At 38.0% G+C, this 208,362-nt stretch overlaps 2 protein-coding genes across 5 annotated transcripts; both read left to right on the forward strand.

Annotated features, from left to right (window-relative positions):
- Positions 1–350: 350 nt before the first annotated feature.
- LOC133207447 (lysine-specific demethylase 4C-like) lies at positions 351–35,866 on the forward strand. Of its 2 annotated transcripts, none has more exons than XM_061344368.1 (5): positions 351–491; positions 11,913–12,076; positions 24,525–24,700; positions 27,274–27,388; positions 35,576–35,866. In XM_061344368.1, exons 2-5 carry the CDS (start codon positions 11,933–11,935, stop codon positions 35,825–35,827), a joined length of 687 nt encoding a protein of 228 aa, XP_061200352.1. In that variant the 5' UTR covers positions 351–491; positions 11,913–11,932; the 3' UTR covers positions 35,828–35,866. The 2 variants fall into 2 exon arrangements, with proteins under 2 accessions (XP_061200352.1, XP_061200351.1); XM_061344367.1 differs by lacking the exon at positions 351–491 and adding an exon at positions 11,393–11,677 and having other exon boundaries at positions 35,576–35,853.
- Positions 35,867–54,326: 18,460 nt separating this feature from the next.
- On the forward strand, positions 54,327–194,242 carry LOC133207446 (lysine-specific demethylase 4C-like). 3 transcript variants are annotated; one of them, XM_061344362.1, is made up of 12 exons: positions 54,327–54,406; positions 64,737–64,840; positions 71,607–71,744; positions 140,316–140,509; positions 143,181–143,419; positions 145,470–145,825; positions 148,044–148,155; positions 172,846–173,027; positions 173,866–174,082; positions 174,988–175,064; positions 190,549–190,604; positions 193,436–194,242. In XM_061344362.1, the coding sequence occupies exons 1-12, from the start codon at positions 54,346–54,348 to the stop codon at positions 193,587–193,589; spliced, it is 1,890 nt and encodes a 629-aa protein (XP_061200346.1). In that variant the 5' UTR covers positions 54,327–54,345; the 3' UTR covers positions 193,590–194,242. The 3 variants fall into 3 exon arrangements, with proteins under 3 accessions (XP_061200346.1, XP_061200347.1, XP_061200350.1); XM_061344363.1 differs by lacking the exon at positions 54,327–54,406 and adding an exon at positions 64,387–64,430; XM_061344366.1 differs by lacking the exons at positions 54,327–54,406; positions 64,737–64,840; positions 71,607–71,744 and adding an exon at positions 134,961–135,144.
- The last annotated feature ends 14,120 nt before the right edge of the window (positions 194,243–208,362 follow it).

The following is a 208,362-nucleotide window of genomic DNA, read 5'->3' on the forward strand; positions in this document are numbered from 1 at the left end:
ATGCACTATCCATTATTTTGGTGAATGCATCCGTACCATCAGCGCCGGCAGCGCCACCTGCCGCCCGCCGGCGGGTAACGCACCTCGGGCTGGCCCCGCCCAGCGCCGCGCCAGGCGGTGAGTCGCGGCCCTGCCCACAGCGCCGCGTTCTGCAGGGGGGCACCGGCGGCACCGCCCCCTCGTGGTACGTGACGCGGGCTCTGCTTCTCCGTCACGTGGTCTCCGCCTACCCAATCTCCCCCCCCATTCTCCCCCTCCCCTCAGACACCAGCCCGGCCGTGCGTGCTAGGGCCGCGCGCATGCGCAGGCAGCAGCTGTCATCCGCGCGCGAAGCGGGGCGTCTCAGTGGCGAGGCGGGGAAAGGCAGGCGGGACCGGGTACCCGCCGGCGGCAGCGGCGCGGGAGAGCCGAGCGCAGCGCACTGCCGCCGTTCCCGGTCCTCCTCGCCTTCCCTCTGCCTGCAGCCGCTCGCTTAACCCTCTCCCGGACAGGTGCGGAGCGAGCTCAGAGCGGTAGCGCGCTTGCGGCGGGGGGAGAAGGTGTGGGGAAGCCTGCTGGATGGGAGCGGGGGTGCGGGGTGTGTGTGGGCCAGAGGCCAGCAGGAAAGGAGGGGCGGGGGGGGTGATGGCGGCGAGGCGGGTCACTGTGAGTCAGGGGGGGGTCGGTGTCGGGCAGGTCGGAGCACGGTGTGTCCCGGCAGTGGAGCGGTGTCTCGCCGGCTGTCGTGCCCAGGCGGGCCGCAGGGATCAGGTGTGAGGGCGGAGCGGCCGCTGTGCAGCCGGACAGCCCCCGCTGGGGTGCCTGACGGGTCGGGACTTTCCGTAGATGGGAGGGAATCGGTGCGGGGACCTCGTTGCGGGAAGGGGGATGGCGGCTGGGACGGAGCTGAGAAAACGAAACTGGCAGGTGTCGGAAAATTACTTCTCGTATTCCTGCCTGTGGGCAGCGATGCTGAATCGGGGCGGGCGGGGGGAAGCTCTCCGACGGATCAAGCAGCTGCCCCAGGTGCTCGAAGTGGGTGGGCAGAGCGAAATACGGTGTTACCTCTCGCTGTGTCTTTGTGGGCTGTGATGAAATCCTATGGACTTTACAAACAACCTTTCTCTTACAAAATACAGCGGCGGTGATACAGCTCCGTCGTTTCTTCTTTAAGGTGTTCCTCAAGTTAACGGTGTAAAGTGTTAGGAAAAGCTGTCGTCTGAGTAGCACACTTCCCAAGCGCTGGTGCCACACCTGTCTGATTGTGGTTATAGTGTTACACACTTTTGGAGCTAGTTTCAGGATTAGGTCCTTTTGCCATGTTGTAGCAGTCTTCTCTATTCACGAGCTTTCTCTCTTCTGCGCTTGATTTTAACTGGCAATCTGAAATGAGAGGTGTATACAAAATATCCCTCCTTTTTTTTTTCCTTCCGCCCTCCCCCCTCCCCCGGTTAACTGTGTTAGGAAAAATACTGGTGTCAGTGTTTTTCTAGGATCTGTACCAGCCTATACTACTTACATAAAGCTTATACTTTATTTTCTTTATTATTAAACTGCAGCTGTATAATTCTTTGCTGTCTTTTCTGAGATAACGACAGCAGCAATAAAATTTATTTGGTGGCTACTTAACCAGAGGTTTTTAAACTGAAATGCCTCTTACAAGAAAGAAACTGCCTGGCACCCCCGTGCAGGCTATGTTTTTTGTCACTGTGCTGTGGGGTTGTTTTTTTTTTCTTTTTTTTGTTCACATTTGTAATGATTCAGGCATGTGAAGATGACCGTGGTATAAAATTTGTCTTGGGTTTTACCCTTATTTTTCCTTGACCTGTGATAACTAGCAGGTGGTATTACTTCACAGAAGTACCTTCCAAACGCAAGACAACATAAAATACAGGCATGATTTCATTTCCAGTAGTTGAAATGAGAGTAAACTGAGCTACTGCTAGTCACGCATATCTTGCTATCAGCTTCGGTTTGGAGTATTGTTATTGACTGCTGGCAACTAATGATTTTCTTTTAGCTATCTCCAGATAGGGATGTATATGAGAGCAATTTCCTTTCTAGGGACTAACGCAGGAAAGTGTTTCATTCAAAGAGGTGGGTATGATTAAATAGTCTCCTTCCCCCCTTTTTATTTTTTAAGTGATAAATATGATGGAATAATCTAGTCCTGTAATTCTTAATCCTAAATTTCTGATGAGTATTGAGTACAGAATTTTGCATCTCTTGGTCTGATTTCTAAACAAAAAAAAAACCAAAACCAAATAGTTCTGCACCAAATCTAAATGCACAGTTGCCACAGTTAATACATTAAAATCAGAAAATCATGTCAAGTGCTAACTGTTTGAATATTTCCAAGATTATGATATAATCTTGGTAATAATAAATGGTGGTGTCATACCTATTGAAAATTACTGGATTGAGTAGATTTAGAACTTGCTCAGTTTAAACAGCTCTCAATTGGGTCTGTTCAGTACTGCAGTTGATTCACTTGGAGATACTCAGTTTTTTCTGTAGCTGTCTTTTGCTGGGATATGTTTTATCAACTTGATGTTGAGCAGAATGTGAATGGGGTATATGTTGGTATCAGTTTTGGTCAAATTTGTTTCATTAAAGTGATATTTTTATCCTACTATCCTCAACATAAAAAAACCCCAACTAATACACTTTGGAATACATTTTTAGTATACACAGAGCTTCAAAGAGACTGTGTTTTACTGTAATTCTGCTAATACAAGATATTTTTCAAGTTCTTTGAGTCATCACATGAATGGTTCAAAAGATGGTGTTCTTACATGCCAGGATGTTAATACTTATTTAGTAAGACATCTCAATAGTGATTTGATAGCTTAGTATTTCATATCTCAAAATGAACAAGTGATGTGTTCTTTTCTTGATTTTCATTTAGAGTCATAGACTGACTCATAAGGTATTTTGAAGAAATGCATTATTTTATACTTGAAAGATAGTAATTTTTTTGTGATCAAATCACATAATGCAGGTGTTCATAATAATTTGCTGATAAGAAGTCCAGAGTGGGTTATAAAGCCTACTGTAGTTTTGGTATATGCAGAGTTAGGCTGTACTTCAGTTTTTTTTTTTTAGGCGACATCGTATATCATAATTTATTCTGCTGTAGGCTTGCATTTTGCTCCAACTTTATTTCATATCTTGAAAATTGTGGAATTCTGCATAGTGGGTAAGCTGTTAACATGAATAGTCCTACTACTGAGTTGTGCAAGCACTCGTTTTTATCCTGAATTTTCTTTACTGTCCTACAAATGTTAGATATGTGCTTGGGACAGTATATTTAGGACAGCATACCCTAAAAACTGAGGACAATATACAGAAGTAACATTTGAAAAAAATGTCAAGTTTTTTAAGGTGTAGGAATTACAAGAGTTAAAATTCAAAACACATCTTCTTGTGAGTACTGAATATTGAAAAAATTTCAATGTTGGTTTCACTTTCTGATTCTCAGACATGACAAGATAATTCACTGACTGTTAACAGATACTGTAGAGTTTCACAAATAAAGTATGTTCCAGTTCCTTTATGACATATCTGCCTCTAAAATGTGGAATCACCCGTTTGAGGCTGTTGTGATTTAGCTTAGTAGACTTAAGGAATTCTGCTGGGTTTTGTCTAATAAAATTAAATTGCTAGTTAGTAGCGGGGTGCTTGTCTCTAAGAAAACCTAGATAACTCGCTATTCATAATAGATACTTTATCTCAAAAAGTACAGTGCTGGGTCAGGTCTTGTTTCATTTTCACAGTTTATTTCTTTGCTTAAAACAATTTTTAAGTTGCTAAACTGGTAAATGAACCTATGCTTTGGAGCTTTATAAATCATAAATGGTTTTGAAAAAAAGACAATTTTGATTTAAAACTAAAATTAACACTGGGGATATGTGTAGGAGTCTGTAAGCTTCTGTAAAGTTTACAGACTTTTACAGAAGTTAATATGATCAATAACTTGTGTAACAGATTTGGAATTCCTGGGAAATAGGATCTTTTTCTAAGCCAGTACATAAACTAGGTAGGCGTAATTTGCATGTACATTTTCTATTAGTAAAGGACCAATTCAAACGTAAGTATGCAAAACCAGATTGCATTAATTAATTATTTGCATGCTCAGGAATAGTTGGACCTGCAAACTATGCTTTTATGATTTGAATTAAGTGAAAGTAATTCCTGTAGCTAGTTATTGACTGTGCACTGTTGCAGTATCTTGCATCTTTGAATTTGCTTTGGCAAATGATGTTGGGAGCTGGATAGTACCTGCTTACAGATTGTGCTAAAAAAACTCTTTAAAAATTTTGCAGGAAGATGCAGAAGTGAATCTGCCTTTATCTGTGGTAAAAATAAGATGAGCTTAAGGAGTTTTTGTCTATGTTGTAAATTAAATTGCTGGTTAGAGTATTGCAAAGTAAGACTTGCTTATCTACAGTTTGTTTCCTTTCCATATCTTGAAGAGCTGATTGTACAAATGTCTTTCTTTTTTTTTTTTTTTTTTTTTCCCCTTTCCCAAAAGCGAACTCTGCAAATAAGGATTAGAGGAAATAAGGTTTTCTTCAAGTTTTGCCAATAAAGTGTTTTTATTGAGTGATGCCTTAAAAAATGGTGGCTAGTACTTCATAATGTAATTGCTGTGTCTTGTTTTTTTTTAAATTGGAAATGTGTATCTGAAAACTTTAAAATACATTATTTTGTGCTTTCTTTCAGATCAGCCTCATGCTGTGGCTTTTTGTGCATGCCTTTCTCTGAAGTTTAGTTTCCTATTATTAGTTATTTGAACAAGTTTTTTTCAGGATGAATTAATTCTTCCTCAGATGTTTTATGTCCCATAGTGTGGGTAAAAAATTCAAGAAAGGGAAAAGGGCAAATGTGTGTTTGAACTGACTTACCTGCGAGAAGTGGTGGCTTAGGTAGGTTCGTTCTTTTTTTCTTCCCATCTTCCTTCTTTTTCTCATTTACTGGAACTTGCTTTACGTGATTTGTTTAATTTGTGTTGTTGGGAAAAGGTTGTGGATATTGCTATTTTTTTCATAGTTATTTGGCACTTTTCCATGTTAGCTTATAATTTTGTGTACAGCAAAGCAGAGGTAGCAGTGTCATGGTTTAACCCTCGCTGGCAACTATGCAGCTGCTTCCTCCCCCCCTGCCCCTCCCTGCTCGGTGGCATGAGGAGGATAATTGGAAAAAGGTAACACCCGCAGGTAAAGATAAGAATATTTTGATAATGAAATACAGTAAGATACAATAGTAACAGTAATAATAATAGGAAAAGAGGGAGAGAAAGGAGGGAGGAATAAAACTCAAGAAACAGAAGTGATGCAGACTGCTTGCTCACCACTCTGCTGGTTGATGCCCATCCCATCCCTGAGCAGGGATTGATGTCTCCCAGCCAGGTTTGCCTAGTACTGGGCAGGATGTTCTATGGTACAGAATACTCCTTTGGTTAGTGCAGGTTGAATGTCCTGTCCCTGTTCTTTCCAGCATCTTGTCCACCTGGTCACAGGCAGAGTATGGGAAAATGAAGTCATATATTTAGAGCAAGTACTGTCAAGCAACAACTAAAACATCTTTGTTATCAACACATAAGTACACATTTATAGAAGTGCTAAATAGAAATCGAAAACACAGATCTGTACCAGCTACTAGGAAAAAAGCCCCACAACTCTATGCTAGCCAAAAGCAGGACAAGCAGACTATGTTACGGTTTTCTTCTTTCTTGTTCAGCAGTGTTTTCAGTACAGGGGCAAAGTGGGCACCATTTGGCAAACAAGATGGTTGCCAAAAGCATCTTTGGAAGAACAATTATGTGAAGTCTTGTCTGGTTTAAAGGTAGAAAGTTTTGGTTCCCTGCTGATGAGGGTGGAACTCTACTGTTTATTTTATTTTACGCTAGAAGCAAAAGGAAGTGAATAGCCTTTGGAGCAGATCTGACATCTTAATATTAAGGTGGAAAGACTATGCTCTAATACTGAAAGTTGGTTTCATGTAATGAGTACTGCAGGTTTTTGTATGTTTTAACCAATGGCAGATTAACACGGTGTTTTTCTGGTGTGCTTTAACAATATATGGTAAGGTGTAGATGTTACAAAAAGCAGTCCACTGTTTTGACAGTGTTTTGTTTGAGGCTGGAAATCGTAGCTGCCTGGTACTGGTTTTTATAGTTAAGATTCAGTTTGCTGTGGTGAGATATAGAGGTCCTTTTCTTAGTATATAAAAAATAAAATCCTTTAGATTCTGCATTTGCCAAGCAGTCATACAGAATAAAGTGTGTTGAAGCATGTAACATGGTAAACTTCTGTTATGTAGATGTAGGTAATGAATTCTTCCCATGTCCATTTTTAGTTACTAATGTCAAAGCACGCAGAAAGTCACTCTTTTCTTTCTTCTTTTTTTGTTGTGTCCTCTACCTGCTTTTCTTTGGCAGTCCCCTAGTCTTACAGTCTTTTGTCAGGTTTTTATAATGGTCATTAATGTATAAAGGGTCAAGTTTGTTATGTTTGTGCAGACTGTACAGCTTAAATATTAAAGGATTGGTTTAAAAAGCACTTGCCTGTCATTATAACGGGTGAAATGAGTTTGCATCTTGGATCATGTAAATACTGGTAACATTAATGAGATTTCATCTTGCTCTGAGTTGAGTGTATGAGCTTTCCTAGTGTTGTACTTTGACATTTTAAGTTCATTAGGTTTTTTGGGCCACATACTGACATAGATGTTGTTGATTAGATTTTGCTGCCCTCATGTAACTTCTGTTGTATTAAGACAAATATAGCATTATCGTGCTCTTGGCTGATGATTTGAAGGTCTTTTGACAAGGCCTGACAATGGCTATAAACTCTTCAAAAGGCTTGTCAGATTCTTTAACCCAGCTACTGGCTCTTTACCTGGCAAGTTTGGATAAGCTGCATGCTTGCATTTTATCTAAATTTTGCGCTGTGTAATCAAGCATGTTTCAAGATGTTGGCACACTACTTGATCACCAAGACATTCAGGATTTACAGGCAGATTTGCGGTTTATTGGATTAGGCTCATAGCTGGAGCTTGTTTGACTAAAGCCTTCCCCTGATTAGCTAAAAAGCTTTTCTCAGTCTTATGTGAGGTATTAATACACGCTAATTTTAGTGGAGAATGTCTTCTCATTTATTCACATTACCATCTGCTTTTCTATATGGTTATTGTCAGTCCTGTCTATATGCAATACTGTCTGGCAAGGAGGACAGAAAATGGATGACTACAATGTTGATATTAAAGATTTAAAATAACTGTTAACAAGTAGTGTATATGTATATATTTGTTACTGGTCTTTCTATTTTATAATGTGCAGCCTAAATGAATATAACTGCCCTTGTTTCTGTAACTTTTTGTGTTTACTAATGTCTTGCACATTTTCATTGTGTAGTTGTATTTCTCAACGTGTACAGCTCTGTAATATATCACAAAATAGTTATGTGGAATAAGTAAGACAGTAATAGTATGATTGTGTGGATTTTATTTTAGAATGGCATCTTAGTAGTTATGTTCTTGTCTGCAAAAGAACCTCAGGAGGCTTTGTAACTCTTATACTGAACTATATTTTCTGTTTGCTTTAATGATTTGGTAGTGTATAAATTAATTTTTGCATATGAGAGAGCAGAAGTAGGAATTTGGTGGGAAAAAGTATGCAGAACTCTTGAATTCCACAGTGTCCTTGAGAGAGTTACATAGAGAATTGGAAGGCAAACATTTCCAGTTGGTTTGTAGCATAGAATTGTTTTTGTGGTAAATTTGAATCCTGTTAAGTCAGTCTTGGTGCTTTCTGTTTTAGATTGACATTTGTAATGAACATTACTGCAATAATAAAATTGTAAAATGAGATTAAGAAGTCTCAATTGATAGGTCACAGCTATACAGGTGTTAAATTAGTAAGAAATCAAAAAGTGAATAGCATTATCTATTGAGAAGTCTGTGGACTTCTAGTGTAGCAAGTACTGCGCAGTCTTTATGGTCTTTCTATCTCCTCAGCTATGGAGTTTACATAGCAGAATCTGCTCAGGGAGTGTTCTTACAAGCATTGTGCTTATTAATGAGCTGCTTACCCAGTAAGTGAATGGAAAGAAGTCTTTTAATGAGGAAGAAGGATAGTGTAGACGCACGGATCTGACAGTGTATTTCCACTAAAAATGACATAGCTGGCTGCTCTTTGTGGTCACTGGATAGGGAACAGGACCCTAAGATGAATGGAAGCAGGTGGGAAAAAAGATCCTGTGTTAAAAAAAAAATGTATTTTTTGCAGTTCAGTCAAGCTGATCAGAAACTCTGCCTGTCTGTTGCTACACATGTCTTTATGATTAGTTAGAAGTTATTAATTCTGCCTGTGATACAGATTTGGGTTCATTACAGTACTGTTCAGTTCTATGCTTGAGCTTTTGTTTAGTTCCAGAGATGAAAAAAACCCCAAAACCTAGTTAGTATCTTTAGTTTGGTATGTTTTGCAAACAGGAGTTTAGGAGTCAAGCAGCAGGCAGACATGGTGGCATGTGTAATTATGGAAGTTAGATTGACAGTTGCTGTTTATTAGTTCGATTAACAATCCTTAAGTTAACTAATTTCTTCATTGTGGCTGAGTGCTAGGGTATAAGTAGTGCATTCAGTACATTGTTGCTTTTAAAGCAGCTCAGGTGTTAAAACCGATGTGTTTTGGTGAGATGTCTTCCTTGAGAGGATTTTTTATCATGCTTTGTGTGATAATTAGTCTGTTGTGCCTGGTGCTTGAAATCAGATACTAGCTGAAATCATCCCAGCTTTTCTCATAGCTGAACCACTTGCATATAGCTTTTACTTGTCTCTACCCATTTTCATAAGGAGTGTATGAAATAATTGATCTTTGAGAGTTACACTTCTTCACCTAAGGGAAGTTTAATCCCCAAAACTTATGTAAGACAGAGCCTCAGGTTTGTAGGAACATACACAGACACTGTGCTTGCATATGTTTTTTGCCCATAGACAAAACTAGGATAAAAAGGTTGTTTAGCTGTGCAGATGCAGTGTTTAACTTAGAGCTCAGAATTAGAGAACTGGGGAGGTTGGAAGGGACCTCTGGAGATAGTCCAGTTTCCCTGCACAAAACAGGCTCCACTGCATTGAATGGCTCAGGCAGTGTTGAACTGGCTTTTGAATATCTTCAGAGATAGACACTCCACAACCTCTTTGGGCAGCCTGTTCCAGTATTCGATCACCCCTGTGCTATTTTTTTTACTATGCTTAAGCAGAATTTAATGTATTTGGTTTGTGCCTACTGCCAGTTATACTGTCTCTGGCCACCACTGGGAAGACTCTTGCTTTTTATAGCCAATTATGCAAGGATAAGATCACAGAATCACAGACTCACTGAGGTTGGAGGAGACTTCTTGAGAACGTGTAGCCCAACACCACTGCTCAAGAAGGGTCAGCTAGAGCAGGTTGATCAGCACTGTGTCCATTTGGGCTTCGAGTATCTCTAAGGATGGAGACTCCACAACCTCTCTCTTCCGGTGGTTGACCATGCTCACAGTGAAAAATTGCTTCCTGATGTTCAGGAAGAACCTCTTGTGTTTCAGCCAGTGCCCAGTCCTGTCATGGCACTGCTGATAAAAGCCTGGGTCCCTCCCCCTTGCACACTCCTGCAGGTATTTATGTACATTGATATGGTTCCCCCATTGCTTGTCTCTCCTAGTCTGGACCCTCCTACCTCCCTCAGATAGATGCCCCAGTCCCTTCAGTATCTTTCTGGGCCACTTGACTGGCTAGCAACATTCCTCCAAACCCAGCTGAGGACACCTTTAGGCACCTTTGCTGCATGTGCACATTGCTGGCTGTGTTTCCCAAACCCTCCACCCTGCAGGTGGAGCACTTTGCACTTCCTCTTGTTGAACTTCATGAGGTTCCAGTTGGCCTGTTTTTCCAGCCTGTCCGGGCCCCTCTGGATGTCAGTACAACCCTCTGGTATATCGGCCAATCTTCCCATTTTTGTATTGTCTACAAATACCACATTGAATTAATTGGAAATAGTTTCTGTGATTGGTCTTGGATAAAATTACATGTCAGAGAGATATTGAAGTAGTGAGACAGCAATTCAGTTATTAGTTAGCTGAACCAATTCCAACTATTGCTTGTTGCAGTATGTCCTTCTACCCCCCCAAATCCGTTAGTGTTTTAAGAATGCTTGACTTGGTTTGGGGAAACTGAACTCAGTACTGGGCATGTAAGTGGATAAAGAACACTATTGAGAAGTTCATCTATCCACTACAGGAAAGAATATTAGTGGTGTAAAAGACAAATTCGTGAGTGGATGCTGAAGTAGCTTGCTTACAAAAAACCCCAAAACCTCACAAAAAACAAACCAATCAAAGAATAAGTAACACTCCACCTCTGCCCTCTCTGCCTCCTCACAAAGCCCCCCAAAACTGCACTGACAATGTTGGGTTATACTGGAAGAGTTGAGGGAAGCATGTTAATCTGTATGCTATAATGAAATAACTGCTCACTGCTGGGTATCATCTTTTATACAGTCAGTTGAATGGGCTGAAAATAGTAAAATGATGAATAATGAAGGACTATTTCATTTTTTTCTCAGTGGAGAAATAGAGAGTTTGATATTTTTTTTAAGAGGTGGAGAGTGTGTGTATGTATGTGTATGTATTTCACTGATTTATATTCTTGTTTAATACATATAAAAGTGAAAGCCTAAAATCTGATTTTGTACAGAGGAATAAAATACCTCTTTTGATTATATTTCTAGTGACACTTTAGTGTCAGTAAAACGTTATAAGTAGTAGGCACTGTCTACTGTACTTCACAGTGAAGGAAAGCATAGCTTCATCTTTGGTCATAAATCTGAGTTTCGTTTTCCTAGAACTGGTCATAGGAGCAAGATTGTACACGGAACTTTAATGGGTGGGAAAAAATAAAGGGTGCGTTATATATGAGCCAAGTGTTTACTGCTGAGGGAAGTTATCCCACTTACATATGCTGAGGTGTGTTTGCCTGCATGGGCTTGATAATTTAAATGCAAAAATACTCCCAAGTTAAAGTGGTACTAATTTTCAGAATGTGCAAGTTGTAGAAATCTGGTCAATTTAATGTCGAACAGGGTTGAAAGTAGTGTAGTGTGAGGAATAGTACGTTACTGAAGGTGGGAGCATAGAAGAAGTCTAATTAAGTACTAACTAGAGAGTGATGTGCTGGGTGAAATGGAGAAGCAAAAAGAAGAAAAATCAGGACACGAAAAGCAGACTAAAAGTTGAAATACCTGTTGGAGGGTGAAACACAGAAAGACATAAAGGCAACCTCCATGTAGAAATGGAAGTCACAGAGATCGCTGACCGTCTTTATGTGTATCATTTGCATGCTTTGTTAAGATTTCAGAGAATGAGGGCTAATAATAGTTCAGTTGTTAAACTCGATACAGGAGCTGATACAAGAGTTAAGAAATCGAGGTGCTCTTTCTCTGTGTTTATAGTGTGACTGGGAAGTGGGTAATTGGTTTTCTTCATACACTAAATGGGAATGTTTTATCAAATGCATAGCATTGTTACTTTAGATAGTGTCTGTGTAATGTAAATCTCTAGAGAGGAAAAGGCAGCAACTTGCAGATGGTTCGACACAGGAAGATGCTACTGTGATATTAAAGGTTAACTAGAGGAAACATGCCATAAAAATGGAGGTATGGACTTGACTGTCGTGGTAGTGTTTGTGCTGGGTAAGGGCCAGATATTCCTGAAGGAGTAAGGAGAAGAAGTATGCATGTGTGCCTTTTATGGTAGCATGGGCAGAGTATTTTGAAAGCTTTTTTCCTGTTTGAAACATGTATGTCAAATCTCAGAATTTGTTTTACTGATAACTCTTTACAGTGTGTTTATTTTGTTTTTTTTTCTTGCCTTTTTTTTTTCCCTTAAAAGCTAGATTGAAAGGAACTGCAATGTCTGCTGTCATCTCAGACAGTCCTCCAAACCCAAGCTGCAAAATCATGACTTTTAGGCCTTCGATGGATGAATTCAGGGAGTTCAACAAATACTTAGTGTACATGGAATCACAAGGTGCTCATAGGGCTGGAGTTGCAAAGGTAAACTTCTATAATGTAGAAGGAAAATGGTTCCTAATACTTGTTTTTTACAGTATTTGTGTTTTGCTGATTACAAAACTGGTCATTTGAGTATGTAGTTGTTTTTTTTTTCTTTTTTTACAAATTATTTTCGATTACTAGATTCTGAACTGTTTTAAGAAAGAGCTTTCTGGTATCTCTGATGTTTCATGAAAACTAATGAAGACAATGTATATTGTTTTCTCTCTAAAAATCAACTGTTCCCATGTTTACAACAGCAAAAGAAGATTTCTTCTTAAAGGCAGATTTAAACTAGTTTTTGGCAAATCAGAACAAAATAGGGAGTTTGTAGTGTAAATTGCAAAATCCAGATCTACCAGGTGTTGAACTTGGTGTTTTAGGGTTGTGTGTAACTTTACTGGAGCAAATAATCTAACTATTGTTAATGGGTGTCTGCATGAAGATAGTGTTTGATGAGATAGTGTTTGAATGGAAATAGTTTTCTTTTAAATGGTGATAGTCTTACACTTTTGTTAATGAGAATTGGAGGTGTACTAACTATCATTGCATTGCCTTTGCGATCAGGACTAGAAATGTGATAGACAACAGTGGGAACCTTAGCTGAGCTTTTCCCAAATTCATTTATATTATGGAACCTATTTATTTGTGTGGGGAGGATCTAGTAATAGCAGGGGATGAAGAGTAAACAGCAAATTCATCATAGTGACTTCTGCTCAACAGATTTACACCATTAATGTGTATGTGAGCAGGAGATTCTAGCTATGTATCATTCTGTGAATTATGTACATGGATCCAACTTGAAAAAAAATATTGTTTTCATATTGTTTATAATAATAGCTTTACTTCAGCTGTTCATAGTTTCTAATCCTGTTCCATGGGGATCTAGCAAAAAACCTTATGACCAGCTGGGGAGATGATACTGATCATCTTCTCTTTCAGTTAGTTTTTTCATGTCTAATGTGCTTGCTTCTTTGGCATATTGTGTATAAAACAAAGACGGGTATGGATAAATTGTACTCTTTACTTTTTCTGGCTATATGATGCTATTTTATGAACCAGGGTTAGCCTGTAAGATGAAAAAAAAACTCAAATAAAAATAAAAAAATAAACTAGTTTATAAAGAAAAATATGTGTGATATGCTTTTTATTATGGCTATGTCTGTTGTAGACCACAGCTAGTCTTTTCATTCAATAGCACTCAAAACTAGAATCTTCTTAATTAAAGAAAAAAAGCACCTTGCATTTCATTTTCTTTTAAAAACTGTATATCTGTTTACCTCTGGCAATTCTGAGGAGGTGTATCATCAAATATGATACTGTAATCCTTAAAAAGTACATGCAAACTTCTGTTCTTATTTCTGAGACATTCATAATAAATCAGGGCTTCAGTTACTTTCCATCAGGGTCTTTTGTGTTTATTATTTTCTGGGAATGCTGGTTAGTGGCTTCCTGATACATGGTGCTAAATGCTCTTCTGAGGCTGCTGGTATACTTAAGATTAATTGTGGGACTAAAGTATGTCATGGTTTGAGCCCAGTGTGCTAGTCTTTTATGTGTTTGAGCTTTAGCATATCTGGAAAGGGAGGCTTCTTCATGTCTTGGCATTCTTAGTTGCAAAATTTCAGCCAGAAGTGTAAAAAGATAATGAATTTGTCTCACTGGAAATATTCTTCATATTTATTTGAGGTATGAGTATGTCTTCTGTTGTTACTCTGTTTTGGTCCCTTATCTTGGTTCTGGTTCCTTTCCTGCTATCCAGCAACTAAACTTCCATGTGTAGCCAGTGTAGGGAAAAAAAGGTAGACCCATTGAGGATGTCCTGAGAAGACCAATGGACATAGTATCATTAGGAAAGAATATGAAAAAAAAATAATGGGAAATAGTTTTACCTTCATTGTATAATTTTAAATTTCTGTAATATTGCTGCTATCTTCATGTCCTTAGTGTTCTCTACCCTCCCTTCCCCCCATTAACTCTTTAAGGAGATTATCTTTGTGAAGATTTGGGTTAGATGTAATTTTCTGCAGTAACCAAGCAAGAGATTAATTCTTGCTCATAGGAAATGGGTATGATTTGAATTTTCACGTTACTGAAGGCAGAAATGACATGATACCAATAAAATATACTAATGCTGTCATCTTAAAATCAGTAAACTTATGATTAAAAATGCAAGCTTTGTTTCCTGTAAACTTTGTTTTGAAGTTGAAACACCATAAAGAAATATTGTAGTAGGCCAAAGCAGCAGTTACTCTTGTAAGTTAGGCACATGAATATGTGAAACTGACTTTTTTAAATGTCAGATGCAACTGTGATATCTACTAGGTGTTCCAGTGTTTTAAAGTATAATGCCGATGTTGGCCATGGAATGGATGCAGGCATATCCTCTTTAGTTTAATTTTTTTTAACACTGTAAACCAGTGATCATGTTTACAGAAGAACAGAGGTTAGGCTCTGGTCTTTTCTTCTTCACCGTGATATGCTGCAAGATGCAGATGAGAATCCCATAACTGAGTTGAAAAAGAGGGGGTAGTCCATTATAGTAATTTAAGTGACAATCAAAGAGATATGACAGCTTTCAGGATTAGTATGAGAATTGAATAGTATGTTTTAGACGCATATTCCTAGTTAACACTGAGTAACCTGTATTAATTTTTAGTTTGCAAGCTTTTTTTTTAATTTCGTTAAATACAAATTGAAACCACTTTCTGTGCTCATGAGATCATGAGCAGCTTCCTTAAGAATGAAACTTTCGGTGTTGTTGCCGTTATCAAACTGTAGCTGTTTATTTTGTAGTTTTATCTGGATTATATAGGTACCATATAAGAAATGGTTACGGTATATTTTCTGGTGTTCTCATTAACCATCTCTCGAGGAGATGATTATTAGAGCTCTTTATCAGGTGGTCATCATCATGGCTTGACTTCGCGAACGAAGATTTGGGAAGGGCATTTACCCACGCTTACTACAAGCGCGCTGATGACTAAGAAGGCCAATGTGGGATAGGCAAATCCGGCTACAAAAAGCACAGCAGAAGGTCTCCTTGGGTGGAACAGGTGGGACACGATTCTTCCTGCGTTGTCTTTTCTCCTTGAGACTAGTTCCTCGTGAACTCTCAAAGGAGTCAGCGGCATTATGTATGGTGTGCCTCCAAGTCTCCCGATTGGAGGCCAAGGTGGACCACTGATGGTAGTCAATATGGCCAAGGCTAAGGTATTGTTTCAGGGAGTCCTTGTATCTCTTCTTTGGGGCACCTCTCTTGCGGCTACCGGTGGCAAGTTCACCATAAAACACGATCTTGGGGAGGCGGTGATCCTTCATCCTAGAGACGTGCCCTGCCCAGCGCAGTTGCAGTTTCAGCAATGTGGCCTCGATGCTGGTGACCCCTGCCTGTTCGAGGACAGTGACATTAGACACATAGTCAGTCCAATGGATGTTTAGAATTGTACGAAGGCAGCGCTGATGAAAGCGTTCCAGGAGTCGCAGGTGATGACGATAGATGACCCATGATTCAGACCCATATAAAAGAGTAGACAATACAATGGCTCTGTAGACACTGATCTTTGTACTTTTCTTCAGGTGTTTATTACACCAGACTCTTTTATGGAGTTTTCCAAAGGCACTATATGCCTTTGCTATTCTGTTGTCTATCTCTCTGTCGATCGTGGCATCCGAGGAAATGATGCTTCCCAGATAGCTGAACTGCTGAACTGTCTTAAGCTCTGACTCGCCGATGGTAATATGGGGATGGCGATAATCTTCTTGGGGTGCAGGCTGGTAGAGGACTACTGTCTTATTCAAGCTGACTTCCAGCCCAAAAACCTCAGCCGCCTCCGCAAAGCAAGATGTTAAACGCTGCAGAGCTGCTTCTGTGTGGGCAACAAGGGCGGCATTATCAGCAAAGAGCAGTTCACGGACAAGATGGTTTAGGGTCTTAGTGTGGGCCTTCAGTCGCCTTAGATTGAATAGGCTACCATCGGTACGATATCGAATATAAATGCCGTCTTGTTCGTCGAGGTCTGCTGTAGCCCTTTGGAGCATCATGCTGAAGAAGATTGTGAATAAGGTCGGTGCGAGAACGCAACCTTGTTTCACACCATTGGTTATTGGGAAAGGCTCAGAGAGTGCATCACCATACCTGACTTGGCCTTGCTGATCCTCATGTAACAGAATAATCATTTTCAGGAACTTGGGGGGACAACCTAATCGTTCTAAGATCAGCCACAGGCCTTTCCTGCTCACAGTGTCAAAAGCTTTGGTGAGGTCAACGAAAGTTACGTATAACCCCTTATTCTGTTCTCTACACTTTTCTTGCAATTGTCTGAGAACAAATACCATGTCTGTGGTACTTCTATTAGCCCTGAAACCACACTGACTTACAGGTAGAAGTTCTTCTGCGATGGCAGGTACTAGTCTGTTCAATAGTATTCTTGCAAGAATTTTTCCAGCAATGGAGAGCAGAGTTATACCACGGTAGTTTGAGCACTCTGACTTGGCACCTTTTTTCTTATACAGAGTGACGATGATTGCGTCACGAAAGTCTGACGGTATTTTGCCTTGTTCCCAACAGCACACAACTAGCTCATGAAATTTAGCATGGAGTGCTTGGCCTCCATGCTTCCATATTTCAGGTGGGACTCCGTCAACCCCAGCTGCCTTGCCAGTTTTCACCTGCTGTATGGCCTTAAGAGTCTCTCCCATGGTAGGGGCTAAATCCAGTTCGTTTTTCACCAGATGTTGCAGAATGTGCTGGATTCCTTCGCCTTGGACTACACGATTAGCACTAAAGAGGGTTTGAAAATGTTCAGACCAGCGATTCAGGATGGAGATTTTATCTGTAAGAAGCGTTTGGCCATCTGCACCAAGTAAGGGGCTTTGAACCTGGAATGTGGGTCCATACACTGCCTTCAGAGCCTCATAGAATCCTCTGTGGTCACCCAAATCTGCACATAGTTGAGTCTTTTCTGCTAGGTTGACCCACCACTTGTTCTGGATGTCTCTAAGGTTCTGTTGGAGTTTGCTACATGCAAGACGAAAGGCTGCTTTTCTTACATGGCAGAGTGGCTGAGCGAGGTGTGCTTGATGAGCAGATCTCTTTTTTGTCAGCAATTCCTGGACCTCCTGGTTGCTATCGTCAAACCAGTCTTTGTTTTTCTTTGAGGAGAACCCAATGGATTCTACGGAGGACTGAAGGATGCTGTTTTTGATATGTTGCCAAAGCGCTTCAGGAGAAGAATCTGTAAGTTGGTCTTCAAGCCTAGTTTGAAGGTTAGCCTGAAAGCTGTCCCTCACTGCAGCTATTTGAAGATTATCAACATTGAGCCTCTTCCTTGGAATGCCGCCCCTCTTAGGTTTGGGCTTGAAGTGGAAATTAAGTTTGCAACGCACAAGGCGGTGGTCTGTTTGGCATTCTGCACTAGGCATCACTCTGGTCTGGCAGACATCACGAATATTTCTCTGGCGCACTAAAACATAATCAATAAGGTGCCAATGTTTAGATCGTGGATGCATCCAGGTTGTCTTCCAGCTGTCTTTCTGCTGGAAGATAGTGTTGGTGATGGTAAGCTGTTGCTCTGCACAGAACTCTAGTAAGAGACGACCGTTATCATTGCAGTTGCCAACACCGTGCTTGCCTAGTACTCCTTTCCAGGCTTCAAAGTTCTTTCCTACTCGGGCGTTGAAGTCACCAAGGATTATGATCTTATCTTCTATAGGAACTTTCTGAGTGAGGTGACGCAGGTCGGAGTAGAATTTTTCTTTTTCTGCAGGGTCAGCTTGCAGAGTTGGAGCATATATGCTGAAAAGAACAACGTGTTGCTTACTGTGCAGTGGAAGACGTAAGGAGATAATACGGTCGGAATGACCTATCGGCAAATTTTCAAGTTTGGAGGCTATGGAGTTCTTAATCATGAAGCCGACTCCAGAAAGATGACTTTCAGTTTTGGGTTTGCCTGACCAGTAGAGTGTATAGCCAGCACCATGTTCTTTGAGGCTACCTTCCTCATGAAGGCGAACTTCACTGAGTGCAGCGATATCGATGTTAAGACGTGACAATTCATGGGCAATTAGCGCAGAACGGCGCTCAGGACACCCACTGTTCACTGTATCAAGCATGGTTCTGATGTTCCAACATGCGAGTGTCAATCTGGGCACACCTTTGGAGGCAGGTGTATGCCTTTGTCTCTTTGTTTTTAATTGACCGCAATAGAAGATGCCCGTTGGCCGCGGCTAGCCAACCAGGTGGAGGGGGAGATGAGCTTTGGTTAGGCCACCTTTTCTAGGCCTCTCTCCATATGGAGCAAGCAGTGCTGTCCTTGAAAAAGGCTGCTTGGTCATTCAGGATGCTGCCGAACAAGACTGTCATCTCCTGGGTCAGACTTGAGCGACCAATGTCCTGAACCGCCTGCATGCAGGGTTGGGTCTGCGACTTCCAGTGCACCTTATCACCTGCCGTTTCGTCCCTCGCCTGTCGCTGCAGGGCTTTGCAAGTGTGGGTAAACCCTTCGGGCCTGCGCAGTGGATTTATTTTAGGTGAGGCACAGCGTGCGCAGAACTGGCCTCACCCTTTACACCTGAGGTTTATCTGCCAGGGCCTAGCAAGCTTGGACGGTGACAGCAAAGTCCTCAGGTCGTAGGTTTAATTAGAGTATCCTTCTCTTAGATGGATGGCCTTACAGGGCTACACAAGCTCCATCTGCCCGGGTTTGAAGTTGGAGTTGTCCTTCTCCTAGGATGGTTGCCTGAAGGCTAGTGAGCCCATCCTGCCCATGGACACACTTTGTCTGACCCTTCATTTGAGAGCTGACTGGCATGGGAGACCCTACCAGAAGCATAAGCCACCACCAGCATAACTCCCAACTTCACAAGGGCACGCAAGCTCTTTCCCCACGACAAGGGGGTGTCCGTGAAAGAGACAGGTGGTAGGGATGGAAAAAATTGACTAAAAGCTAGTGTTCCCTCAAATTGTACTCATACATGCAATTAAGAGAAACTGGAAATTAGCAGAGTCTTAAAAGTAATTCCAAGATTTGATTTACAGAAATTGCCACTACTCTCATAGCACTTGTAGTTTTGTATCGTCTCTGTTGAAATCACTAAAGCTGAACATACCTGACAAGGATGGAATTTGGCCCTGTAGTCAGGGATTTGTGGTATTTTGCATAGTGTAATTTGGCTTGTTTGAAGTAAATGTCCTTGTACTTATATGATTGAAAATGTGTATGTCTCCATTTTTTGGCCATACACCTAGGATTTAACTCCCATGCCGTCTATCATATTTCAAAACCATTTGTTGAAGCTCTTCTCCATGTACAGATCGTTAAAATGGGAGTCCCAGGAGCACAGAAAAATACTTGTTTTTATCTGTGTTTATATGCATGTGGGGTACCTGCTGAAGAGCTGGAATAATGTCTGAAAAAAAGCGTAATAAAACCTTTTAAAACTGGTCAATTACATTACTCATGTTTCTGTTGTCGTGTGATTCAGGAAGGATCCTTCTGACCATCGTGTGCAAGTATGCTTTACCCATCTGCTTGATACTAGAATAGCAGTTAAAGCATGTTTGGTTATTTGCAGCATACTAGTCAGTTGCTGCATACTACTCAGTTGTCTAGAGACTTTCTATATTCTGATTTTCACTATTTTTTGATATATTTCAAAATTACATATAAAAAACCAAATATTTCTTGAAAAAATCTTATCAAGACAGTAATTCATACAGCAAAAAATATAAGGGGCATTTTCTGAGTTTTGGGCATTGGATTTAAAATAACAAAAATATAGTAGTATAAAATGAATTTACACAGACCTAATTTATATTCAGTCTAGGAGGTATGGACTCAAATACGAATGCAAGATAAAAGAGACTACCAGAGGAGCTATGTGCTTATGCAGAAACAGTAACTTAAGCTTTAAACAGAGATCATAAGCAGAGTAGGCATACCCAGCACTTTAGGTTAAATGTGAAAGTGTGTAGGGGAAAAGACCTCTCAAACTGTGTGGAAGAATACATGTAAGTAAATGTCTGTAGGTCTTGCACATGGTGTGTATGGGTGTGTCCATACAGTGTTGTTTTGTTTTTTTTTTTAGGGGTTCCTAATAATATGCCTGGAATAAATGATTAAAGTACTAGAGAAACAATATTAAACTGTTTATTTCCAGAGTGGAAAACATGCTGTTGCATCCCTGGAGCAAATTGGCTAAAATGATTGGCTTTTGAAAGTATGGAATGAGCTTTAGGAATAGACAGTGTATTTTAGTCTTACTGTTACAGAGGATCATATACTTAAAAATGAAAACAGGGACTGGAGGTAACAGAACAAATGAAAATTAAGGAACACTGATAGATTAGTTGCTTTTATTTGAATGAGAAGTGTTTTGGAGACTCAAACTGCATTTAGATAGAGCAAAGTAGTTAAATTAATGTGCAGTTGCATTGGCAACTAGTAAAGTAATTTTGGAATGTGATACTGAAAATGTGGCAACAACAAGAAAACGTTTTTCAGAAAAGTAGGGGCAGAAGCAGCTACATAGAAGTAGTAGCCAGTGCCATTCAGAATCAAATGCAGAACCAAATGCAGAACAGGAGATTAGTGGTGTGTGAAAGAGGATTGAACAGAAATTTGTGTTGGTAGCACTCTGAAATAACCTCGGTTGTATTAATGTGCAGCCTTAATGAAGGAGACAGAGTGTTGTAACTAAGATGTTGTCCTGGGTTTAGCACTAGCAGTCATTTTTTCTCCTTCTTGGTAGCTGGTGCAGTGCTGTGTTTTGACTTTCGGGCTGGGAACAGAGCTGGTAAAAATGATGCTTTGGTTTGGCCAAGGACTTTGTGAGCCTCATGCTCTGCCAGGGAGGAGGGGAAGCCGGGAGGAAGCAGAGACAGGACACCTGACCCAAACTGACCAAAGAGGTATTCCATACCACAGCATGTCATGCCCAGGAGGTAACGGAGAGTTAGCCGGAAGGGCTGGGACTGCAGGGGTTGGAGGAGGTATCGGTCGGAGCTTGGTCGGGCTGGGGGGGGCGAGTTATCGGTTGCCTGGTGATGAGATGTTGTATTCTCTTCCCTTGTTATTTCCTTTATCATTATTATTATTGTTGGTAGCAGCAGTGATTTGTGTTATACCTTGGTTACTAAACTGTTCTTATCTCAATGCGTGGGAGTTGCATTCTTTCTGATGGTGCTGGATGGCCACACACAAAGAGTTGTCAATGGCTCAATGTCCAGCTGGAGACCAGTAACGAGTGGTGTCCCTCAGGGATCAGTGTTGGGACCGTCTTGTTTAACATCTTCGTCGCTGACATGGACAGTGGGATTGAGTGTGCCTTCAGCAAGTTTGCTGATGACGCCAAGCTGTGTGGTTCAGTTGATACGCTGGAGGGAAGGAATGCCATCCAGAGGGACCTTGACACGCTTGTGAGGTGGGCTGATGCCAACCTCATGAAGTTTAGCCGTGCCGAGTGCAAGGTCCTACACCTGGGTCGGAGCAGTCCCAGGCACAGCTACAGGTTGGGCAGAGAAGAGATTCAGAGCAGCCCTGTGGAGAACCTGGGGGTGCTGGTCAATGAGAAAAGGAACATGAGCCGGCTGCAGTGTGCGCTTGCAGCCCAGAAAGCCAACCGTATGCTGGGCTGCATCAAAAGGAGTGTGACCAGCAGGTCGAAGGAGGTGATCCTGCCCCTTTACTCTGCTCTCATGAGACCTGTCTTGGAGTATTGTGTGCAGTTCTGGTGTCCTCAACATAAAAAGGACATGGAACTGTTGGAACAAACCCAGAGGAGGGCCACGAGAATGATCAGGGGACTGGAGCACCTCCCCTGTGAAGATAGGCTGAGAAAGTTGGGGCTGTTCATCCTGGAGAAAAAAAGCCTGCGTGGAGACCTCATAGCAGCCTTCCAGTATCTGAAGTGGGCCTATAGGGATGCTGAGGATGGCCTCTTCATTAGGGACTGTAGTGATAGGACAAGGGGTAATAGGTTAAAACTTAAACAGGGAAAGTTTAGATTGGATATAAGGAGGAAAATCTTTCCTGTGAGGGTGGTGAGGCACTGGAATGGGTTGCCCAAGGAGGTTGTGAATGCTCCATCTCTGGCAGTGTTCAAGGCTATGTTGGACGCGGCCTTGGGTGACATGGTTTAGTGTGAGGTGTCCCTGCCCATGGCAGGGGGGTTGGAAGTAGATGATCTTAAGGTCCTTTCCAACCCTAACTATTCTATGGTTCTGATTCTATTCTATGTATCTATAGATACAGAAATGAGAAATCCTTGCCTTACGTTTTTCTCTTTTTATATTTGAGCTTTGCTGATGAATTCAATATAGTTTGCTTCTGTGGAATAAATCTAACTTTCCTGACTTTGAAAAGGTTATTTTTACTAAAGGGAATGTGAAGAGGCTTCAGTGGGACAGGGCAGTGATAAAAACTCAGAGACCTTGTCATTATTCCCAACTCTGATAATGTGTAGCTGTATGTAACTTTAGGCACAATATTTTTTTTCTTTTTTTTTTTTTTCTTTAGGTGATGCTTAGTACATCAGTCCACATAGGATTCATTTCTCTAGTCAGTGTTCTGGTTACAACAATAATAAACATGCTCCAGTTAGCTGTAAGGGGATATTTTGAACCTGTATTCACAGAAATATTTTTTATTGCTTAAAACATACCTTGAATTACATGACATAATGCAAATTTTGCTTTTCAGTATTCATATATTTGAGCCAAACCTACAAATTCATGCTTTATAATAATAATGAAAAGGGAAATCTTTGTGCACATATTTGATTTCCATGCATATATTCTGGATGCATTACTTCTCTGCTTCCAAACCAACATTTTGTGTTTTGTTGATGTGCATATAATTTAAGATTTGTGTGAAAGAAGTAGAAGACACAAGATGGTTCAATTAATTTATTTTATATTTTTCTCTAAAAGCAAACAACACCAAAACTTGCTAGGTAGTCCCTGAACAACTGAAATCCCATGGAAGCTGAGAAGGAAAGAAGAAAAAGAGGGAATTGCATCTGTGTAAAAATTGGATAAAAATGCCTGTTTATGTTTAAAATAAAAACATTAGGTATGGAAGTATGTTACTACCTGATAACTTTTCTTCTGCTTGGTGTGTGTGCTTGCTACCATGAATGGTCTTGATTGGATTTCTTTGGTGAATGGACTGTTTGAGTACGTTAGCAAATCACAATTTGTGATTATTTTCCAAAGGTAGTAAATGATCTCAGGATCTATTTGTACTATTTTTTCAGATTTTTTTACTTTCTCAGAGTGATATAACAGCAAAAACTCTAATGGACAATATTGTGTGGAATTCTGAAATGCTTATTGGAGGAATAGCCTAGCTAGCCTTGTGTAAAAGCTATCTCTAAGATGTGACTTATTCAAGTAACATAATTCATGTGTCGTAGGTGTATGCTTATGAAAGCCATCCTACTTTGTTTTATGCTGATCTAAAAGATTCTAAGCTGATGCTTGTGAAAATTTGAGTGCCACAGAAAAGAATAAGTGGATCAAAGGATGCATCATTGAGCCTTTGGGCAAGTGAAAGTTCAAAACCAGACCAACCTCAAAAATATATATTAAAAATGTCTGTTGTGTTTTAAAACTGTAACATTTTCACATCTGAGAGTTTTCTATTTTCAGATAAAATAATATATGCGAGGAATGTTCAAAATTACACAGCCTGTTAAAGAACTGGCTTTACTACTGGCTTCTTAGAAATTCTTGATGACTTTATTGCTAACAGTTTCTACTGAAGAGTTTTTGTAGACATTGGTCAGTTCTGTGGTGTTTGAAATAAAAGTGTTAACTTTACAATTGATTAATCTGCACATAGCTTTAATTACGATGTTTAAACCATGTTAATATAAAACTTGGTTTATCTAAATTAGTGCAAGTATACTGTAACGGAGTTGTACCCTACAGTTTTGTGATGAGAAGTAAGTTAATCTAAAGCTGTCTAAAATGGCTGTATTTTTATTTATTTATTTTTTTATAAGAAATAGTAATTTATACTGTTTGCACCAAATAGCATTTGGACAGGGGACTTGCAATAGTTTGTATGTTTGTGGTTTCTTTTCTTTTTTTTTTAAATGATGATAACAGTTTTATATCATGGAGTATGAAGTGTTTGAATAATAAGGCTTTCTGATAATAAAATATTCTGTTACTGTGCCATGTGCATGTTTGCACAGTTGCACGTGATTGAATTGCTGTAGGTCAGCAAGTTGCTGGTTGTTCACTGAGGTAATACTATGACCATTTTGAATTGGTTTCTGGGTTATGTAAGAGCACTTGCATGGTCAGTTAGTTATAGTGAAAACAGCAGGTAAGCAACTATTCATTTGATCATCGGACATATGGCTGTTTTATTTGATTTTTCCAGAATATTTTGAACTGGTATTGCAACTGTTGATGTCCTGGTTTTGATTTCTGAATTTAAAGGTTATCCCACCAAAAGAGTGGAAGCCAAGAAAACATTATGATGATATTGAAGATTTGGTGATCCCTGCTCCAATTCAGCAGATGGTCACTGGCCAGTCGGGGCTATTCACACAGTATAACATTCAGAAAAAGCCAATGACAGTAAAGGAGTTCAAGCAACTGGCCAACAGTACCAGGTATGTATATGGGGGGGGGTGTCTAGGCAATTGATAATTTTTTTTCTTTTTTTCACTCAGTAGAGGTTTTTCTGTCTCCTGTGTTAAAGGTACCACAACTTCAGTCTTGTTTGTTTCTGTTGTTGAAAACATGACAGTAAGAAAGTGTCTGAAAAACCTGAGACACAGTGCTTTCTGTCTACCTTTTTTCTTTCTCTTCTAACAAATGCTGATAAAGAAAATAACAAACATGATACAGAGTTTGAATCTGAGTACAACTACTGATGTTTAATTCTTTTTTTGTGCCTACATATAGGACATGGTCATCATGTAATTCTGAAAAAAACCCAGCCCAAAACCCAACATGTTTTTTAACTTGTCCACAAGTTTTTGCATTAATCTAAAATAACTGCGCTGCACTTTGTGAATGACTGTGTTCTGAGTATGGCAAGATGGATAGAATAAATACTTCTCCATTTCTTTTGGCCACATAAATTCTGCTTCAGTATTTTCCCAAAACTGATTGAAGGAGTTTCTGGAAGGTGAATCAAAAGATCCTGTAGAGGAAAGATATTTGAATGTCATGAAGGAAGGTAACACTGCCCTAGTGTAAAGGAAAAGTTTCTCTCATAAGTTAAATAACTTAACTGGTAAGAAGAGAAGCTGTTATCAAGACCAGGAAAAACTAGGACATGAATTCCTTTTAAAGAGGCTCCTCAACAAATGTTTCATATCCATGGCCTAGTAAAAGTGCAAAACTGATCTCCTTTTTTCAGTTAAAAAAGATTGGTATGTTTCTGCCCTTATGTTCCTTATGAAAACTTGAGGTTATCACGCTTACAGTTTTCTTCCTCTGGTAAGTAGGAATGGGAACCTATTTTATAATTCTTAGAATTACTTGTTCAGTAATAATATAAAACCTGTCTGGCATCTGATGTAATTTTCTGATACCTGCTAGTACGTGCTTAAAGTTTCCATTTGATTAACCCATGAGAAATACTAATTTCTTAAAATAGTTTGATAATGCAAAAATGCTGTGAAGGTTTTAATATGCATCATCATGTTGGTTAAGTTCATTGTACTGTTTGTCATTATTTTGAAGTGTTTCTGTGTTTTTTGTTTCTGTTTTTGTTTTTTTCAGAAAATTTTCATCTTTTTTTGCTGAAATCAATTTACAACTTCATCAGTGAATTTAAGAACAGTTGGGAGGGCTTTTATCTATTACTAGCTGTATGTCTTTCTAAATTTTAATCTAGAGAAAATTTCATGCAATCTCTTGTGACACTCTTAATGCAGTCTGTGTTTCTTAAACTCTTAAGTAGCTGAAAGCCCCTATTTTACCATAAAAATAATTTTGTTCTTTAATGTAGAAGACTCTTCTTCAGTGTTGTGATAATATTCATATTCTTTTGGAAAGAGAAAGACCATGAACATCAAAGTTAAATCATAGTTGCCTTTAAAAGGATTGTGTGTGCCTAGTCTGATGGCATTGCATCGTTTAATTTATGCATTTACTTTGTTGCATTTGCAGTTCAGCATTGAACCAAAGTGCTTCTTCACCTTGACCTCTGGAAAATACGGGCATACCTGCATCCTGTAATCAAGCTACTTCTGTTACGATACTGAGTTTATGTATCCATATTACTCAGTGCCAAAACCTGTTTTCTGGAGCCTCATGATAAATTATTGAAGCAGCTCTATTGCTGAGGTTGCTTTAGTTAAGAGGTTTGCTAACTTGCTTGTCTGTTCTGTGTTGCTTCATGATGTAAATGTACCTGGTCTACTTAATTCTTGCATATATGGATTTTTTTTTCCCAGGAGTTGAGGTGTATGTAGTAAGTTGGCAGTGCAATTGTGAAACTTCTCAGAGTTGCAGTAAGGAGAGTAGATTTTCTTTTCTGAAGATGTAAATACAGGGAAATAGAGTCCTGACAAAGGATCCTAAGGCAAAAGCTATTTGATGGATGTTTTCTGTGGTACTGTGCCTGTGTTGTATTCCCACAAGTTTGTACAAGAGGCTTGAGTAACCTTCCGAAAGTATATATATAATTGTATTCATGCTATTAAAAGTATGGTGCCCCCATGATGGACAGAATTAGCACACTTAAGTTGTTCTGACACAGGTTTTTGCAGGACCTATTACTGTGTTTGCAGAGTTGGTAGTGAGGCAGGTAAATAATGAATACTTGTTAATGAAGTGTCTTTTCCATGTGTGCCTTTTTCATGGAAGAGAAACAAAAGGGAAGGCCTCAGCCTGAGCACAGTCTGTCAATGTGCTGTTTAGCTCTTTGAGGCTAAAGGAAATATTTCATGAGCAGGTGTATGACTTCAGTTACTGTAGCTGTCAGGTTATATGTATTTCTCATGAGGTTACATGCTATGGTGAATAATGAAACTAAGAATTCAGGACAACTACCAGTTCCTCTGTTTACATGTATATATATAATATATATGAAATATGTATTATATATAAAATATACCTTATTCATAAAGCAATCTCTTAGAATTCAGTTTGCAGGATCGGAAGCATATTCCTTTGTGAAGGTGGTTGTTGGAAGACTATGCTGAACCTTTGCCTACTTCTTCCTCTGCAGATACTGCACCCCAAGATACATAGATTATGAAGATCTGGAGCGTAAATACTGGAGGAACTTGACTTTTGTGGCACCAATTTACGGAGCAGATATCAATGGGAGCATTTATGATGAAGTATGCTTAGCTTTTTATGAAGTCTATCTCTTCCAGCCCTTTTTTTAAGGGTACTGCACTTAGAAGATACATTCTTGCTTTGTGACAGATAATCTCATTTCCTTTGAAATCTTTATGTTACTCACTCTAAAGACTCCAAGCAAGGTTGAAATTAACCCTACATCTGCAAGAGTCAAGCAGGTCTGTGCTTAGTAGGATATTGCTACTATGACTGATCATATGACTCCCCAATCATAATACTCTTCCCTTTCTTCACTTTGAACTCTCCAGAACTTTGAGATTCCTTCTTATTTATTAACATTTTGTATGCTTGTTGTTTACCTCTGTAGAAATTGAGTCATATTTTAAGTAACTTTTAATTTAAAATTAAAATATGAGATACTTAATTTCTCTTTCACTAAGAAAGATTGTTTGCTGTGCTTTCTACATGCTTGGAATGCCACCAGTTTCCTGGAAATGTGTTCTGAATAGACAGAATGGAAACTTCCTAAGCAAATTATTTTTGCCGGTTATGTGCCAAAATCTCCATGGATAAGAAGGGATTCTTAACACAGATCTATGATATTCATTGAATTAGAGAATATCCATTGATACCAATTAGGCTACATAAGCAGATATGGGAACTAGATTTTGAAAGGATTATTTAAGTAATGAGACCAACAGAAGAAATGTTAGGATTTAAAAGAAGATGTGTGTTTTTAAAAAATACAGGGCAAAATTTTCTGCAGAATAATCTTATCGTGGGGTTCTTATTTCCTGTTCGATGTAACTGTCTTCTCCAGTCAGTAAAAAAAAAAAAAAAAAAAAAAAAAGGCAGGATTTCACTGTGGCAGATGGTCTGAAGCTTGGCTAGGGTTTCGTATTTCTTCACAGAAGATAAAGTACTTGAAGGCTCTGTCCAAAGATAAATATGGTCAGCCAGTACGGCTTAAGGCAATTCAATTTTTGCACTATGTTAAGTGGTCACTGAAAGATAGCTATGAATGTCCAGTTGTCTATTGTTAGAGAAAGCAGGAAGTCCTAATTCTGTTGTGTTTTCAAATAGCTGTATAAAAATGATAAGGGAAATAACAAGATTTTGATTTGGAGCGCTGTGGTGAAGAGACATTCTACTTTGGTGTTGCTTTGTGGAGATCAGAAATGGGGCACAGGAAAAGCAGACTTTTTTTACAAGAAATAGAAGCTGCCTTTCTTCTTCTCTGATACTTTTTTTCTTATTTAATGTTGGCAGATAATGCTTTCTGGTGTAGCATTTTAGAAATGTATACTTTGTTTTGATTGTTTTCTTTGGCTTTTAGTTTCTTAAAGTTACTGTTGCATGAGCAACAATTCCAAAGAAAAGAGAATGCAGTAATATCCAATTTTGAAGTGTTGACGGGTCAAAGAGGAGGTCAGAGATTTCCTTCTCATGAATTGGTCTGTCAGACTGGGAGGCTAAGGAAGCAGCATGTGAAGTGGGAAGAGCAGAATTCAGTAATCCTAACTCAGGTGTTATGTGTATAGGAAGAGGAGACAAAGGAAGCACTGAAAATTGCAGGGAGTGGGAAATAAAGTAGTGGGTGAGAAAAAGGTAACAGGTAGAATAAAGAACCCCTGAATACCTATGATTGGGTGTTATTTAAAAATAAACAACAAAGGAGAAATATCAGTGAAAGGAATAGACAGTGAGGAAAGTGTGTAAACAGATTGCCCACTTAATGTAACAGCCCAGTGGGGTTCAGAGCAACAAAAAAGGGGAAAATCCCTGGTAAAAAGCTGTTGATGAGAATGCTGCTGATGAAAAAGTTTTCTCTTAAAATATTTTTGCCGAAGTTAATTTTTGGGCAGCAGATGGTGCACTTGCACAACCAATACTTCCCAGGTCTTCACCCTCGAAGATTATGCTAAGCTCTTTTATACTGTTTCGAGTTGTTCTTAGGTCTGCATTCAGTTACCTTCAGGATTGTCATTATTCTGGGAAAGGAGATGAGCACAATTAACTGACGTTTTGGGCAACATACAGGAGAAAGGGCATGGTGGGATTAATTTGTTGTCACAGCCTATTTGTGGTAAAATCGGATTTCTTTTTCTTTTTTTTCCAAGATGTATTTGATAGAAAACAGTGTGTTACAGATGTTGCATTTAATACAGAAAGGGAAATACCTGGCAGAATTCCACATAGAAAACCACCAAGAACTTAGTGAAACTGTGATGTGTACATGTACTTAGACTATCAAAATTAGTGAAAAGTGCTGCTGCGCTGCAAGTCCTTATGCTTTAGGTTAAAAGTTTACCAAGTACGTATTCTTTCTCACATGGTGACATTCAATTTTGCATTGAGGCATCTGTGTCTGAATCATGATTAAGCCTTATTTTTTACTATTTATATTATTTAAGAAACAATATTATTATTTGTGGAATCCATCACAGTGCCATTGTGCCAGAGAAATCATTGATCATGTAGCAGTGTTTGTTTTTTTAGATAACAGTATGACAGATGCTGGGGGTTTGGAATATGGAACAAAGTTATGGTTTAATTTCATATGGAACAGCAAAAAGGAAAAAAAAACCCCAAAACCAAAAATCAAACAACAGTAACAAAACCCATGTAGCTAAATGCATGCTTTAAAGCTTGATAATTGGTATCGATGATTTAGAAGTTTAACCTCGTCATATTTGGATTATTCCAGAATTTCTGTTGTTTATTTAGAACGTATTTATGGTTATTTGACAATTTTGAACATGGGTTCTTTATGAATAAGGAAATAACCTATCAGAGTAAATGTTCTGTAGACTGTATAGAGCTTTATAAAAAATCTAAGATAGTTGAATGTTTGCTTGAAATATTACTCGGTGCTGTATGTATTTTAATTGCTGTTACATTTAATTACAGTGCTTTGCAGGAGAATGACAAGGTAGGTGACTCAAGAAAAAACAGTGCACTAAGGAACAGATTTAAAGGATAATTATTTATATTGAGTTTATAAATATTATTAGATATACGTTCAAGGTTATATCTTTCTGTTGCTATAAGGTCACCTGGACTTGAGTGGAAATGAACATTCCTGAAAGAGTTTATAATGTCAATAATAAAGCACCAGTCTCATTAGCTAGAGTTTAAAAACTGACTCATGAATGGATTTTTACACCTAATAGTTACGATTGTTGAGTCAGTTTAATTGAGAAGTGATTTTTTAATTATGTAATTTTGAGACAGGTGTCTTTCTGAGTTAGCATCAATGTAATGCCAACTTGAGCCACCTTAGACTGCAAATGACTAGCCTGTGGAATGGTTGTGAAAAGAATTACCATTCCTCTGAGGAAGGGGAAGGAAGAGTGTTATTTTTTTCCTGATATAATAACGTTATTAATTCTTTATTAGCTTATATGTCAGTTGTAACTGTGAGTAAATTGAAGAGTGTAGTTCTGTACAGTCTCTGTTCTGGTGAGCTACTGTTAGGCCTTCCACTCCCATGGCATTCTCAGCTGTTGTTCATATTGAGCCACCAATTACCAAAGCCACAAATTAAGTTGTTTCCTTGTATCTCATACAAGGAGCTGAATTTAACTTTTTGGTTTGCCACCTCTCCTTTTTTTTTTTTTTTTTTTCCCTCTGTGTCCTGGGTTCAGCTGTAACAGTAATCATGGCATTGTGTTTAGTGGGGGTTTTTTTTTTTGTTGTTGTTTTTTTTTTTTTTAATTGGTTTGAAATTTTATTTTTATGAACAGATGGGAAAGACATTTGAAACCCCTACCTGGACTGATCTAGCAGCTAGGAAATGGAGAAAATCTTACTGGTTTCAAATGAAGTTCCAAAGAAAAGTAACTGATCTGATGTTTATAATGGGTCATAAAACACATTTGACTTTAGTGCTATCAAAGGCATTTGCTATTCAGTAGAGAAAAGCTAAAGTTGAAAAAAGCACTTGAAAATATTATCTTGCCTCTCTCACCACTGTTCTTCAGCTCCTTTCTTTACGACATCACTTTACTTCCCTTTTCCTTCTCTTTATTTCTTGTGATGAGACGGTTCCTAATGCCTGCCTTCTCCCATGTCTTAAAATGTGGGAAATTATCTGATTAGTAATACAAGACTGGTGGATTCAGTGGTGTTTGTAGGATAACATTTGGTTATTTTTTCTACATAGTAAGTACAACTCTAACATAATATTAACCCTAGGACAGATACACTCAAATTTCCTGCTGTATCCCTTGACAGAGTAGCTAGCTTGATTTTTAAAAGCAGCACTTTAAAGCAGTATGTCTAGAGTTTGTATTTGACTATGAAGTGAGTTAGGGGTGGCATCTGAGTTGTACCTTAACTACAGGCTACCGGAGAGTAGCAAGCATAAGCAATTGAAGACTCTGAGAAGCTTCACTGACAAATTCCTGACCAAAGCTGTCTTCTGGACCTCGTACTCAAGGAAGGACTTCTTGCAGATTTGAAGATTGAAGGCAGCCTTGGCTGTGGTGAGCATGAGATGGTGGGGTTTAGGGTCTTAAGAGGAGGTGTCAAGACAGAGAGCAAGACTACAGCCCTGGTTTTCAGGAGAGCAGACTTTGGACTCTTCAGTGCTTGGAAGAGTCCAATGGGATAAGGCTGTGGAGGAAAGAGGGGTCCAAGAAAGCTGATAGGGACCTCAAGGATCAGTTGGTCCAGTCTTTCTTGGCAAAGCATGACCTAGACAAGATGGCCTAGCACCCATAAAGAGGGAAGAGGGAAATGATGATAGCATGACTTTTGACACCTGAGACCAAGCTAGGGAGCAACAAACCACAAGGCTGTCATGGTTTAAGCCCAGCCAATAGCTCAGAACCATGCAGCCTCATTGCCCACTTCCCCCTCTTCTCCCCCCCGCCCCAGAGGGATGGGGAGGAGAAGCAAAAGAATGTGACTCCCACAGGTTGGGATAAGAACAGTCCAGTAACTAAGGTATAACACAAATCACTACTGCTACCACCAATAATAATAATGATAAGGGAAATAACAAGGGAAAAGAATACAAAACTAAAAAGGGAAGGGGAAAAAACAGTAAACACAAGTGATGTACAATACAATTGCTCACCATCTGCCAACCAATACCCAGCCCTACCCGAGCAGTGATATGGGCCTTCTGGGTAGCTCCTTTCAGTTTATATACTGGGCATGACGTGCTGTGGTATGGAATACCCCTTTGGCTAGTTTGTGTCAGGTGTCCTGTCTCTGCTTCCTCCTGGCTTCCCGTGCCCCTCCTCACTGGCAGAGCATGAGAGACTGAAAAGTCCTCGACTGGGGTAAGAACTGCTGAGCAACAGCTAAAACTTCAGTGTGTTATCGGCATTGTTCTCTGGCTAAAATCCTAAGTGCAGCACTACACCAGCTACTAAGAAGGAGAAAAATAACTGCTACAGCTGAACCCAGGACAAGTGTGTACAGCTGTACATAGCTTAATGAAGGGACATGAACTCTATTTATTTACTTTTTTTTTTTTTTAAATGTAGGAAGTTCTGCATGGATGAGGGAAAGGATGAGGGATGGATGGGGGAAAGGCAGTGAATATTGTCTACCTAGGCTTTGGTAATGCCCTTGGCATGGTTTCCCACAGCATTTTCCTGGAAAAACTGGCTGCTCATGGCTTGGATGTGTCTGTTCTTTTCTGGGCAAAAATCTGGGTATATGTCTGAGCCCAACATGTGGTGGTTAATCGAGTTAAATCCAGCTGTTAACTGGTCCTAAATGGTGTTTCTGAGCTGTAGGGCTCAGAACTGGGGCCAGGTATCATTAATATCTTCACTAGTGATCTGGATGAGGGGATTGAGTGTTTTCATATTATAGCAATTTGGGTGGGAATGTTGATCACCTGAAGGATAAGAAGGCTTTGCAGAGGGATCTGGAGAGGTTAGATCGATGGGCTGTGGCCAATGGTATGAGGTTCAACAAGGCAAAATGCTTGGTCCAGCACTTGGGCCACAACGACCCCATGCAATGCTCCAGGCTTGGGGAAGAGTGGCTGGAATGCTGCTTGGTGAAAATTTCATAGAATATTTCCTTTTGAGCTAAGACTACTTGTCCAAGGAAATGGAAATAGGTTATGCACACAGAGTGTAGAGATTGTGGTTTGTGTATTTGTTATGTTTGGTATGCAAAGCCATTTTCTCCTAGGATTGTTCTGGATGGGAGAATTTACTTTTGGTTCAGGGACAAACCAGTGGCAGTTTGCTTGGTGACTAGTTGTGACTTGACTCACAGAATGTGAAAAGGTGAGATGTGGTGTTTAAAAAAAAAATAATAAAAATTGTCAATTGTTAGTAAGAGAAGAGTAAAATTTCAGGATGTTACAGTTGCTAAAAGTTTACATGGATTAAAGGAGGTGACTGGATGAATAAGTTGCAGAAAAGCCCTCAGGGTATGTAAAGCAGAAGGATAACACCTCTGAGAAACCTTTAGTCTGTAAATTGCTTCATGCTGGAAGGGTATTCTGGGGGAGTATTGCTCTGTTTATGCTGTTTGTGTGCTTACTCACTGTCCAAGGGTGTGCTGCCTAGATTAACAATTAATCTGAATCTGTTGTATTGTTGTCTTCTAACACTGAATGTGCATCTGTGCCTACAAGGTTGAATAATTCCTTCTATTTTGCTGTATTAATTTGTTTCTCCAAATTGACTGCACTGTTTGTGAGCAAAGATAAATGTTAACGGGATTTAAAAAAATTAAATCTGCAAATTAATTTGAGGAATAATTAGTTAAAATTGGGTATTCAAATTTTGTATTTTATAGGTCTGCTCTCTTGCTGATGATTAGGGTTTTTAGATTTGAAAGTTGTAAACTTTACCAGCACCTACTACTTGAGTTCATTTCAGTCTTTAGTTTTTTCTGTGATAATGATCATCATATTAAATCTATTCCATTAGGAAAAAAAAGAACAAAAATTGCTGTGAGGAATAAACTAATTCTGCAAAAGTCGTTCACTCCTTTCTAAAAGTCACAGATAATTTACAGATGGATTTTCTTAGCAAGTGAAATAATCATAGCAGGCAGTCAGAAGTGCATGTTCATTGAGAAGGTTGAACTTCATACAGAAGTTCTGATTTTGTATATTGATTCTAGTTGCTGCATACATGAAAATCAAAACCAAGGAAAATGAAAACTGAGAGTAATAAATGTTTGCTACTTCTTGCTTTAACCTATATTTTTACTTCACTACTGGCCCGACTGTTGAATATCACCATGTTTCTTAATCGGCTCCATCAAGATTGCAGTCTGCCATCTATTTGTTCTCGAAGTTGAATAAGATTCCCAGAACTGTAGAGTCCAGTGATGGGGGTGTGGAGCAGGTTAGAATAAGGACATGTTTAAGGGCTGTCTTCCCGATAAAGAAACTTCCCTGCATTGATTCTGTAACAGTTTAGATAGCATTTCTTTTTTTTGTGACTGTTGGCGCATCAGCTGATGTCTTCCGTGGAGGTACTAATAATTGCTGTTGTAATGAAGTCTGATCTTTTTCTTCTCAGTTTTGTAGCTTTGTTATATTGACTCTTACATGCTGTATTACCTGAAATTAGAATTGCACTCTGTGAATGAATATGAAATACAACAAGATCTACATCTATGGCTTTCTGAATGGCTTTTAATGTACAAATTTTATGGGCAATAACGTAAGAAAACAGCTGAAATCCCATGAAATAAGTAGGTTTCTTCTGTGGTGTATTTCTTCTGCAGTATGTAATCATGGTTAGAAATACCTCTGAAGTGATATAATGGTTTTAGTTTCTATAATTGTCAGAGAAATGGTAAATTTATGCATGTAAATTAAATTGTAAAATAATTTTTCATGCTATTTAGTATTACTTTGTAAGTAATTAAAAAGCATAGATAGGACCAAGTGTAACTTAGTGGCTTCCAGCTGTCAACTCATCAAAGTTTTTTGTCTGCAGCTATTAATTCTATTGTGTATGCTGTTTCAATCAGTGTTAGGTTTGATCTCTATTAAGTGTTAAGCAGATATGAACTCCATTATGTTCTCTGCTTTGACTATCTCTTAGAACTTGTAAATCTTATTAAGAATTTTTTTCTGGTAACTTCAGCAGTCTTCTAACACGCTTACAGATTTGTATTAATATACAGTCTTTTTAAGAGGTAGTTCAGGTGTGCATCTTTATACAACAGGCTCAGTGAAGAATTGCATTACTTATTGATTTATTAATACATTTATTATTTACCTTTTTCAGGGTATTGAGGAATGGAATATTGCCCATCTTAACACAATATTGGATGTTGTAGAAGAAGAATGTGGAATTTCTATTGAAGGTGTAAATACTCCATATCTTTATTTTGGGATGTGGAAAACAACATTTGCATGGCACACAGAAGACATGGATCTCTACAGTATTAATTACCTCCATTTCGGGGAGCCCAAGTCATGGCAAGTAAAAATTATTATGAAAGATTATTTCATTTATCTGTTTGTTTCACCTGCCTAAACAAAACAGATGTGGTACAGTTGCTTCACAACAATAAGCTTTACTGAAAAACTAAATATTTTTTTTCTTTTTTTTTCCAAGCTAAAAATGCTTTGAAATATGTGAGATTTGTGATGTAAAGAACATTGCAGTAACACATTCTTTTATTTTAAAGGAAAAGACTATAAAGTACATAAGGCTTATTTGAATAAAACAGAAGATGATTGTAATGATTCACTATGAGAAGTTTAATGAGTTGGGAACACAAAGACAATTTGAAGGAACTACTGTAAGGCTTCTTTGAAATCAATTTGTTTGGTTCAATTGTCCTTTGGGAATGCCTGACATGTTTTGTATTAAACATGCACTTAATTGTTTTTTGAATCAGAGCCATTTCTCTAGTATTAACTCAGTATGACCAGGTGGAGATAAGATTGTGTTAAAAGTGATTCCTAAATATGTAGCTTCTGTTACCCTTTCTCTATAATGTTAGATTTTGGTCAAACACCCCTTAATAGAGAGACAAGGAGGTTTAATGTTACACACATAGATGTGATATAAATGTATCTTAAAGTATACGAGAAAAATGTTTTCTTTTTGATCATAAAATCTTACTTTTTAAAAAATACCTGTAAAGAAAACATAAAATCATTAGAAAGGTGTATAAAAGATATTTTATGTGTAGCTTGGTTCTGGCAGTTTCTAATGATCTAAACCTACATGGAACATTTTGTAGCTGGTAATTCCATAAAACATAAATGGTAATTTTTGTATCCACACAAAATACAAAGATCTATGGAACATCATGTATTTAAATTGAGAAGGTGGTAAACTGGTCAGCTGCTGGTTGTTAGGTAATTTCTTCGTTTACCTGCTTTTCTTGTGCAGTGATCACTTACATTCAGGCAGAGAAGGTACACCTATTGTAGCAATTCAAATCTATGTTTTGATTAGTTTTATACATATATTTTTTAAAGTGCTGCTTTGTTAGACTTAGATGCACCAAGAAAGTCTTCTCAGCCTTAAGAATGGAATCTTTGTTGGATGTAAAGATAGGTAATTCCAAAATGTTCTAAGATGATAGGAGACATGCTCCATCCCTGGCAGTGTTCAGGGCCAGGCTGGACGAGGCCTTGGGTGATATGGTTTACTGGGAGGTGTCCCTGCCCATGGCAGGGGGGGTTGGAACTAGATGATCTTAAGGTCCTTTCCAACCCTAACTATTCTATGATTCTAAAAAAACAAATACATAAAAATATTTTGGTTTCTTAAGAATTTTGAAAGTGCTATTTATAGAAAACCTTATTGCATGTTGTAAAATTCCAGGTAGTAGAGACATTACTTAAATCCTGAAGGTCTTGGACACAATGGATAAAAGCTAAGAAAACTTTTTTTAAGTATTTTGAAGGAAGTATGAGTTGATAATATGAAAAATGCTTTTCTAGTTTGCAGATACTTGTTTGCACTTCCAAGTTAAAAAAAAATAAATCGTTAAACAATGACCTCTTAATCTTTTGAAGAAATAGCAGTGGATAGGATTTTATTTTCTGGACCACATTGGCCCATTTGTTTAGAAATGCAGCCCTAAAAGAAGTTGAATTCAAGTCAGTGAAAGATGTATTTGTTGTTGCATATGTTCCTTTACTGGAGGAAGGTTGCAGTAATTTATGCTAATGCTGTTTCTATGTCAGTAAAATGTATGTTGTGTTAGTGTGATATTAGTATAATATTTTCTCCAAAAAGTGGAGGATGAGTAGAATCTTAGGGTACGGATAGTAAAGATCTTGTCTGCTCTTAAAAAAATTTAAATTGAGTTGGCAAGTGCTTTGTTAGCGAAACCAAATACCCTGGCATGTAACACATATTTTTTAATTTTACTGGATGTATAACCCATATTGGTTTTATGGAGAACAGAGAAGTATTTTATGCAGAAGCATAATGTATTTTCTCTAGAAGAGAAGACGGCTACTTCCATCTGATTGCTGTGATGAGAACTTGTAGGCAGCAGCTCAGTCTGACTGCTATGGCAGTCTTTATGAAACTGACCATTCTCCTCTATTTAGGCATAAGATTAAATTTCTTACACTCTATGCAGTTTCACTTTCAAGAGGTACACAAGGAAGTTTATATATAGTTTTATATTATGGATACAGATGCCTGCGTACTCAGACTGACACTAGTGTATGATTTAATAACAAATATGTTGATACAGTAATTGGGTTAAAAGAGACTCAGCTAGGTCTTGACAGGGTCTTCTGGCGCAGCATTAACAGAACAGCAGCTGATCCAAATCTGTCTGGGTGGTGCAGAGTTCAGCACGCGTGGAAGAGTCTTGCTACCTTTGCACAAGTTATGCATACCACTGACATTTCCCTAGTTTTGGTCTGTATCTAGGAGAAATAACAGTTATAAAAAAATTAAAGTGCAGTCTCTTAGTGTGAAAAATGGGAGTAATGTCTAAAACTTTCATGATAGCTGGGGGAGGGAGTTACACTCAACCTAGAAGATGATTAGCTGCACTTACTGCTGAAAATGATCAGGAAAGTTAGAAATAAGAATATCAGGAGTCACAGAGATTACTATAAACAAATAGGGATTCTATGTAACTATAATTAAACAGTGCAGGGGTTTGACAGCAGTCTGAAAGGGTTATCACCGTTCTTGAAACCAAGCTATCATTTGGTAGTTAGAATATTCTCCATAAAGTGAGAGAACTTTGCTGAGAGTGGTGGTGTTTTTGTTGTTGTTGCTTTTTTTGTGGGTTTTTTTTTTTTTAATATTCACCCTGTAGAAGTGGGTTTTTATATATACCAGGTTTATATAATCCCGTAGAAGTGGGTTTTGTTCCTTGAAATACTTGGGAGGTGATGTACCTCGAAATTTCCCTTCTCAAAACACTATGTTTTAACTTCCTAAATTAAGTTTGAGACTTCTATTTGTTTATATTTTAAAAATCTATTTATAATCTTTATACATATTAAATATTACCCACCTAAGTATACAGTAGAGCAATTTAGTGTTGCTTATAGAAAGTGGCATGGGATTATCAGCTCACTGTCTGGAATTAAATAGCATTATTTTGGTATAAGGCGGAGGTTGTGTATTACCTGTTACCAACTGGAAGCAATGAATTGGGTTCATTGTGAAAAAAAATGCTGTTGTTAGTTTATTTTTAACAACATTTTATGGGTTATGCAGCTTTGGAATTTTTAGAACACTGATTCTAAATGCTGATATTTTTAGAATACTGATTCTGAATCCTGATAGCAGGAAGAATTATCAGCTGTTGTTCCCATGTGAAGGTATAACATGGGCTTCAGAAGAGTAGTTTGGTTAATTATTTAGGATCACATTGAATTTAGCTTGCAGCTGTTCGTGTTATCCAGTATCTGTGCATGTTCCTGACTTAGGAAGAATGGAAGTCAGTGTTTCACATTCTGTTTTGTGTCACTATGAGGAGAATAATTAGGTGTTTGTCTAAGAGGCTGCTTGTCTGATGACCATCTTGCTTAACTGGGTGCATTTTGCACAATAAAGCAATGATTCTTTGGTTTTGTTGCTTTTTTATGTGCATGCTTTGAATAATACTGTTTTAGAAGTTGCGTGATTTGTAAAACATACCACTTAGCTGAGCACCTAACAGGAATTATGAGTTCTCCTTTCATCTGCAGTCATCAGAATACTGTGCATGTGTTAAAAGTTAGTGGATTCACATTCAGTCTTGAATTTATCTATTGCCTACTGTTAGAAAATATGGCAGTACTGAATAACCAGTTACTCTCTTGCACAAAAAGCAGTAAAAATAACAATCCCACCCACTTCTTTCATTTGGAGGATGCAATTTATAAAATCAAATGCAGCATTGAAGAGTAGAGTCTGTGGTGTCACCAGGAAGGGAGAAAAGATAATATCGACTGATGTTTTTAAATACATCGAATTTTCTGTGTTAGGGTTTACATTTATTTTATTAATGATGTTAAATCTCAGTCAAGATGTACTCTATTCTTCAAGATACTTGGCTATGAGGTAGAATGAATTTAGTTTCTTGTAGTCTCAAAAAACCCCACCCAAGAAAGCAAAACCATATACTTATTTTCTTCATTTAGAATACTAATAGATGATGGGACTTGAACTGTTTATTTGACTTCCTCATTACTAAGTGGAGATAATGTGAATGCATGTATTGTATGTATTCATTCCTTCTGAAATATGTGATATTGTTCTGTATATTACTTTGTATATATTTCTGTATACTTTTTTTCTCTTCTGTCTCCATTGATGTCCATAATGGGGTTTGGTGGTGAAGTAGCTGTGGAGGCTTTCCTTTGGGGAAGTATCACGGTTATTTAGTACTTATTTTCTTTAAAGCCCAGATCTGTAGCACCTCTGAAAATGTTATTCCCAGTATTTTTCCAAATATGTGGGATACTTCCTGAGAACTTTCTGGATTGTCAGGACTCTTTGTTTTTAATGTGGAACATCGCTTTTCTGTTCTTATCAGAATTAGGAATATGGATTAGCATAAGAGGATCCTTTTGCAAAATATAAGAAGTCTATAGATAAAGGAAGGGGGGAGTTGTGTTTTTTTTTTTTTTTTTCCCAGTCCTTATGGGCAAATTATTAATTTAAATAAGGGCAAAATATCGTATGAGCTGATTCTTGTGTCTAATTGTTGACTTAAAAATTTTTCTGTAAAAGTTGTATGTTCTGATATGTGGCCTGGGTTGTAATCTGTGGTGCTGGGAGATTATAGAGCCACAATCTTCTCAGAGGTGCACTGACATAACAAAGGAAAGGTAGCAGTACTCACAGGTTGCAGCAAAGGGACATTTTGGCTTGATAGGAGGAAAAAATAATTCACAGTGATGTTGTAACAGGTTGCTTAGGGAAGCTGCTGAGTCTTCATCTTTGGAAATTTTCAGAGATTGACTAAGGCACATGAAAAACCACAAGCTGCTTGATGACAGCCTGAATGGCTTCACTAAGGGGAAATCCTGCCTGATCAATTTGGTGGCCTTCTATGATGAGGCTATGGAACTGATGGACAGCGGTAAAGCAGTTGATGTCATCTACCTGGATTTGTGCAAACGTTTGACACTGTCCCACACGACATCCTTTTCTCTAAATTGAAGAGACATCAATTTGATGAATGGACCACTTGGTGGATAAAGAACTGGCTGGATGGCTCCATGCAAAAAGTTGTGGTCAGTGGCTCAGTGTCCAGCTGGAGACCACTAACGAGTGGTGTCCCTCAGGGATCGGTGTTGGGACCGCTCTTGTTCAGCGTTTTTGTTGGTGACATGGACAGTGGGATTGAGTGTGCCCTCAGCAAGTTTGCCGATGACACCAAGCTGTGTGGTTCGGTTGATACGCTGGAGGGAAGGAATGCCATCCAGAGGGACCTTGACAGACTTGTGAGGTGGCCAGATGCCAACCTCAAGAAACTTAGCCATGCCAAGTGCAAGGTCCTACACCTGGGTCGGAGCAATCCCAGGCACAGCTACAGGTTGGGCAGAGAAGAGATTCAGAGCAGTCCTGCGGAGAAGGACTTGGGGCTGCTGGTCAATGAGAAAATGAACATGAGCCGGCTGCAGTGTGCGCTTGCAGCCCAGAAAGCCAACCGTATCCTGGGCTGCATCAAAAGGAGTGTGACCAGCAGGTCGAAAGAGGTGATCCTGCCCTTCTACTCTGCTCTTGTGAGACCTCACTTGGAGTATTGTGTGCAGTTCTGGTGTCCTCAACATAAAAAGGACATGGATCTGTTGGAACAAGTCCAGAGGAGGGCCATGAGGATGATCAGGGGACTGGAGCACCTCCCGTATGAAGATAGGCTAAGAAAGTTGTGGCTGTTCAGCCTGTAGAAGAGAAGGCTGCGTGGAGACCTCATAGCAGCCTTCCACTATCTGAAGGGGGCATAGAAGGATGCTGGGTGGGGATGACTCTGCGTTAGGGACTGTAGTGATAGGACAAGGGCTAATGGGTTAAAACTTAAACAGGGGAAGTTTAGATTGGATATAAGGAGGAATTTGATGTTTTCAGTGATGCAAGGACCATGCCGCTATTTCAGCTTTGTAGTTTCAGTAGACCTACCAGAGTAATTATTCTGTAGTACAAAATGTGACTGTCTCTGATGTCTAGAGCAATGTTTTTCATGTGGCGTAGATTCTTATAAGTACTTGCTGAGGCATATATAGAAAGATAACTAGGAAAATAGGAGTATAAAACTTTAGTCTTAAATTTTATACTTTTTTACTGTTTTTTTTTTATACACCTGTCCTGGGTTCAGCAGTAGCAGTCATTTTTCTCCTTCTTAGTAGCTGGTGCAGTGCTGTGTTTTGACATTCGGCCTGGGAACAGAGCTGATAACACCAGTTTTTATAGTTACTGGTCAAATGTTTAGACTGGCCATAGGACTTTGTGAGTCTCATGCTCTGCCAGGGAGGAGGGGAAGCTGGGAGGAAGCAGAGACAGGACACCTGACCCAAACCAACCAAAGAGGTATTCCATACCACAGCAAGTAATGCTCAGGGTAGGTAACTGGGAGTTCTCAGCTGAGCTCGTTTCAGTGGGTAGTATCATATTCTCTTCCCTTGTTATTTCCCTTATCGTTATTATTATTGGTGGCAGCAGTAGTGGTTTTATGTTATACCTTAGTTACTGGACTGTTCTTATCTCAACCCGTGGGAGTTACGTTCTTTCGATTCTCCTCCCCATCCCTCTGGGAGCTGGGGTGGGGGTTGGAGTGGGGTAATAGAAACTGTGTGGCTGACTGGGTTTAAACCATGACAGGTCTTTTTGGCACCCAGCATGGGGCACAAGGGGTTGAGATAATGACAGATCTGACCGGAGTGTGTCTAATCGTATTTGTGATAAGCATTCATTGTTTTAGATTGTCACTCCTCACAACGCTGATTTCTTGGCTTTCAAAGTTGTTTCTCTTGATCTCACAGTTCCAACATATTGTACCTTACTTAGAGCTGTTATTTGTTGTATTAGTGTTTATCAGCTAGGGTCCTTGGACTAAGGTTCTTGTCTCATTGTACTTTATGGTAATGACTTGTAATACAGTAGACTCATTGGTCATGAAACTGATCTGGCTTATACTTTGGGAGGCATGTAATAGAAGTGCTTAGCAATTCCACATCTTTTTTTTCTCCTTGGGTGGTCAACCTGTGAAGGAGACATTCTCTTACACTCCCCCCCCCCAACCGTTTACAGCGTCATTTGAGAGTTTTGAAGTTTTTGAATGGCCTTTTAATACTGTTGAGACCTGTTTTCTGATTGTGATGGGGATCACCATGTTGGCACCATACAGAGTGTGTTTTGTCTACGAGCATTTCGTCTGGTTTTGAGAGTTAAGCAGAGTCAGGTCTCGGCCTTGTCTGGGGTTAGACGACAATATAGGAGGACCAAGAGATTTTCCCCAAGGCTGGACAGCCATGAGTGGCAGGGTGTGGGGGATAGTATGGGCATATATTTAGGCCATCGAGCCCCTCCAGTCTTTGGAATTTCACCACTGAACAAGTGCAAAATCCGGAAAAGTTAGTAAAGCACTTAAATGAGGTGTGTTGTCATCCTGGTCATAGCAGAGACGGATAAATCATGGCAACGTGCTGGGGCTTGGCCTATGCTTACAGGGCCTTGTTAACACTATACAGCACCTTCAAAAGGAAAAAAAGGTCCCTGGATCTGAGGGCAAAGCAACAGATAGCGCAGCTACACCACCCCCAGTAACAAGTACAGTCACTACTCAAACTTTGGCTGCAATGGATAGCAGAGCTACCGCAGCAACAAGTACAGCAGCTACTCAAACTTCAACTGCAACAGACAGCGCAGCTACCCCAGCTCCAAGCACAGCAGCTACACCACCCCCAGTGACAAGTACAGTCGCTACTCAAACCACAGTGATAATCACTGCAACTAAACCAGAGGACCAATTTGTACCAATAACGGTTGCCCCTGTACACAAGGGGAAAAGCAAAAAAAAGAGGCAAGAAGGGTGAAGCAAGATGAAGAAACAATGTACTCACCACCTGATCTGGCATTTGATCAGGAGTCATCATCACGATGAAGAAGAAGAAGAAGAGGTGACTTCTTTACCTTGGACTTTCTTTTCAGGAAAGATAGGCCAGCCAGGCGGGGTGGTGGGGTTGCTGTTTATGTGCGAGAGCAGCTACAATGCGTTGAGTTCTGTCCGGGGACAGATGACGAGCGAGTTGAGAGTCTGTGGGTGAGAATTAAGGGGCAGGCTGGCAGGGGCGATACTGTTGTGGGGGTCTGTTACAGGCCACCGGATCAGGGTGAGGAAGTTGACGAGGCCTTCCATAGGCAGCTGAGAGCGGCCTCACAGTCACAGGCGGTGGTCGTCGTGGGGGATTTTAACTTCCCTGATGTTTGCTGGAAGGACTACTCGGCAACCCAGCCGCAGTCCAGGAGGTTCCTCCAGTGTATAGATGATAACTTCCTCATGCAAATGGTGGATGAGCCAACCAGGAGAGGTGCGCTGCTGGATCTCATCCTCACTAACAAGGAGGGTCTGTTTGAAGGAGTGAAGGTTGAGGGCTGCCTTGGTTGCAGCGACCACGAGATGGTAGAATTCAGGATCTTGTGTGGTAGGGTCAGTAGAATAGCAAGTAGAATCGCAACCCTGGAGTTTAGCAGGGCAAACTTTGGCCTCTTCAAGCAATTGCTAGGGGAAATCCCATGGGCTAGGCTGCTTGAAGGGAAAGGGGCCCAAGATAGTTGGTTGACGTTCAAGGACTGCTTTTTCCGAGCTCAAGATCGGAGCATCCCGACACGTAGGAAGTCAAGGAAGAGGGTCAGGAGACCTGTGTGGCTAAATAGGGAATTGCTGGGTATGCTCAAGTGGAAGAGGGGAGTTTACAGGTCATGGAAGGAAGGGCTGGCCACTTGGGAAGAATATAAGGCTGCTGCTAGAGGATGTAGGAAAGCTGCTAGGATGACTAAGGCCTCCTTGGAATTAAAGCTGGCGAGAGGGGTCAAGGACAGCAGAAAGAGCTTTTTCAAATACATGGCAGATAAAACTAACACCAGAGGCAATGTAGGCCCGCTGATGAATGGGACGGGTGCGCTGGTGACAGAAGATACAGAGATGGCAGAGTTACTGAATGCCTTCTTTGTCTCTGTCTACTCTGCCGGAGGCAGTCCTGAAGAGCCCTGTACTGCTGAGACCTCAGATGAAGATAGGTCAACGGAGCGGTCTGCCTTAGTCGATGAGGAATGGGTTAAAGACCAGTTGAGCAATCTGGACATCCATAAATCCATGGGTCCAGATGGGATGCACCCGCGGGTGCTGAGGGAACTGGCGGAGGTCATTGCTAGACCGCTCTCCATCATCTTTACCAAGTCTTGGGAAACGGGAGAGGTGCCTGAGGACTGGAGGAAAGCAAATGTCACTCCTGTCTTCAAAAAGGGCAAGAAGGAGGACCCGGGTAACTATAGACCAGTCAGCCTCACCTCCATTCCTGGGAAAGTGATGGAACACCTTATCCTTGGTGCCATCTTAAGGCATATCAAGGATAAGAGGGTTATGAGGGGCAGTCAGCATGGTTTCACCAAGGGGAAGTCATGCTTGACCAATCTCGTAGCCTTTTATGAGGAAATAACACGTTGGATGGATGATGGCAGAGCGGTGGATGTGGTCTACCTTGACTTCAGCAAAGCATTTGACACGGTCTCCCACAGCATCCTTGCAGCTAAATTGAGGAAGTGTGGTCTGGATGATCGGGTAGTGAGGTGGACTGTGAACTGGCTGAAGGAGAGAAGCCAGAGAGTTGTAGTCTATGGGGCGGAGTCTAGTTGGAGGCCTGTATCTAGTGGAGTGCCTCAAGGGTCGGTACTGGGACCAGTATTATTTAATATATTCATCAATGATTTAGATGAGGGAATTGAGTGTACTATCAGCAAGTTTGCTGATGACACTAAGCTGGGAGGAGTGGCCGACACGCCAGAAGGCTGTGCTGCCATCCAGCGAGACCTGGACAGGCTGGAGAGTTGGGCGGGGAATAACTTGATGAAATATAACAAGGGAAAGTGTAGAGTCCTGCATCTGGGCAGGAACAACCCCAGGTTCCAGTATAGATTGGGGAACGACCTCTTAGAGAGCAGTGTAGGGGAGAGGGACCTGGGAGTCCTGGTGGACGACAGGGTGACCATGAGCCGACACTGTGCCCTTGTGGCCAAGAAGGCCAATGGCATCCTGGGGTGTATTAGAAGGGGGGTGGTTAGTAGGTCGAGAGAGGTTCTCCTTCCCCTCTACTCAGCCCTGGTGAGACCTCATCTGGAATATTGTGTCGAGTTCTGGGCCCCTCAGTTTAAGAAGGACAGAGACCTGCTGGAGAGAGTCCAGCGCAGGGCAACTAAGATGATTAAGGGAGTGGAGCATCTCCCTTATGAGGAAAGACTGAGGGAGTGTATATAAATATATAAAGGGGGAGTGTCACGAGGATGGAGCCAGGCTCTTCTCAGTGGCAAACAATGATAGGACAAGGGGAAACGGGTACAAACTGGAACACAAGAGGTTCCACTTAAACCTGAGAAGAAACTTCTTCTCAGTGAGGGTGACAGAACACTGGAACAGGCTGCCCAGGGAGGTTGTGGAATCTCCTTCTTTGGAGACATTCAAGACCTGCCTGGACACGTTCCTGTGTAACCTTATCTAGGTGTTCCTGCTCCGGCAGGGGGATTGGACTAGATGATCTTTTGAGGTCCCTTCCAATCTCTGACATACTGTGATACTGTGACTTCAACTGAGCTACGGAATATGCTACGGAATATGATTTTACCCGTCAACCAGGGGAGCACATCATCACCTGGTTGCTCCCATGCTGGGACAATGGGGCTGATGGTCACGAGCTAGAAGGTACAGAAGCCAAGCACTTGGAATCACTTGCTAGAGAAGGGGGAATTGAGAAAGCAATTGCAAGAGAGAAGAAGTCCCTCAAACTTTGGAGGCGGCTCTTGGCAGCTGTGAAAGAAAGGTTACCATACAAGGCCAATGTTATGAGTCGTTTGGCCAAGTGGACTACTTTAGACAAAGGCATCTGGTCTCTGAGGGAATCGGCCATCGTAGAGATGATCTATCACATCAAGCCTAATAACGGGGATATACCCATAGACCTAGATAAAGTCGAATGTACATGACCCATGTGGCTAAAACTTACACGGAATGCACTGTCATCATATGCCCACTCATTGGCAACAGTAACCTGGAATGACATAGTACTGCTAACAGTGGATGAAATGATTCATAAACTCCGAGAGTTCAAAGACAGTCTCACCCCTTCCATCATCTTAGCTGTGGAAAAGCTGTCCCAGGATCCCAAACAATTGAGGGATGATCTGATTTATCCAGTTCCTCACGTGTATCAACACACGTCTCAGCTGTTAACAAAGGTGTCCTATTGTTCGAGAGAGAAGATATAGAAGGTATATGCCACAGGCCTCACTATGGTTTTCCCTCGGGATCACGGTGAAGACATGACAAAGTGAGATGCGAAACCTACTTCAGCTTTGGAGGAACGGGTAGGTGAATTGAAGAGGGGAGCAAGGGCCAAGACTGATCATCCCGTGAGAGCTGTGGCTTCAGTCTCTAGTGAGCAGGTTCCCAGATGGAGCTGAAGAGCTGATTTTACTCCACCTCCTGTGGTAACAAAGAATAATCCCTTTCAACACGACTTAAGTGTCCAACATTGTGATGACTATTAGAGGGGCCCTGCCTCCAGCCAGCTGGAGGTAGGGAACAATCGAATTTACCAGACTCTGTGGAACAGATGGCCTGTCACATCAGTCCCACAGAAGTATAAGGCTGTAGTAGATACTGGTGCACAGTGTACCCTGATGCCATAAAGCTGTGAAGGGGTGGAACCCATTTCTATTTCTGGAGTGACAGGAGGGTCCCAAGAGTTGACTGTAGAGGCTGAAATCAGCCTGACTGGGAGGAAATGGCAAAAGCACCCCATTGTGACTGGTCCAGAGGCTCCATGCATCCTTGGAATAGACTGCCTCAGGAGAGGGTACTTCAAAGACCCAAAAGGGTACCGATGGGCTTTTGGTATTGCTGCTTTGGAGACTGGGGAAATTGAACAGCTGTCCACCTTGCCTGGTCTCTCAGAGGATCCTTCTAGTGTGGGGTTGCTGAAGGTCGAAGAACAACAAGTGCCAGTCGTGACCACAGCAGTGCACTGGTGGCAATATCGCACCAACCAAGACTCCCTGATTACCACCCATCAGCTGATCCATAGACAGGAGAGTCAGGGGGCGATCAGCAGGACCCACTCAACCTTTAATAGCCCCATATGGCCAGTGCGAAAGTCTAATGGAGAGTGGAGACTAACAGTAGACTATCGTGGACTGAACGAAGTCACACCACCATTGAGTGCTTCTGTACCAGACATGCTAGAACTTCAGTATGAACTGGAGTCAAAGGCAGCCAAGTGGTATGCCATGATTGATATTGCCAATGCATTTTTCTCAATTCCTTTGGCAGCAGAGTGCAGACCACAGTTTGCTTTTACTTGGAGGGGTGTCCAGTTCACTTGGAACCGACTGCCCCAGGGGTGGAAATACAGCCTTACCATCTGCCATGGACTGATCCAGACTGCAGTGGAACAGGGGCAAGCTCCAGAACACCTGCAATACATTGATGACATTATTGTGTGGGGCGATACAGTGGAAGAAGTCTTTGAGAAAGGGAGGAAAATAATCCAATTCCTGCTGAAAGCCCGTTTTGCCATAAAATGGAGTAAGGTCAAGGGACCTGCACAGGAGATTCCATTTTTGGGAATAAAATGGCATGATGGGCGTCGCCAGATGCCCACAGATGTGTTCAACAAGATAACAGCAATGTCTCCACCAACTTATAAGAAAGAAACGTAAGCTTTCTTGGGTGCTGTGGGGTTTTGGAGAATGCACATCCGAAATTACAGTTCGATTGTAAGCCCTCTCTATCATGTGACCTGAAAGAAGAATGATTTTAAATGGGGCCTGAGCAACAACATGCCTTTAAGCAGATTAAACGTGAGATAGTTCATGCAGGAGCCCTTGGACCAGTCCGGACTAGGCCAGATGTAAAACATGTACTGTACACCGCAGCTGGGGAGAACAGCCCTACCTGGAGCCTCTGGCAGGAAGCTCCAGGGGAGACTTGAGGTCAACCCCTTGGCTTTTGGAGTTGGGAATACAGAGGATCTGAGGCCAGCTGCACCGCAACTGAGAAAGATACTGGCAGCCTATGAAGGGGTTCGAGCTGCTTTGGAAGTGATTGGCACTGAAGCACAGCTACTCCTGGCACCCCGGTTGCCTGTGCTGGGCTGGATGTTCAAAGGCAGGGTTTCCTCTACGCATCATGCAGCCAATGCTACATGGAGTAAGTGGGCTGCACCAATTACACCACAAGCTAGAACAGGAAATCCCAGTCGTCCAGGCATTCTAGAAGTCATCATGGACTGGCCAGAGGGCAAAGATTTTGGCATGTCACCAGAGGAGGAGGTGATGCGTGCTGAAGAGGCCCCACCATATAATCAGCTGTCAGAAAGTGAAAAGCAGTATGCCTTGTTTACTGATGGGTCCTGCCGTATTGTGGGAAAGCATCGGAGGTGGAAGGCAGCTGTATGGAGTCCTCAAAGACAAGTTGCAGAAACTGCTGAAGGAGAAGGTGAATCGAGTCAGTTTGCTGAGGTGAAAGCCATCCAGCTGGCTTTGGACATTGCTGAATGAGAAAAGTGGCCAGTACTTTCTCTATACTGACTCATGGATGGTGGCAAATGCCCTGTGGGGGTGGTTGCAGCAATGGAAGCAGAGCAACTGGCAATGCAGAGTAAACCCATCTGGGCTGCTGCACTGTGGCAAGATAGCTCTGCCCAGGTTCAGAACCTGGTGGTGAAGGTATGCCATGTAGATGCTCCTGTAACCAAGAGTCAGGCAGCTGAGGAACACCAGAACAGCCAACAAGTGGATAAAGCTGCTAAGATTGAAGGGGCTCAGGTGGACTTAGATTGGCAACATAAAAGTGAATTATTTTTGGCCTGGTGGGCCCATGACACTTCAGGCTATCGGGGCAGAGATGCAACACACAGATGGGCTCGTGATCGAGGGGTGGACTTAACAATGGACACTTTGCCCAGGTTATTCATGAGTGTGAAACACGTGCTGCAATTTAACAAGCCAAATGGTTAATGCCTCTTTGGTATGGAGGACGATGGTTGAAGTACAAATATGGGGAGGCCTGGCAGATTGATTATATCACACTGCCACCAACCCGCCAATGGCAAGCGCCATTGCTTACCATGGTGGTAGCAACCACCGGATGGCTGGAAACATACACTGTGGCCCACAGCACTGCCTGGAACACTGTCCTGGGCCTTGAGAAACAGATTTTGTGGTGACACGGCACCCCAGAGAGAACTGAGTCAGGCAATGGGACTCATTTCCGGAATAACCTTATAGACACTTGGGCCAGAGAGCATGGCACTGAGTGGGTATAACACATTCCCTACCATGCACCAGCCTCTGGGAAAATACAAAGGTACAATGGGCTGTTAAAAACTACACTGAGAGCAATGGGTGGTGGGACTTTAAAGCATTGGGATACACATTCACCAAAGGCCACCTGGTTGGTCAACACCAGAGGATCTGCCAACAGGGCTGGCCCAGCCTAGTCAGAACATTTATATACTATAGAAAGGGATAAAGTTCCTGTGGTGCACATGAGGAATTTGCTGGGGGAGACAGCCTGGGTTATTCCTCCTTCAGGTAAAGGCAAACCCACTCGTGGGATTGCTTTTGCTCAGGGACCCGGATATACTTGGTGGGTAATGTGGGAAGATGGGGAAGTCGGATGTGTACCTCAAGGGGATTTGATTTTAGGCGAAGACAGCCAATGAACTCAATTGTATGCTGTTGCCTGCTATGTAGCACTTTTACAGCCCACCAACTAGATGTCTTCATGTCCATGCACTAAGAAATGATCTTTTTTTCTCTGTGTAAGTGAATGCTTATATGTAAGAGTGATGGTATATCGAAAATGTGGGATCTGAGCATGATGTGAATGGTATGGAATAAGGGGTAGATACTGTCCTGGGTTCAGCAGCAGCAGTCATTTTTTTTCTCCTTCTTAGTAGCTGGTGCAGGGCTGTGTTTTGACTTCTGGCCTGGGAACAGAGCTGATAACACTGATGTTTCTGGTTACTGCTCAGATGTTTGGACTGGCCATAGGGCTTTGTGAGTCTCATGCTCTGCAGGACATGTCTGTCAGGACACCTGACCCAAACTAGCCAAAGATGTATTCCATACCACAGCATGTCATGCTCGGGGGAGGTAACTGGGAGTTACCTGGAAGGGCACTCTTTTCTCAGTCGAGCTTGTTTTGGCAGGTGATATCATATTCTCTTCCCTTGTTATTTCCCTTATCATTATAATTATTGCTGGTAGCAGCAGTGATTTGTGTTATACCTTAGTTACTAAACTGTTCTTATCTCAACCCATGGGAGTTACATTCTTTCGATTCTCCTCCCCATCCCTCTGGGAGCGGGGAGTAGGGCGGGGGAAGCAAAGAAAGGTGGGGAAGGAGGGAATAGAAACTGTGTGGCTGACTGGGTTTAAACCACGACAACACCTATTTTACTTCTTGTTCTGGTAGTGTTATAACTGTGATTTTTTTTGTGTTCTTTTAATACGTTTTACCATGCAAGCTTGATGACTTTGATTTTATATTCATCCATGCCTTTAAATTTATTTTAATTTTATTAAAATTAGTTTTTAAAATTTATTTATAACTGTAAATGCTTTGCAGGTCAAAAAAAAGCATCTGTTTAACTTCAGGAGCTTTTTTTTTCTCCTTCTCTTTTTTCATCCTGGACATTAGAGGAATTCAAAGCAGATCAGCTGTGAAAGTCAGAGTATGACTGACAGTTAATAGAATTTTATGCTGACTCATAAAGCCTTGTATTGACTGGTATGAAATCTTTTTTATTAGTTAACCTGATACTTTTTTTTTTTTTAATAGTGCTGGTTTTATTTTCTGTTATTGTGAACTAGGGACTTGTCATCACATAGTCATCATTCTAGGATGCTGATATGACCTGCATTTTTCATCTTGGGAATGATGTTAAGAGGTCCTTGGAAAAAGAAAACCAATTCTGAAATCTTCATATTTGTATATCAATTATTGTAATTTAGCTCCACTGCTTTTCTTGCTGTGAAAGTAAAATTCATTTCTATGGAAACATGCAAACTAAACTAGGAGACTCATTCTGATGGGATATCCTTGGTTGTTTTACAATGACAGCTGTGCAATTCACAGAGCGTGTTGCAGCTATTTGATTTTGGCATTCTTTGCAGTCAATGAAGACAAATTGTACTTTTCCCTTTTTCTGACATAGTTTTCCTGAGTGAGGAGTTTGATTTGATTTCCATCTTGAATATGTCCTTAAACCAGGATGTTCATATCGGAACAAACTTGGTGATAGAAGCTTTTTTTCCAGGATTAGAATGTATGCTGATGGTTGAAGAATACTTAATTTTTATAGTTTGTATAGGTCTTGGTGAAAACTTTTTAAACTCTGAAGCAATTCTGCTTGAAACTGCATTAGGAAGAATGTTGGCTAAGGTTTTCTGGTTATTTTTTAAAAAGATTATTTAAACACTACTTAATGCTAAGTGGGTATTAGTCATGGCCAGCATGAAGTTGTGTTTCTCTATTTAATTAAAGGCAGAATAGAGACAATCAGAAGTACACATCAAATCTGTGCCATGGATTAAAGAGAAATGAAAGGCTTACTTCAGATACAGATAAAAATAGGATCACTGTTTATTTTTACCAACAACATCAGATTATGTAGGATGCTTTTAAAGATCATACATTAAATTTGGTGTCAGAAAGCACAACTGTAATACTTAGTTATACTGCAATTATTTTTTCTAAATAAATATTCTGATATCAGTATCTTAAAAACGAGGCAGTTCTTTAATTTGAAGTTAGAAAATTCAGTGCTGAATTATCAAAGTTTGGATTGAATTAATATATTCCATTAAAAATGGCAACAATTTTCAGTGTATTGTTAGTCTCTCAGTTGACATTCACAATAATGTGAAAACATTTTAACTACATACAATTGTATTTATTTAATTTATTAACATTATAGTTTAGGTTATTCTACTGTGAAGTTATTGTTGAAATTCTGATTTGTTTGTGACATGTTTTCTGGCTACTTGGCTATTTTTCTTGTTAAAGCTCAAATGAACATTTCAGAGAGTGGAACAAAAAAAAACAGATGAGATCTTCTTCCCTGATCTTTCAGGGATGTCACTGTGAAAAAAGTGTAGGTATTTGTTGCATTATTTTTGAATGACTTTCAGCTCAGGGCTGAAAGCTTTTTGTTTCAATTCTGTCTTTGTAAGAAGGTTTGTCTACTTCTAATATGAAAATTCTCATTTATATATTTATTCTCTTTTTTTAATTTTTCTTGTTTTCCTGATCTTTCAGAAATTAGAGCTGATCCATTTGATGATGTGGCACTGCTTTGTTTTTTATTATTAGATCCTGAAGAAGATACTGTGAAGTGATGTTGTAATTGCTTAAATAATATGTTCATTATTATAAATTGAGAAGCAACTGCAGATCAGTTGTAGGTACTTGTTCTATGAAAACCGGTCTCAGCAAAGAACCTAAAATAATGATCTGTGATATCATGCTTAACTTCTAGGCTGTTCATCCTAGGAAGTATTTCAGAGCCCTAAGTTAAACTCTTAAGGTTCTACATACTAGAGATGGAATAAACTGTATGCTTCGTAATGGAGTTGGAGTAAGCATTTTGAATGGGCAACTGTCAAATAGAGATGTCTAATGAAGACAATGATGAGAAGTACCAACTTGCATTAAATGACTTATTGCTTAGTAATTTAGATTAGCTAAATAAATAGTTAGAGCCCATTAAATCCTGGCCTGTCTTACCTTTCCAAGAGACTTACTGAGAGCTCAGTTGACCAGTTTTGCATTTCTGTAATACTGGTAAGTAAAGAAAGCGTATTTCTTAAATGGCTTTTTAACTCTAGTTGTAATGATTTCATGAAGACAAATAACCCTTTTATTCCACAGTGGTAGCTATAGGAAAAAAAAGAGGTGTTTTTAATGCTTTATTTTTCTGTTGAATTCTTGTGTTTTGTAAAGCACAGTAAAATTCAAAGAGATTAAATTTGTATAAATCAGACTTATTTTGTGTGTTTTTATTTAATTTGGAAAAAGAAAGTATGTGTATATATTTAACTGGAGTAGTGTAATCCTGTCAAATATTGTCAAAATACGTTTTTTTAAATAGTGGAAATAGGCTTCTTTAACTACATAGTATAATGTTTTTTTTTTCCTAAAAAAAATATCTTTTTTCCTCAGAAATTGGTGTATTTTTTGTGTGTAATTTTTAAGTCTTTAATCTCTTTGGCTTCTGTATTTTTAGACAGTTATTATACATGAATCAAGGCTTTTGTAGTAATTATGTCTTTAAGCATTTAATCTTTTTCTTTATATGAATTTTAGGTATGCTGTTCCTCCAGAGCATGGGAAGCGTCTTGAAAGACTAGCTCAAGGTAATATTTTCAATATCTCTGTATGTAAGATGTTTGAAGGACAAAACTCCAGTAAAGCACTGTCCTTGACTCGCCTGCTGTGTTTTGTTACTTAATGTTGTGTGATTTTTATCTGTCTGTGATATGATTCCAAACACAAACACTTTCTAGTACTCTCAAGAATTCTTAAGAGACAAAATAGTCTTTTTTTCCTCTTAGAACTTTATTTTGTTCTGTCATTTTTAGTTTGATGAAGCTTGGGAAAATGAGGCTTAGTGTTTTCTTGTTCATTAGATTCTCATTGCTAGCATCTTCGTCTCCTCTGTGGCCTTTTTCTTGTCATACCTTCTTTTCCTCAGTAACTTCTGAATCTTCAGTTCTTAGCCAGATTTGACACAAAGGTAGATATGTTGAAGACAGTTGAGTCTCTAGACGTTTCTTGAAAGCTAATGGCTGGGTATAGGGTGGAAACCTGGTTAGTAGCTCTGGGAAGGGGGAAGGACAGAAAATGTACCAATGCTAAATCTGATTTGGTAGCAGCATGCTGGCCAGTGAGCAGGCATCAAAATCTACTTTAGCGAAAGCATGTGATGGCTCTTGCCCTCCAGAGGTTTAGGGAGTAGCTACAGAGAAAGAGCAGAGGATATTTTCGTAAGGTTAGGATCTAGAGGATAAAAATCGCTAGTCGGTAGAAGAATTCTTCTCACATGGTAATTAGTTTTATTTTCAATAACGCTAGATGAAGAGTGCAGTTTATGAACATAGGAATAACTAAGCATTTTTCTGGGCCTGGCAGCTCATGTTTTATAGCCTGAGATGGACCATATTGTATAAGAAATGCTACTGAAAATTGATAATTAGATAATCCTGTATAAGGACCAAATTGTGATTTATTTTTTTTTTAATACATTTATTTTTAGATCTATGTTCTCCGCATAGAGTTGCGTGACTTTTTCTGAGCTATTTTTAAATTACTGCTGAGAACAGTAAGATGGCATGTATCACTGAGATGTAAAAGTAAAGGCCTGTGGACTGGCAGTCTTAAAAGTGTGTCTCAGACAGATTTCAACCTGGATGATTACACTTACTATTCCTAATTTTTCCCATAGTTTCATTTGGGAACATTGTCACTAACTTTTTTTGCTTTCCAGATAATTTTTCCAGCTTGTGAACTATAGAACTCTTCATACACCTACCTTGAAGCTTTTGGCTTTCACTGATTGATAATGTAGTAGACTGGGCAAGTGACACTGACTTATGAGAAGATAATTCAGTAATTATTTTTAAGATTTCCAGGAAATGAGCAAAGTGTAAAAGGAATAGAAAATTGGAAAAGGTTCAGACAGGTACACCAGGGCAGCAGAAAAATTTGCCTTTTAGTAATTGTTAGTTAGTTCTAACTTTTAAATCTGAAAGAGTGTCAAATAAAAGGAAGAGGATATGATAGAGACCTGGGACAACTGGCATGGAAAAGCTGATTAAATACTTGTTATTCACTCTGTTGTTATTTTCTGGTACAACTAGAAACTCTATGAATGAAGAGTCTTAGCTGGGTCAACACAAACAGAAGACAATGGTTTCTCTCACAGTATGAATTCGACAGTGGGTTTTAAAATTTTGCATATATTAAGGGAGAGATGGGTTAACACTGGCAAAGAAATCTTTTAGAGGAGCATAGGAACTGCATCTAGCTTTGGAAGTCTTGGAGCACCAGTTTGTTGGTACTAGATTAGTCTGAGGAAGCAAAGATCGATTACATGCTGTATTTGAACACTTTTCTGTATGTGCACTTTTGACATATTCTGAAAACAAGGTCTTTGGATAGATAGACTTTCTGTTTCATGTGGTTGCTCTGTCATTTATTGTAGGTTTCATGTTGATTTATTATAGCTGTGCAGTATTTCAATGCTATTGAGGTTAAAAATGTTATGTAATGAGTGTATCAAAACTTTTTTTTTGTGAGAGAGAAGGAAGAGAATGGGCAGTTTCAGCAGCTCTTGTTTACTCATTTCTATAAATTAAGTGGCTTTGAGACATGGCACTATTTGCTGCAGGCTAAAACATACATGCAGATTTTTCTTTGTATAACCAAATTTTCACAGATACTGGAGTAACGTATACAAATTCAGGAAGTGGGTACCTTTTGGAGATACCTGCTTTGCTACATGGGAGCTTTTGAAGACACTTGGTGTAAATTTATATAGTTTTAAGACTGTCTTATGTTAGAAAACTGTGGTCTGAAGGTGCTCAGGCCTCTTAGCACTTATACTGGTGGCCTAATCCAGTAACAGGAATAGGGCATCAAGCATGGGGAGAAGTGGAAATCTCCAAAATCACTGTTTCTCAGAAGTCAGTAGGTTACACTGGGGGGACGGTGTCTTAATGTCAAAATGCCAGAGTCAGAATTGGACAGTAGACAAAACGGGGCTTATGAAATCAGTCTCACCCATTGTAACAGTTCTTAGGTCCAGAAATGTTGTAAGAAGGTAGGAGAGAAAGAGATCTGGCTTCAGGTACACTGGCACACATGTACCTCATTTTCCTTGATCCTTACTGATTGCTATATTTGAAGAAACTGCCCTGTCATGTCAATCTGCCTTGATCTGTACACATCTGCATGGAAGTGAGTTGACTGCTACTGCTATTAATTATATACTAATGTTAGTAGAAGTTATAAAGATCTAATTGTTCCATTCTGTTCAGTTAATGAAGCTGGATTTCTGGGGAAAAACTAAATGCTCATACAGAGATATTTATTGTAACAGCAATATAAGATAGGTGAGTTAGTTTCACAGACAACCCTCACTGACATTTGCTAAGATTTTAGTATTTGACTTCAGTGTCTTTTGTGATGTTTTTCTGTAAGTTCTTTTTATATTTTTGGCTCACCTGATAGCTTAGAATGGAGTGTGGAAGATGATGCTATAGTTCTTAAGAATGAAGATGGTAGACTTAATTTGACTTAAAACTTTTTCTTTTTCTTTTTTTTTTTTTTTTTTTATGGGAAACTACCATTTCTGAGTATTTCTGTGCTGTGGAGGTTAAGGCCTCTGTGATCTTCTACTTTGCAACTGTTGCCTGTTAAAACACAGTCTGAGCATTATAGTAAGGTATCTTAAAAAGTTGAAAAAGTAAAGTAAGCTGCATTACTGCAAGTCACTTAATAGTGAACATTAATACAGCATAGTGTAAATGAGGCCATCATACTTAATTACATTGGTTTTGAAGATATTTTTAATCGTATTTTTGAATGAGGACAACATCTGAAGAAAAAGAAGTAGTTTATTTCAAGGTTAGCTCTGATGAGCAAGTTCCTACTAAATTAATTGAATGCTTCTGAATAATTAAGGTAATAAATGCATTAGATGGGATAGGTTGTTGTAAGTCAAGGCAGCAGCTGATACACAAAATTAAAGGAAAGCCAGAATATTTTCCATTATCTTGTCTGCACATCACAATTACCACACATGCCTTTTGTGCATGAATGCTTTTATTTTGCTTTCCATTGAAATCTGATTGACTGTGGCACCTATAAATACTTAAACTGAAAGACATTAGACTTGCATCTAATAAAGACAACAGTTTGATTTTGCCCTTCAGCTACTTTCTCATTTATGTAGAGTTTTTCAATTTTATGTAGACATAAATGTAATAAAAACTCAAGTGAGCTGTTAACTGCATTTTTTTATACTTGCTATGTAAATCTGAAATATCGTTGTATTCTTAAGGTTTTTTTTTTCTTTCACAGATGAGTTAGAAAATAAAGAGAATTGAAGCAGAGTGGCAAATTGGAAATGACAGTTTGAAGGATTTTCAAGATCCTTTACTAGATCATTTAACTGCAAAAACTGTTTTAGAGACATCTATCTGTGGTGTTCGATTATGTTAAAGCAGAAACTAAAGATTAATACATTCTTAAGTATGCAGGGGTGTTATAAAAAGCTTTGTGTGGCTTATACTGTTAATTAATTCTATGCAGAAGTCATTACCTGCAATATATGAAAACATGGATAGTCGTTGAAATGAAATTTGACATAAAACTTGCATAACTTCTAAGGGTTTCAAATTTGAAAACTTGAACAGCTTTTTCTCAATTGATAGTTAACGAGTAAAGTTAGAAAAGTCTTGTCTAAGAGATATTAAACTTAAGGCTGTAACGTATTCAGCTGGGCATGACAACACTCATATTTCACAGCACTTACAGCTTTTGTGACTTTACTCTTTGTTTGGACTCTTTTTTACTCTGCTTTGTATAGCATACATATTGCCATTGCTTCTTTGTGAGGATTGTTCTCTTCCAGACTCATTCTCCTAAATTTTTTTTTATAACAGAAAGTTATATCAAATCAGTTCAGATGACTGCAGATTAATTTAAATGAATTATATGAAGTTTGTATTCATACCTACCAAAAGAAAATCACTAGAAAACTCAGTTCTCCTTTCATCTCTGCGTATACGCCAAGAGTACTGATCATTGAGTAATGATTAATATTTTGTATGTTCTAAGTCATTTAAATTGAGATCTGCATAAATAAAAATTTCTGTAACTTTGTACTTTATCACTTTTTCTGGGACTATTTTTAATTACATTAAAGTTAAGTTACATTAAATTTAAATTTAGAGTTCTCTTTTATGTTCTTAGTTTTATATCTGTAGTTTCATATTTTAATATTTTCAGTAGACATTAATAAAAGAGAAATACAGCAACTTTACCTTAGAATTTCAGGTGAAGACCCGAGTATGGAACTATAGAAAAATGCAGGAAATCTAGCCTCATTCATTGGCAGGTCAGAGTTTGATTTTAAAGTTTCCTAAGAATATGATTTTACATGTGTGTGTGTGCGCTTAAATACTGACTTTATTATTGGCCAAATTGTGATGTTGTTGAGCATAGAAGGTAATGTATAGCCAGTTTTCCTTTTCAAGTCTATGTAGTTGCGGAATTAATCTTTCAGTAATAGTACTGTAATTTGTCAGTATGTGACTGTTGCTTAAATCGTTGTCACCGTTGTCCTGGGTTCAGCAGTAGCAGTCATTTTTTTTTTCTCCTTCTTAGCTGGGCATTGCTGTGTTTTTTGACATTCAGCCTGGGAACAGCGCTGATAATACTATGTTTTTAGTTACTGCTCAAATGTTTACTCTGACCAAGGACTTTGTGAGTTTCATGCTCTGCCAGGGAGGGGGGGAAGCCAAGAGGAAGCAGAGACAGGACACCTGACGCAAACTGACCAAAGAGGTATTCCATACCACAGTATGTCATGCCCAAGATGTAACTGGGAGTTACCTGGAAGGGCTAGTTCACTGCTGGGTGGGGCGAGGTATCGGTCTGCGGGTGGTGAGGTGTTGTATTCTCTTCCCTTGTTATTTCCTTTATCATTATTATTATTGGTGGTAGCAGTAGTGGTTTGTGTTATACCTTAGTTACTGGACTGTTCTTATCTCAACCCATTAGAGTTACATTCTTTTGATTCTCCTTTCCATGCCTCCGGGAGCAGGGGGGAAGAAAGGGCAAGGGGGCAGTAGACTGCGTGGTTCTGACTTATGGCCATTGTCATGGTTTAAGCCCATCTGGTAACTCAGAAACACACAGCCACTTGCTCACTACCCCCCTTCTTCCTCCCTCAGCTCCGGTTGGGATGGAGAGGTGAATCAAAAGAATGTAACTCCCATGGGTTGAGATAAGAACAGCCCAGTAACTAAGGTATAACACAAACCACTGCTGCTACCACCAATAATAATAATGACAAGGGAAATAACAAGGGAAGAGAAAATTGCTCACCATCCGCTGACTGATACTCAGCAAGACCTGAGCAGCGATGTGGGCCTTCCTGGTAACTGCCCCCAGTTTATATACTGGGCATAATGTGCTGTGGTATGGAATACCTCTTTGGCTAGTTTGGGTTAGGTGTCCTGTCTCTGCTTCCTCCTGGCTTCTTCTCCTCCCTGGCAGAGCATGAAACTGAAAAGTCCTTGGTCAGAGTAAACATTACTTAGCAACAACTAAAAACATCGGTGTTATCAGCTCTGTTCCCAGGCTGAAAGTCAAAACCACAGCACTGCACCAGCTACTAAGAAGGAGAAAAATGACTGCTACTGCTGAACCCAGGGCAACAGTTTAATTGGAAAGAGTATGGGCACATTCTTGTTACGGTAAATAAGCTGTCCAGATATCTTGAAGAAGGTAATCAACCAGGAATTGAACCCAGTCCACTTCAGTTTGTGCAAATGATAGCTGTGATTTCATGTGGTCATCTGATCTGAGCTGTGTATGGTATGTTGGAATGATACGGGGTGAAAAAAAGAATGAGCCTTTCAGGTAGTAATGTCACTCTTCCTCAATAATATATAGAATTGAACTAACTTTAAAATGTTCTTTATCCCTGAACCATTTAATGTGCACTTTAAAGAGACTCTGTGCAGCAATATCCTGTTTGTGTGAATCCTGTCTTCCTCAGACACAGTTAGGAATCTGCTTCATGCTCACTGCTCTAAGCTTCCCCCAGTGATGAGAAGGCTTTAACTGTATCTAGAGTATGGATCAAAAAAACAGAGATTGTATGTAAATGTCAGCGTCTACTGAGGTGGGGTAGCATTGACAGAGGTGTGTCTTCACCAGCCCTGTGGTAAGACTGTAAATCAAGAAGTAGTTTTGTTAGTACAAATAACATTGGCTACTTTGTGTAAATCATTTAATTTTGGGCAGTGTTAGCTGTCAGACTACGTGTCTGTCTGACAGCTAACGTAGGGTCTTCTGAGAGCATATTTTTGATTGTTAATACAGTCTGTCGGCTGTTTTCATGGATTATTTGTTATTGTTGTGTATGTTAACTAGAGAAGGTTTTACAAAAGTCTGAGTGGCACTTTCAGTTTGGTGGATAAATGCACTCTGCTTGTAGTTTATATGCTCATACCCAAATATTTAGCCACTGAATCACATCTTTGCCTTGTAGAGCAGAATTAGTACAGTCTAAATCTTGAGAATGTCAGTGTTTCTTTAAATCATGATTAGAGAATTTTCAGCTGGATTGTCTTTTTCTCATGGACTTAAATCAGTGAGTAACCTAACTCTGTTTTACAATGATCTTTGATCATTGCTCATTGGTTCCTATGATGTAATTGTTTTGAATTGGTGTTCTATGTAATTAGGTCCAAGAAGATATGTAGGGTACAGGTGGCAAACCTCTTTTGCACTTCTCAATGCTTATGTTTAGCCACATCTCAAGAAGCCATCTGAGAAACTAGAATTGCATGCTGATTCCTACAAAATACCTGCTTTTGTAGAACTGATTCAGAATTAATGGATTAGTGTTAATGGATTAAATTAAGATTCCATGTGTCTCCATGAACTTGAACTACAGAACTTGAACAGTAGTTGCATTTTACATAGATTTTATTTTTTTTAGTTTTTATTTTTGGATGTGGGAATTCACTAAATATCCGGAATTAAGCAGTAATCCTGTAAATTGCTAAACTTAGCAGTAGCTTGCCATTTGAGAATGGTTCTGGTGTGTTGCAAGCATATCTTGAATTGGCTTGCATTTAATGTGTTTGTAAGGATCGTGTGATGCTTCTAATGCAACACCTCGGTGTGCTACTAGGTGTTTTTTATGCCTGCTAACAAATTCTCCCACTAGGATTTTCTTCCCCGAAAGAGGAGCGTGTGTGACCTTAGCTTTAGCCTGGGCAGAGCAAAAGACCTTCTGATAAAAAGTATTGTAATGAGGAAATACTACCTTCCTTTCTTGCTGTGTTCATTGAAGGGAAGTGCTTTTAAAAAAAACGAGTTGAATGAGATGGGAAACTTAGAGTGTATATAAGTGTAGGCCTTGATAGTCAAAAGATAGTTTATAGTGGTACAGAATGTGTAGGCTGCACTTTGATTTCACTCTAAGGGCTCTGTAACCACAGCAGATGTTCTGTAAATTTCTCTTAATGGATTTTGAGCAGGTTATGTTCTGCTGTTCTGTGCTCTTTGCAGCTATCTTAGAATTCAGCAACAAACATGCCTTCTGGTTGGAGTTGTCGAAACTATTTCTGGTCTCTTGGAGCTGTAATGATATAACAAGTTTTGGATATCTGCCCATCGTTTGCTTTTTATTATCATGTATTGAGCCAATTAAGCATATTGCAGTAGTAGAATTAGGTACAAAATTTGTTTTCTCAGGGAAAACAACTCAGTCAAACTTCTCCTGCCTTTAGAAATCAAGGTTTCTACTACTTTTTGTACCAGTAATTTCCTTAATCTCAAATGTCATTTTCACTCTTTTCACAGTATGTTCCAGTATATTTCTGTTATTACACTGCTCAGTACTGAGATTTCTTGAAGCTCATGTGCTATAGATTCCAAGTTATGATTGTTATCATTATATTATAGGCATTAATTGTGCCAGAATATTTGAAATTTATTTGCTGGGGCCCACCAATTCTGCTCTGGTTTCTTTTATCTGTCTTTTAGTTAGTGAAGCCAAACACGTATGATAAACTGTACCTACCAGCTATTATGTCGTTTGCAATTCCAAAAGAGAGTAAAGAATTCTGTGGGGAGAAGAAAGAATGATAAATCTGAATAGAATTTGATCTGCATCTTTGCGGACATCCTAGTACGTTGATCTGCATGACTGTAGATTACACCTTTGCTTCTAAAGTGCTGCTTAATGTTATATCTGAGAAACCAGAGAAAAATTCTCACAGAACTGGGTAGTGTGTTAGAAAATAATGTACAAAGAATATAACAGTTATGATAATGTTAACTAACATCACGTAAATAGGCTCATCGGAGAGAAGAAATTAATTCTGACATTACAGAGAAGGATGTACATTATGGTGTATTGTTGTTCATATTTTATTTCCCAATTCATTAAAAGTATTTAGGGGTTTTTCTTTTTTAATAGAGTAGCGAGCTTGTTGCATCTGTCAATGACAAAGTAACATTTATGAGAGAGGGATACGGCAACTTGTTCAAATGCAGTGAGGAGATGATGGAAAGCTCTTCTTTTATTAGTTAAATGTCTTGTGGCTAATTTTGTGTCCACTAAACAAAGTTTTCTATATCATTTGTCTAGTCATTTTAGTTTGTCCCATATTTTTCTCAGGTGATCTTTTCTTGCCGGTTTCATGCAATTACCAGGTGTTTACAGCAAAACAGTTACTATTCAGTTTGGATAAGAATTGAATGGTGTTTGTGGTTAATATATTTATTGTGAACAAACACATACACCTTCAGTAATTCTAGGTAATTCATGCAATCTTTAAATCTGGATCTGTATCAAAGATCTTTTGTGTTCTTCAGGCATAAAATATAATGCATAAATAAATCAAAAGTGTATTTCCCTGAATTGGTACTAATACTGTCATTAAAGAGTGTTACCTTCTTTCTGGAATCAAGTTAGAAAGGAGGTCAGGAAGGAATAAACTAGTTATATTCTGAAGACTTTCCCCTCTCTCTCCTTCTCACCTTCTGCCTTTTATCTTATAACATAGTGTTTTTGTACCATGATAGGTTAAAGAGCTTAATATTTTCATTTTAGAGAGGGAAAGATTAGGTAACTTATTTGAATGGTAGCTGAGGTGCTGTTCACATTCTGGTTAGAGGGTGAGGTACCAGAGTTTAATTAAACATTGAAACCTTGTCTTAATGAGAGGGAAAAGTGAAAAATTAATCTCCGTATTTTCCTCAACTGGATTATATAATTATGTAATGAACTGAGGAGGGTTTGTGGAGTAGTACATTAATAATCATCGAAGTTTAAACATGGGAAGTCTTTGTTCATAGAAGTCAAAACAAGATAAAAAGAAGCAAAAACCCCCCACCCCATCTGTTTTTACTTCACCAAGTAAAAGTCGCCATACTTTCTAGCCTTTCCTAGATAGAAAATTGTGTTTGTTTACCTTATAGGTGGTTTGTGAGCCCTAGGTAAATCTGGTCATTGTGGAATCCTTTTAAATTCATATACTACAGTTGATTTTTGTGTGTGCAGGTGTTGCAGAATGAATGTTCATGTAAAAAAACCCTATACATGCCAACAATAAAATATTTCTGTCAAAGGTAAGAAAAGTGTACCTAATTTACATGTCCAAATTTATTTAAAATTATTTTACTGCTTAATCAAAAACTGAGAAAAAAACCAAACTACTGTAATCCCTCCCCTTGAAAAGAAGTTGAAAATCTTAGGTGGAACATTTGATTTTTATACAGATTCCTCAGAACCTAGCAACAACACAGTAAAATATTCTATGAGTTTATAAAATATTCTAATGAGTTGAAATGGTAGTATGTATTGTCAAATATAACAGCATTTTCCTACCTGCTTTAATTAAAAGATACCCAATTTTGCTTGTCTTGCTGTGCTAGGGTTCTTCCCAAGCAGCTCTGATGGATGTGATGCTTTTCTTCGCCACAAGATGTCTCTGATTTCTCCATCAATATTGAAGAAGTATGGAATTCCTTTTGACAAGGTACATTAGTGTTTAACTGTGCATTCATCCATTGAATTAGACTTGTGTTTACTATAAGGATTTTTTATAGTAAAGGTGATGCAAAATAATAATTCTTTTTTTTTTTTAATGCATTGACTCCATGAAAAGACAAAAACAAATGCTCGTAGTATTAGGATTTTGGCATGTTTTAGCTTGGAATTTTCTATCAGAAAACACTTATAGCCATCATAATCTTTATGCTAGAAATTTTTGTGAAGATCTTATCTGTATTAGGATCTTATCCTCATATTAGGAGAGGAACTGGTTTGAGACCATCTTAAAAATCTGAATGTGCACAAGTCCATGGGTCCTGATGAAATCCATCCGTGGGTCCTGAAGGAGCTGGAGAATGAAGTTGCTAAGCCGCTGGCCATCATATTTGAAAAATCGTGGCAGTCAGGTGAAGTTCCCGATGACTGGAAAAAAGGAAATATAACCCCCATTTTCAAGAAGGGGAAAATGGATGACCCGGGGAATTACAGACCAGTCAGTCTCACCTCTGTGCCTGGCAAAATCTGGGAGCAGATTCTCCTGGAAGGCACAGTAAGGCACACGAAAAACAAGGAGGTGCTTGGTGACAGCCAGCATGGCTTCACCAAGGGGAAATCCTGCCTGACCAATTTGGTGGCCTTCTATGATGGGGCTACAGAACTGATGGACAGCGGTAAAGCAGTTGATGTCATCCACCTGGACTTGTGTAAAGCGTTCAACACTGTCCCACACGACATTCTTGTCTCTAAATTGGAGAGACATCAATTTGATGAATGGACCACTGGGTGGATAAAGAACTGGCTGGATGGCCGCACACAAAGAGTTGTGGTCAATGGCTCAATGTCCAGCTGGAGACCAGTAACGAGTGGTGTCCCTCAGGGATCAGTGTTGGGACCGTCTTGTTTAACATCTTCATCGCTGACATGGACAGTGGGATTGAGTGTGTCCTCAGCAAGTTTGCCGAAGACACCAAGCTGTGTGGTTCGGTTGATACGCTGGAGGGAAGGAATGCCATCCAGAGGGACCTTGACACGCTTGTGAGGTGGGCTGATGCCAACCTCATGAAGTTTAGCCGTGCCGAGTGCAAGGTCCTACACCTGGGTGGGAGCAATCCCAGGCACAGCTACAGGTTGGGCAGAGAAGAGATTCAGAGCAGCCCTGTGGAGAACTTGGGGGTGCTGATCAATGAGAAAAGGAACATGAGCCGGCTGCAGTGTGCGCTTGCAGCCCAGAAAGCCAACCATATCCTGGGCTGCATCAAAAGGAGCGTGACCAGCAGGTCGAAGGAGGTGAACCTGCCCCTTTATTCTGCTCTTGTGAGACCTCACTTGGAGTATTGTGTACAGTTCTGGTGTCCTCAACATAAAAATGACATGAATCTGTTGGAACAAGTCCAGAGGAGGGCCACGAGGATGATCAGGGGACTGGAGCACCTCCCGTATGAAGACAGGCTGAGAAAGTTGGGGCTGGTCAGCCTGAAGAAGATAAGGCTGCGTGGAGACCTCATAGCAGCCTTCCAGTATCCAGTATAGGGGGCCTACAGGGATGCTGGGGAGGGACTCTTCATTAGGGACTGTAGTGATAGGACAAGGGCTAATGGGTTAAAACTTAAACAGGGGAAGTTCAGATTGGATGTAAGGAGGAAATTCTTTCCTGTTAGGGTAGTGAGGCACTGGAATAGGTTGTCCAGGGAGGTTGTGAATGCTTCATCCCTGGCAGTGTTCAAGGCTAGGTTGGACGAGGCCTTGGGTAATATGGTTTAGAGCGAGGTGTCCCTGCCCATGGCTGGGGGGTTGGAAGTAGATGATCTTAAGGTCCTTTCCAACCCTAACTATTCTATGATTCTGTGATTCTATATTTTTTATTCCTGTTTTATTTCCATGCAATCTGTTGACTGAAACACTTAAGATAATGAATAAACCCAAATTTAATTTTTTTAAATTTATTTTTTATGATGTAACATATTAGAAAAATAGTGATTATTTTGTGCTGTTAGATAGTGGCAGACTAGACAATTGATAACATTATATAAAGTGTGAAGAATAAGTGGCTGTCTTTTTGTGGATGAATTTTATACATAGCTGTTTTCACAGACATCTGAAGTATTCAATTTCTTCTGCTTTCCTATATCTTCTAGCTTACTGTTTTCCATGTAGAACTTTGTGTAGGTGCCAGCTAATAAGAATGGTTTTACTGCATTACTTTTTCTTTAAAAATATTTATTCTATATCCTCAGCACTTTGCAAATTCTGAAGTTCTAAATTCAAGAGGTTTGTAAGTCTACCGCAGTAGTACAGCTTGATTCAGAAGGTTCCCTTCCTGAACATCTGTTTATGTTATACTGAGGTTTTTAAAAGCCTTTTGACCAGTAAGGGTTTATGATTCTGGGTTTCCCACTGTGCAGGCTGTTTATAAAGATGTTCAGAAGAACCATGCAATATATACTTTTTTTTCTCACTATTCCTGCTACAATATAGTACTGTAAACTGTCAACTGCTTTCTGTAATTTTTTGTGGCCTCAGCACACTTGCCACAGACCTTGTTTAGTTTTGTGGTTACTGTTTTAATGTATGTGGTGTTTGTTGATACCATGTGGATCTGTGTATACAGACTTAGTGGATCATGTTCCCTTCTTAGAATATAGCATAATGCTGTGCTTTCTGGCTTAGTTGATATTTTTGTAACAGTATGAAGCATGGAAATAATGTTTAAGTTAATGTTTTAATGTATAGTGTTGTTGTAATTTAACCCAGTAGGCAGCTTAGAACCACACACACTCACTTCCTCCTGGTGATACAGGGGAGAGAATCAGAAGTGTAAAAGTGAGAAAATTTGTGGATTGAGATAATTTAATAAGTAGAGCATAAGCCACAAACACGAGTGAAACAAAGCAAGGAATTAATTCAGTATTGCTCATTGGCAGGCATATTCAGCCATCTCCAGGAAAGCAGGACTTCATCGCATGTAATGGTTACTTGGGAAGATTAACGCCATTACTCCAAATGCCCCCCCATTCCTCCTTCTGCCCCCAGCTCTATATGCTGAGCATAGCACTATATTGTCTGGAATATCTCTGGGGTCAGCTGTTCCACCTCTGTCCTCTCCCAGTTTATTGTGCACCCCCAGCCTGGTCCCTGGTGGGGTAGGAGGCAGAAAAGACCTTGATGCTGTGTGAGCACTGCTCAGCAGTGACTGAAACGTCCCTGTGTTATCAACACTGTTTGCAGCACAGGTGGGATGAAGTCACTGATTTGTTGTCTGCCTTTTGGAATTAGCTTCACTTTCCATGCTTAAATCAGCCTATGTATAAAATTGAAGAAATGTAGGCATTTAGAAAGATATTGCCTGCTGTGGAAAACAAGCTTTTTTGACTATATTACTCACATAAGAAGTAGTTTGTTTTCTGAATGATATATTATCATATGGAAATGTAGTTGCTGAGTTCAGTTTTTGTAATATATAGGTAAATATTGATTCTCTTCATAGCCTTGTGCTTCATCATGAAGTGTCAGATGAAACCTTCCAAACTGGAAGGTTTTATAACTAGATTTATAGCTTTGGATTTACAGAACGTTACTCTGAGCAGTATAATTTTCAGTGGTTGGTAATAGTGTATTGCAGAATGCCAGCATATTTGTTTTCAGTACCGCACGTTTCAGGTGGGTAGGGAAGTTGATTTTCTTATTTCAATGTCTTGATTATTGCTATATTCTGAGAATACAAAATAAAGTGCTAGAAAGAGTTAAATATTGAAGTTTTATTCTTTCACCTAGTCTGGTGAGGAAGCAGACTGTACCGAAGTGTAATTGTAATTAATGGGATTCAGTAAGAAAGTGAATAATAGATAGAACCAGGCTGTGATCTCTCATGGCTCAAAGTGATAGAAGTGGAAATGTGCTGAATGCTGATAAGTCAGCCTACGCCTACCAGGTGGCAGCTGAACTGCTGCTTGTTGCAATAGAACACCTGCTAAACTGTCAGCAGTAGGAGGGTGTATTGAGATAAATTTTAGGATTGTTAGCATTGAGAATAATCTTTCTTAAACAGTCCCACAGCGATTGTTGGTGTTCTACAGTAGCAGTTATAATATATGCACCTGTATGTGCATTTGCATGTACATGCTAAATATGAACCTACAAAAAGTTAACCTTGCAAAATCTAAGATCCAATTTATTGTTTAGCTTTGATGGCTGACTATCTTTTCCTTGTTTTCCTCGCTTTCCTTCATCTCATAATACAATCGGAAATATACATCTTGACATGCTATCCCTGTGCATTTTTTCTTGCATTGAGCAAAAAATAAAACACAAGAGGACAATTCATAAAACTGTAAGGCGAGATTTTCAAAAGGAAGAAAGGGGAGATTCTAAAAGCAGAAAAGGAATGTAAGACAACCATGCCAGCAAAAAGCTGAGATTTAAGATATGACATGTTAATAAGAAAAATGTTTGGAGTTCTGAATTTTAATTTTGTTGGTTGTTTAAAGTTTAGCTCTCTCTTTTTGTGATCATAAGTCTATTTCTCTAAAAAGCTGTGTTTGTCTTTCCAGTTTTTCCTTCTCTATTGCTTATGCAAAACGTTGTCACACAATAAAAATGTCTTGTTTAATCTATGAGAAGTCTTATTGTCCTATGATTGGCAAATGCATCTTGTTGAACAGTCATCAGTCATTGCTCAGATACTTGCTTCATTTAAATGGGTTTTTACTGGGCCTGCTCTCTGTTGTGTTTCTTGTAAAAAGATACATCAGACTGTATGGGGAATCTTTTAACCCTTCTGCATACTTTATTTATTAACACTTTATCAGGTAGTACGGAAAACAGTGGGCCATTTCTAGTCTCTGATTAGCTTGTCCTTGATGCAGGCTTTGGTGGTCTGACTTCAAGAGATCAGATCTATCTGTGAGTGGGGAGAGTATTAGTAACTGACAAGAAGTGCCATGTTTTCTTCGTGTCCAGAGGAGCAGTAGTTCATTCAGGTATAGGAAGATGAGGTTTCTTTCTTGAAAGAAAATGTCCTGGCCAGTGCTTCTTTGTTTGTGTGTGGGGTGGGATTCTTTTAAGGTTTTTCTACTTTCTGTGATTTCTTGTGGCCCCAGCAAACTTCTCTTTTGCTTACTTTTTTCACTGTACTTGTCAAGAACAGAGCAGTCTTTTGGAACTACTTTTGCTTGTTCTCTAAAGCAGTATTAGAGCTTAACTGTAGTCAAGCTTTGCCGCTTTGAGCTCTCCTTTGGGCCGCTTGTCCCTTAGGTATTTTGGAATTCTCATTATCAATAGTACCATAGTGCTGCTCTCTTAAATTGTGCTTTAAAGAGGGACAGGGGAAGGGCAGGGGCAGATTAAAATTTCTTTTCATGTAAGTGGTGTCTAACGGCTTTACGTTGAGATACTCTGCATGGCATTTGCAGTGGACAGTTCCCCTTGGTGGCAGTAGATGCTGTGGGGAAGGATTCACTTCATTTGCAAGAGAGAAGCAACAGCGAGTTTACAAAGTTCAGTGGTAAATGTGACAGTGACGTTGAATCTAACAAGATTTGAGGGCAAGGTGTACTTGAGTATTTACTGCAGAGAGGACAGGTCAGACAACTAACTGTCAGGGAGACCCTCCTGTTGGTTCATGAGGTTCAGAGAGGACTCCCTCGCATTCTGAACTCCTTCTCTGAGGGAAGTTTAGGTGCAGCTGGATGCAGACTTAGTCCCAGATTTAATCAATGGTTTGTGTCAAAGGGGTTATGTGTGCTCTGTCAGTCTTTTATGTCACTTAGCTAAGGTTACAGTTTCAGCACGCTTATTCCTAATTCATGTACAGACTACCTCAGCCTCAAGGAGTAACCTGGAGAGGTGTCCCTACTCAAGGGAGAACCTGGCATGCAGCCCGTGGCAGTGCAGGAGACCTCAATGGGCCCTGAGCTGTCTGCTGATTATGGAGTAACATGATGGACTTAAGTCATGTTTGCAGTCATGTTTGCATACCAGTGGATGTCTTGATTACTGTGCAGGACAGCTCTTGGCTACTGTGTTGACATCTGCCTCCCCAGAGTCCAGTTAAAGTGTGTGAGCACACTGCCAGAGCTGTAAGGGTGAAGAATTTGTGCAGGGCAATTGCCATTAATTCATTTTCTTTTCCTATCAGAAATGATTTAATGATCCTACGTGTGGGGATCCAGATGTATCCAGTGTGTTCCTTTGGGACAGACAACCTTGTTCTCTTTAACTGCTAAGGCTCATAAACTTGGAGCTTCTTTTACTTTATGCTTGATTGTCAGTACTAACTAATTCAAAAGGCAAATCAGGCCCGCCGCCACAGGTCTTCAAGTCATAGTTTTTGAATGGGTGAGTATGGGAGAGAAGGGTCTCTCTGCAGTCTTTCCAAGAGACGTGGTGATGAATGGAATAATTTCGTCAGCAGTTAATTCGTACTAGTATTTAGGGATGATAATTGGGCATTTTGGTTCAGACTGTCTCTGCTTCCTTTCAGTCAGAAGATCGATATAATCTCTGCGCTGGTTTTTTCTAGTTTGCTGTACTTTCAGGTGAACCTGTGTTGCAAGATTAGCTTTTTGTATTTTTTTAAATTCATAAAGTACCAGTATTTGTCTCAAGTATACTCTTCCTTCTTACATTGCAGCTGCATGAAAAAAAATCTGTCTAGGTAATTGCAAAGGCAAATGTAGTTTTCACTGCTTTAGGAACAGAAACGATTTTGTAATGTGGTTCACCTGGAAAACTTTTTTGTTTGTTTTGTGCTATAGGTTACACAAGAGGCAGGAGAATTTATGATCACTTTCCCATATGGATACCATGCAGGATTTAACCATGGTTTTAACTGTGCAGAGTCAACAAACTTTGCCACCTTCAGATGGATTGATTATGGAAAAGCAGCAAAACTGGTAAGTCATATTGCAGAAAACTGACACGCAAGGGAATCTTTCCTATGGGTATTTCTTCATGACAGTTTATCAAAGCCGATGAAAGAGGGAGGACTTTTAGATCAGGTAATGCTTTATATTGCCATTGAAATGTTCTTTTTATAGTGAGTGTTATACTTCCAGCAATGTGTATTCCTCTCACACTAGTGAGTTTTGTTTCCAGCATAATGTATATATTGTTCTTGAAACCCATATCTATTTATGGATATTTTTAGGTTGTAACTACATATATGGAGGTTAGCATATGTGAAGACAACTGACTTCGGCTTTTAAACCTAGATTAAAATTTTGTTACATGGCATGCTTTTTTTTTTTTCCTTCTTTTTATACGTATCATGTGAGTACGTACACAAATCAAGGAAGTATGCCATTTTTTTTCACCACAAGTTTGTTATTGTTTTTCAGTATTTTGTGATTTTTCTCAGTGTTACAGCTTATATAAGTTTTGGTTAATATGCTTCCCAGAATGTTAAAGTCAGAGACATCCTTTGCATTGACTTGTTTGTTACTGAAAGAAAGAAGCCCTTTTCAATAGTGATTTGCTTAATATATTAGGAAGAAGATGTCATGGAATAAAACGCAAATTTAGATGTGCAGGTTTAACAAGTGATAATAATGTACTCTTATTAAGAGGTTGGGATTGGAAGACCATGAGAAAGTTTTTAAATAACGGAAATTTATGATTCAAGGCATTTCTGATTATTATTGTGAGGTTGAATATGCTTAAAAGGGGAGGAGTCATCTGCCTCTGTATGCATACACTGACAATGCTGAAAGTATTGAAAACATAAGTATGCATCCAACATGTTCACATTGGTCTTTAATGGGAAAATTGTGTTTTAATAGTCAACAGATAAGGTGTTGACTGTAAGTTTAATTAAAAAATGCCCTATGTATTTCATAGTTTTGAATTTCTATAGGTAGTACAATAAAATGAAATTGATAGGAATAGAAATACGGACACGCATTAATTGTGGCAGTTAACACTAATAAGTATGGCTGTTGGTAGGTATGACTATTCTGCAGCTCTGCTAATTGGTTTAGCTGAGCTTCAAGAATGGTAAACTTTATCTTCAGATGTAGCAAAAAGCGTAGTGGTGCCTAAAGCTACATCCTTTCAGTGTACAAGCTTCATATTTCTAATATTTAAAAAATATGGTCTACCATTTGGCCCCGGTACAAACTATTAAATTTTTTATGCCTCCAGTGTGCCTCTCAGTTATTGTGTTATACACTGTAGACTTTGTCACATTTAAACTCAGTGGAGTTAGAAGTTATTTTTTTAAAGCTAATGACATTTTATTCCTTTACACCACTTCAAAGGTCCTTCTGAAATTCTGAATTTTTAGCTAAGAGGTCTTGGTAGATGTGCTCTAAATACTGTTTCATTTAGTCAAAATTTTTAATGGATGGTTAAAACTTTCATCTTAGGATGCTGAATTCTGTGCTCTGTGGTTATTGCACATAAAAGCATAGTTGTGCATAAGTAGCAAAAGAAGTTAGAGTAGATCTTTGGTGTCTGCCGCTAAATTTAAACGTTAGAAAATTTCGAAGTGGCATCTGAAGTAATAATGACTAGTCTTCCTCTATAGAGAAGTCTTAGATACCACTGTCAAATATGAACTCCAGTTTCTTTGGTAAATGTTCAGATTGCTTAATGATAATTGCTTATTTTTTTATTGCTTACTAGTGCAAGAATGAGAATTTAAGTTTATTTTACTTCTCTTTTTAAATGAAGAAGAATATGCTAGGGAGTGCTAATAGTAGGAATTTATTTATTTATATATTTTTTAATCAACAAATATGTAAGCAAAGAAGTAATGGGAAGGTGATGAAATAATTCTTCATAATACTTTTTTTATGGTGTACTAATAGGATAAACAAGTCAAAGAGAGAAAGGATTATGGTTGTCTGTTGTTAAATTGCAATTTAGGTGACACTTTGAGGGGTCACACATGTTATGGAATTACTGCAAATTTGGTGTGGTTTCTTAGTTATAGTGTCACTCTAGAAGAGCATGAGGATAGCTATGAGGATAGTTTTATCATAACCTCAGGAAACTTCCTGAACATATGAAATAAAAAGGTAAGAGGACTCTCTGCTCAAAGAAGACTGATATTTTAGCATTTTTTTTCCCTCAGCTTTGGTAGCTTCACATAAAGAGGGGAAAAAAAAAACAAAGAAAAAGGCAAACCAAACCACCACAGGCTTGCATTCCCATTTGTCAGAGTACTGATGTCATGCTTGACTCGTCTTTTATTTCTTTATGTGGTATGTGCGAGAATTGAAAAAGTTATTTTGAATTCCCTAGTTCCCCTGTATTGTACTGCAGAAATTGCCTGTGTCAGCATAATACAGCAATGTCTAGGTTTGTTGCTGTATTCTCCTTAGAGAATATGGCATACCGATGACTGATTGATTGTCTTCCTACAGGAACACCTTTATTTTTAGAGAATAGTTTCTAATTGCTGGTTTTGTGCAGTCAATATTCAATCCTCATTAACTTCAGAAAAAAGAAAAATCCAGCAAAGATTTCCATTAAAACTGTAGTAGACATTTAGGCTGTGTGATGATACCTTTTTCCTTCAGGAAATGAGATGGTGTTAAAGATTCTGTCAAATTGATTGCAAATGTTGACTCAGAGACTCTCACTATTGGAAACTTTGGTTAAGCAGAGACTGCGGATGCAAATAAAAAAAATTATTTTCTGCCTTTAAAAATGTTAAACTTATGATTTTGATTTCACTATGTGTATCCTAACTGTATTTACAATGGGAGCAGAGATGTATCCTCCAGCTTGTTTTATAGAGCTTATGTAACACGTCCTTTCAGGGATGACATATGAGAAGTAATTACCAGATGATACCTCCAGTGTGCTCTTTGTGGCAACTTGCCTGCTGCTTTGAGCTGTGTTCTCACTTTTGGACGGAATTAAGGGGAAGTAAAAGGTAGATTTAAAAAACAAACAAATTCCCAAACCAACCCCAGAATACCCCAAAAAGCCAGAAGTGGAGAAATAGCAGTTTTACTAAAAGTCTCTCTACTCCAGAAGAGGAGCATTAGATTTCTGTGTGGGTTTTGCTGACTTTTGAAACTGGCAAGACCACACAGGAAGATAAATAGGAGATGCTGGTGAAAGGAACAAACCAGTCATGTTCTGCTGAAGATAACTGACAAATGGATGTGGTGAACAGGGATGCCGGTGAAGTGCTGATACTCAATAATGGCAGGACTTAATGAATCAGAAGTAGGTAGTGCTCAGCTTACGGTTACTTTAGTTGTGTTTGTTATATTCTGTGAGGATGGGAGGTACTCTGAACTTTAGATAAGGTCACAGAGTCATAGTGTAGTTAGGGTTGGAAAAGACCCTAAGATCAAGTTCCAACCCCATGCCATGGGCAGGGACACCTCACACTAGGTAATCATCATCACACTGTAACTTTCATTAGTTGAATGCTATTTTTTGGGGGGGGGGAAAGAAAAAGTACAAAATAGGGGCAGATAGGATATTTCTTCAGGCTTCATTTGTCATTTTTCCTAATGGAGCCTACACTTATTTGGGTAGGCTGGAAATATGTAGCTTCATGAAGTGTGTTTGAGTTTCCTTACTCCAGTGGGCTTTGTTACTTTGGTAAAGCAGATGAGTCAGTGGCAAGTAGCTTGTATGTGTTGTATCTACTTTGATTTGTGTTGAGGAGGTAACTTGTGAATAAAGGGTGATGTTCAGGTCTCAGAATTGTGAATAGAAATACTTGCACATAATTCTTCTATGGTGAATGAAATAAAAATCCTTCTGAAGCAATTGGATAAAAGATGCTTCTCTAGTTTGAGAATAATCTTGTGTTCCTGTTTTCATTAGCTGCAGGACGGGATGCTCTGTGCCCCAGCAGCAAATCTGTGGAACCTCTATGTTTATTAATTTTATTTTTTTGTCTATTATAATTGTTATTTCTAAAGAGTGCAAATGTTGCCTCGGACAAGGGTATCAGTGCAAGACCTCTCACTTTACAGGTGTCAAAACTGGTGTTCTGTCATGATTTTCACCTGTCCAAATTTTAGCTTTGATAGATAGGAACTTTATGCACTCAAATTTGATACAGAGAATTGGAAACATTTAGATTTTTAATAATTTTTTGTGTTATTGTGTAAAGGCAGGTTTTTTTCTTTTTCTTTTTTTTTCCTTTTTTCTTTTTTTCCATCTTCTGTCTTAGAATTCCTCTTTTTCCTTGCTGCTGGTTTGCATATGTTTGCAAAACTTACATGTTGGCAGATCAGTTCCTAATTACAGGGAAATCCCCCCAAACCCACATCTTTCCACCTTAAGTAGAGTTTCTGGACTGCATATTCCCACCTAAGGTTGATAGGAGAAGTAGTTAGTAGAACAGAGAACTGGGTTGAGGTAGAGGTCCTGTGTAGGAAGTGTAGAGGAGATTGGTTATGTGAGCAGGTTTGGTCAGGGCTCTAATTCTTTATGTAGTGGTGGTTATTTTAGTTTCTATTGTCCCATTTTCATCTTGTTACTGTTTTAATCCCCAAATGTCCCTGTCCATTACTTTTCCAGATCCTTTTGTCAGGTTCTCTCACAGCTCTCCGTCACTCCTTGCCAAAATAGATGCCTATACTTCCAGCAGCTTTCAGAGAAAGCACTGGCATTTTTGTATACTGCTGCCATTGCTCACTCTGTTCTGTGGCACCTGTTGGTGACTTTCACTCAGTATAGATGTATGTAAATTTTACTGCCTTCTATCATGGATAGAGTCACACTAGGTGATTTTACTAGTCATTATAATGATTCTTTTGTATTGCAGCGTCTTTTAGGACGTGATTTGTTTTCAGATGTTGAAAAGCTTTTTTGTTGTTTAGCTGAGACATAGAACCTGAGAAGTCGACCAGCCTTTTCTTTGTGAAACGTGAGCTACTTAAGTATTATTGCTCTGTTTCATAAAATTAAGTTGGTAATTACTCATGCATTTTGCAGTGGTAGCTGCTTAGCAACGTATTTTCTGTGGATAGGTTAAATCAAAGTGCTGGCCTGCAGGTTGTATTTTTTCCCTTTGGTGGGATGAAGTGCAGTTGTTTTGATGTTAGGTTTGATGGATTTGTTTGCCACTGCATTCATTAGCTTCACATCAAAAAACTGACAGGCTGTTAAATGAAACTTTGGCTTAGATTTTCAGCTTGACTGTTTTGAGACCTTTGTGAAGATATTTTGTTTTTGTGCTGCAGCAGCCTCAAGCAGTTATGACTGTTTCAAAGGGAAGAAAAATTATTTAGTATCCTGATTCTTTTGGGTAAAAGAAGAGTCATTGTCTTGAGGATAGCCATGTCCAGCTTATGCTATCCAAACAATATCTTTTATTATAAAAAGTATATTTAGAGACTGTGTATATCACTTAAATAATTTTTTTCAGAAAAGAAATTATACTTACCACACAAAAGCACTTTTCTATCTTTCACAATTTATTGAGGTAACATTTTTTCCAAGGAGGATTATGTTTAGGTTGTTTTTGTACAAAACAGTATTATTTGTCAGTTTAAAGCTCACTTGTATCATCATTATTATTTTGTGTTTTAAATGTGGGTGAGTGATTTAAAGGCCTAGACTTGAAAAGTAACTTTCTACTCCTGCAGCAGTGTTTTAGTACTGAATGTCAGAAATAGCTGTGTGCATAAGCTCATGAGTGATTCTTATATCAGCTTATTTTATTGGTTTAAAGTGAATACTGCTGTCAAGGAAACATCTTTTTGTATTGTTGTTAGTATTATTTTTTTTCTAAACACCACATTGTTGATACATTTGATACCAGTCTGCAATGATAGCAGCTTCATTCGAGGTGTACAAATTAATGTTTTTATTTATTGAAAATATTAGTTAGTCACCTTATACTGTTGACTTGGCTGCTGATGGCATCTTACAAAGATCCAGAACCAGACATGCGTTGCATTTGTGGTCCTGGTATTAGTACATCACTTCAAAGAAAAACCTGTGCATTCTGCATGTCGACATTTCACTTCATAATCAACTGCCACGCTCATCCCTGTAGTTGTCATGAAATGTTAGCTTTTATTTTTTCTTTATGTTAATTTCTTTAATCTTGATCTGTTCCTTAGCTTTTATTTTTGCCCATTTTACTGCTGCCATCATTTACTGCTCATCCTTGGTTCTTACACCTCAAACTCAGCATTTCTTGAGAATAATGGCATATTATCTGTCTCCTAGTGGGCAATAACTTGTGGACTTCTAGCACTGTGGCATCTTGAATTTGGAACTTTTAAGTTCTTTAAGAAAGAAATAGCGACAATCAGAATATTTTTGCCTGTAAATGCAAAGGAGAATTATGTTCTGTTTTTTTTTTTTGTTTTTTTTTTTTCACCTTCCCATTTTCAAACCACTACCAGAGCAACTGCTTGTAAGTTTTCATAATCCAAAAAGTCATATGATTGTGCTTTTATGTTTTCACAGTCTGTGCTACACTGTGTGCAAGTACTGTTATCTTGAGTAATCTGTGATTCTGAAGGTCAGTGTGGGTTCTCATGTTCCATCTGTACCTAGCCTACCTTCTTTTTCTGTGTGATGCTGTAGAACATGTGACAAAGGTTATGCATGGATGTTTCTGGCTCAGGGAAATGTCACAGATGCCAGAAAGTGGTTCAGGTGTCATTGCCTGTCCAGGCAATTGCAGTGAGCCATCTGTCATTGTATTCTCTTACTTATACCATTTGTGTAAGTAAAACTAGTCTTAAAAAACTTAACTCTTTCTCCTAGTCTAAGAGGAAGGCATATCTCCTGCCTTGCCAGAATAACTTTCTGTTTTGACACTGGGAGGCAACCTCACCCAATATGCAAAAGTATGACTTAAGTATTAGGGCTCAGTTCCCTTAAAACTACCATCCTCAGCCTTCCTTCTCAGAAACCAAGCTCTCCCCCAACTTTACTGTTGTTGTTGTTGTTACTATTATTATTGATTGTTTTGCAACCGTTTGACTCTTGAGTTCGAGCCGTTAGAAATTTGATGTCATCACATCTATAGGAGGTAATTCTATTCCTAGATGTTGCAATGTACACCATTAGGACTAGTATTGGAAGAGTGAGAAATGCTTCTGCTTCGTGGATTTCATGTAATTTGGTGTCACTAGAAGGAAGTATGTTCTTAGGATACTGGAAATGATTGTGCTGATACTTCTTCCTTGCAGTTTCTGTTGTTCTCTGACGTTGTCTGGAGCTCAGATGTTCTTGTTCTGTACCTCTATCTCTTTCTTCCTTCTGCATGTAGAGATAAAGTTTTGCAAGATGATTTTCACTCAGTTAACCTATGTATCTTCTACTGGGACCTTCTACATGGTTCACCCCTACTGGAGATGAATCACTCCTACAGTTTGTACTGGAATCACTATTTTGGCTCAGGCCAAGGATACTGTGGAGATAAACATGTACTTCCAGGTTTCTCTCTGTTTTTATGCGACTGTGTGGAATATTATGTAGAAGTCAAGAATAAATGTTGATAGATTTGAAACACCATGGCCTATTTCTTCATTTTAAACAGAAAACACTATAAATGAAACATATATAAACAATATATAAACAATTCAAAATCCTCGACTTTGTATGAGCAGTACAGAATGCTTGTTTGAGTTAAAAAGATTAAATGATATACCCACATCCTGAGGTAACTGTACCAGGATACATAAAGCGCAGGTGGTACTTCTAGTACATATCACCTGTGTAGCTACCAGATATGTGAAAAAGGAGCTGAAGGTATAGCGTGCCTCAGCTGCAGATTAGTGTCCCTGCTCTGCTTGTTAATCACTTAAGTGATTAGGTCTTGCTTGTTTGCTACTAGTTAAAAAGTCTTGAGGTTTAACGTTCTTGAAAAGGATCTTAAATGAGCTGTATAACTTGTCCTGGTTTGGTTTTAGATAAAACCCACAATAAAACATACTGGTATGCATTACAAAAGGGAGGTTATTGAGGTATATCTTGAAATAATTTGCTGAAATGTTTTATAGCAAAACAAGTTGAATTAAGACCTTGATGCTAGTGCGTTTGTATCCAGTTTTTAAGGTTTATCCTGCTGCCTGAAGTATTAACCACTTTCACACTGTTGTCAGAAAAGGTAGAATCAATCACCTTGAAGGTGTCATCTTTCTCTGAGGATATATATAGTCACCTCAATGTAGTTACAGTATTAACACTGAAGAAAAAGGTGTATTGATGTTGTAGATAAAGTACACTACTGTTATCATTCATTGCGAGACCTTGTGTGCATTCTTAGAGTGAAGTAAGTTATTGCATTCTTTTCTAAGTTTAATACGAATATAACCAGATAAATTCAGTGAAGGCTTTCTTCTCTGTAGCTAATTTAGACTCGACCTCATCAGATCAATTGCTAACTTCTAGATCTTAACAACAAAATCACCTGGTTTTTAGTTCTGCCATATGACTTCCCACATGCTTGGGATCCTGAGGGAATATTTTTCGCCTGAAGTTTGTTGCTAATATATATCTACGTATATGTATATAAAAAGATGGATTCCTTCGTGGAGTTACAGTATCTGCTCCTATGGGGCAGTCCAGTTTGAAATACTCAGCTAAAATCTGAATGAAAAATAAAAACTTACTCAATTGATGTCACTGTGCTTATGTCTGGATTTGCCAGCCCATTCCAATTAAATTATTTCAGTTCTTCTGAATACCTTAATAGGTGTTGTATTTTGGTGGCCTTTTCAAATGTTGAGAACAATCATAGTGTGTAAAGAAGACAGAGAGGTCTGAGTGTTTTGATCATTATTAAAGTGCTGTGGGGATAAATCTGTGATATGCGTAGAGGACAAATGTAGTTCAGATACTGTAATTTTGTTTTCTTTTTCATGCCTATTTTTCTGTTTCCAATGAATCAAGAGAGAGACTGTAAAAATTTACTCAAAAATGGAAAGATACCATCAAGAAACCCTGAAAAATCCCTTATAGAGGAGCTGCTTATAAGACAGTATTAAGCTACTTGGTGTGACTAACATAATAAATCTATAACATAATAATTATCTCCAACTCAACTTCAGACATTCTGCTAGCCAAAACAGAAGTGTTTGTGGAAAATATGCAGGAAGACTTGTGAAATGGAGATAGAAGGAACAGTGAAATGAGTATAGGTTGCTGAGGCTGTTAAAGTGTGGCCCTTTAGAAAACTGATGGCTTTAAGAGACTGAGATAGAAAGACGATTTTTGTGCTTTTTGTTATTTGATTAGGGTTGACTATAGGGGATGAATGTTTTTCACTTGTGTTCAAAAAAGTTAATACCAAAGAAGTACCTGCCTGCATGATGAATTTAATCTCCTACAAGGAATGGTCTCAAGTGTGGTTTAATACTGCAAATAAAAAGAAGTAGGGTCTTAAAAGTGAAGTAGTTTAATTGGTGCAAAAATTTGAAGGATTTAGTTGGAAAATATGAAAAAGAATAATACGGTTAAGTTTTGAACTGGGCTTCAATATAACAACATTGTACTGTACATTGGACATTTTTTCAGTGGAGAAAGTACAATGAGAATTTTGAGGTGGTTGTGCCTTTAAAATCTGCCTGTGTTTTTGTTTACAGAGATGGAGAGGAAAATTCTTGAGGTCTTCTCTAAAGCTGTAGCAGGCACATTTAAATTAAAGTTCTTACTGAGTTTGGTAAGAAAAAAGGAACTAGTTTCTCAGTCAAGCCACCCTCCATCTTGTTAGTAAAGGTCTGTATTTTGCATAGTTAAATAAAATGTAATTGCTGGTGCCTTAATAAAAGCAGTAGTTGTATATGGAAAACAAAACCAGGGCATGTGAGAATAAAAAGATACAAGCTCGTTGATAATATTTACCAGTTTCTGATGGCTGAATCACTCCCTCATAGTGAAGAATTTCTTCCTAATACCTAATCTAAATCTCCCCTCTGTCAGCTTCAAGCCATTCCCTTTTGTCCTGTCACTATGTGCCCTTGTAAAAAGTTCCTTTACAGGTTTCCTATAGGTCCCCTTTAGACACTGGAAGCTGTTCTAAGGTATCCCTGGAGCCTTCTCTTCTCCAGGCTGAACAAGCCCAACTCTCTCAGCCTGCCTTCTGAAGAGAGGTGCTTCGAACCTTGGATCATAGTGCGTAAAAACATATAAGCTCTTATGTGAGCTCTGATCATGAGCTTAGAAGTATATCAGAAAGGACTTTATAAATTTTTATTTTTAAACCTTTTGTATGTGTTAGAACCTGGGAGGATTTTGTCATTGATGTAATGGCGAGTTCCAAGATGTGTATTATTTTGTCTTTACTTGCCATCTTAGAATAACATTGCATACATTCTTCAGAATATGTCAGTCTCCTCTTAAACCTTCATTATTTCTTATTATAGGGCCTTCTGCCAAGAAAGGAGTAAAATCTGGCATGGTCCTCTTGTGGCTGTGGCTGAAACAAACTCTGCAGTACTTCAGAAGGGCTTTCCCCTCTTTCCATTTGTAGCGTTTACAAATTGCTTATTAGTTGCTTCATCTTGCAGACCTACTCTGCCAGACATCTTAAAAGAAACTGCCCCTCCATGTTATAAATCTTGTAGTTATTGAATCTGATACTGAAAATTGTGAGGTCTTTGCTTTAGCTGGTGTACAATAAGAATTCGGTCAGAGGGTTTTTATTCAGATGAAGAAAACTTTGAAAATGTGTTATGCTCTTGAATTTCGTGTCTTTATCTGGCTAGATTATGGAAATTAATACCAGAAAATGTGTTCTTACAACATTTTTGACCTGTATAAATTAAATGCTAATTCTGTAATGCAAGAATGTGTTTTGATTTATTTAAGGTGCTTTGGCATAAATCCATTTTGACAGGCCTCTACAGCTAAGCAAACATATTTATTTCTGACTTGTGGAGAAGGTGCTGAGCACAGCACCTAGTTACTAGTGTAATTCAGCATCTCTAAAAACAAAGCAAGTTTTTGTTTAATTTCATTCAGAATTTTAGTGTAAAGAAGTACCAGTGGGTCTCCTGTGTCTTTTTGGCTCTTCAGCTTTGGCGAGAAGTGCTACATCTGTTTTTGTAGGCAGATTCACATTTCCTGTGAGACCGCTCTTCTGCTGTGTATGCTCCCAGTGCTAGTCTTGCAGGAGAAAAGAGGCGGTAAGTTTGATAAACAGTTCAGTTACTGTGTGTAACATGAGTTGCCACAATTGAAAGGGGAATGGTAGTGTAGTGCATTTACACAGAATCAGCTGGGAGAGTGGATTTTTCTTCCTTTGGCTTTGTTGCTAAACTCTAGCATGTGGCAGAATCAGTATTTTGAGTCATTCAAGTGGTATGTCTAGCACATTATGGCTTATTTAAAATAATGTGAAGTTTTACTGACTGCTGTGCTGCTTATAGAATTGTTACAAACGTTTGATTTGGAAAGGCTTTGAATCCAAAGAGAATAAATTTAATGTGAATGCTTTTAATTAAATTCTGCTTAATTTAAATAATGTAACTTGTACTGATTATGCTGCTGCAATTTATTTGGATTTTTATTTTTAATTAAGATTCAGTAATCTTGTTTTACCTTCCAGAACTGTTCATAAATGACTGTGAAGAAAATGCATATTAATTAGATTAACACATTATTTAAAGCAAAGTTTTTTTTTAAATTTGTGAAGATATGTTATACTTAGTCATATTTCTCAGAAGGAATACAGTCCAATTTTATTTGGATTTTTTTTTCTTCCTAAGCAAATTAGTGCTTTTATAATCCTGAAATGATATAGGTGCTTCTTTTGCTCCAGCTACCTCAGAGACTGCCAGCACTACCTTCTGAAGCTGCTGTGATGATTGCTAAAATGCAACATAATCCTGTTAATTCCTTGTGCATCCTGTAACGTGCTCTGTGGCTTCTTCCTGTAGGCTGGTGTCTGTGCAGCATTGGAACATAGTCTCAAACTTGGATGACCTCTTAATAATTTTCTGGCAAGAAGGTTGCCAGCTGATAATATTGAATATGTTGAAACCAATCCAGAATTAAGCACTTGCTGTATAAACTTACACCGTGAATGGTGTTTTAAGGCTTACTGTGATTACTTGATTTTCCTCCCTCTGCCCCCCCATCTTTGTTAGTATTACTAGCAGTTTGAAAAGAGAGTTTATCACTTGCCTTGGCTCAAAATATGCATTTTATTTATTTATAAATATGCCGTAATAGAAGTGCAATTTATTTCTGCATCTGTGCATGTAAAAGAGTTGTTATATAAGGCAAAGGTTACTGATATGTTGAAGGTCAGAGAAGCTGAGCAGAAAGCAGGGCTGTAGAGCTAATTTCTTGGCAAATGCCTGTACCTTAGCACAAGACTGGAAAGCTGAAGAGACTGGACTAGTTATGTTCACAGAAGTCTTTGCAAATATTTGTGCAAGACAGAAACTTTTTTAAGTGATAGCTTCAAACACCAGGTTTTGAACTTTGATTAACACTTAGTTTACCTAAACTCAATCAGGAAGATGGAACAGCTGTTGTCTCACTAATAGAAGTCTCTTTTTCTTAGAAATAGTTACTTCAGATACTGTTAACATAGTGGTGCTGTGTTAATTCTGTCAGACACTCTGTCAACACAGGGGGGACCTTACTGCTTTCTACAACTACCTGAAAGGAGGTTGTAACGAGGTGGTTGTTGATCTCTTCTCTGAAATAGCAATTGATAGGATGAGAGAATATGGCCTGAAGTTGTACCAGGAGAGTTTTAGATTGGATATTGGGAAAAATATTTTTACCAAAAGGGTTGTCGAGCCTTGGAGCAGGCTGCCCAGGGGAGTTGTGGAGTCACCATCCCTGAAGGTATTTAAAAGGTGTGTAGACGTGGCACTGAGCTAATAAGACCTTAGTGTTACAGCTGGAATCAAAATTATATGGGATGTTGGTAAACTGGATAGAAATCTGCAGCAGTTTGTGTCCTGAGGTGAATGTGCTTTCCGGGGTCTCTCATTTCTTGTCACTGTATTTTCTGAGTTTGTTTGCAATTGGTTGACTGACAGGTTTTATTTTTCTTCATGATGAAATCCTAGCAGCAAGGAGCTCTGTGAATTATCCCATCTGCTCTTTCTGCAGTTGTGGTGATTCCTATGTGTATGCATAGGTTTGGCAGTAAACGAGCAGAATCACAGAATCAGCTAGGCTGGAAAATACCCTTAATATCATCAAGTCCACCCATTACCCCCAGGACTGCCAAGACCACATCACTGGAAGCCTCATCTGCATGGTTTTTGAATGGAATTTTCCTTTCCAAATTGTTTCTTCTGTGCCTTTGTGTGTGGGCACACATTTGTGTGTTTTGCCTAGCCTGTGGTTATGTGTTTTTGTAATTATGTGATGGCATGACCATCAGAGGCTCTTTATAAGGCAAATTCTAAACATAATCTGAATTTTTTTCTGAAATTCTGAAAATACTTTTAGATTTCTTGTGTAGGTGAGCAGTGGTAGACCTCCAGTCTTCCTTCCGTGAGCTCTTATGCTTTTGTGCGGAGTTTATTCTCTGAACATTCAGTATCTTATTTTTCTGGCAGGCTTAGGTTTTCAGCACTATACATGAATGTAGATAGCAGAAAAGATTTGGGGCTCCCTAACCATTTGTAATTCTTCATTTACTGGGAAAACAAATAGACAAAAATTCTAGTTTCAAGTTCAGGAAATACCTGATTTACAATTTTACAGCATTGTGTATTTTGTTAAGGTTACCATCCAAGAAGCAATTTTCAAAGTGGGTGGTTTGCAATAATGAAGACAAGTGAGATGATAATTCTAATGAGCCACAGTTGAAATTGAGAAAACCTGGCCAACTGCTATAATGCAAGTTCAAAGATGAGAGAAGTTCAGTGAGCAATTGCTTCATTTGATCATAGAGGATTATTATTTTATCATGCCATTTTTGGGATTCTTGTGTTGTTTCTCACAGACTTGTGCATTGAATCATTGGGATAAGGTGAAAAAGATTGTTCTTGTAGAAACTTGTGAGAATTTATGTGTACGAGTGGGTTATTTTTTGCTGTTTTTGTGTCTTTTTGTTGGGGTTTTTTGTTTGGTTGGGTTTTTTTTTGTTTTTTTCCCCCTTATTTTGATATCTGCGTCTCATTTCAGGTCTTGTCACTGTAGTAGAATGTCAACAATGGGTGTTTGAGGAGTACATGTGAGCTGGAGTTTGCTGCTCTACTTCTGTATCAGGGTAGCTGCTTATTGGTGGAGTAATTAAGTGCTTTGTACTTCTGATAATGCTCAGGATCCTCACAAGAAATACAGAACAGAAAACCTATTTTTTTCTTTTTTCGTAGAAGCACATCAGAAGTGCATTGATACATACCCTGAAAAATTTAGAATCCCAGCAGTGAGTTTGGGAGGTAAATGAAGATTAGATGAAGAGGTAGACAAGGAAGAATGTGGCTTATGGGAACCAAGTATGCCGTTGTTCTGGCCATAATGGACAAAAGTTCTCAGTGGTTGTAAGAGAAAGCTAGGTTACATTTATAATCATATATATTGTAGAAACTGAAATTGCACCCTAAAAAGAGTAAGTTATGCTGTGAAGTTTCAGATAGGTAGTTTAGGATCTTAATAGGTTATTATTTGTATTTAGAATATATTGAGAAATCTTTAATTTTTATTTTTCTTTTTTTTACCATCCTGTGGCATGGTGACCTGATCTGTAAGGTCTCAGTACAAAGGAAAGTTACTCAGATTAACCGTTGGTTGGAATTCGAGTTGGTCTTGGGTATGAAGTGAGCACTGAAGTGGGATAAATCTATGCTGCCTTTCCCATGAAAGGTTGAACCAAATGGTGTTTTGAGGTCCTTCCAACCCGTGTGACTCTGTGATTCTATGAAATGTGAGTAAGGATGTTGTATGAAAAAATCCTAATTTTAGGACAAGACTAAAAATGATTGAACTTTACGATAGATGTTAAAATGCAGGGATTTTTTGTTTGTTTGTTTTGAAAAAAGCAATAGTACTCACCAGTATAGAAATGAAATAAAAAGAAGGTATTTCATTTTGTGTGGCAAAACCTTTATTCTCTTACACTGATTGCTGCTTTACTCCTATTCCTATTTACAGCTTTGAAATGTCTCCTTTATTTTTTGAACTAGTGGGTGCTAGGAGATTTTCAAGGGCTCTTTCCTGGAAGTACAAACCAGTTTGTCTCCTTTAGAGGTATGGGAAGCGTATGGGAAGCACATGAAGCAAGAGACCCCCTTAGTTTAACTGTGCGCTTCTGAGTCTGTTCAAAACTGAGAGAAGCATATCAGAGATGGAAAAGCAGACAAATAATCTGTTGAGAACTCCATGGTCATTGCCAGGATGTGTAGAGATGTAGATGGAAAAGCAAAAGCTCAGCTCAAATTGAAATTGGCCAGAGATGTGAAAAACTCCAAGAAAGGTTCTTCTGGCACATAAACATCAAGCAGAAACAGAAGGAAAATACTGGCCTGAGAAAGGGGAATTACTCACCAACAGTGCTGAAAAGGCAGAGGTTCTCAGCACTTTCTTCACCTCTGTCTTTACCAGCACTGCTGAGCCCCAGGCCTTGGAAACAAAAAAGCAGGTTGATGCAAACACAGACACAGCATCAGTAAAGGAAGAGTTGATCTGTGAACTATTACAGCAGCTTGACCCCTGCAAATCGATGAGCCCTGACAATATCCACTGGAGGGTGTTAAGAGAGGTGGCTGACATTGTTTTGAGGCTGCTTTCCATAATCTTTGGGAAATCGTGGGGATCAGGGTACATCCCAGGACACTGGAAGAAGGATGACATCACCATCTGCAAGAAAGGCTTAAAGGAGGATAAAGGCAATTTTAGGACCATCAGCCTTCCTTAAGTCCCTGGGAAGGTTATGGAGCCAATCCTCCTGGGGCTGCCACAAGTCAAATGAATCCCATGATGAGGAAAAGCCAGCATGGATTCACCAGGGGAAAAATCGTGCTTGACAAACTTGATTGCCTTCTACGATAAAGTAATCTGCTTGGTTGATACAGGGTAAGCAGTGGACATTGTCAACCTGGGTTACTCCAAAGCTTTTGATATGGTTTCCCACAGCCTTCTAGAGAAACTGGTGCTTCAGGGTCTTGAAAAGTGGTCCATGTGGTGGGTGGAAACTGACTGACCTGCCACATGCAGAAGGTGGTGGTAAATAGATCCTGTTCCAACTGGTGGCTTGTTACTATTGGGTTTGAGAGGGATCAGTACTGGCCCCAGTGCTGTCAAATAACTTCGTAAGTGAATGTGGGACTTAGATCAAGTGATCCCTGATGAAGTTTGCTGATGATACCAAACTGAGTGGGGAAGTGGATAGTTCAGAAAGGAGAGCCATCCTGCAGGAAAGCCTGGATAGGCTGGAAGAGTGGGCTGACAAGAACCATCTCAAGTTCACCAAAGACAAATGTAAGGTCCTGCACCTGGGTGAACATAATCCAAGAGTGCAGCATAGCCTGGGGAGCAGGTCTGTGGAAGGGGACCTGGGCATCCTGGTGGAGAACAAGCTTAATGTAAGTGAACAGTGCACTGTTGTGGCAAAGCAAGTCAACAGGATGCTGGGTTACATCAACAAGGGCATCACCAGCAGAGAGAAAGTTCAGTTTTGGTTCTTCCTATCCAGAATGATGGGGACAGCTGGAGAGGGTCCAGAGAAGGGACACAAAGGTGTTCAAAGGACTGGGAAGCCTGGCATGTGAGGAAGGGCTGAGGGAACTGGGTTTATTCAGCCTAGAGAAAAGAAGGCATAGGGGAGACCTTATCACCATGTTCCTGTATTTAAAAGGTAGCTATGAAGAAGATGGAGACTCCCTTTTGACAAGGAGTCCCATGGAAAAGGTTAGGGGTAGTGGGCACAGATTACTCCTGGGGAGATTCCAGATGGATACAAGAGGAATTTTTTTTCACAATGACAACACTCAGACACTGGAATAAGGTCCGCAGGAAGGTGGTGGATTTCCCAACATTGGACACTTCAGAGATTCAGCTGGACAGGTTGCTGGATCATCTTATCTAGACTTTGCTTTTGCAGAAAAGGTTATACCAGATGATCCTTGAGGTTCCGTCCAGCTGGTATTCTGTGATTCTTTTTTTGACAGCTGAATATTTCAGTTTAACAACACCACTGTGTGTTAGTTGGTTAATTAACTGCTACTTACAAAAGCCCAAGAAACATTAGTATTTTGTCATGGTTCCTATTATGTATTTCCTTTTAAAATAGTTCTTCTTGTTACCTTGTAGTATGCATGAATATTATAAATAAAATATATGTTGCTAATATATGAAGACATTTTATACCATTCTTGTGTAGGCAAGATGTTAATTGTAGAAAATCACAACTTAGTGTTCTCTTTTCTGTTGCCTTGAATTTTAGTGTATGTGGCTTTTAAAACAGAAAGAATGAAGAAAAGTTGATGTTAAGATAAGCACAGCTCCCTTTTATTTAAAATGTATTGTAAGTAGTATTTCCTATTGTTTACCCATTTCTTCTCAAGCCTGAACTCTATTCTGGTTTAAACAAGACCAAAAAGGTATTATGAAAACATCCTACTGAAAAAATGCAAGATTGTTACTTATGTGCTGGGGCAGCATACTTCCTTGTTTCCAAGGTGATATACTATGTGTGCTGCTAATTGTATTTTAAGAAGAGTGTAAGAAAATCAGAGGTAGATAAGAGCTTAAATATGTGCTGTGAGATGAAATTAACTAGCATGATCTAATTAACACATCAAAAAGTTCAGTTAAGGTAAAGCATTTGTGCTTTAACACATGCAGGAAGGACCAAGAAGTTAAAGGCTGGAAGGGAATTTACACTGTAATTTGATGTACTTGAGCCTTTCAGAGTGTATTCGACTGTGTCTGCTCTGCTGCTGTTTACTTGAATTGGTCGTACTGAAGATACTGGTCTAGACAAGGGCAAATCTAAAATGAGAAACACTTTATTTAAATAATTCCAATTTGAGGTGCTGTGTGAGGTGGCTCACACCGTTCTCCCTCGCTCCAGCATGTGTTAATAACGCATAGGCACTTCCAGCAGTAAGCTATAGTGTTCGGTTAAAAAATAATTAAAAGGCAGCAAGAATTTCTTCTAACTATTGATTAAAATCCGTTTAAATGTAAATACATCATTTAGCCAAGACGCATAAGGGTGCATAACAGCATACTGTTAGATTTGTTATCGGAGTAAGTGTATTTTCATCATCAAGCAGTCTCTATAGACTGACTATAAGGTTCTTTCCTAACCTCTCCTATAGAGTTTCTTGAAATTCCTTTGAACATCAGTGTGGAGTAAATTGTTTTGCTTATTGCTAAATGAGATTTCATATTAATTTAAAGGAAAAAAATGGTATTATCAATATGCAACTTGGACAAACATTTTCATGTGATTTAAAGTGAGACCATGCATGTAACTTTATCTTAGGGTAAGTAGAATTAGCAACATTTATTTTCTAACTTTTGGAGCAGAAAAAAACCTAAACCGGCATTTTTCTTTTCTTTAGATCTATTTTATATTGCTCTGCTTTCTGACAATTCCTTGAAAAGCAGAAATGATATTTGAGGTCTGTGAAATTATAGCAAAAGAAATATATGAATTTCAGTAACATGTTACTCAAAGTGTTTCTTGAATCATGAGCCCTGGTTTTATGTCCAATTTTAGCTGTTCGTCAGCAGAGGGCAATATAACTTCATACATTTCCTTGGAAGGATTTAATTTGTTGATCTTTATATTTCTGGTTTTAACTAAAGGAGCACCTACTTGTAGATACTGAGAATATATGTGAACTCATGATGAAAAAGCAATGAGCTGTGGTATTAGTATTTCTTATGCACTTTCAGAAGGCTGTATAAACTTCCTAGTAGTTGTACCCTATGGGAGGCGTTCTCTAAGTTCATAAGCAGACAGAAAATGTCCAGACTTCATCGTGGAGATGGCAAAACATACTACTACTTTTTAACTGGATGCACCCTTTTAGTGTTTTGGTTTATTGATTGTTGCTCTCCCCCTGCCACCATTTTTTTTTTTTTTTTTTTTTCTCCATGGGATAGGGACTTGGAAAATTTGGGAGGCTTTCTGTGATTTCTTTTTACATCTGTTTTGGTTTTACTGTGAAATTAAATCCCTTTTGAAGAAGTTGCTATACTTTACAGACTGAGTATGCATATTGTAAATTAAGTATAGTGAGAAGCTGTGCTGTGATACTTAAGTTTCAGGTCTCCGTTACAACGCGCTCATTCTGTATGTTATGACAAGAAGAGTTCTGGTTTATGGCTGTGGTAGTAAAACAAGCTTTTAGGGTCCTTAGGAAACGTGCGTGCCATAATCTTTTCGTGTGCATCATGTTAATACTAATCTGTTATGATAGTTCTTTAATTTTAATGTTGCCGTTCAGTTTTCATTCATTTTTTTCAGAACATATGAGGAATCCTAAAATGAATATTCATGTGTGGCAGATTTTTTTTGAAAATGTGCTTTCGTATTTCTGATGCTCTTGAGGCATATTCAGAAAGATTTCAGACATATGGTTTCTTGTTTTTCATCTTCTCCTTTGGGCATCACACATTCAGAGACTGCTTTACTGTCAGAGCATAAAAACAATTCCCGCTAACAGCCTGGGACAGGCAGCATTTACCAGTGTTAAAACATGAGGCTAGGATTAAAAGATTTCGAGTTGTAGATGCAGCTCTGCCCTTGGCTTGCTGAATGACCTTAGGCAGTTGCATCCATCTCTTTATTATTGTTTCAGATGCATTGGATAATGCTGGTCTTGCTCTATTACCAAAATTGCTTTGAAGATTATTTTGCCACTGTTTAAGCTGTAATATTTATAATGCAAATAGCAATAGAATTCTAAGTACTGCATCCAGTTAAAAATGGCAGAGCAGATCATGAAGAATGTAAATATTTGGTATAATGTAGCTTTTGCAAGAAAGTTTGGAAACTTGTCCTGAACAAATGTATCTGTAGCATCTCACTCTGATTGTCTGTTAGAACCTACATTTAAACCAGAGTATTGATGAAACAAGCTTGTTATTCTATTTTGATCTGGTGCTTTCATAATATTTGTTTTAGCTCTATTTAAACTAGTTCCGTTTAAATTATGAAAAGATGTAGATTGCTTTTTTTTTTTTTAACTTAGTCTCAAACTCCATTTAACTGTTTGTTTAATGAAACTATTTTTTATGCAATTTTAGTGCAAGAAAAGGAAAAAGTACTGCCACAAGTGTGAGTTTTTTCTGTTTTGTATGTATGTGTTTTTATTGTGGTCCACCCTCCGTGGGAACTGCAATTAGAAATAAATGCAATGTAGTTGTTTCTGGGACTTGAGATAATACTGCAGCTGTATAGTAAATATCCCTGCTTCTATTCTGTGTGGTGATGAGATGGCATAGATTATTATTATAATAAAACCATTCATTCCCAACATTTAGTATGTTTGTGTATAGAAATCGCAGGTAGTAAAGAAAATAGCAGAGATTCTGTTTCTGTGTTGTTATTGTTTGTTTGTCTCCCCTCCTGCCTCCCTTTTTCTCTTCCCATACCCTATGTTTTGTTGAATTTCTTGAGAACAGGGGTTTTGTGTATCTTTTTTTTTAAGGAGTAATGAGGGTATTTTTAATTAACTTATCCTCCATTAGTTGCCTGATCTCAGAACTACTGAAATCTATTTTTACTGTCTTGATGATGCAAGACAAAAGGCTGTATGTTAGGAATAGGGCTTATTTAGGTGACAACACTTGAAAACCTGCCTGTTGCCAACTGGTTGCAGTTTGAGCATAACACTTGATCAGCTATGCTCTTGGACGCTGAAATAAGAAGATAAAAATGGCAGTGCACTTTGCCTTCAGCTGCTCAGGTATAGAATATACATTTTGAGATACACATTTTCCTAGATGTGGGGAAGTGCTTGAATACCTCCCTTCGGTTATCATCCCACATGATATTCCCCTCCCCTTGAAAGAAGCCAGGAAAAGAATTAGTCTTAAATCAAATTAACATTTCCTTCTCACATGACTGACTGTCTTGCATCACCTTGTGCTTGTATTTCTTTACACTTGCAATAGTGCTTTCATTTTCACATTGGTGCTCCTTTACTACTTTACTGAAATTATATGCAAACTGAGACATACTACATTTATGACATATTCGTAGAAGATTTCACTGTCCTAGTGATTCTGCATAAAATCTGTTCTTAAAGGAAGCTGAAACAGGGGAGAATATAGAGTGCTGAGGAGGAAGGGAAGTGGGAAAAAAAATGTCTGTACACATCAAGCTGAACACGAAGCACGTTTCCTTATGTTCTGCAGAGAGAATGGTTGCTTGGGCCTTACGTATGCATTCTACAGCACCTTGATCTTGGGGATCCTCATCCAGAAGGCTGTATTTTCTGCATGGTGTGCTATTGGATAACTATTACATTCTACTATCCCTATTGCTAGTTTCAGGTGTGGTATGTAGATACTAATTTGGTATATGGATTTTTGACATAGTCTTGATAAGAATGAAAGGCTGGCCCAGAGCTATGTATCTGTATTTCACAGATTCCCAGAAAGAGACATTATGGTGATTAATGAGAAGAATACAGCAGTCCATTACCAGTTTCATGTCCGTTTGCAGTACCAGCTTGTTGTGATATGAATAGGGTTGTATACTCCAGAAATACCTCCTAAAAATGAAATGAAACCTTATGCCTTACATGAGGACAACCACTAAGTCCTGTACAAAATCAGTTTAAACAGATTTGGTATGTTGTAGTACCAAGGCAGTGAAGACACAATGCGTCTTTTGTAGTGAGATTTCATGTTTGTGTTTCCACTGAGGTTTCTGCCTGCTCTGCAGCGTTGTTGGCCTACCAGTTTTCAAAGAAGTACTTCTGCTGGATTTTAATGTTTTGGGTTTTTTTTTAATAGGTTTTATATGTTGACTTTTCTTTCATATTCTGTTGGAACACAATTGTTCAACATGTTTCAGACTTTATTGCCTGTTACTGAAAGTGATGGAAATTGCCAGATAAAACTGAATCTGAAGTTATGTTTTTTCATGTTTCTGATAATATGACTGTATTTAAAATACGTTCTGTTAGAACTTTTATCCTAACATAATTTAAGTGTTTGCTGACTATTACTTTGGTATTATTTTAGATTGAAGCTTAAAAAGAATTAGGTTGTATTGTGTTTGTACTATTTTCTCATTTTAATGATGTCCATGTTTTGTGAGAGCTGATAATTAATTTCCAAATAAAATTCCTTTTTCTGCTGGAATCTATTAGAGCATGTTAAGGAAATGCTATTTGGTCCATGTTCTCTGAGGCTATAGTCATATGTCATCTCTTTTTTTTTCCTTCAGTTTTACTGTCTTAAAGGAAGTAATCTTGGCACTGCTGGGTTACTTGGCATTTTTTAATCAGATCTTTGCTTTTACGGAGCAAGCAGGTACTTGGCAGGAAATGGATCACCTTTTATTTTGTTAAGATAATACACAGGTGAGGCCTACTAGTGAATTTGTTAGAAGCAAAGAAAGAAGTTTTGGAAAAAGAATCTAAACAAACTTTCACATTGCTTGAAACTGTCCTACTTTGTTATTAAGCCTTGATAACGTACGTTATTTTAAAACATTGTTCTTATAGCAAGGGAATACTTATATGGCTTTTTAAAAAAATTCACTGTAGTGACTTTCAACTTGCTAATTTTAAAATAAAAGAAGATACCGTAGGATCCTGTATTTCTTCTTTTAATTAGGAACTTATTATGTATCAGTTAAGTCTAGTTTCAAATTTCTGTTATATACCTTTGGTTGTTTCTTTAATTCAAAATAGTGAACGATGTAGTAGTAGTAGTGGAATAGTTCACTAGGTAGAAACTACCTATACCGTTTAATTAGACTTTTGCTGGAGGTAAGGATGTTTTAAAAACAAGTGGAGTGAGAATGTAAGACTGTCCATAAACGTTTTCCCCCCACTCCAAATGAAAAGGTTGATTACTTTTCAGAAATCATTCTGGGAGTATTGTTAATCCTACAGTGCATGTCCTAAGCTTCAGAAGAATGGTGTTGATGATTTGCTCTTCCATCTTTGAATTTCAAGTGAAGTGATGATTCGCATCAACAACTTTTCTTGTGAAAGACATCATGTTGTCCTTCATTTAACCGACTGGATATAGCTATGAAACAGATAAGACCATGTGTCTTTTAAGAGGAAAATAATGCTCTTGATTATTTTTCTTTTAGCCATCTAAATTCCATATTCCTGAGCTTAAAATAACTAACAGGATTAGCATTGGAAATATATGTGTGCAGCATAAATGTAATAATTCTGTGCATAAAATGCAGTGCAATTTTCAAGAGTGTGAAATGAAATGAAATAATGAGCATAAAGTGAACATTTCTGAAATACTTATTCTAGGTTTATGGTATAGGAATAAAAATTAGTTTGAGATTTATAATGGAGTAGCTTTTCTGAAAACTAAAGGTAGTAAATGAAAATGAGTTTTAAAAATTCTTAAACCTTGTATAACACATACCACGTTTTCTAAAATAATAACCTAACAATTTCAAAACTGTAATGTAAAACAAAATGATAGATGACTGTTAATTTTGCTTTCATAGTGGTAGTTAGTATAATGGTCATGGTTTAAGCCCAGCCGGTAACTCGGAACTCATCAGTAAACAAGGCATAATGCTTTTAACTTTCTGACAGTTTATTATATGGTAGGGCCTCTTAAGCACGCATCACCTCCTTCTCTGGTGACATTCCAAAATCTTTGCCCTCTGGCTAGTCCATGATTTGTCCCTCTCTGCTATGATTAGGATGACAACACACCTCATTTAAGTGTTTTACTAATTTTTCCGGATTTTGCACTTGTTCAATGGTGAAATTCCAAAGACTGGAGGGGCCCAATGAGCTAAATACTTGCCTGTAGTATCCCCCACACCCTGCCACTCATGGCTGTCCAGCCTTGGGGAAAATCTCTTGGTCCTCCTATATAGTCGTCTAACCCCAGACAAGGCCCAGACCTGACTCTGCTTAACTCTTGAAATCAGACGAAATGGTCGTAGACAAAACACACTCTGTATGGGTGCCAACATGGTGATCCCCATCACAATCAGAAAACAGGTCTCAACAGTATTAAAAGGCCATTCAGAAACTTCAAAACTCTCAAATGATGCTGTAAACGGTTGGGGGACGTGTGTGTGTGTGTGTGTGGTTGGGAGGATAAGAGAATGTCTCCTTCACAGGTTGACCACCCAAGAAGGAGAAAAAGGATGTGTAATTGCTAAACACTTCTGTTATACACCTCCCAAAGTATAGAGGTGGTGACCACACAGGGAATGCAAGCCAGATCAGTTTCATGATCAGTGAGTCTATTGTATTACAAGTCATTACTGTAAAGTACAATGAAACAAGAACCTTAGCCCAAGGCCCCCAGCTGATAAACACTAACACAGCAAATACCGGCTGTAAGTAAGGTATGACATGCTGAAACTCTGAGATCAAAAGCAACAACTTTGAGAGCCAAGAAATCAGCACTGTGATGAGTGACTATTAATCCAAAACAATGAATGCTTATCACAAATACGATTAGACACACTCTGGTCAGATCTGTCAACCCCTCATGCCCCACATTGGGTGCCAGAAAGATCTGTCATGGTTTAAGCCCAGGTGCTAACTCGGAACGATGCAGCTGCTCTCTCACTCCCCCTCCTTCTTCCCCCCCAGCTCCTGCAGGGATGGGGAAGAGAATCAAAAGAATGTAACTCCCATGGGTTGAGATAATAACAGCCCAGTAACTAAGGTATAACACAAACCACTATTGCTACCACCAGTAATAATAATGATAAGGGAAATAACAAGGGAAGAGAATACAACTGCTCATCACCTACTGACCGATACCCAGCCTGACCTGAGCAGTGATCTAGTCCTTCTGGGTAACTGCCACCAGTTTATGTGGTAGGCATGACGTGCTGTGGTATGGAATACCTCTTTGGCTAGTTTGGAGCAGGTGTCCTGTCTCTGCTTCCTCCCGGCTTCCCCTCCTCACTGGCAGAACATGAGACTCAGAAAGTCCTTGGTCAGAGTAAATGTTACTGAGCAGCAATAAAAACATTGGTGTTATCAGCGCTGTTCCCAGGCTGAAAGTCAAAACCACAGCACTGCACCAGCTACTAAGAAGGAAATAAATGACTGCTACTGCTGAACCCAGAACAATAATAAAATTCTAAATGGAAATACGTTTGGAAATTGGTGTTCTACTCAGTTTATTTAATTGATTTGGAAATTGTTACTTGCTAAGCTATGCCAGCTAGTAATTGAAATAGTAACAGGTGTGGAAAAAATCTCTAAATTATGATGAAAATATTGCAAAATACTTAATTTTAAAATAAAAAGAAGCCATGCTTCATTATAATCTGATTTAAAATAATTTTAGAAATGTGTTTATAATTTTTTTTCATTGTTTTGGTAGAAAATCTTGTTCAAGCTCATGTGAGATGGTAGCTGATGGCCAATAGTGAAGTAGCTCATTTTAAAGTGGAAATACATGGTAGCTAGATGAACCAGGTTCTTGATATTTTCCAAAGTGAAAAAATAGAATTGGTTGCTGTTTACTGCCATACCTTTATCTCAACTTATGGCTTCTGATGTTTACTGGTTTTTGGGATGGGGTGTAATGATTCTTTTAGTGGAAACATCCAGGTATTTTTGGGTACATATTCTGTTAATTTCAGTGTAAAACATTGGATGCATTGATGCACAAAGTGGAAGGATTTGGCTTACTCTTTGTGCCAGTGTAGTTTTTATTTTTAATTTGTGGTGTTTAAGTAAAGCTCATCTGTGAAGTCTTTACAATATAGTGAGATCATGCTAGAGTTCAGCCAGTTCTGTATGATTTGTGTCTTGACCTGTTACATTTTGTTTTACAGTTTCTCTCAAATAGGCTACCTATGGTTAGATATTATACTTAGGAATGACTTTGAGACACAGAGTAGTTTTTTTGTAATTTTATATAATAAATGAAACTAAAATTTGCTACTAAATCTTACTGATTTCCCAAGGACTCATTGTAAACCACAATGTAATGCTTTGAGGTATAGATTAGAATTAGCTAGTATACATTAAACTTTTAGCCTTTGGATATTGTAAGTAAAGCACATGTTTTTGTTGTTGTTTACTGCTTAAGTTGTGGAAACTATATTTTAAAACCAATTACTAAACATGTCATGCATTTATTCCAGTACACGCTCTCAGAGGGAGCGGGAGGAAGGAGGGGAAGGTAGGTGATGCAATCTACTTTGCCTCTGAATCAACTGAATTCAGTTTCTCCCTTTTCTGACTAAGGCAAATGATGCCCATGGCACAGCTTGTACCAAGTGTATTCATAAACACCTGACATCTGTATGAGAATAGCAGAAACACTGAATAAAAGCAGTATTCTGCATTTCTTTGGCATAGTGATTTCATTAATTAAGCTTAATTTTCTTTTTTTGTGTCCCCTGCACAGCTCTAGCAGCTTCTTTTGACAGCAACAACTTGGTTTGCATGCCTGTATGATTTCCACACAGCATTGTCATCTTTGCTCTAAGTTCTGATGTGTTATTTCCAAATTCATACAACTTTTTGTTGTTTTCTTATGGAATGTGAGCCTGTGAAAAGCTTCACTGAGGGTTTTGCTAGGAGTGTCTAATTCTGTGAGCTCCTGTGGTTTAAACAGTGTCCTTGTTTGGACTTGCAGCCTGATGAAGATGAGAGTGGGGAAGGAAGCTTGTTGCTATTAATGGCAGTATACGGCAGTATGCTATAATGAGCACACTCCACAATAGGTGGCAGACAGGATACTCAGTACAGAATTTGGGTGTGTGTATCCATGTGGCTGTAGGATATGTTGTTTTCAGCCAAGCTGGGAGTTGTATGAATACATAGCTTGTCTTGTAAAATGCCCATCCAGTATGGTGGCCTGTGTGTAAACTTATTTTGTGGTTCAGAAATAGCAGTCAGTGGATACTCAAATTTGTGTATGCTGCTGTATGGAGAATCCTGTTTCAGAAATCGCTGGGGCATTATGTGCTTTCTTTTCTTTGCAATGTGCCTTCAGCAGCAGTAGGAAGAAATAAACAAACAAAAAAAGAGAGTATAAGAATTAGAAAACCTTAGAAGGAAAAGGTAGGGAAGAATGGATAATGATAACTATATGGGAAGTACAGTAAATACTGGGAAAGTGACAACAGGGAAGAAGTTGCCTGGGTAGAATCCATTCTTTTAAAGTACATACTTTTGTGAGAGGTGGTTCAGATTTTTATTTTATATCTTTTTTTGTGCCATAGGTGTTTATATGCATGGGTAGCTTCAATTTTAATAAATACTTACTCAAATTTGCATGGTCTGTTTAAATAGCAGCAGTGACACTGGCTTTGGCTGGAATTCTGCATGCTTTACTCTGTCCATTTTGCTTTTTATATTTCATAATAGTGAGTGAGCTCATATTCATTATGTAGTCACTTGCTGTTTTGTTTTCTCCATGACTCCTCTTTGATTGTAAGGAAACACATTATATCTCAATGAACATTATAAAGCATTTTTATTTTTTTATTTTCTGGCACTGTGTTCTTTTTATTGCCCTGCTTAGTCTTGTTTTCATCTGTCAGTCACGAGTCTGCTCTGAGCTTGTGTGGGAGACCCTTTCATTGTCATCAAGCAGTGAGGTCTGGATTCTATTTAAAATTTGCCAAATCGGCTATTATCATAGCTAAAAAAGTGTAGTGTTTATTTTAGATCCAAGTAGTTATTTTCTTTCTATTTCTTAAAGAGAAAAATCAGTTTATTAGGTAAATATCCAATGAAGACTAGAAAATTCCTTTAAGCTAAAACCAGTGAGAAAATACTGCCTCTCTGTTACTGGCATTTAATAAATTAGTCTTAAGAATAGACTCACTGTCTAGTTGCTATGTGTGTAGAAACTAAAAAGACCAAATGAATCATACTTACTTTATGAGGGCTTAATGTTTTAATCTGAAGTATCTTGTGTACTGAGAAGATATATTGGCTTTGTTTACTATGGCTTACTGGTACAAAAAGTTTTGTGGAAAAGAGTTTTCACTGAATCATGAAGCAGCTATTAAAAGGGAGGGACTGCAGGTTCCTGTCTGAATTTACACAAAGCAATTTTAAGAGCTGTCATTTCCACACAGAGAGCTCTATGCTGGTGAAAACAAAAACAGGGAAGGGGATTGAGGGGAAGAGAGGGGGACACTGTTTGCTAATTTGTCTATAGGAATTTTTTTGGAATGAGATGATTTTTGAAGAAGTCTCACAAAGATGAGGTTGTGGACGCGATCTAGTGGTGGTTTGTTAATGAAAATGCTGGTTTGATGAATTATGTTACAGCAGCCAAGAAACGAGCTGTGAAAAAGTACTGCAAGGCAAACAAAATAAAAATGATGCTGAGATGATGAAAGAAGTGGAAAGATATCTTTCCTACATTATATTTTTTTAATCCATTACTGGGATGTAATATATTTAACAGAAAGGACTTAGTCAATGGATGCAACCAATGGGAGGGATCTAAGAGTGATAATAATAGGAATGTAAAGTGTGTCTTCAGTGGATGTGCCTGATTTTTAAGGGTTTTTTATTATTTTTTCCTAGAAAGGATGACATTAGCTTTCTGTCAGACCAAGAATAGTATTCACCAAAAGTGAATAAAAATATTAGTGGTGAAGAGAAGTTAATATTTCAACTGTATTTAACCAAAAATATTAGATGCAGTCCAATGTGGGTTCATTTGTAATAGTAGATTTCTTGGATTCATTTTTTGTTTCATTTAATTGCTATTGTAATAGTAAAAACAAATATGTGTAAAGTGGTTCACTAATACTTCAGAAGACATTTATTATGAAAAGAATTTGGTACTTATGTTTGAGCAAAGTTATACTGAAATCCGTATGCTGTGTTTGGCTTCCCAGGTTCTAGGGAAGGCATCTGCAATTCTTTCTACTTTTATTTGTAAGCAAAATTGCTATTATCTTGCAGCTTCATTTCTAACAACTTTCAGGTATGAAAAAGTAGCAGTATCTGACTACTTAACATATTCTGTTTTATTTTTGTCATTTTGTTTTAGTGATACATGCAATCAGGAAAAAGCAGACTGTTAGGCAGAATATGTTCTGTTTAACAGTGTTAAGTACATTATGTTGAATAAAGGAAAAGGAAAATTAAAATCAGGGATCTTTTGATGTTTATAATTGTTAACAATAATTCTGTTACAGTAGCTTGCTAATAGTATTGAACATTGGAGTTACATTATTTTTTTATGGAAATAATTTGTATAAAAATATAACAGGAGTAAGTTCACCATGCATTTTTAAAGAAGCTTTATTGTTATCATTAGATTGCTAAAGAAAAATGTGCTTGAGGGCTTGTAGGAAGGGAAAAATCATCCTGCCTGTGATAGTTAGAAATTTCTTGGTGGTATTTTTAACATTATCAATGTGTCTTTCGTAGGTGCCTTAGGGAAGCCAATGTTTACTTCTTATAAAGCTCTGATATGGTAATCCTCAGTCATCTTTCAAACAGCTACTGGCTTTTGCTGTGCAAAGAATATGCAGTCTCTTTTATTATGGGAAAAGATATTTATTGATGGGGTGGTGACGTCTTCCTTTGGCCAGTGACAGCAGAGAGCTTTTGTAAATTAGGCTTCTGTGTTCTTCTACAAACTCCAGTACATACCCATCTGCATATTTAGGTTTGTCAGTACTTTTAAAAATAAATCTTCAGGAAAATTTATACTTCAGATTGAACATTCAGATTTAAATCTCTGTGTTCCTGTATTTTAACACATTCCAATTACTAAAAATACTTAAATATATAAAAAAAAAATATGTGGAAACAAAGATATTACCCCTCTCCTTTAAAGTTAAATTGAACTGAAAATGCATTAATTAGTTCAGCTTTCCTACTGCCATACTTGTAAGAGAAATGCCTGAATTAATATAGTGAATTCTCTACAGGGACAGTAGAATCTCTGGGGAGAAGTTTAAACTATTTAGATACAAAAATTTTCAATTCAGTTACCTAAATGAGATATGTAGAGCAGATAAAGTTTGTGGGGGCAGAGGAGGGCTTTTTGTGGTATCTGGGACTACATGGTTAACAATATTTTAAACTATTTCTTTACAGTAAAATTTCTAACTCTAGTTCTGTGTAATCTTGAGCAAGAAAAAATTAAAATTTTGGCACAGTTTTTTCCTCAGTGTATGATTTGTTAGCTACTTTGATAGTCCTGTAGTTAGAAATTAATAGAGAATTACAGATGAATTTAAGGTTGGATAAGCTCCTGGAGCCTAAGCTGTCCTAATTTATGCTATTTTTTCAAGGGAGTTTACTTTTTCTGTCATAGATTACTCAGGAAGTACTTATCCTTGGTGCTCTATCTGATTATCTAGAAGCCAGAAACAGATACGGTGTGTCACATGCATTGTACCATGTCAGAGAAATATAGCCAAGTGAAATGTGTTGATAAGTGATTTTTATGTTTTTCGGTGCTTGGTTGTTTTGTATTTGTGTGTGGGTTTTTTTTTTTTTTTTTTTTTTTCCCCAAACTCTTTCCCTTGCTTTCTCTTGCTGCTTTTCTATATTGTTTGTGGCCATAAACACTTCTTCTAGCACATGGCTGAGCTGCTTCGCTTCTGAGAGCCAGTGACGTTACAGCTTTGGAGATTTTCCTGGGAGTAGATTTGTCATCTTTAACATAGTTTCTCCTATGTCTTGGTTTTCCATTTAAATATTTTATTCAGGTAGACTCAGAATCTTCCAGAAAGCTTCACGATTCATATGCAGGAGCTGCGAAATTCTGTTGTGGAAATCTGGCATGATGTGAAGGTATTACATATGCTGTGCATATCCTTGCTGCTTAGGTGTCAGTGATCCTGGTGAGCTTGATCTTCACTGCCCCTACACTACATGTGCATACATTTCTGTTTGAGAAATGGCAGTTAAAAATGTAACACCCCCCCCCCCCCTTATTTTTACAACACACTAAAATTAAAAAGTCTTGAAATCATTCAGGAAAGTACTGCTTGATGTCAACTCAGTAGGTCCTTTTCAGTCAGTAGTAACTACATCTGTAATCAGCTTTGTAGTTACAGATGCTTAAAAATAGTTGCTTACACAAATGATTAAATTTCTTTTAAAAGTCACTTCTAACACACTGATCCAAAAGTGTTGACGATATTTCAAAATATTTATTTTGGCAAATGTGGCACAGTTCAGCAGTTGTAAGCTCTTAGTTTTACTTCTCATTGAGGTGATTTACTGCAAGATTAACAGGTCTTATTCTAGTTGTTTCAATAAGTAGCTTTTCATGAAGAATATATCATCTTGATAAAAACTAATCATATGCACTGTAACACAGTGTTTTCACAGACAGGTGCTTGGAAAAGATTTTTACACAGTTCATGAATTTTGACTTGTCTGCATAGAACCGAGATATTCTGTACTTTTTGTTATCTCGAAAAGACTCAAATTGAACAGTTAACGTCTTAGTAGGTCATTCTAAAACTGATAAACTCTGCAAAAAGAGCAGCAATGTTAGAAAATCAAGTATTGAAAAATTACTCTGTCAAAACTAAGGGTTCAGTTCAACTTTAATTCACTCTCTTATGTTAATGTGTAATCTTTAATTTTATGAACATCTGCATACTTTTCCACAGGACCTTGGTCCATTAACAAGATTCACTTATTCAGTATTAATTTATCAGAGCATATAATGTGCAGTTATGGTGTTCATTATTCCAAGTGGGCACCACAAAGAAAGAAAACTCCTTCTAGATGTTTTTGTAATACTTTAATTGTTGCACCTGTAAATGCCATCAGAATTAATTGAACATCACAGTACTCCTGTAGCTCATTACTATTATCTGCATTTTACAGCTGGGGAACTTTAAGCTCAAAAGGTAAAAAGGCTGAAATATTTTTTTTGATTTCAGGTGTCCAGTAAGAGATTCCAATGACTTGCATTTTCATTTTTAGCTTTTTCTTATAGTGCTTTAAACCACAGTTTAACTGACAAACTGCAGATATGCTAGCTCATCACTTTTGCAGCTTCGTTTTGTAATTGGCTGCTGATCATGAAAAATTGGACTTTCTGGTTAGTCAGACATCACACAGGAACTCTGTGGCTGAGTAAAGGAAAGAATAAATTTCTTCAAGTAGGCGTGTTCTTTCCTTTTAAAGTGAGATTTACCTTTCCCACAGAGTGGTGGTGTTCACTTGACTCTCTTTACATCTACCAGTGTCTGAAAAGACGTGCAACACTGGCAGTTACAAAATTCTTATTCTGTTCCAGGTTGTATTTGTCCTTAACATTTAGTGAAAAATACGCATTTAGAAAGAAGTGTGGTCATTTGATTAAAAAACATGCAGTAATGGACAGAAATAAAGGAATGGGTTAGAGGCGTTTATTCAATTTTGACCCTATTGTTTCCTATGTAAGAATTCTTAATGTTGCGATGTTTATTCTCTTAGTAATTTGTTTAATTTAAGATTCAATTTGGAAATATTTTAGTGTGTGATGAACAATGAGACTTGGACTTTTACGTCATCAGTATCTTTTGTGTTTGAGCTAACACAGTGATTCGTACCTGTTGCAGGTTTCACTCTGAATGTTAGTCACTAGGAGAAAGAGTAAGGAATCAGCTCTGCCTGTGCATTTTTTCCTGGCAAAAGAAGGATGTCAATTCTGGATGTTCTTTTCTGAGGCCCAGGGGAAACCATGCTCCAGTGGTTACACACCAGTTGTCACTGGTCACCTCTCTCTGCGTACTGTCATGTGTCCTGCCTCACTGAGCTCATATCTTTCCTCATCTCTGGCTTTGGCCATTCTAACTCACAATAGAGGCCTTTTTCTTCTTTTATTTGGTCTTTTATTCCCATTTCCCTCGCTATTTATTCCTCCAATGCTGACTTTCCCCTTTTCTCTCTGCCATTATCCAAATCTCTTTTCTGGCTGGTTCTTCTTCCTTCCGGCTTTCAGAACTTTTTTGTGCAGCAGCATGCTTCTATACCTGTTGCAGTCTTCTGGCCCCTCCAACTATCTGTTCTATCCAGATGGCTTTACCCTCTTCAGCTGTGTTGTTTCTGGCAATGTCTGAAATTATGCAACCATTTTGTCTAGTATAAATCTTGAGGAGTAGTTCTATGCAATACATGCTGTGTATTATTATGTGCTGTTGGTAGTAGAAGCTTCGAAGAAGTGGGAAATCTTTACATTAAAAAGGTAAGGAGTATAAAGAAAAGTAATTGGTAGAAATGTGAAAATTCAAGCTTTTTTGCAGATTACATTTCCTCCCAAGTCTTCTAAAATTAATAAAATTTTTACCAGGATCCTTGTATTGCATTCTACCAGAATGATGTAGCTATGTCATTTTACCTGAACTTTTTGCAGTAGTTTTGAAGAGGTCATATAATATTGGACTGTGATCAGCTATTTTATTTTGCTTCCTTTGTGGAAATTCCCACAATCCTGGTGGGTCCTCAATTTATACAAGATTCCTCCTATCCCCTTAAAATTCTTTCTGTTAGGACTGTGCTGAGACCTTTTCAAACAGAGCTGGAATGCTACTCCCTTCGGAGCCAGTTACAGAAGTGTTGAGAGCTTTGTGCCTCACAGGAGCTGGTTTTGAAGTCTATGCACATCCCCATTGCACAACTTGCCTGTGACTAATTATACTTTCTGGGGCACTTTTTCCCCTCTAGTAGTTTGAGGAGTGAAAGACTAAATTTGAAACTGATGTCCTTTAGCTGCTTTTTGCTTTGCCTACAAATAAGTTCAGTGGTGCTTCAAGCCCAGAACAGAGCTGGTGCTTTTCTTTACCCTTGTTGTGATTCTCTTTGATAAGCCTAGGTTAAAATATCACTTGAGCGGAGAGATGAATCAAAGTAGAATTTGCTGATATGTTATTCAAAACAGAATCCAGCAACATCAAAAATCTGGAAATGACCTGATTATGCCAGATGGCAAATGGCCTATTCTGTGTATGTGTAGTAGTCAGATGGTTGTTTCCAGTGCTAAAAACAGAAGTAGATCTTTCTCATGATAGAAAAGCTCAGTGCAAGACTATAGGACGGGAAGGTGATATCTAGAAATTTTAAACAGAATTGGTTTTATTCCCATGCATTACTGTGTAGATTTCACTCACTCACTTTCTTACACTCACTCTCTCATGTAGACCTAAGTCATTCCTGATGTGCCCACAACAGGCTGGCTAGGATTAGTTGTTGAGGTATGGCAGACAAGGAAACACTGACTTACGAGTGCGCATTGCAGATTGTGTTTTGTCCTTCACTGATGATGATTCTCTCATTTCTGCAGACTCTGTACTCAAACCAGGTTAAGTTCTGTGGTGCCATTGCTGATTCTGAGCTATCACCTTAGCTGTAGTGTAGCCTTGTTGCAGTCAGAACTCCACCCAACATCTGCCTGTTTCTTGCTTCACTGGGGTGCTTCCAGGGATTTACAGCTGCTCTATTTATTATGACTTGCTCCATATACACCATTCTTTTAAAGTCGCATCTGTTTTTTGTCTGGTGCTTTTATACGCTCATGCTATTACTTGCACTGCATGCATAGCAGTGTAGTATTGCCTCCAGTTAGCTAAATACAGTGTCCAGAATAAAAGATTGAATGTTAAATAAGAGATAATTACATAAGTATATATTGAGATATAGGAAATAAGGCATACTTATGGTTTATAATTTAAGACATATATCCTAAAACAGAAGTGAAGGAAACTTAAAGGATATGTATTTTTTTATAAAGTTTTTTTTCTTTTTAAGAGCCACCTATTAGTGTTCTTATACAAATGAGTGATTTCCTTTACTTTGTCAAGGTACTGTATGAAGAGCAGACATTTATCTTACAAAGAATGGATTAATGCATCTGAGGAGGAAAGACATATATTTGGATGCATAAATTTATTTTTATAATTGCATTTTATTTATGTCTGAAGTGTTTGTTAATTGCTTTCTCTTATTACACAACTCTGCACACAGCAATATTTTAATGAAGTCTGAGTAATTTCACCGACTCTGCCTCTACTAAGTTTCTGTCTGAATTACATTAAAAATCCAGGACATGCCTGTGGTGTCCATATGGTGACATCAGAAGCATTACATTTTTTAGTCACCTTAAATGTTGGAATGTGTTGTAATATCCACACAGGATATATTTAAGGTGGCAAGTGACAGGGTTAAATGTTGAATGGTGACTACTGTATTTGGCTTATAAAAAGCCAATTTACAGCTGTGATTTAAGAAAATGCTTAATATTTTGCATATTTATAATTTAATATCAGAGGATAGATTTCAGTGTTAGAGGTACCAGAAAAATGTGTTTTCTACATAAATTAAAAATTGACGGAATTACCTTCTAGCCTTAGTAGTCATTAAAAAAATAATGACTTTACCTAAAAAGTCTTTAAAAATATTATTTTTTTTGTCAAAAATAAGGATGTAAATTAAATAATCACTTCTAAAATTGAGATGCAAATAATAAATATCTTTAAATGTGCACTGCTGTGTTTAATGAAATTTCTGATTTTAGTAAAAAAATCTTGTGGATGTATCTGACATTTCAGTAGAAGTTATTACACAGCTGTGTTACGTGAAGACAGAGCATTGTGACAGAATGAAGAGGCAGTGATCAGCTAGCCAAAGATTCATGAATTAAAATTTTGTTGTTCAAAAGACAATTATGTAAGTTCTTCTCCTGTGATAAAGTATCACATATTTAAATGTCAGTAAAAATAATTAGTAAGTAAATGTATTAGATACTAAGGTAAATCAGTGCTAAGTATTTAGTTTAGTATTCTGATATGAGACTCTTGTGGGAGGAATTTTAAGGCGTGTGAGAGCACATACATGTGTGTGATGGGTTAAGCTGTCCAAGAAGGTATAGTAAGTGGAAGTTCCTAATTCATTGTACAGGCTATTGTGAAACTCTGATTTAAAAGTGAGTTTATAATCTTTTGCAGTGAAATGTTAAAAGAACTTCTGAAATTTTCCTTTTGTTATCTTAAAAAGCAGCATTCCTGAGCATTGTTTTCTTCCTGCTATGGATGATTATGAGGGTATACATTATATTCATGGTATCAATGCCAATTCTGATCTTGGTGAAGAAGGATGAGTACAAAATCTGTTCTTGCAGCATCTCTGGTTAGTAAATCAGGTACTCATTGCAGGTGATAATGATGATTCTTAGGTCTTGCCTAACAAGACAAGATTTTTGTCTAATGTTTTAAAGAGAAAACTGATAAGAACAAAAGCTGAAACTTTTTCATGCCTATAAGCATCCAGGGAGACAGTGATCTTTTGTCATTTAGCAAAGCAGATTTTGAAGTATATAGGATTAAGAGTGGATAGGCTGTGTGAAATTAAAACTTGCAGTGTTGTTTTTCAGTGGTGGGATTCAGGGAAATAGGGTATGACTTGCATACTAATGTTGAAAAGTGACATCAGCTTTTCACTAGAACATTTTAAAATGCTTCAATTGTGTGATTTTCTTGCTTATGATTAAACTGCACATTTTTGCATTCTTATACAGTGTACTTCTAGTTGAATATAATTTTGTGATGTCTCTGTTCTAGGAATCAGCAGTATATAAAAATTCTTTTGCCATGTGAGCTTTCCCTGAGAACAAGCAGAACTCTAAACTTTTAACAGTCTTTATACTGAGTAATTTTAAAGGTATGCTATAAAAACTCTTATATTTTCTGGCACTATTTCTGCCTTGATTTTCATCAGTAGAGCTACATCTCTGAATCAGAAAGATTCATAATATAATGTAAATGTAGTCAGTAAAAGAGTATAATAGTTGTAGTAAATAAAATTTCTGTGCATAAATAGAAGTATTTTTGCTCAGGGCAAATAATTTCCAAGATTTAAAATTGACCCAGTAAGTTAATGGTATTAGCAGACAAAGCCTGCTGTAGTCTGAGATAAAGGCTATATGTAATCTTTTATTCGCCCTAGCTTTTCTCTTGTGGTGTTTCATTATGGATGCCTTATACCCGTGCCATGAGTAAACCCCAGTGCTGTTCTCCTATATAGAATCAACTCTTAATTACTCCGCTGTGTGATAGGGCTCATTATAAGATATGAGAACTGGATGGATAAGAGAGGATTTCTTTAGTCTGTGTTTGGACTTACACCCACTGGAGACAGATTTATACTCTGTGGCTATGTTTGCTTTTAGAAAATGAGACCATCGTAATCATGATTGTAAACACAGTAGCTCAGCTGGGGTTTACTTCTGAAAATCATTTCTAGGTCAGATGCTTAGTTCAGGCGGCCTTTAAATACCAGTTTCTAAATAGTGAGTTTTGAAAAGTTTACAAATACATTTCTACAGCTAACAGAAGAAAAAGCTTTTTTCGCTTCTGATTTACTTTTTAGAAAACACTCGATGGCCTTTTTTAGAAATCTGTTTGAATTATGGCTCCATTATTTTGCTGATTTGATCCCTGCTCACAAGGTGCCTTCTTCTGTCTGTAAGTTTACGCTTTCTACAGTGCTGCACTTCCTGAAGAAAACTGGAGTAAAATGTTTCTGTTTTCAAGAGAAGAATCACAGAAAGAGGGGATTAGAACCTTGTTTTCATTTTTGCCTAGTAGACCTTGAACTCCATGTTACAAATTTTTGTTTACAAGTCTCCAGGCATTGTTCTCTTTCCTTTTGAGGATTTAGGCTGTTTATAGAGATTGCAGGCCTGTTCTGTTTTGAAACAAAGAAAGGGATTGAGATTTCAGCAGGATTACCTCTTATTGAGACATCAGCTGCCCTGCTTTATTGAGACATGATCACAATTTGTGCTGACAGTGCTGTCTCCTTCCCACTCAAGACAAGAGTGCTTGAAGCTGTCTCCTTGTTCTCCTTTCATGGCATATGAAAGAAAACATGCATCTGTACTTTGACTTCAAAGTCATGTGTCATGTCAAGAGGAGAACGTACTTCATGGGTCCACATGCAAGAGAGTCTGATTATGTTGCAAAGAAATGTGCTGGGAAGGCATCCCTCCTACCATGGCCACTAGGAAATTAATGAAATACCGTGTATGCGTAGGTGCTTCGATTTCTTGCCCTTACTCTGTCAGCACTCCTCACACTGCTCCCTTGAATTTGGAGGTTATAGAAGTCCCTTTTATGATTCCAGGTAACTTCAGTGTCTTTCCTGGATGTCACAGCTCCATGGAAAATTCTCTGAAGTTCCAAAGTCTGTGCTTGGTTTCTTCTCCTAAAAGGGGAAGAAGTGACTCAGTACAGAGTACTTACAAAGTTAAAAGTTTTACAGATTATTCTCTTGTGGCAGTTTCTTTAATGTAAGCATTATAGTGTATTCTTTCTTTGAAGGTATTGTCATAATGTATGTGGAGAATTTATTTGTTGTGTTTTTTTTTGCATTAAGAACATCAGCTTTTAAAGCTTTTCATAAACTGCAGATTTTGTCCTTTGTTTATGGATTTTTTGTTATCACATGAATCTGAGATACAGTGGTGTGACTGTGTTTGGAACTTCCATCTGTATTAATAAAGCATTTTTCCTGTATAGGAATGAGACTCAGATAACTTTAATCTTAAAGACTGTGTTGTCTTCCTTTGAGGAGTAAGTGTGTTTATATTTTTTTGTAGCTCAGCAATATAAAGCATCACAGCAGTGATAAGGTTAGCACTGCAAAAGAAAGCCCTTATCTAAGGTTTTGGGGTTTTTTTTGAGCTTTAATGATTAACAGTGTAGGACACTTCCTTAAACTCAGTTCTGTTACTACATACTGCCAGACAATGTTTTAACCTATTTAATCCTATTTGAATGTTACAGTACAATTTAAGATGTTAGTAGCAGGGCCAGTTATAGTCCTAGTGTTCTTAGCGGGGAATAAAGTGTTATTCACTGTCAATTGACTGTCAATTTAGTTTATTCATTATTGTCAGACAACCTTTAAAGTGGCTGCTGGCAATCCTACTTTTGCCTTATTTTAATATTATCATTCTAAAATACAGCCGTAATTGTCTTTTAAATGTCACCAAGTACTCTTAAACAATGTACTTTTTATTACTAAAAGGAAGATTTGTTGAAGAAAGTGATAAAAGCAAATGTGATTTTACATTTATTATCCAAAGAAAAATTCAATGCCATGTGATAATAACGAACGACAGAAATGTTACTATTCACGCACAATGCGTTAAGTAGAGATTTTTTTATTTTTGTTGCTTTCTAGTATATAAATACAAAAGACATGTTTGGGGTTTTTTTGTTTTGTTTTGGTTTTGGAGGTTTTTTTGTTTTGTTTTGTTTTCAGAATTAATTTATGGAGCTTGTATTTTATAAGGGATGCATTTAAATATTTGAGTGAAACAATTGAGTAAGTTACTTTAAATTGGATCCTGCTAGTAGTTATATGCTAGCTTTTAGGCATTGTCATTTCTAACAACAGACTTAGTTCAAGTAGCAACATTCTACCCCCTCCTTACCCCCCAAAAAAGCTAAAACCCATATCTGTTTCTGTCCTTCGGCTAGGCTAAAGAAATAGAGGCTTTGCTATCTTTATGTTGTTCTTTCAAAACATGCTTTTGTCAGTGTTCATGTAGAACTTGTAAGAATACATGGGTCTTGGGAAGCAGTTTTCAGAGATTTATATATGAACACAGTCCAAGCTCAGATGTGCCAGTACACCAAGAAACTCAAAAGGAGCATGAAGTCATTCAGCACCTTCTGGAGCTGCTGAGAATTTAGCAGGATCAAACTCTAATTGCATTTTAATGTTCTTTGTCTAACAGTCGTATACATCACTGTTGGATGTTCCAGCAGTGTGATCTGGAAATCAAATGGTTGTCTTTAAGCTTATACAAGCTGCTTTATAAGCTACTAAAACTAAGCTACTTTGAAAGTAATTTAAACTAGTTACTGGAGCTGAACTTCATCTTGGAAGGTGGTTACTTTAGTATCTTGAACATGCTCCTGTGCTTATTTGAAAACAGTAGTTAAAATGGTATATAGTTAAAATTATTAAATGTGAATAGTTTTGAGTAGTGTGGTCATTCATACCTAGAAGTTACGATTTCTTTTTTCCCCTTTATTGAGTGAACATTACAGCTTCTGAATTTCTGCCAGATCCCATAGGCTTGAGTAGTACCAGGAGCAGATGATGTGTCAGTGTTAGTGGTATCCTTAAGCAGCTAGACTGCTGGAGTCAATCCTGAAGATTGATACAGCTTTAAAGGACACAGTGTATGTTGGTGACAGGCAGTGGAGCTTTTAAAGACTTTAGAATGATGCAAAAAGAAAAGCCACAGAAAATATATATTCTTAAGTTATCTTTAACCAGCTTTGAATTTCCCTTCTTGGAATATTTCTGTAAATAAAGCTATACCATTATAGTAACTGTTCTCAAGCTTTCTTTGTTTTCCTTAGTTTTGAAAACTCTTTAAATCCCCCACCCCCAATTCTATCAATTTTTAGATGGAAAAGTTTGTAAGATGTGATGATATAACGCTGTAACCATATTGTTAAAAAATACCCATTACTAAAATTAAGATAGTGGTTCATATCCTGAAACTCCCATGTTTCATCCCATTTTCCCATATTAGAAGGAAGCCTGGGAGACTTCACCAGTTGAAGATTTTTTGCATAAAAGAATGCTTGGATGATGTGAAGCCACTGCAGTAGACTGGTGATCCCATGTTTCACCCCCAGTAACACATGTGTGGCAAGGGACCAGAGACTCAATTTTGGAGGTTCCTACTGGTGTACAGCTCTCTGAAGCTGTGTTGTAATAGAAAGAAAACCAGCCAGGAGGGTTTTTTGCATTACTCTGCAGCTGGCCTCCAGCTAGAGACAAAAGGAAGGGAAACACATAGGAAACAGTGATAATTGGAAACCACTTAATGTTCTCATTTCCTCTGAATTTTTCAGCCACAGTGTAGAATCTGGTCCAGTGCATCAGCACTACTTTATATGTACCTGCATAATGTTTCATGATTATCTGATCTTTTTTTTCCAACTTAACTGTTTAATGTTATAATAAACAACGAATATACCTTCTGCATCTTACTGGAGAGAATACTAAATGATCTTGCACCAGTTTCTAAGGACACAGGGATTTATGGGAGTTGTAAGCAAATTGTGATGGAGACCAGTTGTCTTTTAGAAAGACATTTTCTTGCTGGAAGCCTATCTGCATGAAATAAGCATTATTAGGTATTTTGGAGAGTTTATGAAGTACCTAGTACAGCACTGACAAATGTTTCTCAGTGCAGAATAAATATATAATCTGAAGTTCCGCAGCTACAATATATTTACTGCTCCTGTGTGTGAGCCACTTCTCTGTGACAACTTTATTCAAGCAGATGCATGTAACAGCTGAACACATTCTATGTGTAATCTGGTGGTGAGTAAATACTGCTGGATCTATTTGTCCTTCAGAAATTTGTTTCCAAGAGATTGAGTGATAGAACCAGGAATTTGTGTGAAATTTGGAAAACCTCTTCATATATGTATGTGTGTACTCTAATTGAAAGTCTACATGAGAAATTTGTGATGCTGATAGCAGGTAAAGGTTTTTAGTATACACGCCGCTATCTTTTGGCGAAGGATTTCTGTGGTAGCTTAGGTGTTCTGCAAGCCTCCCTTACAAACATCACATTTTCTTTAGCATCTTGGACTACCACTTACTTTCCCTTCAGTTTTTTATGATCTGATTTTTCCTTCCTTGTGAAGTAGTTTTCATTTTTACTGTGCAGCAGTTTTCTAAGATTAATGTAAGTTGCAAAATACCTGTATAGCATTTGTGGGAAGTTATGGTTTTGGAAAATTGTATTATAGATTGTTGGTGGCAAAGTTTGTAAGACTTTTCAACTCTGTATGAGGTGACTCTAAAAAAATTAGAATCCTCTAAAGTTGTAGGACATTTATCAGATTCTGATACTGTTTTTACCACAGTTTGTTTTAAGAATTTCAACTTTATTTTTGCTTAAATTATCTTAAAATCTCATTTTCTTTTAGGTACAAAAACTCAACAATATAGACAATGATTGTTTATATCATGGTCCTCCTTTTTGGCAAAAAAAAAACTTGGTAAAATTTCATGTTAGGATTAATATTATTTTGTTACCACATCTTAACAAGCTTGGTTAAATTATCTCAGCTATGATAAAATAAAACATTGCCAGCTACCTTTATATGTTAATTTCAGAGATGGAAAGATGTACCTTGTTGGATGCAAGACATGAGCTAAAAATCTGAGTTCAGCATGGAAAGAAAATCTCAGCCCTGACTGTATCTCTTCTCATGTTAAGGAGAACAAGTTGCAGAAGATAGCCTTTTGTGAATTAGTGAAGAGCAGCTACATAGACTAGCTCATACTCAGGTCTGGTTTAAACAAGAGTACCAGGGAAGTCAAGGAATACAGTTGTGAAAAGGTTGAATATGCCCCTTTTTCTGTACTGGCAGAGAACAGGCTTCTGTTCTTTTAGTAAATAAGTTTAATTGGCATCTTTAAATTCGATGTCATATTTAAAAAGCCTTAACAACTTTCCTTTGTTAAGTAGCTCAAGCTGTGGTTTTTAGTGCTTTCTCTTTAACTCAGCATTTTTTTAAGGAGAAAACGCATATATTATGAAGTATATTAAAAACCTCTTTTTCATGGGAAGAAGAAAATTGGAGTTTGGCAACTTAATTTGATGACCTTCACTTCTCTGTTTATTTCTTAGCTTTTGCTTATTAAATAATACTGAATTTAAGCTATAGAAATGATTTCTTATGCTGAAAATGTTTTAATTAAAATATTGCAGACTGGGTTAGTTTCTGCTCTTGCCTTATCAATGGATTAATGTAATCATTTCCTTTCAATACCAAGAGGAGTATTTGCCATAGTTACCCCTCCATTGTTCTAAAATTTAAATTCTATCCTTTGGCTATAAATAGATTCATATTGGTATCTTCCTCGTTTAAATAATACAGGACATTGCTGCATGGAGTTGAAGAGATAATCAGGAACTGAATTTTAACAGAAAATGCTGTTGCTACAAGTTCTTGTTTCCTCCTGCAGTTTGACAATGGTTCTACAAGGCAAGCTTACCATCTTTTTCTTCTTCTGTGCTTTGCTTTTATAGTTTTGTTCATTCTTTGTCCTCATATGACTAAAGCATATATAAGATTCTGCTTGTGAAACTTCCTCAGATTTCTCATTCTTCTCTTCTTTTTTTAAATCTGTGTTTCACATTAGTTTCCTCAATCAAATTTCATTTGTTTTCTCCTTCTATTTTTCTTATAGTTGTTTTTGGGCTTATTATTTTGAATGGCTAATGCTGTAATGTAGCTGGATTGACTTTAACAAGGTTTAAGCAAGGTATGAATTGTATGTTAAACTCCACTGACTATATTGGCAAATTTGCCACTGGCTTCAAACGTAACTTAGAGTGACTATACTAAGCACAGGAATTTACATTTAGTCTAAGGATTGTTGTTCCATGACTTTTATGATTCCTTTGTGACATGTCATGAAACACATATGCCTGAAAATGTTTTCTTTTGTTATTATGGAAGATTCAAGAAATATTAGCTTGTCATCAAGAAACATTTTTGCAGGATTGTCACAGGTAGATATCTGAGTATCTTTTAGGACACTTCTCAGAAACTACAAGATTTTAGTGTTTTTATAGCAAGGCTTTTTTTCACATCTTATGTACTGACATAAACCATTCTTGGTTTTCTCTATTACCTGTGTTACCTCTGATATACTTGCTGAAGCCTTTTTTCAGGTGTTAGTGTTACCTTCCAACGTATTCATGTTCTTTCCTCCATATTCAGACTTCTGTGGTCTCTAAGACTGCTGAACACTTGCTGAGAATCCAGCTTGGCTTTCATTGTTGTAGAAAGACCAAACAAATTGGTATGTGAAGATAATCTGTTATAGCACATTTTCTAACCCTAATTCTTGAAATTTGCTGGTGCACAGCAAACGTCAGCATTGATTAAAAGCTTTAAAACTGTCTTTACTGTGTTTTAAGAAATCTACATATGTTATCTTGGGTTTTTTTTGTTTTGGGTATTCTTTTATTTTTTTTTTTTTTTTTTTACATGGTAGGTACAAAGTGGATTCCCATCTGTTTCTGTTTGTCATGGCCAAATGTACAGAAATGTGTTTGAACTGACACTTGCTCATCTGGACTAAACTGAGTGAAACTTTCCATTTATGAATTGCAATGAATAAAATGATATAATTTCCCAGTGTTGTTCAGGAGGCTTACTGAAGCGTATGGTTGGTAGGTGCTGAAAGGTTACCCACTTGCTGCACACATTTTATTAGGTGAATTACTGTTAGGCAAAGATTATTAGTCAAATTATTTTTTTTTTCCAATACTAGGCAGCAAGTCTGTTTTTCTGCTCGTCCGTCTTACAGCAGTGACAATTAGGATGAATAGTAACTGCATGTGCCTGATATTCTTTAGCTCAGACTTTTAGGAAAGGGAGGATAATGACTTTAGCACTTTTTCTTTCTTTTTAATGCTTTGAGAACACATGTGTGAAAGCTGCCTGGCACATAATTGCTTAGGAGCATGGTACCCTCTCTCATGCATTCAGGAGTTTCTTTGTAGGTATGACTACAAAACTATTACTGCTCTTTATGGCACATCCAGCCCACTGTGTTTTCTTTTTTTATTTATCTCATGATTCTGCCAAAAGCTCATTTTGTATTTTCCCTTTGGAGTCTTTTCTGTGCTAGTGTGTTTACTCTAAAATTTCCAACCAGTGTAATCACTGATTCAGCTGTACAGCTGGCAGGAGGAGTGAGAGCTGCAGCATATGTAAGGTGCTGAAAGCTTTTGGCAACTTCACATTTTTGGTTTTTAAACCTGCTATGAGCAAAGTTCATACAATGCAAATTTGCCTTTGTCATTGCTTACATCACTTCATCTTCTGATCATTATAGGCTGGTAGGTAATAATAATATTTAATAAAATGTTGGTGTAAAAATAGCCTGAGTTTTCTGCATAGCTCTTGGGAGCCCAGTGATAATCCTTCTGTGGCCTATGTCATGGTTGTCAAGGAGTGTTCGATATGGCTTCTTTCATAGCTTTTGGCAATGCTCTTGTCAACAGTGCTTAATTGGAGGATTAGACAATTGAGGAGTCAAGTGAGTCAGTGCCCCTCAAAAAAGGTATGAGCTGAGTTCTGTTGAACAAGTTTACTATTATGTTTAAGAAAAAGACAGTAGTCTTTTAAAAGTGCTCTTTAAAGTGAGAAACCATAAAAGCTTTGTCGAATAACATGCCATCTCTTGGGAGAGGAAATGAATTATCAGAAATGTAATGATCATCAGAAAACTACTCATTTTACGGAAACAAAAAGCAAACTAACCTTGATATTGTAGCTTTTTAGGATGTGTAAGTGATTGTAGTTGCGGAAAACCAGAATTGGAGCCCACTTAGATTGACTGCCAAGAATTAAGAAAGTGAAGTCCATTTAAGATGTAGATATTTTACAAATTTAAAAGAAGGAATCCAAATAACCAGACAAGGGATAACAACAAAGGGCCAAAGCATTTAATAAGGGAACAATAACAGTGTTAAAAGTACAGTGCAGGATGACCAAATTTCCTAGCAATATTAATTTAACCACATCAGAGAACATATGGATTAAAACTGAGATTTATTTAGGATAAATCCTTTTGCCTTGAGTCAGCTGTGTACAGACTTTACTACCTCTTTTACCAATGACACAGATTTCTGCATGGCATGCTTTGTCTTCAGTATGTGTAGTATATCATACTATTTATATGTGTCATATTAGCAATACAGCAGTGTGTTTTTGAAACAAACCCTCAAAACTGTACTCTGCTTTTGCAGGATAAAGTGGTCAACGGCACCTTAGAAAGTTTTTGCTGTTCTCTGGGCACCCTGTTCCAGTGTTTTACCATCCTCATTGTAAAGAATTTCTTCCTCACATTCATCCTGAATCTTCCCTCTTTTAGTTTGAAACTATCATCCCCCATCCTATCCCAACAGGCCCTGCTAAAAAGTCTCTCCCCATCTTTCCTGTAAGGTCTCCTCAGAGTCTTTTCTTAAGGCTGAGCAACCCCAACTCTCTCAGCCTTTCTTCTTAAGAGAGGTGCCTTCAGCCCTCTGGTCATTTCTGTGGCCCTTCTCTGGGTCCATGTCTTGCCTGTACTGAGGACTCCAGAGGCAGACAAAGCCCTCCAGGAGGGGTCTTGCCAGAGCAGAATAGAGGGGCAGAATCACCTTCCTTGACCTGCAGCCACGCACGTTTGGATGCAGTCCAGGCTACACTTGACTTTCTGGACTGCAAGCGCACACTGCTCTGTCATGTCTAGTCCTACACCCACCAGTACCCTCGTCCTTCTCTCCAGGCCTCAATCCCTCAATCCCTTCATCTCTCAGCTGGTATTGATACCAGGGGCTGCAGCGACCCAGGTATAGGATCCTGCACTTGTCCCTGTTAAACCTAATGATGTTTGCATGAGCCCACTTCTCAAGCCTGTCCAAGTCACTCTAGATGGCATCCCAACCCTTGAGAGTGTCAACAGCACTACTCAGCTTGTGTCATCTGCAAACTTGTTGACTGCTCGCTCAATCCCACTATCTCATTGATGAAGATATTAGACAGCACTGGTCCTAGTACAAACCCCTGAGAGATGCCACCTGTCACTGGTGGCCATCCAGACACTGAGCCATTGACCATAGAGCCAATTCCTCATCCACCAAACTGGCCATGCATCAAATCCATCTCTCTCACTTTTAGAGAGAAAGCTATGCGGAGGACTGTATTGAAGGCCTTATAGGAGTCCAGGTAAATGATACCATTAGCTCTTCCCTTGCCTACTGATACAGTAACCCCGTCATAGAAGGCCACTAGGTTGGTCAGGCAGGACTTACTTTTGGTGAAGCCATGCAGCCTGTCTTAAATGACCTCCTTGTCCTCCATGTGCATAGATCATAGGAGGAGCTCTTCAGTGATCTTCCCAGGCAGGTAGGTAGTTCCCAGAGTCTTTCTTTCTACCTTTTTTAAAAATGGGTGTGATATTGCTCTTTTTTCAGTCACCAGGGACCTCACCTGACTGGCAATACATACCATTTAGTGGTATATATCTAGTTGCTGTAATGCTTTAAAAACCACCTGTCTGTGATTTGGACTCTTGCTGTACTGTGGTGCTGTGGAGACTCAGATAAGCTTGAACCTTTGAAGAATTCACTTGTATTTGAATTATAGTGGCTTTGCTAATCCCTGTGCTATATTTCATTTTGCAATCTGTCTTCTCTTAAATGCCTGAGTCACATTTACATTGAAAAATATTATAGCTATGCTGCTTTTGGCTTTGTATCTTATTATGCTTGGATTTTGAGATATGCCGTTCTGTCCAGAGGGACAAATCCAGTATAACTGCAATTCTCTGGATACCATTGCTGATTATTAAGGTGTAGCAGACTCTGTGGGAAAAACAGGGTTGCTTTATGGATTGACTTGGTCTTTAGCAGGGTTTGAGGTTTAGAGTGCATTAAATTTCACATTCACAACATTGGCTTGTAGCACACATCAAACTGCAAAGTGAAGTTAACCGTAGCCTGTGCAAGCACATGTGTACTTATTTAAGTGACACTGTGTTTCTGTAATTTTAACATGTCTGAGAATTTGTTTTCTGGCAACTGTATAGCTGAGCTCATTTCTAGCTAGTGTCACCCTCCCCCTTTTTCCTTTTCAACCTGTGCTTGTGCATGAAGGTTACTACAGTTCTGTTAACATAAGTTGCCATTGTACCTTATTTTTCGTATATAATAACCCAAAGGTTTCTGGTTTATATTATAAAAAAATCTTTTTTATGCAAATGGTGTTTTGGTATTAATTAACTTCATGCTGCAGTCCTGGGCAGCACCTTTTGTGAATTATTTCCAGGTGAGGTGTTTTCAGATTCAGTTTTAAGGGGGAAAAACAGTAAAACAGTAATTTCTAATTAGTAATCTGTTCTCCAAGTCTGTTTGGTTTGCCTGTCAAAATCACTGTACGCTGACAAAGATTCATGAATGCTGTACATAAAGTTCCTGTTATTGAGGTCACTGTGCCACAGAAAAAAATAAAATTAAATCTACTTTTTTCTGTATATTTTGCTGCTAAATGTTGTTTAACAGAGTCTGGGATTTCCATGCAAAATATCTCTTACTGTACATAAGGGATGCTCATATTCAGACCCCATGCTTTTTAGAAAGATACAGTGAATTGTTAGGTGTGAGAAGTCTGGTTTATGATAGTTGTTTATTTCCAAGAAACTCATTCATCAAATTTTGTGATGCTGGAGCCAGAAATAAGTGCTATGTACAAAGGTCGGCCTTTATTATTTTTATTTTTATTTATTTATTTGTTTAGACACATACAGATTGCAGCCCTTGTTCTCATTTGCACTTAAAGCAAACTTTTGATTCAACCCTTTGCAGTTGGGCCTTGTGTCATCCTTGCAGGGCTGCAGGATACATTCGAAACATCCCTGTTGTTCTCAGTATGTGTCTGTAGCTGCAGTTAAGATGATGCTGCTTCAGTTCTGTCATGACGATAAAAGTCCTATGCACGAATAAATTTGCTGAGGTTAGTTGGGCTGTTGGAGAGGATTGCAAGTTGCCTGGAGGTCTCTGCAACCTCTCTACTGGTAGCTGGGCTATCTTGGGACCTCTTTAACCCAGCATATTGCAGAGAGGTAAGCAGTAGCTTTCTACTGTGTCTTTTTGCTGGCTTCTTTTTACCATTGTTTTTCTCTCCGCTGCAGTTACATTCTTACCTTAAATTGTTTCTTTCTGTTCACAGACTAGTGTATTTGTGTCTGGGCAGTCTGTAAAAAGAGCATCTGCTATGCTGTCCCTGACAACATGCTGCTGCCTTGTTGCTGAGGCCTCACAGTAACTCAGAAGTACAGTATGCCATACAAGCAGTCACTGGCTGACACGATTTGTTCAGATGTCCATGAGAGCAGGCATATAGCCCTATCAGAAGTTGCACATAATGAATCACTGAATTATTCACCCCTTCATGGATTTTTTTTATCTGAATGTGGATGCTATTAATGATGGCTCTTTTCTTCAGACAATCTTTTTTTTTTCTTAAAAAAAAATCCATTTGTTTTTAAGAGCTAAGAGGCTACATAGCTCTTAAGTAATCATGAAGTCTAGCAAGGAATAAGAAAGCTTAAATACATCAAAGAAAACTATTTTATCAAAAAGCATCCTGCGTACAGTGTGTGACTAAAGATCTAATTTGAATATAGAGTATAAGACTAAATAGTCATTAAAAATATGAGCAAATCATAATTGCACTAATATTTTCATGTCTTCATTTTTCATATGCAATAGAAGTCTATATAGAAGAAAATACGTCTCTGCACTCTAGTTAACTGTAGCTTCACTCAAATGCGTTTTTAAGCAGTTACATTTAAACAGTTGAAATTTCCTTCTGTTCAGCACTGACAGGTTTTTAATTATCTCAGAAGTCTCAGTCCTGTTGCTGAGAGGTCAAATAGAAGTCTAAGTGTTTTAACTAGGCCTGCTGAGCTGACTTGTTTTGCATGTTTGTTTGTTGTTGTTTTTTATTTTTTAACATTTTTTGTGATCTGACATTTTGTGAGTGGTGTGGGAAAAGTATTTCCCACCTCTCCCTCCCAGAAGAATATGCAGCTCTTTAAGGTTATGCATTTCTTAAGCACTCGTTGGATTTTGCCTCTGAATAGAGCCAATCTTGTTGTCCTCTGTTGCTAACTAGTAGCATTTTAAAAATTAAATGCCTGCCACAACTGAAGAGTTTCAAAATTCACTATGCATAATCACTGATGTGGAAGATTTAAACCTTGTGGAAATTATCTTTCTTAGAGTATGTTTATTGTTTTGAAGCATTGATAGAAGCCTGACATGCAAAGATTTGTAGATGAAGTTGTCAACTACTTTTTATGTTTCATAGAATCACAGAAGTTATTCAGGGCCCTGGCTCCACTGCCAGGCTGTCCTCCTGAGGAAAAGATTTCTCCTTAGCTCCAGTTTGCAGCTCCTGTGTTTCAGTAAATGCCCACTGTCTCTCACCCTCCTGTGATCCACCATTCCTAAGCAGGAAGCTAGTTTGTCATTTCTGTGTGTTTAGTTTCCTTTGGGTGATGGCCCAGTAAATGGCCTGATAAGCACTGATGATTGCCTGAAACAGAAAATATTACCTGGAAGTTTATAACCAACTTTATGTTAAGTTTGACCATTGAAAGGGGGAATGAAGTACAAATGTCTTTGGTCAGTGCTTTTTAATCAGTCTTCCAAAAATATCTGCAATGGGAATTTGGCTGTGGGCTGGTAACTTTTTTTTTTTTTTTTTTTTTTTGTAATTGTTTCTGAGCTACTGTAAAGAAAAAAAAAAAAAGCTGAATTGAGTGTGACTGAATTGCAATTTCCCTTTTATGTCATGTTTCAGTACAGATTACATAGTCTCAAGCTTTTCTGTACCATAGATAACTTGTCTGATCCACAGTGATTCTCAGTAGTGTTGAACCTCCTGGTGCAAGTTACCTGAATTCTGTGATTTTCTTCTATAAATATTACCCTGGATTAAAGTAGTGTGGTACTGTAGCTGAAGTTAAAAAAAGTATATTGGTTCTAGCATATTGGAGTGCATTGTCATCATTTTAATCTGGTAACAGTCAACATGTGTAAACTAGAACTGTCCTGACAGAACACATCATTTTTACTCCCTGGTTTGTTTTGTTTTTCTTCTGATCTTGCTGAGATTTCCAAATTGCCATCAAAGATCTGTGGAGTCAATTAGTTCCTCTGTGGAGGATTTACTATTTTACATTAAAATTACAGAAACTAACCGGTGGTGTTGAAAAGCATGCTGTAAAGTTCAAAAAACATTCCAGACCGGAAACAAGGTAAATGTTAAGGTCTTCCCATCACCTGTACTGGTAACTTTCATAACGTGTGTCACCTGGTTAATGGTGGTGCTTTATATCATAGAATCATTAAAATAGTTAGGGATGGAAAGGACCCTAAGATCATCTATTTCCTGCCATGGGCCGAGATGACTCACACTAGACCATGTTGCCCAAGGCTCTGTCCAACCTGGCCTTGGACACTGCCAGGGGTAGAACATTTAGCACTTCTCTGGGCAACCTGTTCTGGTGCCTCACCACCCTTACACCCTTACTTTCTCCTTATATCCTTGTATATTCTGATATCCTGATATCCTTCCTTATAAACTGAACTTCCCCTGTTTTAGTTTGAACTCATTACTCCTTTTCCTAATCCTGAAGTCCCCCATATGTTCTACACCTATATCTTGCTGTGCTTTTTGAATGAGAAGTACTTTGAGACAGCCGTATGGTTTGGAAGTACGAGAGGCTTTAGTCTGTGTTTGAATCAAGACCTGTAAAACATGCAGAGCAGCGTAGTACCAGTGTATGAGACATGTTCATACATCCAGGAGGAGATTTCTGTATGACTGTGTTGGAAATGTGCTGCATACACAATATTGTAATTCAATAGCAAGTATGTTACAGAAGCTACTATGAGGCTATTGTTATGTCTAAATAACTAAATCTCCCAGTTGTCAGGGTAAGAAACAATGTACATATTTTTAATGCAGAAGGCATTACTTCCAAGCCTAGCTTATAATGATGTATTTGCTTGTAATGGCCTGGAGGGGTTAATTCAGACAATTAAAATGGTTAAAAAAAGCATTATTGTCTGGAACATGTTTGAGGATTATTTGGAGAAAACCAGGCAGATATAGGGATTGAGACTACATGCATGATCTGATTGTTTAAACATTTTTCATTCAGAGTTTTCTGTTCCTTGAAGATTAAAACCTTTGTGTCTAAGAGCTGTGAAAAGCTGTGTTAATTACTGGTCACAGTTTCTGAAACAAAGACTTTCAGGCAGGCTGACTTGTTGTAGGGCATAGTTTTAGTCCTGTTACAGATCTAAGCATTGTCTCCTCTGGTGGCTGTGAGAATTGTGAACTTTCAGGATGAGTCAGAGTCCTGTTAAGTAAAGCAGAAAAATCTGAGGCAGATTCCTTTGCTCATAATTACTACAGATCCACTCTCTGTTTCTTATTTTATTCAAATATAAAATAGTTGCCACCTTTCCAAGTTTGGAGAAACTTTTATTTCCCAGAAACCTGGAAATGCTACTTGAGCAAATGAAATTTTTTGAGTAACAGGATTGCAGACAAAGCTGGAAGTGTAGGAAACCTTAAGCACAAGTATTAAAGCTGTGAATTAAATCTGAGTCTAAGAAGGTGTGGAGTGGTGGTAGTGCCTTATTGGTAATATTTTGCTGTTTGACAGCATGACTGTTTTAAAATTATTATTATATTGTGTTAGATGAAGAAATTGATCACTGCTGATTTTGAATGCTTAAACTATAGTCCTTTACCTGACTGTGGGTGAGAGAGGCTTTTTACTGTATTTTTCTCTGTGCAGTGCTGTCTCACTCCTAGTGTTCATATCATCTCTGATGTGGAGAAAAACATCTCTTAGTCCTAAGGGACATTGGAGAAGTAGAAGAGTGCTGTGACACAGCTTTTGATGAGCACGTGCTACCCACCACAGGATCAAACTTTTCTATTTTTTTTCACTTGTTGAGTGGTTTAAGAAGATAACTCTCCAGGGTAAAAGTAGCAGGAATGGCTGCTGGCAGCGCTTAGATAAAGTACCACCAAGACCTTTGGTCTACTTAGACAATAACTGTGAGAACCCTGCAGGATGTTACTGAATAGAAGAAATGCAATTGTAAGTAGTATCAGTAACTTCTGTTTGATGAGTTCCAGAGCAGGAGGACAAGAAAGGGGAAAAAAACCCCCAAAACCCCAAACATATTGCTTCTTGTGCAATAGAAATAGACATTTTGCTTTCATTTTGTTATTACCAACCACTTGGTTTTACTTCCTTTAAACTGGACTGCTTGTTACAGTCCCCAGAAATGAAGAAGTAACAAAATTTCAATCTGCTTAAAAGCTGTTTTTTAAATTTATTTATTTTTTATTTTTTGCATTTTCTGTATGGTTAGCCTGAGAGACATAAACATTAGAAGCTATATAACCCTCATGCTAGCAACCATATTTGGTAAGTACCTAGCAAAAGAGGTTAGTTGTGGATATTCCTGTGGTAATTGCAGGCCTTTTGTTAGGTGATTTATTTCATTCCACTTGAGAAACTTAAGCTGTCTTCAGTGTGCACCCACAGCCCAGAAAGCCAACCGTATCCTGGGCTGCATCAAAAGGAGCGTGACCAGCAGGTCCAAGGAGGTGATCCTGCCCCTCTACTCTGCTCTGCTCTCATGAGACCTCACCTGGAGTATTTTGTGCAGTTCTGGTGTCCTCAACCTAAAAAGGACATGGAACTGTTGGAACAAGTCCAGAGGAGGACCATGAGAATGATCAGGGGACTGGGGTACCTCCCATATGAAGATAGGCTGAGAAAGTTGGGGCTGTTCAGCCTGGAGAAGACTGAGTGGAGACCTCCTAGCAGCCTTCCAGTATCTGAAGGGGGCCTATAGGGATGCTGGGGAGGGACTCTTCATTAGGGACTGTAGTGATAGGACAAGGGGTAATGGGTTAAAACTTAAACAGGGGAAGTTTAGATAGGATATAAGGAGGAAATTCTTTCCCATGAGGGTAGTGAGGCACTGGAATGGGTTGTCCAGGGAGGTTGTGAATGCTCCATCCCTGGCAGTGTTCAAGGCCAGGTTGGATGAGGCCTTGGGTAATATAGTTTAGAGCGAGGTGCCCCTGCCCATGGCAGGGGAGTTGGAAGTAGATGATCTTAAGGTCCTTTCCAACCCTAACTATTCTATGATTCTATGATTATAATGCTGCCGTTTTGTGTCACATCCTTCCCAGCAGCAGGTCTAGTGTTCACTGCTATTAAGCATTAATTCTTTAACTGTATTTTAGTGAGAGAGTGCAATATGGTATGTTCCAGTGCAGGAATCTTAATTCCTACACAAACATATGGCATAGAATTATCTACTTAAAAGATGGAACAATCTGGTAATAATTTGGTAGAGTGACATCTGCACAATAAAATAAGATGCTGATCACACTGGAAAAGTAAATGCAAAAGTTTTATACTAACTATTCTGACATCATCAGAAAGCCATTATCATTCCTCCATGGAATGTAAAAGTTTAATGATCTAATTTGGTCTTATCACATGCAATATAAATAAAAAATAACCTCACTGAGTATTCAGAGACCCATGCTGAACACAAAACTTTTAAGTACTATTATCTTGAATTTGGACTTCAAGCACTTGCATGTGTTTAACACTAAGGAAAAAGTAGCAGAAAAATAAAAATCCTGTGGTCATTTCCATCCTTCACTGAATATGTTTGTGTATTATGTTCTATTCTCTGTATAGTTTAATATCTTCTCTTGGTCTTGCCATCAAGATATGTAATTTAACACCAGTCTTCTGGGAAAAAAAGCATGTTTGCACTAGAACTTAATTACAGCTTTTGCCTGAATCTAATGAGAATGGATTCTTTGAGGGCAATATGAAGGGTGGTCTTGTTAGAATGCTAGATATCAACCTGGAGAGAAATCTCCTGCAAATCAAAACCCAAACTCACGAAGCTCTGCAAGGAAGCATCATAAAGGAAGCATCACTTTATTTTTGAATGCACAGGACAGAACAGTAAGATGGTAGCTCTTCTGTTTCAGGCATCACAATGGAGCTTTTCACCTCCATCATCAGTTTTTCAAACTGGAATGGAAATACTTAAAACTTTAGATACTGCATTGAAACTGAATTCAATTCTGTTCATCGAGTTGGGATTCTTTAATAAGAACTGCTACAGAATGTAAGCTATTGTTTTCTTTAACTGAAATATTGGTAGTTTTTTAAATATGCAGCAAGCAAGGAAAAGGATCTATTAAAAATTATGGAAACGTGTAACAAATTCTGAAACTCCTTCTTTAAGTTGGTTACTACATTGAAGTAGTTCTCTAATTACATAAAGAGAAAACTTTATTTTTTTAGTGTAAGTGTTCTAAGGATGAAGTAGGGCATGAGTTGATCACAGTATTTCAGTATTGCAATACTTAGTTTATACAAAAAATGTATTTGATGTAAAATTACAACAGTCAATGCTATTTCATATTGATCTTTTTATCTCCTTTGAAATCTAGCTTTACCACTTCAATTTGCTGTGTCAAGCAGCTGGGAAAAATGGCTTTTGCATTTCTCTATGGAAAGCTACTGCTGTTCAAACTTAGCTTTTGTTTTTTTTTTAAAAAACATGTTTATGAATGTAGAGCAAATTTATGTAGGTTTTCTTCATGGCAGTTAATAGATCACAATAATGTTTTTCAAGGCATAAGTAAAAGAACTGCATATAGTGATTTCCTTTGACAGATCTATGTTTATAGCTTCTTTTCTTGGTGTTGCTGTATGAGACATAGAGATTTGGGCTTTTTTTTTTTTTTTTTTTTTTTTTTAACGAGAAATATTGGCTTAAATGAGGTTGAATTATCTTAGGCTGGTCTTCACTGTCAGCCAGCCTATGGAACTGATACCAGCTCTTTTTTGATAGATTTCAGGCTAGCTGCAGGTGGGGATATAACATTTCATAAAAATGTATGGAACTGTTGAAAGTTAATATAGAGTTGATACAGAAATCACTTTTATTCTTTGGACATGTTCTGTCTGATTAATAGACTTTTCAGAGATTAAAAAGCAGCTGGGATATCATACAAGACCGTTTGTTTGGTCTTATCAATTCTCTTTGCCAAGTACAAACCTCCAGTAAAAGGTTCTCGGAGCGAATAGCATGTAACACAGTGTTCTTTTGCAGGAAGTGCAAACAAGGTATTTCTATGACTTTAACGTCCTTAAATTTCAAGTGCAGTTTTAACCTTTTTTTTAACTTTTAACTTTTAAACCCTAACCCTAATGTAGTATTAAAGTTTTTATGCTCACCCAAATAATTTAAAATATTCATATTTAATACCCTAGATGAGCTGATTATGGGGTGGTAAATCTGATTACCTCATTGTCTGGAAAACATCAAACAGCTACTCTTAGTAAACTATTTATCCTAAATTTTGGGCCCAGTCCACAGGAAGCTAAGCACGTTTGTGTTTTGCCTATAGGAGCATTGTTACTTTTATTAGATTTTAAGATTACAGAATTTTTTTATGTCCCTACAGCGTTGTGGGAAAATATCTCCTATTTATTTGACAGAAAAATTCAGTAAGCAGCATGTCATATTGTCACTTTCACAAGCAGAATGCTGATCTTTTGTCAAAACGTAATTAACAATTGCCTGATAGCAGTTCTGATTACTTTAGAAAGTAATTATTGAAAGAAGACATATAGATCTTAAATTATGCTTTTTATCTTTTACAGCCCCCCCAAATAAGTAATGATAAAATGACACATATTCTTTATTGTGTTCTGTTTAATGCAAAAAAAGAACTAAACTAAGCATACTGTTTTATAAGAGAAAAGTCATGGTCTTAACAGTGTGATGCTTTTTGAATCTACTTGCTACAAATGATCAGCATTTGGAAGCATTTTTGGCAAGATCTTCTCACTGCATCATAAGCCTTGGCAGAGAAGTTTGTAAGCCTTTTGTGTTCACTTCCGCAGCCTTTTGCCCTACCCATATGCCAGGAAAGTGTTTTAAAAGTTTGCCGATTAGCACACGTTTAATTGTATGCAGATCTAAAAATATTAAAACCGTAGTAAAGAGGTCTTGAGCACACTTGGCATGTCAAGAATCACCCATGACAACTTGTTGATAAAGACAAAACTGTTTTGAACACACTTTTTAACAACCTCTTGATGCCAAGGAGTTGTGGTATTTATGATATAAGTTGGTATAAACAGGTCTATAGTGCAGTAACCTCGTCAAGAAACTAATGATACCTTTTGTGCTTTGCAAACATACAGATGTCTGCTCATTCTGCCTTCCCAGCTTTAGAGGATGGCTGGAGGATCTTGTGGATGTATGAGTGTGGGAGAAAGACCATGAATGTATGTAGCGGTTTGTTCTTTCAAATAGCTGTACAGCTTTTGGTTCTGAAGTTCTTTTAGTGTTCAGTACATGATGGCAATACTCTGCAATATTGGTTTTTTTATTCTGTGTTTCCTGAGCATCAAGGCACAGTCCTGTCTAATGCAGCAAAAGGTAACATCTCAGAATAAAATTACAAAAATATTTTTTTTTCAGAAGTGTTTGTTTTTTGGTTGGTTTTTTTTTTTTTTTTTTTAATTTTCTGTGCAATTTTTGATGCTACCAGGCACTTTTTGTGTCAATAAGTTAACCATCTAGCCTACTTCTTAACAGGTTAATGGCAAGTGAATGCTTTTATTCCAACTAATGCTGATACTTGGAGATATTAGTTACACTAGGCTTTTGTGAGGCAAAGAGCTAATGGATTGAGAGAAATCCTGTTATGTCTTCGGTTCAATATATTTTATTAAACTAGTCTGGGACAAGTAATGCTCGTTTTCAATTTCTTATATAATAATAAGCGTGCACGCTTCACACTGTATAGCAGTTTCATACTCACCTGTTGTAACACTTGGTGATATTTAGTTTTCTCTAACTCCCATTCTCTTTTATGGGGCGATGAACATACAGTTATATATCTATATCTATCTATATATATATGTATCTTGTATAGTTGCATATATAGCTGCAGAGTTAGTGTGTTGTTTGGTTGGTTTTTTTTATTGCTCTCTGAAAAGCTTGACCACCACTAGAACAGAATTGTTAGTTCTTTTCTCGTGAAGTTCATGCTTTGTATCTGTAGGTTTTAGCATAGGAACCATGGTCACTGCAGCAATCTAACCACTTCAGTGAAAAGTGAAGTAATGTCTATATTTTCAACTGTAGGGCATGGTAAATTATCTGAGGTAAGAGGAATGCTGGTCATCATCTTCTGTCAAGTCTTTCATTTGATTATCATTCTTTTAAAAAACATGAGCCTGAAAGGCTTGTGTTGTCAACATCGTTGTTCCTTCATTTCTCTCTTCACTTGAGTGGAAGGAAATTCTGTTGCTTTGAACGGTCTGTCATTTTTTTTCTTTTCGTTAGGAGTTTAAATTGAATACAATCTCTGTTTACACTGACCCTTTCTGTTTGTCTATCATATTTGTTAGCTGGAAACTCATATTTTCTAGGAATGGGTTCAATTTTCCATGACTATTGGCAGATGTTTCTCTAGGATCTTCAGTGACAGTGATGTATTTGTTGATAACCCAGTGCTTGCTAGAAGGGACTTTTCTTCGCATCAGAAAGTCTGTTTTTTTTGTATGAGAACTTTAGACAACAGAAATATATTCAATTTCTTCCAAAAAATGTCTAGAGGTTGTTTCATCCTTTGAATCCTTTGAATGCATGCTTCATGCAATGAATTTTCCTTTGGCTCAGCTACTCTTTCTTCGCAGCAGCAGAAATACATAATGCCCTGGTTCCATTCTTTTGATTCATATTTTTGCAAGTTATGTATTTGAGTAACTTTTGTAGTTAAGCCCAGTGTTCCAAGATATTACCTGTAAGAGCTGGGTTGTGAATTGATTTCATTCTTTTAGTGTTGTTACTGTTTTCATGCTCAAGTTGCCACTTCTGAACCCTGGTAGGAACATTTGAGATGTTTGGTTCGTAGGCCTGCAAGATGGCTTATAGCAAGCATGTCAGTGTCTGAACAGGAAAACTTTTGATGTATTTTCTGTACAGGTTTTATTTATTAGAGGAAAAAGCCATAGAGGATGCTGCAGTTTCTGTCTTACTGCCATTTTCTCCTACTTTCTCATTCTCTCCTACCTTCCCAAACTTGGACAACCTGTGTTACAAAGCCTATCTTCTTAATGTGGCAACACAGGATTACTCTTGGCTGCTTGTTTTGCTTAACGCCGACAGAAAATCTTCCTTTTGAAGATTGTTCTAATTGAGTGCTTTTTCTTTCTTTTTTTTTTAAATTTTTTTGGGGGGGCTGGAGATTATTGTTTTTTCTTAAATTGACTTTATTTTTTTAATATCACAATGCACCCTTGCTTACTTAATTTGGATTTAAATAGTGAAAGAAAGTTGCATAGCTGCAGTTTCTTTCTATCTTTACTTGAAAAGGGCAAGATATATAAATAAGTAAATGTAGATTAATTGAAATCTCTAGGGTTTTATTCTCTTTTAAAATACATGGTATGGCTATATCATTTTTTATTGATATTTTTCTGCCCTCTTTTATATCCCCCCATTAAAAGAATTAAATTAGTTGGAGAGTCTTTTTAAAAAAAAAAAAAAAGATAAGTAATTTTAAGAACTGGGAAAGTTATTCTCTTTCCCTTTGTTTAGTTTAGAAATAAAGTCTTAACATCTGGAGCAGGGAACTGGAAATCAGATATATTCTAGTCTCAGTTCTGACTGTGGCTTCTCATATGACCTTCCTTCACAAACAAGCCTTTCTGTGGTCTGTTTTTTTCTCTGTTATCAGGAACAAACATTAGTATTTGCAAAGCATTCTAAAATTCCTGGCATGAAGGTGCATAGAAGTACAGATTTTTTCATCCCCTGTTGGAAGGTATATAGATTTTCTAAACATTGTTCTGCTTTGCTGAGCAAGAATACGAATGGAGCATCTTTGGAAGACATAAACTCTGTCTATTGAAGTCATGTTGGCCAAAATATGATTCAGTAGATTGACAATCTAGAATAAATGTCTTAGTTGTTAACTTTTGTAGTTCTTATGCTCTGTGAATTTTTAGTTAAGAATCACATTTAACAAATAGAGTGGTGAGGTTATTAATTTATAAGAAAAGCGGTGTTTGATTCAGCCCACTGAGTCCTATTTGTGCATTTTCAGAGTCTGCAAGATGTACATGTACCGAAGTGATGAAATTTGGACATCTAAGTCTTAAAAAAACTGAGCCGAGCCTTTGCAAGAATTTCTCCTATGCATCAAGAAAAACTTAATGAATATGGTGGTGCTTTGCACATGCTTTACATGAGACTTGACCATAGCTTTTCCTTCTAATTGGAATTTCTCTTTCCCCAGGCAGAAGCCATTATGTACTGTGATTTACCATTGATAACATTAATTTGCTGGTTTTAACAACCCTTAATGCAATGTTCTAGATGCTGAAAGGTGAAACTTGAGAAAAATGTGTCATGACATTTTAGAACATCTTCAGAATGTTTAGAAAAAATATTTTCCGAACTTTAAAAAGTGATTAATCATTTTGTTAATGTAAGGGCAAGTCAATACTCCATTTGCTGTGCTGTGCTTCAGAAGCAACAGTGAGGAATGCTCATCAGATCTAACGCTATGGATGGTTTTTAATAGTATTTGGTTTTTAATAGTATTTAGTTTTTAATGTGATCTGTCTGTGAGCATTATCACATGTAAATGCAACTGATTTTTAATAGTGGCAGCTAGGTTTGGTGCTCTGGAAAATAAGACTTGTGGAAAAAAAGTGTTTCTATACTCATCTGGTTATGTTATCATGAATTTTCAATTATTATCAAATGTGAACCTGAGTTTAAAAAAAAGAATTCTGAAATCTTGGCAACAATTTGAGTTGCTGGAATAACATTAGTAGTGATACATTGGTACCTTAATTGTGCCAGAAAATGGTCTTAAATAATCCATCCTGTGGAAGTAACAGTTTATTTTAGCCAATAAACAAAGCTCCACAGTAATAGGAAAAGTTGTTATTCCTCATCCCATCTATATACACCAGGTTTATGTCTCTTTCCAGAGCTTCCATTAATCTGCAATATGTTCTAATTTGAGGTTTTTTTCCCACCTGGTGTGTAGGAGTACAATCTTAAAAATTGATAACCTATTGATTTTCTTTTGAGTAGATTTGGAATAGAGATGGAGTATTTCCTTACTAGGTTTCCTGTTACACTGATTTCCTACCTATAATATATTACAAGTATCTCTTTCCCATAATAAATGAAATAAGGATGTATGTAATTTTTAGAAATTGCTAAACTTGGCTCTTTTGTGAATTCCTTTTTTACACTTGATAGTACCAAACTTTCTGTAAGTAAATCCATGATAGTGAATGTGGACTTCGTGTAATCAAGGTGAGGCGTGACATAATTATGGGCCTGTTTTAGGTATTACACAACTACAACTTACTGTTTATAATGAGATGTATATATATATGTATTACTGCAAAGAGTACTTGTAGGAGATATTTTAGAATTGGTTAATTCTGATCTGCTGCAGACAGAGATTAATTTCTTTAGAATAAATTGTAACTTCACAGGGTCAGAATCCTTCCATTTCAGAAAACAGAAATTAAAAGACAGTTTAAGGGACAGAAGCCTTCATTTTCTGGATATGAAGAAGTGCAGACCAAAGGTACTGGGAAAGGGAATGGTACAGAGCTAAGACAAGCATGGAGCAAGGGTAGTTGACACACAGCAGAGAGTCGAAGACTCCAGACAAAGGGTTTCTCTGTATAGGTATCAAGGATGGGCGGAGAAATGAACATGAGTTTCTCGTGAGACCTCACTTGGAATATTGTGTGCAGTTCTGGTGTCCTCAACCTAAAAAGGACATGGAACTGTTGGAACAAGTCCCGCAGAGGGCCACAAGGATGATCAGGGGACTGGAGCACCTCCTGTATGAAGACAGGCTGAGAAAGTTGGGGCTGTTCAGCCTGGAGAAGAGAAGGCTGCATGGAGACCTCATAGCAGCCTTCCAGTATCTGAAGGGGGCCTGTAGGGATGCTGGGGAGGGACTCTTCACTAGGGACTGTAGTGATAGGACAAGGGGTAACTGGTTAAAACTTAAAACAGGTGAAGTTTAGATTGGATATTAGGAAGAAATTCTTTCCTGTTAGGGTGGTGAGGCACTGGAATGCGTTGCCCAGGGAAGCCGTGAATGCTCCATCCCTGGCAGTGTTCAAGGTCAGGTCAGACAGAGCCTTGGGTGGCATGGTTTAGTGTGAGGTGTACCTGCCCATGGCAGGGGGGTTGGAACTTGATGATCTTAAGGTCAACCCTAATTATTCTATGATTCTGTGAGTGAAAGAAGAGTAAAATTTGGGCTAGAAATGCAGAGTAAAATCAGACTGAAGAGAAGAAAGTTAATAGCTAGTGATTAAATCTTCAAAGAAGTAAGAGAAGTACCAGGAAAGATACCAGTAAAAGATTTATGCTAACAGGACACAGAAGGGCGGTATAGTTATGGAAACGTGAGAAATTATTTTCAAGACATGTTAAAAACCAAAACAAATCCGAAAAAACAACCAATGAAAAATCTCCACAACCCAAGGAAAACCCAACCCCTCCAAATCTGCAAACAACCCCCAAACCAGCAATGAACCTTAACCAGTTGTCTCACAGAGATATCCTTGTAACTATTTTCTTTGCACTCAGAAGGGGTGAGCTTTGTTGGCAAAGATAGTTCACACAGCATCAAGCCTGGTAGCATGTATTACAATAATCCTGCCTTTCCCCTCCTTTGCCCTTAAAATTAGTGGATAGGTGTCGAAACTTTGCAAATGACAGTGCTTTCCTGTGTGTTAATCTTGTTACTCAGAATGACAACTTGGATTTAGAGTTCATGACAACCTGTAAAATTACCTGTAAAGCCCCTTTTCTCACTGTATATTGTAGTATCTTTCTGCTCTCATCTTTACCTCTCTCTGGCAAGTTCCTTGGATCACAGACCAATGCCTAGCTTCCATTTTGAATTTCATCAGTTTTCTCATCTGCACGCCTTACTCATATTTAATTCAGTGGTTTCTGGATCGCATAAAGGAAGAAAGTATAATCAAAAAGGCGTAACAGGCAGATAACATAAAGAGAAAGGAGGGCTGGGAGGTGGAATATTTTTAAAAAAGGATGGGGTCCTGTCACACCGTTTCTGTTGCTGGGTTTCAAAGGAATGGGAAGAAAACAGCCACATTTTTCAATAGCATGTGATGCTGGTGGAATCAGTTCTACATAATATAAATTGAGTCTTTTTTGTAGGACTGTGTAGGTAGCATTATGTATAAGTGTGATATAAATTGGAAATAGGAATAAATAGGAATAAAGTTAAAACCAGGTGTTTTGTAATGCAATATTTAAATACTGGACTATGAATACGAATAATGAATTTATGAGAAATATTTTATTCTGTTATTTACCCCAAACATCTTAGAATATGTATAAAAAGAACCCCGGAGAGTGGTGTTTGAATTTGTATTTTTGTTGTGTGTAACTGGATGTGTCAGGGAAAAGTGAGTGTACTCTCTATGGCTTGCCAAAGGATGGCTTGCTTTATTGAAGCTTGCATGGATGGCTAACTGGTATCAAAAGATTTCTGCAACACTGCCTACAAGTTGCCAGAAGGTCAGTGAGAAAATATATCACTGCCTGATTCTATAGCAAAGAGCAGTTACTGCTACTAGGGTTTATTAAATCCTCTCCTCCTAACAGTACCGATCAAGCACTTCTATAGATAGTCCACAGGAAGCAGTTCCAGTTGCAGCAGCTTCAAAAAGTTGTGTATCAAAACACATTTTTTACAGTTTGAACTTGATTTATTTACAGTATTACATGAAGAGTGGAATATAGTGGGTCAAGTAGTCTGTTAAGTGCAGTTGAAGGTAAGCTGGTAAGAAGAATCTAAATTATTTAAAATGTCTACTTCAATAAATACATCATTGCAACTGTACCATGAAGAAAGCTTTAATCATTATAAGCGGTTAGGAAGGTAAAAAATATCAGTGAAAAATAGCTTGACTAGATCATTTTTAGAGTATGTTTTTTTAGATTGGGACTTAGGTAGTGTATAAAGAAGGTTACCATCCTAATACTTGTCTCGCTCTGCTAATTTGTGTATTTGTTATATGTTTTGTAAAAATCCATTATCTCTTTACAAAGGAGATAACTTTTCATGATTTCTCTTGACTGTTATTCTCACACACGCTGTCCCACAGGTGTATAAAAAGTTTATATATGCTGTGCAGTTGTAATGTAAATTAAGTGCTTCTTTTTTCATGAAATGATTACGTAAAGAAAGGACAAAAATTTAGCCTAATGAAGTACTGCTATTCTTCAGTTTAGTAGTTCAGAAGAATTTTAACTGAAGTAGATTTCAGATACAGTGAAAATCACATTTAATTAACAAAATCCAGTACTGAGTGCCAGCTGTTTTGAGCTTAATGTCTTTAAATATTTTAACACTGTAGTATAACAACTGATGTTTAGATTGAGAAGATATTTTTGTGGATGAAGATATAATTTCACATCTTAAAAGGTGTATAATCAGGTGGTATACTTCATTAAAGTAACATAGAAAAGTGCAAATCACAAAGGCTTCTATCTGTATACACATTTCTGTGCTTACAACTGTAGTACTGAGAAATACTACTCCCTTTCTACTATTCAAATTATGAAATAAACCATATAGTTGCTTTCTGTTTCAGTAAAATATTACCTACCGAGTGAGTATCTGTGTTAATTTAAAAAACCTAGTGATTCTGTTTGATGAAAATGTTTAATATTAATGATGAAGTATTAGAAATACCTTAAGACATGTACTTGATTCTTAATGGTATAACATGTTTTTCAAGAGCTGCTCTTAGGTACTAGTGTAGGTGTATAGGGTCAGTGTGCTGCTGATTCAGATGTGAATTCTGTTACCCAAGGGAGATCAATTGTGAGAAAAATGTCCCTATTTTAAAGTGCCCTTATGTATGTGTCTTACTCAGATGTGCAAAGACTGGAAGCTTGTTGTATCCCTTTAGATTTTCCTGAGTCAGTGTCCAAAATGGGAAGAATTTAACACTGTTGGTGGGGGGGTGTTGGTTGTTATGTTTTTGTTTGTTTGTTTGTTTGTTTTTGTGTGTGTGTTTTTTTTTGGGGGGGTGTAGAACAAATTTTTTTTTTTTTTCACAATTGTCAATTATTTGAGAAAATTCTTTTTGCTGAGTACATTTCTCCTAGGTAATTTTCTTATATTACAAATATATCTCACCATTTAGTTGTATCAATTAGTTAAAATTACTGAAACGTTCTTCTTCTGATTCGTTGCTATAAAGGTTTGCAACTACTAATAAATGCTATTTGAAGTGCTCGACTCCAAGCTGTATCTTTATGATAAGATAAACAGTATTAATAACAATAATAATACTATTAATAATGCTGACATTGATAATGGTAGTAGTAACAATTTAATAGTAAGAACTGTGAGAGAGTTGTTCCCTTGAGTATTCTGATTGCTGATCTTTGGTTGAAGAATATGTATCAGACTAACAGTTCTTCATATAGAAAACGATTCTTTTCATTGCAAAGGTGATGTTTATCTGGGGCATCAGTTGTGTTTTACATAATGATACAACAGCTTCAATTTTGCATTTATTTTGAAGAATATTAAAACTGCTTCCAAAATTATAGTGATCCATGGAAACGTCAGTGTATTTTAGTAGACTGTTGCATGTTCCCTTTGTATCTGTCCCTAGGGGCTTCTTCAACAGACTGACATTTAGTTTTGCTTTAGAGAGAATCTTTCATTCACTTTTTTGTCTTGGGAGCAGAAAGCCATATGACTGTAAGCTACCAGTCAGTCAAATGGGAAATGAAGAAAAAACATTAAAATCCATTACCACCACCACCAAGAAGAACAAAAAAAATTCCTCCTGATTATTTATTTATCAAAGCATCAAGTTTTTTGTGGTGTGGGTGCACAGAACTTTTGTTGTGGTGGTGGTTTTTAATTTTTGTTTGTTTGCTTGTTTTGGTTTGTTGGGTTTTTTTTGTTGTTTTTTTTTTTCCTAGGCTTCTTTTAGGAAATATGAGTAGAAATTGTTTTAAGAACATATCTGCTGCCATTGTCTGACACAATACTTCCAAATATTTCCACTCTTCAGTGCCTAGAAGCCTGCTCTGTATTTTCAGGCAAGCAGTGATGCTGTTGTGTATGATGTTCCTCCATAACTTTTTACTCAGAAATGTATGTTTTTAAAAGTTTTAACTCTTCTAAAGAATTCTATGATATTTTTAATGCCTGCTTGTTTTTAAAACTAATTCGCAAATAGTTGCATTAAAATGTAGTGGAAACTCATCAAGGATTACTGACAGAAATTCTGTGCCTGATTTAGACATAATTTATTTTTTATTCTGTTCATGTATTGTTATCATTTGATCATAGAACGCATTTTCTTGATGTCTTACTTCAAGGCTGACTCAAGCAGTTATTTTATTCCAAACCACTAGAGGTCTCGTTGTCTAACAGCAAAACCAGTAATCCTCTAAGTCTTTAACAGCCATTTCTGTATGTAGCAGCATGGCAGAAATATGAAAGGATTTTGTGTGTAAGTGGAGAGAAAACTCTGTGCTGGTTGTGCTACAAATTTAATTTTTAAAAGTTAAAAATATTACAGTGGACCATCTGTGCGCCTTCCCGGTATGCAGTAGTATCTTCATAGCTTTTCTATGACTATGTATTGTAAATGATCAAGAACTCTTTGGGTGAGCCACACTGTTTAAATAAGGTTAAGTCTCTTACGGAATATGTGCATACCTGCATACATCCATGTTGTTTGAAAATAAGGAAAATTCTGATCATGGCTTGGGTAAAAACTACCATTAAAGGCAGCTGCATAAAATTACTATTTCTGTGTTGAGCTTCTTTCCTTGTTTCCATTCCATCTTGCATTAGAGGGCAGTGTGAGCATCCAACACGTCGATGTTGACATACTGGAAGAAAAGCAACCATTTTAATGCGTCTTGGATGCCTGCTTTTCATTATGTAGCTTGTGATTTTTTAAGAGGAAAAGGTTGGTTTAGAAATGGAAGTAGCAGTTAAAGAAATTTGCATCCAGCACATAGGAAACCAGCCAGTAGAAAAGTTGCATTCAGTCCCTTGTGTGTTTCACCTTTTCTATGATTAAACACTCCCCTGTCTTAAAAAGTGCTGATACACCTAGCTGTAGCAAACTTAGAAAGCTAGATCTTCTTGCATTTGCCAGTTTTTTGATGTATCTGTTTACTGAAGAAAAATACAGTCTCAGTTTTGCCCTTTAGCAGAGTCATTTAGCTGTAGTGCTAAAAGTTTGTCCATTAGAGACTATGTGTTTTCAACTGTATGTTTTAAAACTGTATGTTTGGCTTTTAATTGGAATAATTACTGAATAAGGTACTGGATTTACATGGCAAGGTTTTTGTAGTATAGGAGCTCACTGTATGTTGAACAGAACCAGTTCCAGCTGGCTCCAAAATGAACCTGTTACTGCCCACAGCTGAGCCTGTCAGTGGCTCTGGTGTCATCCCTATGACAGCATGTTTGAGAAAGGGTGAAAAAACATGTGCAACAGCTGTGAGAGAGACAATTAAGGAAAATGTGAATGAAACAGCCCTGCAAACACTGTAGTCAGGAGGGAAGTTCAGCTTAGGGAAAATTGAATGTGAGGGATCCTCAAGATGAGTCTGCAGTGGTAGTTGGTCAGAGATCGTCTTGTCCTTATCTCAGTCCATGAGCTTTTTCATTCTTATTTTTCCCTGCTGAGGAGGGGGAATGAGAAAGCAGGTCTGTGGGCACCTGGCAGCCAGGCAAGGTTAAACCACCATAGCAGTTTGTGCTATGGGCATGGTGATTTACTTATTGCAGTCTCCAATTACTAAATATTATGGAGCATTAGGTACAGTAACTTTAGTCTGAAACATGTCTCAGCATCTACAGTATTCCAAGTGGAGACTGCATTTACTTGATCACCATTAAGAGTTTATTCAGGTAAGCCTAAAATACTCCACACATATGCCTAATTTGTAAAGAAAAGCAATGTGGAAATTTGGGAGACTAAAATCAGGGACTAGAGGAAGGTTGATTAAGAAAGGACTTCGTGAGATTTTAGGGTCTGCATTGCACAGGTCAGACTACATGTTTATAACAAACCCTTCTAGACCTTAAACGTAACACTCCCCTTGCTTGTTTCTTCCTCTTTGTAGAAAAACCTGGGTAAAACTGTAACTTGATATGTACTTGTATTCATTTTCTTTTGATGAGTTAAAAGCTAGGACTATAGGCCTGTAAAGACTTTTGGGCTAGGTGGATACTGCATGAGTTAGTTTTAAAGATAAAATTGTGATGCCACTGATGATATGTGCAGCCTCTGGATTCAGCAACGTATTCTGCCTAAAACTATCAAGAACAGCTAATAGAGCAAAAAGACTTGCTGTAATTTCTTTTTGGTCTTAATCTTTAGGAGTTAATCAAACAATGCAGTGTCCTGAAGTACCTTTTTGGAATCCTAGTGTGTATTCTTGGTGTTATTTATTCAGATACTCATATTTATACATATATACATGCATTCACAATATATTTCATGTTTATACAGATATTCATTATATTCTTTTGACCTATCCTTACCCCTGAAGAAGTGAGAAAGAGGGAAAAAAGAACATTTTGATTAAAGTAGAGCTGGTTTTCACATGTGGGATTTTTATTTTGAACTTTCTTTACTGCAAACTGGAGCATATTCTCTTACTTGTCATTTACATATTCCTGTCTTCTCTTGCAGTGCACTTGTAGGAGGGACATGGTGAAAATATCTATGGACGTCTTTGTGAGGAAGTTTCAACCAGACAGATACCAGCTGTGGAAACAAGGCAAGGATATATACACTATTGATCACACAAAACCAACTCCTGAATCAACACCTGAAGTGAACACCTGGCTACAGAGAAGAAAGAAAATAAAGGAATTTCCCAAGAGGTATTTATATTTATCCTCCATTTAATTGTCTTCAATATGATGTCAGTTTCCTTTTTGTTTCAGTTTTGACACTTTCGCTAAACTTTTTTTAAATTCTTTTTTGAAATTCTTTTACCTAAACGAAGTTTGGTTTTCTGTTTTCTATATTAACACAAACTTGGGAGAAACAAGAGTGACTGTAAAAAAATAATTCAATTTACATGTTATGTATATAGCTGAAGTTGATGAGTATGGGGAGCATCAAAATGCATGTTAGTGTGGTATTTAGAATCCTTCTTTCGTAGAGATTATTCCATTAACATTTTCAAGGTGTGGATGGTTGCCATTGTTTATAGTGACATCTGCAACTGAAAGACAAGGAACATGTCTCCTAAGAGTTGAGGAAAAAGTTAAATTGGAAAAATTAACCATGAAGCTGTGGTAGAATCCAGACAGTTTTGTGAAGTCTCTAGCAGGAGTCTTAGCCCTCACTTCCATCATCTCCAAGGAGGTAGCACTGCCTTTTTTGTCACGCTCTCAGAGTGATGCAGCCCAAACCTCTGTGTTTACCACAGGTCTATCACAGATTGTAATTTGTCATAAGGCAGGCCTTGATCTCATTTGTTGGTACTGACACCACTAAGAAAATTAGGAGGAAAACGACAGCTTGTCACTGAAGCTGTCAAATTGACATCTTTAATAGGTCAAATTTGACCTGTTAAAGCAGTTTCGCAGCTGGATCTATTTTCCTGGTGTGCATCATGTTTTTTCTTTGCATTGTAGAAAATTTTTTTGCACACTAATGTTTTTTGTGTCCTAACAGGATCTTTATGGTTTTTTTTTTCTTCATTATCTAATGAAGTTTTATTTGCTTATTGTGGAGTGCAGTTTGCTGGGTTAAAGATAATACTGAATTTTTAAAACCTTTTTCCTCCTTCAAATCATCTTACAATATAGTTATGTTTAAAAGTTGCTCTTAAGCTGAATTTCTTAATTTTTTTTGTCAGTTAATGTACGTATGATTTCTTGAGGAAAATGATGGGAAAGTCAAACTGGTAAAGAAGAGGATGAACTGCCACTGTAGTGGAATATTATAGTTGAGAAGTACAACACTGTTTGCTCTGGATAAGAACAGTTTGTGGGACAGAATGAGTTCTTGGAGGCAGCCAGTGAAGCAGCTGGAGAGCAAATTTATTAGTATGTGTATAATATTAACCCAGGTAGAGAGAGAGAAGAATTCTGTTGGTTAGTTGAATGTTATTTTGCCTGTAGTATGTTTCATTCAGTGTAAAGCATATCACATTTGGACCAGCAGTGATTATTTTGGTCGTCTCTTAACTAGTTTTGACTAAAAGCAAAGACTTTATAATAATACTGTTGAATGTTTTATCATATGAGCACATGATCTGACTTCTTGCACTTAGCAAAAAACTTAGCTAAAAACCACAATTCCAATGCTTTTTAATTCTTGAGTTGGCTTTTGTTCAGGCACTATAACTATGTGTTGAAAAGAGAGGATAAAATGTTTATTCAGCTTCATTTCTAGTGTAATGTGTCAGTTGCAATTGTCATCATTTTGATTATGGGAATAATACAAGTTACAGCAGTGTGAAATACAAATGCCATCCATGGAAATCTTCATGAATATAGTGTCAGGGAGAGCTGAACTCTGACATTAGCGGCTGAAATACTTTGCAACAGTGGAACATCTCAAACTGCATGTAAACAGTAATAAGACTTGCTGTTATATTACACTGTGAACTGGTGGGCATCTCAGGCAAATTTTCTGGAAATTACTGTGATAGAGGGTGTTGAAAGATACACATTGATCAACATAGGATAAAATGTAAGGGGTAGCAAAATGTTTTTCTGGAGGTGTCTATAGTCTGAGATGCAAGACCTTTATAACCATTATTTGCCTGACACTGTTGGGCTTTTATAACTAGTGTGTTACGAGTTCTGAAATCTGATGTGTGATGAAGCACATAAAAATCACCTCCTGTGTCACATGGTTGAATCTGAAACTGTACTTACCTCCTGTTACTTTTATCCCAAGCACATAAATTACGAACCAGTTTCTGACAAGAGGGTGCCATTTCTCTGGCTTTAACCTTCTACTTCTGAGTGTGCAAAAACATGTGGGAGCTTTAATTTCTGGGTTTTTTGCACAGCATTATGGGATGTATTGTTTGATACTGTAGCCATTCAAAATATTTAGTTATCAGGATTTTTCCTTAAAATACATTTAAAAATTTAAATATCTAAGCAGGTCCTATTTTATAATGATATTCATAGTAGTGTTTTATTAGCATTTGAGTTTGCAATGCAACCTGATTTTAGTGCAGCTGAGAATGTTTTGTCTTCATTACTTTTATAAGGGGTGTTCTCTTTCAGGTTCAAAAGAATGATTCATTAAAAAGCTACTTTGGATGCTTGTTAAGTAATAGTTACATGAGGTTATTTTACTTTTACAGTTTAATAACTTTGTCATAGCACGGTGATAAAAGATTGGAAGGTTAGATCCAATGAATTGTTAACTTAATAAATTGTAAACACTGTCTCAACACAAAAAGATGAAAAATTGTCAGTTTTTTTACCACTTTTAGCAGGTGAAAGGGACATATATATTGGTAGATGTTTTATCTTATCCAAGACAGACATTCTACTCTGACAGCAGTATCTCTTATAACAGCTTCCCTCACACCAGATCTCAATCTAAAAAGCTTAAAACTCCAGAGGACAAGAGAGTATCTGCTATGGTAGCTGGTGCAGAAATCACAGCAACTGAAGCAGCTACTGATAGCTTCAAGGTCAGTGAAGAACCTGGGAAAAAAGTGAGGCTTGTAAACACAGAAGCGCCTTCTGGGGGAGAAGACAACAGTAGTAGAATGCAACTGGATCAACATTTGTTGGATGATGTCAAGGTTGCAGGTGAGATAAGGACTGATTATGTTTCACATGAAAGTTACAGGCTGTTGATACTCTAATGCACAGATCAGTGGGTGATAAAGCATAGTATTAGCCTAAGTAGCATACTAAAATGCTTATGTAGTTACGCAATTCAGTAAGAATGAAAAAATGCTAAAATTAATATTCTGAGCTGAGAGTAATATCACCTAAGCTGTTAGTGAAGTGGTTTTTAAGGGGCAAAAATGATTAGGTTTCATAAATTATATTTCTTCAATAGACTGATAATGTTTAACAGCAATTTTTTTATAGAGAAATGATACTGAATGTCTTAACACACAAACAGTAGGGAACATACATGCTGATAGTAAGCTATGTGTGTTTACATGAAGAATGCTGCATATTAGAAGTCCTTTATACTTGTGCACAGAAATGCTCTATTTTGAGAGTGCAGATTGCTTGTCACTTCCAGCTGGCTGACAAGGCAAGTTGTAAAGGCAAAGATGGTCCTTATTTTTCCATAAAACTATTTTACACTAACACACTTGGTCTGTTCTGGACTTTATTTCTTCTGTTTCACATTTTGTGTAGTTCAGGTGCCGTTTCACATTGCTGTGCAGAAAGGCAAACTAAACCGAACTTTTAAGTTTGTGAGCAGTCCCATTTGGGTTTATATTTATACTGAAAATTGATTTGCAAATTGCATATAGGCAGTATTTCCGAGATTGTGAATATTAATGATTATGTTAATGGTTATTTAGAAATGGTAAACACTAGGATTGATCCACATAAAGATAACAAAGTCAGTATTCCAATATAGAGGCTTAGAAATTCCTGTATACAAATAATCGGTGCTCTGTCAGACCTTTCCAGGTCTGTTCTAATAATAGCTTTTTAAAAAAAAAAAAAAAAAAAAGGCAGTTCTATTCCTTTACTGCCTTCCCTGTAGAGGTTTGGCATGTTCATGACATCTAGGAAACTAGTATTTTGTTAATGTCCACTCTGGGTTTGTTGACGAAGGGAAGCAGAAAAGAGTGGAGAGCGCTCCTCTTACCTTTGTGCTAATAAAGGGTGGTGCCTGGACCTTTGTAAGGAAAATGACTTTTTTAGGTACAATGTTGGAAACTCCAGTACCCACATTGGAGATGGTCATTTGTCTTGCATTATTTCTAGCTAGTATGTCAGTTTTTCACAGTCAAGGCAGTACTCTTCGTACACAGAGATTAAGTTTTAGTTTTGGCTTTGTATTACTAAATTTTGTATTCATTTGACCCAAAAAGGAAATTTTTCAGAAAAACAAGTTCAAACAGCCATTGTAAAAAAAGAATGGGAAGGGTCTTTTTCTTTGATGCTTTGGATGTGCTGCTAAATCAGAATACACTGGTGTGTGCCACTGAGATCTTCAGGAGCATCTTTTTTGGGTCACCTCTCTAATTCACTGTTCTGTCTGTTCCATGCAAGCGTGTGCATCTTACATGCAAACATTTATATTTTGATAGAGAAAAATCCACACAATTTCACCCTTCAGCATCACTAAAATATAAAATTATGCTAACTGCTTTACATTATTACACATATTGTTTTCAAAATATTCTTTGTATCTATTTGAAATAGATCTCCCAAATTGTAAACCAATAGTATTTGTTTATTTTAATTTTTAAAACAGGCATAATGCATGCAAATGCAGGATATAATGTTCAATATATATAAATGCAAGTATACAAACCTTTTTATTATTTTTTCAACTAGTCAAAGTAATTGTTGGCTGTAAGGATAAACAATCTATAGGAATATTATTTTGAATGACAAGATGATCTATTGTAATTCAAATACAAAATACCGATTAAGTGATTAAAACTGCAGTTCACACACCAAACTCCAAAACATTCACATTTAATTTATTCTTTGATCAAACCTATACTCCACGTTTGCTTATGTCCTTTTACCAAATGATTTTCTGTATGGTTTCTAAATGAGGAACTGTTCTTTAAATTTGAGTAACTCAGACTGTTGTAAAATAAAATACAGTAATATAAAGTGAGATTTATTAACAAATAATATTCTTCATCTGTAGGAAGCATCCATTCAGACTCATTTTTGAGACCTGTTCCTGTACTAGAGAAAACAAAAATGGAAGATGAGAACAGGACAGATTCCAGTCATCCTCTTGCATTTGAAGTTTCTGTCGCTTGCATGCCAACTTCAGATAGCTGTAGAGAAGAAGAGAGTTTGGCATCTCAGAATCAGTCTGTTTCACCCATACCATGCCGTAAGTCAGAAGGACAAGCTTCTGAAGCTGAAAACCTAGATAAAGAGGAAAATGTCTTGATAGAGGATGGTGTCAGCGATCTAGAAAGCTGTGGAATGTTGGAACATGGAGACGTACCTGTTGTAAAGAACGATGAGAAAGATGGCGTGGAAACATCCACTGTATGTGAAGCAAATTACATCATTATAATAATATATTCCTGATTTGATGAAATGTGAATGAACATTTTTCTAATGAGACCTGATATCCATATTAAAAAAAATTAAGAATATGCATGATTTTATTTAGATGCTAATTTGAACATGTTTTCAAACGTTCAGCCAAGACTGGGAATTTGTATCCAAAAGCAGAATGTTTCTGGAGCTTCCTTGTTGGCATGTTTTCCCTCTGATTTTAGATACCTAGTAATTTCACTTTATATCTGTGAATCCAAACTGTCAGCAGCTATTCTCAAACTATTCCCATATTCGCTGCCTGCCAGTAGGAGCAAGGCTATCAACTTTAGTTATTGCTATTGACATGAAAAGTATTAGAGATAAGTATTATATTTGTGTTTCAAAAAAAAGGGCTGTTTTGACTGAGTCTCAAGGAGATTTAAGAGTATGCTCGTAAAATGTCAGCAGAATAGGTTGATTCTGAGCCGTACTGTCCATGGACAGAACGTATCAATGTGGGAGCACATGGTAATTTATTTTTGCGCTGATGCCCTTTTCAAATGAAGAAGTGGAGGAAGAAAATACGAGGAGCATCTCTGCATCAGGTTAGGCGGAAACAGAGTTTGCTTTCATTTTATTACATTATTTCACATTGTGTATGAAGTTTACGAAATTTTATGGACTTTCTTGTTTTAGTTGAAACTGTGTCCATAGTACTGATGTTGGAGAAAGTGAATCTTCAAGAATTCTGTCTTGCAGGATAATACAGATAGCATGATCTCGGGATCTGAAACTTGCTATTTTTGGATTTTGTTAATGGCCTGAAACATGTAAAGGGAACACTTGAAGGAAAAGATCCCTCTAATAAAAGGAATCTATTCGGGTGTTTTTTAATAGTAGTTTTAATAATGTTTTCTCATTGGGTCATCTACAAACTCACAGTCTTTTTTTACTCTTGCTGTTTTGCGGTGGAGGGTGGGTGGCTTTGATTTTTTGAAGCCAAAAAAATTAATAAATTAAGCTGTGCTGATCACTTAGTGGGAAATACATTTTATAAGCCAAAGTAAAATCTTACTGACCCTTTCCCAGACATGAACTGTGCACTAATGATTTTTTTTGCAATGTTGTGAGTTTTAATAATCTTGGCTCCAGCCTTTCCACTGTAGTAGAAAGGAGCACTATAAACATCTCAGTGTTTTAATCACCATGTATTAGAGATTATATTTATCTCTTTCTGTGCCTTTAAGCCATCTATATATGAGTTTTCAGATATTCTCCAGTATAATTGCATTCCTTCTTTCTCTTTTAAGAAGAAATGTGTTGTACGTATGCAATTAAGAAGTCTGATCTTCTTTCCCTTTTTACTTACTTGGTAACTTTCTAGATCCTAAACCTGTCCTGTGCTTTAATCGCATTCTTCCTACCTCTGCTTATCACAGTAAATATGTTGTTTCATACTTTTCTTCCCATTGTATAATAGTAGTTTTCAACCCTCAAATTAGTCCAGGAGAATGTTTGTAACCTGCTAGGTTAGATTTAGGGTGTTGAGGAGCAGAATGCTGTGGTCTACAGGGACCATATGAGACTGTCTTTCCCACCCTTCTGGTAGTTTGCCATTCCTCAGCTCTCGAAGCTCTTGATACCATCAGGAGTTGGTTTACATCATTATTTCCCCACTGGCACTTAAATCTGGAGTTTTGAAAGCTGCAGCTCCAGAGCTTGTAGCATTGGCTTTAGTTTTTGAACCTTGTGTAACTTCAAGCTGAATGTATACTACGGTGCTTGAGGGAAGAAGGAATTTCCTCATATTGCAAATTAACATGTTTATTGCATTCAGTGCTCTCAATTTCTGGTCTCAATTCAAGGCCATTTTTGTACTTCAGAAATTGTATACTTTTTTACAGTCAGTGGGTTTCTGCCTCATTTTCCCAGTCACAGTTAGTGGTTCTATTGTACGTCTGTTTTTCCTCTTAAACGTCACCTGAGAAAACCAGGATATATGTTGTGTAATTTGGGAAGGGCTGCTGTAAGTTATATGTCAAACTATTTGTGTTTGACAAGGATTGTTCTTTTAAGTGAAATTGTATATTCTGAATTAGAGACAAATGTTTTATTGGTATGTTGAGTAGTATTTACAGAATTGACATCTCTACAGAATAATATTTTCATCAAAATTTACTTTGCAGAATTACATACTAAATTAGTTGTGGTTTTAACTTTTCAGTCAGTGGAAGTTGAAGGAATGAAAATATCTAAGAGTTGGTGTCATCCACTAAATAAACCCCCAACTGGATCTCCAATGACTTTGGTTAAACATCAAGCGACTATTGATGAAGGTGAGTGTACTATTTAATATGGGGTTTGGATGATCTTTTTCTGTATTATTTATATAGGTGTCCTGGTTTCAGAGTTAATTTTCTTCCTAGTAGCTGGTACAGTGCTGTGTTTTGGCTTTAGTCTGAGAAGAATGTTGATAACACATTGATGTTCGTTTTCCCTGGTTCTTCCCCACACGCTGTCGGGGGGGGGGAGGGAAGTGAGTGAGCAGCTCTGTGGTACTTAGTTACCAGCTGGGATTAAACCACAACTATAGGCATTTGCGATAACAACCAAAATGAAATAATTTCCTTCTCTATGAGAAATGTATCAGGGAGGCCTCAGAATCCACAGAGAGGTCATGCAGTTTTTGCTTGTTTCCGTGCAAATTCTTCTAAACACATTGGATCTGCCATTGCAAAAAACTGAACAATAGCATGTCATTTAAAATGAGTGTATTCACCAATCGGACATTCCTTATTAGAACTCATAACAGTTGTCTTTAAGAACAAGTTGTCAATTTTGTAAACATAGACAAGAGTGACATAAGAATCCTTTGAATATGAATATTACATGTAAGCCATAGTTCCCTATACTGAAGTAAAGCTACCTTTTACTTGTCTGTTTTTTGATACACACTGGATATTTGAGAGTGTTCTTATTCAAGTAAAAGACTACAGACTTCTGGGTATCATCAAAAGTTCATCAGGAGTCTTCACATATGCCTTTATTTCCAGGCTTTTGTTTAGTTTTATGTGGAAAGAATGAATATCTCTCTCCCTGTAGTTTTGGTAAATCTATTTTACTCAATTGATTTAAAGTAAAAATAAAGCAGGTTTACAAGTAGTGAATAGTGTGAAAGACTTTAAAAGTCTTTATGTCTTCACAAGCATAAAAAGAGGTGGAAAAACATAGTTCTGTTTTCGGACATAATGAAAACAATCTTTGTGTATTAGAAAACAGCAAAAGATCTGTCTATTTCCGTAGCTGAACAATTATTGAGGACATTCTTAGCGCAGTTTTCTGCTTAATTTTATGTGGCACAAAGCAACCAAAAGCAGGCCTTGGTAGGAATGTGTAAGACTGGGCTTCTGATGTGGCATTTAGGTACTTTTAAGTAATTAAAAAAAAAAATAAAAAAAAATAAATCTCAATGCTGAGTAGTGACCAAGAAATTACATTGTTTAATTTAATTGAATAAATAGGAAATGTAATGTTAGGCCATAATTTTTAGCATGTTTGCCCAAATCTTCACTATAAATTGCAGGCGTTATTGTATTTTATACGGTGTCTTCAGTAGGAATTTAAAAAAAAAGAATCACACCCATAAATAATGATGATAAATGACAGTGATCTATGGAACAGAGTTCTGTACAAAATAAGTAAATAATTTTACAGACATGAATTTGGTTCTTTTTAACTAGATATCTTTTTAACTAGTCAACAAAACAGTTAAAACTCAACTTCTCAGCTCTTTTTTGCTAGCTTCCTTGAGTGCTTTAACTTTAGAGAGCTGCTGTGTTGTGCAGATGGCTACAAAAGCTAAGAAATTTATACAAGGTAGGGATTTGCTTCTCTGAAGTAAGTAAAAAAGGTAAACGTGCTTTACCCAGCAATCACATGTACAGCCAGCCAAAGTTGAATAAAGCTACTTTAATCTATCAAACATGGCTTGTGAAGCTTATTGAGCTATGAATCAAAACTATCCATCAGAATGGAAAACAAACACATTCCTTTTTCATATTGCCTTACTGTTTTAGTTCTGCAACACACAGAGTTTCCAGGTACTATTCTTCATAATCTCTTCAGTTTGCAAAACTGGAGATTGGTCCTCACACTCCCTTAAACACTTTGATACTCAGTGTAGCGTAGTGCAGAATGGAGCTGATGCCATGTCTATGACTACAGCTCTGATTCCAGCATTGCTGTATGCTTTAGTGTTTACCTACACTCTGTACCTACATTTTGCTTGAATCTCTTATTTTGTACTTTAAGGGTAGGAGTCTTACTGGACTTCCTGATTTTTGCCCCTTCAGTTATACCTTTAGTCAACAGTAGCTATTGCTTGCAGCTACCGACAAACTTTCTTGATTTCAGAGAGAGGCAGCATGCCTGTTAATAGATTCTTCTTCATGTAGCTAAGGAATATTATGCTTTCATTTAGCAAGAATTTAGGTACTGTTAAGCTCAGTGCTGTAATTTTAACTTCTCCTTGAGTAGTACATCTTCCTTCTTTTTCGTAGACTGAAGTCATTGATTTGGATCTTCCATCTCACTAGTTTGGGAAAGCCATACTCTCTTTTTTATCTGAGTGGCAGTTTTGCCAGGCATGATACTTAAATTAGCTGTTAAGCATCTTTCTGAAAATTAGACACAGCTTAGGCCCATGATCCTTATCATAAATGGGTATGGATACCTTGAGGGCTAGACAGAGCGTATTTCAGAAAGCATTCTTGATAATTTACACCCAAAAAATGGTATTAACAGTAAGATTCATCTAGTGAAGTAATTAAAGATTTAAATATGTGGTCGGTTGCAGTTAAATTGCTATTTTTTAATTAGAGATTATATTCCTTTTGCTTGATGATCCTTTTTCAATGTTATAGTTAAAACAGAGTGTGAATTGTCTAATGTATGGACTTAAGCATGAATGTGTATGATGTAATTTAGCTAGATGATGATGTGATGACACTGGTTTGTTAATATTAAGGGTTCTGCTCTTTGTCTGCTGTCTTGTCCAGTAGTTTGTCAGCTTTTCAATGTCTTAATTTTACATGAAAGCAGCAGCATCCCAACAAGAAGTCATATACTTTCCAGCCTTTCCTCCTTATGTGATGATTCTCCTTCTGGTAGATAAGGGTGTATTTTTGTAAGAAAAGAAAATGTTGCCTTAGAATCATTTCAAGCAGCTATTAAGCACCTGTCTGCTCATTGATTGAAGGAAGTAATTAACAGTTTTATTGGACATGGCAGTATTTGGTATTTCCTAGCTGGAACTGGAATTTTATTTTATTTTCATGCGACTTTTTCTCATTGAGATTTAATTTATCAGCATGTGTTTGTGACAACATCAGAAGAGAAGCAATAGATTTTGGGTGAGCATAATGTTCACATCCAAGACAGAGACTGAAGGGAGTCTACCAGGGGAGACTGGCAAACTGATGCCTCATTAGCTTTCCTGGCACATGCTGGTGTACGTGTTAAAGGTCCGGGGCTAGATGAATGCCACTCAAAGGAGATTATTCTGACCATGTTCAGGATTTTTTGTTGTCAGGTATCAGGGGAATAATCAATATCAAATGTACTAATGACTATGTTCTTTATGAAGATGCTTCATCTGTATTCTGTAGTTACCAGAAATACAATTCAGCGTGCATACTTACCCAGTTTTCTGTTGTCTGTGTTTTTTGAACAAAAATAAAGCAGGTAATAAAGCAGTCTATGATACTGTAGTTACTTTGTAATTTTTGAGTTAATCTATCCTCCTTACAAGGAGGATTTGTGTATTGATGCATTATATTTTAATTTATCTGGGTCTGGTAAAATCATAAATGTAAACAAAATGGAGGAAGAAGAAGATACGGGCTAGTGCTATTATGAAAAACTAAGAAATAGTTCATGTGCAAATCATGTCACTTCCCACAATTTGGATAGTGTGTAGCCATTTCTAATACAGGTAATTTATATTCAAATTAATGTATTTGAACTCCTTCAAACAGTAAGGTTCTATTAGGAAGTTTCTGTGAATAGAAGTGATTGGAGTCTGTTATTAGTATGAAGGCAGCATTCTCTGACACTATCAGCCATTTCAGAATCCTAATTTTGCAACTAGAATACTGTCGTATTTGACAGCATACTTAAATCTTAGCAGAGAATTTCTCTATTTCACCTTAATACAGAGTCCTTTGCAGAAATTAATTTCCTTTTCATTGGATCGCTTGGACATTGACTTCTGTGTTTTCTTTTTGTCACTGCATGTACTCTTTTATGTGTATGTTTCTACATGATCTGAATGTTTCTCTTACAGAAAAATGATTGGGTTAATTGTTTCTTTGTGGTCTGTTGGTGCTTTTTTGTTTTGTTTTGGGTTTGTTGGTTGTTTTTCTTTTCTGCGTTCTCCCTGAAACCTTTCCCTATATATGTCTGATTTCTGAGGCTTCCTTATTATGACTGGTTTTGTAGAATTAATGTCTAAAGGACTGAGCAATGGGAAATGCTGGGGGCTGGGGATCAATCCCAGAAATCATAGCTCAGGCTGCCAGTTTAGAAAAATAAGTGTGGCAGTAGAGTGTGACTGTATGTCACACTCAAATTGCTAATAATTTTTATGTAATGAACCTTGGTGTATGCTCAATGTGGTATATTAGTTTGTGGTAATATTATTCTTTTATATTTAATTCAGTTATATTTCTGCTCACTTAAGCTATAAAAAAAGCAAATTCAGCAGAAGGAGCAAGCATACTGACTTTGGATGCACATTGGTTAGTCCCAGGGATTTCTTTCCAGCAATATTTGGGCATGCAACATTAGAAACTGTTTTTAGATTCAAGCTGACTAAAATTTCCCATTGCCCTAAATGATATAATAATAGTGTACAGATTGAATTCAGTATGGGTTTCTTTGTATGTGGACTTTAGTGTTTTAAATAGGATTCAGAAGTTCAAAGTCGTTTTGCCTTTGTTACTTTGTAAGAAAAGGAAACAGAGAAAACTATTGTGAGTGGAAAATGTGGCTTATATAAGAGTTTGATTAGTGAAAATTGCTACTTCTACAGCTGTAGTTTTCCTTCTACTGTGACACACTGTCCTGGGTTCAGCAGTAGCAGTCATTTTTAATCTTTCTTAGTAGCTGGTGAAGTGCTGTGTTTTGACTTTTGGCCGGGGAACAGCGCTAACACCAATGTTTTTAGTTACTGCTCAGCTGTTTTAGTCTGGCCAAGGACTTTGTTGAGCCTCATGCTCTGCCAGGGAGGAGGGGAAGCCGGGAGGAGGCGGAAACAGGACACCTGACCCAAACTGACCAAAGAGGTATTCCATACCACAGCACGTCATGCACAGGATGTAACTGAGAGTTACCCAGAAGGGCTAGGACGTTGCGGGGTTGGACTAGGTATCAGTCAGTGCTCGGTCGGGCTGGGGGGGATGAGTTATTGATCGGTGGGTGGTGAGGTGTTGTATTCTCTTCCCTTGTTATTTCCTTTATCATTACTATTATTGGTGGTAGCAGTAGTGATTTGTGTTATACTTTAGTTACTAAACTGTTCTTATCTCAACCCGGGGAGTTGCATTCTTTTTGATTCTCCTCTCCGTCCCTCTGGGAGCAGGGGGAAGGCAAAAAGGGGGGGGGAAGGGGGGGGGAGTGAGAGAGTGACTGTATGATTTAGGGCTGACTGTGTTTAAACCATGACACATAGCACACTTAGTATCCTGTGAGATGTGCTTAATCTGATATGAGTAGTCAAGCCATATAGGGCATGTTTGGTATTGTCATAAAATCACAGAATCATAGTGGTTAGGGTTGGAAAGGACTCATCTTGTTCCAGCCCCCCTGCACGAAGAGGGACATCTTCCACTAGACCAGGTTGTTCCAAGCCCCGTCCAACTTCTCCTTGAAGAGGAGAAGCGGCAGCCACAACTTCTTTGTGCAACTTGTGGCACTGCCTCACCACCTTCATAGGGAAGAATTTCTTCCTAATAGCCAATCCAAATCTCTTCTCTTTCAGGATAAAGCCATTCCCCCTTGTCCTGTCACTACATGCCCTTGTAAAAAGTCCCTCTACAGCTTTCTTGTCTGCCCATTTAGGTACTGGAAAGGAAAATAAAAGCATGCTGAAATAGGGGAAAATGATTATTTTTATTCAGGGCTTAGAATGCCATATTTTTCTTGAAGATTTATAGTTATTTAAGAAAGAAACGTTAAATGTTTTTTTCCTGGTGTTACTTAGGATGTAGAGAAAATTTTGTTAACCAATTGGTAGAAACATTTATTTTTGCAGTATTGCTTTCACTCCCTACTGTATTGATCTGTTTTTTGAGTGGAGTTTTACTTCTTTAAGAACTATTGCTCTTGTGTAAGCATGAGTGAGTCAAGTACAGAATTGGCATTTTTTATGCTTCACTATCTAGCATTTGAATAGACCAGTACTATCTGCTACTTGCAGCAGTATTGCTGTGCTAGAAAAATGTTTTCTCTGCTTTCCTCTGGTACCTACATTGCTTCTGATTTCTTTAAATTAAATTTTCAAGATTTGATTACCATAGTTAATAAAAAGCAGTTATGTAGTATGTGGTATCCTGAAGACTCAAAAAACTATAAAATTGTGGTAGAATCTTTAGTAGGTATTTAAGAAAGGAAGGTTTTGAAAGATCAAATATTAACTTTATCTGAATGTCCAGTACTGTTTGTCAGCCTTGTGGGCTAGCAGCTGATCTGCAGAAATGGCAAGAACTGACAACTTTGATTTTCACTGGTGGCTTTGGTCCCCTGACATCTTTCATGACCAGTTCTTACCTGCCTTAGAGTGGACACTTACAAATGTTAGGATCTAAGAGAAGCTATTATTTTGAATCATGAAGGGAATACAGACCAGTTCTTCTAACATTTATGCCTTATTTGCTGAACTTTGATCATTAAGACTCATCGTCCTGTAGCTGAACCTTACAGTTCTAATTGCTCAGCTTTTTTAGTTTATAATATTTTACCTCTTAAAGGGGTGCATAGTCTTAGATACAAAGGCTTGTATAATTTCTCATTATCAAGCATGCCAAAATGAAAATGTATTTCTGGCTACATTAGTACCACTTCTCAATAACCTTCTCAAGGGTAGCTATGGAGCCAGTAGGCAAACTGGATGTGATGTTTGCCAGTGAGACAGATGTCTCCTCTGTAACATTATCTTCTAGAGTTGAACTTCCATTCCTATAATGGTCTAAAGAGAAACACAGAAAATGTATGACTTGCTTTTAACGAGGATTAGTTCCCTGAAGTATTCGTACAGAGGATTGCCTAATAAATTTCCCTAGTTCCAAGATACCGTAGTAGTTTGGTTTTTTTTTCAAATAAAAAAAACCAAAAAAAACCCAAACAAACAAGCTAGCCTATAATGTTGTCATTGCTTTTGTCAAAATCTGAAGCTCTTTTGCAAATCATCAGTATTGGAAGTGACTTGATTTTAATGCCTGCGGGGTCTTACTAGGCTATTTCTAGGCTGAGAAGTGTGTTATATATTTTTTTTTTAAATGTACAAAATAATTACACTTAAGAAATAGATCCTTGAGGGACTTTGTATTGCAATTGTTGTGTAGTATATGGAGTGTTTATGGGACATTTGTTTTAGTGATCTGTGCAGGAACTGTAGCCTGAAGCTATTCATTTATAATTCCAATTTGGTCATTGATTTGTCATGTGAATTTGGACCTGTGATTGGTTTTTTTTGCTTTGCATCTTCCATATTTAATTTATGAAGATAAGTCACTATTAGGGGTCTCCGTTTCAGTGAAGAGCTTTAGCACAATCTTAACTGTAAGCATTCAAGTGACCTGATTCCTCAAAATTCTACTTGTGTTTTGCCCAGACGTCTAACCTGACATTGACATAGGTTAGATTTGTGTTGCCTAAGAGATAAAAAATGACAAAATATGTTTTCTCTATGTGGTACTGCTTCTTGTCTTGTCAACACAATAGTCCTGTAAAGTTAGTTTTACAGATGATGTAAATGTAAACTGAATCTCTATGCCACAAGTCCTTAGAGCTTTCTCAAAGTTGGTTAGTTTATCAGCAGCATAGCAATGTAAATTAAATACATTTTGGTTATTTTGCCATTTGTTAGATGAAAGAGCTGTGGTCCAGTACAGTCCTTTTAGATATTCCACATATGGAAAATTCACTGTATAATATAAAATCCACTTATTTGAAATCGCTCAATGTTACATGGGACTTTGATTGAGCAGAGTGATAACAGCGTGCGGTCAGATAGCAGTGCAAGTATAAACTATGGTTCAGAGAGTAACAATTGTGATATATAATTCAGTCATAATTGTAGAATGATAGAATGGTTTGGATTGGAAGAGACCTTAAGGATGATCTAGTTCCACCACCCACTGCCATGGGTAGGGACACCTTCCACTAGATGAGGTTGCTCAAAGCCCTCTCCAACCTGGTGTTGCCCAGGCTGAACAAACCCAACTCTCTTAACCTGTCTCCATAGCAGAGGTGCTTCAGCACTCTGATCATCATTTTGGCCTCTTCTAGACTTGCTTAAGCAGGTTGACATCCCTCTTGTTGGGGACCCCAGAGCTGGATGAGCACTGCAGCTGCGGTCTTAGAAGAGCAGAATCCCTTGACTTGCTGGCCATGCTCCTTTTGATGCAGCCCAGCATACAGTTTGATTTCTAGGCTGCATCTGCACACCCTGTTGGCTCATGTTGAGCTTCTCAGTGACCAGCACCCCATGTCTTTCTCAGGGCTGCCATCACCCCATTTTCCACCCAGCCTGTAGCTGTGCCTGGGATTGCCCTGACCTAGCTGCAGGACCTTGCACTTTGCCTTGTTGAACTTCATAAGGTTGGCATTGACCCACCTCTCAAGTCTGCTGAGGTGCCTCTGGATGGCATTCCTTCCCTCCAGCACGTCAACCACATGACACAGCTTGGTATCATTGGCAAACTTGCTGAGGGCGCGCTCAATCCCACTGTCCATGTTGCTGACAGAGATGTTAAACAAGACCATTCCCAATACACAGGCCCCTGAGCAATGCCACTTGTCACCAGTTTCCACGTAGACACTGAGCCATTGACCACAACTAGCTGAGTGCAACTATTCAGCCAATTTCTTATCCACTGAGTGGTCCATCTGGCAAATCTGTGTCTCTCCAGTTTAGAAACAAGGATGACATGTGGGCAGTCAAATACCTTGCACAAGTCCAGGTAGGTGACGTCAGTCACTCTTCCTTTATCCACCAGTGCTGTAGCCCATAAAAGGGTCCCATTTGGTGATCCATTATAGAAGGCCACCAAATTTGTCAGACACTATCTAACAGCACAAAATAATCACTATTTTTCTAATATGTTACATCATAAAAAATAAATTTAAAAAAATTAAATTTGGGTTTATTCATTATCTTAAGTGTTTCAGTCAACAGATTGCATGGAAATAAAACAGGAATAAAAAATATAGAATCACAGAATCATAGAATAGTTAGGGTTGGAAAGGACCTTAAGATCATCTACTTCCAACCCCCCTGCCATGGGCAGGGACACCTCGCTCTAAACCATATTACCCAAGGCCTCGTCCAACCTAGCCTTGAACACTGCCAGGGATGGAGCATTCACAACCTCCCTGGACAACCCATTCCAGTGCCTCACCACCCTAACAGGAAAGAATTTCCTCCTTATATCCAATCTAAACTTCCCCTGTTTAAGTTTTAACCCATTACCCCTTGTCCTATCACTACAGTCCCTAATGAAGAGTCCCTCCCCAGCATCCCTATAGGCCCCCTTCAGATACTGGAAGGCTGCTAGGAGGTCTCCACTCAGTCTTCTCCAGGCTGAACAGCCCCAACTTTCTCAGCCTATCTTCATATGGGAGGTACCCCAGTCCCCTGATCATTCTCATGGTCCTCCTCTGGACTTGTTCCAACAGTTCCATGTCCTTTTTATGTTGAGGACACCAGCACTGCACACAATACTCCAGGTGAGGTCTCACGAGAGCAGAATAAAGGGGCAGGATCACCTCCTTCGACCTGCTGGCCACGCTCCTTTTGATGCAGCCCAGGATAAAGTTGGCTTTCTGGGCTGCAAGTGCACACTGAAGCTGGCTCGTGTTCATTTTCTCATCGACCAACACCCCCAAGTCCTTCTCAGCAGGGCTGCTCTGAATCTCTTCTCTGCCCAGCCTTTAGCTGTGTCTGGGATTGCTCTGACCCAGGTGTAGGACCTTGCACTTGGCATGCAAGGTTGGCATCAGCCCACCTCACAAGCGTGTCAAGGTCCCTCTGGATGGCATTCCTTCCCTCCAGCGTATCAACTGAACCACACAGCTTGGTGTCATTGGCAAACTTGCTGAGAGCGCACTCAATCCCACTGTCCATGTCAGTGACAAAGATGTTAAACAAGACTGGTCCCAACACCGATCCCTGGGGGACACAACTCGTTACTGGTCTCCAGCCAGACATTGAGGCATTGACCACAACTCTTTGTGTGCGGCCATCCAGCCAGTTCTTTATCCACTGAGTGGTCCATTCATCAAATTGATGTCTGTCCAATTTAGAGACAAGGATGTCATGTGGGCAGGGTTGAATGCTTAACACAAATGCAGGTAGGTGACATCAACTGCTCTACCCCTGTCCATCAGTTCCGTGGCCCCATCATAAAAGGCCACCAAATTGGTCAGGCAGGATTTCTCCTTAGTGAAGCCATGCTGGCTGTCACCAAGCACCTTGTTGTTTTTCATGTGCCTTAGCATGCCCTCCAGGAGAATCTGCTCCAAGATTTTGCCTGGCACAGAGGTGAGACTGACTGGTCTGTAATTCCCCGGGTCATCCATTTTCCCCTTCTTGAAAATGGGGGTTATATTTCCCTTTTTCCAGTCGTCTGGAACTTCATCTGACTGCCATGATTTTTCAAATATGATGGCCAGGGGCTTAGCAACTGCACTTGAGAACTCCTTCAGGACCCGCGGATGGATTTCATCAGGACCCTTGGACTTGTGCACGTTCAGATTTTTAAGATGGTCTTGAACCAGTTCCACTCCTACAGTGGGCCCAAGGTCTTCATTCTCACAGTCCCTGCATCTGCCTTCCAAGACTTGGGTGGTGCGGTCAGGACCTTTGCCAGTGAAGACCGAGGCAAAGAAGTCATTCAGAACCTCAGCCTTCTCCAAATCCTGTGTAGCTAGTTCTCCCAAGAGATCCTGATGGGGCCTACATTCTCCCTAATCTGTTTTTTATTTGCTATGTACCTGTAGAATCCCTTCTTATTATCCTTAATATCCCTAGCCAAGTTTAATTCTAACTGGGCCTTAGCTTTCCTAACCTGGTCCCTAGCTTCCCTGTACTCTTCCCAGGCTGCCTGTCCTTGCTTCCACTTTCTATAAAATTCTTTTTCCATTTGAATTTTTCTCAGCAGTTCCTTATCCATCCAAAGAGGTCTCTTGGCCCTCCTCCTGCACTTCCTTCTAGTTGGGATGCAACACTCCTGAGCTTGTAACAGGTGATCCTTGAAGACCAACCAAGAGTCTTGGGCCCCCCTGCCCTCTAGGGCTGTATCCCATGGAACCTTACTAAGCAGGTTCCTGAAGAGGCCAAATTCTGCTCTCTTGAAGTCTAGGGCAGTGAGCTTGCTGCACACTGTTCTCACTGTCCTGAGGATCTCAAATTCGACCATCTCGTGGTCGCTGCATCCAAGGCTGCCCTGCAGTGCCACATTTCCAGCGAGCCCTTCCCTGTTGGTGAGCACAAGGTCAAGCATGGCACCTCTCCTTGTCAGTTCCTCTATTACTTGCAGGAGGAAGTTGTCTTCCACACAATCGAGGAACCTCCTTGGATTGCTTGTGCCGGACGGTACCGTCATTCCAACAGATACCAGGGTGGTTGAAGTCACCAGAACGAGGCCTTGTGAGCGTGAGGCTTTTCCTATCTGCCTATCGAGTGCTTCATCCGCAGATTCCTCTTGATCAGGTGGTCTATAACAGATCCCCACAGTAATGTCTCCCAAGGCTGTTTTCCCTTTAACCCTGACCCACAAGCTCTCTGTTAACTGCTCACCAGTCCCTCGACAGAGTTCCATTCTCTCCAGCCTGTCCCTAACATAAAGGACAACTCCCCCTCCGCGCCTGCCAGGCCTGTCTTTTTTAAAGAGTCTGTAAGCTTCCATTCCAACACTGCAGTCATAGGAGCCATCCCACCATGTTTCTGTGATGCCTATTATATCATACCCCCGTAGACGAGCACACACCTCTAATTCCTCTTGTTTGTTACCCATACTACAGGCATTTGTATAGAGGCATCTGAGCTGAGCTCCAAATGAATCCGGCTCACTGGCTGGAGCAGCTGGAATATCTCTACATTGCTCCGAGCATTTATTATAGGTGCTGGCAACTGACTGGGTGTGTTGGGATGGAATGATTCCCCCCTCCCCCACACATCTAGTTTAAAGCCTCCTTGACCAGCCTAACAAGCCTCCTACCAAAACTGCTCTTCCCCTTCTTTATCGGACCAGCTCCACCAGCCCCCGCTAGACCTGGCCTACAAACTTGGGTCCCATGTTTGAGAGACTCAAACCCCTGACTATGACACCACCCTTTTAACCATTTATTAACCTGGCTAATCCTCCTAGCTTTTTTTAGGTCCTAACCTGTATCCTGGAGAATAGACGAAAAGACTATCTGAGCTCCAGAGCCCCTAACCACCTCTCCCAGGGCTCTGTAGTCCTTATGTTCCCCAGGCTACTACTATCTATATCCCTAGCACCCACATCTATCACCAGAAGTGGGTAATAGTCCGTGGGGCTTACTAGAGCAGGCAGACTCCCTGCCACACCCCTGATCTGTGCCCCTGGTAGGCAACACACCTCCCTTGAGATTAGGTCAGGCTGACAGCCGAGTGCTTCTGTGCCTTTCAAAGTAGAATCCCCTACTATACTATGACCCGCCGCTTTTTCCTGGCAGCACCAGTAGAGATCTTCTTTACTAGTGCATCAGCCAGCTGTTTCTGGTGTGTGTTTCCTCATGAGCCCCATGCAGGACAGCAAAGCGGTTCTGCGTGGGGGCAATAAGTTTAGGAGGAAGTCCCTTGCTTTTAATTGTCCTTTTCCTCCTTTTTTTGTTGTAGTTTTTGTCACCAATTCCCAGCTCTGCGGGTTAACAACCTCCTTCTTTCCTCCATCAGCTACAGGGGAAGCTTGAGGGCTCTGCACAGTTTGGGCAGGGAGCAAACATTCCTGCTTCCTCTCAGCTACCCTGACATCTTGCAGCCTATTAATAGCATCCCGCAGCTCAGCCACCTGCTGCAGGAGAGCCTCCACCAGGGAGCACCCAGTGCAGCCCTGCCCATTGTGTACCTTTCCCTCACCAGACCAGTGCAGGCACTCTCTACACCCCGAAGTCTGCACTGCAGCCTCCCCTCTCATCGGCTCTCTCTGGGTGCCTACGGTGGCCACCGCCGGGGCAGCCAGAGCAGAGCTCCCAGACCGAGCCCTGGTCATACGGCGAGTGCTCACCATCCCGCTCCCTGCCCGTGCAAGCTGCCTCGACCGGCTCTGGTTGCTCGCGCTCCCTGGGGCAGGTTTTTACCCAGTCAGGGCTAGCGCTGCTCCTCCTGGCTCTGCCCCCTGTGAGTCCCTGCTCGCATCAGCTGAGCTGCTGGCTCCTGGGCAGGTCCTGTTGAGGGCTTGAGGCTCCCTCGGTGGCTCTTGCTGCTCTGGGTTGAGGCTCCTGGATGCTGATCTCCCCCTGCTCCGGTGTTCAAGGCGTCCTCTCTCAAGCTACTCACCTCAGCAGTTGACCACTGTCAATGCTGGATGTTTCCAGCCTCTAAAAGTAACGTACACGTTGTGATCGGAGCAGGCCCATTACTTTCTTTGTTTGCCATGGGAGCAAATATTTTCATAATACTTTCTTCTTATATGTCTCCTGAGTCATCACTGTGAAAAGGATCAGTATCAAACCAGATATCCCCTGACTATTCAATGTCCTTGGTATACATGGTGGCCATCACTTGAACGACTTCTGTTGCAGTAGACCACAGCAAATGATCCCTAAACGTATGGGCATCATGTATGATTTAAGGCTGCAACTTTGAGGCTAAGAACTTGATTATCTGTGTATATTGCATATGTATTCATGAATGTTTCTTTTGTTGCTTTAGCATGCTGTCATTTCTTTGCTAACTTTTGCAATGCTGCACACAATCAACCTTTGAAGCCCCATTTTCACTCCTTTTTTCAACTTCTTAGAACATTTCAATTTTCATAGTCATCCTAAATATCAGTGGGATCACTGCTTTGTTCTGCTTGTCCATGAGAAGTCCTGGTTATGGTTTTCCCATCTCTCTTTTTTCTGATGAGATTTTTTCAGCCTGTGCTAGTATTTATAGTAATTCTGTCTCTTTTAAATAGTAGTGGTCTTGTCTGTGGCCAGTCTTATCACTACCTGTTCTTAATCACAATGCACATTTTCTCTACTAGGTTCTTATTTGTGACTAACACTAAATCAGAAAGCGTATTTTTTGCTAAAGTAATCATCACTGTTTAAGGAGCACTGCTCACCCTCAGGAATATCCTGCTGACTATGCTAGTTAATGTCAGAGTATCATACACTCTGACCAGGTTCTTTTAGATAGTTAACACATGTAGAGTTTAATGAAAACCAGATTTTTTTCTTATTTGAAGTTGCTTGAAGTTACATGGGATTTCAATTTAGCAGAATGATACAGCAATGCTCTTAAATCACAGTAAATGTGCAAATTACGTTTAGCAGAGTATAGCAATTGTAATATACAGTTCAATCACAGTAAAAGTACAAATTACATTTAGCAAAGCCTAGCAGTTACAATGCACAGTTCAATCACATAACAAATATGAATTCCATTACAGGACTCTAATGATATGGTCAAGAAAAATCATACTATCCTAGTTATCTAAATGCTTTCAATTCTGCCAAATTGTCACCTTTACAGTTTTTTGAGCCCTGATTTTTTTTGACCTTTCAAATTGTTTTGAGATCTGCTACAATTGATGTATTATACATTTTTGGTACTTTACTTTTTAAAATAAAGCACCCCATTAGTATCTTTTGTGACCTAAACCTTGTTTATTCCAGGACCTAAACCTTATTTAATCCACTTAATCTTAGTCTTAGTCTCTGGAGCTCTGATTTAGAATGGCTATCTTTACATACAGTTTTTATGAGAACTGAAAAATGAAAATTGATAATTCAGTTGATAATTCAAAAATTAGACTATCTAACCAAAAAATATATACATAATTTATAGCACTGTTGCTGTGCAGTACCATACTGGAAATCAGATTTCTTGTACAGTACAATAAATAAAAAAGTTTTCATTTTCATATTTTGCCACAGAATCTATGGCTTTCGTTACTGACAAACAGAAACATAATTTGTGAAACTGAGTTTGCTGATATGCTGCAGAAACAGTGAAGTTTTGAAGTTGCAAGTCTTTTTCCCTGGCTGCCTTTTATTTTTTTTATAATATTATTATTTCCTCCAGGACATTTGAAACTATAGATAATGCCTCCCAGGGCTGAGATTATGCTCAACTACCTGAAAAATAACAGATGCTGCTATGCTCTTCATAGCAGAGAATGCTGCTGTACAAAGCCAGGAAACATCCGTGGAACATAACCCCAAGCAGCAAAATCATTGTTGAGATTGGCAAAAGCAAACTGTACTTTATTAGTGTCTATGGCTTTTCACATCTGCTGGGTTAAATCAGCAAATACTGGCAGCAGCCCATTCTGCAAATGGCCCAAATGTTTTCTGTCTGAGAATTTGAGTTTAACTTAGTAAGCAAAAATCGTTCAAAGCAATAATACTGAGTGTTGGAGCAACTTTGACACAAACTATTAAACCAGTAATATTTGTGCAAACATTTATTTCTTTCACTTACCTACTTGGAAGGTGTTACGGTTTAAGCAGAGCCAGCAACCCAGAACCACACAGCCACTCTCTCACTCTCCCTCCTTCCTCCCCCTGCTCCAGGAGGGATGGGGAGGAGAATCAAAAGAATGTAACTCACATGGGTTGAGATAAGAACAGCCCAGTAACTAAGGTATAACACAAATCACTACTGCTACCACCAATAATAATAATGATAAGGGAAATAACAAGGGAAGAGATCACAACCGCTCACCACCTGCCGACTGATACCCAGCCTGACCCAGCAGTGGTCTAACCCTTCTGGGTAGCTGCCACCAGTTTATGCCTCCATCTCTTGGAACAGTCTTTCAGAGCAGGAGAGGCTGTGTGCAGTGTTGGGTCACTGCCTGCTGATGATGCCACAGAACTCGTCTGGTTTCATCAAAGTTCATTCTTTGTTGGAATGATGATTGGAGGAAAGACAGGGCCAGTCACTGGTGACCTGAAGACATCTAGTTGGTGGGCTGTAAAAGTGCTACATAGCAGGCAACTGCATCCAATTGAGTTCATTCGCTGTCTTCGCCTAAAATCAAATCCCCCCGAGGTACAATCAGACTTCCCCATCTTCCCACATTAGCCACCAAGTATATCCGGGTCCCTGAGCAAAAGCAGTCCCACAAGTGGATTTGCCTTTACCTGAAGCAGGGATAACCCAGACTGTCTTCCCCAGCAAATTCTTTCTGTGCACCACAGGAACTTTATCCCCCTCTACAGTATGTAAATGTTCTGACTGGGCTGGTCCAGCCCTGTTGGCAGATGCTCTGGTATTGACCAACCAGGCGGCTTTTGGTAAATGTGTATTCCAATGTTTGAAAGTCCCACCACCCATTGCTCTCAGTGTAGTTTTTAACAGCCCGTTGTACCGTTTGATTTTCCCGGAGCCTGGCGCATGGTAGGGAAAGTGTTATACCCACTCAATGCCATGCTCTCTGGCCCAAGTGTCTATAAGGTTATTCCAGAAATGAGTCCCATTGCTTGACTCAGTTCTCTCTGGGGTGCCGTGTCGCCACAAAATCTGTTTCTCAGGGCCCAGGACAGTGTTCCAGCCAGTGTTGTGGGCCACAGTGTATGTTTCCAGCCATCCGGTGGTTGCTACCACCATGGTAAGCACGTGGTGCTTGCCTTGGCGAGTTGATGGGAGTGTAATGTAATCAATCTGCCAGGCCTCCCCATATTTATACTTCAGCCATCGTCCTCCTTACCAAAGAGGCTTTAACCACTTTGCTTGCATAATTGCAGCACATATTTCATGGCTTTCACCATGAACTGGGTGATGGCTTTCACCCCAGCAAACTGACTCGATTCACCGTCTCCTTCAGCAGTTTCTGCAACTTGTTGTCGAGGACTCCGTACGGCTGCCTTCCACCTCCAATGCTTTTCCACAGTACGGCAGGGCCCATCAGTAAACAAGGCATACTGCTTTTCACTTTCTGACAGCTGATTATATGGTGGGGCCTCTTCAGCATGCATCACCTCCTCCTCTGGTGACATGCCAAAATCTTTGCCCTCTGACCAGTCCATGATGACTTCTAGAATGCCTGGACGGCTGCGATTTCCTATTTGAGCTCATTGCGTAATTAGTGCAGCCCATTTACTCCATGTAGCATTGGTTCATGATGTGTAGAGGAGGCTCTGCCTTTGAACATCTAGCCCAGCACGGGCAACCAGGGTGCCAGGAGGAGCTGTCCTTCAGTGCCAGTCACTTCTGAAGCAGCTCAAACCCCTTCTCTGCCAGTATCTCTTTTTCAGTTGGAGTGTACCTGGCCTCAGATCCTCTGTATCCCTGACTCCAAAAGCTTGAGTCTTCCCCAGAGTTTTCTGCCAGAGGCTCCAGGTAGGACTGTTCTCCCCAGCTGCGGTGTACAGTACATGTTTTACATCTGGCCCGGTCTGGACTAGTCCAAGGGCTCCTGCATGAACTACCTCGCATTTAATTTGCTCAAAGGCTTGTTGTTGCTCAGGGCCCCATTTAAAATCATTCTTCTTCCGGGTCACATGATAGAGAGGGCTTACAATCAAACTGTAATTTGGGATGTGCATTTTCCAGAACCCCACTGCACCCAAGAATGCTTGTGTTTCTTTCTTATAAGTTGGTGGAGACATTGCTGTTATGTTGTAGGTCACATCTGTGGGGACCTGGGACAGTAACTGCAAGTGTATTGGTGTAAAAGGAACTTCCTTCATAGCAAAGCTATGGGCTATAATTTTCTTTTTATCTACATAGTTAGTTTTGGTGAATTGTTTTATTAAATATGTAAAGCGATACAGATGCATATAACTAATTGCATTAATGAGAACTAGTGTATACAAAATTAAATGGGTTAATGAATTTTACATAAACAGTCTTTTCAGGCAAAGAACAAGAGCTAGTATGGAGTTTGGCACTGTTAATTAACTTGTAGTATAAGTACCACTGTGGCTGAATTATTTTATCCTACAGTAGGGTTTATAACAACTGCTAGGTGTTTATTTGAAGTCCTTAATTGGCCCATCAAATATTTCTGCTTTTTTTTTTGGAATAAAGAGTACTTACTTTCTCTCCTTAGGAAATAAAATATTTAACCTCATTGTGAATTATATTTGGTAAAGTAATATTATAACAGATTATTATTTTTGAAGTGAAATAAAAATGCCTTGGTGGCTCATGGAGAATTGAGATCTGTGCTAGGGATGTTAATCTGTTAGGGATGGCCGTAAATAAATGTTTTATATCAGATAAGATATAAAATTTACTTGAAAATAATTGATGTTACATGGGACTTCACATTAGGTAAGTGATACAGCAATAGGAATATCCTGCTTTGCATCACTGGTGGGGGGACTGGTATTAGTCCGTTTTAGAATTCAGCACGAATATGTGATACAATTACAGCCAGAAACAGAAGTTACAAGAAACAGGCTTCATTCATATGTAAGAATTCTTTTTTTAAATGTGCATACTAACAAACATGCATGCTAAGCTGTCCTTGGAAAGCTACAATAGGCAGAAATGTCACTCTCATTCTGTGGAGGCCACTGCACATCACAGTTAATGTCAAAGCATACCTCACCTGGAGTATTGTGTTCAATTCTGGTGTCCTCAACATAAAAACGACATGGAACTGTTGGAACAAGTCCAGAGGAGGGCCACGAGAATGATCAGGGGACTGGGGCACCTCCTATATGAAGATAGGCTGAGAAAGTTGGGGCTGTTCAGCCTGGAGAAGGCTGCATGGAGACCTCCTAGCACCCTTCCAGTATCTGAAGGGGGCCTATAGAGATGCTGGGGGTGGACTCTTCATTAGGGACTGTAGTGATAGGACAAGGGGTAATGGGTTAAAACTTAAACAGGGGAAGTTTAGATTGGATATAAGGAGGAAATTCTTTCCTGTTAGGGTGGTGAGGTACTGGAATAGGTTGCCCAGGGAGGTTGTGAATGCTCCATCCCTGGCAGTGTTCAAGTCCAGGTTGGACGAGGCCTTGGGTGATATGGTTTAAAGTGAGGTGTCCCTTCCCATGGCAGGGGGGTTGGAACTTGATGATCTTAAGGTCCTTTCCAACCCAGAGAAGTGGTAAATGCTCCACCCCTGGCAGTGTTCAAGGCCAGGTTGGACTGAGCCTTGGGTGACACAGTTTAGTGTGAGGTGTGCCTGCCTGTGATATTTAATTTTATTTCTAGCTGTGATTGAATTGCTATGAGTTTTTGGGTTTATGCCTACATAGATATTTCCAATGGTGCAAGTACAAGTCTTTATTTTTTTTCTTAGAGTCCTAGTTTTTTGATCTGTTTAAAAATAAAATAGTTTCATTTCTTTTTTAAGGTGCAAGATGTTGTGTAGACAGACCTTTTTAATGCAAAAAACATAGTGTAGGTTATTTAATTTTATTTAATGTAACTCCTCAAGCATGTCACATTCCAGATAGTAAAGGCTTAAGGAGATAAGCAGAGGATTCTCATTTTTGCCGTTAAGAGTAAAGAAGTCTTCTGCTGTGTATTTATAATTACAGAATTTTAATACATCCTGACAAAGTGTGCTGGATGGTTCTTGCAGTTTCACTCGAAGTAGGGAGTTACCACATACACCTTTGTATAGTCAGCCTTTGAGGATGGTGTCTTATCTACTGAAGTTCTTGGAGAAAAATGGTCTCGAGAAAAGAGTGAGCTTGCCTGTAATAAAGTGAATCAATAGTTATAGTTCTGTTGCATTGTTAAGGAATTCTGAATTCCTGTAAGTAACACCTTTATTTCAGGTTAAGCAAAACATTTACAGTTGAACATGTTGTTGCGTGAGAAGGTGTTCTCTTAAAGAGATGTTTGTTTTTGTAGCTGATGTGATGGCCTCACAAGCTATGGGAATAATTACTGGAACTATAATGTCTTGATTCACATAGAGATTAAACAATGGGAATATATCGACTAAACACTCTAAGGATGGTTCTGTGAGTATTTGTGTGCCTATGTGTTATTCATGAGAGTTTGCAGTCTCTTCAACAGTGCTGTCAATTGAGCTGCAGATCTATATTGAGTTTCCTTGTCATGGCTAGCAGGTCCATTTCCTGTATTTTCTTTTATTCCCTCTGACAGCAAGTTGATTTGATGTTTCTTTACTGAAGAATATAAAGAATTCATTATTTTCTTTTGTCTTGATTAATTATTAATTTGGAATGTAAGTTTCATGCTGAAAAACTATAAAAACTAAGTTCACATCGGAGTTCTCACCAGGGAATTTTGCTACACGTGTGCAGAGTCCTGTTCATGTGCTTACTGGAAATGAACTGTGAGGAAATTTTATCCAGGTTACAATAGATACAGAAGTCATGATAGAGTTCCTAGCTCCATTTCATGTGTTGTACAAAGAAAATGCTCTCCACAGGTATATATTGTGTTTCATATCACTGCATTGGCTGACCTGGATCTTAACGGCTTGTCTGTCTTGGACCACTGGTAGCTGCTCTTACAGAGGCCAGTTTATTGCAAAGAAGGCTAGACTGAATAATGACATGTATCATAGAGTGGTATTGTTTGGCAGCACTGCATAAATGACTGTTCATTGAAACTTGCTATACCAGAACTGAGACAACATTCTAGGCTCTTTAGAAGAATGCCAATATACAAGATCTTTAGTGAAACATCATGTCCATAGTGCTTCATAAAACATATTGTACTGGTCTTGTAAAGTAGATGCGTGATTTTTTGAGGGCAATGTTTGAGTCTCTTTCACTGTGGGGAATGATGTTTCCACCAAGCTTTTTGCATGTCTTGAGTACTGTGAAATTGTATTGATACATAATTGAGGTAGCAATTACGCCTGCTTATGTCAGTAGAGACTCCACAAATTGTTCTCTATTCTTACTTTTAGAATCCTCAGTTAAGGTGGATTTTGAATGGAGGCAACTGGAGGTTGCTGTTGCCTTGTGTCCCTTACACCATTGCATAGAAGCATACAAAGATGCTGGGTACTTCCATACTTCTAACAGACATACCTGGTCAAAAAACCACTACGATCACATGAAGCACCTGAATGACTACCCTGAAACAGCTTGTAGCAATATGAGTCAGGAAAGTAGATTTATTAAAGGTTGAGTCGCTGATTGCTATTCAGTTATGTGTTAAATAATGAAAGGAGTCATTAAAGAGAGTAAGAGGAAGTGAGGAGTACTAGATAAATAGCAAAAATCCCTCTACAAAGCCTCCTAAAATCCAAGTTCTTTTGGGACATGACTAGTATTTTTGAGTTATCAAATGGACAAGTGAAGAAAGGCAATAAACTCTGCCGAGACAGCAGTGTTTGTTACATCAAGTGATTATATACTCTCTGCTTTCTCTCAAATAGTTGGAGATCTGTTTTTTATTTCCTTGTCTGTTTTGGATAACCAGGTTCTCAGTTTTCATTCATGGTATATAACTTACCTGACTTCATGGAAACCAGGAAGGTAACTGTATTTGTACTATCTGAGAAGCTGACATGGAAATTCTTCCTATCAATGATACTGGTACACCTTGGAAAAAGCACACAAAGTGAAACTGCCCAAGTTCTACTGATGTATAACATTACATAGGAGATTGCATATTCTACCTGTAGCATTCCTTTAAGAAGTATTGGGTTAGCTAGTTCCCGTCTGAAAGCAGGAGGGATATTTTTACTTTCCTGGCTGTGGTTCTGGGATCGTTTTGATGGAGAAAGGTGACATATTGCAGGGTGTAATATGCAGAAGGATCGCATCAGAGAGTTTGGGTGCCATAGTTCATGCAAAGAGACTAAGAAAGTGCAGTAAGGGTTGAGAAGAAGGTCATACCTCTAGGAAGACAGAATGCATAATTGGAGATGTTAGAGATCAGAGGCAAATCAGGAGAGTTTACTTCTGGTCAGTAAGTAACTTGATGTAGTTACTCTAAATGTAATGTAAAAAAGAAAATAAATTTATGAAAATATTGTTAGGGTTTTTTTTGGAAAGTTGTGGAAGATGCAGTCCAGTACATCTGCATGTGACACTTTGCCCTGGCTTAATTCAGAATGAGGTTTGAAAATAAACACAAAACTCTAGAAAACCAAAAATTGCTGTAAGTGTGCTGCCAGCTTTTTTTCCTATATGTTGCATTCTTTTCAGTCCATCAATCTGGAAGAGAATTGTAAAGACCACACGAGGAGAACTGAAATTGTGGCATTTTTATGTATTTAAAGTATAAATATTGTTCCCATCAAAAGCAAAACCGATACGGTCATGAACTCAGCGATGCGCTGGAGGCAGTAGAAACCAGAGCACTATGTGAGAGAACTAGAGCTATGCACTATGTGAGAGAACTGGAGCTACCACACTAAAATAGATTCTAGGACTGGAAATCTGAAGACAGGTTTCTGATGAAAGAGGAGCGTAATAGGGTGATGTTCAGTGTGAAGACTTTTAACACTCATGGGAGAATTATTTAGCAGTGAAAAGGAGTGCTGCAATGAAAGGATGTAAGTTTCAAAGTGGATAATAGGTATGGAAGATGTAAGTTCACAACAAATTTTGTGTTCCTCTTTGTGTTCTTCATAACACACAACCAAGCCCTGAATTGTAAGGTCACAGCAATAATGAAGATATTTAAAATAATGGCAGTATAAGCTCCTGAAAGAAAGTAGTGTCAATGAAAGATTTCAGAAAGTAAGTTAGCAAAGATGAAGCCACTTGTGAGACTGTTCTGTAAGGGAAAATTTAAACAGATAGAAAAGGAACTAGAGGCATAGATTTCAGAGCTATTTATTTTACAGTTCTGTAAAATTGCAGGCAATAGAAAAAATATGATTGGATGGAATGTTTTTAACTGAAAGCTTAGTTAAGGTTTTAACTTAAAAAATAAGAAATTCAGAAAGCTATAAAGGTAATGCTGGCATTTTATATTTTAATCTCTTCCTTGGTTTCAGATATTTATTTACTGCTATTCTATTACAGATCTGTTATTCACCGTAAAATTCTGCTGTTGAATAATGACTTGGTGACAGCTTTTTATGCAGATGTTTTGTATTTTTCCTTCTACCTGGATTATTGGCAAATGTTGATTGGATTGATATTAAGTCCTCTCGAGGGACTATAAAAAATGAAATAAAATTCACATCCAAAATATATTAAATACTTTTTTTAGCATTTGGCTTGGTTGTAGACAAATATTTTAATCATATTACACTCAACATTGATAAAAATGCTATCGACTTTATAGTGCTTTTGTAGCAATGTGTGACAATTTATCATAGGAGGAGACCCATAAAGCCTCCACTTTTTTGTAAAGTGGATGAAGGCAGTCATGGGCTGAAGGAATGTGGTGATTCAGCTTACTGTACTTCATTAAACATTTCTCTATTGTAGGAATTGTATTCTTTTGAAATGAACAATTTGTCTTAAATACATAATTAGGAAAGGACTATATGCTGTAGACCTTTTTTTGTTACCTGAAAGTTCTATTCAGTAGCTTTCCACATTTTTCTTCTCACATTCATGTTATTTCAATTATTCTAATTGACACCTATGAAAGACTTAATAGACACTACCCACTTGAATGAACAGAACCACAGACCTCATCATTAGAGCAGCATATAAGGACACAATTCAGAGGAATGTACTTAACATCTCTTACCAGTAATGCTTTCATTTCTAGAATGAAGACATTTCCTCCTAATAATCTATGTTTCACAGGTGGTAAAATCACTAGGTTGCCTGTGAGACTATCTGGAGATTTCCAGCGAGCTCAGACGTGACTAGGTTTAAATTCTGTTGTAAACAAATAGATCATTAATAATTATGCTGTTGATTCCAGTGGGGCAAAGGTTTCATATCCAGTCTTTTTCACAGCTTTCCCTTTTCCAAGTCTTTCTCAAGAGCCAATGACTCATTTCTAGATTACTGCTATTGAATGAGCTGTTTCTCTTTTAAGTTTCAATCTGATTTTATTTCCGGCTTCTCTAGACCTTTTAATTTCATAAAGTCAGGTTTATGGAGTCCTTCATCAGTACAGCTACCTTTTACAACATCTGGAACAGATCACAGATACTACCAAATAATTATTCCTGAAATGGGATCCAGCTTACATGTTCAGCTGCGTGGTAGATCTGATTGTTCTCTGTTGCTCACTGGCTGTAACATTTGTTTCTTTTTTCCTTTGGAAAATGAGTGTCAATTTCCATGAAGAGTTGAGAGGTGCCATTGTGGGTGAATGGAGTTGTTCATTTGGTGCTGCTTGTCAGGATGCAACATGTTCAATCTATAAGGAATTCAGGACAGAATACATGGAGGGATAAGGGGTTGGAGGAATAAAGAAATGGGAAAGTGAGATGTAACATTGAGAATGAATTCAGATTGTAAGCAGTAGAGCTAGTGGCTTACTTTCTTACACTGTATGTGTGGCAGTCAGCTCATAATGCAGAAAGTCATGAATGATGTATCAGGAGAAGTGCGCAGAAAAGTACCTTATAATTCTTTTAGACTTCTGCATTTGCATTCACATAGACTTCTTAAAACATTGTTTTATCTTCATTGTTAGCAAATCATTGTTGTTTGTCTTCATTCTAGGTCTACAATGTGACTAATTATTTGTTTTCTTTAAGAACTGCCTGAGACTACTTCAATCGAAGAGAAAGTTCAAGAGACAGAGATATGGGCCAGGCCTCTGGTCTACCTTTGGCAGACAGGGGTATCCAATTTCAATGCTGAAAAAGAATACAATGCAGCTTGTGCAAAAAAGGAACCCCACTGTGCCATTTGCACTCTTCTCATGCCATACTATAGGGTAAGCAAGATCCTAACAGCTCCATCTCGAGGTGAAGTGTGAAATAGCTGCCCAGTTATCTAATTTCCAATAAATTAGAGATAAAATAAGCTTATGCATCTGATTTTTATGAGATAACTACTGTTAAAATTAGAACTGAGACACTGTTCACCTCTGTTTATCCTTGGTTGCTGACAGTGTATGCCTTCTACTATGTAGGATTGATATTAGTGTATGTGTGCTTGCCCTTGAAGTTACACTTTCTGAGGTGTCGAATCCACATAGATTGATAGCTTTCAGCTATTTCCTTATATGTCCATCTTAAAGTGTTTTTTTTAATTGGAGCCTTTTCTATGTCTTCTTGTAGTGCTGAAGAAATAAGAGTTTTCACAGTACTTAGGCCTTCTCAGGAATAATATTCTCACAGAGAAGTCTAATGCAGGGCACCGTTTGATACTTTACGGAATTCTTGTGTCAAATGTCAGCTAAAAATGCTGCCATAGTACTATGGTCCTAGTTCTGGAGCTGTTAAACTGGAATCCCTTATCACGGGGACTAGGAAGAAAGCTTTTATTTGCAGTAGACCTAGTTAAAGGGTTCAGAAGGACACAGAGGTACAGTATCATTGAACACTGCTTTAGTAACACTGGTTTGTGCTATTATAGATTTCAAAGTTATTTCAACAGTCAAGAAACTATAGAATGACTGTGATAAATACCTAGAAGCAGTTAATATTCTGATAAAACTGTTATATTCTTAGTGCAAAAGCTAGGAGGGGAGAAGTCATTTTGTCATTGTCAAAAGGAAAAGTAAGACTCTCCTTTCTTTTACCTAAATATAAATTTTGCTTATTTTCTAGCCAGACAATCATGATGAAGAAAGCCCTGCTTTCAGGGAAGCAAACTCAGCAGAAACACTGATGGCTGAAAATGAGAAGACCAAACCTCTTATTCCAGAGATGTGTTTTATTTATAGTGAGGAAAACACCGAAAACTATCCATCAAATGCCTTTATTGAAGAAGATGGAACAAGTCTTCTGATTTGCTGTGTGAAGTGTTGTGTACGGGTTCATGCAAGTAAATACACTAACTGTTCAGTTGACAGAAATGTAATTTCAAATTTTGTGTTACTGATAAATAATAGTTAACTAGGCTTCTAGTATGCCTATAAAAATACTTGAAGAACATTTCCACATGGAATGCTCCAATCACTGGCCAAATATTTTAAAAACTATGTTAACTTTTCTGTAGACTTCTGATTCTTGTTTCAATTCTGAGCAATTAAATTCCTCTTCTGCTTCTCATATTTGAAAACACTGTGCTCTGTGATATTAGTATGTCCTTACTAAGTAGTCAGGGTGAAATCCTGCTGGGTTTGAGGACTTGTGAATATTACTATTGACATTAGGTATATAGTAATATCCTTCACCTTGCATTCTTTTTATTTCAAGAGTGATTGATGAATGCATGGATTTTCTGCATTATCTTCTACAGACAGTAGGGCCTGAATAGTTACCTCAGAGAAGTCCATGTGAAATTCTTACAGGGAAGTGAAGTAGAATTGCATAGAATAAATGTTAGTGCATTAATTCAGACTGTACACTCTTGTTGCAGAGAGAATTGGAAATCTGTTATCTAATAAAATATAAGAAAAATAAGAAAAATAAATTTTTTCTTATTTTCAAACCCAGAAAATAAATTCTCTGGGGTTTGTTTATTTGGGGCTTGGGTTTTGGTTTTGTGGGTTTTTTCATTTTGTTTTGATTTTTGATTTGGTGTTTTATTTTTTGTTTTTATCTTTTTTTAGTTTTGGGAGGATTGTCTGTGCGTCTAATTATGTATTTCATAGACTATGGAATTAGCAGTAAGTGTAGATTGCAAAGGTCTCCATGGTCACAGGACATTTATTTTACTAATATTTATACATAATTGAATTGTATAATAGGCAGAATATATTACTCAATCCAGCTCTCTTATTGTAGGTTGTTATGGTGTTCCTTCTTATGAAATCCATACTGAATGGTTATGTTCTCGATGCAGAAAAGAAGCCTGGACAGCCGTAAGTTTCACACATTGCTTAGTTATCTAGCACATTAGAGATATAAGAGATTTAAGGTCCATGCGGCATGTAGCCTGTGTAGTTTTTCTGATCACACACTTGCTAGGGAAAAATTATTTGTAAAATATTATTAGATTTTGATGTAGAATGTAATACCATTTTGACAGACAAACTTAGATTTATATGCTCTTGAAAAGGATTGGCTAACAGAAATATAGTTGTGTGTAAAATATTTTTCAAGGAAACAACTGAAAATTTAAATGCACATAAGAGAGAGAAATGCACATAAGAGAGAGAAAAAATAAGATTTCCTCTAAATATTTTTGACTTTTGATAAGTACATTTAGGTAGCTGGAGAACACAGAAAGGGAAAGAGAATAATAAATTAGTTAAGAATGAATTTGTTCTTTTACAGCATTTAAGGTTTACCATACTGCATAAGCAATAAAGGGTTTCACTTGTGAAGCTCCTGAATGCCTATGATTTTATTTTAAAAAAGCGGAAAAGGAGTTTTAAACTGGAAGAATTAAATGGACACGCAGAATCCTTAAACATATATAATTTAAAAGAAAAAAAACCCAAACAGTTTAAAATTTTACATTTTACCAATCTCTCATTTGTCCCCGAAGTCATCTAATATTTGTTTTCCCTAAAACAGGAAATGTGATAATCAGTTTTGATGGCAACATAGTTTTTCTTTATTCAGTTGTTGAATTAAAAGCAGTTATTTCAGTTGCCTCCAAAATTTAAATTGTTAAATGACATCATAAAAATTTTAGGTATGTTGGAAAGGAGAATTCAAACTACTGGAAAATACAGTATCGCTTTGTCAAACATCACTTCTTGCAGTTATGAATGTCGTCTGTAGGAAATTTGCAATTGTAGCATTAGCAAACTGGAGGTAGCAATAAATATAAACACTTTCATTTTCTTTTTGTGCACTGTCAACATTTTAAGGTTCCTTTGTGGACGCCTCGAGTTACAGAAATAAAAGAGGAACTGGTACTTTTAATTCACATATTTCCTTAACTGCAGGTGAGGGGGGGGAAGGAAAAAGGCAAAAGTGACTTAGAACTGCTCATTACAAAAATATGGCCCATCTGTGATGTTTAGTTCTGTGTTCTCTCAGTGAATAGCTATTAAAATATTTATTGAATCAATTTCTCTTTCTGTAATGTATTTTCATTTTAGTAGGAAAGGCATTCTTCCTAGGTAAAATCCAATTTTCATCTTTCATTGGTAACCAGGAAACCTTCCTCATCAGGCAGTTGTGAGTTTCGGGATCTCGTGAACTACTTTTGTAACTGGTGTTCTGGAGTCAGGGGAAGGCCAAGCCAAAATGCATGTCTGTTTTAGCAAGTGACAGGTCGCTATTAACTCAAAATCAGTTACGCAAACAGGGTTAGAAAGCCCCTGATGTGTTCTTTTCAGAGGAGGTATAGCTATGACATGCAAGTATAGGAATTCAAAGGAGAACCTTCTTATTCATGAAATGCCAGGTATGACAGCAATAGGACTGATTCAGGTGTTTTTATTAAAAACACTGAAAACATTTTAGAACATTTAAAAAGTATTTTTAGAACATTAGAACCTTGGAACCTGGTAATAACTGCAATATAACAGCAATACATTAGAGGGTAAATTTGTACAGATGTTTGGGTTTTGACTATCGTTTTTAAAATCAAAAGTCACTGAGAAATATTAAAATTCTTAAAAGCCTTATAATTTGTAACTGCTGCATTGTAGAAATGATTCTAAAATTGTTCTGAGTTTTTCAGGTTATTTTAAAAATACTCTTGAAGAAGATATCTAGATAGTGTTGCAGTAGGTGAAAGATAACAGAAATAGTGAGATAATGACACATTCACTGTGGGGCAATAAAGGTAAAACTGGGTTATAATAAAAGGTTAAACTGGATAATATGATAAAAGAAGGTAAATGTTGGGGAGAAGATTAAGGCTTGACTTGGCCTGGACTTTTCTTTGTCAAACTTCTAGGGGAAAAATTCACACCTGAGGAGAGCATTATTTTGTGAAAAATTGTACACATTTTACTGAATAGGTTTAGTTTTGTTCTGTTGTGATGCATGTGAGTTTCTGAAAATAAGGAAGATTGAGTTTTAGGGAAAACACTTTTTGGGCAAACTATTTGAGGAGGTGAGATTGAAGTAGTAGAAGAGATATTAAAACCATACAGAAAATAATCTTTGGCTATCATATATTTAACCAAATTGCTGTGATTTTGTGTGTGTATTGATTACTGTGCAGCTAAATCATTAGTGCTGACTTCATTTTTCTATAGCTTTGATTTGGTGACGTGAGTGAAATGAACTTATGCCCCAGAGAGGTCTTTGTTCAGATACGTTTGGAGTAAAAAATTCACAGTCTTAATGTCATGAATTCTTGTTTAGTTGGGAAGTTTTAATGAAATTTTGAAGATTGAATAGATCTCACTAGTATTAAATTTTCTTAAAACTTGTCATTCATAGTCCGCTATCTTGTATTGTTTGTTATTACATGTTCACACATCAATGTGAACCGTTCATTGTCAGCTGAAAGATGTAGGCGTAAATAGATAGTAGGCAAGTTAAACAGCAAAAATCTGAAAGTTTCAAGGATGTTAATAACTGTTACTTACACATACTTGAATCATACCCAGTTCACTTTTTTAATAGTAGGCTTTTTCAGAGCTCTTGAGATGCTGAAGCAATCTCAACTTTTAGTGATTATCTCTGAGAGTTGCAGAGCTTCGATGAAGTGCCAGCAGCCTGGAAAGTTTAATGTTGCTTTTAAAAAAAGGTGGGAAATGGGTAACCTGAGGAATTATATGGCAGTCAATTTACCTTGTATTCCAAGAGAACAAAACAATGACATAATTCTAAACACTTAGCCAATAATGGAGTACAAAGATGTATGTATTTAAGAATAAACCTACTGATTTTTGGCTGTGACAGGTCACAGCAAAAGGAATAAACAATAAGCAAAAGATTTAATGCACTGTAACTTTCAGATACTTTAGATAGTGTTTAAAATTCTGATATTAAGGTGACAGAAGAGATAGGAGGTAAATCAATAGTTGCCAAACCTATAGGAATATGGATTTGCTTTCAACCCTCAGTATCTCGGCCCACCAGCCATCACTCCCATCAGACTCTTAAAGTCACTAAGAATGATAAAGTTCTGTGCATCATTTGCTGATTACTTTTCCTGTCCTTGTGGGACATATCTAGACTATTCTGCTTCATGTCATTTAAGATGATTGCCTGGGAGATGTGGGAGTATACTTCACGAGAAGCTACCAAGGTGTTAAACTTACAGAATATGTCAAAGAATTTTTTGTAACTGTCAGGTGTGTTTCAGGTATTATTCAAAATACTGTCTTCCTCAGTTATTTCAATATTTCAATGAAGTGAATAAGGAACGTTCGTGATGCATTTTCTATAAGTACCAAGGACCTCAGGCATTTGTAGGATGTTTACTAATTTGGGTTAGGATTACTGTTTTGGTTTGGATCCAATTACTGTTTTGGCTTGTGTCCTACTATTTTGTAAGATAATAATAATATCACTATATTGAAGAAATGCTGTAAAATAAATCATATGGAATTCAACAGAGGTAGGTACAATATTTAAAGAGGAGTTATCATTTATGCACATATAAGATGAGAGTCCATACCTAAGCAGTAGCTTCTGGTTCTAACTGCAGTTGTGACCAATCTGGTCACAGACTGAAGTCTTAATCTGTGTAGAACCTGAAACGTCACAGTAGGAGGCTTAAGCTTTATACTGGAATTAGTGCCTGAAAAACACATGGAACAATCTTTCTTCTCTCTTCAGCTTTAATAAGAGCTAAGCTGAAGAAATGTGTCTGAGAGTGAATGTGGTTCATGCTAGCACATAGTTCAAAGAAACATGAACCTGAATGGGATGGAGGAAAACGAGGTGCAATTGAAATAAAAAAAAACAAACCGCACGCACAAAAAAAAAACCCCCCAAAAAAAAAACAAACCCCAAACCAGATTCTTTTAGTCATTCCTGATACACCTCTGTCATTCCATATGGGAGTGTTGTAAAGAATTAAACTTCTTAGTATAGTCAGAGGAAGACAGAAAGGAAGTAAGTAGCATTCTCTCGTGTAAGTTATATGTGTATGTTAAAGACAAATACGACCTTTTGCAATTCTGTTATTTTAGGGAGAAGATGACTTGTAGCAGCTGTAAACTGCATCAACAGACATTTGTGTTAGTACCAGAAAATTAGGTGTATTTTTATTTTTATATATTTATTATCCTAGAATAGGATATATAGAGATTTTTGTAGAATCTACACAATGATTTTTAAAACCAACTTAGACAAACATTTGTCAGAAATAGTTGAAGAAGACTTGGTTGTGTCTTGAGGCTGAAGGATAAAATAGACACTGAGGTGTGTTTTTTTTTAAACAGTTTTTTTCCAGTTTGAACAGTACTGTAAACTGCAAAACAATGTGATTGTAGTTCTCTGAAAAAAAAAAAAAATCAGTTTGATATACATGTTGGATATATAAGTGTATTTTTACTTGAATGAAACCTCGTTGCCAACATCAGCATGATTAAGTATTGCTGATACTTATTTGGGTCCTATTTATCATTTAGACTCATGTTTCTGTCTCTTCAGAGTCTGGACAATAACCTTAGATTATTCTAGTGGCTTTCGCTTCAAAACAGCACAATAAGATTATACTTAAATAAATATACTTGAATAAAAATACTTAAATACATGTCCTTCTCTTTTAACCAGTATTCTGTACATATATAAAAAGACAACTTAATTGAATATACTGCTGCCCAAAGTACTATTTCCTGTTTTAAAAATCTGCAATTTGTTGGTTATGCCAACCTGCAGCTGAAAATTTTATGCTACCTTTGAATTATATACATATATTTCTTTTATGAATATTTTTAAAATTTATATAATTTTTTCTATATCTGCTTTTATACATATGATATTTTAATTGTATTTTAAATTGCTGTGTAGTGCTATAACTGTGGAGAGGGAGATGTAATTAAAGAAAATTACTTATTTGCATGACCTTTTTTTTGCTCTAGGGAATATAAAGTGTTTTTTACGTTCCAAGTAACAAGGTTCAGACTTGTTTCTATATTAAACTTATGAAGCAAAATCATATTAATCTAAATTGTTATTCAGGATAAGCATTCCTAAAAACTATAGCTATTGCAGAGCTACAGTTACTAAGTTGTGTACTAAGGTTTGACTCACTGTAGGAATTATATGTCCACATGCCTTAAAAAATTCACTTCTTACATTAGAAAAATGCACAAAATGAGAAGATATAATCATAAGAAATTACTGTTCCCTAAAACCCTGACTTGGGGGTGCTGGTCGATGAGAAAATGAACATGAGCCGGCTGCAGTGTGCGCTTGCAGCCCAGAAAGCCAACTGTACCCTGGGCTGCATCAAAAGGAGTGTGACCAGCAGGTCGAAGGAGGTGATCCTGCCCCTTTATTCTGCTCTCGTGAGACCTCACTTGGAGTATTGTGTGCAGTTCTGGTGTCCTCAACATAAAAAGGACATGGATCTGTTGGAACAAGTCCAGAGGAGGGCCACAAGAATGATCAGGGGACTGGAGCACCTTCGATATGAAGATCGGCTGAGAAAGTTGGGGCTGTTCAGCCTGGAGAAGGCTGCATGGAGACCTCCTAGCAGCCTTCCAGTATCTGAAGGGGGCCTATAGGGATGCTGGGGAGGGACTCTTCATTAGGGACTGTAGTGGTAGGACAAGGAGTAATGGTTTAAAACTTAAACAGGGGAAGTTTAGATTGGATATAAGGAGGAAATTCTTTCCTGTTAAGGTAGTGAGGCACTGGAATGGGTTGTCCAGGGAGGCTGTGAATGCTTCATCCCTGGCAGTGTTCAAGGCTAGGTTGGACGAGGCCTTGGGTAATATGGTTTAGAGTGAGGTGTCCCTGCCCATGGCAGGGGGGTTGGAACTTGATGATCTTAAGGTCCTTTCCAACCCTAACTATTCTATGATTCTATGATTCTGTGACTTCCTGAATGTTTGAAAGTGTTTTCCTTCCTCTTCATATTGATTCCTAGAAGGAGGAGATATAGCTGAGGAAGATCTGTCTGAGGTCTTAAATCCTGAAGGGAAGGTTGATTGAAAATCAAAGAGAAAGAAAATGTTCGTGCACTGGAGAGCAGGAGGGAAGTTGTGAAACATTGATACAAACCTTGGTTCAAAGTTCATAATCAATTTCTTAGGAGAGAAAGTTCCTTCTTATTCCTCTGCTTAAACACTTAAGTGTTGTTTTTAGTTCTGTTAAATGATACTTTCTTAAACTCCTGGCAGTGCGCTAACTTTATAGAAAATTTAGTCCCTAACAGGTTTTTGTGTGTCAGTATGATTTTGCAAAGCAAGAAGTATGAGACCACTATAGCAATGAGAGCTATATTAATAGATAAATGAAATTCTGCTATGAGTGAATCCCAACTATGAACATCATTAAAATATAGAAATAGAAAAATAAAAATGCCTAAGTGGACTCAGATTTACAAAGCCAGACTTTTTTCAATGGAAATTCCATTTTATGTTGTCAGAGGATACTGCTTTTGAGATTCAGAAGCATACTGTTTTCTTGCTGTTCCAGTGTCTCTAAGTAGCATGTTTTATAATATTTAATTCAAATTTTCACCTTCCAGGATGCATTTGGATCCATGATAACAGGCAGTAAGTAGGTCCTGTTTGGTAAAATTATTGACAAAAGAGTGATACTGAATTTGTCTAAGCTAATAGACCAAAAACAATAGCCATAAATCAACCCTCCCAAACAATTAAAAAATAATATTAAATAAGTCATCTGCATGGCTTCTGAAAGTGTAACTGTATTGATACAAAAGTGCCTTGATTGAGAGCAGACACCTCATTAATCTTAAATGCTTCAGCTAAAGAAAGCTAGTGAAGTCAGGAAGAATAATGACCGGCATTATAGAGAATGCAGTGTACTGTAAAATGTGCAAGGATGTGGTCATCTAGTAGCTATTGTACATAAATGTAAGTACCTTTATTATTTAGAGGACAAAAGAATTTGGGACAGGGAAAGAAAGAAGAGCAAGGAAACAGATTCAGTGCCTTATGTCATAGTAAACTAGCTGTTAGAAAGACTACAGTGGAAACTACATGACTTTTTACGTTAGTCTCATTCTGTTCTGCGTAGCACTACAGAAATTGTTCAGCACCTAATCTGGTAAGTTGGCACTGATTTTGAGAACAGATGTGATGTTGAATAGGAAGTGTTTAGCGGTTTAGCAGGTTATTTTTTTTCTGTAAATCAGCTTTTTCATGCTTTATATTTTACAATATTCAGATTTTTGTTTCATTTGTATTTTGTGGTTAGAGTAGCCCATTACATCAGTTGAAGGATTTTTTTGTTTCCTTTTTTTTTCCCCCAAGGCACCAGAAAAGTGGCATGTAAGAGCTTTCTGCATTCCAGATCAGAAACTGCTATATTTCACCCTACAGAAGATAATAATTTTGAGCAATTTTTATATAGTGGTGCCCTTCTCACTGATACTGTATGAGCCTTTACATTATAAACTTCTGTTTTCAGAGCCTGATAACTGCCAAAATTAACTCACTATATGTGAATTGGTATACAGTGTCTTAATTTTCAGGCTAGGGCTGCTACCAAGCTTTAAAACCATATGGATATTGTTAATAAATATCCATATTAATTTTCAGACTAGTTCTGCTACCAAGCTTTAAAAGCATATGGATAATGTTAGTAAAAGGAAACTATTTGGCATGAAAATCTGGCTGTAGCCGGAAGGGTTAAGACCTTAAACTTTCTGTGGTTTTTCTCTTTTGTTAGAAAATAATAAAAAAAGGCCTGCTCTTTTTTATCTATCTATCTATCTATCTATCTATCTATCTATCTGTCTGTCTATCAATCATCTATCTATCTATCTATCTATCTAATCTATCTTAAAACTGTATTTGCCCAAGCCTTTGCTGCCAAAAGGTGATTTGCAAGGAGAATTACATATAGATGTGTTCATAGTAACCGTGTGTAGATTCAGAAGATTCAGATTCAGAAGTGGGGACCATAATATTTCTTTCTGGTTTTGGTCTTAGTCTAGTAACAGGATATATATTGCTTGTAGAAACCAGTGTTTGACACAACATTTGTTGGCAGGGTTGTATGCACTGAGTTTCCCTTATGCTGTCACAGAAACAAAATTGCAGACAGTTAAACTTGGTAAATATTTTTAACCTGATTGCCATAGTACTCAGACCCAAAGTCCATTTTGACCTTGGATTCCTTTCATTGCAGTTTGCCAAATCAAACTTTACCACTGGTACCAGTGTGTGCCCAAAGCTTAATAGCTTTGGGCACCTCCAGGTTTCTGGGTATTCTCATCTTACAAGGGACAGGTTGTCCATTCCCTACAGGGTGAAGTAGGATTTCAGTCAGATGCAGCTTTGAATCAGTCCTTGGTGCTGGAATTTGAGCAGAGAACCTCCACCCGCCTCTTCTAATCTAAATTTGCACTCAGAGACTGTATCTGATCTTCAGGAGTACTGCTGCAAAACCACTGAGGGGTAAATAAACCCTGGAAATAGGCAGTAGCAGAATATCATGTCCTGCACAGCTGGTGCTGTGCTGCTTTCTTGAAGATACGGATTTTCATCTAAAGATGTTTAGATTTAAATCTAATGTGTACTGTCAGATGGGTGGGTCAGTCACTCTTTCTTCTGTAAATGTTTTCTTAAACTGGGTGACCAGTAACGACTATTGCAGAAAGTATTTCATATTCAGCAATATAACAGCCTCCATTTCGTATTTTATATGTTTTTTATTTCAGAGATGCACCTTGTGGTGAAAGGACACACATATGTCCCTCTGCCAAGTGTGGGAGTTATTTTTACTCCAGTTACCTGTAATGAGTGTTTTGATTCTTACTTCAGTCTCAGCTCCACCAGTCCCCATTCCTTGTCCGACTGCAGAGCTCTCTCCCTACTCCATTCGCTGTCTCTCCTCCCTTTCCTGTCCTTTTCCAGGTCTTATTAACCAGGCAACTTTCTCCTGCTTTTTTTACATTCTTGCAGATCACTGTTCCCAGCAGTGCTGTGTCATGGACAGCACAGCAGGACTCCTTGCTCTCTAGTGCCTGGGCCTGCCATGACAAGGGAGCTGCAATTGCAAGGAAATTTCAGGTGGATCTCTGAATGAAGGGCAGGCCAGGATGAATATTTGCAGGATTAGGCTGCTGAAATTTGGAATTTCAGTAACTGATGATTTGTAAACTTCTGTCGTGGTTTAACCCCAGCCAGACAGCTTGTTCACTCTCTCCCCTGCTTCTTGCCCTCCCCCTACTCCTGGAGGGATGGAGAGGAGGATTGAAAAGAATGCAACTCCCACAGGTTGAGATAAGAACAGTTTAGTAACTAAGGTATAACACAAACCACTACTGCTACACCAATAATAATGATAAAGGAAATAACAAGGTAAGAGAATACAACACCTCACCACCAGCTGAGTGATAACTTGTCCCCCCCCAGCCTGACCAAGCACCAACTGATACCTCCTCCAACCCTGCAGTCCCAGCCCTTCTGGGTAACTCCCAGTTACCTCCTGGGCATGACGTGCTGTGGTATGGAATACCTCTTTGGTCAGTTTGGGTCAGGTGTCCTGTCTCTGCTTCCTCCTGGCTTCCCCTCCTCCCTGGCAGAGCATGAAGCTTACAAAGTCCTTGGCCAAACCAAAACATCATTGTTATCAGCTCTGTTCCCCAGCCAAAAGTCAAAACACAGCACTGCACCAGCTACGAAGAAAGAGAAAAAATGACTGCCACTGCTAAACCCAGGACAACTTGAAATTCCCAAAGATGGATATCTTCAACAGGTTTGAAAGCATATAAAAAAGTAAAATGCTTTTCCATAGCAGAAGTGTGACCCTCTTCAATTTTCAAAAATCTACTTTAGCCTTGCAGCTGAAGATGTGTCTTCATATTAAATAAATATTAACCCATGGTGGATTTCTCTTTCATGGGAGTACTCAGCTGCCTCAGTCAGTTTGAACTTTAAGTATTTACAGAGTGCTGTAAGAATTGATAATGGCTTATTCTTTTGGGCAGAGTAAGATTTTTCTGTGACATTCTCTGGAAAAAAAAAAAAAAGTAATTTTCTCAGAATTCTTATTAATAATAAAAATTAATGGCATTGTTCATTGTTGAGGCAGATGGTGGAAGTTTGACAGTGATTTTATACAAACGAAGGTTGCTAGTTGCACATCTATCAATTCTGTTAAGAAATGGTGCTCCTAGATGGGAAAGTGAATCCTTTTACTAGGCAGCTCTCAATTTGTCTGTTATTTTTAGGAATATTTTGTCCTTAAAAAATTGTCTCTGAAAAGCTAATTTTAAAGTAATAACTTGGAATTGATACAGTAGCAGTCTCTGAATTGAAATTAAATAATCTCAAAAGCTATTTCTGAGTGGAAATGATTCCCCTGGTATGGAAAGATTAAAATATTCATTAGTGCATCATTGCTGAAAACGACATTTTCAAATGCTTTGAAAGAAGCACCAACCCTTCTCTTTACACAGGCATAAATATAGACACAAATATAAATAAGCTGGGAAATGAGGTAGTCGAAAAGGCAGCAATGCCATATCCAAATGTACAACTGTGTTAATACTATTAGGAAGTGTGACCTTGGACATTGGGTGAGAAGATGGAAGACTTAAGGGTATCTATTTTCAGTTCAAAGCTTCCTCTCTAAAAAGCCTACCAGAGTTGTTTGAAGAAAACAAAAGATATTTATTAGCCTTAGCAATACAATTTGTATCTATTTGAGTTAGCTCTGGCATAGTTCAAGATTAGATGTCTGTTGCAATTATCTACTTTTAAATGAGACTAGTAAATCAGCACTATTTGTGAGTCAGCTTTGTAGCAGTTGATTCTTAAAATTGAAATGTTCTCGCCTCTTATTAAAAATATTTGGGAAACAGCTGTGTCCTAATGGCTTTTCATAGATTTTTGAATGCTTTCAGAGACAAGTCAGAGTCAGCAGGCACACAGGTCAAATAGTTGTTTAAAAAAAAAAAAAAGGAAATTAAAATATATTGTTATCTGGATAAGTATTGTCCTGCTTAGTGCTGACGTTGTGGGCGTAAAGGCTTTAAGCTGAGAGAGGGTAGCTGTAGGTTAGATATAAGGATGAAATACTTCACTGTGAGGATGGTGAGACATCAGTTGCCCAGAGAAGTTCTGGTTGTCCAGTCCCTGGAAGTGTTCAAGGTCACGCTGGATGGAGCTTTGAGCAACCTGGTTGGAAGGTGTTTGTGCCCATGGAAGGCGTTTTGCAGGTGGTTCCTTCCAACCCAAAACATTCTGTCATTCTATTATCAACACTGCAAGGCTTCAGAGCAGTAGCCAAAATATATACTTACTTGAAATGCTTCATTCTGGTGTCACAGCTAAATGAATATTTGATAATAATCTTATCACAATAACATAATAATAATAAATTATTATATAAATTTGAATGCCTTCTGTTTCCTTTTCAAAATCATAAACCTGACATACATGAAAATGTGTGCATTATATGTCATGTATATAGCAGTGTAAACTTAGCAATGCTAAGCAATGGTATTTTCCTAATACCTAGATATCCTTTCTAGAACATTTTAAAATACATTTTGTAAAACTTTAAAATGGCAGGTTACATAGACTAGTAAGATCTGCCATAATGAATTAAACCAAAATTTGTTTTAGCCTGTTATCCTCTCTCTAGCACAGCTGGAAATGGATTCCTGGGGAAGAATATAAGTCTTGGGCAAACATTCCCTACCGCTTTCTCAGTCTTCTACAATATTCAAATAATAAATTGCCTTAGTCAAAGGCAGATGAAGGCAGTAGGTGAAAACGTTGCAGTTGTGTGACTAAGGGGCTGTAGATGGAAAACGGCAAAAAGGAAAGGAATAACCCGATTGTCCTGTTTATGATTAAATTAAAGAAAAAAAAAGAAAAAAGGCTTAAGTTACCCTATGTTTATCCACTGACATAAGTTACATATTTCATTTAACAGGATAAATATAATTCTTCAGAGATGCCATTGTAATTTACAGGATCTTAGAGGAAAAGAGAAATAGCAGTTTATCAAAAGAGGGGATCATGTGGGACATATTCATAGTTGCCCATAAGAATACCGATTATATGACTTACTATATATCCCTCTGCTATGGCTTCTCTGAACATTGTTGCTTTGCTGTGTCAGACAGCTTCCTGTCTCATGCAGAATGCTATTTCTGATGAAGTAAGTATGCCAATATGGAACTGTGAAAACTGCTTTTTATAAGCAGTACTGTCTATATGACTGAATTTTGTCAGAGTGTAACAAATGCTGACAGACAACCAAATGCATTAATTTTAAGATATAAATGAGAGTGAACAGGCATGTGTTCTGTGCGGTATTTATCCATGCAACAATAATCAATATGCAGCTATGCCTGAGTAGTGACATACCATTCCAAAAAAGGTGATCCATCTTTTGGATGTATGTACCAAAGGACACATAGGTAATTCACATTCACCAGGGTTTTGCTCCAGCTTCTAGCAGTGTTTGAAAGAGAGAAATGAAAAATAAACCATATTAGGAATGCTGGTTGCAAAATTCAGTTTCAGTATGAAGAAGGAGAAGTGTTTACTCCAGAAACTCTGAATATGATCTGTATTGCTATGAAAAAAATGCATTGTCTTCACTAAAAAGCTAAAAGATGAAGTGAATGTTGGTGTGCTAAACCTTGTGAATTATATGGAAATGTTTTACTTTATATAGATACTGAAAGAGTTTTGTTTTGTAATTCTAGAATGTTATGGAGATATTTTAAGGAGATGAGCAATTTAAAATGGTCTAAGATTTAATTTAGATAAGTGTAAAATAATATGCTTAAGAAATTATTATTTAATCCAAATACAAATGACAATTAGTTGTTTAAAGGATTTGCAAAGTAATAGTGATCAGATATCGGATATGTTCCAAGGTGATGGTCTATAATGAAGTCTGTTCCCATCCTGACTTTTATATGAAGGCTGACGGTAGGCATACAAGGAATCACAGAATCACAGAATCCCAAGGGTTGGAAGGGACCTCAAGAGATCATCTAGTCCAACCCCCCTGCAAGAGCAGGGTAACCTAGAGTACATCACACAGGAACTTGTCCAGGCGGGCCTTGAATATCTCCAATGTGGGAGACTCCACAACCCCCCTGGGCAACCTGTTCCAGTGCTCTGTCACTCTCACAGCACAAACACTTCCTTTCCTTCTCTTTGAGAACATGAGTAATAGTTGCTTACATACATGTGATTTCACTGCCATTTGTGGCAGGTATTCCTGTATTAGGAATATTAGTTTTTCTAAATATCGAGTCCCCTGAATTTTATTTGCTTGCAGCATGTTGAAACTGGAGGTAGAGTAATAACCATGTTGCATGGATATAGGACAATGTATTGCAAGGCAAACATGATTAACAAAGTGGATTTAATTGGCTTTTAATTGATATGAATGGTGAAATTTTTTGGTTCTTATGAATCTAAGTTGCTGTAGCCTATATCCACCAGACTGTGACAGTTATCAGGCACTGCTTGCCCACCATAGATTTGTATGAGTGTTTTTTCTAAAGTGATTAAATTTGTTTCCTAAAGATCCTGCATAAGAGAAATCTTTTGAGATGGTAATGAGGATGTTTACAGCTACCTCTTTTCTCTGGGCTCAATATACAGACCAGTCAGTCTCACCTCGCACAAGTCCATGGGACCTGACAAGATACATCTGTGAGTCCTGAGGCAAATGGTGGAGGTACTGCCAAACCATTATTTATTTGAGAAGTGATGGCAGTCTGGTGCAGTTACTGCTGACTGGAAAAGGGGAAACATTACTCCCATTTTTAAAATGGAAAACAAGGAAGACCCAGGGAACTACAGGCCAGTCAGTTTCACCTTGGTCTCCAGGATGGAGCAGATCCTACTGGAAACTATGCTAAGGCACATGGATCATAAGGATGTAACTGGTGACAGTCAGCGTGGCTTCACTATGGGCAAACTGTGCCTGACAAATTTGGTGGTCTTCTATGATGAGTGCTGGCGGATAAGGGAAGAGTAACTGAAATCATCTATCTAGACTTGGGCAAAGCATTTGACACTGTCCCCCAGGGCATCCTTGTCTCTGAGCTGAAGAGGCATGGATTTGACAGATAGACCACTCAGTGGATAAGGTATTGTCTGGATGGTCTCACTCAGAGAGTTGAGATCAAAGGCCCAATGTCCAAATGGAGACTGGTGACAAGTGGTGTTTCCCAGGGGTCAGTACTGTTCCACATCTTTGTCAGCAGCATGGACAGTGGGACTGATGTACCCTCAGCAGGTTTGCCAAGCTGTGTGGTGTGGTCAACACGCTTTTTATAAGCATTCAATTAGATTTCTGGCAGACATGATCTCTTCATTACTGGAGGCTTTAAGATGAGGTCAGACTGGAATGTTGCATAACAGTTCTTTGTTGGTTTTTCTTTGTTGGTTTGTGTTTGTTATTTGGGGGGGGGGGTTAATTTTGTTTTTTTTTTTTTTTCTCTGTAGGGGAAACAATTTTAGAGATTTGGAAGACAAGCACTCTTTATGAGTACATGTATACAGGCCCAGGAAATCTTGACTTAGTTTTGTGCATTTGGTTCTTTGTAGAGGCCAGAGAAATGTCAGAAAGAAAAGTAGCTAACATTGGAAATATCTTCTTACTTGTTCATGTGAAGCAACGTGGAATAAAAGAAAACTGGGGAAAGGGTAGATTCAGAAAAGGAAGAGACTGAAGAGAGAGAAGGGTTGAAAAGAAGAAAAGCCTGTGTATGTGTTCAAAGACACAATTTTAAGTAGAGGTAGGAAAAGCCCTGTTTGGTGTGTTGTCAAGGAAACACTGAAATATACCTTGCTGAGTGCCCTGAAAGCAGATAAGAGTTGTGGTAAAGATCAAGGAAGTGAAGGTTTACTGCAGCAAAGGGAACTTTTGGGAAAAAGAAAAAAAACAAAGAAAAAGAGTTGGATAAATAGCTTGTGAGTCAGTTTCTTAGTAACTTCTATTAAACTAGTTATGTGTAATTTTACTTTGATTTACCTTAATAATCTGTATTGAAGTTCCAGCCTTTCTATGGTGTCATAGCACTAATGGTTAAATGCCTTTTTATTTGCTATCACTTTCGAAATGATTCTGTGTTTATGAGTAATACCTAGAATTCTTTAGCTCAAATGATTTGTTTCTCTTTTTGCTACTCTATTTTTTTTTTCTGTAAGGAAATGCAGTGCTTATAAGTGGCAGTTTGTAACCCTGTGATTAATTACATTAGCAATTTGCATATCCTTAAGATTAGCTCAATAAAAACTTGTTTCTAACCAATCAGTGAAGCTCACTTTTTTCCCACACTATTTTTATTTTTAGGAATGTTGTCTCTGCAATTTGAGAGGTGGGGCATTAAAGCAAACTACTGACAAGAAGTAAGTATGACATTGCTCGGGACTGTGTGTGCTTGTTTTAAGCTTTATTCCCATGTAGAAAGTGTTTGTAAACCTAATTACGTGACAGTGTCCCTTTAAACTGACTCATTGCAGAATTAAAATTACTAGTGCCACTGTCATTTTGTGAAATATTTAGGTGCTAAAATATACATTTGTTTTAGAATTTGCACTCACCAACTTGTTCCAGATATTATTCTGCTGGCCTTTGTATAATACAGTAAATGGGAGCTCATTTGTCATTGTTTGCATAAGCAAGTCTTGTCAAACAGCGAAATACATTTTCTTCTTCGGTCCTGGAAATTTATGGTTACAGAATTCAAGGCAATACCTTTAAACTTCTAGAAACAGTACATTTAATTGCTCAATTTGAATAATATTGAAATAATTTTATATTTTGAAGTGGTTTTAATATACGCTTCTATCATGCAATGTCAAAAAATAATATTGTTGCTGATATCATGCTATTAACAGCATCAGTATTTTTCTCTATATTTGGATGATAGAACACTATAGCAAGTAACCCGAACAGGTAAAATAGAAAGTGCTGCAGCTTAATATCTTTTTCAACTCTAGTAGTGGAACAGTCTTTATGCATTTTGGATCTTCTCATAATTAATTAAATTATTTTAGTAGCCTAGCAATATCATGTAGATACCTTTCTTTAACCGTTTGGAATGGAGTGGTAAGAGATGATCTAGCTGCAACATTCTTTTCCACTTACGAGGCAAAAACTTATGTATCAGTGATTTGCAATTGCTTGCATGACCCGTGTAAATTGCTTGGTTAGGAGAAGGAAACTCAGAGGACAAATCTTACCTTCAGAAAGCGTTAATATTGTTAACCAACACATGAAAATTCTCAGCTGCAGAAGTGTCATCTCAGTAGAATTTATCGTGCCCTTTGATATTTGTGATAGATGGCGTGTTGCATCTTTGTGAACACATACATCTTTTTTGTAAATCAATTCAAATGTTTTAGAAATGTTTAGTAGGATTTATTCATAGAAAAAAAAATCCGCAGAGGTTTGCAGGAAGTTAGTTTCTCTACATAACTATATCTAAAGTCTTTGGCTTTGCATTACATATCTCTGCGGCTTACTGTTACAGGTTTATAAAATGAGAGTTCTGTAAAAGTAGTTCAATTTTTGTTTTCCTGTTTCTGTAACATCTTAGAATGCTACACATGTTGAGTCTTTCATCTGTCTTTCAGCATCAGGTACAATTCCAGTTTTTGGAAGATTATGTTCTAATTATGTCTTGTTTTTTCTTTTTTTTTTTTTTTTTGCCAACAAGTGTAAAATCCAACATGTGCATTCCCTTTGCTCCTTCTTTCCCTTTCAAGTAACAATTAGTGATACAGGATGAGCATTACTTAGATTCAAAGCTAATTAATTAAACGGGGTGTGTGTAACAATTCGCCATCATGGAGAGTTGAGATTCTTTTCAACAGAACACAGCAATTGTTTTGGAGTCTGTTATGTTGAGAGATCTCAGAGTATAAAGTCTTGGGTGAAGATTTATTGAAGAGGCATTTTATTTATAGCATTTCTGTACCATAAAGCTTGGATGGTTGGACAGTGTAGTTCTGCAGATGGACAGGCAGCAAAGAAAAGGATGCTAATAAAAGTTAAAAAGACTCAAAGCAAGTTTTTCATTCTGTAAATCAAAATATAAACAATACTGTCACCATAATAAAATGATAAATCTACAAGCTTAATCAGTTTTTATTTGGGCTAAACTGTATAACTTGCTAATTGATATGTCATCTTTACCTACAGGTCTTATTTGACACTTAGGCCAATACAACTTCAGTGTTACATGACAGCAATTTGTTTAGTCTTTGTATGTCATATTATATTTTTCCATATATTTTTGTCAAAGATGAGTTACTGAAATAGCATCATTCTAGTGCAGGAAAGAGAAATTATTTCTGCTCTGTTGCATCACCAGCCTGCATTCGTTGTTAATCTGCTAAAATGCTCATATAATGTGTGTCTCTGGAAATCTACAGAAAGTGGAACGAGGCAAGCATTCAGGGCGTACAATAAAAGAGGAAATGGGGTAATGATACAAGATGTACAATGAATGACAGGGAATAAAGCAAATAGGAGTAAAGGAAGGGAAATATTTCCTTTTCTTCAGATTTACTAGTTGGCAACCCCCAAAAAAGATTTTAAAAGTAGTCTCAGAAGGCTACTCTTGATTAACGTCATTAGCTTCTCTCTTTATATAATATGCACATGCTGTCATTATAGGTGCTTCCGTTGCTCAAAGAGATACAGTTCGTGCTGGGAATTACAGTAACAGCCTCATCAGCTTGCTGCTTCTGTGCATTTGTGTCTGTAAACAGAAGAGCTTGATAGTATGCTTTGTTTTGCTCTTCGATACACTGTGATTGTGATCATGTTTTGTTGCCTAAGTTACTCAGGTCTGAGTAATGTTAATCCAAAATGCTGCAGGTAATAAAACTGCACACAAATCAGTGTGGTCTTTACATATACACCTGGATAGCACAACTACAAAACCTTTAAACTTAATAAATTGCACATGAAAGATGCTTAAAAATATGTTGCAGTAAAACCTCAGTCTGAAAATATATTTACATGAAGTGGTAGTGTTGTAAGTTTTGCTAAATATGTTTCAAAGAAACTTAGGGCATCCTAGTAAGGAAGGATCTGGGGATGGTTGCCGTAAAAAAAACCCAAAACCAAACAAACCAAACCCCACACAGTAAGTAATGAAACATCTTAAACACTTGTATTTCTATAGGGTTTTTTTTTGGTGGTATTCTTGACTTGCCACTTTTCACAGGTGGGCACATGTAATATGTGCAGTTGCCATCCCAGAAGTCAGATTTGGTAATGTCACAGAACGTACTCCGATAGACACTAGCAGAATACCTTTGCAAAGATTAAAATTGGTGAGTAATATATTCATATATGCTTCATATATTCTTCGCTATTAGGGTGTTCCAGTATTTCAGATCTATTAAAGTTTTGACTTGTGATGATTATTGCAAGGTACATAAGCAGTAAACTATTTTTAAGGTAAGGGATAAATAACCAGAGTTTTATCAGGATGGGCTTTTTTGACATATAATGGCAACTGATTAACACTGTTAAGAGCATTTGGTATTTTATCAAAAGGAGCTTGAACCTGCCCTCCCTCAAAAAGAATAACAAACTTGACCAGTGTCAGCTATGAAAGTTTCAGTTTTGGAACTGTATTGGTAGGGAAAGTATTGGAACCCAAACAGGCTGTGAATATCCCACAGTCCATATTTGTGAGGTCTTTTTGTTATGTATTTTTGCCTCAAGGAACTATTTATGAAGATAAATGGATGTATGATCTGCTTGATGCATGGTACCTCTACCATCTGTGGCAGAGAAATGCACAAAACAGATCACACATTATAATGGATGGAAAAAACTGTTTCCTGAGGAGTTTCAAAAGCTGCTGGAAAACCTAAATGAAAGCGCATCAGCTACTAGCAGTTGCATCTTGTGTTACATATAAAATAACTATAATTCAAGAAGGCTGATGTACACAAGCAGTGTAAATCCTCTGCTATGCAATGTATATGACTATCCTACTTATTGTTTGGATCAGTTTTCTGGATCTGCCCCACACTATTTCCAAAGTGGTTCTTGGTCTACCTAGCCTTGTACTTGCTCATTTTGAACTATGAATCTTTGCATTGCATTTGCATTTAATTATTTTTTGTATGTGTGTGTGTTTTGTAGTTGCATTTCTAAATGTGGAGTACAAGTCTAGGTTGTTTAAATTGATCGCCTTCTCTTCAAATGACAATCCATTCTACATTTCTGTTCAAAGTCTTAACACTTGCTTTCTCACATCCTTTAAAAAATGTCTTCTAAAAATGCTTGAATTAATTCTAAATAATTGATTATGAAAGTATGGAGCCAAAATTTGTGAAGTTACGTGATTTGCGATTTCTAGGTCATTTCTGCTAAACATGAAGCAGTTATGTTAATCAGTTGTTTATAATTGGGAGCTTTTTCTTCTTTCCTTCATGTGATAGAAAATTGCTTATAGTCCTTAGTGCTTTTTTAAGTTCTTAAAGACTCTGTCAATATAAAATCACATTGAAGCACTAGGGATTGTATTAAGCTGTATATACTCTTTTAGTCTCCTGTGAGTCCCTGAATGTTTAGAAATATAGTACTTACTTTCCATAAGTCTGTTTTTTAAAGTAAAAGAGTTTGTATTTTTTAATTGAATTAATATTGTGCAGAAGGAACTCGGCTGAGTACAATAAAAATGTGAGAAAATGTACTTTATAAAAGCCATAAATGTAGTATTGCTGCAGGTAGTGGACAGTCTTACTGTGAGGAAAGGAAGCAGTTTATTCGTGGTTTGGCTCATTAAAACTTATTTTTCCAAGAATTAGTTCCTGACATTGAATTTATAATGAAATAGCTAGGCTTGTACTAAATTAAGGGAAGTAAGCAGCATGACCATTTTGAAAAGCTCTATAGTGTTTTAATGTCAATAGACCAATAAAATAGTACTCCTTGGATAAAGGAAGTAGAAACACGAGAAGTCTGTCTGCTCTTAAATTCTGGCTTTTGTTGCAAATAATTTCCTGTATCTGATGTTTTACTCTGTTTTGTTTCACAGTGAATATGCTAGCTAAACTGTCTCCTGAATCACATTGTGATATTCTGTATTAAAAAGAACTATTTAAGGAATATCTATTGGATGAAATTGCATGGGTACTGCATATTTTATCTAAAGCCCTGTGTATTAGATGCTTTCTGTAAATTATTTCTCTTGTTTCCTGAAACTTGGGGTTCCTACTTCCATAAAGGTTGCTGTCAGTAACCTTGTGTGTACATGCCACATCATTCTCAAACCAAATGTAATCCTTACTTTAGTCTTGATTCCTGATACTACAGAATACCAGCTATGCTCTCATACGGACTGACAGTGGGTTCTCTGCCTCAGGGGAACCCCAGGAGTTATGTACAAATTAATTCTGTTCTCTATCTAGGAATTCCTGTGTCTTCCTCCCCCTATTTGGTCCCACTTACATTCTTACAGAATCATAGAATCAACTGGGTTGGAAAAGACCTTTAAGATCATCAAGTCCCACCATTGCCCCAATACTGCTAAGACCACCACTGAGCCATGTCACTAAGGGCCCAGTACCCTTGTCAGATTCGTGCTCTAGGCCCTTCAGTAGCTTTGTTGAAGCTTCATTATCTTTCATTCCTCTCTGTTATGATATACTCCATAATTTGGAGTGGACAGCCGATGCCATGTGACCTGCTGTTAACTTCTTTGACATACTGAGTATTCCACTCTTTGATGTTAGCGCTAGGAATTTGTGAGCAATTGATTTGGGCCAGTTTTCCTGTTGGAAATTGTAGGAATTGCCAGTTCTGTTCTTCAGCAGCCAATTCCTGTTTCACAGCTGTCCTATTAGGTTAAGGACATCTTTGTTCCATCAGTCTCCATTATTCAGAGTTACACTGTGTAAGCAAAGGCAAGCTTTTACATTCTTTGTTGATACTGAGCCTTCATAAGCAATGATTTTTAATAAAAAAAAATACATTTTTGGGGCCTCTCTTTATAATGCATTTTATGTTAAAGCATGGGATAGCTTGTGAGGTGCTTTACTATGCCATCCTTCCTTTACAAAATTGGGTTGGGATGGGTTTTGTTGATTTATTTTCATTCTTTTTTCATGAGAAGGAAACAATGAAAAGCAAATATAAAAAGATAGATTACATTCTACATAAATTCATACCAGAACTAGATCTTGCAACGCAGGAGCAATTAGCTCTAGTAGTTTTAAACCTTTTCTTTGTGTCCCCTCCCTCCCTCTACCCCTTCTTTCCTCCATCCTTTCCCTCACATCCCTCTCTCTGAAATAGTAAGAAACCAATATAAGCAGAATGTGTAGTGTTTTTGAAATTTGTAGAGGCTGAGCTGACATTTTCTTAAATGTAGCATCTACAAAGGAATATCAAAGAAGTCAGTGTTTTATTTTTTACAAATAACATCTGTGCAAACATGAACATATCTGTAGGCTCTTTTTTATAACTTACCTAGTATGTATACTGATTGCTGTTAAATAGTTCTAATTCATTGCACATTTTGGGTTGAAATCAGTGTGTTTCCTGTCACTCCTCCATTATTCCTGTCTTCTTCCATTATCAGATATTCAGCATATACTCATTCCTTCCAGAATCAAGGCTTGTATTATGCTTACAGTAGCTCATAGCTTTAAAATGATGTTGTCCAACTGTTTCATGTCTATAAGTTGCTGGGTTTTTATAGAATGCCAGAATGTTTTCATATTTCCCAAACTTTTTCCAATGCGTTACATGTACACCCATGATACTGATGGACAGTAGACTTTTCATGTGCAAGCAAAAGGCCTCCCAGGCAACCTCATTGGGGAGAGTATCCCACAAAAACACTATAACATACAGTTTCTCAACTTTACCTCTCTGTGACTATACCTTTTCCCTTTTACTTGAAGCTTATGTAACTGGGAAAAAAACCAGCAGATTGTCCTGGTCTCTTTTGTCAGGGAGTCAGACTTTCTTCCTTTATTTTAAACTCAGCCTCGACAGTCAGATCATCAGACACTTTGAGTTCCAGTAGCCATGTGGAATGACAATCTGTGATTATCAAGCTAGGTAACAAGTACGTTGAATTCAGATGTTTATGCACAGATTCTCAAATTAAGAGGCTGGAGAGATATACCTTATCACACATTTTAAAACAATATCTTACATAAATTACAGTATGCTGGCTGCTTTGCAGATACTTAGTTCTTCCAAGTTTAACATGACATGAACAAGCATGAAAAGGTGGGAAATACACAAATGCCACTTTAAATACTGTTTAATCACAGTGAAAATGTTAGAGAAGATAAAAAGCAGGCAAAGTTGTAAAGAAGTGATGGTGTGGAGGGGGGCACGTGAAAGTTGTCCAAACGTATATGCAGAATTTCAGCTGGTGACAGTTTGAAATAAATGTGTGATTTGGAGGAGAGTTTATGCCATTGTGAGTGTGGTGCGAGTTTCTATCCCAGCACAGTTTTAACAGCAACTAACAATTTCCCAGAAGTAGTTAAAGCTTAGGTTTCTAACTGAGTTTAGCCTTATTAATTTATTTTTAACTTATTCTGTATGTACTTAAAGTCTCCCAGGAGAAACCTGCTGTAAACAGCTTTTGAAAACCTATTTACCTTGACCATGTATATGTATGAGACTTTGGATCATAGAAAACAGACTGTGGGTTCCTGTGTGTGTAAAAGTCAGTGATAAAACTCCCATTTTACTTTGGGACAGGAAAACCTTTTCCCAAGTACCTAGACAGTCTCTGCTTTCAAAAGCCTTTAATTACTCAGCTCTAATTATAAATATGAAATATAGCTGCATGAAAGTCTCTGGAGGTGAAAAAGCCAGGCTGACCTCTCAAACGTAAACTTAAAAAACTTTAAAAGAAAGAGGAAGTACTCTCTTGTCTGTCATTTTCTTTTAATAAAAGATAGGACTTAAAAATAGAATTACGTAAAAACACTATTACATGGCCAAGGAATCCAAGCCAACAAAAATATTGAGCCTTATGTCATTTATCCTTGTCAAACACGTGACTTACAATGAACCATAGGCATTGTAAATGAGAGTATTTAAATGTTTCATCTGTTACAAAGAAACTTTTAAATAGGTTCATTAGCATCTGTTCCTAAACCTAGATATTTAAGATTGCAACTCTAAATCATGTTTTGGATAGAATACGTATGAACACAATAGCAAAGTATATTATCTGCTTGTGATATTTGTTTTAAAATGCTTGGGTATTTTATTGTCTTTACAGGCAGACACTGCAATGATGTACTGAAACGTACATAAGATGCCTTTGTTTCTTTATCAGTAGAGTTTCCTATTATTTTTACATTTGAAATCCTATTTCTTCAACAAAATAGAGGTAGAAAATGAGTTTTTGAATAGCTGAAGTTGCCCTGAAGCTTTTGATGACCTCAGATTTGTATTTGACAAGTGAACCGAGTATAAGCACAAGTGTACTCTGAGTGAGGAACATTATTTTGAAAAGAAATCTACACTGTGATGATGACTGATCTACAAGCCTTTCAGTATCTGGCTGAAGCCATAAAGTTCTTTTTAGAAGCCTATACACTTTAAAATTTTCACCTGAAGGCAAATAATAGTGAGCTTGAAAGCCAAAAGATTATAGTATTGAAAGGTACATCAATTCTGAAAATACAGAGGTTTCTCTGTGGTATGCCACTGAAGAATGGAATCAAAGCGAAAAATGTGTATGAGTTTTTAAAAGAATGAACATATATTGTACCGCCTGTCATTCCATTTTAATGATATATGAAACCTAAAAAAAAAGGGATTAAAGACATTTGAGGACACTGCTCATCTTCTGTGTTCTAATTTGTAATGAAATTCATTTGTTAAACTACAGTGGGGTAGCAGAACTATTACTGCAGCTGTGTTTGTGAAACAGTAAAGAAATACTTGCAGGGATGTGTACCAGTGTTGCTATGCATTTCTGGTAATACAAAGAAGTATCGATTACTTTTCAACATTTACAAAATATTGCTGGAAGGGCAGTTGGGGAAAATCATTATACCATACATACATTCACACATTAACTAACTTGTTACACACATTCACAGGCAATGGGAGCAAAACCAGCAGGAATACTGAGACATCTAAAAATATTTCAGAATAATTTAAAAATTGTTGATGAAATAGTTTAAATAGTATACTATATAAAAGTGCGCTATCTAAACTGAAAATTATGCAATAGTTCATTACTGCAGTATATACTTCATTAAAAATGCGGTGATTCATTGCAATCATGTATCAAATATAGTTTAGTGTATGTGCTGTAGTCAGTGTGCAGAAGATTTTTAATAAGTATGTTAGAAGAATGTACACTGCTGGCTAAATAGTACTTACTGTCAGAATAATTTGCTACAATGAGCAGGTCCTATTGCAAACTGTCAAATTTGTGTCTTGCAGCAGTACCAGACTACCGAGTCTTATGAGAAATGTGGAAAACATTAGATATGCGTGACTATAAATAATGTCTGAAGGCATAGACATTTTGTAAGAATGAAGGCAGTGTTTAAAATGTTAAGTAGTCCTCTATTTCTTTTTATTTTTATGATCAAGAAAATGGATTTTTCCTATAAAAATCCTTTGAAATTTTAAAAGATTTGAGTGAATAATAGTCCATAATAAGATGTGTAGGTCTGATAGAATCGGATCTGTGTTTTGAAGTTCATCTCTGTCTATACAGTCTGTATTTGCATACAGGTGAGAAATCTCTTGTCTATAAAATATGTATTTGTGTATAGGGGAGATAATGTATGTAAGTGGGGTTTTTTCTGTCCGCATGCAAATAGTCAATAATGCAACAAGTGCATGGACAATAATGCAACAGGTGCATGAGAAAGATAACCCACAAGTTAAACAGGTAGATGTCCACAGATGAATGTCACTGAAGAGCTAAATTAAATGCTGAGTTTTGAATTGAGTAAGAAGGTTGAGAGTGAAGAATCATTTTGTTTTGTAGATAATATTCTACAGTGTCAAGCATGGAATAACTCCTTGAGCTCTAATTATTTGATGACAGAAAAGGAGCAACTGATTGGCAGGAGGATTGTGTGTTATCTAAATGGTTTTACTTCGCATTAGTAAAAAAAAAAAAAAAGCAAATTTATAATATTCCTTTTTTTTTTTTAATTATAAACCTGCTGAATTTATTTACCTTTGTTTTGGCTTACTTTATTTAAATTTTCTGATAAAGCTTTCAAGAATGGTTTACATGCTTTAAAGTTCAGAGCCCACTTCCAATTATGATTTGAGTATTTTTATACAGTAATACCAAAAGAGCAAAAGTGCTTGTGGTTGTATTTCATAGCAAAGCTCAATTTTCTATTGTTACTCATTTGAAAGGTGTGTATCAGTAAGGTAGCAGATCCTATCAGGATCTCGTACCATAGTTACTGATTTGAACTTCACAGATATTTAATACTGGGTAAGCCACTTTTTGCCTTAGCTTTCCTTTCTGTTTGTCGATACTGGTGTCACTATTTTCTGAGAAGAGTACTGTCTGAAACCTATGTAATATTTTGCCAATACAGTGTTGCTGAGTGTTACTTTTTGTCCCTAGGAATACTAATCATGAGTGCTGGTAGAAATTGGATTTATTTAGGAATTAAACGTTTAGATTGCAGGTTTTTGAACCTTAATTTTTTTGTTTTAATTGCACATAAAGTTTTTCTGTAGAAAAACATTTAATTTACAAAATGATAAATTATATTGAACAGATGAGAAGTAAAATGGCCAGGAAAGGGACAGAAACATGTCTGCTGAAGTAAGTGTAGTACTAGCAAGGATTACGTGTGTCCAGTGTATGCAAGATTAAATAATTTTTAGAAAACCGGGAGAAAGAAAACAGACACCAGGATTGTATCTGTAAGAAAAGGATTTGGAGACAGCATAAACTTGGAGGACATGTCTCTGATCACCCATACGCAAGGTATAGAGGCACTTTTATATTTGGTTTTATTGTTGCTTGTTTTGTTTTTGTAGTGGCTGTATACACACCAAACCAACATATTTGAAAACCTAAATTTAAATTGTCTAGGGAAACCTGTTTTTCCAGCTTGGCTTGGCAACTACAACATTCAGTTCCCTCAGGACCCTGGGATGCCCCTCATTGGGTCCCATGGATTTGGTGTGTTCATGTTCCTCAGATGGTCTCGAACCTGATCTGATCTTACAGTGGGAGAGACTTCATTCCCCCAGTCCCTGCCTTGGGAGACATGGGAAGAGTGATTACCAGTGAAAATTGGTGCAAAAAAAGTTACTGAGTACTTCAGCCAACATATCGTCACTAGTTCTTTTGCCTTTATTGTGGAGGTGTACATTTTCTTTAATCTTCCTTTTCTGACCAGCATACCTGTAGAATATGTTCTTACTATTCTTTGTGTCCCCTTTCCTAATTAAGCTCCAATTGTGCCTTAGCTTTCTTCATCCCATCCCTACATATCCAGGCAGCACCCATGTATTCTTCCCATGACACATGTCCCTGGTTCCACTGCCTGTGCAAACCTTATGTTTTAATTTGACCAGTTGTGCTGGTGTCCTGCACTCCTTGCCTGATTGCTTACACATGGGAACTGAGAGCTCTTGTGCTCCAAGAAAAATGTGCTTAAAGAGTTGCCAGCTCTGTTCTGCTCCTTTATCCCTAAAGGCAATTTCTCTGGAGGTCCCATCCTGTAATTCCCTAAACTGGAAGTTCACTTTCCTAAAATTCAAGGTCTTGGCCTTACTCTTCAGCTGGCCCATATCCCTCGAGATTGTGAATTCCACCAGGGCATGATCACTCCAGCCCAGGCTGCCTCCAGTCTTGACCTCTCCGATTAGTTCATCTGATACGGTGAGCAATGGGCCCAGTAATGCACCTCTTCTGATTGGGTCATGTCTCCCCTGGATTAAGTAGTTATCCTCAATGCACCAGGGCTTCTGGCTGCTTATAGTTTGCTGTTCTGCTTTCCCAGCAGATATCTGGGTGACTGGAGTCCTGCAGCTGGATCAAAGCCTGCGAGTGTGGTGCTTCCTGCAGTTGAAGTAAGAATGCTTAATCAACAGGGTCATCTTGATTAGGTGGCAAGTAGGAAGCACCAATGATGAGGCTTCCTTTCTTGACTTGGCCCCTGATTTTCACCTACAAGCTCTCAACCTGATCACTGCTGTTTTTCAAAGACAACACTCTGCAGTCAGTTAATTTATTTATTTATTTTTACATAGAAGGCAAACCCCCCACTTCTCCTTCCTTACCTGTTTCTTCTGAACAGTTTGTAGCCACTGGTTACAGCTCTCCAGCCATGTAATTTCCCCTACCAAGTTTCAGTGACAGTGATTAGATCATAGCTTTCCAGCTGTGCAGTCACTTCCTACTCTTTCTGCTTACTTGTGCTACATGGTGTCTAAAGATTTGGTGAGCCTTAAGGATAGAATGATGAGTAATTGCTAAATTAATTATTTGGACATAATTGGAAATAGTTGGAAACTCAGTTCAGTGAGAATGATTAGCTTTCAGAGGTTAAGTTTGGATTTTTAGTACTTCAAGACACTTGTCATTTTTAAAGTTCTGTGCCACAAGGCAGTGCTGTGGTGATTCTTGGAATGTTATTGTCAGAGCTGTTGCCTGAAGTGAAGAAGGTCCAATTTAGGTTATAAGCTTAAGAACCTGTCTACCAGCTACATATTAGTTGTCCTTTATGATGCTGACTGCTATTTGAAATAACATTTGTAAGGAGCTGGTGCAGAAAGTAGTAACTTGAGTTAAGCATCAAATTCTGAGGATTTGAAGTAACTCAAGTTAATGTTAATTGTAAACAGCAAGGAATGATTGCTGAACTGTTGTTAGGGATTGCCTTTTTCCAGGATTTAAAGTAGCTCTCTGTGAGCTTTATTCGCATGCAGTTTCCAAGAAAATGGAGAAGATATCTCTTTTAGGTAAGTTTTAGTACTGGAAAAAATGGCACATTCATTTAGAGACTAGTGATTTGTCCTCCTTTTGTCATCCCACTTTGTTTACAGTGGGGTGCTTTTAAGAGTCACTTATTTTATCCTGCTGCTTTATTTTGCATCCCATTGTTATCAGAAGAAGGTATGGTCTCTTAGGTAGCCACAGCTTAAGCTACAGATGAGTGAAATTACCCCAAATGACAGAACATTCTGTTTCTGGAGGACTGGCTTATTTTCTGCTATATACATAGTGATGTGAGATCATTTGCTAGGCACATCCAGTATGTTTAAGTGTGTGGTCTTCAGGAACAGATGTATGTTGTTTTCATTACCGGCAAGCATTACATCTGTCTTGTCAGCTCTGAACTTAAGCAGCTTACTTATTCCTTGCACCTTATCACAGCAGGGCACTTGGCAAGCTGAGAGACTACACTGTCCAAGTCTGACAAATGTAAGTCATAAAGTGGTGTCAACATCGTAATGATTGCACTGCAGCCTATATCATCTTCCAAATTCTCCAGTAGCCTATGTGTTATAGAGTGACACTGTATGACAGAAAGTTCTCTGTGTGGACAGTGTTGCTGTCTGTTTTTTCAGCAAAGAAGATGTCCAAAGGTGCCATAACAAAATCATACCAGAATTGGTGTAAAGTTCATAAAATGAGCAATGAATATGTTAACTTCCTATTGCATAAAATTTAACTTTATGAAACTGGGCAGATACAAGATAGAGACTCTGGAAAATATCTTATACTGGCTTTAAAAAATTATGTATTCCTCTGCTTTTTAGACATCAGAACAGTAGCAGATGAGTTCTCGTGCAAGGGTATTTACAGTGCTTGTAAGTCAGTTGCAGAGGCGGGCAGCTCTGGATCCAGGTCTGTCTGCAGCAGAATGGCGTATGTTGGTGCACAGCAGGTTTTCCTTGGGCAGGAAATGCCAGGGCAGCAGAAAGACCCACCAGCTCTCACAAGAGACACTTACGAGGCCTGGGCCTTGCCAGAACTGCAGCCACTGGCATACTTACACAAAGCATCCTAGGGAGCACAAAACCCAGGGCATGACACTGCAGTTTGTGCAGCAGAAGGGCATGCAGGGAGGCTGTCAATACCCGATCAGCTCAAAAGGTGAGTTCGGTTGGTGCTTATCATGCTCCTAGGAAGAACTTAGTTATGGTATCCACCTGGGAGAAAGCTGTTGCCCTCTGCACTCAGTGATATGGCTATCCAGACAGAGCTCCCATGGAAACATGCTGCTGCCCAGAACTGAAGCTGCAGGGCGTCATGCCAGAGCCTTTCACTGGTAATTGGTGGCGGTAGTGAAAATAGTTGTGTCTGTGACCAAGCACCACCTAGTGGCAAAGCTACATGAGGAAGTAGAAAGGTTTGAGGAGCATCAGTGAATCTGAGAGACTGGGGATATCATTCTGCCTTCCCCGAGACAGAAACGGGAACAGCTACCAGACAAAAAACCACAGGATCAGGGGGATCCTGTATCCTCCTCCCACCAGGCAGAAGGTAGTAGCTTAAAGGGTGAATGGAGACAAATCCATGCCTTTCTACAACAGGTATGATGCTCTGGATGTGGAAGCTCAGTCAACTGGTGATGTGGATAGTGGTCCGTTTATACCAGAGGTGTTGTTGCTAAAGTAAAAGACTACCCCCCTATATCAAGACCCCCTCCACAAGGAAGAAAAGCAGGTCATAATTGATTCCCTTTTGAGGGGAACAGAGGGTGCAATGCGCTGGACAGACTCTCCTTTTAGGGAAGTCTGCTGGCTCCTTGAGGCCCAGCTTAAGGACATCACTAGGAAACCTAGCCTAGTACAGCTCTTGGGCGATTGATTACCCATTACTGCTCTGGTGTTTTGCTGGAGCTCATGCAGTTTGTGAAAGTGATCATGTTATACTGATTCCTTCTCAGAATGAAGAATTGGGCTCAAAAACTTGGGTAGTTGCTTTCCACCCTGTTTTTAATTCAAAACATTAATTTAAACTGACCCTTCCTGTAGTTTCAGTTTTGATCATAAAAAATCCATTGAAAATTGTTGTTTTCCTAGAGCATTTGTCCCACTCCAAATTTCTGAACAAATTGTAAAGTACTCCTTGAATCTATCCATCTGCTTTCCGTACTCCACAAGTCTAATGTAGTTTTATTGACAATGACTACTTTTTGCTTTTCAGCCTTCATTTAAATAGGATATCAGATTGTAGTGTAGGAGGTTGACAGTTACCAGTCAACTTTTTGGAGATTATTTTTAATAAAAGGAATGTTGGATTTCTGGATACAGTGCAATTTTAATGAAATAATGAGCTTCCTGACTACAGCAGACTGAGGTTTGTGTGATTTCTGCAGTGATGAATTGACTGTGTCAAACTTTCCAGTCTAGCCTAGTGAAATATTTTACTATGAAAGTTTAATTTTCATTCTTTATTTATGAAAGCAATAGTACTGTCACAATGTGTTACCATGCAAGTGCCATTTTGTGTGATTTATTTTAATGAGTGTCACTTGTTGATATGTTTAGTGATTTTTGACCCATATTTAATGCCAAAACCCCTAAATGTTCTGAAATAATGAGTCTGCCATTGTGTTGGTTTTTTTTTTTTCTTAAATCAACACATAACACTTATGCAGTTGTATCTTACCTCAAAAGCTGCAATGGTAGTTTGTTAGATATGGTGGGGCAAAAGAGTTTTACCTTGCTTTTTGTGATTTATTTTTTTTCTGGAGAGACCTCATACTTAATAAAAGCAACTATAACAGTTTTTAAAATAGTCATTTGTGTAACTTTTCTATGAAAATACTTCTTCTCTAAGAAACTGCATTAGCTCATGCTCATTTGGGACTGGAGGTTATACAGCACATTGCTTCTTTACAGAAAGTGTAACCTTATAGGCGGTATCTATACTTGGAGTTCAGGAAATTTAAAGGTGCAATATGTACAGCTGAGTAAAAGTAAAACTGAGTGTTTGATAGTTTTCTGAGATGGTTAGTTAGGTTAATATTATAGACTATGTACTTCAAGCCAGTGATTAAGAAAAAGAAAAATAAACTGAAAAATATACCACAAATGGCATATATGCCCTATATTTTTATTTCAATACAAATTTTTTGATTTAGCAAATAAAATTACTAAAAGTTATCAGTAAAAAACTTTTTTATCACATTTCTTTCACTCTCTTGAAAGCTGGTATCATTATGCTATTCTGTCTCCTCAGACTGACACAACGCTAAATATGAAGCATTATTACAATTTATTAGTTCATATATGTCCATCTATGCATAAGCTATGATTATTGTTCTAATAAATGAGGATTGGTGCTTGCAAATATTTCTGGTTTGCACAGTACAGTTTTCCCAGATTCGTAAGGTTCTGCAGTCCTTAAGATTCCATTCATAAAAAGAGAACCTTCTGTGAGTAACATAAAACATTTAGTAGCGAAACATTAAAAATATGCAGAGATCAGCCAACCTAGCCTGGAGGAGGACCCCACAAAAGATGGATAGATGTGTAGTTCCTTCGCACTGTGTTGATCTAAAGTTCAGCTATTGCCTCTTTCTGCTCCACTATAATAATCTGCATCACTGAAGGCAGAATCTATTCACAACTTCTTAGAGCTTTAAAAAAGTAAACTGTGATGCCAGGTAGCAGTCACGTTCACCCTGTTACTCGAGTAAAATATTTCTTCTGATATGTAATGTACAGTTATGGTACAGACTGTTACTGTCACTGAACAAGTATGCAGTTCTGTGTCTGTCTGGGCAACTCTCATAAATCTTCAAAAGCTTGGTGAAACTTAGTAAGTAGAATTTGGTAGAATAATAGTTCTGTTGCCTTTGCTGAGAATTAAGACGGTGATTCTTAGGAATTGCATACCTTTTGTCTAGAAAAATAAACTATCCTTATTGATATAAATCAATACGGGTACAGCTGGAATTCTCACAAATGCAAACCTGACAGTCACAGAATCATAGAATAGTTAGGGTTGGAAAGGACCTTAACATCATCAAGTTCCAACCCCCCTGCCATGGGCAGGGACACCTCGCTCTAAACCATATCACCCGAGGCCTTGTCCAACCTGGCCTTGAACACTGCCAGGGATGGAGCATTCACAACCTCCTTGGGCAACCCATTCCAGTGCCTCACCACCCTAACAGGAAAGAATTTCCTCCTTATATCCAATCTAAACTGTTCCTGTTTAAGTTTTAACCCATTACCCCTTGTCCTGTCACTGCAGTCCCTAATGAAGAGTCCATCCCAGCATTCCTATAGGCCCCCTTCAGTTACTGGAAGGCTGCTAGGAGGTCTCCACGCAGCCTTCTCCAGGCTAAACAGCCCCAACTTTCTCAGCCTGTCTTCATACGGGAGGTGCTCCATGTCCTTTTTATGTTGAGGACACCAGAACTGCACACAATACTCCAAGTGAGGTCTCATGAGAGCAGGATACATGGGCAGGATCACCTCCTTTCGAGGCAGCCCAGGATAGGGTTGGCTTTCTGGGCTGCAAGCGCACACTGCAGCTGGCTCATGTTAATTGTCTCATCGACCAGCACCCCCAAGTCCTTCTCCGCAGGGCTGCTCTGAATCTCTTCTCTGCCCAGCCTGTAGCTGTGCCTGGGATTGCTCTGACCCAGGTGTAGGACCTTGCACTTGGCATGGTTAAACTTCATGAGGTTGGCATCAGCCCACCTCACAAGCATGTCAGGGTCCCTCTGGATGGCATTCCTTCCCTCCAGCGTATCAACCGAACCACACAGCTTGGTGTCATCGGCAAACTTGCAGTACTTCACAGATAATCAGGAAATGGAAGGTGGTGTGTAGTATAGCTGTTTTGGCTTTACAAGAATCATTGCAGAATGTTTCTAACCCACTTCTCTGTATTTTTATCATCTTCATGATAATGCTAAAATGTAGGATGTTCTTACCACATTTGCTTCTTTTCATTGTGTGAAATTCTGAATTTGAGTATCGCTCAACTTTCTTGTTTTTGCCATGGAACTGTATATGCAGTCTGGAGAGATAACACAGAAGAATTTTATAACTTCAGCAATCTGTGCAACCTATCTTACTGAATTATGAAGGAAAAGTGTTACCACTGCAGATAACTTTTATACTTCAGAGCTCATAATTCCACAAGGGAATTAGTGTGTCGTGCTTCAGTTAGCAGATGAGGACAAA

This window comes from Neopsephotus bourkii, unplaced genomic scaffold, assembly GCF_033783945.1.
Source record: "Neopsephotus bourkii isolate Nb327-2 ecotype Australia unplaced genomic scaffold, CSIRO-AGI_Nbou_v1 NB_213, whole genome shotgun sequence".
Taxonomy (NCBI): Eukaryota; Metazoa; Chordata; class Aves; order Psittaciformes; family Psittacidae; genus Neopsephotus; species Neopsephotus bourkii.

Excerpts from the sequence above, each read along its gene's own strand:
- LOC133207447 (XM_061344368.1), top strand. The coding sequence starts at position 11,933 with ATGTCTGCTGTCATCTCAGACAGTCCTCCAAACCCAAGCTGCAAAATC. Across the intron at positions 12,077-24,524 it reads ATAGGGCTGGAGTTGCAAAG|GTTATCCCACCAAAAGAGTG; the intron begins GTAAACTTCTAT and ends CTGAATTTAAAG. Across the intron at positions 27,389-35,575 it reads ATGGGAGCATTTATGATGAA|GGTATTGAGGAATGGAATAT; the intron begins GTATGCTTAGCT and ends TACCTTTTTCAG.
- LOC133207446 (XM_061344362.1), top strand. The coding sequence starts at position 54,346 with ATGAATTTTAGGTATGCTGTTCCTCCAGAGCATGGGAAGCGTCTTGAA. Across the intron at positions 148,156-172,845 it reads TCAAGCGACTATTGATGAAG|AACTGCCTGAGACTACTTCA; the intron begins GTGAGTGTACTA and ends GTTTTCTTTAAG. Across the intron at positions 175,065-190,548 it reads GAAAAGAAGCCTGGACAGCC|GAATGTTGTCTCTGCAATTT; the intron begins GTAAGTTTCACA and ends TTTTATTTTTAG.